This window comes from Ostrinia nubilalis, chromosome Z, assembly GCF_963855985.1.
Source record: "Ostrinia nubilalis chromosome Z, ilOstNubi1.1, whole genome shotgun sequence".
Taxonomy (NCBI): domain Eukaryota; kingdom Metazoa; phylum Arthropoda; class Insecta; order Lepidoptera; family Crambidae; genus Ostrinia; species Ostrinia nubilalis.
In genome coordinates, this window is record NC_087119.1 from 9,290,460 (window position 1) to 9,578,817 (window position 288,358).

Genomic DNA, 288,358 nt, shown 5'->3' on the forward strand with positions numbered 1-288,358 from the left:
CCTAGTTTAAACTGACTGTACTGAAAAAAAATTGTACTACGATAGAGTGGCAAGTGACGTCATAATTTGGCGCATTTAGTAAGGATTCCAAAATGGTATAACACTTGGTAAATTTTTGCTGTAATTGTCGACAATTTTTGGTTTTTTGGAAATAATCCCGTTTTTAACTTTATCTACCTTGGTTAAAAATTATTATTCTAATGTGCCCAAAATTCAAGTTTCTGTGACTGACTACCGTACAGTCAGTCACAGAAACTTTTGTCGCCATGACAGTAATTAGTAGTTGACATACTGTGACAAAAGTCACCCGTGCGCGCGCGCCTTTACTACCTGCTCTGCCTGCACTGGTAACAGGGATAATAAGGATATGAAGTTTCGGTTATGTATACGGTTACGGATATTATAGCCTGACCAGGAACATAAAAACCCTGGCATAGAGGCGCGTCAATTGCATTTGATAGTGCAACACTGGGTACAGTCGTACCTGTATTAAATTAATAGGCTAACTTTATGTATCAGGATTCAGGATTATAGGCTAATTTGATATTTTCATAAATTAACAAAAAAATATTATATTATAGGTAAACTGGTTTAAATAAATTAAATGAAACCATCAATCGAGCAAGTAGGATTTTATTATTATTCATCAATAATCAAATTCTGAACTTGAATATTCAACTACAATGTCTGCTCATGAACGCTTCAAACTCGGTACTTCTTTCCCAATTCCATAAAATTCAATACTTACAAAGTGACAAAAAACTTTAAAATAGGTAGTTGAAACAAACCACAGCTAATTTTCATAGTTGACTATACTATACGATAAACATGTCAGTCAATTTGACAACCTTTGTCGGAAACATTATTCAATGAAAATATTGTCCGAACCCTTAGTATTTCTCTTCGACAAATACTTTAACACATTGTGAACCACTTTTCTTTCACGACTATAAAAAGATTTTAGCAATTTAATTCACAAAATCAATTGCGCACATTTAAAATAAAGTTTGTTTACACTTTGACAGCAATAGACTGACATGCAAGGTGACATGTCAATGAAGTTTTCAGTTACTGTTGCCATTAAAAGAAATTAGTACCATTAATTTTCCGCAACATGGCGAGGGTTTTTATGTTCCTGGTCAGGCTATAGAATAATATTATACCGGTTTCGGTTACGGTCACGGATATGAAATCATTTCAGATTATCCGAAAGTCTCGGATAATTTCTGTTACGGAATTATTAGAATTTCAAAAATGTAGGTATAATACAAATAGCAAGATGCTGCGTGAGCGTGACCCACATAGCTACTTTATGTACCAACTAAGACGACACCTATGTATGATAAAGGTAAAACAGGCTGGCATATTAGATGGTGCCAGCGAATGCCAGACAAGTTGGTAACTAATATTAAGATTTAAGGTACAATTCCAAGACGGGCAGCAGACCGCAAACTGCAACCGCAAACTGCAACCGCAAACTGCAAAACTATGAAATCGGCAGCGCGGCATTGCAGCTGCGGCGTGAATACTGCAGATTTCATAGAGTTTTGTAGTTTGGCCTTTATCCGAAACTATCCGTAACTTTTGAATAAGTTTCGGTTACGGTTATGGACATTTTTTTATTTCGGATATCCGATAGTTTCGGTTACGGTTACGGATATCCATAACATCCCTGCGCTTGGTAAGATGGCCCTCTCTGTTCCGCTCATACCTTTTAAAATGGCTTCTCCACCTCACTTAAGCCAGGAACTTGAATTTTGGGCACATTAGAATAATATTTTTAACCAAGGTAGATAAAGTTAAAAACAGGATTATTTCCAATAAACAAAAATTGTCGACAATTACAGCAAGATTTTACAAAGTGTTATACCATTTTGGAATCCTTACTAAATGCGCCAAATTATGACGTCACTTGCCACACTCCCGTAGTACAATTTTTTTTCAGTACAGTCAGTTTAAACTAGGCAAAATTTTTATTTTGATATTTTTTTTGGGAATAATGTATTTTTTTCATCCAAGTTGGAGCAGCTGGTTTTGTAATTTTGATAACAATTTAGAGAAGCATTATTCAGGGTTACATAACAAAAAAAAATTTGGTAAAAGTGAAGATTTGTGGCAACACGAGCAAAAGGACCGTCACCTGGAGTAGAATTTTTTGTTTTTTTTTAAATGCCTATTATTTTTAAAATATGCCACATAGATTTTTTTAAATATTTTTCTGATAACCAGCACAACTTGCCTCAACACCCAGTTCCGGCTTGACGTTACATTACGGGACACCCTGTATATATACACTACTACTTTTTTATCACCGGAAAATTTTTAACAGGTTATGTAGAAATGTGTGAAAATTATAAAGTAAAAAAAAAAAATTAAATTTTTATAAAGTTAATTTTTTTATTAAATTTTCTTTAGTCCCTATTTTACGCGTCACAGCTGGGCCACTCCGCTGCTCGTTCATTCAGTAGAGTAGTCGTACGCGCTCGCACATTGATCTGTCTGTCTCGCTCACGCCTTGACCACGCTTCCAGTGTTATTATTACTAATTTAGACCATTATAATGCAACATTTCAAGTAATTTTGAGTTCTAATAAGTGTTTCATTACACTTACGTACTTCTTTACGTGGTATTCTGACTGTTAACACTAATTGTAAGTTAATAATACAATGAAATACCTACCTACAGTGAATACGTTACGAATACACACCAAGCAATGTGTCGTTACGAGGCTACTACGACTTTAAAAGAAATATGTAATTCAAAGATATGCCAAAACAGCGGCTTTCAGTGTTATCATCACAGAATAATAATAATGTATTACTTAGCTACCTATCTTAGGCTATTTTTATTGCAACATTTCAAGTAGGTAATTAGAATTGTAATTGAACGCAGGGCAAAGGACGAAAACAGTAATTTAGTAATTACGTAATACGTCACGTTGTATTTCTGTGAGTTTTTAACACTAGTTAATAATAATACCTACTGTGTAACTCCAATTGAGATCGCGCGTCGTTCGTAGTTCGTGAATTAAAGATCCGCCATAACAGCTGAGTGGTGCGAACAGTTTTAGATGGTGGTTTAAGTAGGCGCTTAGGTAAAATAATAAAAATAATTCAACTTTCCCTTCATACTTACCCGGGCTTAGGATCGGCCTTAGGACCGACAAAATTCAATGCTTTGATAAGCACCCTGCATCGTGCTGAAGTGTGGCTGTCCCGGTACAGTCGCAAAACTGCACTACACAATTTCTCCGGCCAAGAATAATAATGCACGTATCATTAACACGTATTCACGTGAGGTGAATTGGTAAGACAACGTAATAATTGCACGACACTATTGACTTGATTGATACAATGTTAACAAGACACTTCACGACCGATAAAGAGCTCGCGCGCGCGCAACTGACCGACCGCGGCCGGCGGCCGGAAGAGCGAGAGGGCGGCGCGGGCCGCGGCCCCGCGCCGCCCTCTCGCTCGTGGCTCGCGGGTGATAATGGCCGCACAACAAACGTACACCGCCGCCTTTAGGAAGCGTCGGGCCGGCAACGTCGCATCTCTCTCCATAGTAACGGGCGGCCTTGCGTTGAGCGTAAATAGTGCTAGCGACGCGTGTGTCCAAATATTACCAATTTTGGGATGAAATTTTGAGTAGCTTTATTTAACTTTTTTTTTTGCATAAATAGGATCAGTATCAATAACTCATTACCCAGATTTTTTTTTTCCGGTGATAAAAATGTAGTGGTGTATATATATAATAATATCCTGTATATATCTTATATCCTGTTGTAACTAAGCTTTAAGTTTACTAAGGGACCTGCATGCCAAATTTCAAGCGTCTAACTTAAGCGGTTTAGATTTTTCATACAAAAGGATTTTCCCGGTAATTCCTGTTCCTGTGGGAATTTCGGGAATTTCTTTCTTAGTGCACCTCTACGGTACCTAAGCTACGTCCCTTATAAATTTCAAGTGCCTACGTTTAGCCGTTTAGGCTGTGCGTGGGTATGTCAGTGAATCAGTCATACAAAAGGAATTTCCCGCTAATTCCAGTTCCCGTGGGAATTTTGCAATATCTTGTTGTAACTAAGCTTTAAGTTTACTAAGGTACCTGCATGCCAAATTTTATGCGTCTAACTTACGCGGTTTAGATTTTTTCATACAAATGTTTTTTCTCGCTAATTCCCGTTCCCGTAGGAATTTTGCAATATCCTGTTATAACTAAGCTTTAAGTTTACTAAGGTACCTGCTTGCCAAATTTCAAGCGTCTAACTTAAGCGGTTTAGATTTTTCATACAAAAGGATTTTCCCGCTAATGCCCGTCCCCGTGGGAATTCCTAAGTATCCTATAACCTGCCCAAGAGTATGAAGAATAATTGTACCAAGTTTCGTTAAAATCCGTCGAGTAGTTTTTGTTTCTATAAGGAACATACAGACAGACAGACAGACAGACAAAAATTTAACTGACTGCATTTTTGGCATCAGTATCGATCACTAATAAATCACCCCCTGATAGTTATTTTGAAAATATATTTCATGTACAGAATACTCTACAGATTTATTACAAGTATAGACTATCTTTTTTGTTCTTTCTATGATGTTTTAATCTTGTATTGTGCCTATATCATGTGTTAGCTATACTAAATTTTCAAAACAAACGGCGAACAAACCTCTTTTCCACAGTGCCAGCCGCGTGCTCAGCCGGGCCCGACGTATCTCCGAAATGCAGTTTGCTTGTGAAGTATTAGCACATATTGATGAGAAAGACCATAGTTCCATAGGGGCTGGATCCCGCACTCATTAGATTCACTTTATTTTGGAAATTGACAAACGCTTATATGGTTGCCGAATTAAAGAACACACCGCTGTTGCGCACGGGCGTCCTTCCGAACTCAAAACTCTTGCGTCACTGGGGGGCGTCGCAATCGCAATCGCGAGCCTAGCTCTTTAGGATTGGAAAGAATGTTGCCAGTTTGTGATTAAAAAATGCAATTAAGAAAAGAGCAAATTCCTTCCAGTTTGTGTTGTTTTATCTTAAACTAAAATTAAGAAACTAATAAATACATTTCGGTACGAAACATACCGCTCACCTTAAAAGTACCGAGTATCTTTTAACAAGACAAAACCTAAGATAAGAAACTAACAAATGTCTAAGTTATTCGTAGAGTGAGAACCTAACTATAAACCTAAAACTACTCTAGCTTTACTTAGATGCAAAACGTACCTACTCCCTACTCAACAGGAAGAGGACAAATCTTAACAACAGCTCGTTTGAAGAACGACTGTCCAATTTGTAAAGTAACGACCCGACAGATCCCGTCAGGACCTGGGTGTAAGGCGTGAACACGCGCAAGTCTCCACTGCAAGGGAGGAACGTTGTTTTCGCGTAACACCACAATCATGCCCTCACGTATCGGGGCACCGCGATTACTAAACCACTTGGTTGCTTGTTGAATATGATGTAAATACTCAAGACTCCATCTCTTCCAAAAATGTTGAGTGGACTGTTGGATGAGACGCCATCTTACTAAGCGCTTAGGATTCTCATCCACTAAAGAAATGTCAGGAATTGACGTTAAGGGCTCACCTATTAAAAAATGTGATGGAGTCAAAGGGAGAGGATCCCTTGAGTCTGCACTTAAAACACAAAGTGGGCGCGAATTGAGAATCGCCTCTATTTGACATAAGAGCGTATGCATCTCGTCATATGTCAAAGTTCGTGTGCCGACCACACGATGAAAATGATGCTTAAAGCTTTTAACACCCGCTTCGAATAGTCCACCAAAATGACTAGCGTATGGGGGTTGAAAATGCCAAGTGATGCCTTGACCAAGAACCTTTGAATTGAGCGTAGTTTGTACTACGTCATTACGCAAGAAACTATACAATTCTGTAAGATACCTATCGCATCCCACGAAATCCTTTCCACAGTCTGAATAAATATCGGTACACAAACCGCGTCGCGAAACAAAACGCCTAAGTGTAGCTAAAAACGCTTCTGTGGAAAGCTCCGAAACGATCTCTAAATGTATAGCCTTAACGCTCATACATACGAAAACTGCTACATAACATTTAACTATTTTAGCGTTACGAACCTTATTTGCCCGAACGTAAAATGGACCTGCGAAATCTACCGAAGTTTTTATGAATGGTCTGGCCGGTCGCAAGCGAGCTGCGGGCAACAAACCCATTGACGGCTGCGTGTGCGCGGGGCGCGCACGAGCACAACGGACGCATGGATGAATGCGTTGGCGGATGACGTCACGACTTGATAATATCCAATACTTTTGTAAAAGTGTATATTGGGTGCTTTGAGCCCCACTGTGCAAGTTTGAAACGTGAATAAAGTCAATTAGTAAATAAGTTAAAGGATGTTTTTTAGGTAAAATCAATTGATGTTTTGACTCAAAAGATAAAAGCGATTTATGAATTCTACCGCCAACGCGAAGCAACTTGTTTGAATCTATAAAAGGATTAAGACGTTTTAATTGATTTGATGGCGATTGCCCATTACAAATCTTCAAAATATCATCATTGAAAACTGAATGTTGAACAACTCGTATAAGTCGATTCAAAGCGAAATTATACTCTGACACAGTAATGTGTTTTGAACTAGAAATATTGACCTTTCTACACTTGTGATAGAAACGAAATATCAAAGCCGTAACACGAACAAGTCTACCGAGTGAAGAAAAACGTGAAATAATTTCTACGTCCTCGTTTGGAGTAGAAGTACTTGAACACAACACAACATTACGCTTTTCTTCATCAGTAGGAAGAACAGGCTTTGGAACAGGCCACATACTTTCATCCTCGCTCAACCAGCGATGCCCATGAAACCACATCTCATGGTGCAAGAAAGCAGCGGGTAACATGCCGCGCGAAGCAGCGTCCGCGGGGTTGTCGGCCGACGGGACGTACCGCCAACAATCCGCGGGGACAATCCCAACTAATATTATAAATGCGAAAGTAACTCTGTCTGTCTGTCTGTCTGTTACGCTTTCCCGCTTAAACCTCGCAACCGATTTTGATGAAATTTGGCATAGAGATAGTTTGAGTCCCGGGAAAGAACATAGGATAGTTTTTATCCCGGTTTTTGAAACAGGGACGCGCGCGATAAAGTTTTTCTGTGACAGACAAAATTCCACGCGGGCGAAGCCGCGGGCGGAAAGCTAGTATTCAATATCTCCGTAGTACGGTTTGAAACGAATGTTTTCCATTCATGGGGCGGTGAACGCAACCATGCTAAAACAATACTTGAATCCGACCAAGTATAAATTTGATCACTTTGTATTTTATCACTATAATTTTGTAACACCTTTTTAATAAGTTATGATAACAAAACACCTCCCATCAGTTCGAGACGGGGAATAGATACGCGACGCGTAGGCGCGACGCGTGTTTTCGCTAACAATAAGGACACGCACACACTACCATCCTCGCGCTGCGCGCGGAGATAAACACATGCTGCGTATGCCTTTTCGGAGGCGTCTGAAAAGCCGTGAAGCTGTAATTTACAATTTTGAGGGAAAATATGACGCGGAAAGCTAACTTTAGATAATAGTGGGAGCTGACTTGTAAAGCTAGCCCACGAATCGACTATGTCTTGTGGTGGGGTTTCGTCCCAGTCCACAGAAGAAATCCACAATAATTGAATTAAATGTTTTGCAAATAAAGTCACTGGAGATAAAAGACCGAGAGGGTCGTAAATACGTGCAATTTCTGAAAGAATGGACCTCTTTGTACATTTTTCAGAGTAACTTTTCACACTGAAACCAAAAGTATCTAAGTTCGGGTCCCACTGCATACCTAGGACCTTAGTGGATGAGTCATTCTCCATGTGTGCGAAGGGCACACTTTCGCACCGCTCACCATGAGAAACTGTCGGCTGAGAACCGAGAAGTAAGGCGGGAGAATTACTATGCCACTTGTGCAACTCAAAACCTGCGGACTCTTGTTGTAGGGCGAGAGCCCGTGACTCATCACTTTCACCTGATACGACATCGTCTACAAATACGTCGCGCATGAGGACCTGCGATGCGCGCGGGAAGCGTGCGGCCTCGTCATGAGCGAGCTGCTGAATGGTGCGAAGAGCAAGATAGGGCGATGAGCTAACTCCAAAGGTCACAGTGCAAAGTCTATAATCGCGTAGGGGCTCCTCGGGCGAGGTGCGCCACACTATACGCTGAAAATCCCTATCCGATTCACGAATCATAATGTTACGATACATTTGTTTGATATCAGCTGTGAAGGCAATTAAATGAATGCGAAATTTTAATAACACATCAACAATATCTAAATGAAGCTTTGAACGACCAATTAATAAATTGTCGTTTAGAGAAAAACCGTTTGTAGTCTTAGAGCTTGCGTCGTAAACTACTCTGGTTTTGGTGGTTTCACTAGATTCTTTGACCACGGCGTGGTGCGGTATATAATAGTTACCACCTGCAGCTGCTGGACTATCGACGGGCTCCATGTGGCCGAGCTCTAAGTACTCCTGGAGGCACGCGTGATAATCATGTTTGAGCTGCGAATTGCGCTCGAGTTTGTACTCTAATTTACGAAATCTAGAAACAGCAATATCCCGCGACTCGCCGAGGGGCGGTGCGTCAGGTTTGAAGGGAAGAGCGACCACGTATCGCCCACACTCATTACGCGTATGCGTGTTTTCAAAAAAAGATTGACACAAAAGTTCATCAGGAGTGAGAGACTTTTGTTCAGAGATTGTTTCTAATTCCCAAAATCGCTGGAGGTCAAAGTCGTCGTTAACAGAGCTGTGACACACCTGGACCGGAAGAGAAACCTCAGTCGATGAATTCAAATCGAGTTTACCCAACAATAAATAACCAAAAATACTATTCATAGCAATTGGTGAACCTGGTAGACCCGTGATTGTGTTATGTAATAAAATTTGAGGAATAATGTCAGCACCTAAAAGCATTTCCACTGGTAGTGGTGTATGAAAACTCGGATCAGCTAAAGTTAAGTTTTGAATATGAGACCACCCTGTATAAGGTAATTGACAAGTAGGCATTTGTGTTGTAATTAATTTGGGCAAGATCAATGCATCAACATGAATCGATGGTTGCGATTGATTTCTAGGCGCAATGAAGAAAGAAGCCACTCCCTTAGGATAAACCGGTTTGTTATTATTTATTCCATAAACTTGCGGAACGTTCACACGTCTACGTGAAATACCTAAACGTTGCGCACACGCTTCCGAAATGAAAGTAGCCTGGCTGCCAGTATCAATTAAACAGCGCACGGTTGATAACTTGTGATCATCAATATAAACATCGACAAGTGCCGTAGACAATAACACCGTACTCGTAGCGTCTTTCCGTTCTATACATAGCCAGAACGCAAGGGTGTGAAACTAATCGAGTATAGTTTGGATATGACTTTTTTTACTAAGCTCCTCCAAACTATACACGACCAGTACGCATACGCTGCGTACTGCTCGCGTATACTTTGTAGTGACTTAGGTCAATTATCTTCCTCCAAAATATACATCGTCAGTACGCATACGGACTAATCATGTATGTATTGTAATAAGTTCGCGATTACAATATATACGCGAGTAGTTGCATGCTCGTCATTTTGACTTATTTACCTCTCTTTCTATTACATATTAATTCATAACTGAGTTTTTTGGTGTTTGTATTCTGCCATAGAAAATATATTTGTTTTGGGGCTGATATTTTATCAATTCTCCAATAACTCTTAAATTAAGAATTACACAGGTCTGCAATGGTTTTCCTCTTTGAAATCTGAGTAACGTTTTCTATAGTTTCTGATGTGCTGATTACGAGAAAAATAATAAAAAAAATCCATCACGTCAGGATTTTTTGATATTGAATATTTAAGATTTTCTCAAAAATGTCTGAACGCCTACATTTTAAAATTTATAAAACGTCATTAAATTACTTCAGCTTAATTTTTATTGTATTTAATTAGTGTAAGGGGACATAGAAGTTATTGCAAATCAGTAATTTGTTAATTACTACATAATGAGTATATGTAATTCGCTTTAAATATGTCGAAAAAGGGGTATTTTGGCTTAATTTAGTAATAAGCTCATTCATACTTAATGATTAGGTAATATTACTTAATTGTTGCAAATATTATTAGAAAAGGGTGTAATAGAGATAAACCAAAGGGTTTTTGTATAAGTACCCGCACTGATTTATAAAATTAACAGTGAACTGCGGATCTTGCAACATAAACTTTAAAATGTCATTGTTTAAATTCTCTGAATAGTTTTTGTAATATTTGCGGGAAATTTATGGTGGAAAAATCAACGAAACAGCATTACAGACTTTGTAAAAAATATTTACGAAAGTTATTTTGGATACGTTTTAAGTAACCAAGACAAAACTTGGACTCCTCATAAAATTTGTACGACTTGTTTATTAGAACTTCGCAAGTGGTCAAAAGGACAGAAAAATTGCTTCAAAATCATTTCGCCTATGCTATAGATATGCCTATGCTCCGAATGTAAAGAAATAGTGGCCAAAATGTTTACAACTTTTGGTGTAATGGGTTGTAATATGTGCATTAAACTTCATTTCCTTAATTCGCGCATTGATTACTTCCTAAAAAATCTAGGAGCCGTTAGCGAAGAACAAGGCGAAAGGTTTCACCAAGATTTGAAAGAGCTTGTAGTCCGGTATCAAGGCAGATGGAATACTAGCATGATGGCGGACTATTGCTGGTTATGGAAGCGCGATGATCCAAACCGGAAATTTAAGCAAAAATCGCACAACCGAAGCTTCCAGGAAAAAAGGACCAGGTTCCATAAATAAAATTTACATGTAATTTAGTCTAGTAATAAGTTGTTATTATGTTTTAGTAGTTTTTTAAGTTAAAAGTATTGTACTTCTTTAAAGATATATTTTTTTATGTAAAAACTTGTGATTTTTTTCCTATTTTCAATCTGTACCTTTTTTGAAAAATCTGGAGGTTATGGAGAAAAACTAAGTACATATTCGTAATCAGCGCACCAAAATACCCTAGAATCAGCTATCAAATCCTAGAGAGGAAGTTATGACCCTCATTTTGCAGGCCTGTGTTATTATTATGTATGTCAAAATGATTTTGTTCTTGAGATAAAAGCTTATAAATAAAAATAAATATCCCTGGACATTTTACACTGCGCTTCTAGTCCCAAACTAAGCAAAGCTTGTACTATGGGTACTAGATAACGGATATAAACATACTTAAATACTTTTTTTTGTAAATACATATACACAGAAGCATTAAGTCCACCTTTTGTACTATTTTATTGTGCAATAAAGTTTTATAATAATAATAATAATAAGACACCCAGTCCAATACAAACAAATATGTTCATGCACACAAATTAATGTTTGTAGGGGAGACCGGGGATAGTTGACTATAGGGGTAGGTAGACTAACCGCCAAAAACTCGCCAATGGTTTGAGTGTTGTGTGATCCCAGCGCAGCCGTGCATCACTCTCCGCCCCCCGCTCAGTCGTCGGTAACGCCGCGTCGCCGGCACACGCCGTTTTCGAGTAGTGACCCGTGATTTGTTTTCATATCATGTAAGTAATATTTTCGTGTTGCATATTTTTTGATTTGGTACCTACACATTTTATGTTAACCGTTTGCCTATTAGTCAGAGTGTTTTATGAGTCCATATTGATATTATTTCTTGTGTTATTTCTTTATTAGGTGGCAGTGTGTAGGTTATCCATGCCATCGAAACTTAAAATGTCGTTTGGGGTTGGTAGACTAATTTCTTTCGGGGCTGGTTGAATCAACCAACCCCAATAACATTTTGAGTTTAAAATATCTTTAAAATTATCTATTTATTCGATTCTTAATACATACATTCTTTTTATTGCTACAGCACGATGAGGATCTATAAACGAACGACTGAACGATGAAGAAATAAGACCCTTTCCTAAAGCGGCGCCACGTTTAGATAATAGAAGAAATAACGTAAAAGTACTATACAGGGTGTCACAGAATGGGTGAATCAAACTGCTAGGGGAGGTAGATCTACTAATGTACTATCCCAAAAAAATATGAAAAAAAAAATTGAGTTCGGATTTTTTTTTAATAAAGTTCTCTAAACTCGAAATCTAGTCATTATTTTCAAAAGTTTGTTTACAGATAAACGAAGCGATCATGTACAATTAATATTAGTAATAAAAAGTACAAATAAACTCCAAACGCAGCAATTATAGCCAGATACTTAGGCAAAGATGATTTATTTTCACTTTAAAAAAAAATTGTGTCCTTATGAGCTTTATTTTTTTTTTCATATTTTTTAGGGATAGTACCTACATTATTAGAGCTACCCCTATCAGTTTGATTCACCCATCTGGGACACCCTGTATACAAATATTGATATGTGATCTAAGAAGATTGAAGATTTTAGTTTAAAAAGTTTAAATACTAAGAGTTTATAGTTTTTTTAAAGACTTATTAAAGATGCCTGTACCTGATTATAATTGTTTTTGAATAAAGAGTTCAATTAAATTGAAAATAGTGTTTTATTACTTGACTCTGCTCATAATTTCTTGCTTATTGATACGTAGGTCTACTTACCCCGGGCATATAGTCAATCTACCCCGGAACCGGGGTAGATTGACTAAGAGTTGATGTTCTATAAAATGCATTTAAATATGATGATAATATTTAATAATGAACTATGTTTTGTTGTTTTTTATTAGTTTAATAGTTCTTCTATCCATTAATGCGAATTATTTGTCTGTATGGATGAAAACACAAAAAATAATTATGATTTAGTAAAAAATTAGTCAACTATCCCCGGTCTCTACTGTGCGGGAATCGAACCCGCTACCTCCGGAACAGTTATCCGTTTCGAACCACTACACCAAACGGTCGACAATTTTAGTTAATAACGCACGTTTAACTTTCTTCATTTACTCTCTCTCATTTTAAATGAATTTATGATTACACTAATAAATAATTGTTATTTAATTTGAAATCTACCTAATCAATTTAATTTCAGAAACCACTTACATTAGTGTTATAAATCTAGATTTATTATATGTAGATTCAGTAAAATAATAATATTTTATGTAATAATTAATTAATTTAAAAATGGCATCACCGTACGTGATACTACATATAGGTAGTTCTTATTTCTAATCTCGAGGAAAAAGCACGAGCATAATATCTAATAAAAGTAATAATTCCATATTTTACTAAATCAAATCAACTAAACACACTAGTCAACTGTAAGTGGTGTAGTATAGTTTGGAGCGAAGACGGAATCCATCCACGATACAAACTATACACGATCAGTACGCAAAATTCGTGTATAGTTTGTTGTGACCGATTTACAAAGGGACATTCCAAAATATACACGAGCAGTTTCCTATGGGTGCGTTCTGGCCATGTATAGAACGGAAAGACGCGTACTCGTACGCACAATAGAATCGTTTTCCTTATCTCGAGTTGACGTTAAAGTCAGCTGGGCATCAGTCGTAGAAACAGAGACAACATTATTACACTCCGCCGTGAGCGGGAGCGGGACGGACTGATTAGTACCGCTACTCGGATCGAACGCTTTGTTTACATTATTGTCAAAATGAATTAATGTGTGATGGCGCTTCTAACAATTCCTACACGAAAAATTGGATTTACATTGGCTCACGTTATGGCCGAGATGTAAACAATTGTAACAAACTGTTTACATGTTTAATTAATTAAGTACATTAAAATTAATTAAGTACATAGAATAAAGACAATATTACGCCATTTTTAACCGACTTCAAAAAAGGAGGAGGTTATAATATTATTATAACCTCCTCCTTTTTTCTTTATTCTATGTACTTAATTAATTTTAATGTACTTAATTAATTATAATTAGGTTTTACTTTTATCTACGTCCATGTTACTTCATTTGTTTTTATCGATGTTCATTTGTTTTGTTTTTTGGCCAAATTCAAGAAAAGCTAGTCCTCTTGGTCACGTGTCCAATTTAAGTTGGTTGGGTTTTACGGCCAAGGGTACAGCGGTTAAAATTTATTTACCACTGTACCATCAAGGGAACAGCCAAGGGTACACAGGAAAATAAGGGGGCGCGAAGTTCGCCGCGAAGGCTTGTCGCTGACCGGCGGCCATATTGCCGCTAGGGGGCGCTCGCGAGCTAGACTTTGAGCCAAATCTACCGCCTTTATTGTTAATAATTTTACTCGACTGCCCGAAATTATCGTTAGAAAACTCCTCAGCGACAAGTTCACGCTCTAAAAATGAAATGAATGTGTTGACCTCTGGAATGTCTGAAGGTGAACACAATGATAACTCGAATTGCTTACGAACAGATGCGGGAATTTCACGTAGTAAAATGTGTAACAAAACGAAACTCCATTCACTGGTGGGAAACTTCATTACTTCAAGAGGTTTAATGTTTTCTTGGAATGTATTTAATAAGTTACGTAAATCACTCGTTGATTTTACGTTACATACATTTCTACATACATACATAAATACATTTCGGTACGAAACATCATGTATTGTGTATTGTGCCAAACAAACAATATTCTATTCTATTCTGCTTAAGAACGGCTACACCGATTTTAATTATCTTTAATTTGTTGTTTTCTTTTCCGCCGCGAATAGCAGGATAACTTTTAAAATAGCGTAAAAATAGAAAATAAAATGATAAATAAGTTCGCAATTCCTCTGCCACAATTAACAATTTATTCACGTCACGTCACGGCCTGTAAAGTACGTCTGACCTGCAGCAAACACCTCTAACATTGCCACTTTACATTTATGTCCAGTCAAAGCCAATTTGGGTTTAAGCCTGTTGAAATACAGGCATAGACACAGTTGGGTAGTGCAAAACATGAAACGTGTAGTGTCTATGGCGCTTTGAATTTCAAACGCAACCGTCAAAGCTCTTATTGAAGTGGCACCAATTTCTGATACTGTGCAACACAACTCGAGCCGTCGCCGGTAGTCGTTTCAGAATACATGCCTCTGTGCCTGTGTACCATGAAATTAGTAAGTTTCCGAGTCTGCCGTATGCAGCATATAAATAGTTAGGGCACTTACACAACAAAATTAGCACCGTACATATTTTTACAAGTCGGTGTTTTGGAATACTATAAATACTTTATGTATCAATAAGCTTAATTCATCAACACTTACATAATTAAGTACTTAGTCAGAGAAATTAGCAGTGATTATACAAAAAGAAGGCATCCATTGCGGCAATTAAATGTGATTTATTTATAAACCAAGTTTTTTAAGTGAAAAGTTTTTAATGCACAAAACTTGTAGTGGGATTTAGTTCAACATTTTATTAGAAAAGTTGATCATAAGCTTATTTTGCAAAAGTTTGCTGCGCGCTAAAAGGATAAATGTAAAAATATTTTTCAACGTTAAAGGATATCGTCGTAGACGGAAGATAAAGAGGTTCTTATGCAGTTTGCTTTCGTATAAATTTCAATATCCTATGACGTCGAGACAGGCTCGCCTTTGATACGTGAGAGTTCAATTTAATAATAGCTGCAATTTATTTATCACCTGATCATAGGTACTTTAAATTCCTCTTTGAATAAATCGAGGATCGCTCCATAGATCGGCCGTCACCCGATTGTTTATAAGATGAAATCGAGGCTACCCTATAATAGAATTTACGCCACTTTCTTGACCCAGTTTAGTTTTATTAGACAAGAGTGTGTGGTGTGATCAACTTATGTGTCAAGAACGAATCTGATAACATTCTCCTTTAATTATTTTTTCCAACAATGACCCATTTCAACTAGCCCTAAAAAATACCCAATAAACATTCAGAAGTAAATACAAAACATTATCATTAAATTGATTATTGACAGCATACCTATTTATTAAACTATCATTTGCCCACAATAGAAATTGAATCATTATTAGCCATTGCCATTGACTAAAACCCGCAGGTTGAGCAAAATTTTAATCAAGTTTTGTTTGTCCAATGTAGCAAGAAACAACGTCACTGGCAGAGCGCATCAGGCTGCTGACTTGCGATGTGGAAGACGAGCCGGAGGAGCATCGATCGTCGCCGGCTGGTTTGAGCAACACCGACAAGCTGTCGACAAGCAGCGACAAGTCGAGTGACAAGTCATTCAACAGCGTCGACAAGAACAGCGAGAAGGCTTTTGGGAGCGCGTCGTCGAGCTCGTCGTCCTCGACGCTCTCGGCGCCGGTGCCCAACCGACAGCAGCCCCCGGATCTAGGGGACATGCACCAAGAACTGCAAAAGGTACGTCACACATTTTCAGTCCCCTTGAATAAGTAAGTTTTCGTAGAGTGACAACGAAAAAATCATTGGTGGTAGTTAGGTTCTGTTTCAAAATAGTGCCGTTGACATGAAAATAATTCGAAGGTCATGGTTAAAAACTTACGAGCCAAAGACACGTATATGTGAAATAGTTTTTGGGTTATGAGGGGGTCACAAAAGTGACTACAAATGGTTCGTGTGCTTCGCTTCGTTCAAACTCTTTAGTAGTACTAACATAATATTATCATCAAGTTTTAAAAGTGCTAGAAAAAGGTTCGAAGCTATGCCCAAAGGGCTTTTACATGCCTCATGAGATCTGCTCTACTAGACCTGAAAATGAGGACAAGATTTAAATAATAATATTATTTACAATTGAATATTATTCTGTTCCTGTCTAACTCTGATGTTAACCTTCCCCTGAACACGAAGTCTCACGTGAAATTCAATTGAGCTCTAGCTCTACAACCTATCCCAAACGGGGCGAAATGATATTTACTTACGCTACATATTTTGCAAATTATCAGAAAAAGATAAACAAGCAAGATAATTATTTAACACTGTTTTAAAACAATGACTCCAACTTTAAAATGAACGTCTGGGAATAGAAGTAGATACAAATATGTAGGTTATGTCTTTGAAGTCTGCAATTAATAAACACGAAACAAATTAGATTTTAAATACCTACATTTAATTTTCTTACTAATAGAAATATTAGGCACTACGTTGTTTATCTATAAAAGCGTCTCAACATAACAGGCAGAAAGTTGTTCAGTTCTAGCCTTAGATTAATAAAACCTAGATAGATAGTCAGTGCACGAAAGGTGAGGCAGATTTTAGTGAGCCAGAATGGCTTACTCGTAAACGTCACATGAACTGTCAAAGTGAAAAATTGGTAAACACGTCCGACGACTTTTAATTAATTAAGACGGTTTGTGCTGTGAAAGGGTGTCCAAATACATCAGAAAAACTAAAGAAAGTGACCAGTGTTACAATTCATTAGTAAGTACTACGATTCGACGCGTATTTTGCTTGAATTTGGCTTTCAAAAATTAAATACGGGAATGATACCAGTAACAAGAAAATTTATTTCCCAATTGTTCGCCGTACAAATACACTTCCTTTTTTATGAAATCGAGACTTTTAAGTCGATTTATCTTATTGTAATTAGGTAGGTACTTTGAATTCAATAAATAAGTAAGTGCATGATGCGTTTTGTTTTTGTTAGTTATAAAATAATTAAAAACGTATTAAAAATTTCCCTACTTTCGGGAAAATCGCCTTCACTGTCTACACTCCCCAACAAAATTTACACTAATGACATAAGATTTTTGCCTCACTCTTGACGAAGCGTTTGTATGAAGACTATCCATCTAGGTTTTATTAATCTAAGGTTCTAGCTATAATCTAAAGCACTCACGTCTGAATAAGATGTTAGATAAATATAAAGAAAAGCAATCTTAATTATAGAAATATTTCTGCTAATAACAACAATACGTCTTAAATAAGGCCTTATTAAAAAAAATCAAGACATTTAATTGTGTACCTATTGAACAAAACATTTTTTAAAATGCTTTCCACAGACTTAAAATTAAGACTTTTTAAATGCTTCTCAGCAAAACCATAAGATAAGATCGCCTAAATTACGCCGTCTCTTTTGTGTATTTCATTCTTTTCTTTTCTTGTCTTGTGTGGTGTAGGTACATTAGTGTTATCTAAATAAAAAAGTGTAGGTCAATGTAACCTCTGCCTAACAATTATCAAATAAACTGACGACGGCAGTCTCATAAATTGAAGTCTCCAGCCTCAACTTGCGAGCGCTAGCAAATTGTCGACGAATAACAACAACTAATCGTTTAGCAACGCCGAATCACACTAACGGAGAATCTAAATTTAGAAATTTTGTAGAATTTAGGCTCATGGATGAAAACTTTACGCGGGGATAGACAGAATAGATGCAAAAGGAAAACTATAATGCCTCCGCACTAAAAGTACTAAGTACTAAGGCTGGGTTGCACCATCTTACTTTAACTTTGACAAACGTCAAAAATCTGTCAAACACCATACTAGAACCACCCGTTATCGTTATAGTTACGGTCAAAGTTAGGTGGTGCAACTCAGCCTAACACATTATTTAAAAGCATGAATGTTTTTTGGCTGAAACCTTAAAAGCCTTAATATAATGAAAAACAACGTTGATAAAATATGCGACCCTAATTTCAACGTTTGCTAATAAAATATAGCTCTATTGATAAATATCAGGCAATCCATTCTGATTGCTCTTATACAGTACACATATGGAGAATATGTACGAGTAGGTACAATTCATATTTAATCGGTTATATTCGGAATGGTTTCATGGGCGTTGAGCGTCAGCTATTTATTTATTATATTCTCTTCAGCTCGATGCCAATAATGTGAAATGAATGAAACGCGCGACGTTTATTATTTATTGTAATGGGAGTATGGGACGCAATTATGAGTACTTATTACATTAACTGCTTTAATTAGTCTTCTGCCTTTGAATCCATATAATAACAAAAGTTAAAAGTACCATCCTCACATTAATAACTCTTTATCTATCAAGTAATCATATTGCGAGTACCTACTTCGCCCTCAGTACTCTCCATTACTATTATTCCTATCCTGCGACCGCGTTCCCTTCTATCTAGTCTAGTGGATTTTATTACAGAAATTGCTCCAGAACAAGGAATAGTACTTAGTGCAGTAAAAAGGAGGAATTTTCAGGCGCTTAAATTCTTTTTCATGGATCTCATTGAATGGGCTCAGTGTCCAATTTGATGTTTGAAATGTACGAGTATTTCTGTTTTCCCGGTAATTTGTGTTTCATGCGGCACATTGGCTGCCGATCCGATCAGTCAGTTCGCAGTAACAGCATCAATCCATTAGGCTTTAATGCACCTTCGACCAGCACCGAGCGGACTCTAAACACCGGGTGGCGTGTCTGTTCATTAGGAAATGGAAACTATATTCGTACGGCAGAACTAAGCTTTGTGACGCCACATCGCGGAATCGGCTTATCTGTTTGTTCTCAAAAGAGAATAGGAATAAATATTTCTAACTGAGGTAATATTGTTTATTACTAATCGGAAGACCGTTAAATAACCGTAGTTCGTACGTTATAAGAGATACGAGTCTATTATCTATATAGTAAGTAAGTATTGTTTTTTCACGAGAATATTCCTATCCAGTTAACACTGTGGAACCTTAAGTACTGGTAGGAATAACCTAGTTTTAAAGTTCAATTTTCAAAGAACGAACAAATAAAAACATGTTTATAAAAGCCTATTTATTCCCATTTCTAGAATCGAAAAGAAATTGCGGATTTTGTTTTCACTGGCATTCATGTAGGTTCTGAATGCGTTCAAACTACTATAAGGTTGCTTACGTGATTCAAATATGTCGATGTCAATACTCGCCCTATCCGAAGGTTGCATTTGAGTTATGTTTATACGGGTACAGGGCTAGCAGAACCGTTCGGCCATAAACCTGTTGCTTTTAGTTCCAGTGGAACACTGCGCAAGTCATGCGGCTGTATTTACAAATGCATAGAGCTGAATGAAGAAGGTCACGTGGCGAGCTGGTGCTTTAAGCATCTTACTTAAATAACTAATTGTTGTAAAACAAAAACTGATTTAATTTATATCAAACGTGGGACTATACGTAGTTCGATTATTATGACTCCGAACAGTATGTTGATAGCTGATCTAAACGGTATCTTATTTGACTGGTGATCCGGTCCCCTATTCAACTCTGTTCATCCTGATTCTTTTTATATTTAAATTAACTTTGAGTCAATCTTTTGCGATTGAAAGAAAAAAATAAACAAAGTGACCTACTAACTTACTGGCGACCACGAACCGAAAGACGTGGCGTGGGCAGACCTCCCACTACTAGGTAGACCGACGATCTGGTAAGGTCGCGGGAAGTGCCTGGATGCGAGCGGCGCAGGACCGGTCTTTATGGAAATCCTTGGGGGAGGCCTTTGTCCAGTAGTGGACGTCTTTCGGCTGAAACGAACGAACGAACTAACTTCTATTCTTTATCCATAGCCAAGGTCAGAACCCAGACGGCAGTTCCTATCGACCCTGGCACCTTTGACAGCGTGTGTGGGCAGCGCGGCGCACCACGAGGGCTTCTACTACGTGCCCCCTGGAGACAGGACCTCAGCTTCATCAGCCACTAACCTCGACCTCCACGAGCACAACGAAAACCCTGCCCCAGATGTCGTGGCAGGCACCCCTGGTACGTGCTAAGGACTCTACCAAGCCCGCCCATTTTTTTTTTTCAAAAGTATCGACGATTTAGAGCTCCTTCCCAAATCCAGGTTTGCGGGATCTTGCAATACTGTCGTGTAAACTGTATATTGTATGTTTGAAAACTACTAAAGGGGATCACAAAATAAGTGACGGGATCCTGCGAAAAACGGGAACGGGGAACACTGAACAAGCCCAACTTTCTATAACTTTTGAAAACATGCCAAAGTCAACTCAAATCGTTGGGTTTGTTGGGTGTAGACTGCATTAATTAGCATTTTACTCCGTTTTCCTATTAACTACGTTCATACGACTCTCTGGAATTTTATTAACATCGGCGCGCAGTTAATTGGTCAATCATGATTTCAGCGGCGCCTTTCTGCGGTTTGCTCCGTCCGTTGGAAAATAAAGGCTCTTTTTTCGAAGCTTAATTGATTATTATCACACGTTTATAAAGGCTTCCATTTAAACACTTTATGTTAATTAAGAAAATGTTTGTTTTTTGTAAAATATTATTTCGGAGCTATAAGGAAACGTGTCACGGTTCAATTATTTTATTACATTCTTAATGAGGTTGGGGTTGTTTCATCGAATTCCTGGTACAATTTCTTACCTTTAACGTTCATCGTCAGAGAAATACTTTTAAGGTTATTATTATAACACGCGTAGTTAATAACGAAGGTTTTATAATATCAGATAGCATCACTCAATTAAAATCCATTAAAAACAACAGCATAAAAATAATAAACACAAAGCCTTACACGAAAATCACTGTGGTGAGAGTTTATCGGATTACACAGTACTTGTAAATAACATCAATTTGCCTGTAACACAATCTGACCAATCAATCAATTATTTTGCGTGTATGTGGAGGATTAAGATCGTTTTTTGTTTTCATAGAATATTTTGGATAAAATTGTAGCCTACGTATTAGAAAATAAGGTCTATGTTTAAATATTAGGTGCTGGCGATGGTGATGATGGTTTAGCAGCGTTTGCGCGGGCCAACGCGCCGCGAACTGAACGACTACGGCAGCGGTACGGACAAGAGTCGCAGCCCGCAAGCAGTGACGACGAACATGATGACTACGGTGAGATGTGTAGAAAACCACCAAACGCCCATTGTCTATTACGAGTCTATGGAGACACGTAATAGGTATGTAACAATTTTATTGGCGGTCAAGATATACAACCTAGATTCTGGCCACGCTGATATGGCAACGTTGAGAACGAGAGGTGGGAATAGTCCCGTAAGAATGAAACGTAGATAGCGAAAACAAAGACAATCTATGACGCCTTTGAATATTGGTACTGAAATGTGGATCTCAGGCCGTATCTATCTTCTTTACACTTGACTGATGTCCTTTGTAATAGACATGCTAGCTCAACATACACACAAATTGACAAATCGCACTGACATAAATACGAGTTTATCATCCATAATATGTACGAACATATGGACATAGAATTTAGGCAGAACTGTTGAGATATTTCTAGAGATTCCGTTTTGATATGAGCGACGGTAATTTCATTTCTTCAGTCGCTAACACCTTAGGAAGACCACATTGTTATCTGCAAACGCTATTCCAGGTTTCCACCGCCGACCAGCTGTCCGGGGTATCGCCATCAAGCAACAGCTTGGAGCATCAGACGACATCCTGCAGCAAATGCAGAACGAGCTCCAGCCTTCACCGGGCACGACTCCCGCGCAGATGCCCGCGCATGCGTGCCAGCGCACTAACTCCAGCTACTCCTGGCCGTACTATTCGGAAGCCAACTTGAATTCACGGCCGCAGAGCAGGGCCAGTGCCACATCCAATTGGTGAGTTTAATGTTACAAAAGCTCCAATGCAACTATGTCATGCTCCATATTTAGCAAATTGAAGATTCCACACTTCACCAAGAAGACTTGAGCTGATATTGATTTGCTGCATAATTTCCTTCTTATCTGTGCAAGACCAATGTAAATGCCTTATCCGTTTCCATGGAACAATACAATGAAGAGAAGTCGATTCTTAATTTCTCGTTATTTTCTACTGATTAATTTCGTTGCGTGCCCAACAGCAGTTTTTCAACTTTCCTCCGGGAAAACTAAGCCCTCGCTGGTTAACGGGCAAGCTGTAGATCCAGGCTACGCAGGACTTTTAGGAAATATCTTTTTTTAGAATGGTCGTCAAAAACTACATTGTTCCTAAAAAATACATTTAATCTAGGTCCACGAAATCATCAGACTACGTGACAGCCCGCCAGTGTGCCACCCCCGTGCCGCAGCAGCAACACAGCGAGAGTTGCTACGCGCACTCGCAGAATGTGGCCACCTATGTGCACTACGCGCACACCCAACATCGGCACCAAGACCCAATGTATAGGAACTGCTCGCTTTACGCCAATATTGGGTAAGAAATAATGCTATTTAAAAAAAAACAAATGACGGTATTTAGAACGAATGTCTGCTGTTTTGGATCCAGAAACTAGTACCCTTTATAGAAGAACTGAGAATCGATTCCGTCTAAAATCGGATACTTCTGTCTGGATGGACAGCACTCTAAAGCTGCGGGGATAAAGTTTGTAGCAGCTACGTTTTAAAAAGTTCTACATCCGATCGCGAACTCAGCTGCGCACTCAGTGCCTAATGCACTCTATAAATAAACCGCCCGAAACTAATACGAGTACTTTTCCATGCGTTTGATTAGTTCGTCAATGAACACTTCGCTTAAGCCCTGAATCTCCATGAACGCGTAACACACAAGTGGTATTTCCGTATTTCCAACTCAAGTAACAAGTTATTACTAACATTACAGAATTAGTTTGTCACTTTAATGGGAACGTCGAATCTAAAGCGGGTCAGTTACGGAACTGGCTTTGGTATAAATATAAAAGTTTTGCGTTAGTTATTGGTCGCATCGTCTGCACCGATTTGGAATTAGTCGAACCAATCAGCCCTGTCACTGCCTGAGAGTGTTATTGTGTATCGGCTCTACTTTGGGGTCCATTTTAAGTTTTAACTCATCTATTATGTATGAGCCACATACGAGTATACTCCTATATACGTCATGTAACACTGCTTTTGTTTATGGATGTGGGTTAGATCCCAAAACATCGACAGTTATTAATGCTAGGCGATGATACACTTTGGTAATAGAATTGCTGAGACCTGCTACATAATAATTCTATTTTGGCTTCTAGAAGCAACGATAGAATAGGTTAGTAGCTTTTACAAATAGGCAAGACTGTTTAGAGGTTGAGAACACAAAAGGGGCGTTAAGTAGGATTCTATTTGGATACACTCGGACTCGTAGTACTAATTAGGTAGTTACTTTAAGTACACATTAACCGGGACCAGCGGGTTTTTTTTCCTTTATCCAGGATCATTCTTTAGTATAATCGAATGATTGAAACGTCCTAAGTAAATTCACACCTCAGACTTTGTTTAGCACTTTGTTTATTTGTCCTTCTCGTAATATTTAGTATCTTAAGGTTCAGTAAATTCTCTTAAAAACCTTTTCAACGTGAAACATTCAGGTACTTACTCGTAATAACTTGTAGTACGTTTGCTTACACTTAACACCTATGCATTGAATTCGTAATTCTATTGAATTTCCATTGTTTTTCATAAAGCATTATCGAATTTCTGCAACAAGAAATTAAAAGGCTTCGTAAAAATTCTGCGACCTTACAGCCATCAACAGCATTTCAACCGACTTCAAAGAATGAGGAGGTTCCCAATCCGTCATTATCTTTATTCAAGCCGGTGTTTTATTTTAGCTGTTCTGACAGCAGTCAAGAGCTATACAGCTCGCAGACCAGTTCCGAGCAGACGTCGCCGGTACGCGCGGCGCCGCGGTGCCGGCGGCCGGAGTCGCCTCCCCCGATACGGAATCACCACCAGCTCCTCTACGTGCCGTACAGTCAACACTACCACTACCAGCACCACGATTATGGGGCGCACTGGACCGCCAATGACTGTAAGTGTTATTTGAATTACTTAATTGTTATTGCTATTAGTTTTCTACATACTTTTTTTTTATGCATAACAAGATTAACAAGGCAGGTATTTGACCACAATCGCACCTGATATATTTGTGTTTATTAAGTTTGTTGGTACAAGAAATACAGGTTTAATAACTATGCGTAGGGTTTAAATATAATTTTTTTTTTACAAACATACATATTATTTTAGGAACGGTGACAACGGCAATGTCCCATTTAACTAAGGGAATACAGTAGGTACAGGTATATTAAGGCACAGGTTGACAAAACAGTAAAGGTGCAACACTCTGTATATCACTCAAGATGAGGAAGTGAAGGAAGCAGTCATTATTGAACAGCCCTTTTACGAAATATTATTGGATTTCCAAAAATAGCGTGGCTTTAGTGAAAGAATTCTCAGAATCTGGCGGATAAAAGCACAGTTTACACACCTCCAACAAAAACAACACTCACGAACTTTTATTAGAAACTTCAACACCTTTAGGTACACAATTACAACACATACAGGTATAATACTTAGGCAAAATCTGATCATAGTTCCTGGAGGCACGCAAACTAAGCTGAACTAAGCTCGTAGGTATCTGATAGATATACGTTGTTCAATACCTTACGGAACACCAACCACGATACCTGTTAGAATAGCAAGCTTGCTTTGCAGGCTCGCTATTCACGTGCGGTGGGGCCAAACTCGCAATTTGCGTGGGTATTGGAGCGGCAGTGTGCACTCGCCCTTAATCTGGGCACTGTAGAATATAATATGGTGTGTATAGTTTAATCAAATTACAAAGCGAAATGATTGTAGAGAGGATAGAGACCACACAATCTATACACGTTCCGGAGCTCTTGACACCGAGGTTGCCAATCACACTCGACAAGGAAGGTATACTCTTATCAGCGAGTAACGTGAGTTGGGTACGCAAGAGTCAAGTAGTAACGATAAAGGCTTTCCCGGAATATTCAGCAACTGTGATTAACTCTTGTTTGTTGGATTAATTTCGTCGATTTAAACTTTCCAAACGTTATTTCATTCGTAACAGAAGAAATTGATGAGAAAACTTTTAAAAGCAACTACAATATCGCTAGGAAAGTTTGTTCAGTAAATCTCTCTTTCTGTAACTTTTAACTATCAATGTTGGCTTAAGATATTCTACATAGATTTTCACAAGAAGTCAGATAGGCATATGAAGTCAATGAACAAACAATCCAAGGAACATAGACCGGCTTGACAGTCAACAGTAACAACCGATCTAGTCCAGATTACCTAAAGAGCGTTATTTTTTTAACTTCGAGCCAACCATTCTGGACCCAGGTCCAAAAGCCAAGACTTGACCGAGAAATGACAACCTTTAAGTGATGATTTCACTTGCAGATAACCACTTACATTCGCATCACAATCACGATCAGAAGAACATCGTTCAGACCGGCCCGTGTCAATTTATACAAACGCGCGTTTCTGCGGCCTGGGCACCTCAGCTTGGCGAAGAATTTGGTATAAAAACGCAGAATATAATTGCAAACTGTTGCATGTACCCATCCACGTTGAAAAGTCCTGCCTTCAATGTTCTCCTCAAGCCCAAAAAAGTAGGGGACAAAAATTAAATGTCCCGGAAGTGAGTCGCCAGCAACGACGGGTGAAGTAGTGCGACTTTGACGGACTTCCCTCGACATACAACATGATGTATCATGTGACAGGTGTCCTGAATTCCACGGCCTTGAGATAACTTAATGTATAGATATGAGTCGTCAGGCGAAGTTTCGCAAAGTTGCACAGCTTCACTTGACGTCGCTACCGACTTGTTGCACGATTTGCCAAATGGTCAAGCAAAATTCATTCGAAATTGCTTGTCGCCAATACGTATCGAGGCACTTTTGTCCCCTAGTGTAGCCCTGGCTTTAGTCCCCTTTTCAGACATATAAAACTCTACTTACTCGCTCTACTTCAAACACTTATTTTCTCTATCAAGTATTCGTAAATAGATTCCAATGTCCACTTTATTTTCTTGTATGAAATTCCTAACTGCAACCCTCCTAATAATATTCCCAGTAAACTGCTGCTGTTGAAATGCTTCGTACTTAACGTCCTTTTTTAAATAGGTATTTGTAGACGTTATAGGATTAATGTCGGCAAGTATTCTGTATTAAGAATATTCCTTTCGACGATATATCACGACGATGCGAAAGCGAGGCATTACAGTTAATTAGCAGGTTGCCATATTTCTTCGCATGCCCTCTTTGTAATACTTGTTAAAATAATTAGCGCTAGTGCAAACTCACAACTTTCGTGAGTTCTATCAATTTCTATCTCGTTATTCTCGTTAGACTTGCCTTTTGAAATTTCAGTTTAAGTTTACCTTTCATTGAACTAAAGACTAACAAGTAACGAAACAAGTTTTCCAAAGTAAAATATTTTGACTCACATCGTAATTGGTTTATAGTTTATGTTTAAAACACCTATTTGTTTTGTGTAAATTCGACCTACAACAATGATTACATTATATGAATAGATTTTACGAAGTCTAATTATAAAACTTCTGATAAATTCACTTAAGACACTCAATCATCAATTTAATACAATACGGTCAGTATTTATTTAGGTATATTTATTTTATTGTACTCGTAAATTCTTCATAATTAAGATTACAGTAAAATGCTATGGTAAAATCGCAAATAACATTTTCACAAATAATGAAATTACGATAGAAACAAACGAATATTGACTGAAGTAAAGGGGCGGTGCCGTGAAAAATGTGAAATAAATTAGAGAACTCGGATTGTTTTCGGTGTCCTTTTAAATGACTTACGTAGCTGACAATAAATAAAGCAAAGAGAGCGCTTTATCGCTGCCAATCCGGTTTGTCTCGATTTGTCCACGATTTCTGTCCGCAAATTGTACCATTTTAAATGTTGATGGATGGAAATTGAAAAAGCTTTCTCAAATTGTCTACGGTTGGATTTATTGCTATTTTGTTTCGTTTGACTATATTAATACCCGATTGCGAAATATGGTCAATCTAAGTAACTAATAATAGTCTAATACCTTCCTTAATATCATTTTATTAAGTATTTAAATACAAGTTTAGGATCACCTAAATAATTAACATCTTTACCCAATGTCACAATTCACAGCAGATCTACAATTTGATAAATTACCTATTTTAGTTTTTCTGCACACCAACGTCTACTTTAGTGTTAAAATAGAGCCAATAAAAGTCGATAATAATTTGTTAAATTATGACGCCTCTGGCGTCCCTCCATCACCGCGAAACCATAACAGCGAAATCCGTTTAAAACCCGCGTGGCGAGTGCACCACATTTACAACGCGTCGGACTCGCGTGGAAAAGCGTTGATCATTTTGTTGGTGTGCGGCTTATGCGGTCACCTATGCCAGCGACTGGTTTATATAAAGGTGAAATGTATCGCGTTTGTCACAACAGTAGCATTTTTGCAATTCATAACAGCACTCCCGACGGTTTTTTCGCGAATATATTCAAGTGTACGCGCCGCGCCTTTCTGAGAAAAAATGGAGCATGCTTGAGAGAAGTGTTGGGGGGTGCGTTCGCGGTTGTGTGTACCTTCTGTATGTGACGCCAACACAAATATGACCATTTTATAATCAAGACATTAAGTTCAAAATTTCGTCTGCCTGCCTGCCTACCTGCTGCCTATAGCAAGCATCTTGAATGTTTTACATAGTAATAATCAGTGGCTGCTCTAATTGAATATTTGGGGCATTCCAGACAGCCGCATGCACTCGTACTACCAGCAGGCCAGCCGCGGCGCCACAAGTACGCCGCAGCCCGCGGCCGCACAGCCGCAGAGGGCGCAATATACCCACGCTCTACAGATACAGGTTCGTATAAATCTACAAGCCTAAACTACATTATATCTTAGTCAAAATAGGTGTACTCCACTTCAGGGCCTGTATTATGAATTGAAATAATATCTGTCTGGTCTTAAAAAGATTTTATAGTTACACAATGATAAACTAAGTATAAGGGCATTGTTTAAATTGACTTTAATAGGGAAATATCATTTTAAACTAACATTCAACTTTTTAACTTTTGTAATAACATTGTAACTTTCGTAACTCTAGTCATGCGCTAGGAACAGAATGGTTTTTGTTTAAATTAGGTAGTCCTAGTAAAAAGAAACACTAATCTTACAACACTCATGGTATAATAACAAAGCTTAGCCTTTACTGACACAGTTTTTGTGACACTCTGAACCCATGTAACTGATTGCCTGAAAAAGGAGGCAATATTTTAATGGGCGCCACTAGTTAAATAAACGATTCGTTTTTCACAAGATTGCCATTTTGTAACAGGAATGATACTGATACTCGTATTAACTTATTTATTGTTTATATTTCAGAACCTGTGCCCGGCACCAGCTAGATACAGACCAGTGCCGGCACCTCCTCCGGGCGGCGGCAAACAAATGATCTGTTATTCGGAAAAAGTAAGTCAATACTGACAGGGCCGTTACACATTTGAGCGGGGTACCACATTTCGGTTCGACAGCATTTGCCGAACAGCAAAGCCGTTGATTTGATCTTTAACGACGTTCGATTTTCAAAGAGTTTTCCCGCTTAATGTGTGTAGCGCACCTTACAAACAATAAAAATGTACGCAGAATTATATTTAAAAACAGCTGTGTGCTAGCGATTTTTACAAATTAATCCCATTATGGTTAGATATTAATTTAAGCTGCTTGTGCTAGTTGCCGCATAAAATTTTTGCATTGCGAATTTTTAATAGTTGCCATCATGATTTTGATAATTTGAAATTGTTGAAAATTGTGAATATAACTTACTAAAAGCTACAGTTAAATAGAAAAAACTTCGAAATTTTAATAATACATACGAAGTATAAACCACTTTAAAGCCTTTTAAATTTCCAATACCATTCAAATGTAAAACTGTATTTAAAATTTTATAAAGATTACGCTACCGCGTGTCTAACCAAAACACGCTACCACGCTGCGTAAGATACACGTAACGCCATCTAGCGGCGGCAGCCGTAAACGCTTTGCCAACTGTTTTCCAACGCGGCCACGTGGGAAAGGTTCTGACCACAGATATGGATGTTCTGACTGTGGTTCTGACAGTTTGCTTTGTCGGTGGCGTCGATAGTTTGTAGCCCTTGGGTCCATAGTATTCTGTATCAATTTCCTATGGTACTGACTGTGCTGTGGGGATAGATAGACAAGCGGCACTTTTTTATCGAATCGAAAATCGAATCAAGCTATAAGGTATATGGCGCAGTTACACTATGCGAGAAATTGATAGAGACATATTATTACTTATAATGTAAACACGCATTGCAGTTAGTTTCGTCGTGCGTCGCCCATTCTTCGGTGTGCGTGCTCGCGTTTCGTTTCAGTCAATTTCCCGCATAGTGTAACTGCGCCAATGGGCGGATCTAAACAACAAAAGTAAACTTGAAAAACAGTCTGTTTACGTAAGGTGTTTTCAGCAACTCCTATACTTAGTTTGGGCGCCAAAACGATGACAATGACAGTTAATTTTGTCCGGGGGAAAATCAAACCCGGGACAAAATTACTCATAGAGTATTAAAGCGGAAGAAATTGGATTTTTATCGGACATGTTTGCTTCCAATAATGTAAATATTGCAAGGCGAGGGACAGATGACCTGAAAAGTAAATAAACATACCTTTCTAAAATTCAGTTGTATCTTCATTATAAATAACTGCACAGTAAAAGACATTACTCTGTTCCTGATTAGAATAATATAGTAACAAGTATAGCAAATCGCCGGAGATCATGGATTTTTTCGCGAAGCATCTAGCTAAGCAAACTTTCAAGCGCGCTTTAGTCGTTAAGTACAACAAGCCTGGCTATTTCCAGGTGGCCGCTCCGTTATACCAGCCGGCGCCAGGTTCGCCGTCAAGGGCGGCGCGCGGGGCCCCCGAGGGCGCGGCCAGCGGGCCCGTGGCCCCCGCTGCCACGTCGCCCATGGCCGCGCCGCCCAACCCCGTGTATTATGCCATGAACGTCTGACGCGGGGACTAGGTATGTTCTAGTTGCATAGCTTGCAAATGTTAATTGCTTTAAAGATTTAATACATTGTGAGTCTGATAACATTAATAAACACCTCAGAAAGCTCCTATCACCTCCACAAGCAACCGTATTACTAAGCGAATATGAGAACTGTAAATTGTCCTCTAGTTTCGTCTCGACTTTGGCGTCAGACATACGTCGTTCGTCCATCAGATCAAATACTGCTACTAAATATAAGTAATATGGGAAAATCATGGTGTGCAACACCGTACCCGCATCAAACAAATGCCGCAGCGATGAAACGGCTTCCGGAAGGTCCAAAGAACGATTTTCTGAACTTATAAGTTACCTAAACACAATGCCACAACAATGCTGTATATAAATTAGTTTCTAAAACGGTCTATTTCCCTCGTCTTTTAAAATTGTAGGTACAAATTAAAATGTAATAGTTATTTGTTTCATTTTCAGGTGAAAATCGTGGTGGGCCCCACAGGTGAGGTCCGTATCAGCGTACAGCCAAACGCCACACCGAGCGCCGATTCTTCCAAAAAAGAACCCTAATTCCGTGCCCGTTTCTCGCTCCAGAATCAAACTTCCCCTAACCAGATACAAGCTTCTCTCTTCCACTTTACCTACTCACACTGATGATTGATGATGATTTAGTTAAGTATTAACTTAAGTATAATTAACAGGGCGCAATAAGATGGCCATTTCGGTTCAATATAAATTACACTTCAACACAGCTACTATAAATTGAATAAGCTAAAATAGTAATAATTTCAAATGTTGACTTCCAAAGATTTTCCATTGTAGTTGAATTGCATGCATTGTTTCTCACTTAATGTTATGGTTATAATATTCTTAATTCATGTTACGGTAATATAAAAAAATAGATTAATAAGTGTTATCAAAACCCAATGCAGAATTCTGTGTGTTAATTAACACCAAAGTGCTCATACCAAATACGGATAAAATTCTAGTCAAACAAGCCAAGAGTCTACTTCCCTATCACGAAGTAGATAAAGAATAAATGTGCAGTCTGTAAGCATACAAACTAAGGTTTCAATCACACAAATTGAACTTAAAGACAAGTTAATTAATAAATGTTGAAATGGCAATTTCTTTCTATGTGTTAGAAAATAATATTTCCACAAACGCACATGTACCTATTTATCTGCGCGATTTGTAATAGGTATGTATTTGACTAATTGTATTTGTATTTCATAAAAATAGAAACAGGATAACAAGTTGGATCTTTTAGCTTTTCTATTCTATGCCAATTTCTACAATTAATGAAAAGGTATCCGATGCACAGTCGAAGGAATATTAAGTACCTAATGAGGTGACTTAACATGAGTATTATTATGTACCGATTAAAGTTAACAAAGAGTAAATTATCTGAGATGCTTCCATTTTTTCCTAATCATTGAATTGAAAATAATTTCCTAATTTACTGATCAAAGGCTCGATGGCCTACATATAAAGTGTTTTCTAAGACTTCCTAAGTGCGAGTCAGAATTTTCAAAAACGCTATACCTCGGTGTGAACTCATCCTTCCGGCTGTATAATAAGCTAGTGCCAAAATGTAACTGCATTATTATAAAATAATATAATTTTTTATTTACAAGTAGGCTAGCAAGTTGATGTTGTTGATTTTTATCTTTCAAAGTTATCGAATGTTATTTTTAACAAATGGCCTAAAGGTAGCATAACTTCAAAGTTATTTTTCAGGGGATTCTTGTAAATAATGCCAAAGTCATGACATTTTATAGTAATGTAAATGTAAAGTTAGCTTATTTTTTGTTGTTTTTTCTTTTTTTTTTAATATGAGTGGCAAAGTAAATCCACTTTTTTGGGATGGTACGGACTACGGACGCTCCGTGAATCTTTTTAAAACTTAGTGAATGTATTATAATTAAGAATATTCGGGATTCTAGTGGGACGCCTCGATTTTCACGAATATAAATATTTTATTAGTTGTGTACTCGTATTATGTTACGACAATAATTTTCTTTTTTACCTTAGAACGCTTCAGCTTACGATTATTAGGTAATAGTTATTTAAAAAGTTACAGCGGCTAGTGTGTGGGTTATATTTACGTTATATTGTATTCGACGTAAGTAGTTTTAGGAGTGCCTGCATACCTATGGCATGATTTCATAATGTAAAAGTTAAATTGACAAAAATGAAACTAAATCGCACAACTTCTAGACCAAAAGGAGACCAAACTACAAACACATTCCGTTGAAAAAAGTATTTTTGACACAGAATTCTAAATCTAAAGGTATCATGTTATAAATGCGGTTATTTTCTGTACATAACCGTGTTTGTAGAGAGATTTATAGCATGGTACGGTGGTATCGATATAGCTTGAGATTCGTGCCTCTAGTACCCGGCACATCCTTGATGATTTTTATGATCTTCCTTAAATTTTGTTTCAATTAACTACGAACTACGAATCAGAGTTACATTAGCTATTTTCTATTTTGAATCACTAACACACATTCTACTAACTTGATCAGGAAATGTTACCAATTCTAGTGTATTTCGGTACAATTATTTTAGAAAAAAATATAAAAGGTAATATAAGTTTAAGAAGACCAATAATCACGGGCTTGGTTACAATATAAGAGGAATTTCGGAGAGGATATTGATGGTTGATGGGAAGGTTATTCACATCACAATATGATGAGGAGCATCACAATTAGCCTGGTGAGAGTTTGAGTAAGTACGCTTAGTTAGTATTATTAAATATTATCCTGCTCAAGTGGGAGTTTTTAGTATTTATTATGTTAAATTGAATATAATTACATAAACGTTTTAACGACAAACGTTTTAAAAATGGGAAACGTTATAGATTGAAACCTTGAAATCAACTTTCGGGAATAGGTAATGATGAATAAGTAGGTAGGTATTTATTTAGTGCTTCGAATCTGTAACAAGACTTAGACAATTTTATAGAACCTAATTCGATATTTCCATCCAATGAAGTAAACCAGACACAATAATTTGCTTTTTTAACGTGGCTAACGTGAAAAATTAAGTATTATTAATATTTATAAAAATTTACTTAAAATTTGTATGAGTTTAAACGTAGGGTAGGTATTTCCGTCTTTAAATTTCTTCTCATGTCTATAAAAACGAATGAAGGAAAATTTGTTTGGTTTAGAAAATACCTACTTAAGTTATTGTAGAGTAGGTACCAGAGGCAAAAATATCAAGCTAAATTCAATTGATTAGGTAGATTTTAAATAAGTGACGTCTGACTATCTCTTCATAGTTGTTTGTAACTTTCTAGTGGTTCTCCACAAAACCTACTATGAAAAGGTTCTCAGTTTTTGGAATGAAGGTTTTTGTATTTAATGCTATTAAGATTTTTCTTGTAGAAAATATTCATGTTATCTTAGACGAAATTGAACTATTTTGTAAATTAATATGGTGTAAATAAATATTATCTATGTATCGGCAAAGAAAGCGTAGCTCTGTCTGTAGTTAAGTGTAATTTAATACCTGCCTATATGTTTGAAAATGTATGGGCTTTTTTGGTTTTATGTAGATCTAAAGTACATCAATTCAGTCTAAATCAGAAAGAAAGAAAGCTTTGCTTGTCTACCTTATATTGATTGCATCATGTAAGCTCCAGGAGAATCATTATAATGATCGTAACCGAAACCAAAGCACCTTTAAAGTGGTCAGGTCAGTTACCATTCATATTCTAGTAAAAACATTGTCCATTATGATAATAGGTATATATTTTTTTATATTAAGTATTGTTAACTTTATTGTTATGTTTATTTTTCAATGTTATCATAGTTTTAATTTTATCGTTATATTTTTATTATTTGTATACAGGGTGGCCAAAACAGTGAGGTCTAAAAGAAAAATTTAGATTCGTTACATCAAGGTGTACCTAAATAACCCCCATGTATGTAATACGATTGTGCTTAGTTTAGGAGATAGAGTTAATTTTGTGATATTTTAAAATTTTGTGACCTAGTAGGCTTTAAACATTTTTATCTTTTTTTGGGGGTGACTTTTCTCAGATTTCTTTTTTTCGACAGATTTATTATTAATTGCAGATGTTTGAAAAAAATAATCACCTTCCTATCTTTGATTCAAGATACAAAAGTTTTGCTAGAAACATTAAAATTATGCTTTTATCAGAACACTATCAAATTTTCAACTTAAAAGTTTAAGTAAAAAAAAGAACTTCCATAGGTCCAAAACCATTTTAAAAACTGCGCCGTTTCCTTAAAATTCATAATAATACAAAAAAACATGTACTTAATGGGCCACTATTTCCTGTAATCGGTCCACTAAAGTGGTAAGTCGGAGATTCCGTTACATGTTTTTGACTTTCTTAGAGTGAATTAATATTGGGAATCCTCTAAGTTTACATTACGTAGAACAGATTTAGAGCAGTAACTGGATAGAACAAGTTTTTATTCTCAACAAGGAAGCTCTTGCCCTTCATCACACCTGGTGGAAACTGATGATTAGGCTGAAGGTGGAAGGGAACTTCAACTACAGAGGAACTATGGCTTCCTACCTCCAAATTCTGGAACACATTGTTATTTTAAGTAAGTTTTAATGAACATAAACCAAATATCCCTCCTTCTTCTTCTCACTGTAGTAGGTATTTCAAATGTAACAACTGCCTCTGTCTTCAACTGGTAAGAGGTAAGTTTCAGAGGTCCCGGGTTTGATTTCCAGTGGAGGTGAAATTTTCTGCTCGGTTTGGTTGGCGGTAGGGTTTGATCTAAGTCTGCCTGGCTAGCAAATCTATTTTCCTAAGTCTGTCACTATAACAATAATGTTAATCGTCGTTTCAGCCAAATGACGTCCACTGCTGGACAAAGGCCTCCCCCAAAGTTTTCCACAATGAACGGTCCTGCGCTACCCGCATCCAGGCTCTTCCCGCGACCTTTACCAGATCGTCGGTCCACCTAGTAGGAGGCCTGCAATAATGTTAATAGCAATACTGTATTCCGGCATTTGGAGGTAGGAAGCTATAGTTCCTCTGTAGTTGAAGTTCCCTTCCACCTTCAGCCCAATCATCAGTTTCCGCCAGGTGTGATGAAGGGCAAGAGCTTCCTCGTTGAGAATAAAAACATGTTCTGTCCAGTTACTGCTCTAAATCTGTTCTACGTAATGTAAACTTAGAGGATTCCCAATATTAATTCACTCTAAGAAATTCAAAAACATGTAACGGAATCTCCGACTTACCACTTTAGTGGACCGATTACAGGAAATAGTGGCCCATTAAGTACATGTTTTTTTGTATTATTATGAATGTTCAGGAAACGGCGAAGTTTTTAAAATGGTTTTGGACCTATGGAAGTTCTTTTTTATACTTAAACTTTTAAGTTGAAAATTTTATAGTATTCTGATAAAAGCATAATTTTAATGTTTCTAGCAAAACTTTTGTATCTTGAATCAAAGATAGGAAGGTGATTATTTTTTTCAAACATCTGCAATTAATAACAAATCTGTCGAAAGAAAGAAATCCGAAAAAAGTCAACCCAAAAAAAAGATAAAAATGTTTAAAGCCTACTAGGTCATAAAACTTTAAAATATCACAAAATTAACTCTATCTCCTAAACTAAGCACAATCATACTATATACATGGGGGTGATTTAGGTACACCTTGATATAAGGAATCTAAATTTTTCTTTTAGACCTCACTGTTTTGGCCAACCTGTATATTTTTAAATTATAATTTATAATAATTTCTGTGATTGTGTCTGCTTTAAATAATTCATATTTATAAAGTCAAACATTTCAAGAGTTTAAATGTATGAATAAATTTTAAATAATCTCTACTTATGCGTTCAATCACACGAACTTGCATTAAAAAATGTGTCCCAATTATTGGAGACATTTTTTCATATTTTTACGAGTCTTGAATACTCTATCTCTCTCTATACCTACTCTATATCTCTATACTGTCTGAGATATGATTACTTCGATTGAGAGTATTGTTTATAAAACCATTCCATTTGTATCTAACTAAAATATGGAAATCAGTAGTTGAAACGTACAAATACAAAAATGTAATTAAATTTTAATGTGACCAACAATCGGGTAGAACCTATATACTTAGCCGTCTGTTACAATAGCATCAACTTGTGTAAAAATCAATTCATATTAAAACTAAAATTCTTCCAGTTTTATAGTTGTAAAGTTCACAATAAAACGAATCCTGAATAGTTAATACCTATGAAAAAATGCAATGTGAATCAGGACTTAATATAAAAGTAGATTTTTCTAAAAAAACTTTGCAAGTAAGTACACATTAGAGTCTAGTCTAGAGACAGTAAGTAATTAATAACAGACGGCTAATTAACCAAATCTCAAAAAGCTCTATTACAGGGGTAGACAAATGTATGTTTCATGCCTTGACCATATTTGGCCGACTCTGACACAAAAATTCGTGTCCCCTTGCATCTTTTGACAATCATCAATGCAATGAAAAGGGTATTGAATTAATAATTTACGATCTAGGGTACCTCAATATACAGGGTGTTAGGTAAATGGGTATATGAGCCGACACTAGCCCATGTTAACATGGTCATATAAATGGTATGGTGAAGTCAGAAAATTGATATCTTCATTTTAATTATTTTAATTTCCATACAAATCGGATTTTATAAAAATTATTTTGTATGAAATATAAAAAAATTAAAATGATGATATCAAATTTCTGACTTCACCATACCATTTATATGCCCATGTTAACATGGGCTAGTGTCGGCTCATATACCCATTTACCTAACACCCTGTAGAGTACATGGTGTATTTCTGGAAAAAGTTTGCCCACCTCTGCTAAAGACCCTTGAATTTGTTACATCGACTCTACGTTAATTAACATAGCTACACGATGTGATCTATTTTGTTTGGAATCGAAATAGAATACAAAATTACCTAAAATAACATGTAGCTATTTTGAAAGGATTCAAAACTGTGTATTTTTTATAAGCATTAGGAAAATTAACATAAAAAAACTTAAATAGGAAATGGGAAGCTCTAGTGATGTTAAACGTTACTATTGACTACATTGTGTAGTAAATGGATAGTGTCCATTAAAAAATTGTAACTTTCAAAAAGTTTAGGCCGAGTTCACAAATTCACAGTTTTTAGATAACCATCTACAATCTAACCAACCGGTTAGAGAAGAGAATCTAGATGTCAGGTTTTTAACGAATTACCTAATTTACTCATCCTCGTACCTATTGGTCAATCTCCGAGCATAATTTTTGCTTGAGCATGGAGTTACATAGCGCAAGCAAATGCGCAATCTGTTTGTATGAAGAGATGTATTCTTCTGTGGCATACAATTGATGTTTTTAATACTTAAATGTAATTTAATTTACGAGCCGTTGTTACGAACAATAGTAAAAATTTGTCAAAATCCTTTGCTTGCAATTTCATGCCTAAATAAATGAGATAAGTTTTCGTGACATGCCGTGGCTTAGTTTGTATCTCGCCATTTTCGCAATAGAGAGATGGTTAGTTGTTGTTTCTTCTTTCTAAGAAGTGTTCAACTCCGGAAAACTTCAAATATTATTTGAACATCGACTCCCTAGATCTCATTATTTACATGTAGGTACTTAGGTAGCATTTAATAAGAAAATTTATGTGTCTGGATTTGGACGCATCATACAACTTGTGATCCATTGATGTTGTAAATTAATTGTTGAATCTAATAACCAAACGGTCAGAGTGGGATTACTCTTTCATATTAATTATCTGCAGCATGATTATTGATTACATATTTGATCGATAGCGTAGGTTTTTGTTTAGGTAACTAAATGTTCTCAATTCATGTTTCACTGTAAAACTATTAAAGTATTTATTTAATGTTAACTGTGAGTTTGTTTACTTTATAATGTTAATATTGTCTGTTTTTGTATGCTTCATGTAATAAAATGATTTTCAATTGCCAACTTTTATAATACTAATGACACTGTTATCAATACAGAGCCTTGTTTGGTCTGTCGTAAAGGTATGCAATACCTGTTTTATGGAAATTTGAATAAGTATTAATATAAAGTGAAACTTTAAGTTCGTAATTGCGAATGGTAGTTATTAATTAAATTATGAAATCAAGATGTATAATGAGTGTTAGGGCAAACAGTTCGCCATAAAATGTTTCAAATTACCTGTGTACAAATGCATTTGTAGATCGGTAAACGAATAAAGTACTGAAGAGATAAACAGCAAGTTTTTTATTTTTCCTAATTTGTTTTCTTTTAATATGTACTTAAGTAACTAGGTACATAAAACAAAGTGGCTTCCCGCGTCATCCCCTAATTCCTCAACGGATTTTGACACGGTTTTCAAAATCAATTAGGTAGGTAATTTTTCAAATGACGTGGACTTCTGGAAAAGGCATTCCTCAAAGATTTCAAGAACGACCGGTCCTGTACCTACAGCTGCTCGCATCCAAACTTCCCGCGACCATCAAAAGATCGTCGCTCTGCCTAAAGCAGGGTAGGTACTCATTTAGCCGTGTAGCATGTAATGATAAAGATAGATACAGGCCAAGAGCTTCCTCGTTGTGGATAAAAAAAATGTATCAGATAATGTAGGTATCAAGTGAGTAGGTACATAGGCACGAGCCCGCGCTGCGAGCTGCTCGCGCGTGGTTCGCAAGGAGATCGCAGCGACCCGCCGAGTGGTGGTATAACTGCGAGCACAAAGGCGGCTCGCAGTAGGATCCAGGAGCTCGCAGCAAGATACGCGATGACAGTGGACGAGATGTACTCACTTGAAGGTTGGATACGTTACATGCTACGTTACGTGCTACATGGTGGCAGGTGAGTAGGTACCCTGCCTAGGGACTAGGACTCATTGTCGCCACTCGAGAACTTAATTTTCCAAAAAATGACTCTATCTACAGCCTGTCAGATAGTGTCTGACAAGTCAAACTGAATCCACTTGCAGTCAGTGGAAACTATGTGCTGGGATTCAGGGCCACGCCGTAATGTCGAAAGGGAAGGAAGAACATAGCTTTGGTAGGTAGTCACATCTGCACGATGGACACATGGTTCAAACTGGTTGACGAGACTTGTAATTTCTACAGCTAAATGAATAAGGTAGTAAAGAACTTAAGTGTAGGTACAGACAAGGAATTCACATGTGCGAATTTTTGGAACCTTCACAAAATTAAGACATTAAGTACCTAGGTAAAAATAAATTGCAAATTTAAGGTAGGTACCAAGCACCATCTCGCTCGCTATCTTAATTTACGAGTAGAATTAAGGTAGCGAGCGACCTTTAATAGAACGTGTGTAGCACGTAAGATCATTGCAAAACTTAGTGATATCTAGGTAAAAAACAAATTCTGGGATTAGTAACGTGAATTTATAATACGGAACATCATAACGCTGCATTCGCCAATCCGGAACAATACCGGATTTTCGAAACCCTACCTGCTTGTTGATCTTGTTTTTTCAATGAACACCATACTTAGGTGGTATTAAAGTTAATAGGGACACGGACGAGCTATGTCGCTTACAATCTGAATATAATAACTAGCACAGTCTGAATTTTCAATGATTGATTTGGTACAACAGGGAGAACCCCGTATCAGGTGGTACCTAGCTGCCTAGGTACAATGTCAAGGATCCTGACATTCCCTTTGTATTCAAGGGTATAGATATCTGCGCGAACACAATTTTTAATCTTTAGGTGAACCAATTAATAGAAAAATACAATGAACAACGGCTTTATTAATCTAAGTAAACAACTGAATTTTCGAAAGGAACATGAAACGTATTGTTTAGTTTACTTACCTAGTTTGAAGTCACCGATACGCCTTTCTCAGGATTGCTCAGGATCAGACGTAAAATTAAGAAAAAACAACTTACCAGTCAGTTAGAACAGGTTAAACCTATTAAAAAAAAATATAAATAAGCAAATAAGCAAAGCGCATAAATGCGCGCCGCACGAGCCGTATTTTCGTTAAATATTTTTCGTAGAAGTACGATTCCACCATGAAGCTACAGATAAAAATGGAGGCCACACTCCGAATACCTACTTGAAGCACAAACTAAGTATCACTATCTCGCTCTCTGTGGGCAGACTCGCTCTTTCTAAATAAACAAAAAATATAAAATTGCTCAAATTCAATGAAACCAATGTAAAATCTTTATTTCTTGACATAGGTATCATTAAATATGATAAGTGTAATTACTGGTAAAACGTTTTAGGAAGAAATTACTGTAAAAAATGTGAAAAATGTTTACAATGATCCAATGTCGGAAATCACGAAATAAACACTTACGCGTGGAATCTTATGTCACTTCCAGGACACCACGTACTACCGCAACCACGCACTACAAAATTTTGCACCAATTCTTGTGATAAAACAATGATTATTTCCTGTAAACAATCTCAAACGAAATTAACTGCTTAATAAACAAAATAGTAAACAACCGCCATGATGGGCCGGATTGGGCCGATGTTGCCACATGGTACCGATTACCCAGGAATTGGGATTGTAATTCCCTGATTCGCCAACACATTAAGCCTAAATGGCCGACAATTTTGTGATTTTTTATTTAACTAGGAAATCTTAGTTTCAAATATTAATTATTTATTTGTTTAACTTCTGATTTGGTTAGTGAATTGGCTATTTCGAAGAATTTACAAGGAGATTTAAATCAGAAGATAGCAATACTACAGTTCACACTAAAAAGAGAGGTAGGGCCGCAGAGAGCGAGATAGATATAAGTAGGTATTTGACTCAAGTTTTTGTTCCAACTCTGCCCTCCATTTTTATCTTTAGCTTCATGGATTCCACCCGCGCGCGCAAGTGACGTCACATCGATTAGTTTCGGACCAAAGATTATATAATACAAGGCAGAGATTAAGATGTAAGCGTAAAAAAATATTCTTGATCATGCATCTGCCCCCTTAGACAAAACGCACTTTTTGATCGAATCGAAAATCGAATCCGTCAAAACTAACGTCAAAACCATACAAAAAAGGGGCTTTTCGACCACTGTTCGACTGGTTTGCGATTATAATTTGCACTTTGTCTAGACCCACTGGTAATAATTATTTTGTTTCCAAGAAATAGCCAAGACAATTTGTTAGAGAGTTGTAAATTATAGTTCAGGTACGTGTGAGGCGAGTTTAATTACACTATAGGTAGTTATTCAACGAAGTCTATTTCTCTCAAAAACTTATTTTTATCTTATAATTATTCACGTAAAGCATAAATTGCAATGAAATACAACAAGTATAGCGAATAAAAAATAAAGACACAGAAATAGGTGGTAAAGTGGTTTATGATGGGTATAAGAATAGAAGTAACGAAGTGCGCAGCTATTATGTAGGTACCGATCGGTTAATTGTCCTGAGCCCCGATTACGGTAACTTTTATAACGTCTACAATCCAGACGCGTTTCTGATTCTGCGATACGATTGGTCAAAACAGCTGACGTACGCTGTTGAACGACCAATGGTATCGCAGAATCGAGAAGCGTGTCTGGATTGTAGACGTTAAAAATTACCGTAATCGGGGCTCTGTTTTTTCACTTCCCACATTCATGCACTGTTTGTTATTATTATATTATAGCCTGACCAGGAACATAAAAACCCTGGCATAGAGGCGCGTCAATTGCATTTGATAGTGCAACACTGAGTACAGTCGTACCTGTGTAAAATTAATAGGCTAACTTTATGTATCAGTATTCAGGATTACTGGCTAATTTGATGTTTTCATAAATTATCGAAAAAATATTATTATAGGTAACCTGGTTTAAATAAATTAAATGAAACCATCAATCGACCTAGTAGGATTTATTTTATTATTCATCAATAATCAAATTCAGAACTTGAATATTCAACTGCAATGTCTGCTCATGAACGCTTCAAACTCGGTACTTCTTTCCCAATGAGGATCAGTACTGTTGTAGAAAATTCAATAAAACTAGTATCTACGTTAATCTTTAAGACATAAGAAAGATATATCTTTTTGAATTATCCAAATCGGACCATTACTTACGAAGATATTAAGTAATAAACATAGGCCGTTTTTGCCGCTAAAAGTCAACGTACGCAGGGCCGCGTGACGTCACTATATCCGAATCGAGCGCAGCCGGCGTACTATTGGGATGGAAAATATTTTTTTCCAGCTAAACCATCAGTTTTAGAAAAAAACTTTTAATAACATTTATTCATCAAAATAAAGTAACCTATCGACCAGTAATTTTTAAAAATAAAAATTGTGAAAAATAAGTATCGCTATGTCCAAAAATCTCATTTTCATAGGATTCGATGCAATGCCGAGACGCGGTTGGGGTGAGTGTAACTTAATGATTGTTTGTATTGAACATAATAATGTTACGGTTAATGTGATAAATTGAAAATTATTAATAATAACCGGTTATTATGAATAATTCCCGACAGTCGCGGTGAAAGTGATAAATTAATCACATTTAACAGTGATTATTTAATAATTCAACCTTAGTACTAACAAATTTCATAAAAGAGAACAACATCTTGTGTACGTGCTCGTGTACAGCCAAACTTTTGAACGTTTTGATATCATATATTAGTATAATTTGGCATAATGAGTTTGGAATGTTTTTTGCATAATATTACTTTTCCATGATGCATATAACATAATGTTTTGATTTAAAGTGAAAAATAGGTTAAGGTGCGGCGGGGGTGGCCCTTGGGCCACCCCTAAGCCGCCTATTTAGTTTTATACACACATAAATGACCTCATATTAATCACATTTACCAAATCATGCGGTAATTATTCATAATAACCGGCGATTATTCATAATTTTCACATTTATCACTTTGACCGTAACAATAATACATAATATGATGCTAATACCCAGTTTCTGGCCTGGGGGGGGGGGGAGGGATAAGTCATACCCAGCTTATAGCCTGGGGGGAGGGGCAAGCCTTACCCAGCTTCTGGCCTTGGTGGGAGGGGGGAGAGGCAAGTCATACCCAGTTTCTGGCCTGGGGGGGGGGGGGGGGTAAGTCATACCCAGCTTCTGGCTGAGGGGGAGTCATACCTAGCTTATGCTTATGGACTGGGGGGAGGGGCTAGCCTTACCCAGCTTCTGGCCTGGGGGGAGGGGGGGGGTCAAGTCATAACCAGTTTCTATGGGCTGGGGGGAGGGGCTAGCCTTACCCAGCATCTGGCCTGGGGTGAGGGGGGGGTCAAGTCATACCCAGTTTCTGGCCTGGGGGGGGTATGTAATACCCAGCTTCTGGCCGAGGGGGAGTCATACCCAGCTTATGCTTATGGGCTGGGGGAAGGGGCTAGCCTTACCCAGCTTCTGGCCTGGGAGGAGGGGGAGGGGTCAAGTCATACCCAGTTTCGAACCTGGGGGGGGGGGGGGTAAATCATACCCAACTTCTGGCCGAGGGGGAAGTCATGCCCAGCTTATGACCTGAGGAGAGGAGGGGGGCGGGGGAGTCATACCCAGCTTCTAGGCTAAGATAAAATAGATTTCCAGGAGAGAGCAGCTGCCCTTTCCTGCAGCAGCTGCCCTTTCCTGCAGCAGCTGGCCTGCCCATGGGAACGGCGAATAGATAGGTAGATACGTAGGTTTAACTCAGAAAAACTAAATAACAGGTAGGTATTGCGTGTACATCGAAATGATCTTCATAGCAATGTCTTGTAAGCCTAGGCAGAGTGTATCTGCCTCAGCTATACCTTATGTTAGAAGTAAATAAATTAATACTTATACATTTTTATATTTTACTTGGAAGAAGATATGACTCTAACAACACTTATGAACATTTTATTTGAATAAATCGCCAAATATACCACCGCGGAGACCCCAATCGGGTCTCTGCGTTCCATTGAATCGTATGAGCGTATGGATTTTTTGCGTTATTTTTCACAATTTCTATTTTTAAAAATTACCTATCGATAGCTTACTTTATTCTGATGAATAAATGTCATTACAAGTTTTTCTCTAAAACTGATAGTTTGGCTAGAAAAAAATATTTTCTATCCACGCAGTACGCCGGCAGCGTTCGGTTCGGATATAATGACGTCATCGTCCCCGCGCCGGGCGGTCAGTGAACTTTTTTAGTAATTTGGCCATAACTTCGTCAATTTTTGTCGTAGAACAAAAATTTTTGGACTGTGTATTAAGGATTTCTTAGTCCTATAAATCTGCATTCACAGCTAAAAATCGAAATGATCCTCATTCCATAAAATTCAACACTTAGAAAGTGACAAAAAATTTTAAAATAGGTAGTTGAAACAAACCACAGCTAATTTTCATAGTGGACTGTACTATACGATAAACATGTCAGTCAATTTGACAACCTTTGTCGGAAACATTATTCAATGAAAATATTGTCCGAACCCTTAGTATTTCTCTTCGACAAATACTTTAACACATTGTGAACCACTTTTCTTTTACGACTATAAAAATATTTTAGCAATTTAATTCACAAAATCAATTGCACACATTTAAAATAAAGTTTGTTTACACTTTGACAGCAATAGACTGACATGCAAGGTGACATGTCAATGAAGTTTTCAGTTACTGTGGGTCTAGTCAAAATGCCATCGCAAACCAATGTGAAGTTTTCACTAATGTCAGTCGCCGCGTCACCAGTGATTCGATTCGATCGGAAAATGGCAGCCAACATGCACATTGAACCACCAGCGACGCGGCGATATAAAAGTTCATTCAAAATCGAATAAAAGTTAAAAAATGTCTATGACTTTGCGATTGTTTTTACTTTTTCTAGCTTTTTTTTTTAAATTAGTTTCTTCCTTCTTTCTGCTCTCTGTTTACGTCTATGCTTCGCTGTCAAACTAGCTGTCAAAACGACATCGCGATACGGATTTGTCAAAACAGCCTTAGGGTGGGTTGCACCATCTTAGTTTAACTTTGACAAACGTCTAAAATCTGTCAAACTCCATACAAAAAACACCGGTTAACGTCATAGTTACGTTTAAAGTTAGGTGGTGCAACTCACCCTATTGGTTTTCGATCGAATCCAAGCTTATCACCGGGGTTTTAGTAATCGCAATGAAAATGGCGGGTGTTGCGATTCGATTCGATTTTGATTGAGTCTTAAATGCATGTTGGCTAAGCCTTTGTATGGGAAATTTCAAACCAGTCTTTCGATTATCGATAGGTAGGGCTTTGCGATTCGATTTTTTGCCGTTTGACTAAGCCTTTTTTGTTATCGACCTCTTTTGCGATTTGTTTATTTGTTTGCGACTGGTTTGCGATGGGTTTGCGATTTTAAAGTGCGTTTTGACTAGACCCGCTGTTGCCATTAAAAGAAATTAGTACCATTAGTTTTCCGCAACATGGCGAGGGTTTTTATGTTCCTGGTCAGGCTATAAAATCTGATCCTTCTCGTCACCGCAAGCAAATGATTTATCTGTATTTTATTTTGAGTTTCATTTCGATTTTTGTCCATTCATTTAATCACCGTACATGAGACATGAACTATCTCACTTTATAAAATCAATGGACACATTTTTAATCTGTGGTGGCGCCGGACCACTGTGACGTGACGTGTAGTTGCAGTGGGTAGACACTTCTCATACAAAAACTAGTCTCTATATGTAGCAATTGATATACAACCTTATCCCTTAAGCAATAAAGTGCATTTTGGATTGATTTCACTATAGCAGGGGAACCCGCGGATCAATACCACCATACTAAAAATAATTGTTAGTGTCCTTATGTTGGTAGTATTGTTAGTTTGACAAATGAAAAAAAAATGTCTGTCAATTGAGTTTGAGTTTTTAACCGGCGAATTGATTCGCGTGAAGTTATTTTCTCAGATTTGGTGCAATATTACTGTAAATAAACTTTTCTGTCGTTTACGTTGAGTTGATTAAGTTCCTCCGTATCGGGCGTGATAAAGTTTGCTGTTCAGTGTTATGTTTTTTGTGAGATAGAGACTCTTTTAAATAAGTTGTGTTTCAACTTCTACAGAAGTTTAAACTCTTATTTACTTTTCTGTTTAATGGGTATGTTATCTACTTACTTGAAATATTAGATCTATTTTTCATTAAAAACAACCTTATGTGATGAAAATGTAAATGTACTTTCAAAACTGGTAAATGCATGAACCAGGGCATTGACACTGGTTGGAGAGAAATTATAGGCTTTGTTTAATTAATACCTATTTCATTTTAGGCTTCTACTGATAATGGAGAGTAGAAACTACAAGAAGTGCGTTATTTGTAATAAGAGGCGAAGTCGTGGTGGATCACCCTTACTTTTGAGTAGGTTTCCTCTGGATTCTGACCGGTAAGTTTCTAATAACACTCATTTATTACAAGATAATTTTACTGATTGTGTAAACTTAAAGGCTGGGATTAATATTTTTAATCATACAGTAAATAACCATAACCAATTTTTAATTTCAGTATTTTGTTTAGTACTCTTTAAATGAATTGCATAACAATATTAAAAGAAATTAGTTGATGAATAAATTTCAGTTTGTTATTCTTTTTCTTTTCTAATAGGTATTTCTTATTTCAGTTGTCGAATGTGGGTTAAAAATGCTGGCATAGAAGACTTAGCATATGTACCTATTGAAAAGTTACACCAACTTAAGTTTGTTTGTGGTGGGCACTTCACTCCTGAATCCTTCAATGCCAAAGGAACTCGGCTGAAGAACTCAGCTATTCCAACACTGGAATTGAGCAATCCCATCTTGCCAGATGAAGTTTTGACAGAGTTTCCTCTTCATGTAAAAGACTCCAATAAAGAAAACCTCAAGACAGGTATGATGATGACTTCAATTATTTTTTTTAAATTTAATTTACTATCTATCAATTTTTCTGAATTATTTAGATGTCTTAATTAATTTTCTTTGGTTTCCAAAACAAACCAACCGAATGCAATTTAACAAGGTTCTTTCTTTGTAACCACAAACATGACTGTGTTGTATGCTTATCAATAAATAAAATATAATTTCAATTATTAATTATGTCTATACTTTGTTACAGTTCTTTATGATCATTCATATTGCATTCCAAAGAAGTCAAATCCAGTTGAACGAGGTATGTTTATCTAAAATTATACTAATAATATAAAAAGGAAATATTTAATTGTTTGTTTGTATTTGATCGGCTCCGTAACTCGAAGCCAAGATAGCCTAAAGTGCGGGTTAGAACCCCACAGCTTGAATATTGTAGTAAACCCACTCGTAACACAATTTAGCTTAGAATGAGGTGTTGAGTTAGAGGGACTTTAGTAATTTGTGTAATACAAATTCTTCAAAAAAAGTACCGGACCAATTTGAAAAATTTTAGGCAATCTACATTAATTAGCCAGGTCAGCTAGTTTAATAATATTTATAAGCTAGTATTTTTTAATGTGAGCAAGACATGTACTAGACTGATTGTACCCTAAAATTGGGTAAGAACATGACATTTTATTACCCAATTCACATTTCATTATCTGCTTTCAGTTCCCCTTACAACTACAACCAAACAACTAAATTCAACATGTTTGGGAGCTGTGGATATACCAGATTCTGGTATTTCTGCGAAAACAACTTTTGAACCTCTTCCTTCTACTTCCAATGCACCAGAACATATGACCTATAAACCCATTACTCATGGTAAGTATACAAACTAATTATTTACCTTCTAAAATATGCCTTCCTTCAAACTAAAGAATGCCACCTTGGATGCGTTCTGCAGTCTGCAGTCAGGTCAAAATGAACTTATATGTACAACATTCTAGGTTTCTGTACATTTTATATTAATGCGATATGACCGTGCGGATACGAACAAAGAACGCAAAGCACACGTGACTGATTGCCTTATCACGACCACTTACAGATTGTCTTGACATACCCGCAGACCGCATCCAGAATGCAGAACATTAAAACCTCTAAATGCCTTTAATTTAATATTATGTCATTGTTATTGAAGGTGGGCCCACGCTTCATATTTTATGAGAAGAGCTATCATTATCCTGTCTTTGCATTTTTTTAAAACTTGATAATGATTGATTGATTTGGAAATAATATGTTTCATAAAACAACAAAATAAATTTTAAACTAATTTGCATATTTATAATATTTCAGATGATAAAAACCTTTGCCATCAAGATGCACAGGCAGAAATATTAGTCCACAGTTATAAAAGACCTAAGAAAAACATTGAAATGAAAGGTAAGATAAAACATACCTAATTTAAAAAACTAAGTAAAATTGCTGATTAATTAACCAATATTCAATTCAATTTGCTTTAATGTTGTTTTTTTTACTAATGGAAATGTTTTTACTACAGACACTTCATCAACATTTACAATTAAAGAGAAGAGGCTTTGGCGACAGTTACAAAATGCAAAAAAAACAATAAGGAATATAGCGAAGTCAAGAGTGAATTTAGACAAGTTAGATTCGGAAGTGCTGACATCGTTAGTAAAGGATGTAGTGCAGAATAACAAAAAAAAGTCACAAGGAAAAAGGTGGACTTTAGCCAACAAAATATCCGTACCGCGCGGGAATAACTTGACATCTCGACCTGCACTTTTTTTTTTTTTTTAGCTTAAGCGCTTCCTCTACCTTATACCCTACTGGTATAAAAAACTCAACTCGAAATACCCAAAAATACTTGAAATACAGCTCTTGTTCATAAGTAAATATCTCTAATTTAGGCAATAAATATTTGACATAACGATATATCCAATTAATATTATTCTTACAAACATTTATATTTCGATTTATCAATGTATGTCAGAACATGTATTTATTAATATCTCGACTTATACATTTATGGATTTTCGTTTTTAATTTGACAAAAACAGTTATCAAGTTATGATCCCCTCTGAGTACTAAACACATCCATGATATGTGCAGTTGTCTTGTTATGCACGCAGTCAAGAGTTTGGATATTTAGAGTTATCAAGCTATTACCTTCGTATAATCATATTTTTATATGTGTCATTAGCAGTTGTTAAAATAAACATTGTCAGGATTTCGAGCGTCTTTAAATATTTTTTACTTACCAACCCCTGAAAATATTTTTTAAATATATTTAAGCGTTAATTATTACTTTTATTACTATTTTCAATAGTTTAAAACTAAATTAACGTTTAAATAGCAAGTTGAAAGAAGAAGGATAAGTTTAGTCAATAGGTAGGTACTATCTACTAATGTTTTTTCATAACAGACTAATATTTCGTTTGACAACAGAATTTAAGTAAAAAATCTAATAATAAACTTTTAGGTCAATTTTAAAACATTAAAACTTATTTATTTCTGTAAATAGGCTTAAAAAAAGCACTTTTACACGTCCCAGTATTAACCCTACCACTGCTTCAGGACAATAAATGGGCCAGTGCTGAGAAGAAGCAGCGCAAGAAACTCAGTCACTATTGTCAGCCTCTTTTTCAAAGGTTTACATGCTTTAAAATGTACAAAGTTATAAATATTTATGCGAGCTAGGCAGTAACGTATCCCAAACATTTTTATCTTTTAAATAATCATCGACTTTATAGTAGCCCTTTTTCATTAAGGTACTTTTAATATGTGTTTTGAATTTATGAATGGGTAGTTCTACAACAGTTTGTGGTAATTTATTAAAGAATTTAATACATTTTCATATAAATGAATTACCAATTTTATGCAATCTGAAAGTTAAGTTAAGTTCCGGATAATTTTATTTTTATAGTCTATTTGACTTCAATGACATTATTTAGGAATAATGATGAGGTAAAAGTAAGTAGGGTCGATACGCCAGATCTCGTCCATTTAGTGAGTTGGTAGATTTGAGGAATAAAAAAATAATATACAATTTTTCGTAATCATTTTGAACGAAAAATTGTTGTCATTATGCTCCCTTTAGTCTTTATAAGTATAGTATTAAACTTGCTCTAAACCATTAGAAGTTTTAATATTATCTTTGTAATATTAATAAAATATAGAAAAAATGCATTCAAAATCACTAATTATTAATAACAGCATGGAAATAAAAAAATATAAATAAAATCTTACTAATTGGTATTCAAAATATTAAGGTATCACACTTAATAATTATAAACAGACAAAATATATTTTAGTTTATTTCATTTTTTGGAATTTCAATAGTATGGCTCAATTTACAATATGGTATCCTCTCTAGGCACAGTTTGCTTTTTAATATTATTTATAACGTCTGTATTTAGAAAATAGTCGTGATAATGTGGACGCAAATTGGCTATCACAAGGGTAAGCTACATTAAGAGCGTGTATTAGCGTCCAGGAAAAGGCCTAAGTACTGAAAAAAATCTTTATGTTCGATACGTCATGTAAATAACGTTTTACATGATATAAAACATGCATTGTTTTGTATATTTTAATATCTTAGACCCAGATAGACCAGACCGCGATCACTTCTGACGCAAAGTGGAAATTGCATTGTAGTAAATTCGCATCCACCTTATTTTAAGTGTCATTTAATAAAGTACAATCACCGATATCATTATTCATGGTTAAGGCTTATAGACTGCGGTAAATCCCAAACTAGACCTAAATATATTAAAAACTTACCTTGAAACGCGCACCTGCTCATGTGGGATTTATTTTTGGCAAAAACGGTAGCATGCTATAAGATTTTTTTAATGTGGGTTTACGTGTCATACATTCAGGAAATCATAGCAATAGCTTTCGTTCTAGAGTGATCCGTCATTTGGACGTGAACTGGACGGTGGACGCGTAAGGGCGTGTCGACCTTACGCAAAAATGTATCCAGCTAATTTTAATTATTTTAAGCTTAATGGTAAGCTTAAAATAATTGAAATTAATTGTGCTTGTTATGAAGCATGGCTTTTGTTCTTTTATTTGTCTTTTTTTAAATTTTAAGTAAACGTACAATTACCTGATCAAAAGCGATCATAATCTGCGATTATATTTGATTTTTCTAATAAATTTGCTACTATTTCATTGCAAAAGTGATAAAAATATGTTCTATTTTTATGTTTTGTTTTTTTACTTAAACTTCATTCAAAATAATTAACTTAAATCCAATTTTTACACCTTAAATATTTGTTTTTCTTTGGTGAATAACTTGACAAGTCGTCGGTACACAACTTGACAAGTCTTTTTTTTAATAGATTAAGAAGATAATTTAATCAAATTCTTACGCCAATCGAAAGATATGCATCAAATTAGCTTATTTCAATCATAAAAATATCAATTATCATTAATTCCGATTTACCAGGGAACTCTAAACTTTAAAATCGCTCCCCTGAAAAGTACGCAAAAATGACATGTCAAGTTATTCCCGCGCGGTACGGATATATGCTTTGGCTATATTTAAACGGTCCCCTAAAGCATACCGCTATATGCAAAAGCTGTTTACGCTACCAAGCACTAAAACGCTCCAAAGGATTTAAAAAAATATACCAATGGAGCCTGGTATAAATAAAAATATAATTGATATGTTAGAGGCAAAAGCATCAAGTATGCCAAAGGAAAATAAATATTGCTCGTTAATATTTGACGAGATGGCGTTAAAGAAACGGATAATTTATAACGAAATTGCTGATAAAGTGGATGGCTACGTGGATTATGGAGAGGGCGAGAACATGGGACGAGAAAATAAAATTGCAGACCATGCGTTAGTGTTTATGATACAGGGTGCTAAACATAAATACAAACAATATATTGCGCACTATTTTGTGGAAGGCACAATATCAACAGCAAAACTGGCAAAAATTATATCGGACATCATCAAAAAATTAAAAGAAATCGGATTTGTGGTTCTAACAACAGTTTGTGATCAGGGATCTACAAATATAGGAGCTCTTAACATGTTAAAAAGAAACTGTGGACAAGGCATAGATAGCAACTTTTTCTCTGTAAATAATGACAACATTTTTATAATCTATGACATCCCTCACTTGTTCAAATCATTACGAAACAATTTCTTTAAAAGTGGAAATATGTCTTTCGATGGAAAAATTGCACAATGGAGGCTTTGGTAGTTGCAGAAGAACACAACAGAAATTTTTTAAATTTTAAAAAACTGAATAGTACCGTTGTAAATCCAACATTCAAAACTAAGATGAGGGTGAAGTATGCTGCGCATGCTCTGAGTAATACCGTGGCAGCTATTTTAAAAATGATGGCATGGAAAGAAGTTTCTGATTGCAATGATACAGCATTTGTGATTGAACAGTTAGATAAACTATTTGATTGTACAAATGGTCCATCATCTTTAAATGACGTAAAGAAAGGGATCCGGGAAAATGTTTCCACATCAAGTAATCACATTGAGTCTTGGACCTTTTATACTGATAAGTTAAAAACCATAAAATTTATAACAGCAGAAAACACGATACTAAAAAATGTTAAATGCGTTAAGGGATATCAAATATCTATCAAATCCTTAAACGATATTTGGGAAAAGTTAAAGAATGAAGGGTTTAAATATATGAACCTTAGACAGTTTAACCAAGACTCTCTGGAAAACTTATTTGGAATCATTAGGCAACACAGTGTAACCAATAGAAATCCCACTATCACGCACTTTACTGCAGCGCTTAAAACAAGCATGGTTACTGGGCTGAAAGTGCCTCATAGCAGAAGTGCTAATTGTGAAGCAGACAACAATAAACATATGCTGGAATATAAAGACATTTTAAAAACTAATTTAAAAACAACAGAAATAAAAATTAATGTTCAAGATTCCACAGACACTGAATTTTATCCTGTGTTGTCTATCCCGGACCCTGAAAACTTAGAACAGCCCATTGAAAATTTGTGTAGCCTTGAAAACCAACCAGTAGTATATGTAAGCGGGTATTTAGCTGCCAAACTATTACAGAACAGTTCTTGTTTAATTTGTGAAGAGTGTTTGAGCGTGAAAACTCCTGTTGACAATGATTTGTATGCATATATATCTCTTCGCGAATGGTGGCATGATAAAAAAAAGTCTCGTTTATCCAACAATTCAATTATGTACCACCGTAAATGAAGCTAAACAATTTTATCGTGACCATATTGCCGACCAGATATATATGGAAAATGTTGGAAAATTCATTTTCTTAATGTTGAGTACAAATTGTAATTTTAGTTGGTTTAAATGTCAACAACATAATAAAGAAATTTATGATAAGATGTTTAAAATATTAAGTTACCTTTTTCTAAGAAAAAGTTGTAAAATCATTAATGACAGCTTCATAAAAAGTGAAAACAATTTTGCTGACAAAAGTAAAAAAGCACAGCAACAAAGCATTGAAAAGTAATCTTGAGGCTGAGGTTCGATCAGCTGATAAGAAAATTAAAGATGTTTATAAATAAAAATCCTATTTTTTCTTAGAAAAAGTTGTGAAAATAAAAGTTTACAAAATTATCATTTCTGTACTTTGTTATAATATTCAATAATTCCTCATGCCTACAAGTCTACAACTGCTATGTCATGTTCAATACTTATTGTAATATACCTATTTTATTTCGAAATAAATAATTTACGTTACAAAACTTCGTTTTACTTACACATAGTATAAAATAAAAATAGTAATCATTAAAATATTGAAGGTTCCTATACTAGATATCGATATGCAATTACAACCCTAGCAAAGTATCGATAATCGATAAGTTATTACGAACGTCACTAATACTGTCAGAAAATAAGGCATTATGTTGGTAGCTCCGCCTGTAGTTTGTGCGGTTGGTAAAGATTTGCGGGTCGTTCTCTGAAATGCATATGTGTGCGTGAGCTCAAAAAATATCTATGGAGTGCCGTCTCTTACTCTTTTAAGCTCTTTGTGTAGTTGTGTGAAAAATTGTAATTTTTGAGAAGAAAAATAAATCTTTGTATTGATTAGGTAATTAATTTTGTAAGCGAAATGAGTCGTCGTGATAAGAAAGAAGATGAAGATGCCGTGGGAACTATTTTTCAAAATCTGGATAAGACTACGCTTATCCAAGAAGCGAGGTATTTTAATTCTACCCCTGTGAACCCTCGAAAATGTATACATATCCTCACAAAGATCATTTATTTGCTGTATCAGGGAGAGAAACTGGGTACGCAAGAAGCAACAGACGTGTTCTTTGCTACTACAAAGCTGTTTCAATCGAAAGATGTAGTTTTGCGTCGCCTGGTATACCTGTGTATCAAGGAGCTGAGCCCCATGGCTCAAGACGTCATCATTGTGACTTCTTCGCTAACGAAAGACATGACTGGGAAAGAAGATTTGTACCGAGCGGCTGCTATTAGAGCATTATGCTGCATCACAGATAGCACGATGCTTCAAGCTATTGAGCGTTACATGAAGCAGGCAATTGTTGATAAGAATCCGGCGGTCAGTTCAGCGGCTCTTGTTTCGGCGCTGCACTTGTCGGCGACTGTCCCAGACCTCGTCCGGCGTTGGGTGAATGAGGCTCAGGTAATATTCTAGCACAATATTTATTCTGAATAAATATAATTTAGCTTCTTATTGAATAATAAGCTGTTTGCGAATATATCAATGGTTAATGGTTATGCCATGTAAGTGAATTAATTCTTGTTAGTTTCTGCGGAAGACTATTGACATGCACTTTTGAACATGTCATGATAAATGCTGAGCGGGGGCCCGTTGGCACAGAATACATGTCTTCTTTTTTTGTCATGTGCCAATAAATTATTTCTATTTGTTTCTTCCCACCTTTCTTACTTTATACTTCTTATAAATGTGCAACTTTGTTACGATGGATGTATCGTTAGTCTTTATTCGAAAAAGTATTGAACAGATTTGAAAGGTATTTGACAATAATGTTGCGGAATAACATAATGATGTTTCATTACAAATCCACATTAGAAAAGCCACAGGCAAAAGCTACTTATATTGTAATGTTTGACCTAGTTACTGATGTGAATAAGTTATCAAATTCAAGTTAAATCTTATCTTCTCTCGTATTGCATCATCATAATACTGTTTTACTAGTTTAGAAAATTATTAACACATCCAGCTCTGCGATACAATCAGAATCTTAAGTCTTATATCATTGGTATAATTAATCAAAATAAATAAAGTGTGCCCCTATGTAAAACAGTGGTTCTTAACCTTTAAGTCACAATAGACCATTTTACCAAATTTCTATCTTGTCAGGGACCACTTTTTTTTTATTAAAGTCCTATGAAAGGGGAGGTCGATTTTTCGCCCGCTGTGCGCCGTTTGCGTTGTGTTTATTCGACTCATCACGTCACGTCACTTGTTTATTACGATGTCTTCGTGGACCACTTGGAATGCCTCCAGGGACCACCAGAGGTCTGCGGACCACCGGTTAAGAACCACTGATGTAAAATATAACATCTCTCTGTAGCACAAGTGCGAACAGAAAATTATGATAAGCTATGAGTGAGTAACATTATAATTTTAAGGTTGTGCTGTGCTAGAATTCTGTGGTTACTGTTTAACTACATGAGCTAAAATAAATAAAAACATTGTAAAATGTGTTTTCTGCAATACAGGAAAATATGATAGTTAACTTCTAATATGCATATTAACTTCTTAAGCTCATACACATTACAGTACATTTGAATCACTATAGTTTTGATTTTTCAACAAGAGAGCCTAATCAATTTATTGTAACAAATTAACATATTATGAATGAGGTTTGTAATATCACCACATCAATGATGTAATTATCATTGATGCGGATCTTCATATACAACGTGTCCCAAAATTCAAGGATAAGCCGGCGCCGCAGGATGGACATAGTCATGACTACTTTAGGAAAAATAAGAAAAAAAATCTATCTCAATTATTTTTTAAGTTACACAATAAATTATGAAATTCGTCGAAAATTGACACCCCTTATGATATTTTACATTACCACGACCACAATTTTTCAAATACTTCTGTTTTTTTATTTGTATCGGCAACTTAAGTAGTGCTGCTGTCCTCTCCAATTCTTAAAACCCTCAGAATCCTTGCAGTTTTTACACAAAAGTTAATCAAAATATGATATTTCCTTAAAATTTTGAACGATTTTTACTTTCACTCCACTTTGACTCGTCGTTTTGTAATAAAACAGTATGAACACTACTGCGGCAAGTTTTTTATAAAGTTGCCGCAACTATCCAAGATTCCAAAATGGTATAATACTCTAAGAAAACTAGTCGCAATAAAGATATGCGTACCATTTTTACAAACACTTCGCTTGTTAGTAGTATGGGATAAATCTTGCAACTAAATTTAAAACCAGTTCTCCTCAACCAATTGAGCTGAAATTTGGTATACTTATGTAAGTACGATGACATTGCAATATTATGGTATCATTGAGCTGGATGGAGTCTGGAGGTGGCCATATGAACTTCTAAACGAAACGGCGGAATCGCATCTAGTTTGGGTTCGTTGGATATCTTTTCGAGCACTTTAGTGCTAGATGATGTCCAGGGTCCTGATGATGAGGCCAGGAGCTGGCCAAAGGAACTCCTAATCGAAATGGCGGAAGATTATCGAGTTTGGGTTCGTTGGATTTGACTTTCCGAGCACTTGGACCATGAGATTGAGAAACAACTAAAAAGTGTAAAATAAAGTTATACTTAATAAAAAAAACTATTTTAAAAACAAGCATTAATGCGAAATTTTACGAAAGAATTTAACGATAAAAATAATTGTATGCAAGGTTCAAATAATTTCGAAAGTTTGTAGCGCAAACAGAAAAAAAAAGGAATAAATTCCATGCGCAATTATAACTTTATTTTAAACTTTTTAGTTGTTTCTCAATCTCATGGCCCAAGTGCCCGAGAAGACAAACCCAACGAACCCAAACTCGATAAGCTTCCACTATTTCGTTTAGGAGTTCCTATGGCCAGCTCCTGGCCACCTCTTGACTTCATCATCAGGATCCTGGACATCATCTAGCACCAAAGTGCTTGAAAAGACAAATCTAACGAACCTAAACTAGATGCAATTCCGCCGTTTCATTTGGAAGTTCCTATGGCCACCTCCAGACTCCATCCAGCTCAATGATACCATAATATTGCATTGTCATCGTACTTACATAAGTATACCAAATTTCAGCTCAATTGGTTGAGGAGAACTGGTTTTAAATTTAGTTGCAAGATTTATCCCATACTACTAACAAGCGAAGTGCTTGTAAAAATGGTACGCATATCTAATTTGCGACTAGTTTTCTTAGAGTATTATACCATTTTGGAATCTTGGATAGTTGCGGCAATTTTATAATAAACTTGCCGCAGTAGTGTTCATACTGTTTTTTTACAAAACGACGAGTCAAAGTGGAGTGAAAGTAAAAATCGTTTAAAATTTTAAGGAAATATCATATTTTGATTAACTTTTGTGTAAAAACTGCAAGGATTCTGGGGGTTTTAAGAATTGGAGTGGACAGCAGCACTAATAAAGTTGCCAATACAAACAAAAAAACAGAATTATTTGAAAAATTGTAGTCGTGGTAATGTAAAATATCATAAGGGGTGTCAATTTTCGACGAATTTCATAATTTCGTCAGTTGCAGGTTCACTTGGGGTAACTGACAAAATACGGTTTTTGAGTTAAATATACAGTTTTTCTTAGTTTTTTCCAGGGTTCGAGGATATATATCAAGGGATATATATCTTGATATATATCGGATATATATCCGATATATATCAAGGCGGTTTTAATGATATATATCAACTTTTAAAATTTGTTACTGTATTTGAACTTTTTGACATAAGATTTTAATTTTTTTAGTTCATTTTGCCGTATTTCAAAGAAATTTTATGTTTTTGCTTTATTTCTCTGATTTTATGTTTTAAAAACATTAAAAACATGTTTATGTAACACTTATGCAATAGTATTCATGAATAATACAATAAAATAATAGTATGGCTTTCATACAAAATTGATATATATCAAAGTTGATATATATCCGATATATATCATAAATATCCGATATTTTGATATTTATAATAAATATCGGATATTTTCGAACCCTGGTTTTTTCTGCTCTTTCGAATGGTATACGTAAAAAAATTCTAGCTTTAAAAAAAATACAATTACACGGACATTTTCAGGTGTGAAATTTTCAGATTTCCTTCACAATTTTGGTGTAACTGACATTGTAATAATTTTACCAGGTTGAATTGGTGAATCTGTAATAATGTAAAAATTTTGCTTCAAAACTTTGCAATTACACTGATTTGCTAAGGTTTATAACATGAAATAAAATAGGAATTTAGAAAGTTTTAAGGCATATTACGTTATTATTATACCAGCAGTATCAGTTAAAGAAGTTAAAGTTGGCTCAACAAAAAAAAATTGAAATTGAGTAAACTATCCAGCCAACTAGGCGTCACTGCGCGTTGCTAACATTAACCTGTTGTTACTCTGTTACTTTTACTGTTGTAGTACTCATGACCTTAATTCAACATTGCTATAAAGAGGTGGGAAATTAAATCCGTTTTGTCTTCAGTTTAAGTTGCCCCGTAGAGCTAATTACGGTATTAGTAAGTCAAAGCTTAAAAAAATATAGAAATTACTTAGTTTCACAGTAATACTTTAGTTATTTCAATATTTCTGTCTTAAAAAAATTAAATACACATATTTTCTTGATTTTCGTGGCTTTTTTAACATTTTTTAATGAATAAAATAAAAGTTACTTCTAATAAAATTAAAAAAAAAATAAAGAAAACGACAAAATGTTAATTTTTTCATGAATTCTCTTATTTTTTAATACTTTTACATAAATTATACAGCAACTAAGTAAACAAAACCCAGCAAATACATCAAATTATTTTAATTTGGGCAGTACTTACACCAATTTTTTTTTTTTTTTTTTTTTTTTTTTTTTTCTCCTCTTATTATCTACGATCGGCCATCCATAGCCATAATTAGATGTGTTCTGGGAGCGGATTATTTGACTGGTATTCCATTGAATAGCAAAGTCCATCACTGGTAAGAGCTCTAATTTCTCTCGCTGAGCTCGAGGATGTGCCATCTCTTGAGGCGCTTTGTATCTTCGTCCATTAGCAGGTTCTTGGCCAGCGCGTTGCTATGTCTGTCGAGTCTCTGTCTGTACTTTTTGCTGTAGTTGCTCACTTCCTCCTTTACAGTCGGCATCTCAAGGTATTCGTGTATTTCTGCGTTTCTCACAAACCAGTGGGCGCTGGAGACTGTTCTCAATGCGATGTTTTGGAATCTCTGTATTATTTCCAGGTTGGAGTTGCTAGCAGATCCCCAGAGTTCTATTCCGTAGGTCCAGATTGGTTTGATAATAGACTTGTAGACGAGCAGTTTGTTGTTGATAGAGAGTCGGGATTGTCGTCCTATCAGCCATGACAGGTTCCTGAGTTGCATATTTGCTTCAGTTCTCTTGGCTTTAACATGATTTGCCCAGGTTAGCCTTCTATCGAGGTGCAAGCCCAGGTACTTCACAGTGTTATTGGTTGGCAAGGGTTTGCCTTCCAAGGTGACAGGAGCACAATCACCTTTTCGAAGGGTGAAGATTATTTGTGTGGACTTAGTTACGCTGGGCCTGATTCTCCATTTTTTCAGCCACAAGTCTATTTTGTTAAGCTGGGTCTGCAATTTGGTTGATGCCTTTTCCGGGTCTGTATCGCTTGAGAGGCACGCGGTGTCGTCTGCATAGGTAGCCGTCACTACATCAGGTGTCTCAGGCAGGTCTGCCGTATATATGGAGTATAGGACAGGTCCCAGCACTGATCCTTGCGGTACTGAGGCTCTGATTTCACACAGCTTGGAGAATTCTTCTTCATATTTTACTTGAAACCTTCTTTGTTCCAGGTAGGATTTTAGGATCATGTAGATTGAGTTCGGTAGTAGGGTTTTTAGTTTGTATAGTAGACCCTTGTGCCAGACTTTGTCGAATGCCTGTTGTATGTCTAGGAATACAGCAGAGCAGTATTCTTTTTTCTCAAGTGATTGCCTGATTTTTTGGACCACTCTGTGCACTTGCTCAACAGTAGCATGTTTCTCCCGAAACCCAAACTGGTGATCCGGTATGATCCCATTCTCATCCAATATAGGCTTCAGTCTCCACAGTAGTATCTTCTCGAACAACTTAGATAAGATTGGAAGTAGACTTATCGGTCTATATGAACTGGGTTCAGTTGGAGGTTTTCCTGGCTTCGCAATCATGCATATGGTAGATATCTTCCAGATGTTTGGGAAATGGTGTATTCTGAGGATTGCATTGAATAGCATTGTTAGAAATACTATTGGTTTTCTGGGTAGTTGTTTGAGAATTTCCCCCGTTATAAGATCGAAGCCTGGTGCTTTTTTGTTGGCTAGTTTAAATATTGTTCTTTTGAGTTCCCTAGGAGTCACCAAAGCCAGTGGCAATGTCAATTGTTGATCACTTTGGATCATCATTTCGACTTCTGCTTCGAATTCTGTAGAGGATGACTCGTTCGGAGTGAAAACTTGACTAAGGTGTTCTGCAAACAACTCCGCTTTCTCTTTTCCGCTTCTGGCCCACGCTTCAGCTGCACTTTTTCTTATCGGTGGAATGTGATTTTGTGGTCTTTTGAAGTTTTTAGTTATTTTCCAAAGGGAGTAGCCGTCTTTTTTGTAAGCGGATAAATTGGACAGCTTATGTTGGAATGCTTCATTTTGATTCTCTTTTATAAGTTCTTTCAGCTCTCTGGAGGCTCTGTTATATTTTGCTCTGTCACCATGATGTCTACCTGTCTGCCATTGCCTTCGTAGTTTTCTTTTTTCTACCAACTTGTTACGTATTTCAAGTGGAATATTATTTTTTGGGGCAGGGTTATTTAGGGCCGGTGTTGCACGCCACGCGGCGACCTGGATGAGATTTGTTATATAGAAGGCAGCTTCTTCTATATCCTCTGCTGTTTTTAATTTAACTTTCAAGTCTATTTCCTGTTCTATGTATCTTGCAAATGAGTCCCAGTCGGTTTTGTGGTTAAATAATGTCGATATCGGTTCTTTAGTTATTACTGAGGTACTAAACGTTGCTATAATTGGTGTGTGGTCAGATACAGAGTCAAGTGAGGATTCAATTTTGAAGTACATTTCTGATAGACCTTTCACAACAAAGAAGTCCACAAGATCAGGAATTTTATTCGCGTCAGTCGGCCAGTACGTTGGCTCGTTTGTTCCCAGTGTTATTAGTTTCTGGTTGTCGATACTCTTTTTTAGTTCTCTTCCTTTGGTAGTCGTTTAATTACACCAATTTGACCTATGTTTTTTCCAAAAGTATGGTGTAAAATTAGTGTAACTGTCAAAAGTACAAAAATACATTGGTGTAACTGCAATTTATTTCCTTAACTAAGACATATTAGATAATTCTTTTTATTTAATCTAAAACCGCGTAGAATTCTAAGCATTTCTGTGAAAACAGATCCAAAAAAGGTTAAATATGAAAAAAGTTATGTCCGATTAAAGACGAAAAAAAACTTTAAACGGCTCTACTGAAAAACTGTATTTTGTCAGTTACCCCAAGTGAACCTGCAACTGACGATTTATTGTGTAACTTAAAAAATAATTGAGATAGATTTTTTTTCACTTTAGTGCTAGATGATGTCCAGGGTCCTGATGATGAAGTCAATTATAATTTTCAAACGAAGTCAAGCTTGTTTTTAAATAAGTTTTTTTTATTACAACTTTATTTTAAGCTTTTTAGTTGTTTCTCAATCTCATGGCCCAAGTGCTCGGGAAGACAAATCCAACGAACCCAAACTCGATAAGCTTCCGCCGTTTCGTTTAGGAGTTCCTATGGCCAGCTCCTGCCACCTCTTGACTTCATCATCAGGACCCTGAACATCATCTAGCACTAAAGTGCTCGAAAAGACAAGTCCAACGAACCCAAACTAGATGTAATTCCGCCGTTTCGTTAAGAGTTCCTATGGCCACCTCCATACTCCATCCAGCTCAATGGTACCATAATATTGCATTGTCATCGTACTTACACAAGTATACCAAATTTCAGCTCAATTGGTTAAGGAGAACTGGTTTTAAATTCAGTTGCAAGATTTATCCCATACTAACTAACAAGCGAAGTGCTTGTAAAAATGGTACGCATATCTTTTTTGCGACTAGTTTTCTTAGTATATTATACCATTTCGGAATCTTGGATAGTTGCGTCAACTTTATAAAAAACTTGCCGCAGTAGTGTTCATACTGTTTTTTTACAAAACGACGAGTCAAAGTGGAGTGTAAGTAAAAATCGTTCAAAATTTTAAGGAAATATCATATTTTGATTAACTTTTGTGTAAAAACTGCAAGGATTCTGAGGGTTTTAAGAATTGGGGTGGACAGCAGCACTACTTAAGTTGCCGATACAAACAAAAAAACTGAAGTATTTGAAAAATTGTAGTCGTGGTAATGTAAAATATCATAAGGGGTGTCAATTTTCGACGAATTTCATAATTTATTGTGTAACTTAAAAAATAATTGAGATAGATTTTTTTTCTTATTTTTCCTAAAGCAGTCATGACTAGGTCCACCCTGCGGCGCCGGCTTATCCTTGAATTTTGGGACACGTTGTATATATGAAGATATTAATATATATTCTTATAGATTAATATCTTCATAATCTTATTTATGTTGTTGCAGGAAGCCATCATGTCCGAAAACGCGATGGTGTCGTACCACGCACTGGCGGTAGTAGCTGGAGCCCGGCGCAACGACCGCCTGTCAACTGTCAAGCTGGTCACCAAGTTTTCACGAACACCGCTTCGATCACCATATGCACTTACCCTTCTCATACGCTATGCTGCTAAATTATCTGAAGAAGATGAAACTGATGCTGCTGATGGATATTTAGATTTCATAGAATCTTGTTTGCGACACAAATCAGAAATAGTCGTTTACGAAGCTGCTCATGCAATTGTAAATTCCAGTAAGTCTACCAAAGCAATTGCTCATGCCGTTTCTGTACTACAAATATTTTGCGGCTCGTCTAAACCACACCTGCGATTTGCTGGAGCTCGAACTCTAGCTAAACTAACAGCCAAACATCCAAATGCTGTCGCTGACTGCGCTCCTGACTTGGAGAACTTGATTTCAGACCCAAATAGATCTGTAGCTACTTTGGCCGTAACCACCCTGCTGGCCACTGGAACTGAAAGTTCCATCGATCGCTTGATGAAACAAATATCAGGCTTCATGTCTGAAATATCAGATGAATTCAAAATAGTTGTTGTTCAAGCAATTAGACGGTTGTGCTCTAAATATCCTCGCAAACATCAGTCTTTGGCCGCATTTTTGGCTGGTATGCTTCGTGACGAAGGTGGTGTACAATACAAGACGGCTATTGCTGATGCTATAATAGCGCTGGTTGAAGAAAACCCAGAAGCTAAAGAAACTGGCTTGGCACATCTCTGCGAATTTATTGAAGATTGTGAACACACATCATTGGCAGTACGAATACTGCATGTATTAGGTCGTGAAGGACCAAAAGCGCGTCAACCTTCCCGGTACATACGGTATATTTATAATCGAGTCATCTTGGAATCTGGTGCAGTTCGTGCCGCAGCAGTTTCAACGGTAGCCCGCTTCGGAGCTACGCGGCCTGAGCTTCTTCCCAATATCCGAGTCCTCTTAGCTCGTTGTACGTTGGACGATGACGACGAAGTTCGCGACCGAGCTATTTACTATAGTGCTATCCTGGATTCGGGCGATCCTCAACTCATTAACGACTATATTATTAACGTACCTATTCCAAATCCAGTTCTTTTGGAAAAGGCTCTGGAAGATTTTGTGAATTCAGGTAAAGCAGAAGAGGAAACATTTAATATTGCTGCCGTTCCTTCAGCTGAAGAACCAAAAGAAACCAAAGAAACGCCAATAGAAATAGAATCTCGCAAACAGCCAGTGGTGTCGCGAGAGGAAAAGTATGCAGAAGAATTAAAGGTTGTGCCTGGAATTGAGAAAATTGGACCAATATTTAAAACTTGCGAAAGTATCGATCTAACCGAACCTGAAACTGAGTATCGCGTTCGTTGCGTAAAACATATCTATTCTCGGCATGTGATCCTTCAGTTCGAATGCTTAAATACACTTAGCGATCAACTTCTTACAAGAGTTCACGTCCGTTTGTGCCATCCTCCTGGTTACAGGCTATTAAGTGAAGTACCATGTGACGTATTACCTTACAACAAACAAGAGAGCATTTTCTACCTGTTATCTTTTCCTGAAAATCCACTGGATTCGGAATGCTCATTTGAAGCAAGCTTAGAGTTTGTGGTGCGTGATTGCGACCCAACAACGGGTTTGCCGGATGGTGGTAGTGGATATACAGATACTTATCCACTGGAGGAATTCGAAATAAGATGTGCTGACCAATTTAGATTGCGGGCCGCCGGTGACGATTGGGAATCTTCTTGGAATGCTGCGGCTTCCGCGGACGAAGCGAGTGATACGTTTGGCTTGTCCCAATCAGACGTTGGAGAAGCTGCTGTGGCTGTTTGTGAGCATTTGGGTCTGCCCAAGGCGTCTATTGACGGAGATGCCGTCAAGGACATTCGTGGCGGAGGAATGTGGCGTGGAGGAAACCCTATACTCTTGCGAGCCCGCCTCGTGTCTGCTCAGGGCGCTGTCACCATGCAGCTGACAGTGCGCTCAACCCAGGCCCAGATAGCTACTTTCCTGTTAGCTGCTGTTGGTTAATCATTCTACTTATTAAGTTACTATACTTATTAAATATTAAATGTTAGATCCCCAAGTTTACCCTACTGTGCCTTTCTTTCATACTTATCTATTTTATATTTAAGAAAATTGAGTTGTCTAAGACTACCTACATATATCTTTTTGTCTATTTACAAACTCCAATATGATTCATGATTATTTTGTAATTTATAATAATTATAGTAGATTGATGTTTAGAATCTTGTATTTTCATTTGTAACAACTTGTTGCCTGCAATTTTGACGTAACTTATGAGGGGTTTCAGTGAGTATAGCTAGACAGTTTTCGATATCTACATTATGCTAATATTGTAAAGAGGAAGGATTTGGTTTTGTTTCTTTGTATTGAATAGGCTCTGAAACTACTGGACCGATTTAAAAACACTTTCTTTAACCATTAGAATCCTACATTATTTCTGATGACTATAGGTGGTACGAAGTTCGCCGGGTCAACTAGTCTAATATAAATGACAGATATTTTGACATGCGGAAAATTGATCAAACAGAAGCGCGAACACGCACCCCGAAGTATGGACAAGTTAGGCAACCCAAGGCGAGACGAAACTACGAGCGCAGTCTGATTCGATCGATTTCCCGCATAAGAGTAGGCGCACACCGTTGATTTTTAGTTGGCCGATAGTTTAGTCGGGCAGTTGATCAGTATTGGCATGTATGGGAGTGCGCACATTACGCCGATTCGATTTGGCCGATTCTTCATACAATTTAAAATCGGGCACAACTATCGGCCAACTAAAAATCAACGGTGTGCGCCTACTCTAAATGTACTGCGCCATGTGACGTGTGGATACAAAAAATCCTATGAGTTCTGAGGGCTTAGTGTGAGTTTATATCAAAGTCAAACGGCGTCGTCACTAGTAAGCGCGTAAAAAAATGGCATTAATGTATGACGGATTGTACAGCGCCCCTAGCGGCAACTTTCAAGGACTAAAATATTCGTATTTTTTTAACGCGTTGTACTTACATATTTTGTTTTGTAGATATTTTCTAAAAACCACAACAAAAAAATTGGACATGTACTATTTAGAGGTGTAATTTATTTATAGGTGATCAAAGGAAACTGGATTCCACTTTGATCACCCAGTAGGCCTAAGATGCGCGCCGTGATAACTTTTATCGACGTCAAAATGTATGGGCAAAATCGATAAAATGGCGTGATAACCGCTTATCGCGGCGCGCATCTTAGGCCTACAGGTCATCTTATCCATGGGTGATCAAAGGACACCAAATTGTCACTTGGAGTCCACTTGGATGATCAAAGCCAGGTGATCAAAGTGGAATAGACCCTGGAGAAGAACCCCTTCCCTTCCCCTTCTTTATTACTAGATCCAAAGGTAAAATCAGGACTATTACTAGGACTGCACTGTCTGTCTGTGTCACCAGCTGTTTCTCATGAAGCGTGATAGCAAACAGTTAAAATTCAGGTGATATAGCAACAAAGGCTTATTCCACTATTCCCCATTGACAATCCCCGTCAACGGGATTAGTGAACTTTTTGTTCACTATTCCCTGTTAAGGCCAATTGGAGCTTATAATGGGGAATAATGAACTAAAAAGTTCATTAATCCTCGTTATATTAGGATTTTATTTTGAACGTAATGGGGATTAATGAATTTTTTAGTTAATTATTCCCCATTATAAGTTCCAATTTAACGTTAACGGTTAATAGTAAACAAAAAGTTCACTAATCCCCGTTGACCGGGATTGTCAACGGGGAATAGTGAAATAAGCCGCAACAAGCAACAAATAACTACTAAAAACCATAAAATAAACATCTACCTAATTCTAAGGGGAACTCCCATGCAAGAAACGTGATAAGTACCTACCTACTTTGTTGTTCAATAAAAATCCATGGTTAAAATGCTGTTTTCTATAGCGGAGAAGACTGGGTACTTAATTTATGTAATTCAATTGCTATAATAGTTGGGGTGACACTGGTGGTGGGCAACTGGGAATAATGGGAAGTGATTACTTAGTTTGGGACTAGAGGCGCAGTCTAAAATGTCCAAGGATAAGTAATTATTTATTATTATTTAAATCTTTTCTGAATTGAGATTTTTGGCTTGAAGGTGCTCATCTTCTAATCCAGTATGAACTTTTCGCATTCAATTCATCCTTGACTACCTAGGTATCTTTGTGTACATTTATGTGCTTAGGTAATAGGTAGGTACCTATATTTTTAGTAATTTTTCTAAGTAGGTGATTTAAGATTGCCTAAAAGTATGGCGGGTAAAGACACAGGCTGGAATTTGGGTTTTCGCGATTGAAAAATCCGCCAGATGGCAATACGTAGACGCAAGGTCCAAATGCTGCGTGATTGGTGGATTTTGACATATCTGTCAATGTCATGTCAAAAATTGCTTACGTCACCTACGTCGACTCGATCACTCTCGATGCTTATAAACGTCATAATCATAACCGCGCCGCGTGAACAATCGTAAATACATTATGTCCTGCCTGTATTGTCGTAAGTAGCTAAGAAAACATGACGTACCTATAATGAGGATCAGTACTATTGTAGAAAATTCAATAAAACTAGTATCTACGTTAATCTTTAAGACATAAGAAAGATATATCTTTTTGAATTATCCAAATCGGACCATTACTTACGAAGATATTAAGTAATAAACATAGGCCGTTTTTGCCGCTAAAAGTCAACGTACGCAGGGCCGCGTGACGTCACTATATCCGAATCGAGCGCAGCCGGCGTACTATTGGGATGGAAAATATTTTTTTCCAGATAAACTATCAGTTTTAGAAAAAAACTTTTAATAACATTTATTCATCAAAATAAAGTAACCTATCGACCAGTAATTTTTAAAAATAAAAATTGTGAGAAATAAGTATCGCTATGTCCAAAAACCACCTTTTCATAGGATTCGATGCAATGCGGAGACGCGGTTGGGGTGAGTGTAACTTAATGATTGTTTGTATTGAACATAATAATACATAATATGATGCTAATACCCAGTTTCTGGCCTGGGGGGGGATAAGTCATACCCAGCTTATAGCCTGGGAGGAGGGGCAAGCCTTACCCAGCTTCTGGCCTTGGTGGGAGGGGGGGGGGGGAGGCAAGTCATACCCAGTTTCCGGCCTGGGGGGGGGGGGGGGGGGTAAGTCATACCCAGCTTCTGGCCGGGGGGGAGTCATACCTAGCTTATGCTTATGGACTGGGGGAAGGGGCTAGCCTTACCCAGCTTCTGGCCTGGGGTAGGGGGGGAGGTCAAGTCATAACCAGTTTCTATGGGCTGGGGGAGGGGCTAGCCTTACCCAGCTTCTGGCCTAGGGGGAGGGGGGGGTCAAGTCATACCCAGTTTCTGGCCTGGGGGGGGGGTATGTAATACCCAGCTTCTGGCCGAGGGGGAGTCATACCCAGCTTATGCTTATGGGCTGGGGGGAGGGGCTAGCCTTACCCAGCTTCTGGCCTGGGGGGAGGGGGGGGGGGGGGTCAAGTCATACCCAGTGTCTGGCATTTCTGGCATGGGGGGGGGTGTCATACCCAGCTTCTGGCCGAAGGGGAGTAATATCCAGCTTATGCTTATGGCCTGGGGGGAGGGGCAAGCCTTACCCAGTTTCTGGCCTGGGGGGAGGGGGAGGGGTCAAGTCATACCCAGTTTCGGGCCTGGGGGGGGGGGGGTAAATCATACCCAACTTCTGGCCGATGGGAAAGTCATGCCCAGCTTATGACCTGGGGAGAGGAGGGGGGCGGGGGAGTCATACCCAGCTTCTAGGCTAAGATTAAATAGATTTTCAGGAGGGAGCAGCTGTCCTTTCCTGCAGTAGCTGGCCCGCCCATGGGAACGGCGAATAGATAGGTAGATACGTAGGTTTAACTCAAAAAAACTAAATAACAGGTAGGTATTGCGTGTACATCGAAATGATCTTCATAGCAATGTCTTGTAGCCTAGGCAGAGTGTATCAGCTATACCTTATTGTTAGAAGTAAATAAATTAATACATACATTTTTATATTTTACTTGGAAGAAGATATGACTCTAACAACAAGTAGGTAGACTTATAAGATTTATAAATTTAATTATTGTTAATAATATTTAATAACTGTTATTTTGTATTGCTGTGCCCAACCGGGTGTGCATTTGTATGTTAGTACCTAGTACCTAACAATATACAGTGTATCCATTATGTGCAATAAATAAATAAATAAACACTTATGAACACTTTATTTGAATAAATCGCCAAATATACCAGCACCGCGGAGACCCCAATCGCGTCTCTGCGTTCCATTGAATCGTATGAGCGTATGGATTTTTTGCGTTATTTTTCACAATTTCTATTTTTAAAAATTACCTATCGATAGCTTACTTTATTCTGATGAATAAATGTCATTACAAGTTTTTCTCTAAAACTGATAGTTTGGCTAGAAAAAAATATTTTCTATCCACGCAGTACGCCGGCAGCGTTTGGATCGGATATAGTGACGTCATCGTCCCCGCGCCGGGCGGTCAGTGAACTTTTTTAGTAATTTGGCCATAACTTCGTAAATTGTTGTCGTAGAACAAAAATTTTTGGACTGTGTATTAAGGATTTCTTAGCCCTATAAATCTGCATTCACAGCTAAAAATCGAAATGATCCTCATTGCAGTAACTCGCCGAGTCTCGCTGTGACGTAGGTTGGTACCTACCTAGGTACCTAAGTAATAAGTTTACTGGCTTACTGCATAGAGCAAAGTAATACCACAGAATAAATAATAGTAGGTAATACCACAGAATAATAATAAGTACTACGTACAGAAGTTTTACTTCGCGAAGGTATTTAATAAAATGTATGCTCAATGTCATTAACAATATGGTGTAATTTAGCTTGTCTCAAGAGTCAAGCACCATTTTGTTGACAAACGTCAGTGATCGGCACTGCGCCGAAGCTATAGGGCTGACTTTGTTAAAATGATGTGACGTGAGGTGCCAAATTGCGGAAAATGGCGGAGGAAATACATGATTTAGCATGAATTATCATGAATAATATTAACTACTTATTTACCTCTCAGTGTCTTGAGGCAACTTAAAAAAGTAGGTAGGTACATTTTGTGTTTTTATTATTATTTAGGCAGTTAAATACTGCACAGTATTTAGTACACCATTTTCTTCCATCATACACAAGAATACGCGTGCGTGAGTCAATGTTCGCTCGTATGTGAGGCCTTGTCGAATAGTATCCTGTAGGTGGGCCATCGTGCGTGTTTTGTTTTCGATGTAAACTCGCGAAGATGAACAGGCCTGGTAATACATAGGAATCTATGATCTAATAGACGCAATTAAGACTTACATAATGTCACCTACCTACCTACTTTCTTACTTATTTTTTTATTTCTCTTTTTTTATTACACACACCATACCAGAGCCATCTACTTGAGTCGTACCTACCTAGGTAGAGTAAGTAGTTAGAGACATAACGTCACTATACGCTGCACATCACATTGGCAGACAATACCGAGGCGCTATAGCGCGATTACTTTTTGAATTTTCTGGTGCCAAATCTTGTTCAAAATTTGTCCCCAAGAATATCTATATATATAAAAGAAAGTCGTGTTAGTTACTCCACTTATAACTCAAGAACGGCTGAACTGATTTAGTTGAAAATTGTCAGGGAGGTAGTTTAGAGCCAGGAGAAGGACATAGGATACTTTTTATCCCGTTCGAAATTAAAAAAAAGTCTGATTATTTATTGCCATTAAGGCGGAACAAAGTTCGCCGGGTCAGCTAGTTATAAAATAAAAATTAATTAGGAAGAAAGACTTAACTCATTATTTTAAGGTAGATACGAGTGGTACGAGGTAGGTACTTAGTTATGTAATTAGTATTGAAAACACACCACCTACCTACAGTGATTTAGGCCCCAAGTAAGTAGGTAGGTAGTGCAGCGGTTAGTATGATCGATATAATCATAATCATAATCATTTATTTATTGCTTCATAAGTGTACATAGACCTAAGTAGGCCTATTTTAAGGTACCTACTAACTCATAACCTGTACTATACCTACTGTAACTAATGCACCTACTTAACACGCCATTGAATAGGTAGGTAAGTATGTGGGATGGTGGGAACTTGATCTACACGTTAAAAAACTCTCCTCTTCTATCTAGGTAGGTATCTAACATACTTTAAGTAAGCCTGGGTACAAGTACCAGGCAAATAAGTACAAGGCAACAAAAATAAAATAGGTACATACACTTTTCCATTTTGAACCTTACGTACCTACATAATTGAGTAGTTGTTATTTACCCTCCCTTTCTGTCACCACGTGCTCCTGATGTTCTGAAGCATAGTCTATGTCGATAGATTACCAACAAAGATATACCCTTCTCGCTCGTTTGACCGGCTCACGTGTTTTTGAGCGTGAACGCTGTTATGACTAGGGTTGTCTTGCTTTCCATCAATAAACTTATCGATAGCCAACTAAGTAGGTACTATCACAATAATATTAAGTACAATGTACAGAAGGTTTTCTTCACGAAGGTATTTAAAAAAATGTATGCTCAATGTCGTTAAAAATATGGTGTAATTTAGCTTGTCTCAAGAGTTGAGCACCATTTTGTTGACAAACGTCAGTGATCGGTACTGCCATAATAGGGCTAACTTCGGTAAAATGATGTGTGACGTGAGGTGCCAACATACATGAATAAGCATGAATTATATTTGTGTTTCTATTATTATTCATGGAACACTTTTGTCAGAGTGGTCGTGGTCATCATTGTGAATCACAATTCAGAGTGATGTTCCTCGTAATACGGCGCCATTCGCGGACTGCAGCTTTCCGGGTACTTTCGCTAACCGAGCACTTAGTTGCGGCCTTGATCTGGTCCGTCCATCTCATTGGTGATCTAGCACGTGGTCTGGTGCCCTCAACTTTTCCCTGCACTACGAGACGCTCTATGGAATCATTACTGCTGCGCCGAGATACATGGCCGAAGAAGGTTAAAATGCGTGACTGAACCGTGGTTGATAGGCGCTGTCTGATGCCGAGTTCTTTTAATATGGAGTCATTGGTACGAAACTCGGTCCAAGATATTCCCAGCATCCGTCTCCAGCACCACATCTCCAATGCGTCAATCTTCTTCCTTTCGGTTTCACGAAGAGTCCATGTTTCCGAAGCATTAAGGAAAATGGGGAATATTAGGCAATAAACGAGCCTGGTTTTCGTGTCCTTGGTAATGTTTCTGTTGCCCCAAACCTTCCTCATTTTGTCCATAGCAGACCTAGTGACTGCGTTGCGTCGCTTGATTTCGTCTATGCACCCGCCTTCATTGGATATTAATGCCCCAAAATAAATGTATGATTTAACAACCTCGCAATTCCCTGTGTGTAATCCCTGGTAAGTTGTTATTGGCGCGGTTAACAATCATCATTTTGGTGCTTATTATAATCATGCTTCGCTTCTTATAATCATGTTTATTTCCGTAAGTGAGGTTCTGAAAGAAACAATAAATACTCATTCTTAACTCCTTTTACAGTCATAATTTCACTAATTTTAACTCCTACTCATAATATTATGCTCTGAGAGGCTCATCCAAAAACTTGTTAAAATGCGAATTGATTTCTACATGTATGATACTAGAGTTAAACAAATTTTAATAATCGATTATTATTATCGACAATAAATTGGCATCCCTAGTATTATATTAGTTCAGACAGTTTGTGATAGTGATGTTAATTGGGTATCCGATACGTAAAATTATCGATAAGAAATGAAATGAATAAAAAAAATTCATTGCAAATGATTTATTTACAAATACGATAAGTGTGATAATCGCATAATGCTTCAATTATTAATTTACAAATACGATAGGTGATAAACCTTATATTTTAGATGTACCTACCTATTAGGGGCTGATTTTTCAATCGTTGGATATTTTCTAACCACGGAATAAAATTGCAATTTTGACATAATTTCCCATAATACTGAAATTGTCAATGAGCCAAATTTTATTTCTCAGTTATAAGTTATTCTTGATGATTTTTGCAAAATTTCACCAACAAACAATTTTAATAAATATAGGTTCAATCAGAATTTAAGAGCTGTAATAAAATTGTCATGGCAATGTATTGTTTGCTGATTTGCTGTCAAAAGCGATATAAAAAAGCCTTTCGCCATCCGCAGTCCGCTACGTTCTATCGTTCGCGTTGGGGTTATATAAATTTATTTTTTGATATTAATGTTACGGTTAATGTGATAAATTGAAAATTATTAATAATAACCGGTTATTATGAATAATCACCGACAGTCGCGGTAAAAGTGATAAATTAATCACATTTAACAGTGATTATTTAATAATTCAACCTTAGTAGGTAACAAATTTCATAAAAGAGAACAACATCTTGTGTACGTGCTCGTGTACAACCAAACTTTTGAACGTTTTGATATCATATATTAATATAATTTGGCATAATGAGTTTGGAATGTTTCTTGCATAATATTACTTTTCCATGGCCCTTGGGCCACCCCTAAGCCGCCTATTTAGTTTTATACACACATAAATGACCTCATATTAATCACATTTACCAAATCATGCGGTAATTATTCATAATAACCGGCGATTATTCATAATTTTCACATTTATCACTTTGACCGTAACATTAACACTAATAAAATAAACCCCAGAGGAGAAGAACAATTCGCAGTTTGTTTCGACGTTTTACAACAGTTAATAAATACAATAAACGATTCGTAGTCTGATAATATTCGATACAAAAATAATCGATTTCGACAAGCGCGATACGTCCCTAAATATTCAGCTACCTACCTACCTACTTGTTGAAGTTTTCTTTCTTGCAGAAGTATCCTTGTTTTGTGAATTTGTTAGCTTATTTCGGGTAAATCAGGAAATATGCCTACCCTATTTACGTCAATTAAGGAATATTACGTGAGATTGATTACTACTTGAAAAGTGTTGAATTCGCGAACTTGAACCAAAGCAGCAGGATTGTGATTGTGTTTTGTTTGAGAGTGTAAATTTTTCCCATTGAATCGGATTCTGAAACTTTGGCAAAGAAATGTGTTGATTGTTGTCATCAAAGGTAAGTTAGTTAATTTCACTGTAAGTTGGAACTATTATCTAGGCACTTTTTCGTTGTTTTTTTATAAGTATTATTACTGAATATTAATTAGTTCTTTAAAATAAGATTTTAACATCACAGTTTATTAGTAAGTACCTACCTACTTGAATTCTATTCTATATTTCTATAATTCTATTCTATAATTCCAACAGCAGACCCACTCAAAAAACTAAGATTTAATTTTAAAACTATGCATAGGTATGTTGTTGACTGTTTCAATGATTTGTTAGGTTTAATTACTTCTATGTACCTATGTTAAAAAGCCTTTTCCATAGTGCTGTATTTGAACTGAAAGTCCTTCATAAATAATTTAATTAAATTTATCTTTGAATAATATTTACAACTCAATTAATATTAAACCTAAATAAATAATAGGGTTCTCTTTCTCTTCAAGTACCTACAGAAAAGTACCTATCTACTTTATTACCTGCAAGCTGCAACTGCAACTATGCCTATCAAATTCTGAGAAAAATAATTAAAGCTATAATGGACTAAGGTACGCTATTTGTGCAGGGTCTATGCCTATTAGCTAATTTATTTGGTTTGCTTGCATACAAAGCCTTGACATTTCTCATGCAAAATATTTCACAATGATATTCAAGCGACGGCTTTTAAACATAGAAATAGGACATTAATCCTTCAAGGCCCGCGAATCTAGACACAATAGATAATCAATTGTTATGACATTAATTAATCCCGTCTGGGACTCAAGCGGTTAATGCACTGTAACATTTTCTTAAGGCGCTATGCTATTCCCTCAACTTGTAACATGAATTGGAATTATTAAAAATGTTCTAATAAGAAAATTATTATTCTTTAGTCTTGTTGCATATTAGTGCAGATTTATGCATGTTTAGGGATATTTTACAAAATCGGCATCCCATGTCTGGTAACAGGTAGTAAGTGAACTCATCTTCACTAATCTTCAGGTTAAATTAATGTTAATTAAATGCAAATTAATTATCTAGATTTGATTAAATTCTACCCTACTCAATTTGACAAGAAAGCATAATGAAATGTCGCTGTTGCATCCTCCATCTTGTTAAATACTTGCTGACACTACTTTCTGAATTGAGATTTTAGCTTCAGTGTTCTCATTTCCTACTTAATTATGAACTTGAGCCTACAATCATAACTCATATCATACTTAAATAAAGAATAAGCATTCTCAAGCTCAAAATGTCAATTATTTTCAGAAACCAGCCGTTAGGTACTTGTAGGCATGGTTTGTAGGTGCATTATTTATGAACATTTATTCTACTCGTATACATAAATCTATACTTTATATTATTATAATATTATAAAGCTGAAGTGTTTGTTTGGTTGAACACGTTGATCTCAGGAACTACTGGACCGATGTGAAAGATTCTTTTTGTGTTGGATAGCCCATTTAACGAGGAAGGCTTAAGGCTATAATTTACATCACCCTACAGTTAGTAGAGGCTAAGCAGTAAAGCCTGGACCGGCAGATGGCCAAAGAGGCCGCTTTTGTGCAGGCGTGGTTTGAGCCATCCGTGACGACTGCAAACGTAGACCTGGCAGCCACCCAACTACGGGAATCACTGACCGAAGTGTGCGATGCTAGTATGCCTCGATCGCGCCGCCCTCCCCCTCGCCGCGCCGTCTACTGGTGGTCAATGGAGCTGGCAGAGATGCGGGCCACCTGCAATGCGGCTAGGAGGGCCTACACTAGGAGCCGACGCCGCGCAGTCCGAGATCCATCAAATGAGGCCCGCCTCTATAGCACTTACGTGGAGGCGAAACGGGTCTTCAAGACGGAAATCAGCGCCGCCAAGGATCGGGATAGAGCCGAGATGCTGACGAGCTTGGATGAAGATCCGTGGGGGAGGCCGTACAAGGCGGCCAGAAATAAGCTACGCCCTATCGGCCCCCTGCTAACCGAGACCATGGAGCCGACTTTGTTGGATATGGTTGTGCAGGCGCTCTTTCCGAGTCAGCCTGCCTCTTTCACCCCACCGCAAATGGCCGGTCGCGACAGGGCAGCTAGTTCAACCGCTCAGGACGCTCCTCCTTGTATCACAAACGGGGAATTTGGCGCGGCTATTTTAAGAATCCGCGCCAAAAAGACGGCTCCTGGCCCCGATGGTATCCCGGCCAAGATGGTGGCTCTGGCTTCCTCAGAACTGGAAAGTCGGTTCCGGGAGCTTTTCGACCAGTGCTTTGCTATCGGAAAGTTCCCGAAACCCTGGAAGGAGGGGCAGCTGTGCCTGTTGCGCAAGGAGGGTCGCCCAACTGAGAACTGACGGAAAATGGGCCCAATCTTTCTGAGGCCCAATTTGGCTTTCGGGCAGGCCGGTCGACCATTGACGCTGTGTCCCGCTTAAAAGGCCTCGTCCAGCAGGCAGTGAATACAGGGGATGGCGTGATGGCTATATCTTTTGATATAGCCAACGCGTTCAATACCATCCCCCACACCACCATATTGGAGGCGCTTCGATACCACGAGGTGCCTTCTTATCTAGAGGGTCTGTTGGCCGACTACCTGTCGAACCGAGAGATACTGTTCGTGGACAGAGCCGGCCAACTTCGACGGCATGGCGTCAAGTCCGGTGTTCCACAGGGGTCCGTCCTTGGTCCGATCTTGTGGAACATCGGATATGACTGGGTCCTGCGCGGCGCCCTTCCCCCGGGCATGGACATCATCTGCTATGCAGACGATACCCTTGTAACTGCCCGGGGGAGGAATTATGACGAGGCGGCCTGCCTGGCCGCTACAGGTGGCACAACGGTCGCCAACAGAATAGGGCGTTTGGGGCTCGGAGTGGCTCTCCATAAAACGGAGGCCATCTACTTACACGGGCCCCGTAAGAAGATCCCTCCTGATGCCCATATCATGGTGGCAGGTGTTAGGGTCGATGTCAAGGCCCAGTTCAAATATCTGGGCCTAATCATTGATAGCCGGTGGCAGTTTGGCGCACATTTTGCCAACATGTCGCCGCGCTTAAGAAAGGCCTTCTCGTGGCTGCTCCCAAATTTGAGAGGTCCTAGGGCGAAATGCCGACAACTCTATGCCGGCATTCTTAAGAGTAGGCCCTATACGGGGCTCCCATATGGGTTGACACCCTTGACAGGAGGGGGAACGCGGCCCACCTCCGTAGACCCCAACGGGCCATCGCCCAGAGGGTAGCCAGGGCGTATCGCACCGTCGGCTTCGACGCAGCATGCGCCTTGGCGGGGACCCCTCCCTGGGAGCTAGAAGCGCATGTCCAGGCCGCCGTTTACAGATGGATGGCGGCCCAGAAAGAGCGGGGCGAACACCCCGCCTTCGAGGAGAGGGAGGCGGTTCGGCGCGAGGCTCGTGAAACTGTGGTCCAGCAGTGGGCAGACCATCTCGCCGTTGCCGAGTCGGGCCGCCGAACCTTGGATGCGCTCGCGCCGACCATAGAAAGGTGGCTCGAGCGCCCGCACGGGTACCTTTCCTTCCATTTGGTGCAGGTGTTGACCGGGCACGGATGCTTTGGCTCATATCTGCACCGCATTGGACGGGAAGAGACGCCGTCCTGCCACGCGTGTCGCGGCGGTGCGGAGGACACGGCACACCATACCCTTGCGGTATGTGCGGCGTGGGCTCCGCAGCGCAATACGCTTATCGCGGCGGTAGGCCGGGACCTTGTGCTGCCTAGTCAAAGTCTGCATAGTCAAAGCTATGCTGGACAGTAACGAGGCCTGGGTGACAATGGCCACCTTCTGTGAAGACGTGATGTCTCAGAAGGAGGCCGCGGAGCGAGAGCGCGAGGATGATCCAAACGCGCCCTCGCTCCGGCGACGGCGGAGGGGTCAGAGGAGGCGACAATGTGATCGCCTCCAGTTTCCTCTCCTCGGTGATGGCCAGCGGGCCGGAGGCGTGGGGACGCCCCCGCCTGCATTGCACAGGCCACCACCACCGTCGGACGGGAACAGCTGTGTGCTTCCAGCTGCTCCTGTCGCCCCCCGTCCCGGGGGGCTTGTAGGGCCCGACGTGTAGGCGGGCAATCGCCGGGAGGGGCTGTGGTAGAGAAGGCTTTGTCCGGAAACCCACAGTTTCCTCCCACTTATGGCGAGTGACGGAGCACCGGGGTCTTTTTAGTGGGTATGCTTCGTCCTTCTGACTTGGTGAGCCCCACATAACCTACCCTGTCCCCGCAGGGTAGGTATACGATTCAACGCATTTTTTCCCCGTAAAAAAAAAAAGGCTGAGCAGTAAAGGTTGCTAAATCAGGAAATGTTATTCAAACTATTTTCACATAGTATAAGAAGCTAGTATGAAATATTAGTCAATACTCAATACTTTATTGCATTTTTCAGTGTAGGTAGTGTATTTATTAGTCATGCAGCATTCTAAGCAACAGTGTAATTCCAGGGTCATTTGCTACTTCTTGTAAGACCATGGTTCTGCTTTTCTTTGAGCTCGAGGGTTGATGTTGCAAAGACATGTATAATGGAAGCAAACATCTAAAGATAAATTTAGAGTATCAGGAAGTGAACAATTTTTATAAAAAAAAATGGTTTTTATTATTAAAAAAAATATTGGAAATCGAATAAATTTTTAGTATCATAATATTTCTCACCGTTCCCCAATAATTCTAAAGCACAACTTCATTCTGGTCTTAAAAACTTAATTTTAAATTACCTGTAAATTAATATAAGATTTTTATTTGCATTGTAGGTAATTAAATTAAGTAGTACCTATTTGAGTTGACAAAATAGTGACGTCACTGGCTAGTATTGCCATACAAAATCTATGGGAGTCTCATTTTGACAGTTTAAAAAGTATGTAAGTATGATTGGTACTTTGTTAATGGCAAATACCTTAATCTTACTGGGTTTTTAGTAAAAAGGTTGTGGATTCTCAACAAGCTTTATGCATGCTTAAAATGACATCCTTAACTTGTCATTGGTTCAATGCAAATTAAACATTATTCAAGACTCACATACTGGCTGGATAGGACTTACTAGCAAACTGAAATCTATACTAATATTATAAATGCGAAAGTAACTCTGTCTGTCTGTCGGTCTGTCTGTCTGTCTCTCTTTTACGCCTAAACCACTGAACCGATTTTGATGAAATTTGGCATAGAGATAGTTTGAGTCCTGGGAAAGGTCATAGGATAGTTTTATCCTGGTTTTGGAAACAGGGACGCGCGCGATAAAGTTTTTCTGTAAAAGACAGGACAAACAAAATTCCACGCGGGCGAAGCCGCGGGCGGAAAGCTAGTAATATGAAATAAACAAAACCGGCCAAGTGCGCGTCGTGCCACGCGCAGTGTATTCCGTAGTTGTCCGTCGTTACAATATATTTCAGAAGTAAGCAATTATTTCATCTAAAGTACCTACCTAACTTTTAATATTTTTTTCTTCTAAGGAATTTCTATTACGTATGAAATTTTATAATACATGAGTTAAACGACTATTAATATTAAACTAAGTGATCTATCTTAACCGTTATAGTTTTCCTGGAAAGTTCATAAAAAGCACTATCATTATGATTTTTTTCAGATTTTTCAAGCCAATAGTTTAGTTTTTAGAGTTTATAATAATTTTAAACAATTTTTAACGTTTTTGAGTTAATTGTCCAAATTACCAAAAAAGTGTCAAGTAAACCATCCTGTGACCAACTAAAACTCACCCCGGCCAAGCTGGGGGCAAAAGCTATCTGTACCTCTAGTACGAAAAACTTTCGAGTTCGTTTCGTTTGCGTATTCAAAGTGCCATCGAAAAATGTTGTATGAAAAATTAAACAGCGCCCCCTATAGGTCATAAAAAGAAAAATACACCTAACTTTCGATTTTCTTTCGTATCGAGTTCAAATACTAGGCGTGACGAAAGATGGATTTTGTATGAAATAACGTAGTACGAACCTAATTTTGACAATCAACGGTCGTTTCGTTGTCGTTGAAATCATCGAATGTTGTGTCACTGTCAATTTTGTTGTGAGAAGATTACGTTGATATAAATTTTACGTGTTTTTGAGGCTTAAATGTGGAGATTATGTGGTCGGCGAATTTATTTCCTTGTTTGGCATCATTTAGATTGTTTAGATGCTTTAAGTTAAGAGATTAGGAAGCATCCCAACAGTGAGTAAAAAAATATATTTTGTGGACATTTTTCCTAATGTTTGTTTATTTCATATCTAATAGGGCAACATAATAAGGAAAAACTTAAATCCTGATGTTGTGGTTGTTGCAGCGATACCGCCTCAAAGTCGATAAACCTGCATTTTAGTAGATTTTTTTTTATTTATTTTTTTTATGCATAACAAGGCAGGTATTTGACCACAATCGCACATGATGTTAAGAGGGATGCAGTCTAGGATGGTACATATCTGCCCTGTAAGATACCTACTTATGTGACAAATTGCCGGAAAGATAGTCTTATGGCAACAAAAAGAGTGTCCTTGGAACACAAGGCAAGTACATAATTTATTCATACATTCTGTCTACTCTACATACCACATGATTTCTTTGTCATTTGATAGATAATAATTATTACAGGTTATATTATGTGCTATGCATTAAGATGCATCCAGTTCATACCAAGGCACTGATGGTATGAAGAAGCATTTGGAATTACTTAACCAATGCTCTCAATACCCCCAACATATTCGGAGAAGTAGGTAGGTACTCATGCCTACATAAGATTTATCCATGAACTATTTTATACAAATGTCATATGCATTCAGTTCTTAAGATCATACAGAACAAAACACAACAGGGTGATTCCATACCTTTGCTCGTAAGTGTTTTAGCCAGAAAGTTTTAGATCTTAATAAACTTATTTACCTAAACTAATAACTATAAAATTAATGTTATAGTATTCTACTCATCAACATTTATTAATCATTACAGGTACCTACCCTACCCAAACCTTACAAAGATCCAGCTCCGGCACAGAATAAGTAATAGGACTAAGGTTCCTAGGCACTGTAGCGAAATGTCATCGTGTGGTTGGCAATACTGCTTCGGCTTACCAACATGAGGACTCGCTAGGCAGGCGGCCGCCAGTTGACACTTCGTACTATTAGACTCGCCCGCGAATTATAAATAATTGTGCAAGTAAAATGTACTGTGTTTAAGCTTATGAATAAACCACGTTATCAAACTTAGCGCGAGTTATATTTTCATAGAATCTCTACAAAAGTCACTGATACAAGATGTTTTATGGTGCCCACCAACCGGCACCAAATTGGTGACCCCGACGTGATGTGAAACGCAACCTCCACACCACCACCATCTTCGGCATCAGCCTCCGCCATCCTCACCATCTCCGCCACTCCGTCATCAGCTCCAGTCTTCAACAAGCCAGCATCCAGCCTTCAGGGACCATCGCAGAACGCAACCGACCTTCCTGGTTCCTCGGCAGCAAGCAACCGTCACTTCACTGGTCACGGGTACAGCTCTGGCCCAGCTCCACGCCCGACCATCGAAGACGCCTCCGCTCACTATCCCGACTCACCGTGGATAGAGCACCGCAACCTGCTCGTCTCGACTCACCGCAGACTTGAGCACACTGGCACTTGTAAGCTCATCACGCACAGACTGCTGAGCTCATCCTGACGTCATCCACCTCCGGTTCTTCCGGGGGGAGTGGTGTGGCGACACCGACGATACGCCACTACAAACTATGTACCAACAGATGGCGCTGTCACTACTACACTATGGCACAACTCCGTCGCTCATACAAACCTGCATCGCGGTGACGGAGTTTTATATCCTGCCAAGTATATATAGACAAACCAAGATGGTGGAAATTGGACCTTGGTCCCCGAGCATAACACCCGCTCGGAAGGAAGCACTAACATCTAGCTTCCTTATTGTGGATGAACATCATATCCCACAGCACACTTAAGAAATACCATCAACACTTGCGGGCAAATAGACATTAATGGGATTAAAACAAAATATATGTGTGACAATTTATTTAATAAATACTTATAAAACATTAAACAATATTTTGAATTTCAATTAAAACATAGGTACTACCTAACAGTTTTAATTTTCTATTAATAGGTATGATACATGATTGGTAATCAATCAAAATTGTTATTCAAATTGCTGAGAGTTTTAATGGCTGGCTGCTCATGGTTTCATATATTATCATCTGGCTACTCGGGTTTCCTCTGTAAAAGAAAAAGTAATGTTAACTAAATACTAATTTAACTTGCCATCCTAACAATCAATATGAAAGGGCATAACATTTCAGTTTGTCTAGAGAATGCATAGGTAAGTAGGTACCTACTTAAATAATAAAGATTCAATTATTGCAATCAACATACCTTTGACTATTCTTTTCCTGTCTTGTTAGGTCCAAAAAAGTGAGGCTAAGAACTGCAAACCGCTGCACTTTGCCTTTGGACTTCCACTCGCCAAAAGCGAGATCTCGATGCTCTTGCAGGATTTTTGTTAATTTCTAGCTGTTAAATCTTCTCCTCCATTCCATAAAATCTAAAACAAGATAGAATTACAATATACATATTTAACTACATGATTTAACTAAAAAATCTTTTCACTTGCTAATTTAATTTACTTACCGATGTCTCATCATGTTAACATCGTTAAATGGTCTTTATTTACTTTAAAACATAGCTTTATATTCAAATTATTTTATTACGACTTCTAATAACATTCTAAGAGGTTAGAAAATACGTCAAAACAAGAAAAATCCCTGTCTTTTCAATGTCAGACGTGTGTGAGCGTGTGGCTGAGTGTGATTTTACAGTAGAAAAATAGAAGATAGATTTGTCCACGAAATTAATTTATTACAACAGTAGGAATACACAATGGATAGCTCTTTTTATTTTCTATGACACAAGTGACAATCAACAGAACATTGTTTCTATAGCAACTTAAATTTATTCATAACGCCGCTTTGCTTGCCAGCTACATTAACAAGACGAAAGATGTTCCGAAATTTGTTTACCCAACAATATAAATATTGATTGGTAATAAATAATAATGGTTTTAAATACTAACATATTAAACAAACAATAACACAAAAACGTATAAACAATTAATGAGGCGTTATGAGCATTATTCATCTTTGTAACTTATTTTTTTAAATTTAATAACAACATCTTAAAATAACGCAGCATGTTTCGGACGGAACACACCATTCCATGTTAAATAAAAAAAAAACTTGTAAAATACTCTATGACTCGTCGAAAGAAGCTTCTTGGCCTTGCGTGCCGACGAAAGAAATTAGAAAGTTAAGCTAACGAGTACGATCCTTAATAAAACAAGAATGAACGTTTCGAGTTCGAACTCGAAACGTACAAAAATTCGTCCTCGTCTTGAACTCGAAAGTTTTTCGTACTAGAGGTACTGGTTCGAAGTCAAATCGAAACCTTATAATGTTTTAGTTTTAAGAAACTGATTTCGTGAGAAATGATTGCCTGAGCTAGGCATTGCAGTGTTCCCGCCGCGCCTGGCGTCTTTCCGTCACGTTGTGAACTTTCAAGAAGCCCGTGAACGCTCGCCTAAACCGTGATCTAAACAAACAAAAGACCCGTGACCGGCGTAATGTTTACCAAGTTTTGTGTAATTTTTTTTCTGTACGGGCTCTTAAGTCTAGGTAATTTCCTAAGAAAACGACGTCTGATCAAAACTTTCATAAAGAACTTTCCCAATACGTCGTCTGGCTGGCTGTGGCAATAGTCAACTATTTTGAAATTTAAGCTTGTTTCGAAGAGGAAAAAGCAAACTTTTTTTATCCACAACGAGGAAGCTCTAGGCCTGCACCTCACGTGATGGTTTAACCATTATAGTAATACATTGAACATGTACCTATTCTTGTTAAGATTTTACAATGGTATTGATTGGTGTACAATTAAATGTTGGTGAACCAAATAAATTAAATAAAAAATAAAATAAAAACCATTAAAGATAAACGTGCAAAATTCACGTTAAAACATTAAAAATAATCGATATAAACGTATTGTAACGTTAGCAGTATAATGGCGTTCTTGTTAGTAAATAAATAAAAATAATAAATTAAAGGCTGATAATACTGTTTTTGGAAAAAAATATGTATTGATGTTTATTATAAATAATGAGAATTAACTGAAGGAACGTCATTTTATAGCTATGCACAATCTGCACAAAACGTTACAACAATACAAAAGTTGAAACTAACATGACCTATTGTGAGTCATCTAAAGTAGTAGACACCCATATAATTTTTAATATACCTATTACCTTTTCTACACTATTTCTAATCTACCCTAAATTCACAACGGAATTTATGTTATTTAGTTATTGTAAAGCTAGCAAGCTATCAAGTAAATAAAACCGTTTATGTTTTAAGAAGTGATCTTTTTTCACGTTTCCGATGTTGGAGGAAGTTAGGATCACCTGTTTTAGGGCGATTCTCTGTAAGCTCGTAATCGGCTGTCCCGGCCGATTTTTTCAAAAAGCAATTAAAATGTAAACTTTGTCCCCAGAATTTTAATACAGTCCCCTGCCAAAAATTTAAATTCATAATATAAAAAAAGTATAATAGTTACGATGTTTTTTTTTGAGTGAAATGAAACGCAATTGCTATAAAATAGGCAACCTTGCCGAATGCGGCGTTGAGATGCCTATTATTTTAGTGTCAGAGCGTCATTTGTGAGGTAGACACGCGCTTGAATCGCTACCACACACAGTCCTCTGGTAAGTCATTATATGCATGTTAATTACTTAATAATCTCTAAATAAAGTAAATTGATATAATATTATGTCTCAATTGATCGGTAGATTCTTAAAACACTATTTAACATCATTTTCGTAAATATTGTGAAATCTAACCGATATACACAGTACCCTGGCAACAGTCCTCTGCCTGAAATTGCACGAATATGTGCATCAGGTCGCAAGTGTTATTCCTGGTCCATCCTCGGCTTTCCAAATATAAAACACTAACAATGAGGCAGCAAGGTTCTGGGGTAGAGGCCATGTACCGGAAAACGCAGCGAGAGACAAGCGATAGCGAGCCACCTTGTGAGTGGACCGACGACCTCATAAAGGTAGCAGGCGCTGGATGCAGGCCGCTCTACCAACTGTGCGATGTGGAAGTCATTGCGGGAGGCCTATGTTCAGCAGTGGACGTCCAGTGCTGTAATGATGATGATGACTAACAATGAAAAGTGTCAGCTGCTTTTGCAACAGTGGTTCTTGTGAGCATTATAACGGAAGATTTTGAATTTGCTGAACCTGAATTGACCACAAATTCCCCTCAAAGATTTGATGATGAAATAGCAGGAACGGGTGGTACTCGGAATTCAGTGCCTCAGAGGTAAGGTTAATTTTTGATATGAATGTTTATTAAGGAAAGTTGTTATTTCTGTTAATTTTTTATAAAGACATTTTGTTTACTATTGATTTGCTATAAAATAATAAATAATTTATTAATTTAAAATGACTTTTTCTTAAAGTATAACAGTCCTCTGTCTCAATTAACAGTCCCCTGTCATGATTTCTTGAAAAATCGCTAATAACTCGGAAAATATTAATAATTTCAGTGGGACTCCTTATCTAACTAAAATAATAGTCAATTTTCTTTGAAATGGAACACGGTTTTTTGGAAAATGTTAAAAATAATTGCCAGGACAGCATTTTTATGGGACCTGTACGAGCTTACAGAGAAATGCCCTTTACTTTGTCACGTTCCTTCAAAAGCGATCATGTAATATCGCTCACCAGTAACAATTAAGGAAAAAGGTTTATATTACGTCTTTGTACCTACCTAAGCCGATTTACGTGAACGTGAAATGTTCCCTTGTCCAGTTACCACATCAACCTGCCACCAAAGTCCTCAATCGATATTTGATTTTATGAAAAAGATAATTAAAGTTAAATAAAAGTATAATGAGGAATTCCGTAATTTTCGGGTAGGTTAATCTGCTAGTATTCGTGCCACGGTGTAAAAAAGGAGAACGTAAAATGTTGCTGGGGAAAAAAGGCACCCTTCAAAAAGTCGGAAAAACATCGGATTTCGCAAGCCGACTAGACGGTCTCAAGCGCAGACCGTCCATTATCCAAGTTCACGCGAATTTTTTGCAACTTTCTAGTTCAATTTTCACGCGATCTTGTAACCCTTCACGCGAACAGGATACTCTTTTTAAATTCTTTGGTAAAAATAAATTTTAAGGTATGGAATGCACCTCTGATCAATGCTGGGAACCGCTGGTCATTCCAATATCAATGTCGTCTAGTACCTACCTATCTTGTAAAGTGAACAATTCTAGCCAGGCAGTCAGTCAGCACATAATAATAGTAATTAATTATTTAAACCTGGCAGACTTGCGCCATGTCAGACCTTAGAAGCAAAGCTGCAGTAGGTAGGTACCTACATTTAAGACAGAAACGGGTGATTTTTTTCACCAACCTGCTACTAATAATGTAGTGCTTCTTTAACTACTTACATATTACTGAAATACAAACAAATTATCTGTCTTATTTTAATCAAACTGCCTTGTCGGGCAGTCGTCCTACCTGACGTTTTTCACATAATGTTTGATTGCAATGTCCTTCTCTTTACGAGAGCTAATACCTATGGGACCATTGACGTCAGACAGGGTTGTGAAACTACAAATAAATTATCTTGAAATTTGGTTTGCTTGAATGCTATAATTTCATTAAGGAAAGTGGTGTAAGGTGGATATTTTGCCCTACTTTCAATGAAAAGCTTAATTAGTAGCCATTGTTTTTTATGAGAAATATGGAAACTATTCCATATTATCTCCATCTCGGAAGACGAGTTTTCCATAAAAGTAGCCAGATCATTAGAAATCGTTACGACAATCGTATATCCCACAAAAGCCTTGATCATGTTATCTTTTATTATTTCTATATATTTTATGTTACGTATATACCTACGTACATTGGTGCTTGCAACGTGTTCGTACGTCTGATTTTGTGATGTAACGCGTACATTAAACCAATTACTATGATCGTGAGATCAATTTTAAACTTTATCGTCATCGAAATAGAGATCCCAATCAGCCGTTCACGTTGCGTTGGCGTGGCTCGTAGCACCGACTAGTGGCCGGCCACGTGCTGCCTTCGAACCGTCACCGGCAGCCAATACGTACGTATTGGCGTCTACGTTTACAATTCTCGACGCCAACAGAAACTGTTACCAAAGTTAATATTCTTAATAATAAATAGTATTACAATTGCGACAGTGACATTCTGTTTAAACCTTTTCACGATTAAACCACTAAAACACATTTAAAAGACCCTGAAAAGGGTACTTAGGTACTAAATAAAAATATTGAATTTGAGTTTAGTAAAATTTGGTAATATATGTACTTATGTAGATAGTTTGAGACCCAGGACAAAACATAAGGTAGTTTTTTTATCCAGTTCTTAAAAGGGCTCGATATAGTTTTTCTCTGACGGAATTGTCGCGACCAAATCCGCTGGCATAAGCTACTCATTCCATGAACACCTATCCAAAAAACGGTCTCAGTATGTCAAGAAACAAAAAACCTTAGAATTTATCTTCAAATCACTTATTAATAAATATAGTAATTAATACACCTTCGACTCAAAATGTTTACGAAAGAAACTGACATTTATAACTATTATCACAGAATAAGTAATAGTACAGGTACAGAAGGATTACTCCGCAAGACGATTTAAATAAATGCGAGTCTTGCTACGACGCGATACAGTGGAATTCAGCTCGCACAGCACTACGTACCTACAATTTTATTCACCTACAAGTTTTGTCTCTTTCTATCGCGTACCTCTGAACTCTTCTTACGCTGTTAGGGTTGCTGTCTAGTAGTGTCTAGTAAAAAAATAATTAATCTACTTATTTGTAATGAGGTACGTAATGTAGGTAAGTACGCATTCATTAAATGGAAAACCTTGGGAGAGGCCTTTGTCCAGCAGTGGACGTCATTAATTGGCTGAAACGAACGAACGCCTTCTGAGCAGTAATCATGGTAGGTTAGGTTCCTATACTATCCTAAGAATTATTGATTACCTACATGGCCAACATACCTTTCAGCATTTTTGGGAAGCGAAAAAAAAGATAAATCCGGTAGATTTCTTTTCGAATTTAAACACCCGAACCACAGAATAAGTAATAGTACAGGTACAGAAGGATTACTCCGCAAGACGATTTAAATAAATGCGAGTCTTGCTGCGACGCGATACAGTGGAATTCAGCTCGCACAGCACTACGTACCTACAATTTTATTCACCTACAAGTTTTGTCTCTTTCTATCGCGTGCCTCTGAACTCTTCTTACGCTGTTAGGGTTGCTGTCTAGTGAAAAAAATAATTAATCTACTTATATGTCATGAGGTACGTACCTCATGACACGTATGTATGTAAGTACGCATTCATTATGGAAAACCTTGGGAGAGGCCTTTGTCCAGCAGTGGACGTCATTTGGCTGAAACGAACGATCGCATTCTGAGCAGTAGTCATGGTAGGTTAGGTTCCTATACTATCCTAAGAATTCTTGATTACCTACATGGCCAACATACCTTTCAGCATCTTTGGGAAGCGAAAAAAAAGATAAATCCGGTAGATTTCTTTTCGAATTTAAACACCCGAACGCCGCACAATAATATTTCTTTCTCTTTATGTCCATTTTTAAATAATACTTCGATCATAGAATTAGGTACTACAACGCACGCCAGCGTCCTGACGGGCGCGCGCGTGACACTCGACTGATATAATACCCGCCGGCGGGGCGCTTCGCTGTAGGTAATTATCGGATGTACCGCGCGGAGTGAGCCAGGCCTGCTATTATGCAATTTTGCTGAGGACTGTATTCAAATATAAATATTTGGAGTCAAGTGTAATTAAAGTACCTACATAGTAAACATTTTTTTTTTTTTTTTTTTAGTATAGAATATATTTATTTGTAATAAATGTGGTACATACATAGGTGTTTTAAGTTTAATTATTGAGCATTGCACATTTAGCTAAATTTTAGCATACAAATATTCATTACAAAATTAATAAAATGTCACACTATTAAATTACATTACATTAGAGATTGATTATTTAGGAATTCGTCAATTGTATAGAAGACATTTTGTATGAGCCATTTTCGTAATGGCGACTTAAAACTAGTGTAGTTTTAAATGTAAATTGAGTTCTTGAAATAATTTTAGTGTTGAAGTTCACAAACATTGGCTATGAAGTCAATCCACGATCAGTTAGGTACTCAACTCAGTAATAATAACAGCTCGGTGTAAATGTTATTCCGAATCTGAGCCCCGATTACGGTAATATTTAACGTCTACAATCCAGACACGCTTCTCGATTCTGCGATACCATTGGTCGTTCAACAGCGTACGTCAGCTGTTTTGACCAATCGTATTGCAGAATCAGAAACGCGTCTGGATTGTAGACGTTAATAAAAGTTACCGTAATCGGGGCTCAGATTTATCTGTCAAAAAAAAAGTGTCTATTGGCGCAGACGCGCTTGTAAACAACCGTTTTTTTTTATCGGACTACGGCCCGATTTTTTCGCCATATTTAGCGGTGGTGTATGGTTTTTAACCCATTTAAACCGATAATTATTTTTATAAATAAAAATTGATTTTTCAACAAAAACTTACGAAGGGAAGCATAAAAATCATGAAGAAAAGAATTAAAAAATAATCTATAAATAGGGGGCCGTGGGGAGCCCGTACCATATTAGGGTACAGCAAAACATAGTCGTTGTTCAAAGAAGATTTTTATTTATTTTTGTATGATATAAAATTACATAATCACCAGTATCACATAGTCCTAGGATCTCGAAACGACCAGTCAAGGTGTCAGCTAACTCCATACCAAATTTTACTAAAATCGCTCCAGCCGTTTAGACGTGAAGAAGTAACAAACATAACACACTCACACACTTTCGCCATTATAAAATTAGTGTGATTCAAAGCGTTTCTTGTTCAGAACATTAAAAATTATCCAGGCTCTAATCCATACTCTACCTACCTAATAAAGTTACAAAAACCTCTGCAGATAGGCTTTCAAAAAGAATTTTACATGTAATAGATTCTTGATTTTGATTGTTAATGTATTTTAGTCAACAACTCATGTTGCTATTTCCGTTTTCCAAAAGAGCAAAATTCTAAAGCCGAAATTAACTTTAAAACAAGCCAAATTTTTGCCTTCAAATTTCATATTTTTATGAATTAAGGGACTTCCGACACGAGGCCGCAACCACGAGGCCCATAAGAAGGAAAAATAGAAATTTCTGGAAATACATCAAAACGATTTGAGCCCTTTGTTCTTTTGCCCTAAGTTCGCCACATTTTTTTAAATGAAAGTTAATGTAGTGTTAAAAGTTCTAGCGGTAAAGTCAAGGTAGTTTTAAATGTCAAATCATTTTATATTCAACAATATTTTTAAGGTTTCACAACGAGCATGATTTTTTACAACTTTTTAATTACGGATTTACACTTTTCTTAACTTAATTATTGTGTTAGATAATATAATAAGTAATATTAAGAAGAAAAGGAAAATTTCAAAACACTAGGAATTTGATTAATTCATTGCTGAGATAACATAATGAATATTTTTTCGGATAAGTACAACTTATCCGAAAAAATATTATGAAATAAGAAAAATCTTAATTTTGGGCTAGTAAAATTCTGCATAAAGTCAAGTCTTTGACCAGTGTGTGTTGCCAGTGATGGTATACGGATCTGAGACGTGGTCGCTTACTATGGGCCTCATAAGAAGGCTGAAGGTCATCCAAAGGGCGATGGAGCGTGCTTTGCTCGGAGTTTCTCTGCGTGATCGAATCAGAAATGAGGAGATCCGTAGAAGAACCAGAGTAACTGACATAGCCCGCAGAATCGCTAAAATCAAGTGGCAGTGGGCAGGGCACATAGCTCGTAGAGAACAAATCCTATCTCTCTAAATTTCTCAATTAATTTCTTCACAATTCACGAAGTTAAAACACTATTTCAACCATATTTTGTATGAAATTTTTGAATTACGGACGAAGACAGGTTGTTCTATCGTGTATAGCTACATTTTTAGTAACCCTAAACTATCAGCTGTTGGTTTGTTTTACTTTTAGGGTTGTCAACACTTTATTGCATAAATGGTGGCAAATTTAAAAGTTTCGTTAATTTTGGGACACCCTTTAAATGCGAAAGTTTGGATGTCTGGATGGATGTTTGTTACTCTTTCACGCAAAAACTACTGAACGGATTTTGATGAAACTTTACAGTATTATTCTTTATAACCCAGAATAACATTAGGCTATAATTTATGACGATCTGTGAAAAACTAAATTTCACGCAGTGAAGCCGCGGGCAAAAGCTAGTATTACATAAATGAAATCTATAATAATGAATCCCAAAATGTGTTGGTAAGCGCATTAACTCAACAATGCCTGGACCAATTTTACCTATTCTTTTTTTTCAAATGTTCGTTGAAGTCCAAGGATGGTTTTTACGGCGAGATTTGCAAAATTTTACCCCTAAAACGAGGTCCATGCGTACGAAGTCTCGGGCGGCCGCTAGTTAATAATATAATAACTACTTCTAGCTTCAACTTTAACGTACTAAGCCTTATTTTGTACCTTATAATATCTTCCTGTACAATTTATGTGTCTCCCTGGCTAATGCGATTATGTTTCAATGCAAACCATTTTTTTCGTATGTACCTAATTAGTTACCTAGCTCCTCTTTAGTCATCCTGCAGCTGTGCGGCACGGCTGATGCTTGGACGTATTCCACACTTTGATCACCCATCAAATACCCGAACCGAAACCATTTAGAGCACCTATCCATATTATGAGCAGGTAATTTTCGTGCAATTTTTATATCCATAGGTATCTAAGTGGAATAGGACAGGTGCTATTTAGGCGGGTGCTCAAAATGGAATATGTCGATGCTTGGTTGTTAATAGGGTATGCAAAACCGAAAGTTTATCAAAAACCGATTTTTTTTTCGGTTTCCAAGAAAAAAAACCGGTTTTCGGTTTTTAATCGGTTATTATCGTTCTATTTTTTTTTTCAATCAACTAGTAGTTACATACAGCGATTTGTTACGTCCTGTCCGTTTTGTGTTAGATTACATTATTTAAGAGAGGGTTATAACAGTTTGATAAATTTAGCTTATTCATTAGGCATTATATAGGCACATAATGAATAATGACTTGACTTACTTATGGTCCTATGTCCCCTAGATGGGGTAGAGGGCGTCCACAACAGTCCTCCATCGCGTTCGGTCTTGAGCTATGTGTTTGATCTCGCTCCAAGTCTTGCCGATCTTCTTCGCCTCGTCTGCCACAGTGCGCCGCCAAGTTTGCTTGGGGCGACCACGTTTGCGTTTTCCTTGGGGGTTCCAATCCAGAGCCTGCTTGGGGATGTGATCGGGATCCCTTCGGAGAGTGTGGCCAATCCAGTTCCACTTGCGGCGCTTGATCTGCTGGTCGATCGGAATTTCGTGGCAGCGTTCCAATAGCTCGACGTTGGAGATTTTCTCAGGCCAGTATATGCCGAGAATTCGGCGAAGGCAGCGGTTGACGAAGACCTGCAGCTGGTGCGAGATGACCTTGGTGACCTTCCACGTTTCACACCCATAGAGCAGCACGGATTTAACGTTGGACCCGAAAATTTTGATCTTGACCCTTCGGGTCAGTTTCCGTGACTGCCATACGGGGCGAAGTTGTGCGAAGGTGGCTCTAGCCTTGGCAATGCGTGAAGTGATGTCCTCTTCGGTACCTCCAGTCTCTGACACGACGCTCCCGAGGTAGGTAAAATTGTGGACACGTTCCACATCCTCTACACCAATCCGTAATGGTGTGCAATTCCTCATTCCAGATCGCATCTCTTGGGTCTTCCGGCAGTTAATTTTGAGCCCCGTGATGCCCGCCTCTCGATGTAGGTCATCAATTTTGGATTGCATATCGTGATGCGTGTGGCTCAGCAAACAGAGGTCATCGGCATAATCTAAGTCTTCTAAGACTCCGATTATACCCCACTCTATTCCACGCCGTTGGTTTTGATATGCACGACACATGACTCCATCCAAGACTACCAAAAAGAGAAGCGGCAAAAGCAGGCAGCCTTGCCGGACGCCCGCATGCACCTCAATGTCTTCGGAGATAAGGCCGTCGTGAGTGACTTTACAAGAATATTTCTTGTAGATGGCCTTCAGTAGATAGATAATTTTCGGCGGGACACCAATGTCAGCGAGTCGCGACCATATAGCAAATTGGGCAAGCCCACTTTAGCGTATCAAAGGCTTTTTCGAAGTCTACAAAGGTAAGATAGACTTCCCTTTGCCATTCTGATGCCTGCTCCAAGATGATACGCAAAGTATTGATCTGGTCGGTGCACGAGCGGTTCGGGCGGAAGCCAGCCTGTTCCCTACGCAAAAGAGGTTCAACGGCCCCCGATAACCTATCCAAGATAATCTTGCAGAAAACCTTTGACGATATCGAGAGCAAAGTGATACCTCTCCAATTGCTACACTGGCTTAGGTCCCCTTTCTTTGGCACAGTAATTAAAAGCCCCTTATTCCAGTCGTCTGAATAATGAATAAGCTAAATTTAACTCAAGGGATGGTAGTTTATCTCCATTGTACGTAATAATTGTCAACGAATACGTTTTAAAAAATTCATTTTCATTAAAAAATCTGAATCGCGGGGTGGGTCATGTCAGGTGGCGGGCGCGGGCGGTACGAGTCTTAAATAATTATCGGGGATTCCCCGTTCAAAGGTAAACGACGGAGTAACCAAGTGACAATGTTGCCAAGTTATAAATTGTAAAATAACCAAATATTCGTCAAATATCAAAATACCCAGGTTATATTATAATAAAATGATATTTCTTATTTATGGAATTTGTTACGTGTATACAGATAGAAAAACCGATTTAAATCCGGGTTTCGATTTTTAAAACCGGTTTTAGAATTCGTCGAAAAAGAGCGGTTTTTCCGATTTTTCGGTTTCCGATTAACCGGTTTTGCATTCCCTAGTTGTTAAGCCTCGTAGGGAATGGCTGACCACTACCTGCTTTTATAGCGTTCAGGAATTTCTGGACATTTTGCATGTTGTAATTTAGCATTAGAGCACTGTATTTTACAACACTATGGGTGGGTTGCACCATCTTACTTTAACTTTGACAAACGTCAAAAATCTGTCAAAATCCATACAAAAAACACCGGTTATCGTTATAGTTATGCTCAAAGTTAGGTGGTGCAACTCAGCCTATCTGTTACAACCTATTTTTTTTGCAAATAAATGTCTTTGTTTTTTGGAAAAATGTTTCGAATGTCGTACGAGGTTCTAAACATTTTTTTTCTTTCGAATTTCATACTATTGATTGACGTTGCCAGACATAATATGAGGTTTAAGTTTTTAACCATAGGCCAGTAGAATTAAACACAAAAATGAATTAAATCGGAAATAATTCCTAGTAAAGATTTTAGTGCTTTAATGGCTTCATTAGTTGCCCATAAAGACTCTCCTAGGTTTTCGACTTCGACGGAGTTGTGCTTAAGTGGTGGGGGCCCCCGAAAGGGGCGCTTTTTCGGTTTCCGGTTATACCGCGTAAAGGACTTACCCTATCGAAAAGTGGTCTTCCTGACGGTTGAAGGGCATTTAATCCTGCATTAAATAAGACCAAATTCATATGTTTTGAACAAACCGTTCTCGTGCAAATGTTCGGCAAAGTAGAAAATATGTGTATAATTAATGACCCTCTCCACGTCCAATGGCTCGTTACCCGCAGGCTTCCAAGTCTTGAAAAGGAGTGCCTTAACCAGTGTAACCCTATCAAGGCTTACGAGCTTGATGCGCCTATCCTTGTTCGTCCCAGCCGTTCCTTAACTGCGGTTGCTGCACCTCTTCCTGGCACTTATTTTTCTATGTATAGTTTGTATGTATTTACAAAGAAAAGTATTTAAGTATATTTATATTCGTTGTCTAGTACCCATTACAAGCTTTGCTTAGTTTGGAACTAGAGGCGCAGTGTAAAATGTCCAAAGATATTATTAATTTATTTATTATAATTTATTTGATTGTGTTTCTTCGTTTTATTGCAGCATGCATAGAGTATTGTGTATTTTTGACGAGTTAGTTTCAAAGCCATTTAATTAATTTTATAGTTATGGAAAATATTTTTATAAAACTAATTCGGTTAATTATTCTATATTACTTTTGATATGACGATTAGACAACGACTACGTATAATTTTCATTTAATGATTTCCGTATGATTAATCTTTTGGATTTATTTTTTATTTCCGCCCTGCGTTACTGACCTACGCACGTCTTGACTATATTGACTAACAACGTGATTTTTGTTGAGCCATACCCGCCCTAAGGTAGATGTCGAAACTCCAGAATCCACTGAAAGCCAGTCTGAAGGAAAACAACAACTGAAATCAAAACTGTAAACAATAACATGCCATTCAAAAAGCACGTTTTATGAAATCTCAGCTGATTTCTTAAAGGACCAAATAATTGATTTTTTACTACATATTTCATTTTCAACCTTCAATTTGAAGCCGATCCAGTGCTTTAAAAGCATACTGTTTCTTTTGTTTTAACAAAGTCAAGATTCCTCGAATTTCATGGTACCTTCGATCGAGTACTACTGAGGTTCAAAAATTCCCTTGAAAACAATATTTGGTTTATCGAAAGAAGATAGGCTATTGTTGATTTTATCTCGTAAATTAACAAGTTTACCTTTGTACGCTTGAAAGCTTGAAAGCTTAGTATTTTTTAGGAAAGGACATCATCCATTTTGGTCCAAAATCAAAAGTGCCGGCCAGAAAATAAAAGTGCTGTATTCGGATAGAATACGTCCGCCTTAGCATTTATTACTATGGCACCAAAGCTGTAGCACCACTGTGCATCGTAGTATTTGAGTTCTAAAAATATATGAAACGACTGACTTTGATCTCAAATACTACGACGCACAGTGGTGCTACAGCTTTGGTGTCATAGTAACAAATGCTAAGGCGGACATATTCTGTCAGAATACAGCACGTTTTTTTTTAATTGGCCGACATTTTTGATTTTGAACAAAAAATGTATGAATCGTCGATGAATTTTAGATCTCAAATACTCGACGCACAGTGGTGCTACAGCTTTGGTGCCATAGTAACAAATGCTAAGGCGGACGTATTCTGTCAGAAGACAGCACTTTTTTTTATTGGCCGACACTTTTGATTTTGAACAAAAAATGTATGAATCGTCGATGAATTTTAGATCTCAAATACTCGACGCACAGTGGTGCTACAGCTTTGGTGCCATAGTAACAAATGCTAAGGCGGACGTCTGTCAGAAGACAGCACTTTTTTTTATTGGCCGACACTTTTGATTTTGAACAAAAAATGTATGAATCGTCGATGAATTTTAGATCTCAAATACTCGACGCATAGTGGTGCTACAGCTTTGGTGCCATAGTAACAAATGCTAAGGCGGACGTATTCTGTCAGAATACAGCACTTTTTTTTTAATTGGCCGACACTTTTGATTTTGAACAAATAATGTATGAATAGTCGATGACTTTTACATCTCAAATACTCGACGCACAGTGGAGCTACGGCTTTGGTGCCATAGTAACAAATGCTAAGGCAGACGTATTCTGTCAGAATACAGCACTTTTTTTTGTTGGCCGGCACTTTTGATTTTGGACCAAAAATATATGAAACGTGGATGATGTCCTTTACTTCAGTAGCAACCATAATTTTGTTTGATACTGCAGTGGCTCGTTGAGCCTATTCGCGTGCTTCGGGGTTTCGTACCTAGATTTAAGAAATCCTCTACATCAGTGTTTTTCAACCTGTGGGTCGCGACCCCCTGGGGGGTCGCCAAGCCTCTATAGGGGGGTCGCGAGAGGTCGTAAAAACTACCTCAGTAAAAAAACAGTAAAGTTATAAGGATAGATTTATCCGAAATCAAATTATGCAAATGCATAAATGTTGTATGGATTTAAATATTCGATTCCTACAAGATCTTTGTAACATTATAAAATGCATGAAAAAAAAAACGAGCGGTCGGGGGGTCGCAAAATATTTTTTCATACTATTCGTCGTCATGAGCAACATAATTACGCGCGAGCGATAGGGATGGGTAGCTTGGGGTCATTGGACGGGATTCTACGTGCTCACGGACCAGGCTTTACATACAATTAGAATTATAACTTTTCCTAACAAAATAAAATATAAGTAAATTTTAAGAATCTTATAATAAAAATCAATGTAGGTGATGTTTTTTATTTTTTTCGAAGGTTTGAGCTCTTTTGAAGGTTCGAGCTCATTAGAAGGCTCGAGCTCTTTTAAAGCCTCGAGGCATGGCTCCTCTGAGCCATGCCTCTGAGCTCGCAGCTCGTCTAAGCTCGGGGCACCGAGCCTACCGAGCTCACTGAGTCTTGCCATTCCGCCTCGAGGCTTCAAAAATAGGACTCGACGCCTCGAGTCTTGAACATCACTAATACTGATCAACTGCCCGACTAAACTATCGGCCGACGAAAAATCAACGGTGTGCGCCTACTCTTATGATCTTATCATTACTTGGATTGGAATATTATTAATTTACTTGTATTGACACGGCTAAACAGGCAAACCGCACGAAGCCACTGACAAAAACATAAATCTGGCGTTGAAAAAAGAATGAGGGTTTCTTACCGGCCTGTGTCGCGCAGCCAAGGAGGCGGGCTTGTGCGGTTGCAAAAGATCAAGTTTACTTTAAAATTTTTAGGTAGATTAATTTCGTAATTAAAACTTTAATTTCATTTCTGGATATTTGCAATTACGCATGCGCAATTACAAAGAAATTTGAATAGATAAATGTAATTTTACTGACATTGTGAGTCTTCCATTAACTTGGCTCACTTTTAGCTTGGTACACGGGCCAAGCCGCTGGATTGAATTATTAATTTTTTTTTCCAGCAACTGGGCCCGACTAAAACAAAAATCTGCAAGTGTAAGGGACACTTGCACTAGGTTTTAAAATGGACCAGCCGAAATTAAATACCTAAACATCAACAAAAATCTGCTCTAGAATCTTAGAGTGAGTAGCCAGTAGAGAAAACTACTGGCATCTTCTACCCACTTTATCAAAGAATGCAAGCCATCATTTAGCAGACGCCGATTTCTATAGATTGTCACTTGCAGTTTGAGTCGAGAGCTTCATTGCGTCAGTACGTTTCCTAGTAGTGAATGAATACTTGATAATGAAATCCTAATTTGATAATGAAACTACATTGCCTAGCGGTACAATAGACGTAAGTATGTGACTATGGAATCGAAACAATTCTTACATTTAGACAAAGGTACTTGTTGCCCTTTTCACGGTAAAAAAGCGTTTGTAAAGTTCCCTATTGTTAAAATGCCCAAAGAACTTTTGACTTGAGACTCATTATGCATTTTTTTGGTTTCAATCGGAGAGGGAAACTTAGCAGGCGTGCGTTAGAAGGGGCCAAAGGTTTCTTTGGGGTTTTGGCGAATTTATTCGCCAGTCGTAGCTTTCCCCAAGACAAGGCGGTCGCGACTCCTGCTTTTGCAACATTTGTAATGTGTAACAATTCTTGTAACACTTGAAATTTGATTGCTGGAAGCTAATCTTAGGCGGTCACCATGTGGTTGCAGGTTGTGCACGCATATGTTACATTATAATAATTGTCACATGTACAATGCACTTTTTATTGCATTTGTGTTTAGTAAAGTGTGAAAAGTAGTGTGTAAAGTGTTTTTTAAAAGCCTACTTGCAAAAATAAATGAGTTCTTTTTCTTTGGTTTTCTTTTTTCAAGTTATTCGGCACGGCGAAAGTTAACAATATTTCTATAAATTTTAAGTTAAGATTGAAATGGTTTTGTGTTATTTTTGTTGACGAATTATTGTCTTGTTGCAGTACGTAACTAACATGGATAATCTTGACGATTCGGAGAATAATGCCAAGGTGTCGGACTCGGCCTACTCGAACAGCTGCAGTAACAGCCAGTCCAGGAGAAGGTGAGTGTTTATTGTTCCTATACTATAATATTGGTGTATTGTTTATTTAAAACTTTTTTTCTTTTTTCTTGGCATAATGCTATTTAGACTTCTTAGTCTAAATAGCTCTTGCTAGTGAACGCCAGACCTACGTTATTTTATAAAAGCTGAAAGTTTGTCAGCGTATGTTTCTAATATAGGATAGAATGTTGGTGAATCATGAAGTTTGGGTCATCGTGGCTTTGGAAGCTATCCTAAAAAAACTGTCTGGCAAGGAGTTGGAACTGTCAAAACTGTCTGGCTGATGAGGAAACTACTTCTAATTATTGCCCGAATATTTTATATAAAAATCAGCTTTTACTATACAGGGTGTTAGGTAAATGGGTATATGAGCCGACACTAGCCCATGTTAACATGGTCATATAAATGGTCTGGTGAAGTCAGAAAATTGATATCTTCATTTTAATAATTTTAATTTCCATACTAATCGTATTTTATAAAATTTATTTTGTATGAAAATTAAAAAATTAAAATGATGATATCAAAGAAGAACGGTCACGTCCCATACAAAAAAAACCCAGACCCGACAGAAACGAGACATACCTCAGTTTTTTTGTCATGTCTTAGTTAGTTAAATTATATATTTTTTATATTCGAAATCTATGTATAACACCAAAATATTACCCTTTGTTTTTGTTCAGGCGTTATACAAAAACTAATACAAAATGCCTATTTATCACCAAAATTGGTAAATGTATGTACCTAAATGTCTATTACAGCTGCTATGGAATGTATCTAGGTGACCTGGAGATACAGCCAGATTATACAGGGTGGTTGGTTATACATATGGAACGATAAGTGATCTCACTCGATTATTTCTAAACTATACAAGATATCGAAAAACTATTTACTGATTCTGAAAGTGCTTCACGAGCTCTTTCGAATGGTACCAATAATAGGTTACAGATTATGGAAGCTGGTAACATTGAATTTTTGGATTTTGTAACTTCTCGTTTCCACCCTGTATAATCCGGCTGTATCTCCAGGTCACCTAGATACATTCCATAGCAGCTGTAATAGACATTTAGGTACATACATTTACCAATTTTGGTGATAAATAGGCATTTTGTATTAGTTTTTGCATAACGCCTGAACAAAAACAAAGGGTAATATTTTGGTGTTATACATAGATTTCGAATATAAAAAATATATAATTTAACTAATTAAGACATGACAAAAAAACTGAGGGTTGTCTCGTTTCTGTCGGGCCTGGGTCACAGATGACCGTTCTTCTTTCTGACTTCACCATACCATTTATATGACCATGTTAACATGGGCTAGTGTCGGCTCATATACCCATTTACCTAACACCCTGTATAACGTAAGCCTAACTTTTACGGTGGTTTTTTCTGTATATTCAATAGACTGTAATTCTGCTTACGTTATACCATAAAATCTGAAATTATCCGATAATTATCATGAAGCGTAATTATCTTGATAATTTCGAACCCTGGTAATGCCTAAAGGCATTCGTACAGCGAAGCGAACAAAAAAAAGTATACGCTTTCTTTCTAATATAAGTTTGATTTGATCAGCCGAGTTTGGCCGAGGACGGCCGATTAAAGTTCTGCGGTTCTGCCGATGCAATGGGGCGTAATGCTAGTATGCCGTAAAAGTTATCAAGTTTACCAGATTTTTTTTTCAAGATTTTCTTTAATTAAATTTTCTTCATCGTAACTTTCGATTGATTGAAGTGTTGGTTATGGTGGTACAAAGCAATAATTGCAAGAAAAACTACTCATTTACGAAGTATAATTTTTTCGTGCGTTAAATGTAAGTGGTTAAACTGGCTAACAAAATAATATCACCGTAACGAGTTTGAGAAGTGGTTTTAATGTAAAATAATGTCCGGAATATTAAATTACGTAAAAAAATGGTTAAATAATATGAATACACTATTTTTATCGTAAGTGATGTGTAATTTATTTATAACAGTTTTTATAATAGGTATGTACCTACTTAGGCACACGCGTGTTCCTATACGAGAGCATGGTGATTAAGATGTTTGTTTGACAGTGAGCAAATCCATGTACTTTGTATTCAAAATTCAAGTAAAAATGAGTCAATGCACATTTTTCCATCTTATTACATACACTTGCTTGTAACACGTGCTTGTATTTTGAGAATGTCTTTGACCAATCGTTCTTTAGCGAATAAAATTTGCATCAGTATTACGAGATGTTTAAATTGTTACAGAATGTAGTATGAATGTTTTTTTTTAAGAAAAATATTCTGTACGAATGTAATACTCGTAATTGTGTCGAGTAGAAGGGGGAAATTACAGATCGCTTTTGTACCATTGTTTTTCAGTTCTGGGAAGACCCTATAATGCTATAGACGGTTTTATTTTTGATTCTTCTGGGCACATATTCCAATTTATTGTCTGTATGAGACATGATAAAAAAATATGATTAAAAACTCCAAGTCACTATTGTGTGCTCCGTTTGTATACCTGTACTTCCAATTTAGTTTTCCAACTTAAATCTCTTGCAGGTTGCAAAAGTAGCTTTATTTAGTACTATAGTCTATCCAACATAGCTTGATTAGAATGACAGCTGTCATCAAAAGTAACGACATAACTTTGTAGTAGCGATCAATGAGAGCTAAATATTGGCGGACAAGAAATAATTCACGTCTGACCTACAAACAATATTTTCGACGACAGTGCTTCCAATAAAAATGATAATTTCATGTAAATGCAGCGTTAAATTACACCAATAAGTAGTAATTCGAAATTATAAAAATCAAGCTAGAGTATTAACGACGTCTCTACAAGGTTATCTCGAGTTACAAAAATGTTAGTGTTGGGACATATCGACAAAATGTCATATTAAATTAAAACTATTTTTTAAACATATTTAACAAATTTTTTTTCTAACTAATTTTTTAACATATTTAAGTCAAGTTATACGTTTTTCTAAATGTTCACTATTAAAAACCAAAAAACATTTCATTCTTAAATAATCAAACATCGGAAATCAATCACCGGTAATTTTTTGGGTATTCATAGCACCGTTGCTCTAGAAGAGATGTCCACCGCCCTCTAGCGAGAGGAAAAAACCACTGAAGAACACTGATGATAATGACTACGACTTAGGTTGTACACCCTTGACATGAATTTTAAATTTTACTGTCTTTAAATTTAAATCATAATTGTCATTTTTATGAATAAAGATATATGAAGAAAAATTGGGTGCATTTTTTCATATCATTTTTTCGAAAACTTATCGATACATCTATGTGAACCGTACGAAACATACCCATCACTAGTCACATTCGTTTGACAGCCGTCATTCTAATCAAGCTATATTGGATAGACTATAAACATGTTGTGTACGCTATTTTTGGATCTCTGCTTAGTTATTTATATTGATTTAATTTTATGGCTATGTAATGGATAGTGATCTGTTTGTGTACCCATTTTAAATAAAAAAAAATATCCTCACGTAATACATTTGACGCCTGAGAACACTGACCGTGGACAACATTATTTTATCAGACTGCATACGAATAAATGCATCCGCTCGGCGTGTTCAATGATTGAACGAGGGAGGCAGGTCATAATGCCGTATCCTGTCACGTAATAACCATTGAAGTAATATTACTACGTATAGAACAGACATCGCGAACAAAATATGTACAGTGCGGGGTGCGGGGCGGGAATTTGACGGACAGCTGTCAGTCAAATCCATGACTATCAAGTTTCATAATTTATGGCGATAAAATCTGCATCAGAAAATGTCGTACTTCATTGATAGGATTGCACGAATAGTGACGTTCCTGCGGTCGCCTCATCATAGACATTGTGAAACGATTGTGAAAATAAACAAATCGGCTAAATTGTGTTAAATTTTCATGGTGCTCAACAGCAAAAAGGTTCAGCTACTTACATTATTTTCTTTTATTATATTGTGCGGTTCCTGTAATGTAATCTAAGCTCCCCTCCGTTAGACTAAAACTAGCCCTCCTAGACAAGTGACAAAACGTAGCAGTTGAAACATTCGAAATCACTTCGCTCTGCCCAATGATATTACAGAACTAATAATATCATTGGCTCCGCCGTTTTTTGGTGTTAGTTACTTTCACTCTGTGATGCGATTTTAAAATTACAACTGGCGATTCCGAATTCACAACTGAGGGGACTGAGGCTAATCGTGTTACTTGGGTTACAAGTGCGTATGGGCTTCATACTGATGCTTAAGCCATTAATTATTTTTCTTCCCGATTAAAATCTAATGTAATCGATAATCGCCTTGAGACTCGTAACTGGTATTTTCTAATTCGATAAAAAAATTACCCATCTCTAGTTTAAAACTGTCATCCAACAGCGCACGAAATATTATGAGTTATAGATAATGATACCATTACAGAGGCGACACTTCGTTTACGTTTAGTTTCTGCCTATTGAATTGGATACTGTAAGGAAACATCGTCATCATCATTTTAGCTACTGGACGTCCACTGCTGAACAAAGGCCTCCTCTAATGAATTCCACATCGCCCAGTTGATAGTGGCCTGCACCCAGCGTCTTCCTGCTATCTTCAGTCAGTCCATCTTGAGATTTTGGAAAAATTCCCACTCGTCACGGTAGGAACAAAGCTAGGGATGACCCACGCCTTCACTCCAGAACCAATAAAATAACTTAAAGTCAGAAACTTTCAGTTATTTTATTGTGTCTATTGTTAACTATCTTAGTGGTTGAGTACACGTATAATAGCTGTGAGGTAGAAGTTACGGGACTATTCCCACCTCTCCTTTTCACCGCTGCATCTCCTATGTAGCTAGCACCTAGACTAGTTGATTTAAAGCCAAGGTATATCAGTTTTTAGGTAATGACATAGTGCATCTAAAAATGTAAAACTTTCTAGTTTTTTGTAACATTGAAAAATCTAAAAAGAAGCATCATTTTTTTTACCAAGTGTTTCTAAGAAATTTAAATGGAAGCTTTTGATGACAACGTATTGCTCACTTTTCAGCTGTCGAACGAATCACTTTTATACTCATAGGTCCTGTACATCGGTAGATTTGGTAAATAAATGAATCAATCCGGACTCAGAAACTAAAAAAATTAAAATAGCTGTAATTTTTTAATACTGGATTTGTCGATTAAATTGATCATTTATTACTGCGCCCTAACGGGTCGGACACTGGTGATCAGACACACTGTACAATTATTATAATTTTAGCCTATCTCGTGAGCTAGGTGTCAATAATTAGGGTGATTTACTAACTAACCAGTCGCATACGAACAACAGCAGTGAGATTCAAACAAGTTTGATCCATGATGCCGCACGACTATTGTGTGAGCCCACCCGTAACCCAAGCTTATTTAGCTTAACACAAGGGGCTGGACGGGACTATTAGTAATTTGTGCAATACAAAGTGCTTATAATCTTTAAAAAAATATTTTTATTGCTGTATTTAACCTTCCTTTCGTATACTAATTTATGCGTCAGTGTCAAGTCTGCGATTTTTATTCTTTGAAATTTTCGTAAAATGGCTGCCGCCGCGGTGACGCCTTGTAATTAACAAATTAAAATTAAATTAGTGTTTTAAAGTGCATAAATGTACAACTTAATGGTAAAAAGTCATTCCTTGATTTTTACTTAATATGTATCTGGAGTTATTTGAAAAGTATTTTCGTCTATAGGATGGCATATTTCAAAAAACAAAACTGCACTCAAGCGTGTTGTCACAGCAACCGCTGAGCACATACTAATTGAATTTCGGTCCGTGGACCTATTTACGTGCCAGAAACAGTCTAGTTGACATGTCTTCTCTAGTACGTAGTACATTATAACTCAATGGTAATAACAGGATTATTCTTTTGCAGTCACAGCTCTAAGTCGACGCATTCTGGCAGCAACTCCAGTGGAAGTAGTGGATATGGGGGGCAACCATCCACATCAGGGAGCAGGTTAGTAAATATTTTGGTTAGGTATCTCCATTTTATGTACAGTCGCCAGTAGATCAATTTGAGCAAACACGAAATGTATTTTTTTCTACAATTTGTCATTTTGTGTAGTTTAATGTGCTGCCGTATATAAAACTTTTAATACTTACCATAATGATACCTATAACGTACCTAGTAACCAGCAGTGAGATATTACTCTCTCGACATAAGCTTGGCACTTTGGTTAAGGGTTTTTTGCGACGTCAAGGAGTGCATTAAAGGCATACATACTATACTAGCGGGAATCAAGGGAACTTGTGGGTTGCGACAACCGTCGGTGCCCTCGGCGAAGCCTTAGCGTTCGAAGGCTAGGCTCGGCACTAGATTGCCTAATCAGTCCCGATCGGACGCCAACCATTTTGAGCTCAGGTTCATACTTTAGTCGAGCGGCGCGGGATACACACGCTGTCCCATAGTGGTTTCTTCAAGCTACCATATAGGACTTAGCCGTCAACCTGCACCTAGTACATAGAAGGATTAAACGAGTACCTGCTTGTCTCAGAAGACATATTATCTCGTGAGTCGGACCTTAGCTGCTCATTAGAAACATTTTGACTCCAGGACTTCGGCTGAAACAACCCTCACTTTAGTCGAAGACTAAATCTACACTATTTTAGTGTACAAGTTTACAACTACAACTAAATACTTTAATAATTTTGTGGCGATATTATCTCGTGAGTCAGACTTTAGCTGCTCATTAGAAACATTCTGACATCAGAGTTTCAACTTCAGCTGTTGCAATCCTGACTTTAGAATAAAATGAATTTTTTAACCATATTCATAGTGGCCCACGAGTACCCAGAATGATTACACTGTGACAATATTTATTTTTATGTAGCAACCAACCACCGGAGAAGAGGACCAAAGAGAAGGAACCCAAAAAGAAGAAGCATGTGCAAATAATCACCGAGAAGGCAGAGGTTGCTGCTGAATGTCAACCCTCGGAGCCGGTGCCGGCGTTGGACGCTCCGAAGGAGGAGGTCAGCGATGGTGGGTGACCTTCATTATTATTCAATAGACTTTTAATTACAATTAACCCTAAATAGTGTATGAAACCAACGTCAAGTCTGACATAACACTAGCAATACAGGGTGAAAAGGAAAGGTCTGCTGAAACTTCAACAATGAGTTAGATAACGCTTTAGGTAACCAGTGCTTTTCCTGGAATTGAAGTTATGATTTGTTGCGTATTAAAAGCTTGTAATTTTATGGTGATTTATGAAGTAACTCCTATTTGTGAAGAACGTAATTAGTGTTGAACTAATAAACACTGAATCCCTCGGCGTTAAAGAAACAATAATGTGATAAAATAAATTCACTCAGCTTTCTTGTGCAGGAATTATTGCCTCGATTTAAATTCAGGCATAGACGATATCTTAATTTTAAAATACTATGTTCGTACAATGTATTGAATTTATTAGGTGTATATCTGAAGTAATGTTTTAGCTCTTACCAAACTATCCTTTACATCCTGTATTATTTAAGTGTCGTACTTTTAGACAGTGTTTATACCTTGTGATGCAACGAATATTATTTACGAATAAGAATGCAAGTGCCGATTGTACTTTGTTGCTAATGCGAATATTTGATTTTACTATAAACGTGATGATTTTTCCAAATTCTAATTGTGTTTCATCTAAAAATAACAACACTTTCACATTTTTGGGAGTCGCGATTCTTTTGTTTCCCCAAAATTTTCCTCTCCGGTTGAAATAAATTAGCTTTCTTGAAAAGGGCTGGTCACATTGAAAGGGTTAAATGTGTTTGAGCATTTTGTGTTTATGCAAACTTCATCAGGAATTCGCTAATCTCGTGCTATTCGACGAATACAATTAATGGATATTCGTTGCATCACTTATGAAAGCTTGTGTGTGTGCATTACTTTTAGCACTCTGAGTGAATAGTTATTGTCGTATTGACGTTATTCGTTCATTAAGCATTTATCATTAGGTATACTTAAGTTTATCATGTGCGAAACAAATCAGTAGTTCGACTTGAATAAGTTGTCCGAGTTTTACATTTATTAATTAGGTAGGTACTAGGGGGATTTAAAGACTGTAACTATTATTATAATGGGTGTTTCGAATACATAGGGGAGACCTAGGAGAGTTGTGACAATTTTTACTTTAGGGGCCATATCTCGCTCAAAAAACATTCCACAGCTATGAATCATACAAATGTATGTAGCGCCGTTCCTTCTGTTTTCAAAACAATCACCAAAGTTAACTAAAGTATCAGGGTTTCTAAGAAAATCACCAAAATCTTAGACCACTCCCTCTGTCACAACTCTCCTAGCACCGAGGTAAGTTGTGACAGGTAGCGAGGTGAGTTGTGACATAATACCATAATACTCAATCAAATATATTTTTTTAGCAAAAAAGTACTTTAATCATCCTTTAGTAACAATTAAAACAAATAGTTATAGGATGTCGTTACACAAATTGAGCCACATTTCTCCAGCTTTCATTTTTCTCCCACACTGGATTTTTTAATTATATTTTTTAGCTAATATAGTCACTTAATATAATATTTTCTTCATAGACGGAGCTTCGCCTTCTGGGTTTACTTGATAAGTCTCTTTCTTTATATCTTGACAAGTTTAGATTGTAAGAGGTCGCAGGCAGCATATTATCTTAAACTTTAACCCTTTTTAACCTAATCACTTCATAACCTAGCTTATCAAGTGATTATTTCGACTCCAGCAGGCTTCACACCAAGTTATCTTATGTATGGTACAGATGCTACGATTTTACCCAATGAATTAAAGCGAGACAAAACCTATAATGACTGGGTCAAAGATAAGATGACGGCACTACAGAATACAATTAAGTCACATAACTACAACAAATCGCGGTTTGACAAAAATAGAAAATACTATGAACTTAACGTAGGAGATATGGTTTATGTAGAAAATGGTAACGGGCTAAATAGAAAAAAATTAGAAGAACTGAAAATTGGACAGTTTCAGATTGTTGAAAAAGTTTCAGAATCAATATATAGAATTGATACAAGACACAAGAAAACAGAGTCGAATCTTTTTCACATTACAAAACTTGTACCAGTATCCACAATACAAGGAGAAGAAGAGACAGAAAGTGAAGAGACAGAACATTAAAGAGAACTGATATTAAAGAAAATTTACTTCTGTAAATTTCTTTTTCAAAGGGGGGAGATGTAATGTAAATACTTTTTACTTTAAGGTCTATGATTTGTCTATGACTTTAAATGTCTGTCAAGAAATGTCATAATGAAAAGTCATTGTGGAAAATATGAAGATATTTTAAGAGATATTAATAAACTTTAAATGTCGTTTCTTTTATTTTACAGGTTTGTGTTATAGCCAATGAATAAGGAATTTAGTTTATTTCAATGGGGAATGTATTAATATTAAATAAATCTTTTATTTTACAGAGCAACACATGTGTTTATTTTATCTCTGAGAAAGAGTCCTTTATATAGTTATTAGGCATTCAGAATCAAAAAAGTAGCAGCAGGCAATTATACAAATTATGAACCTACTAACACACAAAAAAACATCTAAAAACATCGTGGAAATGGCCCATCAGAAAAATTAAGTAAGCTAGGAGAGTTGTGACAGGCTGTCACAACTCTCCTAGGTGTTTAAAATGACGACTTGGTTCGAATAATATTTTTTATTTTCTAAACACGTTGCGCACACAAAATATCAGTGCTACATTTTGAGACCTGAATAACCATGCAACTTGAGAAAAAATAACACAACAGTGCACATTATACTAAAACATGATATAAACTTAAATAAAATTTGGACGAAAAACTTACTTTTAGCATTTTTTTGTACACAGACGTCATATTTACGTAACCGTGCCTCTAGCGCCGCCCACAGGTACTTAGTCAAGAAGAGCGTCTAAAAAGCGACAAACAAACGTTTTTACCAGCTTCCTAACTATATTAATTAAGGAGAAATCGTCCTTGTCACAACTCTCCTAGGTCTCCCCTACCACTTATAATATTTAAATATTTTACTTGTCTGACAGCTATGTAGATATTTATGAAAATATAATATTCTTAGTACCAATTTGTGCATGATTATGAGCCTAGTACTCGTAATTATTGTATTGTTCGGTGGAGGTTTGATCGGCGTGACTTAGAATAACGTTTAGCGGTTACAGTGGCACAAATGTGTCTAAACGGTGAAGGGATTGCGTCTTAAAATTCTCCATTTATCCTATCTGCTCAAGGGTTTTAATACCTCGTTTCTTCATTCGTAATAGGGTAATTGCGCCGGTTTTCCGTCCAGCTCCTGTTTTCGTCCACTTGACTGACTTGCCACAAACAAATACGGAAAATTAGAATACAAACCTAACTTTCCGTGCAAGTTTGGACTTGTTACAATCTATAATATCTAAGTAACAGTTCTGCCTGCATGAAAATGTAATTTGACAAGTAATAACTCCAAAAAAATCTACGGAAGTTGCTGCTGCACACAGGTGAATGGAAAACGTCGTCAAGTTAAAAAAAAAACGTGCCGGTAGGTACTTTCATGGTTATGTTTAATTACTGTTTAAGCTACTTTACGTAAAGTTTTTGGCACGTATGTCTAATTATTAGCATAATAAACACTATTTTAAGGGTTTATTAAATCTTAGATAATTAAGTGGACTAATACTAGCATAACAATTTTGCAAGATTTTGGTTTTCGTCCACGTGGACGGAAACCCTGACACCTAGTTAATATTTTTAATAATCATTTTACTTCAATGGACCTACAAAATACAATGTTTTTTCTTCCAATATGATCTTTATTGCTATTACATTAAACATTTTAGTTTACGTCCACTTTTTAACAGTGATAAACCCATAAAAACCGTTACAAAGATGTGGACGAAAACAAAAAACAGCTTTAAACGTTGTTGTGTTTTCGTCCATGACGTCATGAGCAAGCACTGGGGTGGACGAAAACCAAAATTACCTATTCCTGTAGATTAGTTTTCGTCCATTTGTCCTTCGACCTATTAAAATATTTTCCTAAATTTAGGTAAGAAACTTATTTAAATCTTTTTGATATCATTTGAAAGCTAACAAAATTACCTTTCAAATGATATACCAAAATCCATAGTTACTGTATTGTAGAATTGGTTTTAAGTCAATAATTCAACTGCACCCTTTTTTCTACACAGTGGTTGAAAACTAGCGTACACTAGGACGAAAACTGATTTTTTTGGCCAAAAACTAGTGAAATCGCCTCTTTTGCATAAAATATTTATTATTTAAAAACCCGTGGTATTTACTTATTGTCGTATAATATTAACGTAAAGTAGACTATATAAGGACTAAAATGACATATGATACATATGAGTAAGGGTATTTTAAGATATTCATTTCGCATCACAAAGTTGGCAACTCCGATAATTGGACGAAAACTAGCGCACTTACCCTAAGTACTTTAATTACATAATTTTTATTATACATCAAAACAAATATTTTGTTAAGGTTGGTTGGTTCCTAAAACTCATTAATTTATTGAATTAACTGAAGGGAATGCATTTTTCTTAATGAATTTTTGAAAGTAATATGACGATTAACGGTCGCATAGCCACTCTTTTTCGATACTACATATGTACAGGGTGGCCCAGAAGAACTTTTGAAAATTCAAGGAAACGAAAACTGTACATTTTTGTAGAACTTTAACTATTGCAATTTAAAGGAAATTTAGTGCAATTTATTTTAAAATTTACTTTCTTTTATAAATTTTATCGTACATGTGATTCCCTTGACGTTTACAACATTCGGTCAACATACATCAAAATTTTCGAAATTTTTTGTTAGAGTTACCTCGGAATGGATTCAGGATGAATGAATGCTGCAGAGTTTTTGAATTATGAGAGTATACTCTGCTCATAAGGTAACCCCACAAAAAGAAGTCTGCTGGAATGAGATTAGCGCTTCTTAGAGGCAGTGAGATTTCACCCCTGCTTAATTGGTTTGTTGCATTGAAAAGATGATTAATTTTTGAGAGCGCTATACTGGTAGGCTGAAAAGCTTTTTGATTTCAAAGCTGCAAGATTCGCAAGGCTATGACCGGAGCACTTGGTTTCATCAAGATGGGGCTACGTGTCACACTTCAAATGAGGGCATTTAGATGGTAAGAGACATGTTCCCACAAAAAAATAATTTCAGGCAGGGGTGACATCTCCTGGCCACCAGGAAGCCCTGATCTCACTCCAGAAAATTCTTTTTTGTGGTGTTACCTTAAGAATAGAGTATACTTTTATAATCCAACAACCATGCAGCAACTGAAGCTAAGCATTCGGCAAAAAATTGAAAATAGGTTTCGAGGTAATTCTAACGAACGCATTTCAAGATTTTGATGTATGTTGGTCGAATGTTGTAAGCGTCAAGGAAATCTCCTGGGCGACGTAATTTAATAAAGGTAAATTAACAAATAAATTGCATTAAATTTCCTTTAAATTGCAATAGTTAAAGTTCTATAAAAATGTACAGTTTTCGTTTCCTTGAATTTTCAAAAGTGAACTTTCTTCTGGGCCACCCTGTATTTACATTTGACATTCTTTTGATCGTTTCACCAACAATTGCTGGTTCCTCTGTAACTGTTAAGCTTGACATGCTCCTACCGTTCCATCGACTAGTGGAACATTTCATCTGTTGGTGGTGACTATGGTGATAGTCAACCTTCTTGCATTATGTAAAACAATCTACTATCGTTACAGAGAGGCCAAAGGAACCGAATTACTGACAATAGTCTTTGTTATAAAAATGTACTCCCTTATATGTATTCTATAGGTTCAAGGCGTCGAGATTTAGGGGCCAATGTAGACATTGTCCCAGGTAACATATGGGGTTCGGTCGGATTTGTTTGGTATGTATAAATGTCAGATTAATTTTCTAATTTTTGCCTCGAAGACGTAGAGTTAGTGATGTGCCTTTTTTTTTCAGATTATGTTAAGGTATGCGGACATTGTAGGTTCATGTTTATCTTCCGTCTGTAACTTTTTCTGCAGTTATCCAGTTGCCTTCGCCAGCGCTCTCGCACATTGAAAAAGGTCCGGAAAGCATGGACATCTCTTCGCCGGAGTCTTTGCTGAGTAAAGAGGAGGTAAGATGTCTCAAAACTTGATGATGATAAGTCTTATTACTGTATTTTGTGCAAAGGTTAATAACGTTTAAAACACTTGTAATTTTCAGGTTGCATCCACCAGTAACCTCCAGTTAAGAACACCATTTATGAATGTCGTCGTCAATCGCACCACCCCGACGTTCTGTTCCGTAAGAATACTTCATAATTATTTACACTATATTATTTTTATAGGTGTTAAATATAGCTTATTTTTCAGTTTTATTTCGAAGATTTCTGTATGACAATTGAAAGCGGGTTTAGTACTAATATCCCTACGCAGCTACGTAGTAAGAAGAATCCGAAACAAGTCTCTTCTTAAAACAATTGCAACCAAAAATATTGCAATTACAAATAGCTTTCAGCACACAGTATTAATTATGTATAATAGAGGTATTTAAAAGGCTCATTTACACGTTATTTTTGTTTTCGGGAAAACGCGGGAACAAAAGGCGCAACAAACTCTGCGAATGTTCTCAAAGGGTCGCATTTATACGGATGTCCCATTGTCCGAGACACGTGCACGCTGCGCATTTCGCCCACGTCGACACGCGCTATGTCTACGTTACGTAGGTTTTGCTTCAAAAAGTCTAAATTGGTCGTGTAACCAGAAACCCTAGCTCGTAAAACTTTTGCGCTTGTGAAATCTTTGATTGTATACAATTAAACGTGTCTTGCCTAAATCGAAATGCAACATTACGTACGTTTAGCGTCAGAAAGTCACAATGAAGGTCCAAGTCTTCTCGAATAGAAAAAATTGGTAGAAAAATCAGAAATCCTAGTTCTGACAAAGTTTTGAGTATATGAAATCTTTAGACTGTGACTGACGTGATCGCTCACCTCGAAACGCGCTAAGTCTTACAAGGACTTAAAAGTCTTCTCGAATCGAAAAAAAGGGCAGGAAAATCAGGTGCCCTGGTTCTTACAAACTTTGTCGCTAAGGAAATGTTTTAGACTGTTTGCGTCATTGCTAAGGTCTGTATTGCAAAACAACAACTCGATTTAATCCCAGTTATTGATATTTTGTCTATATGTTATAATTAAATCGAGGTTTTTTATTTTCCATTTTACACCCTTAAATGAAATGTCACGATTTATGTACTCCATATTATAGTATTTTGCATAGTTGTCCTTTGTGTATCAAATCGGAGGTATCTTTAAGGACCTATATCGATTCTTGTTCCGTTCGGTTTGGTGGTTCCAAAGCATATGACACGTTAAGGACAGTAATTACGAGTGTACACATGAGCTGCTTAATTCGGGCGCCTCGTGTCATGCCAGGCGTCACGTGTCACAAGGCGTTTGTTTACACAAAACCTGCACGAATGTGTGCTATGGCTACCTCATATTGAGGAGGCTTAATTAAAACCACTTTATTGTTACACCCCCTTACTGAAAAAAGTTACACGATTGTTGAACACTGTTTTAAAATGACATTAACATACTAAACGTCACTTTAAAACATTATCACCGAGCTTGTAATTTTTATTAGTCCCCTTACTAACCCGTATTCACAAACGATGCTTGCTTTAGTGAAACAGCAAATCGAATGCACAGCGTTGAATAGAGCTTTGTGTTTGGTTCATGTGCGTACAGAAAGACAGATCGACATAAATTTTAGTGAGGCAAATATCAATTGGTGTATTCAAACTTACAAAGTACCTAAGCACCCGAAGTATTGACTAGTTTACTAGGCTAAACAGTCTATACTATAGGATTCTAGGTAGCTTTGTGTTATTAAAATAACTTCCTTAATTGGTTCATGCTTCTAGCGATTACTCCTTACAAACATGGTCAGTCGATGATCGGTCAAATGCAACAGTTGTACTTCGAAAATCACTCTTATTTCGTACGGTATAAAAGTAGTGTCATAACCAGAATACACCCGACTGTGCTGTGTGTACATTCAACTTGTAAACAATCTTAGTTCTTGGTATCGTGGTCTGTGTGACTTGCACGCACAATGCTCGTTGCATATCGAAGAGTTTGCTACTAAAATGTTATTGTATCACGAAATCGGTTTCATATTTTAGATAATGTCATTAACTATTTGCAGGACGGATTCTCGTGTGTGATATCGATGCATGACGGAGTGGTCATGTATACCACATCATCGCTGACGGCCACCCTTGGCTTCCCCAAAGACATGTGGGTAGGCAGATCATTCATCGACTTCGTTCACCCAAGGGTAAGTAACTTAAACTTAACTTAAAAGAACTATTTTTTTAAACTTTACAATCAGTTCAAAATTAATACACAAAGTAATGATTAGTGAAAATTACCAGGAAATCATCAAAAATTTGTTTTGTTTTAATTGTAATTTGTTTTTTGTTCGCAGGATCGCTCCACTTTTGAGTCTCAGATAACTAATGGCTTGGCCATACCGAAAATCGTAAATGGTACGCAAAAAAAAGGTAAATCAGAATCCATTGTGCCAATGTTAAGCTAATGAGTAAACGCTTTGCTAGAGTTAGTATATTTTCACTTCTTTCCATGAAGGATGCTGCTACTGAAAGTATCATTGGATCTAGGCAGTCTTCGTTTTATTATAAAGAACGATGCTGAAGACGATGACGTCGATGATATCGGAGACTGCCGTATGAAAGTGATATCCTTAAAGTTGATCACGTACTAGGGCACTATTTAAGTTGTGAGCCTCGACAACATAACGTGTTTTTAGACGACATCTGATACTTTTAATGAAAAGTTTGACATTTTTGACTACAACCTTATTCAAAACTTTTTATCATTTGAGCACGTTTTGTATTATTAACATTGAATTGAAAATTATCTTGACTACAAAAACATGGAATTGACTTGCGGAAATTTTCGCGCGAAGATTTATTATAACTTTCGACGTGGTTAATCAATACAAAACTGAAGCGGTCAGCTAAATTTCACTTTTGGTGATAAAGATCTGTCCTTTACCATTGTAAAACGCTAGTTTAAGAAGTATAATATTGTATGTAATTGGCTCACCAGTGAACTTTGCGAAAGTCGTCCAAAATGACTAATAGTGGCGGAAAACATTGGTGTTGTCAGAAAAATGGAAGACAAACCTCGTCATGTGATGTATCGTAGGATTGAGATAATCCTAGGCATTAATTCCACTAGCAGTAATAAAATATTGTATGACCATATTCTGGTTAATACGTTTTTTTCTCGCTGGATGTCACAAAAATTTTCAAACGCTCAATAGGACGCTTGTGTCGTTTAGTCCTTGGAAATGTGTGATAAATACGTTTAACAAGCTTTAAAAGCCGTTTTTAAAATTGTGACAGTTGACGAATTAAGGATCTATGCATAATGATCCTGAAAATAAACAGCTATCGACTATGGAGGTGTTTTAAGATGAACCAATTCCAACAAAAGTCCCATGCGCTCGGAACACTTTAAAACTTACGGTCGCCTAATTTTCCGAAATATCCGATTATATGACAGAAACGTCACTAGAGAAATTTAGAATGGTTAATTCTTAATAGTAAACAGCCACTTTTTTTCCAAAAGTCTTCAGTTTAATAATAAGGGAAACTGACCAGCATAGTCGAATCGCCATTCGTGTTGAAAATGTGAGCTTTTACACGTCTCGTCAAACAACTGACTATTTGAACACTTAAAATATGAAATAAACAGGTCCAACGCTACAAAATTCTTGCTTGGAATCTAAACACTTCTTTTGGTACCCATATATTAAAATTAAATGCGTGAACAGCGATTTATGTAGCCAGAAGCAACTGTCGGTGCGGTCAAAAACCATGCTTTGGAGGTGCCTCAAGCTGAGTGGAAAAAATGCTATGAAAAGTGTTTCGGACACATTAAAAAGTACATAAATCATGAAAGACAATACCAATAAACGCAATCAGTACCATTTTAATAATAAACTACTTTGTTTTCATAGTTAGGCTCACAACTTAAATAGTGTCCCACGTATATGCAAGTGATGATATTTCCACAAGTATGTAGTAACTTGTTGGAATGTATGTACGTTGATGAATTCGAGGATATGCTTAAGCACTGCAATAGTAATAAATAAATATTTAAATAATAAATTACTTATTTTTATTTTGATCTTGGATGTTCAATTGATTGATTGGCACATGGATGAAAGGGGTGAATGCTAGTAAATTCACATTTTATTTTATATTTCCCTTTTTTTGTTCATATTTTTTATTATTTACCTATTTTTTTCTTTTTATTTAATCCTCAAGTTATTTATTTATATTTTTTACTCACCTAATACTAGCATTCCTTACCGCAACTCGAATCTCAATTAATTTTAATAACAATTGTCAAAACAATAGAATACCCAAAAATTTGGTAATACCTAACATGTTTTTGTTTTTATTTATAATTTTGTATTTCTGAAACTGCATTGGGCTTTCTTAGTTTGCATAACTATAAGAAAATAGTAAAGATGCTGTTTTTGTAATATGCACTATGTAATAAGTGTATATCTTTGGACAATTTCACACAGCGCTATCTAGCCCCAAAGTAAGCAATTAAGTTAAATTGAGTGTATGTAGCCTCGAGGAAATGGCACAAACATAATTATTATCTTGTCCATGCTGGCCCGCCTGTGAACTAGGCAAACTTTCATTGGAGGCCAGAATACTAAAATATTCACAGAAGCCAAGAAGAAGAATATACAGATCCACTGTTCTAATTACGGGGGGCAAATGTAAAAACTAAGCACGAGCCAGCCTTTGGAACACAGGATGTTTTGACAAAACTGTCAAATATATTTCCAAAGGCCTTTCTTAAGAGTATTATAAATTGAAAGTTTGTGTGTGGGCCTACAGGCTATATTTGGCCCATCTCTATTATTTTAACCTGTATTTTAGTTCCAGCACCAGAGAACGCCATATCGACTATGGTCTGCCGCATCAGACGCTACCGGGGCCTGACCACCGGGTTCGGAGTCAAAGAACGCATGGTTACCTACATGCCGGTGCTGCTGAAACTAACCTTCAAGAACGTCAGCGATGAAGACGGAGGCATCATCTACCTGGTCATCCAAGCGACTCCTTTTTTTTCGGCGTTTAAAGGTACACATTCCAAAAAAACAGACTTGGATTGTTTATTTTACTCGTACTTTTTACTTACTTTGTAGTCACTCAGAAGCAGTCCAATCTTGGACGTACTCAGTCAGTTAATTAAGTTATTTTATGATTAATTGGAATAGTATTGTTCTTAATTAGTTATTATTTAAGGGTGTTACTGCCTCATAATGTAGAACACTTGAAAGCTTAAACGTAAACAACTTGCTCGAAAGTCAAAGCAGTCGTAAGAGAAAGTTCTGTTATCAAGTCCTACTTGAGGCAGTTGATTTATCGTTCGGGATAGAATTGATCACCAAAATCTTCACATTGTTTTAAATATTAAAGTCAAAATATTCTTCCAATTCCAGTCCCAAACGAGATAGCTTGTAAACCCGTGCCCTTTGTGATGCGCCACGCCGCCAACGGCAATCTGGAGTACATAGACCCTGAGTCGGTGCCCTACCTGGGGTACCTGCCGCAAGACCTGGTGGGAGAAGACGCCATTAGGCTGTACCACCCTGAAGACCTGTGCTATCTGCGCCAGGTGTATGAGACTATCGTGAAAGAAGGGAGACTGCCCAGGTCTAATCCTTACAGGTAAGTTGCTTTGAGTTTGATTTAATATTAATTTTAGTAGTTCAACGCCCATAGCAATCGCCAAGCCCGAGCAAAATGACTTTGGCGACTAGATTACGTAAAATAAATAAAGTGAACTTCTAAGACTTACAATTACTGCATAAGCAATACCAACATAAGCTCATTACCGAAATTTAGTCTGCGGAATTTTATTCAGCGACCATAGCTGTTGACCGAACGACAAGGTTCGGTATGCATACCGCCAGGTCATTTCTGTATTTTACTAAAATTCCATTGACTATGTTAAAAAATTCGTCATATCAACAAGGTTAATTGTAATCAATCTTCAAGTCTTATCTAATTACTAACGTATCTCTTGTTTTTCTATAGGATGCTGACCCAAAATGGCTTCTACGTCAAGCTTGAGACTGAGTGGTCTTCTTTCATCAACCCCTGGTCGCGTAAACTGGAGTATGTCATCGGCAAACACCACATTGTTGAGGTAAGAAATATATAGTATCATTGGTCTCAATTGTTAACCAACATAGTGTACCACTTAAGGGCAAGTTAACTAACATGCTATTATTCCTAACATTTTATAGGGGCCCAGCAACCCAGACGTGTTTCAAACCCCTGAGCTGGAGAAGGCTCAAAAGATGTCAGAAGATGAGAAGATACAGCAGCAAGTAATGCGAGAGAAAATCATCAAGATCCTGAATGAGGTAAACGGAGCCTTTGTTCATCTAGAACACCCTTTTCACTATCCTTAGTATGAAAACGTTTCAGCAAGTATTTTGCAGTAGATTGTCTTGTTTTAGTTAAAAAATTGAGATCAGCAAAGACCTATCCCGTCAGTTGTAAAGACTGATAGAAGCAGCTATATAGGTACATACCTTGATAGAATTTCGATGGAAGGTGCATGCACATCTTGAGGACTAAAACCTGGTCCGTGAGCACGTAGAATTTTGTCCAATGACTCCAAGCTACCCATCCTTATCGCTCGCGCGTAATTATATTGCTGTCGCGACTGCGCGACGGGCGCCCGCAGTGACAGCAACATAATTATTACGCGCGAGCAATAAGGATGGGTAGGTAGTTTGAGGTCATTGGACAAAATTCTACTTGCTCACGGACCAGGCTTTAGTTATCATGCAAAATTAGCGTAGGCGTGTCCTATTCGACAGTGCATATTCTATTAATTGGTTGGATTTTTCTAACCATAAGTACATTGTTGCAGGTACTCACTAAACCGGCTGAAGCAGCTAAGCAGCGGATGAACAAGCGCTGCCAGGACATCGCGTCATTCATGGAGAGCCTGATGGAGGAACAGCCCAGGAATGATGATGAGCTCCGTCTGGAGATACAGGACCCTGACAACAGCTACTATGTAAGAATTGATCGTGAGGAACCCCGCTCAAAATGTTTAGGAATCATCCTTTGGGTATTGGGGCAATTAAGAAAATGTAGTCTTTAACACGATGATCGAAGGCGTAAAATTGCATCGACTGTGCTCAGCAGTATTAAGGCGATTATCACACTGTACCGCGCTCCGCCGCGGTCCGCGTGGCGACATATAACGAATTCCGCGCGCAAACGCGTTTTCAGTGTGTTGTGCCGCGCGTGTTTTCTATACAAACTGAGGTACTTGCATACAATGATTAAATCTGTCGTCCCGCGTACCGCGGCGGAGCGCGGTGCAGTGTGATAATCGCCTAAGACAGGTTTTATTTTTGAGTCACGATAATAACTTTTAGAAAGCTTTCTACTTTTGGTGACATTCAGCGAGAAAGTTAAAATTACATACAAAAGCGTCTTAGAAACAATCATGTTTTATAACTACCTATCTGGCTAATTATTACAAATAATGATGAGATTAACCCTAAAGGTACTATCAACTTTGGAATAAAATTAAAAGAACTATACTGAAAGAATGTAGGTTGTAGACTTCCAAACGTAAGTTTTCTTGTAGTTGTACCTAGCATAAAACAGCGGTTCCCGAAAGGTGGTCCGCGGAACTCTGGGGTTCCGTGGAAAGGCCGCAAGGGTTCCGCAAAAAATATTATCCCACGTTTCGTGACCGACGTTGTTCGCTCGCATCGACTTGTTTACGCACAAGGGAAGGGCAGGGCGTGCGGGCGGAGTAGTACGGGGGTTCCGCTAGGCAAAGTATAATCAATTAGGGTTCCTTGGCAATAAAAAATTGGGAAACCCTGGCATAAAAGATACATTATTTACACCTAGGTAACGCTAGTGCTTTATTACTGCCCTTGTGACCTAACGGCTTTTTCTAAGTATTTTGTGCGAGGTTCTTTAGTGTGCTCATCATTTGCTTTTAGATTTGGTGTTTATGTAAGTCACATATGCCCAAAGACTTCTAAAATACAAGCTCTGAGATATTTCTCTTTAAATTCATAATTATCTATTAACAAATTGATAGATATCCGTTTTATGTGACTAATAAAATGTTATTTATTCACATGAGCATTTTGTCACATGATGTGAAGTTATTTTAGGTAACAGAGATGCTCCCTAAAGACTGTTTACATGTAAAATCCTACTAATACTATAAATGCGAAAGTTTGGATGTCTAGATGGATGTATGTTTGTTACTCTTTCACGCAAAAACTACTGAACGGATTTTGATGAAACTGCAGTATTATTGTTTATAACCCAAAATAACATAATTTATAACGATCTGTGACAAACTAAATTTCACGGGATTTTACAACAAAACTTTTATAACGGTACATAATAAGATATTTACCCTCCCGCCCGACGTTTCCACTCGGTTGCACGAGTCATGGTTGCGGGCAGACTGTTTACCGTTATAAAAAAATTGTTGTAAAATCCTGTGGAGTGATAATTGTATAGTAAAAGATGCAACATAATAGTTTAAAATATTAAAATTAAGTTAAAATTTAGTTACCTACTTAACAACTTCATATTTGTATATCAGCCTTAACAGCTCGTCTAATCAAAGAAGTCCTTGGTCGTATCAAATATCACTGTATCTAGTCATGTAGTTGTAGTTTAATAGTTGACATTTTACAAACAGCGTCGTAGCAATTTACATAAACCCGTACATTTTTCGTCTAAAATTATCGATAAGATTTATTCAAATTACAAACAGATCTCAAATGCAAGCTGGTTTGTAAAATGTCTAGAAAATTAAAACCATTGACGATTCAAGCACTGTTTACAAAATGCAAATTGATTTTCAAGTCTAAATAATAAGGGCTAAAAACTCTTAAGGCTGAGTTGCACCACCTTATTTTAACCGTAACATTGACAATAACCGGTGCTTTTTGTATGGAGTTTGACAGATTTTTGACGTTTGTCAAAGTTAAAATAAGATGGTGCAACTCAGCTTAAAAGTTAACTCGGACATATTTATAATTTTTAGATAATCATAAATCAGCCCCCTTAGACAAAACGCACTTTTTGATCGAATCGAAAATCGAATCCGTCAAAACTCCATACAAAAAAGGGGCTTTTCGACCACTTTTCGACTGGTTTGCGATTATAATTTGCACTTTGTCTAGACCCACTGCCCGTTTCACCCGCGAAGGACAACGTAAACTGCGAGGGCAGGAGAAACTCGATATGAAGTTATCCAGCGATTGACTAAGCTCAAAGCAATCAAAGTCAATATTATGAATATTGTTTAAGACTAGGCGCAGACCACCGATTTTAAGTTGGCCGATAGTTGGGCCCGATTTTAATTTGTATGAAGAATCGGCCAAATCAAATAGGTGTAATGTGCGCACTTCCATACATGCCCATACTGATCAACTGCCCGACTAAACTATCGGCCGACGAAAAATCGATGGTTTGCGCCTAGGTTAAAGATTGCAAAAGGATGTGCCAAGATTAGCAAGTCACACTGATATCTATCGAAGTCTATTAAGTCCATTTAAAAAAATAATATACAGGGTGTTAGGTAAATGGGTATATGAGCCGACACTAGCCCATGTTAACATGGGCATATAAATGGTATGGTGAAGTCAGACATTTGATATCATGATTTTCATTTTTTAATTTTCATACAAAATAAATTTTATAAAATCCGATTTGTTTGAAAAATAAAATAATTAAAATGAAGATATCAATTTTCTGACTTCACCATACCATTTATATGACCATGTTAACATGGGCTAGTGTCGGCTCATATACCCATTTACCTAACACCCTGTAGAATTGGTCACATTACAATACTCACTAAACTTTTCTAAGGATATTATAACTAAAATTGTTCATATCTCGTAACTCATGGTAAACATATTAGGCTTTTTGGATGTGTCTCATGTCCACCTACCGGTGTCAGTATAACGTGCTAATTTTGGGACACCTTAATTCTTAACTTTATTACATGTCTTTTTGTGTAAACAGTTTTGTAGCGATTAAGTTCATAATTTGTAAAGTTCGTTTATTTCCGATAAAAACAAAAGTCTGATTAGTATCATTTACTTTGTTACAATAACATATTATTGTATTGTATTTTATTTTGTTGCGTGAATAACAAAAATTACCAATCATGCTTTTTAATTTATCCTTTAATCAAGGCCTCCCCTCACTTGTAACACATTTTGAAATCAACACAAATTACATCTTGGATTTGCAATATTAATAATAATACTACTTGTTGATGGCATAGATACAGTCACAGTATTTTATTTTTGAGTAGTTTTTGCAATACTAAAATGTAACTATTGTTGCAGGAGCGAGACTCTATGCTTGGTGGCATATCGCCTCATCACGAGTACAATGACAGCAAGTCCAGCACTGAGACACCTCTCAGTTACGCACAGTTAAATTACAATGAGAACTTGCAAAGGTTTGTCACAAAACTTACTATTTAACAAAGTAACACTTACTTGGATAAAGCAACAATCACTGCAATTGGATTCTGTAATATTCTAGATACTTCGATAGTCACCAGCCCTTCTCATACGAGGACTACAATACGGCTGTCGGAGAAAACATTTTCGGTCTCAAAGAAAAGCTAATTGCTTCGTAAGTTTTGCATTGCCTATTATTCTTACTAATGTTTACTGCTTCTAACAAAGCCATTTATTAGGATACCGTCAGTTTCACTATGCCTTTGGACTGTAGATTGTATTAGTCTAACATTAAAATAGCAAAATAAATGTTTTACAAGACGTAGCCTACATCGGCTAGCAATTTAGGAAAATGATTATTGTTTAAGCGGCATGTTATGTAATGGATATTTGAAGAAAAGTTACAAGGCCTGAGTTCGTCAACGGTTAATCAACACGTAATAATGTTGTGACGCAGTTTTCAAAGTTTTATGCTGAAATCGACTGACGTCCTTATGATGTTGGATAAGAATTCGTTGGAAACTAAGTAGCAAAAGTTGAAATGTTGAGGCGAACACGGTACTCACATTAACACACGAGTGTACAGGAACACACACAATACGTTACACATTTAAATATCGAATACATTAAGTTAACTCGCTCTTGCTAAGCTTAGCCGCAGACCACCGACTTTTGGTCAGGTTGGCAAGCGTATTTAAAGATACATAAACACAAACAAATATCTGCTTGTGTGTATCGCCTCAACTCTCGCTGCAGGACCTATAACTTATAGCTTGGAGTAAAATGTGGGTGCTGCAATTCTGATGGTGCACCTCACCTGCAGATGACGCCGAGTTAGCAGAGGAGGTCCGTGGTAGGTATATAATAAAAGAGAAATTATTCAACTTACTATTTCATAGATATTAATCAACCTGATTGTTCTATCTATATTATATAAAGCTCGTCTATATATATAAAAATGAAACCCGTTTTCCGTTGTCACGACATAACATGAAAACGGCTTGACCGATTTGGCTGATTTTTTTTTTGTAGTTTTCTAATACTCTGTACAAGGTTTTTACGGAAAAATATATAAAGAAAATCTCTACGCTAAGGCGGTACGAAGTTCGCCGGGTCAGCTAGTATTTAATACAAATCAACAAAATATGAGTTCAGAGCTTCGGTCCAATAGGCTAGTTGCCTAAAAAAATTTTTTTAGTCCGTAATGTTTAATATCAAAAAATATTGGACACGTATAATTTTATTTGTCAATCTAACAAATAATTACATAGTTATGGTGCGTTGAAGTTGCGCACGACGTCACAACGTGCGGCATTTTTAAGCAAGCGTTGACGTCACGGGCCTCTTCTTATGAACTTTGGGGCGCTTTATCTCTTTAAATTTTCATTAGTTTGAAAAAGTGAAAAATACGAGTAGAGTATTTTTTGATAAGTTAACTGACGGACTAATTAAAACTCTTGCTTTTTGACCCAGGCAACATCCTCAATGGGGACCGGTCATATCCTGATAAAATAAACACAGTAATAATGCTAAATAACAGGCGATACTAAAAAAATACATAAAATACACAAAAAAGGCAAAAAAATAATAAAAAATTATACTTTTTGAAAAAAATCTGCTTAAAAATTCGTATTTTTTTGGTTATTTGATAAATTTCTCAAAAAAATGCCCCTATAACAGGTGGTTTTTATTACTTTGTATTATTCTCTATCGTATTACCTTTGTAAAACCAAAAATCGCATGTCTCTATCCCTATCACAACATTTGCTATGATCGTTTGAACAAAGGCCTGCCACAACATTATTCTCCGCTACAGGTAGAGACAATTTTAATTTTAACTAAAATGCTTATTTTACTTCGAAATCTTTTGTTTTTATTTGAAATCTAACTTGTCTTTATCAAAATTACAAATCTAGAGCCATTTTCATTTTCGTTGTTAACGAAGCATTGAATGGCGCGCCCGGAGAGGCTTAGTTAAAACTATCATTGCAAATGTTGTGATAGGGACATGCGATTTTTGGTTTTACGAAGGTAATACGATAGAGAATAATACAAAGTAATAAAAACTACCGGTTATAGGGGCATTTTTTGGAGAAATTTATCAAATAACCAAAAAAACACGAATTTTTAAGCAGATTTTTTTCAAAAAGTATAATTTTTTATTATTTTTTGGCCTTTTTTGTGTATTTTATGTATTTTTTTAGTATCGCCTGTTATTTAGCATTATTACTGTGTTTATTTTATCAGGATATACCGCTTAGTTTAAAAGTATTACGTTTTCTTTACAATAGGTAATTGGAAGAAAAAAAATTCGATAAAAAATTAAAAAAAAAAAAAAAAACTCAAAAATTTTTTGACTTCTTTTTTGTCGATAAAAATAGGTCTAGTTTCATCTATTTTCATATGTACACTTTAACGTGACTCACACTGTATTATCTTCTTTAAGCCTTCTTCTCTTCGTAAGCTAAATAAACTAAACTGAATTACAAAAGTGTGTTAATTCTTAATTAACCATGAAACTAAATTACAAACAGACAAAAAGTAAATAGGCATTAGAAAATAGACTGTAAATAGGCATTAGAAAATAGGTAGGTAGATTGATTTGACCATTGCTGAACTCAGGCCTAATGGAATAAGTAAAAGTTATTTCTTTAGAAAATGATTTCTTATCTAGGTAGGTAGCTAGTTATTATAGGTCGCGTAACGAAAGTTAAGGCGTATACACACTAATGTTATAATTATTTTGATTCAGAACAAAGAAATCAGTGCAATTCGCAAGCCGTTGTCGTAATATTTTAGTTTATCTGTACAAAAAGATTTGCTTGTGTTCATCGCTTCAACTCTTGCTGCGTGACCTGTATCTACACCAGAAAAAAATCTAGGATATTTCAAAAGTATAAGATCAGAATTAACCCTAAAATTCGGAAGTAAACTACTTTAGGCTACCACTCACTTCATTTAAAAGGTCAAAGTTCGAAGTCGCCAGTGTAACAATGTCTGTTTTTAGTAATTGCATGTCGCCAATGGCACAACATTCCCGGGACTCCGCAGACCTCAATAGCTCTTGTGAGAGTGGACTAACAGCGCGCGTCAGCAGTCCCGCGGCGCCTCTAGGAGACTATCAGCCTGTGAGGCTTACCGAGTCGCTTTTGATCAGGTCCGTATAAACGCTATACAGGGTGGAAACGATAAGTGATCTCACTCGATTATTTCTAAACTATACAAGATATCGAAAAACTGATTACTGATCCTGAAAGTGCTTCACGAGCTCTTTCATACGATATCAGTAATAGGTTACAGAATTAACTGGATCTGTCCGAAAATTCAATGTTTTCAGCCTCCATACTAAATGTATACCACTATGCCAGCCACATAATATTAGAAGTGTAAATTTTTTTATTTTAAATTTTAAACGCTTAAAATTAACTCGTAAATTGCATTCTTATTTAAAATTATTCATGGAAACATTGGTTTTAGGCTTTACTTGCTATAATATTATCAAGACATGAGTGCCATGACTGTGGCAGTACTAAATGTATGGAAGCTGGAAACATTTGAATTTTCGGATAGATCCAGTTTATTTTATAACTTATTATTGGTACCGTTGGATAGAGCTTGTGAAGCACTTTCAGGATCAGTAACCAGTTTTTGGATATCTTGTATAGTTTTTAATATACTAAGGTTTTACTAAATGTATGGAGACTGGAAACATTGAATTTTAAGATAGATCCAGTTTATTTTGTAACCTATTATTGGTACCGTTGGATAGAGCTCGTGAAGCACTTTCAGGATCAGTAACCAGTTTTTGGATATCTTGTATAGTTTAGAAATAATCGAGTGAGATCACTTATCGTTTCCACCCTGTATTATCGCCGCCGCTGGTAAGGGAATACCTAAAAAAAGATTGCCTTTTTGATCATTCGTCTTTACGAGTGAATTATTTTATTTAATAGGTACTTGTTGATACTAAAACTGAAAACACACCAAAGATTGTAGTATTTATGATACCAATGATGCCGATTAGTACTCAGCAATTGGGTTTATATTCATTTAGGCAGAGTAAAGACAAATGAGTAGGTCATCTTCATAGAAACGCACCGGGCGCGGTGAGTTTCTATGAAGATGACCTACTCATTTGTTTTTTTTTATCCACAACGAGGAAACTCTTGGCCTGTATCTCACCTGATTACTCTGATTTAGGCTTTGACTTGTTTAAATACCTACTGTTCAATATTTAATTTAATTGTCACACTGAAATACGTCCCTCTGATTGTTTTTTTTAACCAAACTACAGAAAATAGGTATTTTTATTAAATGCGTTTCCTTTACAGGCACAATAGTGAAATGGAAAGGGAGCTGTTGCGAGCTCATCGCGAGATTCGGTCCTGTAGCAAGGGAGAGAAGGAGAAGTCTTCGAATGAGAAGAAACAGAAGAAGAAGGAGCATCTGGCTCGCTGCAATGCTTCGTTCCAGCCCGCGGCGTCGGGCACTTTGGCGCTGGAGCCAATAGTAGAAAGGAAGGTTCGTTTGTTTTACTAATTTAAATTCTAATATTTATTTAAACAATCCATAAAACAATAACTTTCCCTGAACGGTTATATCATTTTTCGTAGACTTCACCATAAAGAATAATGATTATTGCATAAACTACTTCGATTACCTAATATAAGCATGAAAAGGAAAAAAATACTCAGCGTCACACTCGTACAAAAAGTTAGACTGATTGAACTCAGTGTGCCTACCATGAGTTTACGTTAGGTGAGCTCGCTAGCGAATACGTCAAAAAATTCTATGAAGATTTTATTTCTTGAAAGTAGCCGCTAGGGGCGCTGCACAATATGTCATACATTTAAATGTCATTTTTTTACGCAGTCGCTAGCGAGCACACCTAACGTAAACTCATGGTAGGCACACTGGTTTAAATTGACATTAATGTCACATTAAAACAGTGTTCAACTAGGGTGTAACTTTTTATTAATAAGGGGGATGTATGGAAATGTCATTTTAAGCCAGTGTTCGTGCCGGGTTTTGTAATAAGGGGGTTTGAGTTTTACGGCCGAATACTGAAACGCCATTTAAATATTTGACGGCTTCTCAAATAGTTAAGCAGCTCCTAAACTTACATTTCGCATACTCAAAACAATATCTGACGGCCGAATACTGAAACGCCATTTAAATATTTGACGGCTTCTCAAATAGTTAAGCAGCTCCTAAACTTACATTTCGCATACTCAAAACAATATCTAAGCAGTTCTCAATTTTTAAGCACCTCTCAAATTAAGTTGCAATCAAACGCCACTCAAATGAATTTTCGCATACTGAAACGCCATTCAACGCTAAGCATTACTCAAACAACTGTCAAATCGTCTTAAGCAGCCGTTAAATTTGAGAGTGCTTGCGCGGTATCTTAAATCCAATTCTTATACCTAAATCGACCTAAATAGTGGTAAATAATGTTTGTGTCAACGTTATCATTTCTTTCGAACCTCGAGGAAATACCTAGATCTAATCGCAGGAACGCAATAAGGCTGAACGCTATTGAAAAATATTATTTGATAATGACATGCGGGAAGTTATGAACGTGTACTAAGTAGGTGATATCTTCCACATCGAACAGCCAACTGTGCATCGTATAGTGCACAAAGTAACAACCAAAATAGCTGCTATGAAATCGCTTTACATAAACATGCCTATTTCTGAGGAATATGGGGACATCGCAAATGGGTTTAAGCTATAGCAGCATTTCCAAGAGTTTTTGATTTGTCAATTTGATGCTCTGTCAACAATGATAAATGTCAATTGTGGTTACGTTTCGGTCCACGATCGCCACTTAATAGATTTCAACAATAAAAAGTATCACCTTTAAAATTATTATTTTTATTAAATAAAAATGCAAGCATTAATTTTTTTATATAATAAAACGAGATTTATATGTAATAGAAACTAAAAATAAACTGTTCTATGTTAAGTTGATTGAGTATATTTCCATAAAAGACAATACATAACCAAACGATGCTGCGTGTAATGGATAAAAAACGTAAAGTCATCATTTGTGTAAATGAAAACATACTTTTTTTGGCAAATGTTGCCATTATGTAAACATTTGAGAGCTGCTTAGCTGATCACGGCTTCAAATCCGTTGAGTAGCGTTTGAGAATACCATTTAAAATTGAAGGATACTTAAATTTAGGAGCCCGTCAGCTGAGTGAAAGATTTGAGTAGTGTTTCAGTATTCGGCCGTGAGCAGTTCTCAATTTTTAAGCACCTCTCAAATTAAGTTGCACTCAAACGCCACTTAAATGAATTTTCGCATACTGAAACGCCATTCAACGCTAAGCATTACTCAAACAACTGTCAAATCGTCTTAAGCAGCTGTTAAATTTGAGAGTGCTTGCGCGGTATCTTAAATCCTATTCTTATACCTAAATCGACCTAAATAGTGGTAAATAATGTGTGTCATCGTTATCATTTCTTTCGAGGCTCGAGAAAATACCTAGATCTAATCGCAGGAACGCAATAATGCTGAACGCTATTGAAAAATATTATTATAATGACATGCAATTCCGAGCGAGGTTCCGCATCTCTAAAGAAACGGTGTTGTGTCTGGATTCATAATTTGGAAGCTCTTTGAAACCCCGCACCAAACGCCATACAACCAGTGGACCAAATACTTATTATAACCCTACTGTTCTACGCAACGGGAAGTTATGAACGTGTACTAGGTGATATCTTCCACATCGAACAGCCAACTGTGCATCGTATAGTGCACAAAGTAACAACCAAAATAGCTGCTATGAAATCGCTTTACATAAACATGCTTATTTCTGAGGAATAATATGGGGACATCGCATAGTAGCATTTCCAAGAGTTGTTGATTTGTCAATTTGATGCTCTGTCAACAATGATAAATGTCAATTGTGGTTACGTTTCGGTCCACGATCGCCACTTAATAGATTTCAACAATAAAAAGTATCACCTTTAAAATTATTTTTTTAATTAAATAAAAATGCAAGCATTAATTTTTTTATATGATAAAACGAGATTTATGTATAATAGAAACTAAAAATAAACTGTTGTATGTTAAGTTGATTGAGTAATATTTCCATAAAAGACAATACATAACCAAACGATGCTGCGTGTAATGGATAAAAAACGTAAAGTTATCATTTGTGTAAATGAAAACATACTTTTTTTGGTAAATGTTGCCATTATGTAAACATTTGAGAGCTGCTTAGCTGATCACGGCTTCAAATCCGTTGAGTGGCGTTTGAGAATACCATTTAAAATTGAAGGATACTTAAATTTAGGAGCCCGTCAGCTGAGTGACAGATTTGAGTAGTGTTTCAGTATTCGGCCGTTAATCAGATACTACATCTTAAAATTGTTCCTTACAACTTCTTTGGGCTAATTTGAGTTTAAGCTTCATACACTTTAAGGTATCGGATATTATCGACAAAAATCTTTACGACGTTGCTGAGTGCTACGTAGGCACCTGTAGGATTTATGAGGCAGGTTATCAAAACTTATACAACCCAATTGACTATTACAACTTTTTTGGCACAATTCAATTTTATTTTCTTTTTCGTTGCGGTAACTTATGACCTTTAAGGAAAACGTGAATAAGAATTCGTGCTGCGTGACCTTTACTCCCTAATTCATTAGAACAAAAGAAAAGTTTGTTTGCCCTTTAGCTAACTGCGTCCGCACGAGGGTTTATTCAATTACGCCCGTTATTTTTAAATGAAGTCACATTTGACGCAAGTTCAAGTAATTTTGTTTGGTATCGCACGTGACTGCTATTTGTGTCCGAAGTTCCTTTATTGTTGCCAGGAAAGGAAAATTCACATGTTTTGTGGTTTTGTTGAGTTGGATGTTTTTGATTTTAGACCAGATTTTCAAACGCATTTAAAAATATTATGTGAACTTCAACTAGGTACACTTGTAGGTTGTAAGTTAACGCCCTGTGTGCTTACCATGAGTTTACGTTAGGTGTCCGCGCGAGTACGTAAAAATAATGTCATTAAATGTATGACAGATTTTACAGCACCCCTAGCGGTTACTTTCAAGAACTATTAAAATATTCATACATTTTTGACGTACTCGCTAGCGAGCACACCTAACGTAAACTCATGTTAAGCACACTGATGAATTTACTTGTTCTTTAAATTGCATACATAAGTTCTTCTTTGCTCTCCTCCTGCTATTCTATCTTCTAGTTTTTCTTGACTTAATGATGATGACTACATTGTCTTATTTGTTACTAGCGGCCGCCCGCGACTTCGTACGCGTGGTCCTCGTTTTACCCCCGTTAGATATCATGTTGATAGATGGCGTTTCACGGCATGAATATTTACTAATGTCAAAAACAGTAGTTTAACCAGCGCTGTAGATTTTAACCAATGACGATAGATGGCGCTTTTTAGACGTCTTATTTATTTATTGCAATTTATTTGTCACATATCGTCATAAATTATAGCCTATATGTTAATCTTTGTTATAAACAATAATACTGTAAAGTTTCAACAAAATCCGTTCATTAGTTTTTGCGTGAAAGAGTAACAAATATCCAGACATCATGACATCCAGACATCCAAACTTTCCCCTTTATAATATTAGTAGGAAGTACGATAGTAGGATTTAAAATCGCCGTGTTTACAGCCGCACGGTATGAAGCGTGCATCAAAGCAGACGGATACCGATCCTGTGTCGCACAAGCACCATTGCCCGTCGCCGCGCACACCCCGCCGCCGTCACGTGACCACCGCGGCGACCACGCAGCCGTCCGCCACCATCACTACTACTGTCGGTTAGTGTTGCGAATATGTTAATACCAAGGCTACACGACATCAAAGCAGACGGATACCTGCTTTATTCAAGCACCACTGACCCTCGCTGCGTTGTAGTCACGTGACCACCGCGGCGACCACGCAGCCGTCCGCCACCATCACTACTACTGTCGGTTAGTGTTGGGAATATAATACCAAGGCTACACGACATCAAAGCAGACGGATACCTGCGTTATTCAAGCACCACTGACCCTCGCTGCGTTGTAGTCACGTGATCATCGCGACGCCCACACAGCCGTCCGCCACCATCACTACTACTATCGGTTAGTGTTGGGAATATGTTAATACCAAAGCTACACGACATCAAAGCAGACGGATACCTGCGTTATTCAAGCACCACTGACCCTCGCTGCGTTGTAGTCACGTGATCATCGCGACGCCCACACAGCCGTCCGCCACCATCACTACTACTATCGGTTAGTGTTGGGAATATGTTAATACCAAAGCTACACGACATCGAAGCAGACGGATACCTGCTTTATTCAAGCACCACTGTCCCTCGCCCTCGCCGCGTTGTCGTCGCATGATCATCGCGACGCACAGTGGTCCCGATTTAATAAAACATGGACATTGATGCTAGAGGCACGAAAATTTTTTTGATGGTTACTGCTATGATAACTAATAAGGCAAAAAAATATTACAATCCTACGACGTCTATTTCGTAGTAAAAAAAAATAAATACATATTTTTTGTATGGAAGAAATTACGTTTCTGTCAATTTTTCGAAATTCTTTAACGATGTCAAGATGCCGATCACACATGTTATAAAACAAGTGATTCTGAGTATTTCATGCGAAGATACTTGTCACTTATCTCTGCGTACTTTTGAGTTATCGAGGGTTGAAAAATCGATTTTTTTATATTAAATATTTCCACGAAAAATTGCCAGAATTACAATATGGTGTATAAGGGACACCTTTGATGACACATAACAACGACTCGCACTCGCGCGCGCTCGTATGCATCAACTTTTACTAAAATAAAAATAAAATTAAGTGAAGTACTTAATACAACGTTGTATGTATAGGTCCGCTGGCCGTCAAAAAGTAGCTTATACGAGAGGTTGCCCAATTTACAATATGTCCATCATTGATAACTCACACAAATATCGTCTCTCTCTGAAGGATAATAAGTTTTTTTTGTTTCCAGAAGCTCTTGATAGGATGGAAGCCCATAAATACTCTCTGAAGCGAGAATGAATCTCAAATTGCGATATTGCCATTTTGACAAATTACATGATGTAACTAGCGCTAACGTTTATCTTCAGGTAGACACAGTTTTAAGTTAAAAGATTGTCTACTATTTCACACTGTTCTTCGTTTTGGAACAGTTCTTTGATTATAGGTAGTCGCTAATTTCGTTTTGTTAGACTCTTTCAGTTTAGCACATAAAGCGTAAACTAATTCCTCCTCAGAATGATCTAAAAGTGTTAGAGAGCGCCTCTTCTTCTGCAGAAGAAGAATTTTGCATAAATCTTCAAAAGGTTTTTTATTTATACTAAAAGTCGATGGTTGCACATCTACTTCCGCAGTCTCATCAACTGGAGCGTCTTCCTCAGTATTAACGTTGTCTATGCGTTGTGTTAACTCGGTACAAAACATTGTTTAAATCTATATTTTTACAATTCGGCCAGACAATTTCAGAGTCTAGCCAATGCGAATTTTGGTGCAAAAATGTCTTTTGGGCTCTGCTGGAAGCAGACCATATCTTCTTTGATATATTTCTTGTAAAATTACGACTTAATGATTTGATAATTACTCAAATCTTCGGAAGAAAATTCAATGCCAATACGTTCGTCATTTTAGTCTGAAATGGTCTGGCCGAAATGTAAAAATATAGATTTAAAAAATGTTTTTTACCGAGTTAACACAACGCATAGACAACGTTAACACCGAGGAAGACGCTCCAGTTGATGAGACTGCGGAAGTAGATGTGCAACCATCGACTTCTGGTATAAATAAAAAACCTTTTGAAGATTTATGCAAAATTCTTCTTCTGCAGAAGAAGAGGCGCTCTCTAACACTTTTAGATCATTCTGAGGAGGAATTAGTTTACGCTTTATGTGCTAAACTGAAAGAGTCTAACAAAACGAAATTAGTGACTACCTATAATCAAAGAACTGTTCCAAAACGAAAAACAGTGTGAAATAGTAGACAATCTTTTAACTTAAAACTGTGTCTACCTGAAGATAAACGTTAACGCTAGTTACATCATGTAATTTGTCAAAATGGCAATATCGCAATTTGAGATTCATTCTCACTTCAGAGAGTATTTATGAGCTTCCATCCTATCAAAAGCATCTGGAAACAAAAAAAACTTGTTATCCTTCAGAGAGATATGATATTTGTGTGAGTTATCAATGATGGACATATTGTAAATTGGGCAACCTCTCGTATAAGCTAGCGGATAAAGGCCAGCGGACCTATACATACAACGTTGTATTAAGTATTTCCCTTAATTTTTTATTTTATTTTATTAAAAGCTGATGCATACGAGCGCGCGCGAGTGCGAGTCGTTGTTATGTGTCATCAAAGGTGTCCCTTATACACCATATTGTAATTTTGGCAATTATTCGTGGAAATATTTAATATAAAAAAATCGATTTTTCAACCCTCGATAACTCAAAAGTACGCAGAGAAAAGTGACAAGTATCTTCGCATGAAATACTTAGAATCACTTGTTTTATAACATGTGTGATCGGCATCTTGACATCGTTTAAGAATTTCGAAAAAATTACAGAAACGTAATTTCTTCCATACAAAAAATATCTATATATTTTTTTTTACTACGAAATAGACGTCGTAGGATTGTAATATTTTTTTGCCTTATTAGTTATCATAGCAGTAACCATCGAAAAAAATTTCGTGCTTCTAGCATCAATGTCCATGTTTTATTAAATCGGGACCACCGTGCGACGCCCACACAGCCGTCCGCCACCATCACTACTGTCGTTTAGTGTTGGGAACAAGCGCGCATTGAAGCAGGCGGATAGTTTTGGTAGTTATACTAATTTAAGGTATGATCTTTACTTAGTACACTGACCAATCGCCTATCTTAACTTCGAACTCCTCTTATGTTCTTCCGATTAATTTCGTTGCGGGTCCAATGTCAGTTTAATTTTTCCCCGGGACAAACTTGACCTTACTGATTGGGTTTTTTTTGGCGGTCAAGCTGTAGATCCTTGCTACACAGGAGTTGCAGCGGTGGGAATAGTCCCGTTTTAACCAATCGCCTCTATGTTAAATGTGAGTGTGAGGTAAAAGGCCTAGGCTGAAACGCAGACACAGAGCAGGTTTTTTGTGCAGATGCACTAAATAACTCAACGAGTTCTTGCTATGTCTGCAGCTTTTTATCTATACTATGTCTGCAGCTTTTTCATTAGTTTTAATTAACAGTTTTGTCTTCCAGCTGCCGCCTCTCAGTGGCACCCTAACGCGGTGAACAACATGAACTACATGAACACGTTTATACTGGGCGTCGGAATCCCGCAGCAGATGCAGCTCATGAGCCCGGTCATGTCCCAGCAAGTCGCGGCTATGCCAGGAATGCCAGGTAATTTAGCATTAGTTTTTCATCATCACCATCATTTCAGCCATAGGACGTCCACAGCTGAACATAGGCCTCCCCTAATGTTTTAAACAATGGCCGGTTGGTGGCGGCCTGCATCCAGCGCCTTCCCGCTACCGTTATGAAGTCGACTGCATAAAATAGTGACATTGTATGACGGATTGTACAGTGCCCCTAACGGAAACTTTCAAGAACTAAAATCTTATTATTATTCTGTGATTGAGGTAAATATGGTACTCACACTGACACTATTCAGGAACACATAAAACACGTTTTTTTTTTCGGTTGTTGAAGTAACGTATACGCATCCATATTCAAACATCGAATATTACACTAGGTAACTACTGGCCGCACAACATTGGGCACCAAGAAACGCCATTCTGTTTTCGACGACTAATAATACATTTTTCTATCCTTTTTTCGTCTCAGCTCTTGAATTTTCTCGTAAAGTCCCAATATGTTGAACTGTGTGCTTACCATGAGTTTACGTTAGGTGAGCTCGCTAGCGAATACGTCAAAAAATTCTATGAAGATTTTATTTCTTGAAAGTAGCCGCTAGGGGCGCTGCACAATATGTCATACATTTAAATGTCATTTTTTTACGCAGTCGCTAGCGAGCACACCTAACGTAAACTCATGGTAAGCACACTGTACTACCCGTGTCATTGACAGCAGGGCGCAACCGTTAATACCGGATCGCTGGTTCCGATTTTCGCCATGTTGGAAACTATAAATTTGAACGATGGTAACGCCCCCCTGTCAATGAATTTGGTGAGATAGTTCAGTGTAGGTCATCTAATATGCATTTTCACGCTCGAATCAGTGGTGCGTTACAGATATCATGCATCATGGCTGTTTGTTTATTATTTGTGCCAATAGATTCTCCATACCGTTATATTACCTATTTTGATTCGGTCTTATGTGCTCAATTACAGTTGAATATTATAAGCCTTAGTTCGTCAAAAATAAATTTCAATTCTGAATAACAACTTGTGTGTTTCCAGGCGTGTTTCCTATGTACTACGCGCCTCCACAGTCTACACCCATGCCGAGTACTTCGGACAACACAAAGGACCCTAACAAAAGCAACCCACAGTACCCACCGCCTCCTACTAGTAAGTATACTTAGTACTTATATTTAACTTTATCTTATAACGTAACTAGCAGCCACCAGCGACTTCGTATGCGTGGACCCCGTTTTACCTCCTTGCAAAATCGCGTCTTAGTGAGCACCTACGTTCTATAATTAACCCCCATGCAAAGTTTAAGACTCCTAGCACATGTAGTTTCTGAAATTTCGTGATGAGTACGCACTCATTCAGTCTTGCATCTATTATATACCATGATACACCTCCTTGCCACCGCCTATAAAATTTCATTTTATATTTTCAGCTATAGGTTCGTATGATATTTTAATTTTATACACAGAAAAAAATCTAAACTTTAATTTTATATCATATTATAATGATGGATTACTAATGTTTGGCCAAAAAACGTTTCCCAAATGATCGCTCGGCGGCCGCTGCCGCGTCACTGCTCTAACCTAACCTAACCTACTATTTTCTGCGATACCTACTTTCTGCAACCATACTATTTTCTGCAATCTCTTTGTTTTACGTAAAATTCTTGTGAAAACCATGATCATCTGCCTTATGCTTTGATTTGTGGGTAACGGTGGGTGGGTAAGTATGTGAAGTGTCAATTTGACCAAACAAATTATTTGGGATATAATATTTGGCAAAATAAAACATTTGCTATACAGGGTGTCCCGTAATGTAACGTCAAGCCGGAACTGGGTGTTGAGGCAAGTTGTGCTGGTTATCAGAAAAATATAAAAAAAAATCTATGTGGCATATTTTAAAAATAATATTATAATTAAAGGCATTTAAAAAAAATCTAAAAATTCTACTCCAGATGACGGTCCTTTTGCTCGTGTTGCCACAAATCTTCACCTTTTCCAAATTTTTTTTTTGTTATGTAACCCTGAATAATGCTTCTCTAAATTGTTATCAAAATTACAAAACCAGCTGCTCCAGCTTGGATGAAAAAAATACATTATTCCCAAAAAAAATTTCAAAATAAAAATTTTGCCTAGTTTAAACTGACTGTACTGAAAAAAAAATGTACTACGCGAGTGTGGCAAGTGACGTCATAATTTGGCGCATTTAGTAAGGATTCCAAAATGGTATAACACTTGGTAAATTTTTGCTGTAATTGTCGACAATTTTTGGTTTTTTGGAAATAGTCCCGTTTTTAACTTTATCTACCTTGGTTAAAAATTATTATTCTAATGTGCCCAAAATTCTCAGTCACAGAAACTTTTGTCACCATGACAGTAATTAGTAGTTGACATACTGTAACAAAAGTCACCCGTGCGCGCGCGCCTTTACTACCTGCTCTGCCTGCACTTGTACTTGGTAACAGGGATAATAAGGATATGAAGTTTCGGTTATGGATACGGTTACGGATATTAGAATAATATACCGGTTTCGGTTACGGTCACGGATATGAAATCATTTCAGATTATCCGAAAGTCTCGGATAATTTCGGTTACGGAATTATTAGAATTTCAAAAATGTAGGTATAATTCAAATAGCAAGATGCTGCGTGAGCGTGACCCACATAGCTACTTTATGTACCAACTAAGACGACACCTATGTATGATAAAGGTAAAACAGGCTGGCATATTAGATGGTGCCAGCGAATGCCAGACAAGTTGGTAACAAATATTAAGATTTAAGGTACAATTCCAAGACGGGTCGCAGACCGCAAACTGCAACCGCAAACTGCAAAACTATGAAATCGGCAGCGCGGCATTGCAGCTGCGGCGTGTATACTGCAGATTTCATAGAGTTTTGCAGTTTGGCCTTTATCCGAAACTATCCGTAACTTTTGAATCAGTTTCGGTTACGGTTATGGACATTTTTTTATTTCGGATATCCGATAGTTTCGGTTACGGTTACGGATATCCATAACATCCCTGCTTGGTAAGATGGCCTTCTCCGTCCCGCTCATACCTTTTAAAATGTCTTATCCACCTCACTTAAGCCAGAAACTTGCATTTTGAGCACATTAGAATAATATTTTTAACCAAGGTAGATAAAGTTAAAAACGGGATTATTTCCAATAAACAAAAATTGTCGACAATTACAGCAAGATTTTACAAAGTAATAATAATAATAAATAATAATAAAAACCTTTATTCAACCAAGTTAACAACTTAGACAACATTGCCAGTGGTCCCCAAACTAGGTAACACCTGTCTCTTGGGGACTGGAGTACGAGGCTTGAAGTTAAATGGCGTTGTAAATGCACTTTATACTAGTAACAAAAAATAAGTAAATATTAAACACAAGTGTTATACCATTTTGGAATCCTTACTAAATGCGCCAAATTATGACGTCACTTGCCACACTCGCGTAGTACAATTTTTTTTCAGTACAGTCAGTTTAAACTAGGTAAAATTTTTATTTTGATATTTTTTTTGGGAATAATGTATTTTTTTCATCCAAGTTGGAGCAGATGGTTTTGTAATTTTGATAACAATTTAGAGAAGCATTATTCAGGGTTACATAACAAAAAAAAAAATTTGGAAAAAGTGAAGATTTGTGGCAACACGAGTAAAAGGACCGTCACCTGGAGTAGAATTTTTGGATTTTTTTTAAATGCCTATTATTTTTAAAATATGCCACATAGAATTTTTTTTATATTTTTCTGATAACCAGCACAACTTGCCTCAACACCCAGTTCCGGCTTGACGTTACATTACGGGACACCCTGTATAATCATTTGCCAAGTAAAATTTTGCCAAATGATAATTTGACCAAATGAATTAGTTGCGAAAAGTACAGTTGCTAAAAGTTCATTTGGGAAATGAAACTTTGGCGATAAGTTGTTTGCGAAGTAAAATTTGGCGAAAAGTAATTTGGCCAAACGGAAGGATACCTATAATGATATTTATATAAATGCTATACTTGATACGATGTACCATAATTTAAAATGATTTTACCATGTAATAATAATACTATTCTTTTCCAGTGCAATGCATGATGTATGGTCAAGCAATGTACGGGTCTCCGTTCATGTACTCACCCGTCGCGCCTTCGTATCCCGTGCAACAGACCATGATGGCCCAACAGACCACGATGGCCCAACAGACCATGCAATACACAAACTCGCTGAACCCTCTCGGGCTCACGCGAAGCAACTACGAAGAGGTAAGCTGGCAATCGCATACAAGTCTCGCTTCGCCCATAGACAAAATTATCCACACATCATGCTTGCCTCACATCACACATAATTTCATGCTCAACTCATTGTGTGGTTTTAACTCATGTTTTTTGTATCTATTAACAGCCGCTTTTTTACATAAATATTTGTTTTAGGATTTGATGGTGATTTCTTTTGCTAGTATTTTAGGGCTTCGGTTAGTTAAAGTTATGATGGATACTTGTAGGTTTAAGGATCGGAAATTTTACTACAACAAGTCTGCATCTTATGTTATGCATCAATATTCCCCGTATCTTGTTTAAATGACAGTGTTCATATCGAAATTCTACTTCGAACTTATCCTAATTGCAATGGTCATAAGTTTAACATTTCTTTCAGTTTTCCCGATCTTCGAGATTCTACGATAGGTTCAAGTGGTCTATCACGCGTTCCGATACTGTACGATAAATCACATGTAGTCGATATTTATGTTCTTATATCCTTTGCAGATTCCACGAGGTAGTCTTCGATGACACCACCTCTACCTACGTTCTTGTGCGCCTGATGGCGGCCAAACTTTAATTGACAACATTGACTCAAAGACGACTAGAAGACTTCGAACTTTCTTCTATTTCTACTTGTGTTACCGACTAACCGTAAATTGTGGATTCTCGCGACTTGGCAACTAAAGTGACGCATTATACCGTTTCTTATCGCACGATGTTGACGTTACGTTCCGAGTCACGCGGCTCTCTAGCACTCATATCCGATTTTTCTTAGTGGTGTACTGGTGTTGTACCTAATTTATTACCGGTTTATTTAAAACGGCCGCCCGCGACTTCGTACGCGTGGACCTCGTTTTACTCCATTAGGGGTGGAGTTTCGTAAAATCCGCTCTTAGCATCTATAGCGCATACATTTTAAATTTCAACTCTCTTACTTTAAACACATAGGACTTTCATAATATAAACTTCCAACCCTCCTTTTATCTCCTTAGCCCCCGTAGTTGATTTCTAATGATACATTTTCAGTATATGTACCACCACCACCACCACCATTTCAGCCATAGGACGTCCACTGCTGAACATAGGCCTCCCCCAATGCTTACCATGTTGATCGATTGGAAGCGGCCTGCGTCCAGCGCTTCCCTGCTACCTTTACGATGTCGTCGGTCCACCTTGTAGGTGGAAGTCCCACGCTACGTTTTCCGGTACGCGGCCTCCATTCCAGAACCATTCTGCCCCATCGGCCATCAGTTCTGCATACTATGTGCCCTGCCCATTGCCACTTCAGCTTGCTAATCCGTCGGGCTATGTCAGCGACTTTGGTTCGTTTACGGATCTCCTCATTTCTGATTCGATCTCGCAAAGAAACACCAAGCATAGCCCTCTTCATAGCACGCTGTGCAACTGAGCTTCTGTAACTGTTCGGCCTATAGTGAGAGGCCACGTTTCCGAGCCATAAGTTATCACTGGTAACACACATTGGTTATACACTCTAGTCTTCAGGTATTGAGGTATTTTGGACGAAAAGATGTTGCGTAGTTTCCCGAACGCTGCCCAGCCGAGTTGGATTCGACGATTGACCTCCTTCTCGAAATTGGACCTACCTAGCTGGATCGTTTGTCCGAGGTAGACATACCTATTTTACCTACTTGTCGACAATCTCGAGAATTGAGCTCCCAACTGAAACTGGGTAGGGCGCAACATGGACATTCGACATAAGCTTCGTTTTGTCCATGTTCATCCTCAGGCTTACCTGTTGGGAAAATCGATTAAGGACTTCGAGCATTGTGCCTTGAGCCAAGTGGACTCTAGTTAAATTATTATTTTAGTGTCCTTTGATTATCTACAAACAAATCACACCTCCTCTGAATAGTCACATGTCCAATTGTTGTACTTACTACATATTTTGTTATGTAACATTTTTGATATTTTCTAATAATAACGCAATAAACAAATTGGACATGTATGTGACAATTCAGAGGTATGATTTATTTATAGGTGATCAAAGAACACTAAAAAAAAATAATTTAACTGGAGTCCACTTTAATCATCTTGGTGATCAAAGCCAGGTGGAATAGACCATTAACCCCTATGAGAACTCTTTTGAGACTTGTAGTTTCTGAGACTTCGTGATGAGTGAGTGAGTCACTTAGACATTCAATGACCTTTCTTTCTACTAAAATTATACGTTCGTTCGTTCGTTCGTTTCAGCCAAAAATTATACGTACCTATAGTAATTATCATTAAAATCAAATAAGTAAGTACCTACCAACCTAAGTAATTAAAATAAAGACCCTACCAAAAAATTAACAAATTACATACAGAAAACAAAAACGAAGTAATTCTTATCCTTCGTTTCAGCCAAATGACGTCCACTGCTGGACAAAGGCCTCCCCCAAGGTTTTCCACAATGAACGGTCCTGCGCTGCCCGCATCCAGGCTCTTCCCGCGACCTTTACCAGATCGTCGGTCCACCTAGTAGGAGGCCTGCCCTTTATTTATTCATTCTTATCCTATTTAACTACAATCGCCCACGCGCCCATCCCATTTGTCCGCCGCTGAACCGTACCCTAATATTCATCTCGGTAGATGGCGGCACTTAATAAGAATTTGCAAGGAAGTTTGTAAAAAGTCACTAATTAACACTTTGATTTGCTCGTTTAAACACAGTGAATGATTCAAATAGGTACATACAGTGAATAGTTCAATTACATAAAATATCTTTATTTATTAAATTTTCAATATTATTTACGAACAGCGTTATTCATAGTACATGTAATATTTAGTTACTAATTTACTAATGATGTCGATAGATGGCGTTTGACAGCTTTGCCTTCATGAATATTTACGTACCTACCTCAAAAATTTTTGTCAGGCGCAAGAAGATTTTAATCAATGACGATAGATGGCGCTTTTCCACGTCTTATGAAAATCCCAATTATTTTACGGGACCCTACTTTTTTCCAAAATAAAATTTAGCCTATGTTACTCGTGAGTTATGTAGCTTTCGAATGGTATAAGAATTTTTAAAATCGGTCCAGTAGTTTTTGAGCCTATCCATTACAACTAAACAAACAAACAAACAAAGTTTTCCTCTTTATAATATTAGTGTAGATATTTGCTTACGTTGTCCGTAAAGCGAGTATACGTCAGCTCATGTGGGCTTGAAGTCCGTAAGTTTTTAGTGCATTTGGTCCGGATCCGCGGTTCGTATAGTCATGTAAAATAATTACTTGTAATCCGTTAAAGTTCTAAAGATCACTTTTTTGTATAGTATAGTAGCGCCTAGTCGCCGATTTTGAATCGTCATTTCGTTGTCTAAAGAATATGTTTTGACAGTTTTAAAAATTGACAGAACGTTAAATTTCTTTTGTTATCTGACGATGGTAGGTAGCCTTTGATTAATTTGTTAGAAGCGCGCTGCTTGAATGATGATCGTAGTTATGTATAATAGAATAATAGTTCAATTGAACGGTATTGTTACGTACTAATTAAAAATAATTAGGCCTATCAAATAGTTTTCGACATTATATTATGAATCTGCTAATCTGCAGTAGTTATCTAAGCGTGTTTTTATTTTTTATTAAATGATATTTTAAACCAAGTGTCAAGTACTCATTTTTGCCACATTGCGATTCTTTGCAGTAAATAGCTGTATAATTCATATAAAAATGCTCTATCATTATAATTTTTAATCAATCCCCTAACAATATAAAAAAAAACAACTATGGGGTATAAAATAAAGTTAAGTGGTTCTACTACTCGTAGAAATAGTATTACGTACTAGTATACTCATGGTCGCTCAAGGGGTTATAGATAGGGCATACAACTAGGACTTATACATAATTTTGTAGCAAGTAGTAGCGTATTAAGAGAACTTTTTATATATAATTTATACACCATATGACGTATTTTGCTTTTATTTAAGTTATATATTTTTATGTTCATCAATGCAAAACGTCTGAAGCATTTTTTTATAATTTAAGTCACATAATCAGGTAATTTAATTTAAGTCTATGGATACAGGGTGTGGTTTTGTAAAACAACTCCCATCATGGGTGGTAGTATACACGACATTGATGTCCAAAAAACCTTAAATTTTCATGGAAAAATCCAGGAAATCAGAAAAATGGTATTATTACGCGGGCGAGCTATCGGTCAGTCCCCCCGCTCTCCCGGGGCGGCGGCCGCATGTGCTCGGTGGTCTAGAGGGGTACGCGGGGGTGGTGCGGGCGGTAACAAGCGCCGTCTCGAACGTTTTTGTAATTACTTTCATGTGTACTATCACCCTTGAGATGGGCGTTGTTTTACAAAACCACATCCTGTATTTATTAGTTTATAAAAGTGTATGGTCATGCATGGGACAGTTAACAAATAAATATCTTTTTCTTTTTATTAATTTAGTTAATTTATACTAATTCCGTAAAAAATCTAGTACTGGACAGTGTGCTTAGTATACTTTTGAGACGTCATTAATAAAATTATGTTTTCGTGATCCTTATTTTTTACGGTTACAAAGATACATTATTTTTATAAAGGAACAAGGTATCAATAAGTATTCTGACACACTAAACATCACTGCGACACAGCTAGGCTAGCTTTAAGTAAGGACACACCGACACATACGCCGCTACACCCACGCTTAACCGCATCACTACTCTAGCTTTACACTTATCTGATTGGTCACGTGATACATGCAGGCGTGTAAGCCCAGTGTGCCACTAAGGCTCACGAAAACCGGCGGCGGGTGGAGGGACAAGAAACGCGAATCTCAGGCTGCCTCCTCCAAAACCGATCACGGCAGCGCCGATAGTATGACTTCCACCAGCGCCAACAACCGGGTACGACAACACATCCTAGAGTTTTACCCATTTGTTTCAAATATAAGGATGCTATACGCACAGCACTATGAGTCGGTAGCGGGAACTGTAAAACGCATGAACCTTGACAGCATGCCAATACTAGCTGTAGTTTTATAAGTGCCTAATATTTGAAACAAAGTGACACTTATGGTAACAAATAGACGTTATGTTTTTTTCGCACGTAATAATTATTATTTTTATTCAGTCAAAAGCAGCGCTAATTTAACGAGCTTTACGTATTTGCATCAGTGATTTTGTTCGATTAATTAACTTGCATTTGGGGTTTTTATTTGATTCGTAATGATGATGTTTGAGTAAGTATTAGATACGACGCAGGAACCAGACGTTTTCCTTGCATGGTACGAGCAAAATGCGACGAAAAGCTCACTAGACGTCGCTTGCCGGGGTTCTCACGACAACTGTCATTTCGTTATAAATTATCATCGGGAGGTCGCAGAAAAGATACTGTTATGAAACACGGTAAACTAGTCTAAACACTAGATTGGCAGTTACCCCGTAAAATCATGAAAGTCGAACAGAGTTGCTGGTGTGTTGCTATGGTTTTAACGTTAACTTTATTTGAATACTTCACAGGACATTATTTATTTTTATCCTGGTATTATCATGGTCTCCAAATTTTGATGTTTTTCTTTGTTTCTTTAATTTTAGTCGTAGTTTTAAGCCTTGTATAAGCTAGATGCTTCTTTTTGACACGTTTATAGGAGTCTGGCGAAAAGAAATGCGGTAATCTGAGTGCTCATAGGAAAATGGACAGATATATCTCTGACGCGCGATCAGCGACGAATAGTAACAGTCCTAAGGACCCTAAGGTATTTTTGTCATGCAATTGGGCTTGCGTGTGTTGTGTGTAAATTCGTACAAAATTTTGATGTAAGGTAAGTAACGGAGTTTACCCAACATGTCAACTACAATAACAGTTATTTCGACTCTAAACAGTTCAGCAAAAACTTCTCACGTTTAAGTTACAACACTCAAACACTAATACAACGCAATACAGGTACACATATTACACACGTGGAGTCGAAACAAGCAGCAGAAGGTAGTATATTTTGTATATATTTTTATTTAAAAACATTATATGCAGATCTGAAAACTATAATAGGTGTATTATTGTTGTTGTCGACTTTAAGTACTCGATTGAGACTTCGACGAGTCTCGATTGAGTCTTGATTGCTTACTCCAAAGTTCAACTTGTATGGCTTATTTTGAACTGTTATATTACTTTAAATGTTAAAGGTTTGATTCCGAAACCGTCGTTAGCAACAAATTCCGCGTGAAAACACGATTTAAAAATATAAATTAAGATATTTATTTATTTAGCTACAGCAACAGAATGCATATTATTAGTTTTACAAGTAATTTACATTACAAAAATGTATATCCTCGGAATCGAATCTTATTGATTTCAAGTCACGTGCAAAATTTATTACACGAATAAAATTCACTTGCAACAGCATGTGCGAAATGTTACCTGTTATGTGTTCACGAATTCACTTTTTCAACACTTATGTAAGTCGGGACAGCAAATCTGTTTGCGATGTACGAATGTTCACATACGGCGAGAAATGTGAGTTTAATGCTTGGTAACCATTGAGGATTCAACAGGGTATCCTTTAACTCACCAGAGCACAGAAGCGGTGCCTGACGCTATACAGAACAGGAACGTAAAGACCAAGAGCTCGAACTCGAAAATGCGCACTAGCGACGAGGGTGTCGACAGGACTGATGGAGAGTCTAGCTACTCATCTTTCTATTCTTCCTTCTTCAAGACTGAGTCTGGCAGCGCTGAAGAAAGCGGAGACCCCAAAAAGGGTCGGCGACTCCGGGTGAGTTCGATATTTTATATGAATCTTAAGTACCTACTATATGTAGAAGTTGAACTTAGCATAGCATATTACCGAATCCGATTGTTATTGTCCTTTTGATAAATTTATTATTATAAATTCTTGGTTTCCAGACGTCAACTGAGTTTTGGGACAAGAGCACCCCTGATGACGTCAGCTCCATGGAAACGACCAATGCGTATCGGGAAAGCGAGGCCAAGAAGAAGGTGCCTCGGAGGAAGATGGAACCGCCATGGATGGAACAAGTAAATAATATCACTATCAGATTATATTAGACTAGCTGTGCCCATTTTTCTTTACTGCGCCGCCCCTATTGGCTGATGTGCTGCTTTTCTCGATAAATAGGCTATTTATTTATTTAAAATCTAACACAAAAACAATTTTTCAAATCGGTCTAGTAGTTCCTGAGATTAGCGCGTAAGCAAACAAACAAAAAGCTCTTCAGCATTATAAATATTAGTATAGATTTAATAGCTATCTAATCATGTATAATAGCTCGTAGAGACGATGGCCGTTGGGGCAGAAAAGTTCTCGAGTGGCGACCACGGGCTGGAAGACGTAGCGTGGGCAGGCCTTCTACTAGGTGGACCGGCGATCTGGTGAAGGTCGCGGGAAAAGCCTGGATGCGGGCAGCGCAGGACCGTTCATTGTAGAAAACCTTGGAGGAGGCCTTTGTCCAGCAGTGGACGTCATTCGGCTGAAACGAACAAACGAATCATGTATATTGACGATGGATACACTAGACACTGGCATCTCCCACGTAGTGTCATAGCCAAGCACTAGACACCATTCTCTTTTGACCAGCCAGGCTAGGATTCGCGCGGTGATGAAATCTTATTTATGATATAGAGCGCTTTCACATTAGGGCGTTAGTAGCGCGACTGCAGCGCGGCAGCGGCGTTTTTATAATGTGAAGGCATGCATCCGCACATAGTATGAAATTTTCGGCAGCGTGTGTGTCGCGCGTTTGTCGCGCTGCTAAATCGTCTAAATGTGAAAGCGCTCGATAAAAGATTATCATGGCGCTAGGTCTACCTACTGGGCTTGTTTTATGATGATTTCATTTTTGCTTACAGGTCTGCGTCACATCAGAATTAATCTACAAGTACCAGATTTTGACAAAGACTTTAGAAGAAGTTTTGAGCTCTGACAAGGACAAAATGGCACACCTACCACAGGTAATTTACATTTTAATTTATTCTTTGTAAGTACGATATTATTACGCCCGTATTCACAAACATTACTATGAGGTCTCACAGTGCATGTGGACGCATATTGTGATCACATACGAACCAATCACAGAGCTCTATTCAACTCTGTGCGTTCGATTTGCTGCTTCACTTAAGCAAGCATCGTTTGTAAATACGGGTGCTAGTATCTGTAAGATCTGTACATTAATGGAAGTGGTCTGAAATTCCTTGCTGCCATAACCACACCATGTTCTATGTTCTCTGTGACTACCTCATGATTACATGAGAGTAGAAACGACGACACCAAGATGTTTCATGAATCCTGCTGCCTCGTTTGACACGGAACTATTCCCACTTCTCGTTCCTACTGCTGCAACTCCTATGTAGCTAGGATCTACAGCTTGACCTCCAGTAAAAACCCAACCAGAGAAGGTTAAGTTTGTCGGAAAACTCGGGGCAAGTTAAACTGTCATTGCCTCGTTTGACAGGATAATTATCTTTCAGTTAATTGTTGTGTGAAAGTTGAAACGTAAAATGAGTGTTCGCACTTGGTTTATTCAGTGTGTAATACCAGAAAGATCATCATCATAATGCAACGCTATCTTATCTTATACTTAAGTTCTTGGTACTTTCTTGCAGCCCTCATTGGTGAACGAGCAGTTGGGCCAGCTGTACCTCGACCTGCAGTTGGAGGGAGTGGCCTCGCGCCTGACCCTCGAGGAAGGAATTACCAGCTCCAGCAGTTCCGGAGAGGAGACCAGCACCAATACAGTGCGTGTAAGTTTACTCGCGAAACCTTTTTAAGGGGCCGTTCAAGTATTACGTAAGCAGATTTCTTACCATTTTTTACCCCCCCGCCCCCGTTGTCATCAAAAGTAAGCAAAGCACTTACCCCCTCCCCTATGCTTACGTAAACATTTTTAGTTATAAATGTTTTTTATACAGTGTGAGTCACGTTAAAGTGTACATATAAAAATATATGAAACTAGACCTATTTTTATCGACAAAAAAGAGGTCAAAAAATTTTTGGAATTTTTTTAAAAAAAATTATAGAATTTTTTTTCTTCCAATTACTTATTGTAAAGAAAACGTAATTACTTTTAAACTAAGCGGTATATCCTGATAAAGTAAAAACAGTAATAATGCTAAATAAAAGGTGATACTAAAAAATTACATAAAATACACAAAAAAGGCCAACAAATAATAAAAAATGATACTTTTTGATAAAAAAAACTGCTTTTAAATTCGTGTTTTTTTGGTTATTTAATAAATTTCTCCAAAAAATGCCCCTATAACCGGTGTTTTTTTTTTTACTTTGTATTAATCTCTATCGTATTACCTTCGTAAAACCAAAAATAGTATGTCTCTATCCCTATCACAACGTTTGCAATGATGAAATAACTAACGATGACGTAATCATCATCTAGACCCCCCTACCCCCCATGTCATCCAAAATAAGCAAAACAGAGACCCCCCCACCCCCCCTTGGTGCTTACGTAATACTTGAACGGCCCCTTACACTCAAGGCTGCTCAACCTTTTGAAGAGGGCCAAACGGTGGATTGAGTCGTTAACGACGGGCCACTAACATTTCTGACAGCTAACTTCAGAGAGTGGTTTGGTGCGTATTTTCAAACCATACTTGCGCGGGCCACTTAAAATTCTTCAGGCATGGGGTCGAGCAGCCTTGCTTTAGACTTATGACATCAAGATTAATGAAATAAACAAAAGTCTCTTAAAAAAATTGGCAGTGGGCGAGGACATAGCTAGTAGAAGTAATGGCCTTTGGTACAGAAAAGTGCAAGTAGCGATCCAGGACTGGAAAACACAATGTAGGCAGGTATTCTAGAAATCCATTCGGTAAACCGACGATCTAGCCAAGGTCGCAGGAAACACCTGGATGTAGTCAGGCAGTGCGAGAATGTGCCAGCGAGAGCTACTGTATTAGCGTTCATCAGTTGGCGCTACTGTAGAGGTATTTTATGTCACTCGCTAGTGGCCAATAAGACAGTAACGCCCTTAGCGAGCTGCCAGCGCTTAGTGAGCTGCCACACTAGCGGTTTGCAAGCGTTTTCAACGTGAAGTGGCGACGCTGCGGAGACGCCGCGGATGCGCAACGTTTCCCCCTAGAGTTTACGCCTCGTGTTCGCCGCGGAGACGATATACTATGGTATAGTTCCAAAATACTGAACTGTCTTATCCATGACATTGACAGCGTGGCGCCACCGTCAATACCGGATCGCTGCTTTCGATTTTTGCCATGTTGGAAACCATATAGTTGAACGATGGTAGCGCCCCCCTGTCATTGAGTTTGGTGGGACAGTTCAGCGTGGGTCATCTATAATATCCTGTCGATCGTCCGTGGCGTCACTAGGAGTTAGATTGACGAAGGTTTCGACTTATAGTGTGGAAAGCTCTGTTGCATATCACTTTCAATAGGTATTTTCAATGATACTATGAGTCCACGATGAGTTTGATATATTTCTGTACTACATATTTTTGTTATGTTAACAAAATCTCCTAATCCTTCCAGACACCAAAGAAAAAGCGGGAATATAGCAAGCTCGTCATGATCTACGAGGAGGACGCCCCCCTGCCCCCTCCCTCCACTGATGACGAAATGCCGCCAGAGTCCACTTAGTACTGGCGCCACCACACAGTGGTGTTGTCCCGGTGTGCCATCACACACACATACAACAAAATGACAGTCAAACGGTGTTGCCCGACTAAAGGAGAAGAATGCTACGCCACAGTGTTATTCACCATTGTTAACACGGTACTCGTGACGGTCAACAAGTGCGCGATTAACAGAACGTTTCAACTTCGTATCGCGTAGTTTCGGAAGCCTTTAAGCCTATTCTGTGCATCGCAGGGCGGTTACGTATCGCACATTATTTCAATCAATTCTGAAAGTTCGAAAGGTAATGAGTTTGTGTACTAGCTTATTTGTATTAAAATTCAATTATGGAAACACCATGACAATATGTGTTAGATAAGAAATATTGATTCTTCACTGTCGTTGTGTCACTGCCTGCAACGAAAGACTAAGTCCTGTGTTATAAAAGAGCAAAACTCTATTAAAACTCCAGCATAGATTCAAGCAATGTGATTGGTTTAGTTCTAATTAGACCAATAACAAACCAGAATCTGTTTTGGAGTTTGAATTAAGTTTTGAAGTTTGTTTCCTGAAGGACTTAAGTCTCGTATATCGCACTGCGATGGACAGATCTACCAATAAACTGCCATGTTTAAGTTAACCTATAAAACCAAATCTAATTTTAGTTTATAAAGATATTTTGACAGGGAATCAAAACAATCGAATAGTAACTGCTTATGTTTATTTTGACATTAACTTTTTTTATAGTCATACCAATTAATTATTATTATATAGGTTTAAAGGCTCTTGCAATTCTAGTATAGTTAAGTATAATTAGAGGTATTAACGTTGTTATACGCCAAATTGATGTTCCTAGTTCTTTATCAGAAAATGGACTCAAATTGAAACGTAATGTAGTAAAAATGAAAAGCTATCAAGTTTAAATTTTATAGCTGTTGATTGAATGAAAGATTATATTATTACAAACATTCAAATTAGTACCTATCAAAACACAAAGATTTATTATGTAGATACTTAATGATTAAATAAAATGACTATCAAATCAGAGAAAACTATTTACAGACAAAATATTTATACTCTCATATTGACATACCGAAAATAGGTACATAATGTATCTCCGTTCATAGACTGTTTGTTTGTATACAAGACAGGGTATTAAAAGATTTATGCTTTTAAAGCTAGCATTCGTAGTTGTTGCCATTTTTTTTCCGATAACGTCGTACCATTATCAAACTTTATGTTACAATTTATTTACCATACACTTGTTAACATCTTTGATATGATGTGACAAGTACTGTTATGTATTAGTATTAAGATATAAGTTCATTTATGTTAATCAATTTGATACAAATTGTTAAGATTTTTCTTCTCATTTTTATATTTACTTTTGTTTAGAGTATGTTACGTTTTTTGAGATTTATAAGAAAATATTTTTACAATGTTTATAAGAATACGAAATATTTGTTGAAGAATTTTCAACAAACGTGGAGTAAGATCTATTTATAATGCAAGCTATTTTTCGTATATTTTGATATAAAGATGAGCTGGAGCTCTTTTCATAAACACATAGTTTTCATAAAAGTCGTATAGGTCTTGCTTCACATACATACAGTCTACCTTGCGATTACTTCTTTAGACCGATTTTCCAATGTGAAGTTGTCTTTTGTTTGATAGTAAGATCGTCTTTTTTACGATAAATATGACAAAAAGACGATTTCATTTTTTAAAATCATGATTGATTTAGTTATAGGTTGTAATTTTTTTCTTTACTGTATTACTTCGTTGTCAAGTAACTTTTTTCTGTAGATTCTACTTGACATGTTCAAAGTTTTTGGATAAATAATGTGTCAAAATCGTTCTTCATTCAAAAGTTGTTTGGCGATTAAAAATCGGGTCACTTGTAAGTTGCCAGAACTCGATTAAAATTGGTCGCCAATGGTTAGTTAAAAATAATCTCGCCAAGAAATAATAATTATTAGAGAATTTAAAGTAACTTGACTAGTCTAAATCGATATTTAAATACCCAGAGGGCTCTTTGATAAAAAAACGTCGTCGAAAGAAGATGTAATTTCGTCGTATTTGTAGTGAATGTTCATAAATTCATGTTTTGGCTTCTGTTTATATACAGGGTGTTAGGTAAATGGGTATATGAGCCGACACTAGCCCATGTTAACATGGGCATATAAATGGTATGGTGAAATCAGAAATTTGATATCATCATTTTATTTTTTTAAATTTTCATACAAAATAAATTTTATAAAATCCGATTTGTATGAAAATTAAAATAATTAAAATGAAGATATCAATTTTCTGACTTCACCATACCATTTATATGCCCATGTTAACATGGGCTAGTGTCGGCTCATATACCCATTTACCTAACACCCTGTATATAGATCTGTATCGGCATTTTGGGATAAAAACATGATACAAAAGTAGAAAAAAACTGATGGCGCTTTTAGAAAATTGAAATTGATAATTGGTGTTAGACATTAAAAAATCTTTGCTTTTACTTTGAAGTTACAAACTTCTCAAATAATGAAATTAGAGATTATTAAAAAAATGATGTTGGCCATTAAATGTTACTTGGTCACACGGCTAGTCTTAGTTTTAAATGGAGATCTGACTTAAAGGTATATTGACATTGTTACTTTAAGTGGGTGGACATTTGTTCTCTCTCAAGAGAGCTGCGTACGCGTCGATCTTCAGTTTTAATGTCGTGTCGTGCGTATGTGCCAAATACCGCTCACTTCACGTTTGTGTGAATGTACCTTATAGTGAATTTTTAGGCTTTTTAGATCTTTAAAAATTTGAGATGTGTTGCCAAACGTTAAGCCGAGCCATTCAGTCCTAAAATATATGATATTTAAAATGATTTCACTTGCAAAATTATTTCTTGACAGATACATATTAACAGCCCTAACACAATTTTAGTTGACCACTCTGATGTTTACTGCCTTACTATTTTGGAATTTTTACTTAATATTTAATTAGTTTCATTACGAACAAAATGTTTTTTATTGTTAATTTTGTGGTTAATGACATTTAACAACGTACTATTAAATTACCTACTAGGTAGGTAGTCTTAAAACTACGTCTGTCTTACATTAGTGGTCATTTTGGTAGGGATTCCGGCGCATTATGCTGAATAATTTTATACCTTAACTTAAGTAATTGCTATAGGTGTGAATTTGTAACACAAATGTACGCTGTGGTGTGGTGGCGACCTGTACCTACATTAAAATCAGTCCATTCCTATGTCGATAAGAATAAAGTAACTGTTACCACATATCATAAAATACTAACCAAAATATTTAAAATTTCATGAAGTGTAATTAAATTGTATGAACGCGGTATGAAAGTATGATTTGAAGAAAGCTATTTCTTATAAGTAAAGTAGGTAGTTTATTTGTATTTATGTCATGAAGTAAGTTTTCAACGTTTTGGTTAAATTACTTTGTTTAAAAATCGTGTCTGATGAATTTAATATACCATTTTTATGATTTTTAGCTACTAAAGGACGTTGTGTAAAAGTTATACATCAATTTAATTATAGAAAATTGGATAAAAATTTCGTAAATAATAAATTAATCTACAATTTGAGTTATTTAGTAGCTATGTTCAAAATTATTTTTTATTGATTATTCGGTTAAGGGATTGGCATGAAACTTTATTTGTATTTTTTCATAAAAAATGCTCGCCATAATGAAATCCGATTACCGTCACAATGAAAAAAAATATTTATTTAATAAATTTATTGTAACATACATTTTATTCAATTTAAATTTCTAGTTAGCTTTGACTAAATTATCCATGCCAAAGGCATAACCTTTAGTGATGTCTGTGGGGTCATTAGAGACACGATTTTTAAACTGCATTACTAAATGTTTCGGAATAATTAAGAAAAATAGGTTAACTCAAACCGATTACACAATGTTATAAACTAAATTGGATATTTTTATAACTAGAAAATATCCACAGAAAATTCCTTAGCAACATGTTCGATTTCACTTTAGGCATTTCTGTGTCGACGTGGTAGCTATAGAATTTTAATTTAATTTGTGTATGGAGTTCGAAAACAGTGCATTTCTATGTTAGTCAGTATCGAATCGTCTAAAATATAAAAATACGTTTCTCCTTTTGACAAAATTACCTATGGAATTAACTCAATAGCCACACAATAAAAAAATTGGCGCAGTTAACTTCATATTAGTTTTATTTCAAAAGCGACAGATGGTACTAAGAATGGTATGCTGCGCTCGCGCTTGCGTGTTTCTTGTGTAGGTTGGTATCTTAAAATTATGTATTAGTTCACACAACATGCAATGCGAATTTGTGTTCACTCCAATAAAATAAACAAAATGACGATGGAAAAAAACATAATAAAATAGTTCCTATCGTTTTTAGGGTTACGTCTGTATAAGCTCAGCGGTCTGTCACTTGCGCGTCTACAATAGTACGGAATCCTTTGTGTGCGAGTGCGAATCACATTTGACCTGTTTTTTTCTAATTGTACTGACATTTCGAGTATTATTAATCGTTTGAGAACTTACTGATTTACTTACAAAGACCATTAATGTACAGATTGCGACACCAGATTTTGTTCATTCACTTTAAATTAATTTTATAAAGAGTTTGTATCACTTATTTTACAACAGCTTTTACTTAATAAAATTAATTAAGTTTATAGGTTGTACTTCTTTAATTACATTAATTTTGTAATTATAAACATTGTTTTAAGTTATATTAGTAGGTACCTTGTAGTTTTCATTGACCAGTTAATTTAAATTCTTTATTAGGTTATTTTATTTTTCAGTAAGAATGAGATAGTTATTTTGGTATAGATGCACTGTTATTATTTATTCGCCTGCACTTATTTTCGAATATAAGGTTTATAATGATCTACAAAAGTCAGTACTAGTTTGTGTAATAATACCAAAAAACTATTTACGTCATTAGATGTTTTTTTGGACATAACTAAAGTGTGATTGATTATTAGTAAAAGGGATTATTGAAAAAAGCGAAGTTTGTATTAGTTTTGCCGGGTGTTGGCCCTTAAGTCAAAGATCAGCGAATAAACTTCTATGATTGCTTAAAGAAGATTTTTATTTATCTACCTCGTAATTTCTCATTTGCAAATAAGTTTTCATCGCACCCAGAAGTAAAGTCGACAGCACATAAGAGTACACATTTTAGTTGCAAAATAGCCTGTATTATAACGAGATAAGATACCGCTGTGTTTAACTTGATGTGCTGTCGTACATTGTCCCATACAAATAGTTTAAATTAGATATCTCTGGCCTATAAAACTATGCATAATGCCCGTTTTCACCATCAATCTCCAATTTTTAAGTGACCTCTATGAAAACAAAATGCCTGTTATGTGTTACCATAGGGGTCACTTAAAAATTAAAGATTGATGGTGAAAACGGGCATAAGTGTCTTGTAACTAATTTATAATGCCTTGTCGATCTGTAGACTGCACAAGACACATTCTTAGTAACTGTAAACTCACTAGTTTTTGAAAAAAAGATAAGTTGCATGAACTCTACTTGCACTTGCATTACGCCTATGTTTGCGTGCCGAGTCGCAACACTAACAGTGTCGGTGGGACCAACGTGACGCACACACGCGCGCCGCCTCTACCTGTGCGCAAGAGTCGCATTCCGTCGCCCACCTCCGCTATTGGTCGCCACGAAGCCTTAGCATTCCAGTTCGTTACTGACTTTTATACGATTTTGTTGTGTTGTGACCTCAGAGACGTGTGCAAAATGACCACCTCATTCTAAGGTAGGTTTTTAACATTTTACTTTATTTAAACTAATCATTTACCTGTATACCATAAAAATACACACGCTATATTGTTCTAATAATTACGCGACGCGGCCTTGGTGTGAAGGAAAAACCGTGTAAAGGCTTTTTTTCTTATCGCCTGAATCATTGTTCTTACAGCATCATGTTATACGTGAACGTAAAACCAGTTTTTGTACTTGAAACCTAATCTACCATACAACCTACAACTAAAGACAAAACGTGGCCTAGATAGTTTACCAATAGCTAAAGCCATTTAGATCAATAAGTATAGAAATCATCATCACGTGATTTGTATTCCTCCAGTGTCTATCTTATAGTCTAATAGTTTTTTACATGAATTGCTTGGCGATGAGTCACAACAGTAAATAAAAATTGTGATTGAAAAAAAGACAAAGGTACTGTCGGCGGTCGTGGGCTTAGCGGTGATGTGTCCGAGTCCTATTGTAGAGAGCATCATCGCATTATCACTGAAAGATATTGTAGTGTCTCACAATGCAGTTTTTTTTGCTATTTATTTATGGCAGGTAGGCAACACTGAGATTTAAAAGGGCTCAATACTTTCACGGAATTTAAATGGGGAAATCCCAAGTAATTTAAATATACACGTCAGAAACTTTTATTTTATTCTACGCAATTGTAGAGTTCAAGCAAGAAAACTAGGCAGATTCCTAGAATGGTGTACCTACTTACAAATAAATTGTCAGTTTAACCATAAAAAGGAAAGAGTGGTTGATTATAAGTACGTAGAACCGAAGATTCATAAGAAAATTCAAGGAAAAACAGGTGGAATTCTCTAGTATAGAGTTTGTACGCCAAGAATCCATTAGCCTTGTTTTGATATTAAATATATATTTTTTAAATTATATGATTACTTACTAGGGCAGCAGCTGCGTTTCTATTATTATTTATCTAACCAATGTATAAAAATTTGGCTTGCCTAAGCTTAAAGTAAGTTTTAGGTCCGTATTCTATGATACGCACCTATACGCTCTACGATCACTGGCACTGTTTAACGTCAACAAACAGCAGGTGTATCTCAATATTTGTCGCACAGGTTTACGAGTACGAGTTTGTCGAGTTACACTAGGTATAAGGACAATTTTATGTGCTCACCGTTTTATGTGATAGACATGAAGCCATCAAATACTTATTATTAAAACTTTAAACTTATTAATAAATAATTAAAAAGTATCTAGCTAGGCTATAGTGTCAAATTAACATTTTATCTGTGGTTATATTTACAATTTGGTTAGTTTAGTTAAGTTTCATTTGGAAGGTACATCACCATCCATCACCAAACGGTCATGTAGAAGTCAGGATTGTGTACCTACTTCTTGGTTACATATTAACAATCCACAAGAGAAAATCAGCACGATATAAGACACGCTTACTATTACATGTAGGCACAGTTAGGTATGTAAACACACTAGCTTCGATTCCATATTAAAAAAAATACTTACTTACAGAGAAAAGTGTGTAAAATGCATTTATACTCTTCCAAAATTACTATTACTTAGACACCAAAAAATATCTGCAGTAACAACACAGAAACTTTGTTATAAAATGCTGAAATCTACTCCAAGTAGGTACTTTCTTAATCGACACTGATACTCGTAGATACCTTATAAAAATCATTTGAAATGAAAATAAGATAGCAACTGAACGGTTTTAATTAAACTTTGGAGTCGAGCTATAAATAAAGTCCATAGGGTGTCTTTATCGGAAGGCTTTGGGTGGAAGCCCATCGAAACTGCATCGCTTAGTGCATTATTCTGTTAGGCTTTGATCTCTCGTGAACCAAATTAGCAATATACCAATCAAAGCGATCATAGACATTTTAAAATATAAAAGAATAATATAAACGACGGTGTAATTATTTTTGTCCAATTCTAAGCATAAAAGCAAGAATTAAAAGGAATTAGTATTTTAGCTAGGAGTTATTATGTGCAACATACCACTAACCGAACTCTGCTAATTTCGTTTTAGAAGTTTATAAATCTTTGGATTCGACTGTCACTATGAACACTATGAAGTAGATAATGTACAGTAAGTAATTATGATAGTTGTCTACTCATACTCGTATTGTCTTTCTATTGCAATAAAAATGAAATGTATCGTACAAAAAAGTATAAGTAGGTAATACCTTCTCTACCTACTTAATTGTATATTAAAGTTTTGGATGACCATTTTTATCGATGCACTTAAAACATAGTTAAGTATCGCTTAGGTAAGTATTTTATCTTAAACAGATGTCTAGGTTGGACAAACTTCATCGGCCTCCAATTTGGATGGGGCGTCCTATGCACGCCTTTAGTTGGTTCGTTCGTCCACTGCTGGACAAAGGCTTTCTCCAAGGCTTTCCATAGCGACCGGTCCTGCGTTGCCCGCATCCAGGTTCTTCCCGCAACCTTCACCAGATCGTCAGTTCACCTAGTAGGAGACCTGCTCACGCTTACGTCTTCCGGCCCGTGGTTCGACTCGAGAACTTTTCTGCCCCAACGGCAATCGTCTCTACCAGCACTTATGCACGCCTTTATTATTCCATAAAACTAACCCAGGAAATTAAAATAGAGTGTTGCGAAAATAATTCTAAATCTGAACGCGTTTAATTATAAAGCGCTAAACTACATCCATCACATTATATAGTTTTCGTTTCTAATTAAAACTCGAAATATTTCTGTGAGTAAAATCGGAAGTGAGATAAAATAAATCCCTAATGATAAAATGATATCATGCACAATTTCTCGTAGTGAGTCATAAAGATGCGCAATTAAACTTCTTTAGGTACTCACTTTACCTACGTGATTAGGTATATTGTTATCATCAGGCGCACAGCCATAGCTAAGTATGTTTTTCAACGTACTGAGAATATAAAAATTACGAAAGCACTACTTACATAGCGCGAGCAGTCGCAAGCAACAGATAAAGTAGTTAATCGTGTGCTTAAATAAATGTACGAACTTAATGTACAAATACATATTTTAAAATGTAACTTTAGAATAGATCACATTCACTGCAGGTAAGTAAGTAGGTAATTAGTAATATTAGTTAGTAGACTTGAATCCTTTCGGTGTAACAATAACATGTAAACGTTAGTTGCCTTTCGAATCTCATCTATCAAATAAAGGTAAGATCTCTTGTTGAGAACTTAAAGCTAGACTGTCTAAGCCTGCCTTTGTTGTTTCTAGTTTGTGCTGCTACTTTAATTATTTGTTTAATGAACATGGCAAGGCATCTGTAATCTGATGCACGAGGCCCCTCAGACATCAAATGTTATAGTATTGTACCTGTACCTAGGTATAGATACAATACAATATACAGTGTGAGTCACGTTAAAGTGTACATATGAAAATAGATGAAACTAGACCTATTTTTATCGACAAAAAAGAGGTCAAAAAATTTTTGAGATTTTTTTAAATTTTTTTATAGAATTTTTTTTCTTCAAATTACTTATTGTAAAGAAAACGTAATAACTTTTAAACTAAGCGGTATATCCTGATAAAATAAAAACAGTAATAATGCTAAATAACAGGCGATACTAAAAAATACATAAAATACACAAAAAATGCCAACAAATAATAAAAAATGATACTTTTTGAAAAAAATCTGCTTAAAAATTCGTGTTTTTTTGGTTATTTTATAAATTTCTCCAAAAAATGCCCCTATAACCGGTGGTTTTTATTACTTTGTATTATTTTCTATCGTATTATCTTTGTAAAACCAAAAATTGCATGTCTCTATCCCTATCACAACATTTGCTATGATCGTTTGAACAAAGGCCTGCCACAACATTATTCTCCGCTACAGGTAGAGACAATTTTAATTTTAACTAAAATGCTTATTTTACTTCGAAATCTTTTGTTTTTATTTGAAATCTAACTTGTCTTTATCAAAATTACAAATCTAGAGCCATTTTCAGTTTTGTTGTTAACGAAGCGTTGAATGGCGCGCCCGGATAGGCTTAGTTCAAACGATTATTGCAAACGTTGTGATAGGGATAGAGACATGTGATTTTTCGTTTTACGAAGGTAATACGATAGAGAATAATACAAAGTAATAAAAACTACCGGTTATAGGGGCATTTTTTGGAGAAATTTATCAAATAACCAAAAAAACACGAATTTTTAAGCGGATTTTTTTCAAAAAGTATAATTTTTTTATTATTTGTTGGCCCTTTTTGTATATTTTATGTATTTTTTTAGTATTGCCTGTTATTTAGCATTATTACTGTTTTTATTTTATTAAGATATACCGCTTAGTTTAAAAGTAATTATGTTTTCTTTACAATAAGTAATTGGAAGAAAAAAAATTCTATAAAAAATTAAAAAAAAATCTCAAAAATTTTTAGACCTCTTTTTTGTCGATAAAAATAGGTCTAGTTTCATCTATTTTCATATGTACACTTTAACGTGACTCACACTGTATATGTATAGAACAGTTAGGTTTCAACGAAGGGCGGCGATCCCCCTATGAATGCCCCCAGGTATTGTTTGCGAGTCAAAACAATGCGTTAATTTAAAGCTGCCTATCCACCCACTAACCATGCGATCCTAATAGTTAGGTACATCTCTATCATCACTACATATTATAAAACAAAGTCGCTTTCCTGTCTGATTGTCCCTATGTACACTTACATCTTAAAACTACGCAACTGGTTTTCATGCGGTTTTTTAATAGATAGTGATTCAAGAGGAAGGTTTACCTAAAACATGCATTTATAGAAGAGAAAAGCCAAGAAATTCCATTGCAACCGAGCGATGCCGGGGCGGGTCGCTAGTGTAATAAATCCATGTTTGGTACGCGCCCGGTTCATTAACAGGTGAATGTTTTCGGTTATGTTTCAGAAATAACAATTTTGAGTTCGGCTCGATTCTCACATTTAGGTACATTTGTACTTTGTTAGATTTTGGAAATTATTATTCTATGATCCTAATTTATTCAACTTTATGCAGCTGTCTCGACTGTAATTGTAAATAATTTTATCATATTAATACTGCCACAAAACAGTGTTTAAATATCTTGAATTCAAACGAGAACTACCTAGTTAATTAGCAAAAGTATTTGTAGGTTTCAATAAATTAAAACGTTCTGCAACAATGAAGTTTTAACAGTTCCACTTCTAAACAAACCGTTTACGTTAACTTTTTAAACAATTGATTTCCAATTTAAACTTAGAGGTAGTCGGTTTTAAACGGCATTAATATGTTGCAAAATGTAATGTAAAAAACTTTTTAATTCTAAAACCACCTGCAATGAAGCTTTCCTAAACCTTTGTTTTAAACAGAGCGTTTGCGTTAACTTTTTGAACAATTAATTTCCAATTAAACGGAGGTAGAGTCGCTTTAAAACGCAAAAGTGCCATTTGTGGTCTAAACTGAATAAATATGTCGGCGAAAATGATTTGAAGATGATTTTGTTACGAGGCAAAGCGCGCATTCCGCCCGCCAGGTGGCGCCGCGCGCTAACGGAACGTCGAGTTGGGCCGACACCGAGCGGGCGGACGAGACTCTGCTAGCGCACGGTGCGCACGCGCCACTCTGACGGATCGTTTGCCTCAAGTTATCGAACCAATCAATCGTTGTTATTATGAACAGTGTACTTTGTTTTGTTAAATTCGATTACAGTGTTAAATACCGCACCTGACTGTTTAAATTATCATACCCTGCCTCCTTATAACTCGATCACGTATTACCATGTCTGAGTCGCCTGAGAACACTATCCCTGGTTCTTTTCCGACATCAGAAGTGGGATGCGGGACCCGAGAGTGTAACGATGGTGGGTCAGCAAGTAAATCAAGCGTGACCACGGAACATTATGCGGTGGGTAGTGCGGGTTGTTCGAAAAACTCTGACAATGCAACTTGTTCGGAAAGTGTGAGTGATACGGGCGATGCTGCTGCGTTGTTGAAGATGCTACGCGTGTTGGCGGGTGGGCTCCAGCCACCCGCGCCGGTGGCGCTCATCAAATTTGACCCCGACGATCCGGACGCAGACATCGAAGGCTGGTGTAAGATTAACGAGGTGATAGTAAGGCACAAGGATTTGAAAGGTACCGATTTATTATTACCCTTAATGCAAGCGCTTCGTGGTCGTGCTGCTACGTGCCTAACCAAGATCCAGCCGGATTGTATTACGTGGGAAAATGTGAAAAATATTCTGATTGCGAAGTTTGCTAAACCGTTGTTAATGCAAGATTATTTTGATCGAATTATAAAGTTCAAAATTAATGATAAAGAAACCGCTGCAGACGGCGCATTGCGTCTTTGGAATTTGATTGAGACAATACCTAAAGTTGAATTAAATGAGGAAGTTATAACTGGATTTGCTGTGTCAATATTGGCGAACTGTGATCATAATTTAAGGCGCGAATTGAATGCCAGTAGCATATCTTCAAAATCACAGCTGTGTCGTATATTACGTGGGGTATCTATGAAGCGACATATCGACGATGCCACTACCCACATTGACAATAAACGCCCACGATATAATAATCAGCGACCGATGTCAACATTTCCTGGTTCTTGCCATCGTTGTGGGGAAATAGGCCACCGAATTTTTAACTGTCCTCAAATTCGTGGTGAAAGTTCACAGATTCACAAGCCGTTACCAGGGCCCCAACGCTATGACGAAAAACGAGCCGTGACGTGTTATGCCTGCGGTAAGCCGGGACACGTCGCCAGCGTCTGCCCAGCCGCCGCCGCTCTTCGCGAAGCTTCTCAAGCCTCGAAGAAGGAGGTAAAACTGTGCAGCAAACGGGCGGTTACTGGTGAGCTACATGTTGCAGGTATGAGTTGTCGTTTTCTTTTTGACTCTGGTTCAGAATGTTCCTTAATTAAAAGTAGTCTTGCTGATCAAATAAATAGAGAGTATTTTTACGACACTGTGACTCTAGTGGGGATAGGTAATTCGGACGTCAAGTGTACAAAGCAAATGAGATGCACAATTAATGTCCAAAATTTGACATTGAAAATTTTATTTTACGTCGTTGATGATTCTTATTTGATTGAGCCCATTTTACTAGGTCGTGATCTTATAGACATGGGGGTACACGTTGAAATTGATAGCAAGGGTGTCAATTTATTTAAATCGAAATTTTCTCAATTAATATCCTGTAACAAAACGGTCACCCCATTTGAAGCACAAGTTGATACTGATTTAGAAGGTGAATCTAAAAATTCTTTGCTGAACATACTTACCTCCTATTCTGATAATTTTGTTGAGGGTGTTCCTAAAAGACGCGTAACTACAGGAGAAATGAAAATTGACCTTATTGACCCAAATAAAACGGTACAAAGACGTCCGTATCGGCTATCGGCAAGTGAGCGGCAAGTAGTAAAGGATAAAGTGTCTGAGTTACTTGAGGCTAACATTATTAGAGAAAGCAATTCTCCTTTCGCCAGTCCCATTTTGCTCGTCAAGAAAAAAGATGGGACTGACCGTATGGTAGTAGATTACAGGGAGTTAAACTCAAATACGCGAACCGATAATTATCCTCTGCCGCGAATTAGCGATCACATTGATAAGCTGCACGGTGCAAATTTCTTTACGTCTCTTGACATGACTTCAGGTTTCCATTGTATTAGCGTAGAAGCAGGTTCTGTAGAGCGAACTGCCTTCGTTACGCCCGATGGGCAGTTCGAATATACCGCCATGCCCTTTGGACTTAAAAATGCACCGTCCGTGTTCCAAAGATGCATTCAGAATGCTCTAAAAGACTGTGACTTTGCTCTTGTCTACATAGATGACGTTTTAATACCGTCAGAAAATGTAGAGCAAGGATTGGAAAGGTTAGAGTTAGTTCTCGCGGCGCTTACAAAAGCTGGGTTCTCGTTGACTGGCTGCAAGCCGCTGGCCTGTCTCACGCTACATGCGTGATGGCCCCCAGCGCGTGGCGCAGAGCTGTAGCGAGTGTCCCACGCGTTCCAAATGAGATGATGGTTAAAGAGAGTTGTTTTGTGGTTGTAGAGATGATGGTAGAGCTGTAGAGGAGGTGAGCTGAGTTGGGTTCAAGATTGAATTTTTTGGTTACAGATGATTAACGCACGAGGACGTGCGCTCGTCAGGAAGGCCGTGTCGGCGAAAATGATTTGAAGATGATTTTGTTACGAGGCAAAGCGCGCATTCCGCCCGCCAGGTGGCGCCGCGCGCTAACGGAACGTCGAGTTGGGCCGACACCGAGCGGGCGGACGAGACTCTGCTAGCGCACGGTGCGCACGCGCCACTCTGACGGATCGTTTGCCTCAAGTTATCGAACCAATCAATCGTTGTTATTATGAACAGTGTACTTTGTTTTGTTAAATTCGATTACAGTGTTAAATACCGCACCTGACTGTTTAAATTATCATACCCTGCCTCCTTATAACTCGATCACGTATTACCATGTCTGAGTCGCCTGAGAACACTATCCCTGGTTCTTTTCCGACAAATATTTTTGATTTTGATTTTTTTGATTTTGAAACGGCATTAATTTGTTGCAAAATGTGATTGTGTTCACATTGTAATCTTTACTTGACTCTACTATTTTTATTAACAAATGATAGTCTGCATTTTAAATACATATATCTACAAATCAGAATTTATCAAACAACAAGTACCTATTTTCGGGGAATTCGATTTTGAAACGCTTCCGATATTTTAAAAATCCTTCACGAATCCCTGCACTTTTTCTAAACGCTTTCTTGCGCGTAAGGTGCTCCCTTCACCTGGAGCATTTGCATGTAATGCAAACACCATAATGATGTTACAGAGTCGAGCATTACATCAGTGATGAAGCTGAACCGAGCATTACAGTGTGCTACTTGTAACCGTCGAATCTGAAATGATACATTACAGAAGTAGGTACTAATTTTGAGATTACAGGCGAAGGCTACATACGTCTCATCCTAGTTTCCCAATTAGACACCGGTAAAAGCGTTGCAATTAATTGAAACGCCACTTACAAAATAACACTTATCGTCAGTACATTAAGTTGAAATTACTTGTACGTTGTAACATTGCGACATACAAGGACCTTAGCGCAGCGAGTCATGGCATTCTGTCGTGCATACCAAATAACATAAGACAATACGTGATTGTCATTCTTTTCGGTCGTTTCCTAAACACTTATGATGTGCTTCAGGAGTCAATATACAATCGAGTTCATACGATCCGCCACGGCTTGAGACAACGTCAAGTACCTTTCTTTTGTGTCTGCTTTATCGAGAATTGGAAGAGGGTGGAGATTTCGTTTTACTTGCACATAAATACCTTCGGATCGTGAATCTATTTAAGTACGTGTCTTAACTAAAGACTTGATAGGACGTTGCGCGCGCCTCATGTTCAAGGTGATCGAGCAGTTAGATCATTGCACGCCTTTTGTATGACGTATATTATTAAATATTTCATACAAATTACAACTGCTTTTACGCATTTAGGATACGGAACGAAATAAGTTCCTAATTTATTAACTACGTAATTAATCTACTTAGGTAGTACCTTCATAAATATCAATAAAAAAAATATTACACCAACAAGCAGGTATACAGGGTGGAAACGTTAAGTGATCTCACTCGATTATTTCTAAACTATACAAGATATCGAAAAACTGATTACTGATTCTGAAAGTGCTTCACAAGCTCTTTCAAACGGTACAAATAATAGGTTACATAATAAAATGGATCTATCCGAAAATTAAATGTTTTCAGCCTCCATACTAAATGTATGCCAGTCAAACAAAATTAGAAGTATTAATTTTTTTTATTAAACAATAAACACTTAAAATGAACTCGTAAATTGCATTCTTATTTAAAATTATTCATGGAAAACATTGGTTGTAGGCTTTACTTGCTATAATATTATCAAGACATGAGTGCCATGACTGTGGCTGTACTAAATGTATGGAAGCTGGAAACATTGAATTTTAGGATGGATCCAGTTAATTTTGTAACCTATTATTGGTATCGTTGGATAGAGCTCGTGAAGCACTTTCAGGATCAGTAACCAGTTTTTTAATATCTTGTATAGTTTTTAATATTATGTGGTTTTACTAAATGTATGGAAGCTGAAAACAATTAATTTTCGGATAGATCCAGTTAATTCTGTAACCTATTATTGGTACCGTTGGATAGAGCTCGTGAAGCACTTTCAGGATCAGTAACCAGTTTTTCGATATCTTGTATAGTTTAGAAATAATCGAATGAGATCACTTATCGTTTCCACCCTGTATGTTACTTACAATAATCTGAGGCTGGGATGGATGTATATTATCTGTGGCAGGAGGCCCCGCTTCTTTCATTAGTTTAGATAATTTAAGAACATGTAATATTTAACACTCCAGTATTTTAGGTACCTAATTATTATCTTTTTTTAAATTACAGCAGAAACCTTTTGTTGTAATATACTTAGCAGTAGTATGTAGTATCATCAATAAGCTGCAATCAACTTTACATTCGGTGCAGATAAACTTTGTTTTCTCAAGGTATTTTCCTTGTCCTTAAAACATCGATATCAACGATTGAAACTTATGGTATTTTATATCTATTAACTTGGAGATTGGTACTTATGTAACTCCGTAAACAAGTTAACTTAATTTGAAGTAAACAAAAAATAATAAAGATGTTTTGTTTCCTTGCCATTTATTGACACGGATGGCTTATTATAATACAAGGCCTGTGTCAATACAACCCTTACTTATTGCACGAGATTTGATGTGGCCAAATAAAATAAGTTGTTTAATTACTATGAAGTAGGTATAATAGTAATTTTACTCTCTCTCTCTGCGGATGTAATAAATCTAATTTCTCATCTATGACCTAATCTTAACTTGTTTTTACTAGTAATCCGATCATAAAGTAAATAACAATAACTATTAAAATTACGTAATCAACAATAAAATTTTCTTCGTCACGAAAGCCAAACATTTCAATAGTACCTACTCGTAACGCGGCGTTAGACTGTGAATCACTGGTTGGTGTAGCGGTTGCTAGGCTACCATCGTGGAAGCCATCAAAACACCTCATCCTGTAGCCTGTAGTGTTGTGTGCTTCGCTTGCAATGCGTGCATTCACAGCATTTCAATCAAAATTTCCGCCCTGAAAATCTGTGTATTCTAAATTGACCGTCATGTGACTGTACGTCCCATTCAGCTTTGCATAGCCTTCATTTCCAGGTAAGCCAATATGATTTTCACTTGTGTCCATTTCCCTTGCACGAGAAAACGGAAATATGTTTTCATTCTGTACATTTCAAAGTATTACAACCGAGCGGTTGCTTCAAAGCATGTTTACACGAATGCACATCATTAATTAATAATATTTTAATCGAGCTCATTTCTTTCCCGAATATCTCACTCATTCCAAGCGCCCAGAGAAACTAGGTCCGTGCCAGTTCATGAATTTGTTACAGCTGCATCCAGCTAAATTAGCCTCCGTGAATATTAAAAGATCCCTTTAAAGTGGACAGTTTCAAAGGTATGATAGTTTCGGACTCTCGCCTCCAATTTTCTGTTTGGAGGAATACCTGCAAAGTATCTGAAGGTATTATTCACGGGTGTTCTATCAAAATTTTGTGGGAAGTCGAGCTTGATAGACGTACTTTTGGATGGCTCTTTACAAGAAGTTAGAGATAGGTAGTGGCGAAATTAAGAATTATCAATATTGAAATGAAAGTTTCCGATAAATTCATCCGTCTTCCCTTCTCATATAATTACATATATTTTTCTTCTGTTTTAATGTTTATTTCTTAGGAAAAATACGTACATCGCTTCCTTGACGTACCTATAATTTTGAGTGAGTGAGTTTTCTTTTTCTTTATACTACTTGTATGTATATTGTGTGTACAGAGTATTTTAATATTTTATTCGGTACCTTAACGTCGACTTACATAATCTAATTTATCTGGATCGATTCATGCTCATAGAGCAAGGTGATTTGATGCTCCTCTACGCCGCATCGCAATCATTTAAAAGTGGACAAATTGGACAATGGACATAGTTTCGTTCTATGCATTCCATTAGTTTGAAGGGTCTTGTCGCTCCAAAAAATAATTTGATTTTTAATCGCTTCGCTTACGAGAAGGTACTGCAGTGATTTTGAGATGAATATCTGAAAAAATCTGTAGAGGATAATTTTATTCTGTTATTTGTGTTATGCAAGTTATGTAAGAATGGACGGTCTAATGCTCTCTCTATTTACTTATTATCTTTTTTAAAACTCAAACGAAAAAGCATTTTGTGAAAAGTTACAGGTAAAAATGTAAATAAAATATAGTTACCTGTCTTTATTATATTTGTAAAAGTGCTTTTTTTTAAGCCTATTTACAGAAATAAATGAGTTTTTAGTTTTTATCTAATTACACTACTTAATATTTGCAAAGTTTTGTGTCTTAAACCCAGCTGTTAATATTGTGTTGAACACTCGTTACGTAGTTATGAGTCATCCTATTTACTATGCAGAGAAAGTATGGCGGCTTTTAACGTCCGCTTGCCTCAGTGTTCAGTGTCATTTGATTCCATGGTCATGACAGTAAATAGTTACTTATCAATATTAATATTTTTTAGGGTTTTAAATAATTATAAAAAAGCCTTATTAGAAATCAAAATGATAGTGTATTTTTAAGCTTCGTGATAACCCGTATTAGGTATTATATGAGACGACGTTCTAAACTCGATCCAATATCAATAATAGATTTGAGATCATGATTGTTTAGGTACACTAAATATTTACATTATTCAGCCTGTTTTTGAGTGTTGATTCATACCTACTTGACTTAATAGAAATTCAAAATACCTATGCCCGTTTTAACCATCAATTCCTAATTTTTAAGTGACCCCTATGGTAACACAAAACAGGAATTTTGTTTTCAAAGGGGTCACTTAAAAATTAGGGTTTGCTGGTGAAAACAGGCATTACTCTAGTATAAATGCTATTCTAAAGCGATTAACAAATGACTATACATACATGTTGCTTTTATTGTTGAATAATGTAATACAATGACATAACTGTAAAAAAATCACATTCAACTTGCATTCAAACATAAAAGGATGGCGCCGGAGCCTCTTGACATTGTATTTTCTTTTCAATGGTATGCATTTACGGCAATGTAGCTGTTGAATTGTTAGTAATAACAAAAGAGGCGTAAAACGTTCTTGGAATTATCGACTTCCATTCATGTTTGTGACGTTTCATTAGTAAATACATCTGGTTACCTGTCTCTATGCGATGAGTCACCAGCGCCACAACCGTTGCGGCATGAGTGTAAATATTCATAGTTTTTGGGCGAAAAGGTCTAGCTGTTGTTTACTAACGAGTTTTTGTATAGAACAGGTACCTGCTTGAGGACCAAACCTGTATTTCAAATAAATCGTTATTAATTGTCGCAGCTAATGGAAGACAATTATCGTGTGGCAATACCTAATGGTTGCAAGTGTTTAAATGTTTACAATGTATCAGCGATTCCGCTTACAAAATTAGATATGAAGTTTGCTAATTGATTTTAAAAAGTCCAAAATTTGTCATCTATTCGCATCATAAATTATACCCAAGTTACGCAAAGAACTGTCGATGAAGTCGACTCTACTCGTATCAAATCAAAGTCCATAATGTAAGTATTGTACCTATGTTAGGTTGTCTAGGTTGAGGAACAGCTTAAGATGGATAGACAGTTACATGATTCGTTTTTGTGTTAACGATACGTTTGTCGACAATCGATAGATGTCGATTTACCAACTAGCTTTCGCTCGCGAGAAAGTCTATTGCGCGTGCATCCTTGGTTTATTAAAAGCACAACAAGGAAATTATTGGTAGCAATGCCATGTTTTCTGTTCACGTTAATAACTAGCCTAGTCTTCCTTCAAAATTAAAATTATTTGTTAATTAAATACACATAAAACATAGCTTGCACTTATTAACAAAACTCCTCCTAAATGGCTTGACCGATTCTTATGTTTTTTTTGTATATTCTGTAGGTTTGAGAATAGGATGTCAACTATTTTTCAAGCTAATAAGGGTTTTTCACGCGTATGAAGTCGCGGGCACAGCTAGCAGATGAACAAAAATTGGCTCAGTTGTGGTTCAAGCGTAAAAGCCTACAGGTAGACCAGACCACAGTGTGGATTCGACTAAAAACATTATTTTTCTTTTAGGACCACCATGTCTCACATAGCGTGCTTGCTGGCGGTAGCGGGCGCTGCATCAGCGCAGCTCACGCTTGACGGCGTCCGCTGCGGGCAGCTGACGTGTCAGCTCGACGAGTACTGCTCACCAGACACCAACAGATGCGCCCCGTGCGCTGTCGTCTGCAACAAGACCCATCATAACGCTGACACTGGCTTGTGCATCAAGGAGTGCCAAGGTATGTCCCCCACTGTTCCTGTGCTGCGTAGCTCACGCTTCACATCGTCCGCTGCGGGCAGCTGACGTGTCAGCTCGACGAGTACTGCTCGCCAGACACCAACAGATGCGCCCCGTGCCCTGTCGTCTGCAACAAGACCCACCATAACGCTGACTGACACTGGCTTGTGCATCAAGGAGTGCCAAGGTATGCCCCCTGTCCCCGATGTCGTAATCGTGAGAGACAACTAGGGGAGAATAAGTGAACCTCGCAAACCGTCTGGTCAAATAGTAAATCAGATATTGTTTCGACGCAGACTGACTGACACTGGATTGGGCATAGGGTTGCCAGGCGTCCGGCTTTAGCCGGACATGTTTGGCTTTTTAGGGACTTGTCCGGCCAAATATTGCCTTGTCCGGCCTGTCCGGCTTTTGTTAGGCTTTTTATTTGGTTGCCGCGCCAGGCGAAACTCGAGCCACAGAATCATATAAAGCGCACGCATCATGATGTTTTGGATAGTAACCGATAATGATAGTACTCACTCATGAGCTGACACTAATGCCCCCCCCCCCCCGTCACATGTCCCGCTTTTAGGGTAAAATGTCCGGCCAAATGAAGCACAAAGTCCGGCTTTTGTGATTTTGGACCTGGCAACCCTAATTGGGCATCAAGATGGCTGCCAATGGGTGACTGACTTGTGGTGCTTCTTCTCAGCACTGGGGCCCATTTATTGTCTCGAAGCAGTGGTAGGGTAAAAGTAGTCTACTGGGCGAAATAGAAATCTTCATTTATGTTCTTTATTAGTATTATGATCGATTAAGGTCAGGTTTTTCTTAGTCAATTAATAAGACGTAATTTACTGATGAGTTTCCATATCGTAGAAATCCTCGAAGTCAATGACGATGACTAATATATGTACAAGATAATAATAGTATTCGAGACACGTGTAAGACGTTATAAACTCTATTCTCAAGTGCGTAGAGTCTATTGTAGTATTTTAAATGGCTTCCTGGGCAACCAGTTTCGTGACCGCAAACCGCCTACGGTATCTTTGCACTCTTTCAACATATCAGATTCTCTCTCTCACTTATGGAAAGGCTGCAAACAGGCCTCACCCAGGTTATATTCTTACAAAGTTTCAAGTTGAATTTGCAAGATTTTGTTACAACGTCAAGTAACTCTTATGTATTACGTGTATAATATGTGGTAAATAACCTTAATATCTTTTTTCTCACACGTAATAATAAATTAATCTTTACATGTACTATAAAAGCGAAATACCACTTAGGGTGGATTCGACCAAACAAGAGTAAATATTAATCTCAGAATAAAACGTCATCTGACATAATATTTCCCATACTGAAACTGTCAATGTGTCAGTTATACCAGGAGTTTTTCTCGGATAAAAGTTTGGTCGAATCAGGCCTTACTGATTAATCACGAAATCTTGGAAATAACACCTACAAACTTGAAATTTGGCAGGTTCCAAGGCGTAGGGTGGACATCCACTAAGAACGGATTTTACGAAACTCCACCCCTAAGGGGGTAAAACGAGGTCCACGCGGGCGCCCGAGTTTTATATAATAGCTCGTTTAGCTTAGCTATAATAAATCCTCCTCATAGAAGAAGAATTCTGGTGAATAAGTTAGTAAACGACAGAGAAGCCACGTTAATTCAATGGTGTAAAGATGTATGCAATCCTTGGAAATATAAAAAAGAAATAAAAAGTACTTTTGTTAGCGGTTCACTACAGTGTTCTATGAAGTCACTTGTAAGGTACGGGCTTATTTTCCGAGAAAATATCAACTAACTTCCGTGGGTAGTAGTGTTGCCAAAGCTGTTTAAAAGCCGGGACAAACATAAAAATCGAAAACTCGGGACGTTGAATAATGCGCAAATAAACGATAGCAAACTCTGATTAAAATTGCAAACTTAAAAATCATTTTTTTATCCACAACCAGAAAGCTCTTGGCCTGTATCTCACCTGATGGTAAGTGATGATCAGGCCGGGTGGAAGCGAGCTTCCAGGGCCGGATTAACCATCTCGGGGCCCCTAGGCACAGCTCGTTTCGGGCCCCCCTTTTTTTGTCGCGGAGGAAATGCTTTATTTTATAGTATCGGGCCGTAACCTTAGACTTCCGCGACACCACCGGCGACATCTCGCCTACACGGTGGACCCTAGACGCCCCCCTTGTGGGGGTCCCACGGGAATGGCGCGAAACGCCAAGCCGTTCCCGTCAGACGGAGGTGACAAGGGTGCCCCCGCACCCCCGGCCTGCTGGCCGCCACCTGGGGGCAGAGTAGAACGGTCGTACAACCGCCTTCTCCACCCCCTTCTCCGCCTGCGGAGCGATGAGGCGAGAGGATCGTTCTCCCGCTCGCGCTCCGCTGCCTCCTTCTGAAAGAAGATGTCTTCGCAAAAGAAGGCGACCACCATCCAGCATCCTTCACTTCTAAGCATGGCGTTGACCAGGCTCGGAAGCAAAAGATCCCGGCCCACGACCGCAGTGAGGACACGGCGCTGCTCCTCCCAGCCTGTGCAGACCGCGAGGGTGTGCTGCACCGTGTCATCCGCCGCGCCGCATTTGTGGTACAGCGGGGATTCCTCGGCCGTGTGGTGACGGCAGAGTAGAATACATTTGTCACCAACCCCTACTCTTCCCGCGGGTGTCGTAAGAGGCGACTTAGGGACTACATATCAAACAGAGAACGGGCAGCAGCGCTCTCTGAAAAACATCAATCTTTTAAACTGCGTTCTCCAACCCGCCTGCCAAGCGTGGAGATTATGGCAAAACCCTCCACTATAATGGAGGAGGCTCATAGTCTAGCAGTGGACTGTAAAGGGCTGTTGATGATGATGATGATGATGGGGATTCCTCTCGCCCGATCCTAAGCAGGTACGAACCGAAGCAGCCATCGGTCAGCACTTGCGCCAGACGGAACGTGAGGAACCCGTGCGGTCGTTCCAACCATTGGTCCAGAACAGGACCAATGGCGTCCAGAGTGCGGCAGCCAAACTGCGCGCGAGTCATGTCTTCCTTCCTGCGGGCGATCATGATCTCGCGCTCTTCCTGCCTGACGGCGCCGCGCCGCTCCGGGGCCGGGCGCTTTCCACGCGCCTTCTGGTCTGCCATCCAGTGATAGATGACAGATGACAGACAAGACCCCAGCTTCTAGCTCCCAAAGGAGGAGTACCAGCGAGGACGCACGCCACAGCGTGCCCTACCGTACGGTAGATCCTTGCGACTTTCTGCGCTATGGCCCGCTGGGGCCTGCACATAAGGGCAGCATTCTCCCTCTTGTTGAGTGCGTCCGTCCAGATTGGGGCGCCATACAGCACCATGCTCCTCAGAACGCCTGCATAAAGTCGACGATACCTCGTTTGTGGCCCTTCCAAATTCGGGAGGGGCCAACTCAGTGCGCCAGCTGCCTTGAGGAGGCGTGACGCTAGACCGTTGAAGTGTGGGCTAAAATGCCACCTCCCGTCAAGCGTGAGGCCCAGATATTTCATCTGGCCTTTGACGTCAATCCTAACATCCTTAACCACAATGTGGGCGTCGGGAGGGGTGCGCTGGCGAGGCCCCGGTAAGAAGAGGGCCTCAGTCTTCTCCAGCGCGACTTTCAGGCAGAGGCATCGTATTCTGCGACCGACTAATGTGCCGCCCGCCGACGCCAGCCGCGCCGCGGTCCCAAATGTCTTCTCCCGGGCAGTGACCAGAGTGTCATCCGCATAGCATATGACACTCATGCCCGCGAGAAGGACGCCCCGGAGGAGCCAGTTGAAGCCTAGGTTCCACAAGAGTGGACCGAGCACCGAACCCTGCGAAACCCCGCTGGCTACGCCGCGCCGTTTGAGCTGGCCGTCTCTGTTAACATACAGGACTTCGCGGGCCCGTAAGTAATCGGCCAGCAGCGCTCGAAGGTACTGAGGCACTCTGTGATGTTCAAGTGCCTAGAGTATGGTGGAATGAGGAATGGTATTCTTTCAATACCAATATCCAAAGGCTATATCGAACGATACAGTCAACACACCCTCACCCCTCTCCCTAGCCTCTGCAGTGAGGCTTTTAAGCCTCTGAAGGGCGTCGACGGTCGACCTGTCATGTAAACCAAAGCAGTAATGTCAACGTTACGAAAATGGATTAGTTTCCATCCACAATATCGAAATTTGACGATTGAATGTGTAAATCAAAATAAGGCGAAGTTTTGAGGTGGTTTGAGTTTTGTTGCATAAAAATAATCTTTAACATTTTTTTTTAATCGGGAGTGCTGGGCCCCTGGTCATAGTGGGCCCCTAGGCACTGGCCTAAAGTGCCTTATGGATAATACGGCACTGCGAGCTTCACCCGGAATCTTATCTAATCTAATCTTACCACTAGACCACAGAGACGGTTGACCAATCGAAGAGAGACTAATCGAACTGACTTACAGAGACCAATCGAACCTTTTAATATAATAATAATAATAATAAGCCCCGCAGGGCAGCTTTGTTGCCCCGCAGGGCAGCTTTGTGCCCCGCAGGGCAGCTTTGTGGCGAGCTGTTGGTGAGTAGCGACACCACGGGGCCAGTTGTTAATCCGAGTGCTCCCGAGAGTCGGTCAAGACCCTCGTCTTCGGCTTGCCGAAGTGGAATCCGAGAGGGTCTGCAGGACTTTCACCTCTGGCTTGCCTTAACCGGCCGGCCAGAGTGGAGTCGCTAGAGCTATATGCTCCAGGGGTGGAAGTGTTAAAGGGCATAACGCCGCGAGTAACCTCGGAGAAAGCGCAGCACACCTCTCTACACCCCTGAGCTGGCAGACGCCAATGTTGCCCCTCAGTCCGGTCTATACGACTCATGACGCCAGGGGGGGCCCATTTAGTCGCTGGCTAGTCACCGCCTGCCATTTTTTCAGTCAGAGACTATGAACCAGGCAGGTGACCCGTAGTCTCCTTCCATAGCCCAGTAACCAGTCCCTCCATCCTTCATCCATAGCCCTAGTCCATTCATCAATAACTACAATAGCTCCTGTGCACAGGCTGGGGATGGTCTCTGGCTACATCCCATGATATAGTCAGAGACTAGATCCAGTATGTGCACCACTTTCACTTTTTTCGATTATTTTGCGCTTTAAACGGCCTCTACGTGTTGGATCTGTATCCCCACGCAAGCCTTATAAAGGACCGGGCCACTTTTGACCCGTGAGCTCCAAAGCGTACAAATAATAATAATAATAATTCTTTATTTCTCACCATAGAACACAAATATTAACAATTATAATATAGATAGGTACTTTCCATAGTAAATAGGTTAGTTAATAAGTTTATTAAATCAAAGTATTAAATGTGCGAAAAAGCTGTTCGCTAAACAGCTCGTTTTTTGTGACGCTTATTAAACGGGAACTCCTGCTAAAAGCGGGACATCTGACGGCACTAGTTTGTACCGAAACAGCTTCTTCCTAATGAGGAGAGACATTCGGGAACGCGGGCGAATCTGTAAGAAATAGCTAAATCCTATGTCAATAAACTGAGCCATCTCCTTCCGAGGGAATGAAAATATTATTTTAAAACGTCAATCTGCCTTTGAAAATATTGCTTTGAACTTTAAGTGATTCTAAGTATGAGTACCTACTCAATATAATAATATCTGTTGAGACTTGTGAAGATATTAAAGTGCTTTGTTTTTTTACTCTCTGAGAATTATTAGTTATGTAACCTACTTACTGATCACTTCATTCGTAAATAGAACCCTGACGTAATGCTCGTAGACATTTTGATCATCGGGACAATAATTTGAAAGAAAGAAAGAAAGAAGAAATGTTTATTCAGTATCATCGACAATACACTTAACTTACAACAATACTTAAAAATTATTTAACGTGTAGATAATTAAGTACTATTATAAATACGTACTTACGTAAGCAGACTTTCATCTTACAAAATAATCTAAAAATTCACAAGGACAATTATGAAAACGCAGACTACTGTAAAATACTTTTCATAAAGATAACAAGGATCTGTTTTCCATTCCCAAAGCATCCAACAAGAACTCTAGGTCTTACAATAGGAATAATTATGTCATGTCAAACGCAGGAGCAGTTAGTAACGGTAAAAATAATGCCTCGACCACGGCAAGTTTAGAAGAAAAAGAGTTGAATCGTACCTAATTAGCATCAGGTACCGTCGCTTGTAGGTAAAGAATTTTATATTCATAAAAGTATATAAGATTTAATGAGTTTCTTATTAGAAAAGAAAATAATCTTCTGCAGTCTATTACAGTGTTTATCTATTTCTTCTACATTATTACTAGTATACATGAGGGGTTGGTACATTATTATGTTTTAGGTACCTACTGAAGGATTCCATTAAAACGCAAAATTCTTAAAAGACCTAGATAAAAATTAAGTATCTTCATTCTGCCAATATTTTTATTTGAATTCTTTAAACTAGTTAGTTAGATGGTTTATTATACCTTTTAAAAGTAGAAGGTATAAGGCGTTCTGAGAAATCTACCGTCCCAATCTTTACGTCGTATCATACCTTAATTCTAAATTACTTTTGCCAAATACAAAAGAATGAGGGTAAAAACATCGTGCATTCGTGGAATATTAATATTTAATTTATCTTTACCGTCCAATTAAGAATTAATTTTGTGTAGGATTGAAGTAAATTACAATAATTTATGGTTCGTGACATACATAATATTATTACCTACCTTAACAGATACCTACATAGGAAAACCTACATACAATAATATGTGTGTTATATGTACTGCGTTGCAATTGCTTTAGCCCCTGTATGATGCAAATATTAAAAAAAACGTAAGTTGGCGTAACGTTTCATTGATTCGAATGTTGATCAGTCAAGTGTAAACAGTTTATCTGTGTTTACACGTAGGGTCGTAGGTATAGAATCCTACGAATTGATGTTACTGTAGCCTCTATACTCGTATTTATCTATTACATTACACGCGGCCACTTAGATTGCTTGGTCGATCAGATTGGATTGAGCGATACAATTTCATCCTATACTATCGTTTTCAAATCATCAGGTTTATTTTATATAAAATACACTTAGGTACACTTCAAGTAATGCTTGAATGCAAACCTTGAAATCGAATATTTAATGTTTTAGTGGTTTTAGTGAGCAGCAGATAACTTCGTAGTTGAATATCCAAATATTTGCGCGTAGTTTAATCTTCGCCGAAACAGGCGGGCGTCTCCTAATACAGGTTTTCTAAACTTAAAAGGAGACACCCAACCCCTGTAAATGTGTCTTATAAGAAAATAAAGAAATTTTGAATAAATTTTGAATGAATTGAATGAATCTTTGATTTGATTGAGTGTTTGTGAGTTTTCGCTGTTGACCTGTGGCGTGAGATCAGGTGTATAATAATGTAGCGGAGGGCCATGGCAAGGGGAATAACAATGCACGGCCGATATGGTCCGATGACTCGCAGGCCGGCAGGTATCGAGGCGCTCACACAGGGACACAATCACCATGTGTGTGACTGTGAACAGCGTGAACACGTCCCCACACCGATCAGGTTCACAGGTGGCTACTCTTGTCTCGTTGTTTATAAAGTGAAGTTCAACAACTCTCACGACGCAGTCGGGTAGCGATGCAATTAAAGTATGTAGCTATGTCTCGATTTACTCGTCTGTAAACAAACGAAGAATGAATACGTGCCTTTGCATGAAGTTTAGTTCTGCGAAATGTAAACGCGAAACATCCTTTTCCTTTTAACGTCGGGGCATTTAATATTTTCTCTTTATTACGAATGTGTGTTTGTTTGTCTAAGAATGCTTACACAATTTAAGTGCAAATAGGAGAGCCATTCAAAAGCTTAGGTGTGTTTTGCAATGGAATGTAATTTCAATTTGATTTCATAAATGCGTGTGATGTGTGAAAAAATATTTAATGTTTTCGTTACTTATTTTTAAGCTTAACATGTCACAGCCTGTCGTTTTTGATAAAACCATAAAAAAACTATAAGGCCCAAAGGGAATGGATTTGAGCAATAAGTATTTTTATTTGAAAGCACTTTCAAGCTTTCGATGATTGAAGTAAAGTTGATGGAGTTTCAGAAAGTTTTTTTATGCTTATGTCACATTGAAAGCATTACTTTAATATTAGGTAGGTATTATGTATTTAAGTATATAAACATGAATGATGTTTTGCTGAAAACAAAACTATTAAACTAAACTATGATTTTACAATAGAACAGGCATTATCGCCAGACATTATCGAACAGTAAAACAAGATTATGTTCGGACATACCCACTATTTTTTAATCTATTAAAAAAAATAGATAAAAGAGTAAGGTACAAATTTTCAATGAATCATGAAGTTCAGTAAAGTTGAAATCATTAAGCAATCAAGCTTCTTGAAGTTGTCCAATATTGTCCATGGTTCCAGAATAAATAAGAAATTAATTAAAAATAACTCTTTATTTCAAAACTATAACAAAGCAATTTGGCGAGCGGCGGTTAGTTTCTTTTTAAAGTGACTTTTAATGGTTTCTATTGTTTTCTAGTTGGACCAAATATTTCAATTTCAATTGCGTTGGTTTTAAAGGGAACATTTTTACAGTAGTGTTTATGAAAGACACAGGTGTGTGTGTATGTATGTGGCAGCCCCAGTTTGTTTGCACGGCATTTTCGGTTCGTCGCAGAGAGGTGTTAACTGCGCTCTTCCACAATAATTTTTTGTAAACTTTTTTCGACCTGTTGAGGTTAGAAAAACCACATATTTTTTGTCGACTGCAGGCAGCTTTTTCCGCTCGTCCTTAACTATTTTTTATGTGAGATCGTACCTGTTTTGTTTCTCTACTAATGAACCAGTTTGTAGGAACTACTTTGACCTCAACTCTCTAAATGCACATGAACGAACACGGGCCTTAAAAATGTCGTTACGACTTTATAAATTAAATACTAGAATATACTATATTCAATTACTATAGTAATTATTTATTACAGTGAGCTAGATAACTTTGTAATCACATTAGTTAGAAGAGGTAAAAAATAAATCTTTTGATAAATGGTTTTCACATGAAAGAGGTAATACCATTTTCTATTCTATCTCCATAGGCACAAAATACCTCTAGCGGTTTTTAAATATCAAGGGAAACTTACTTTAGCTTAACTAAATCTAGAAAGACATACGGCGAGACAAAATTCTATAATTTGTTTTTGGAATACTCCAACAATATCTCATCTAGAGAAATAAAATAATAATGATATAAGTAGAAATAACGTAAAAAATATGATCTCTGAATAAAATGGGTCGTGGAAAAAAAAGTATGGAGCTAGAAATTATACAAGAATATTATGGCTTTATTTGCTGTCACGTATTTTGTAGTAGGTAGGTACCTACTTTCTTAGTTTTGTCTACTAACTAGTTTCTACTAAGCATAACAAAATTAGCATAAATGTCATGAAACTTAGCACTGCTTGATAAATATTTTTATGATCGCAACATTGTTTGCAGCTGGTATAGTAGTACTGAAAAGTAGCATCAAACAGAAATGCACACGGAAAAATAACAATAGAAAAGGTAGGGATTTGATACTGAGACCTAATTCGCGGGAGTCGTATCGTATCATTCATATCGTGTTGCACCGGGTCAGTATGAGCGTTGCCAATTAAGGCTTGCAGCACTTGCAGTTGCAGGTTTTACGCAAAGCTGGAAACAGTGTAAAAGTTCTTTTCCTAACGTCACTACTGACGAGGCCGGTTTGGTAGAGTCGACGCGACGAATAGATCAAATAAGAATATTGATGCTATGTTTTCTAGTCATAACTGTGTGAAGTAGAATGAAGTTTCTTTTAAGAGGTCTTCAATTTCTATTCGTTCCTAGAAAATTAAGCATATACCTAGGTTGAGTACGAGTAATATTTGATTAAAGTACGTATCTCTCCTCATCCTTACTATGATAAAATAAAAGTCACTAGGTAGGTATATTTCTCACACGATTATGAGGGTGCCTCTTGTTTAAGCTAAGATTTACTAAGCCAAAGGAAGTGTTTAGACATAGTTCGAGATAAGAGGTCATTGCCCCGTGACAAAGGAGCTGCAGTCATTAAGGGCCACGAGTTGTAAGACAACGACGATGTTCATGAATTCCACATGTTGTTAATAACTACGAGTGTGTTGACTCTACCAATCATTTGACACACTTTTTATGCTTTTAGTGATGTTTTTTTTTATCTTTAATTATAAAAGAAATCGTTTCATTATGGCAGAAAAACAGAAATAAATTTAAAAAACATTAGTAGCCTCTCCAAAATCATTTCCCAATGATTACAAAAATAGCAAATTATTCATAAATTAATTACTGATTGAATTGAATGATTAAATTAATCTATAGGTAGTAGATACATATTTATGGTAAGATTTTCGTATTAAAAATAATCTCAAGAACTAAGCATAGTTCTTCTGGAATAAACCAGGAACTGACTTGAATCTATGTTTAAATTAGTGAACAATGTTCATTTATTTGCACTATTAGTTAATTTTTTCCGTTAAGAACTTTTTTTTTTGTCTTTCCAGGATATCTTCTAGACTTGAGATACCAGCGGAGGGAAGATGTCGCGCCTGTATCGGATTATAGCAGTAAGTATCATAAACGCCTTCTTTTTATTCTTTTCTTTTATTTTTGTTTCTTTGTCTTGCACTTTGTAAGAGTATTTAGTTTGACTTATACTTAACATCATAAAGGAAGTTTTGTTCCTCAAATGTTTATTTTTGTTTGTTTTTTATTAGAATTGTTTGCTTATGCGAATGTTTCATGCCTTTTCATGCTATGTATACATACACGTTATTTTATGTTACACGCACTTGCACTAGCTAAAGCACTGGCGAAAGAAATCTCTCATATGGCCCAATTAAAAAATAATTTCTACCCTTCAAAAGTAATGCGATTATCAAATGCACATAACTTCCAACTTACGTATGACGAAACATATTGCTATATAGTCTGCTGTGCTACCGTTCCTGGAAAAAGAAAGTTGAATTGGTTTAACCGAGAGAAAGAGAAACTTGCAAATATGCTGTTGCTGCCTTGAACGCGGCTGAAGCCAGGTTCGATACCTGTTAGGGTCAAGTTAGAAAACGTTGATTTTTAATTGCATGTTCTGGTAGACGAGGCCAGCATACTTCCGCAATAAGACATCTCTTCCAAGCTAGCAGATCCTTACATCGAAAACATTATATTTTTTAAATTTACAAAAGGTTCAATAACTTATTTAGAGGTCTAGCGCTTAATTCACTCTGTGCCTGAGGTATAATATGTGAGCGGCACGGGAGCATATAATTCTGAAGGAGATCTGAAGTCTCGCTGACGTTTGATGTTAACACCTTCCCGTGCCGTTTCCATACCTCAGTCACTGACTGAGTTAAGCGGGTAAACAATCACTGCTTTAAAGATTGTTCAATGACTTCTGTAGATCAAATATCAAAATTATGGTTTTAAAATTCAATTATAGCCTCGTAAATGGACACGTCACATCTAATTCTGCTGACGAGCGCCAGTTAATATTTAATTGTGTGACAACGTTTTGGCATTAGGTACGATTGAGGTTACGCACCTTATCTATAATCATTTTAGCTAAGCTTAAAAATCTTTGCCACAACATCAAAAAATTATACCTAATCTAACAGTCTGCGAACTCGAATAGGCTACATTTTATTTGAGCCCAGCGAATTGTTTGCATTCTTTATTAAATTTATTATTGTGATGGAGCACTTCGTGCGAAATGTATTTTTTTGTACCAATAAAGATGTTTTTCACAGAAAACTTTTAAATTCTGAATTATTACAACAAAAATACAAAACTATTTCTAAAGAAAAGTACTGCTGAGACGTATGCCCTTATAATGTCAGTCAATAAAAAGATAAATCATGTCGAAGAATCATAATCATTAAGGTCATTAAGTTTCCACTAATTATACATACATACATAGTACAGAGTACTCTCTAATTCACTAGAGGTAGATGGAGGATTAAGCTTGTAATGGGGAGTTCTGCTAAATTATCATTCTTTAAAAACATCAATAATGTCTTGTGAAGATCACGGGAAGCACGTGGAGGTGGGCAGTGCAGAGCCAATCGTTGTGGAAATCTTTGGGGGAGGACTGTGTCTAGCAGTGGACGGCATTAGGTTAAAAGAGAGTCATTTTTATGACGTCACCCATATCACACGTTCTTTTTCTTCTTTGGGTTGATGGCTAAGAACTTGTATCGTTGCAATATCATATACTTACGTCATCAGTGTCATATTTGTGAATCGTTGCAATATCCCACAATTGTGCCCGAAGGTGTCCAGCGGCAGGCGCAGACGGCGCTGATCCTCAGCGGAGTGGCGCTGGCGGTGCTGGTGCTGGTGCTCATCATCGTCTGCAGGGGCCGGCTGTCCTGGAGATACCTCAAGCAGAAGCTGCAGCCGTCGAAGGTACAACTCTTCATGAGACTATCATAAAATGTCATCTGGTCAACCATTAAGACTGTTTTCAAGGGTAGGGTGCATATTTTGGATCAATTTCTCCACCCAGAAGCAGAATGAATAAAAGAAAAAGAATAAATTCAAATAATGAAGGCTTAAACTCTTATTAGAAATCTGTTACATTCCCAATAGCCGCTCAATGAAGAGCCAAGAACAATCTTCTGGACTAATGAGATAGTCAAGCAGAACTTTATAATTTCTAAAATAATTCAAAACTCATTTACCCATTTGTGATTTTTTAGCTGCCAATGCGATCCGTCTTTACTGATAACTCCAATAAATTGAGGTAAACCTAGTCAAGTCTTTTTCGTTCACTTCAGTTAAAGAACTTAAATTAATAATACATTTCAGAACCGTGTAAAGAACTACCCAGCAGACCTCACACATCACAACCCGCACGCCGAAATGCCGAAAGCAAAGCCCGAGCTCAAGTTGGAGATCAGAAACCCTGAACCACCGAAGCGGAACCAGCCTCTGAACGTTAGAGATTTGGAGACGAGGAATTCCCAAGCTGATAAGAGCCAGGGAGCCACCACGCCCAAGACCGTCAGCACAGCTCTGAGCAACCGGCACCCGGCTGAGGATACCACCCTGGACTTTTCCTATGACAACATGGGCATGAACGAAACTCCACCAGAACAGATCGGCGGTCTTTCTAGTCACAGGTTCTGAGGGCAGGTGTTTTTCGGAGGGAAGACAGTTAAGTATATCGAAGTCCTTGACTATAGCGGCAATACTTAGCATCAATAACGTTTTTCCTTCGAAATTATTAGACACTTCGAATAATAACTACACGAAGCGATGACGAGTTTGTTCGACCGAAAAGACTTATGTACCTACTTACGATATTCGATTTACTTGTTATGAATTATATTTGAAAGAAAATAATGTCATGAAAGCCAAACCACGTGTAATGAAATTATAATAATCGTGAAAATTTCTTGATTGTTTTTACATGTCAAAGTTTTTGAGGTATTTTTTATACAGGGTGTACAAGAAGACCTAGTTGTACATGACTCTACATTATCCTGATACTTTCAGAGCAACTTTTATAAACAGTGTTGTAATTTATTGTGCGCAAATGTTTATTTACATCATCATAGATCGAAATGCAAACTTTCCAATTTGTTTTAAAAGCTTGAATTTATTTACGTAATTTTGGTGTTCCCAAAGTAAAAGTTGTTTTAAATCAGCATCTAATTATGATTCAGGGACTGCTTTGTTTCTTGAGAAACCTGTATTTTTCAAATTGAACTTTTGAAAAAGTATTACAAGGCACTTAGATATTTTGTTATGTTACCTACCTTCAATGCAGAATATATTCATTAACATGATCATGTATCGTACGTAATGTGTATTAACTGATCAAATATCATAAAACATAGTCATTTACAGCAGAATAGAGTAAGTAATCTATCTACTTAGGAGTAACAGATGTACTTACATTCCCATTTTTACATGTAATGTAAGTGTAGTTAGTATTAATAAATATAATAACGTCACACGAAATACCCATCATCACATTCTTTAAATTAGCTAGTATTTTTCCAAGCTCAGTTTTTTTAACATTAATTTAATATTGTAGGGTTGAAATACATATCATATTATGTCTTATACTATCACAGTAGCATCACAATATTGTCATAATCATAGATGTACGTTATTTATTGTTTCAATTTACTTTGATCTGTTTGGTTAAGATAGATTTAAATAATACTGAAAAGGTCTGAATAGGCTATTTGACTAGTTTCTCAAACCCCCCGTCCTAGATCATTAAATTTCATCATCGAGAACTTCTTGTCTTTGTCTAAAACCGCTTTATAAACAATATAGCGTGGTACAGTCGATGACAGACTAACTTGCATTTCGTCAGTAAAGTTCTAACAGGGCGTAAGTCAAAAATGTGCATTTTACAGGAGATTGGTCGGAAAAAAGCACGCGGTCTTTCTTCATCTAATGGCATCAAATTGTTAAAACAGTCAAAAAATCACTTACGCACTGTTAGAACTTCACTGACGTCATCAGCTTTTAAATAAATGAAATCATCGATGTAGTCAAATAGCCTTTCCAAAAACACTCGAATAAGCACAAAATTGAATTTTAGTTTGATACGAACCCGATCTTGAATGTAGATCAACATGTGATGAATAATCCTGCAGGATTTGGGTTTGTATTGACTGATTCTTAAGAAAATGATTTGAAAAAATTAAATTACACAAAGTTGAGATTGTTTCAAACGGAAAGCAGTAGCACGATATTGTCGTAGTATTTAATTGTTTTTTGTATATTTAGTTATATCTTAAACGTACTATATCCGCATCTACAATGGATGCTTTGCGTGTATTCATACAGCAATAACATTGGCTAAGATAGTTATAAAATTGCAAACATAATGTTATCTTATACAAGTTTTTGCCAGAGAACAAGAATCATTGTTTTACACTTATTTCATAACATGATTTGTATTATTAGTAATTTATTATTATTTCTATAACCTCACGTTGTAACTTTATACTTGTTCATCAAATATAGCGCTGTTTAATGGATTTTTCATATAAATGTTTAGATTAGTAAGTTGTATTGTACTTACTGGTGATCTGGCAGAAACTAGGAATAATATTGAGTGATTATGTTAATGATAAGTAGTTTTCGAATCGAGTTCGACTCGGGTTATAATAAATGTTTTCAGCATAGCTGAGGTAGTTTTCTTTAGTGTAGTGGAATTGGGTATTGTGATTGTTTTAAATTATTTGTGTTTGTTATATCTCATACAGTGTGTAACAAACTAACAGTGCCTACCTACTGTAATTTCGGTTTTAACAAAATATTTAAATGCACAAAAGTACCAAAATACAGATAAACACAGTCGACTAACACACTGTATAAGAAAGCTTATGTGTTAACAACGCAAAATGTTTAAATACGTTAGGTTATATATTAACTTTATTGATATTAAAATTGTGTAAGAGTTTAATATGTTATGTTGATGATGGTAGCTAAAAGTTCGACTGGAAAATGTTAGTTTTGTCTTTAGTATTATAATCTTAATATTGTACGAGTATAAATCCCACTCATGCTTTATTTGTTAAACGGTGAAGGTGCTCAAATTGAATAGTTCCATGTTATTCTATTGTTTGTTGTATGTTCTGCCTAAATTGTTACCAATATCAGTGTGCACAGTTTATGTTATCAAATTGGTATTATTAACAAACTTATTCCAATTGTAACAAAGACGTGTTGCGAACTTTTTGGCTGTACCTAATTCCGATCAGAAAAAGTATTTTTGAACCGTTCGAATTTCATCTTGACTACGAGCTTGCAAACAAGTCTTATGGGGAATTTTATGATTGAAATCAGGAAGTCAATAGAATAAGTCGCTTTTACCGGGTTTTTGGTTAAAATATTCCATGAACTGGATTGTGCTTAGAGTTATTGATGTCAGATGCTTTTCTGATATATCCTTCATTTGTCAATATCATGATTTCTTCCAAATTCAAAATACGCTACGTTTCACCACAGGTTGCATGGAACGATTTTTCAAAAATAGGCGTTTCTAGGAATTTATGTGCGAATTTGTTTAAATGCGATTCAAGGATACGTCCCCCGAAGTTACAACTTAAGGTAAAATTCTACTGTGAAAATTAAATATGCAAGTGATTTACAATTTGCACGTGTAGATTTTTAAAACTGCTAGGGGCGATATTTGAAGTTTGGTGTCGCGTTAACTGAATCAGGGCATGAGCTGGTTACACGAGGCAAAGAGTTAGCTGTTACGCTGTTAGCAGTTTAGGGTGAATTTCTGAAACTACGCTCGGGTGAGCACATGGGAATTTGAGGAATTTATCCTGTTACTGCACTGTACGTGGCTGCAGCAACAGGAATTTTGCTCTAAACATCGAAAAGTGTCTCTTCTGTTAAAAACTTCATGGATTAACATGGCAGAACAGGTACACGAAATATATGTATAGTTGCGATAAGTATTGTCCACAGGAAAAGTAATTAATGAACAGGAAAATATTCTTGTTATTGCTTAATGTACTGTCCCCTACCATGCTAAGCTTTTTTCATGGCTACCAGAAAATGTTTCTTATGAAAATCCCACCCCATGACCGATAGACATGGCATCAATGTGTTAACTATAATTATTATAATTTTCTGTCTAATTTACATAAAATAGGGCATCCCGCTGTTTTGTGCAAATCTATACAATTTACTACCTCAAATAATTATCATTACTAGTTTTATTGCGTAGTTTTTGTTAATACAATCCAATAATTATGTAATAAAACACACATTTAATGTTTCCGGTGTTGGGGTGGAAAAAGTACTTAAATACCTACAAATTAAAACAATCATAGCGTACCTACTTAGTTGGCGAAAAAGTGACATCATAGCATGACTACAAACTATATGGGAGATCCGTTGGCAGTTCAGATTCTGAACAATGTACTTTAAAATTTTTGAAACTGTCAAATACATTAGTAGAGACACTTAACACAACTTATGTTTAGTCTAATTCAAATTCATAAAAAGCTACAATTAAATGCAACTAAGTAATTAAAAAAGCTTGAGATAGAACCAAGGACGCATCGAGTTACTAGATTACATACAATCTTAGGGAGGGTAATATCTGTACCTTTATAAAAGTGTTTTGTTGCCAAATTCCGTAATAGTGATAATTAATAGAATACAAAGATCACAAATATGTTGCGGGTTTGAATCTCGAAGAGAGCAATAATTGATAGCGATATTAAACCAATTAATTCAGTTAATAAAGTTATGTATTTATATTTGTACTTATGAATCTATAATGTAATCTATATAATGTAAGGTGTCTTAACTAGGGATATGTTATTGGGGGGTTTAACTGGAATTTTTTATAAGCAGGCGTATGTAATATTCTACAAGGTATATAAATAAAATCAGTATTTCAATACCACGCAATACATGATGAAATCTTAAGAGTGAATTTTATTGCGAACGATTTTCATTCTAAAGCAATAACGTACAATTTTATTTGCAATACCAAGAAAATAAATCAAATAATGTAAACACTCATTGCGTTCTGCGTCTACGATATTATGTATTGTTATTGCTCCCAACAAAGTTCATTGGAAATTACTTGTCGGTATGACGTCTCAAGAGACTGAAGAAAATGCTAGAAATACTGAAAGTGCTTTCAGAGTATCAGCGATATTGCTTTTGTAATTTTCATTGTTAGACATGCTTTTGACAAGAAAAAAACACAATTTATGTATTATATAACTTAGCTTTTATAGAAATAGATTCCTAACCGTCTAGGCAATCATGATCTACTAGCTGTGCCCCGCGGTGTTACCCGCGGTAAAACGTAGCCCATGTGCTAATCTAGGGTGTCAGCTAACTCCGTGCCAAATATGAAAATCACTCCAGCCGTTTAGACGTGAAGAAGTAACAAACACACACACACTCACAAACTTTCGCCTTTATAATATTAGTGTGATATGATGTGTGAAAGTAGATCACTTTACTAAACTTACCTTGCTGAGTAGTTTTCTCCTTCATACGTTACATACACTTTCAGGCAACTATTCTGCAAAATAATTTATTGATCGTGTATTCCAGGACTGACACTTAGTATTTTTACTTTTTCCAGTAAAAACCTACGCGATAACACTTTCTAGACTTTTATTATCTGTATAAATATTGTCAGACATGAGCTTAACTGGTTTATATTTCAGTCAAGTGTTGGCGTATTTCTTGAAGGTAGAAGTTATGACAAAGATGTATTGACTTCTATAAATTTCTCGCTCGATACAGCTACCAAATTTAAGTAACTACTTACTATGTTTACTACATCTAAATCTTATTGAAAGCGTATTTATCTTACTGACAGGCATTTGGCATTAAAATCCATTAGAGGAAAAGAAGCTCTCAAAAATAAATAAATGTCAAACAAAATTGGCATGTTCTAAAATATTTAATGTTATTAAATCTATCTACGAAGTACGCATTATTAGCAAAACTTTCGGCCTACGTAGAAATTCCATTTGAGAACTTACATAACTAAAAAGTTTTTTAACGTTAAGTAAACGTTTTCCAAAGAAAAAAAAAGTGCGCAACAATTTTTCGGTAAACATTTTATAAAGAGCACATTCATTTTATAAAGCCCTAAGGGCTGAATTTCAATCTTCACATATTATTTTATCTGAAGAATAAACTTGTTATTTTGACATATCTCCCATACTGCAACTGTCAATGAGCCAAACTTATTCTTCATTTAAAAGTTCCGACGATTGAAAAATCGGCCCTTAGCAACGTTCGATTTTACCTTTCCCAATACCAGGAATCTTCAAATATATCCTTTTGAAGTGGATCAAATCGTAAATGATGTAGGTAATAATTTTCGATTGCAATGTGCCGGATTTTGATGGAATAGCTCTAATTACTCTCTCAAATCGGCTTACAAACATCGCAACTTACAATAATAAACCGAAATACAAATGTTTTCCCTGTAATTACTTAGTGTTGCTGTATTATTGCTATAATTTAATATTGCAATTTGAAGGGATTAGTATGCTCTGTTGCTTTCATTATGTAGTAGGTAGGTATCCTCTTTGATCACCTGGATTTGATCACCCAGGTGATCAAAGTGGACTCCAGGTGACACACTAAGATTACCTAGGTAACCAAATCCAGGTGATCAAAGTGGGATAGATCAGTAGGTAGGTATGCCTAAACATTTTCTATTATTATTTTTTTCTTTTACTGATGTTGTGTTGCTATGATATTGATAACTATTTAGGCTAATGGATACTACATTGCGATCGCAGAGGAAGTAAAGATTGAGTGCGGATTTATAAATTAGATAATTTTATCTTAAATTCTTTAATCAGGAGATTTTAAAAACTTCACTATAAAACACATCACATTAGCTAATAAATTAGAGATTACTTGATTGTAATAGACATATTAGGTATGTTTAATATTTAAAAGGAAAGATATTAACGTCCGTATTCACACACGATGCTTGCTTAAGTGAATCAGCAAACCGATCCCACAGCGTTGAATAGAGCTCTGTGATTGGTTCGTGTGTCACCCTGTGCGTCCACCCGCACTGTGAGACCTCATAGTAATGTTTGTGAATACGGGCTTATGTGTTACGTAATTTACGTGTAATTTTTAAGTATTATTAGTGTAACTTCATACGTCCATACGAAACATTCCATTAGGTAAGGTAATTCGAGGTAACCGTTAAGCCTCTGACAGACAGTGGGATTGGGCGTGGCGTGGCATGACGTTACGTGAAGTGTAACAACATAGCAAAACATTTACAATGCTACAACGTGCAGGAGGCGTGATCGATTCATAATTAGTTTATTCACGACGATGCATACACGTAATAGTCCACGGTATCTGGCAGTTTTTTAAATATAGTTTGATAAATATCAACTCAAACAGAGATAATCAACATTGCTTCACCTACCATAAAAAGATAGGTTGACTAGATTACTAGATAATTATATACACCTTGTTTGCATACGGCTTTGTTTGAAAAATTGCCAGTTTTTGTCGGGAAACCAAGCCCTGTACTTACATGCTTCATGCAACATCGTAGCTATGTGAAAAGGTGTACTTTACTTGCTGGGCACGATAATGACGCAATAGGGAAATATGCATCGATTTTAAAAGTTAATTTATGTATACATATAGTCTGGTCTGTGAGCACGTAGAATTTTGTCCAATGACCCCAAGCTACCCATCTTTATCGCTCGCGCGTAATTATGTTGTAGCTTGGGGTCATTGGACAAAATTCTACGTGCTCATAGACCGGGCTTTACCTAAATAAACTTATGAAAAGCTAGCATTTAAATAGGACTGGAAACAAAAAGCTGAGCATGACGTCAAATGTCACCCGCCTATAGTTACTTGTATGGGACTCTGCGTGTCGTTCTAACATGACCAAAGACGTCATGAGATATCTAACGTCTTTATCTTAGGTATCTTTTGAAATTTTTGTTAAAGAAAAGCACTGATTGATTTGATAATGCCAAGGCTACTGAAATGTGAGAAATAAAAAAAGCCTGCCTGCTTACAAAATGCATAGCGAATTGACTTTGTATGCAAACGCCACGCCACGCACATACCAGCTGTTTTAGTTTTTATTATTATAGTATTTAATTTTGTTATTATAATATATTACTCGTATTTGCAATCTATTTAATTGATCGCGAGAATGGATGGTTTCAAACACGAATCAATAAAAAAACATACAATCGAATTGATAACCACCTTCTTTTTGAAGTCAGCTAAAAAGCAGCGAAAATCCAGCATACATTTAAAGTAAATCGACGCTACGTGTAGTGTACCCTGTCAAGCATGATGCGATATCGGAGTCACAATGTGCGAGAGTACCTACGTGTCCAGCCGCATGAGCTGTGTTGACCACAAGGGGTCCACTCTGAAAAGCTGAATCCACATCCTCTTCTATTTGTCTCGCTTATTTTGCAAGGGAGAAAACGAGAGGCGTATAGAGCGGAAAACACAGAACACGTATAGCAGAATAATACTTCAGATTCGGTTTGGGATTCGGCTCAAATGTGTACTAAACGTCTGGTGCTCGAACTACGCTTGCTCAGCAAATATTGTTGTGCTTGCGAGTAGCCGATGTTCTGGCAACTGTTTCGTTAAACAGTGCTCTGACAAATGCTAAAGATCCAGCTTTTTGAGGATTTATGACTGGATTCTTTTATTGTCTAGTATTTGTAACATTTAAGTTTTGGAGCCATAAAACTGAAGACATAGGTTAAAAACTAAATTAGTAGTTACAACAGTTTCACTTTGCTGACAAAGTCATATTATCTGTCAGATAAACCTCCCGTGCCGCTCCCATACCTCAAGCACTGAGATAAGCGCTAGATCTATATGTGATTAGTCACCAATAAGTGTCAAACATTAAATCGTAGGTACATTGCAATATCCTGGTCAACTAGTCATCAGTACATATGGCAATTTCAATCAAACCAGTGTAATAACCAAATGAAAAACTGTACCTAATGTCCTTTGGCTCTCCCAACTCAAAGGTTGGCCCTGATTATTAATTTGATTCCCGGAAATCCAATATGAAATTAATTTGGTTCATAATTGTTCAGGTATTAGGTAATATTTATTTGTGATTTTATTTCTCTGGCATTGAACGACCGATATGATATCATTGATACGCGCAATTGAGACTGAATCCGGTGTTTTAAATCATCTAATGCGATCTAATAGGGATAATTAAGAATGAGTTTATTATGATATTATAACTTTTATAATATTATTATAAAATAGAGTTGGGATTTATAAATAACACTCTCTAGTGGCAAACATGTACTTAACAAATTGTAGCTAGTAAATTAAAATTTAGTTTACACTTTGCAATCAATTGTATGGTTTTAATAAAATCTTAATTAAGTATTAATATAGTTAAGTGTATTTCGAGATAGGCACAGTTTTACAATTTATACACCTAGATTACTTTTAGTCTAAGAATTATATGTATATAAATGAGACCCTCAGAAAGTCCGTCCATTATTGTAAGAATTAGATTTTAGTAATGTCTTCGAGTAGACAAATATTTAATAACATTTTCGTATTATAAAACTAGAGTACGTACCTAACTGTTATTATTACTGTAAAAATATATTTAAATAAATTTTGGCATTGAATAACCAAGGTTTTTAATACTTAACCAGTTAGCTATTCAAACATCCTACTTCTATGCCTCCTACGCCTTCTGCGTCTCCACCTCGGGTAGTCTTCGTAGTCTTCTAAGACCTTCTTTAGCCGTCTTCTTAGCAATTTGTTCTTTCGCTTTTCAAGAATATCCGAGTAAGCATCAGAAAAGGGTAGAACGTTGATACCTCCATCGCGGGAGACAATTCCGGGTATACCCGGGACCATTCCCAATCCGGGGCGCTGCAATGCGTAAGGATCCGGATAAGGACCTGGTGGGAATTGTGGGTAAGGATATGGTGGTGGCACTTGAGAATAAGGTATGCCAGCTACAGGCAACATGGGATTGGTTGGAGCGATCGGCACTCCATAGGGTAACGGCGGTGGAGGTAGTATAGATATCGGTGGTTTCCCTTTAGGTGGTAGCCCTGGAGGTGGTGACCCTAGAGGTACCGGCGCTGGAAGCTCTGCTGGTTCCATCCTCCTTGACGGAGGCATCAGAGGAAGAGGTGCTGGTACAACAACAGCCGGCGCTGGTATTGGTATTGGTACTGGTACGGGTTGTGGTATAGCGACTGGAGGTTGAGGTGTTTCCATTTTAATGTAACAATATTCCGGAATTTCCTTTGGATACCAGTAAAGTGGGTTACAAGGGTCTTCCCCACGGGGCGTTGGAAGCGGCTCGTAGTTCATTGGGTCCATGTAAGTGAGTCCACCAATGTTACATAACGAATTTGTAGCTAAAGCTACTATAAATATTACCTGCAAAATAAAAAGGCATCTTTAACAAGTAGGTATTTGTATCTTACACGTAGGTATTTAAAAAGTGTCAAAGGCCATTTAAAAATCGTACGGTTTTTTATACCAACCTTTAAAAGAGTAGCAGCAGTCATTTTATGAAATTCACATATATTCACAGTCTTGATTGTGAACTCACTAGTGTCATTGCATTCGATGATTTTGAAACAATATGATGTGGGCTCGCTTGGTGAAACAATGAAAGCATTTCCTATTGTGTTTACAACAATAGGCTGATTTTTATTGACAGAAACAAAGCTGAAAAGATGGAAAAAGGACACAGAGTTCCATGTTTTTTACCATGGAAAACATGATCAAAACAAAAAAGCGTAGTTCAATAATACCTATTCTATTATCCTATGCTATTTCACATCACTAGTATCACACAGTAAAAAATTTAGATTATTTATTACTCGTATTGAAGTAAAAAAAAAAGTCATAAGTAACTTTCATGTAATTGTTCGTATAAATTAATTTTGGTATGTTCTAAGAATGGCGAATGAATTTCCATTTTTTATTTTCTTTTTTATATTAAGCTTATGTTTGTGAACGGAAGCTTCATTTTCATCAACTTCTGATGTTTCATGTTGTTCAGTTGTAGTTTCTGTATCGTTGTTCGTTGTGTTATTATAATATGGATACTGTTTCATATATGCATCTCTATAAACTCCGGCAATTTTTTTAATATATTGACCACTCTTTCTTGATATTGGTTGACGATACAAAGCCACTGCTCCCAATCCAGGTAAGTTAGTTACTACAGGTGCTTTCGGCTCTCTTCTGACATCTTTCCTGAGCATGTCAATCATTTTCACGTACGGTGGCAATCGTGGAATGTCATACTTGTACACTTCTTCGGATTCTTGGGAATCTGGAGGTTCATACAAAGGGACGGATGAAGAGAGAGCATAGGGATTCAGATTGTAGAAAGCACTTTCTCTCTCTTTCAATATTTTTACTGGTGTATTTGTCATAGAAGCTACTCCCTTTCGAATAAGTTCCTCATACATTTTGGTGCACTCGGGAGGCAGATGTAGTGGGTACCAATGGAGAGGGTCGCATTCATACACGTTCCTGTATCTTTCCTCGAAGTCGAAGTGGTCCATGTACGTGACTCCTGTGATTGATTGCTTGGTCCGTATAAAGAGCCCAACTAGAATCACCTGCAGCAGCATCACTTTCAGCTGAAAAAGATATTAATTTAAAAAAAATAGTACTACACAGGGTTCATTTTTCTACTGAACGTAGTTGGCCGACACGATACTATGAGTAGAGGGAAATACTCAAAGAAGTGATGGATTTTGTTGTAAGTTTCAATAAATTGCATTAATTAATGCAATTTCGGTTGTAATAAAAATAGACTCCAGCTTGAGAAATTTTTCACTGTATTTCTTTAGTTGCGTGATGAGCCAGTGAATATTAAATTAAAAATAAGTAAGTCATTGACGGAAGATTAATGATATTCTCAAAGTAAGATACTATTGATTTGATCAAGGGATGTCAAGGGGCACGATTGTAGTCTGTTCTTAAGTTATTATTAAAGTTAGTTCAAGATGTTATTACAACTTTAGTCTAACCTATAGTATAATAATAAGTATTGCATAAGTAGTCTAGTGGTAATAGATAGGATCGCTCGTTAGGAACTTGAAGATCTGTGTATTCTGGAGCCGGATAATTTCCCTGGCGTCAACAGCACGCCACCCAAATTAATGCAGACGGCAATTTCATGCCAATATGTGGGCGGCGGAATTTATACTCGACGAAATCATTAATTAATTAAAATGAGGTAATATTCTGTTGCCGCTCAAATGGCCGTCACACGACAAAATGGAATAATTCTCGCTTTCAATAACAATGCGAACTCGTAGATCATCCACAATTAATTTATTTTTCCATATTTTCCATACTTCAGTTTTGTTACCGCTAATTGTTTCAGCTGGTGACAGTTCGTGGTTTTACCTCATTAGCGTGTGTTTGTTTGCATTCGATATTATTTTTGTATGTTAAAACTACTTTTTGTCAGCGGCTTCACCCGCGTGAAATTTGATTTGTCACAGATCGTCATAAATTATAGCCTATGTTATTCTAGGTTATTTATAAACAATAATTCTGTAAAGTTTCATCAAAATCCGTTCAGTAGTTTTTGTGTGAAAGAGTAACTAAGGAAGTAGGATATGAACGTTGCATTGCCGGCAAAGAGTGGCTAGTTAGTTAGGATTGTCTGGTACCTTTACGGCTGGATAATTTGGTATCATGATAAGTAGTGGTAATTCATAGGCAAAAGTAGGATTCGTGTATACGAAAAATTAAAATCTCTTGTAGGTATGTTAGTTTGGTAAAGATTTAACCCTAACTACCGATGTTTATTAAACTTGGTGGTAAACTACCATGCAAATAGTTCTACGAATACTCCGAAATTTCGCAGATTCGGGTCGGATACGTAGTGCGAAGCCACTCTTGGTACGAAGTTTTCGGTTTGGAATGTTTTTTATTCGTGAAACGATTGTATTTCCACTTCAAATAGATTTCAGATTACCAAAGAAAATGTTGCATATTAATCTCACTGGACAACTTGTTACATCATAGCAATCGGTTAAAACTTTTTAAAAGCCGCAACGAGCGAGTATTTAATTTTCAAATTATAAATAGGTCTGAACAAAAAACGATAGAACAAAGACATACCAGCGTCATGTTCTTGAATTTTGCAAAATGTCAACTCGTTTCGCACTTTCTTAGCACTCGGTCTTCGCGCCGTTTTCATGTTTCTTTGTATGTGCCAAGTACTCCACGCGCACCACCTGGGCGGTTGTGTAATAGGTACAGTTTTATCGGTATGCATTTTGAATGGAGTTACTTACTACGTTACGTGTAAGAATTGTTTATTTTTGACTATTGTTTAATCCGTTTCACTCAATATGTTTCCTACTAATGAACTGAGGTAGATTTAGACCTAATATGATCTCTCTCTACCCATGAACTAAAGTTTGCTGTGGCCTCTGTCATTTTTACATACCAATAATATAGACACATAATATCTATTTATGTACCCTTAAAATGCTTAAAACACATTTAAATTAACTATAGAATTCTTCTTCTGTCTCGTAAAGTGACGTAGAAAAATTTTCATGGGGTGGTTTAAAACTACAGGAGTTTGAGAAAAAAAAAGAAGTCTGTATTTTTGTTAGTTTTTCCAAAAATGGTTCAATTTATTAATATTATGTAAGATCAGTCATATTTGTATTGTTAGTCTTTATTTTAGGATATCTGAACAGTTTTATAATCACTGGCAGCACAATAATTGGAGCTTTGTCTGCGCAGTCATCTGAAACAAAACATTTTAATTAAGTTTTATAAAAATGGTTTTCTGTGTTTGGTTTTTATTATAGGTCCTCGCTGAATGAATCATCAAAACATCGGTAAACAACAAACACAATACCTCTGAAAATAACTCTGAACCAATTTTATTTTGTAATGTATTAAAGAGTAAGTAAAAAAATGCATTACTGCGATGGCATATTCTTTATGTTTTTATTCAAAAGGTTAGAAAAATCAAAGACTGTAAATTAGAATCCGGGTAAAGCTCGCTTCCATCTTTGTCCTGATCATCACTTTCCATCAGGTGAGATGCAGGCCAAGGGATTCCTCGTAGCGGACACAAAATGTAAAACGTACTTAAATTACTGCAAATTATAATCACAATAGGTATCTCCATTTTTGTTGTAAGTAATTTCACCCTTATTGAAACAGTATAAGACCAAAGAGTGCTTGAAGAGTCGTCATATAAAATATCATGGGGTGTATTGAGACTGAGGCGACGTTATCTAGACTAGGTACCTGTATGGTTATGTCGTGTAGTTGGTTCGATAACCTCGCACAAAGAGCCCACGGCACAAATCACTAATAACAGAGGGGCGAGCTGCATGTTCCTGAAAATTCCCGAAATAATTGTATGGCGTTCCGATGGAGTCTATACAGTTTTATTTGCAGCGGATGAAGCCCCGTATCGGCTGCCGACCTGCCGCTGGAAATGTATAACAGCCAGTGCATTCGTTTTTAAAGTAGGTAATTATTTCGGTTTTCCTGGCCGTTCGTCCACGGCTCAGTCACAGGCCTCGGGCTTTGAGGGAAATGGACAATAAGAGACCGTTGGCCAGGCAAGCTCTGCCTAAAAACTGAACATTAACCGCACAGCTCCGTTAACTGTTATTTTACGAGTATTTGATGTTATGAAACTGCTGTAATCTGAGGCAATGTTTCAAAATCAAGTCAACATGTTTTAACAGGTTGATGAATGAATATTGTAGGTAATATTCATAGATGGGCATTAACTCGTTAATCCGTTAATCGTTAATTAACGAAGTTAACATTTCTATTAACGGATTAACTTTTAAGTTAACTTTAAAAATGTTAACGGACTTGTTAACTTCCGTTAAATTTTCCTAAATCCGTTAATCGTTATTCCAGTACCTACTATTTACCAAAAGGATACAGCAGGCACGCTGAAAACGGGCTTCCACCCGATCACTAACGATATAAACGACACTTGTTAGTATGTGTGGGACAACTCTTGCGACTGAATTTAAGACCAGTTTTCTTCAACCGATTGAGCTGAAATTTGGTATACTTATGTAAGTACGATAACAATGCAATGGTAATAATAATAATAATAAATAATAATAAAATCTTTATTTCATTACCAGCGGAATTGCTTATAATTAATAGTGATCGATGCCTCCTTTTAAGCTTAAAGAAGCCTGTGCCAGGAGACATCGCTCTTCCTTGGAATATTATGTGTGCGTAAATACAATTCAATAGGTACTTATACAAAAATAAAAGTAAGCACTAATACTACATAATATCAACTAGGTATACTAAGTAACATATCTGTAGTAACAAAGTAAGGGGGATGGCGCGCGCGGAGTGAGTGAGTGTATGTGTGAGTGAGTGTATGTGTGTGTGTGTGTGTGTGTGTGTGTGTGTGTGAGTGTGTGTGTGTGTGTGTGTGAGTGTGTGTGTGTGTGTGTGTGTGAGTGTGTGTGTGTGTGTGTGTGAGTGTGTATGTGAGTGAGTGAGTGTATGTGTGAATGTGTACATGTGTGTTTTATTTTTATTTATATTTTATTAGTTTAGTTTAAGACTGTCTCAATGTCGTCATAAGATTTTGGCTTCAGCCATTTCATTAAAAGTTTCTTGCACTCGAAGTAATTTTTGTCATAAATATTAATCTCCTTATTAAGTAAATTATAGAGATACACAGAACGCCTATCATATTGCTTTTTTGCAAAGAAGGTTTTAAATCTAGGAGCATGTGCAACAATATCTTTCCTCCTCCTATTGGTGAAGTCAGGGTTATAAGGCATGGATTTGTGCTTTCTCAAAACTGTGTGAAGCACATACAACTTCCTAACTGAAAGAAGGCCACTAATTTGATAAAGAATTTGTGTTGGAAATCTAATCTTTTTAAAATACATAACCTTAATTAGGCTACGTTGGGCCCGTTCTACATCAATGAAGCGGGTTTTAGCTGCACCACCCCATATTGGTACACAATATGTTAAGACAGACTGAACCAACGAAATATAGATCTCTGTGAAAAGATCTCTGTTTGAGCTCAGTAGATCAACAGCCGTTCCAGGCACCACATATCTCAAGGTCTTAAATATCCATGTCAGCTTCCTGACTCTTGAGATGACATGTTCTAGATGCGGATACCAAGACAGTCGCTGATCCACATAAACACCTAAGTATTTCGTCTGCTCGACCCTTTGAATTTTCGGGCAGCTGCAGTTCAGCCTATCAGCATCAACAGCATTGCAGTTGTGAATTTTTATGCTTAGATCGTCAGAAGGCTGTTTATTGCTGTAGATGCTATAACAGATATAGTTGTTCAATGGTATAATGGTAATGGTATAGTTGTTCCAGCTCAATGGTACCATAAGTACCATTGAGCTGGTCTGATGATGGAGTCTTGAGGTGACCATAGGAGCTCCTAAATTAAACGGCGGCATCGCATCGAATTTGGGTTCGTTGGATTTGTCTTTTCGAGCACTTTAGTACTAGATGATGTCCAGGGTCCTGATGATGGGGTCAGGAGGTGGCCATAGGAATTCCTAAACGAAACGGTGGAAACTTATCGAGTTTGGGTTTGCTGGATTTGTCTTTTCGAGCACTTTGGTGCTAAATTGTATTGTAATTGAACCAAGGCTCTGAGAGTGAGATACTACTAAAAAGTGTAAAATAAAATTATAATAATTAAAAAACTTTTTTAAAAACAAGCTTTTATTCTGAAATGCAGTTGTACTAAAACGAAAAAATAATTGTGCTTATGCAAAGTTCAAATAATTTCGAAAGCTTATAGCGCAAACATAAAAGAGGAATAAATTCCATGCGCGATACAAGCTTTCGAAATTATTTGAACCTTGCATACAATTATTTTTTTCGTTTTATTATCATGTGTTAACGGATTAACGATTAACGTTAACTTGCGTTAAATCTTGCGAAATGTAACGTTTTAACGTTTAACGAAGTTAATTTTTTTATTAACGGTTTAACGATTAACGAAGTTAACTATTTGATTAACGGTGCCCAGCTATAGTAACATTGCATGTAACCTAAATTGATATTATGCTTTACAAGAGTACATTATTATATTCAAAATAAGTGCTCTATAAAAATATAAAACAATCTCATCAGTTTGGGCTGTGGTAACTACTACCGAAGTGAATTTTTGCGTTTACAAGCGTACATGTATTTGTTTTTATAGCGCGTCTGTTTGTGTGTGCGAAAAGATTTTTTCAGTAAAAACTAAACAAAGATGCACACTGCCTCGGGGAAGGAAGCTGTAGTAATTGAATTGCCATGTTTTTGTGAAAAACTAACATTTGTTTTTGTATTTGCTTTTGAAAGTGAACTCACATTCTGCTTCAACGCCGACTATACAGTTCTTTGAATCAATACCACAATGCACACACTGAAAAATGAAATAAATTACTACTTTTTATGGACTTGGGAACTGGGATTTATACTACGGCTGTAACATAACATAAGTACTGGTTTCAATAGGTAATAATTTAAGTAGGTACTTTAAATAGTTTTCTATTTGTCAAATTAATTTCCTCTCAAGGTTAGTATTTATTTTAATATACATACATAGTAAAAATAATAGTTCAACTGACTTTTTCACGGGTTCAATTTAATTCTATATTCAATAGAAGGCAGAAAATCTAGTATTCGACTTTCCAAATCAGGCATAAGAGAATTACTGACAGCATTAAACAAACAAAATCTCACAAGTCATAATTCCCACTAGGCAGAGCTTATTCAACGTCAACGTCAAGGATTCCGAGGCAAAATACTCGCGCTCATCACACTAGCAGTTGCTCCCGGCGGGATTAAAACCCCCAACCACATCTGGCGCTGATGTCCAGTACGAACTGCCGGAGGCGGTAGGCGGTAGTTAATGCATTTCCATGTCGAAACTACCCTGCGAAATCGAATACGCGTGGGCGTACATGTTACATTTGTGTTTTTTGGCATACTTTTAATTATCTCTTTTATTTTGTCTGATGGATTCGATGTATGTGCAGATGAGCATTTAATAAAAATTACTTATGGCAGTCTTGTATTGTTATGCTTCTGATATCATGCAGTCCTTTTAATAGGTAACAAAAATGGATATGTTTTACATTTAGTGCAGTCCAAGCGCATAACTACATTTTTGTTACGAATCAGCGCTTATTACAGCTAACATATAAGATTCTTAGGTACTTAGCTCATTGCTCTGTCATTCGTACATAGACATGAAAATATTGTGAAGAGAATAACTATGAAATTCTTGACTTAATGACTTTAGTATGCTTATAGAAGCTGTTAAACACTTAGGTTTCTGGTTTTAATTTAATTCAACATGCTAAGTGCATACAACCACGTGAGGGTAAAGGGAGCCAAGTTTTATCAGACATACAGGAAACTGCCCAATATTCTAATAGTGTGGACGAAGCCTTAGACCTTTGGTTCACTCTGAACTGGGTTTAAGCGTCAAAAGTCTGGCTTAAACGTTAAACTGCATTCATGAGTTCATTTTCATTAGCTTGACATCGTAAGTCCACATGCAGAGGCGGATGCTCTGAAATACGATCAAAATAGATTTCGACTCGTGCTTAATTTGTATAATTGACAAAACAATTATTTAAAATTTATTTAGTAATCAGTTTAAAGTAGGTGCTTTTACTTCTCGTATGTACCTACGTCACATGACAATCGGCATTTGAACATGTATCTCAGTATTTTGGAGCATACTTTTTTAAGTAAAAAGGAACGAATTTTAAGAAAACCAGTTCTCAAGAGTTGCCTAAGTATTTCCTTAAAATGCTTACCTATATGTATAAGAGTTTGCAACAATTGCAACTACCTAAAAAAAAACAATCTTATCTGGGTATGTTCAGTGTTCAGCAATGCAATAAATAAATTAGAAAACAAGTAATTTATCCACGAAATGATGACAGTGCACCTCGATTCCATGAAAACAATTGAAGGCCAGATTTAAGGATTTATGTAAATGAATAAATTTAAAAAAAGAATTGAACTTGAAATACATTCTTTTTTTTTAGGAACTCATAAATAAAAGATTGTTTGATATTCCGAGGCGTCACTACGCCAGCTGTTGGGTCTCAATCTAATGCATTCCTTCTGCAAATACAACTGGGATTAATTAATACAATAACAGACAAACGAAATGAAGGACAAATTCTGTTATTTTTCTCTATTAAAATTCGGCTAATCTGTCTCATAAAGCATGTACGTTTTTAGTGCTAAGATAAAGATTACTAATCAGATTTAAATGTGAAAGTTTGTGATGATAATAAATTATTTAAAATTTAGGAAAAATGTATTGAACGCCAAGTAACTGTAGTTATAGTGTTTATGTTACAGACGAATAACGTAAGGCTCTAATTTTCAACGATATTGAGTTAATTGACCAAATTACAATGTGTCAATTAAGTCCTACTTTATGTAACATACTGACAAAGCGGACAAAGCCGCGGGAAACAAGAAAGGATATAAATTCTCATCTGTCAAACTGGTAAAAAAGTTTTATTTCGACACAACTTTTTACCCCATTCCCATCGAATACAAACACAATAAAATAGAAAGTATTTGGGCCATTCTTATTCTTACGCATTTTTGTGTGAGATGTAAGAATAGCATGTTTTTAAAGAAAATCAGTGCACTGCATATTAATTTACTTAGTAAAATACCTCTATTAACTAGGCCCAATATCATTTTTATCATAAAACTATTAGAAGAATATTTAAAAAAAGTTACAAGTCCAAAATGTCACGGACCGTGTAGTGTGAGATTCCCGGATTTGGACATACAATATTTTTTTCTGAAGAGATGTTATGTTATTTTGATAAATATTACAGTAATTATGCAAGATTAATACATGTTAAATAAGACTGTTAAAAATTTATATCAATAATAATTACCATTTTTGATTTTGAACACCAAACATTGTGTGAGCAGTTTTTGTGTCACAACCACCTGCGCCACTTTAAATATGCGTAACTCGGTAAAAAACTATCTTTGATATTGACATCCCTTGCTAAGTTTTTTTAGAACAGTAACATTGTCATCTTATTAGATTTGCAAATGGCTGAACGTAGTGAGTGAGTCGCAAAAAAATATTTTCTATTTATTTGAAAAAAGGGACAACCATAACACGTCCATCCCGTGTACGGTTTTTAAAGGTAGGTATCAATGTCACGCTATTGTATAAAACATAATTATGTACCTCATGCAGTATAGTTTCAGATAATTGCACAAGATCTGCTAATTCACAGATAGTTTTTTGGATATATCGGACACGTTCCAAATTGTCACGGCCATGGTATTAAAAATGTGTCACTACCGCAAATTATTTAAGTACATGGTCGTGACATTACATCGCGTGGTTGTGACATTCTATTTTTATTATTTTAATAGTTTTTGTTGTTCTGCTAAATTATTTTGTGTATTGTGCAATTTTTAGGAGTAGCCTTTTAGTAAGTGTACTTATTTTTCGCTAGTATGATTTTCTAGATGCCACGAAGGAAAAATTATTGCACTTTCTCATTTCTGCAGTAATATCAAATTTTACTGAGACAGCTCCCGGTAAAGGCCCTGCAGAGGTGGTCGGAGTTGTTTTAAAAGGAATTGCTATTAACCATATTTTTAGTGGTACGGTGACTATGAAACATGTTTAAGTTGTCAAAACCAACTGTTATGTGAATCCTACAGAAATCTCATTTGATACTCAATTAGGTACCTACTGTGTTTAAGATTTACTAATTTGTTAAGCATATTATCATATCGAAACCATGTAGGTAGCATATCGGAAGCATGATCAGATAGTGCCAATAATAAAAAGTCTATTTTTTTTATTATCTAGTAGATATATTAACTACCTGACGGTATTTTTGATCTCAATTTTGATTAAATTTTTGGATGTTCAGAAAAAAGTACATATTACCAAATAACACCTTTGTTGATGAAACGAATTTAGTGTATTTTATTGTTAATCAATTTAAACTATTATGATATAAATTTAACAACATAAATATTATTATTTACAGTAAAAATGTAAAACTGTCACATCCGTGTCATGCAGTGTCACAGCCGTGTTTACGTAGGCTATTTTGTTTCCTTTCCGAAGGCTTTAAGGTTGTCCATATACATCAAAAGTATGCTTTTGGTTTATACTTTCGATACACATCGCAAAAAGTTTAAAAAAAAATCTTTAATTTTAAAAATAAATTTGGCACAAATTTAAGAATGGCCCATTTGCACCGTACACGCCACCGGTGTGCCACCGGTGCGGCGCGGGTAGGCAAACAGAATCAACACCGACCTATAATTAAAGCGCGCTCTGTTATCAACACTTAGGAAGTGTTCGCAGATCCAATTTTTAAAAAGCCGTAGGGCGCTGGAAAACCTGTCTGTACTTTTTAGAAATCTGACCATTTGGAGGGGTTGGCCTTTAATCCACTTCCTAGCTGCGAAAATATTGAAACCTGAGCAAACCCCCCCGGCCGGATATGGTCAAATAAGTGGAAAGGATTCGGTTATTGGATATTTTTCTTTCGATCTTGCTTTTCAAATTTGTGTCACTTCTTGCTTTTCAACTTTGTGTTACGTATAATTTTGTAATTAATTTACTACTTTATAATATGTTTTTGTGCATCAATTAATTATTTGACGGAGTAGCGCGGCGAATGAGTGTAGGTCCTACTTTCTCACAATAATTACGTCCAAAACTTTTTTGTTTCGTACAAGTCCCGATGTTTTAGATCTATGTGACATTATGTACGTTCAACCAGTTTGCCTGTCAATAATTGATTTCGTTTTGCTGACCAATTCATACGCGCCAGTGACGCATGTCCACCGGCCATATTTAATGATCTGAAAGTATTGATTACTGAAAATAAACCTATTGGAGTAGCATTTGACTTGAAACATGGATTATTCAATAAAGGATAACAATGAAATTCGCCGACCAAAAAACTATTTTATCATTACAGACGGTGGCACTTGCTTCTTATCAAACTGCTCGACCATTTCGTCGAACCTCTTCTCTGTGATGAAAGTAGGCATCATCACAGAGCGAGGGGGACAGCAACAGTCATCATCATCGTCGTCGATGTTACTCCTTCTGAACCTGTTCTCCCGAATGTACTCCTTTGGCGACAAGCCGTTGCTCTTCCGATAATCTTCTATATCTTTTTGATAAGATACAATATCTTCTTTTTTGAGCAAACCACGGAGTTTGAGAAACTCGACCATATCTTCGTTCATCTTGAACTCAACTTCACATTCTGAAAAGGAAATAAAATGAAATAAGAGCATATTTTGTCATTTACTTATTGCTAATCTCAAATATTGATTCTAGTTCTAAATAAAAAAGTTCTGTACTGATTTGTTTTGCTTCTCTGTTGAAAAAAGCTATCGGAAATGCTTATTATTTGGTATCTATATTAACGTTAGGAAAGGAGCATAAAATTATGTCATAATTAATAAATCACACGTTACGTACTTCAAAGAAAACCTACGTGAAAATTATTTGTTCTATGGCGTGTCTTTGAGTGATTATTATTGTTAACTAGCTGACCCGGCGAACTTCGTACCGCCTTAGCGTAGAGATTTTCTTTATATTTTTTTCCGTAAAAACCTTGTACAGAGTATAAGAAAACTACAAAAAAAAATCAGCCAAATCGGTCAAGCCGTTTTCATGTTATGTCGTGACAACGGAAAACGGGTTTCATTTTTATATATGTATACTCAACATCAAATAAACCGCACCTTCCGCGACGCGAACTTTTAAGATTTTCTTCTGACACAATCATGCTGCCCCAAAAATATTGGTGTTATTTGAAAGCCCAATAAATATCCTTAAAAAAAACACATTTAATTTCTTAAGAAATGATTAACATATATCTACCATAAATGTGACTTGAAAAAAGACCTCACTTTGGCCTCACCTCTGGGATCAATTAAACCAATTTTTATGGTTATAAAACCAAATAATGATCTCACGTGTCCTCTTTAACAGATTGATAGCGATTAATCCCAACTTAACAGTTTTATAGTCGTAAAAGTTGGCTCAAGCGTAACTACCTATTTTTTGAAGAAGTGACTCTGGATCCTTCTAAAGACACATTTTTGGGGTAAAAACATTTTCTTTAATGAAATGAAGCTTAGAACTAGGCTTTCAAATGATGCCAATATTGGTGGGAAGTGGGGATGCATACGTTTGAAAGTGCTTGTTGCGGGAGGTGCGATTTATTTGATGTCGAGTGTATTATAGATTTTCTTTAGCTAGTGACCGGCCAAGTACGCCGTGTGATTAATAGTGCAGCAAACGATCCTTTACTTATTGCCCCGATGCATCAATAGTCGATGAGTCAATCGCTCGATATCTGTCATCGTTTGTGGCATCGACAGCTGGCAGCTGGGCCCGCAAGCACAAGCTAGTTGTGTGGAGTGGAGACGCTGATCAATCTCATCAAATGGAGCGTGCAGCTAAATTAATTACTAGAGTACATCACTTTTTTCAAAACGCCAATTTAATAGCACTTTGTTTGCATTTGACAGAATCAGGCCTTTAATGACCAGTTGAAGATTAGCCCATATATGCCCAGATTAAAATCTCAGATTTTTATGTAATTTGGCATATTTACAGTTTCTTTTATAGGCATCGGAAGAGAACTTGTAGTTGTACCATTTGGTCGTTTTCGTACCTCCGGGCATATATGGATTGGTAGGACTACTTCGAAACGCTGTTTAAGTAGTTTCAGGTCTATCTGTCACCATCACTCACTCTTTGCCTGTGAAGGAATATGGCAACACTCGTAACTTCGGATAACGTTTTTCGAAGTAATCCCGCTGAGCTGCCCTTTTCTATGTTCTATCGTACAAACTTCAGAACATTATGATTATTCGCAGAATGAGGAATGTGATTTAAGGGCAATTATTGTTGAACTAGCGGCCGCCCGCGACTTCGTACGCGTGGATCCCGTTTTACCCCCTTCATATATCTTACGCGGTTTAGATTTTATCATACAAATATTTTTTCCCGCTAACTCCCGTTTCCGTGGGAATTTTGCAATATCCTGTTGTAACTAAGCTTTAAGTTTACTAAGGTACCTGCATGCCAAATTTCAAGCGTCTAACTTAAGCGGTTTAGATTTTTCATACAAAAGGATTTTCCCGCTAATTCCCGATCCCGTGTGAATTTCGGGAATTCCTTGTTGTAACTAAGCTTTAAGTTTACTAAGGTACCTACATGCCAAATTTCAAGCGTCTAACTTAAGCGGTTTAGATTTTTCGTACAAAAGGATTTTCCCGCTAATTCCTGTTCCCGTGGGAATTCCTAAGTATACTATAACCTGCCCAGGAGTATGATGAATAATTGTACCAAGTTTCGTTAAAATCCGTCAAGTAGTTTTTGTTTCTATAAGGAACATACAGACAGACAGACAGACAGACAGACAAAAATTTTACTGATTGCATTTTTGGCATCAGTATCGATCACTAATCACCCCCTAATAGTTATTTTGAAAATATATTTCATGTACAGAATTGACCTCTCTACAGGTTTATTGTAAGTACCTATAAGTATAGATTAGATTTAGTTTTCTGCGTCTGTATTCGTTGCAGCTTCCTAGACAGCAAGCTATCCCCTACACAACTCAACTTTCACTGGTTGGGTTCCATTGGGTTCTATTGGAGGCTAGATCCTGGATACAGGAGTTGCAGTAGTGGGAAAGAGAGGCGGGATTAGTCCCGTTTTCGTGCCAAAGAGCTGTGCAGTCCCATGTTAGTAATCGTATGTTAGGTATAATTGATTTTGTGTTGGGTTCTCTACTCTGTAAATCTTTTTATTGCCATTAAAGCATACGATATGTTTTGAGGTGTTAAGCACAAACTTGTTTGTTTGTTTCTATAATTACACATCAGTTGTACAGAATAGTCTATTACTTAGGTTTTTTTTGGCAGAAACGGTAATTTATGGTGATTAAAAAATAATTCCCAGTAGGTACAGTTGTGAATATTCAATATCTCCATCCATCACTAATGACCAAATTAAATTAGCTTCCATTTAAAATTACATTACTTACTTTCAATTTAAATATTCGTAATTTTTTGCATAAATTATTTTTAATATCGATGAAAGACTGTTCCAGTCTAGTATTTCTGCGTCAGAGGCATTAGATTGCCCTGGAGAGCTAGTTTTAATTATTGTTAGCTGCTTTAATGGAGATACTTCTTATGAATTGAAGGATAATGAAAAGTATTAAAGAATAAGATTTTATTAAAATATATCATTACAAAGCGCTTTTTTAGTTAACAGGTAGGTAGATACTATTCCAAAACAAGGTTAACTCTTTTTATCGTGTGACTGATGAACATATTTTATGATAGATTATGATAGTTAAGTTGAAATATCTATGATACACATTTCTAAATAAAGCAGCCTTATACAATTTTAATTGAGGTTAATTCTGAGACATAATTAAGCTGATCGTAGCCAAAATACTGTACTTGCAGAACCCGCCCATAAATTTTATTTAAAATATGCCCGTTTCAAATATTCCCTAAATGCAAAGATGGATAAAGTTTTTGTTTATGCGCAAAACTCTCCCGGTACGTTACGTTCAAGTTTTTGCAAACTTTCGTATGAGAGCGTGATACATATGTACATACGTTTATTTTTCAAAACTATAATGCGGATCTAATCCACAAATTATAGTTGTTTCGTCATAGTGATACATCACACGAGAGATATAAGAGTACGACATGAATTGTTTTTGAAGTTTGGCCAAAAAACTGTCATTTTTAAAGACGTCATCATTACGGGTAGGTTTCAAAATAACGTAGTATCCGTAGTGTAGCGTATTCCATACAAATTAAAGATGTTTGAAATTATGCTAAACTACATAAATGATTAGAAATCCATTGAAAGATAATGTCTAGAATCGGATATGCGGAATCGAACCCGGGACCTCTGCGTCTGAAGTAGATAGCCAGTTCCTCCGTGGTTGAGGATTCCGGGTGAAGCTCGCTTCCACCTTCGGCCTGATCATCACTTACCATCAGGTGAGATACAGGTCAAGAGCTTCCTCGTTGTGGATAAAAAAAACCGGCCAAGTGCGAGTCGGACTCGCGCACCGAGGGTTCCGTACAAACCGGCAAGGTTTACAAAGTTCGTTCATTACGACAATCGAGTCATAACTATGGTATTTTTATTGCAAAATGAAATTCATAACATTACAATGGGGAAAGATGGAGGAGCATAAATTTAAGACAAAGATCTCTTTATCGTTTAAGTAATCCTTTATTTTATAGTATTTGATATGAATTTCAACTTGATAGCTCTACGCGTTCATGAGGAAAAAAGTAATAAGTTTATATTTATTAAAAAATATATATTTTGTAATGTAACTAAAAATTTAAGGTTTTCGGAATTTTTCCTTTATGTGTGCTATAAAACGTTGCTTCATGCCAAATTTCAAGATTCTAGGTCGACTGGAAGTACCCTTTAGGTTTTGATTCCCTTGCGAGTACTTGCGAGTTTCAAAATATGCAGCTTAAATTGCTGTTTCTTTTGATTGCGTTGACATAGAAGTTTGATTTTGTTACAGCTTAAAGGTATTATAGACCTGAGTATTTAGTATGAATTTCAATTTAATACCTCTACGCGTTTATGAGGAAATGGGTAGTAAGTTTAAATTTATAAAAAAAAATATATTATGTGATGTAACTAAAAATTTATGGTTTTCGTAATTTTTCCTTTATCTATGCTATAAGACGTTGCTTCGTACCAAATTTCAAGATTCTGAGTTCACGGGAAGCACCCTGTAGGTTTTGATTCCCTTGCAAGTGTCGAAAATTTGCGGCATAAACGGCTGTATCTTTTGATTGCGTTGGCTTAGAAGTTTGATTTTTTCACAGCTTCAAGGGACAGTAGACCTGAGTAATTGATATAAATTTCAGCTTCATACCTCCACGCGTTCCTGAGAAAAAGGGTCTTGACAGACGGACGGACGGACAGACGGACAACAAAGTGATCCTATAAGGGTTCCGTTTTTTCCTTTTGAGGTACGAAACCCTAAAAAATAGAAAAAGTATAAATTATAATATATAATAAAAAAAAAAAAAAAAAAAAAAATAAGTAGATTTAAGTGACGACTTAGTGAAAATATGTATTTAAGATTGAAAAATAGGTCAACGCGGAGCGCAATATACATAATAAGATAATTTTACAAACGAACAGAAATAATAAATAATAATAATAAAAAACACAAAAATTTTCTCAATCGATAAAACTGGATCACATATATTTTTATCGAGTTACATGTTTGGATTTCTAATTTATCGAGTTACTATTTGCTTTTCAAGTCATAAATTGAGCAGCTGTGACTTCCATACATCAATAAAACTTGCTACGGTACTTCCTATTCTGAGCATTTCCGGAAATCGGGGAAAACGCGAGTGGCGTACTGGGGGGTTCTGCCGGAAGCAAATAAGGGAAAAGTAACGTAGGTTCTTCTGGTGAAATGCAGTTATTGATTGAATCTTACATACCCTCTGTATGTCTATTTTAATGGATTTTCTATATTATGCTCTAATATTTATGTAGAATGATTACAGCTTTTATATTAGGAAGGTTGTATTAATATAAAGGTCACTAACGCCCGTATTCACAAACATTACTATGAGGTCTCACAGTGCGCGTGGACGCTCAGGGTGATACATGAACCAATCACAGAGTTCTATTCAACGTTGTGCGTTTGATTTGATGCTTCACTTAAGCAAGCAGCATCGTTTGTGAATACGGGTGTAACTTGTTGCAGTATTTTTTTTTCAGCCTCTACGTATTGTTTGTCTTGAAAAGAAATAAACTTAACGTTTTAGAGTAGGCGCACACCGCTGATTTTTAGTTGGCCGATAGTTGTGCCCGATTTTAAATTGTATGAAGAATCGGCCAATTCGAATCGGCGTAGTGTGCGCACTCCCATACATGCCCATACTGATCAACTGCCCGACTAAACTATCGGCCGACGAAAAATCAACGGTGTGCGCCTACTCTTAATTATTCTGCAATTCCCATTACATGGAATATTATTTTTTGAAGTTATTAAAAACGTATTAGCGCTATAAAAATTTTAATAACTTTTTAATAACATTCAAGTACTTTATTTAAAATAAAGTAAGGTATGACGAGTTCGATTATGTATGTATACAGAGTGTTAGGTAAATGGGTATATGAGCCGACACTAGCCCATGTTAGCATGGGCATATAAATGGTATGGGGAAGTCAGAAATTTGACATCTTTTTTTAATTTTCATACAAAATAAATTTTATAAAATCCGATTTGTATGAAAATTAAAATATGTAATTAAAATAAAGATAATGAATTTTCTGACTTCACCATACCATTTATATGCCCACGGGCTAGTGTCGGCTCATATACCCATTTACCTAACACCCTGTATACTTATATTATTACTCTAAATATGAAGCAATAGTTGGCTAATACTTAACCGTAAGCCCCTTAGGTACAGTGTTAGTATTGAACGCGCCCTAACTTTACCTAAGTTGCTCATGCACAGCTTTATACAGACTTAATTTGCTCAGTTCATTAATTAATAATACTTAGTTCTCAAAAGCCCATTACTTCATTTAACTAAACGGTATCATGGTTCGTTAGTGTTCCTCTTTGACTCATGTATTCATGACTCAAGCGGATTTATCATGGACTGTTAGAAACTAGCTTTTACCCGCGGTTTTGTCGGCCTGACTTTCGTACTTTTACAGAATGTCTTTACAGTGTGGGGAACACTAAAACCGGGATAAAAACTATTCTAGTTTTTCCCTAGGTCATATTCATCATCATCATCTCAGCCATAGGACGTCCACTGCTGAACATGGGCCTCCCACAATGCTTTCTATATTGCTCGGTTGGTAGCGGCCTGCATACCTACTTACAGCGCCTTCCTTCTACCTTTATGATGTTATGAAAGGCTTTTATAAGCCGTGGTGGTGCAACTCACGAAGGCGAGTGAGCTTTACTTGTGTGTGTACGCGTACATGCATATAACGATAGCTGTGACGATAGTGTAATGTCGTAATGTCTATCAAAACTTTTGAAAAACGAACAGTAAGTACAGCGAGCCACCACAAATGTAAGCCTAGGCGCAGACCATTGATTTTTCGTCGGCCGATAGTTTAGTCGGACAGTTAATCAGTAAGTATGGGCATGTATGGAAGTGCGCACATTACGTCGATTCAATTTGGCCGATTCTTCATACAAATTAAAATCGGGCCCAACTATCGGCCAACTAAAAATCGGCGGTATGCGCCTAGTCTAAAGCTCACTCGCCTTCGTGAATTACAATAACTATAAAATCTATTATGATACGCCCTTTTGATCGTGCGTCCTATTATGATACCCGGGTACAAAGTTACTAACAAGCGCCAGTACGTCGGCCCCGGCACTTATTGAAACTGAACTAAATTTCTAATCCATTTAAATTGAGTCTGGTTGCAAGGCTAAGTTCTGATGCGATTTGATTTAAATAGCTTTCATTAATTCCGGGAATTGGTGATTAGTTAATAAGTGGCTTTATTATGACAAGACGTTTTTAAAGTTATAGAACGTAGGTACGTTGTAACCGCTCTAAAATGGCAATAGAAAAGTCAGCTCGCATGCAAAATGTCTTAAACAGGTAACTGCCTTAAATACATATACATAGGTACCACTTTAAAAATATAATAATGTTGGAACCTACCTGTCTCTTATTTTGTATGTCACTGGATGATGAGTATTTGTTATAAAACTTAGAGTCAAACCTGAGAGCAACTACATCTGCTGCCTGCATAATTTTGTACTTTTACTTAAAATTTGTATCCGTTAAATATAAATAATGATACGTCAATAAATACCATCGCATCCGTAATGATTTGGCTTACCTATCGCATTGATGATTGATATTCTCTTTGACTGACGTGTTTCATTAATGCAATGGTTGCATTAATTATTGTAAAACTCGGATATCAGCTCTCCGCATACTTCATAGATAAATATAGTACTTATTACTTACAGACAAAATGCAATACTAAGTATGTTGAATCCCACCAAACACATTCTGTAAAAAACTAGCCAAATCTCAATGGAGCTGCTTGTTTATCTCTAAAAAGTAGGTAATGAAATCTAGACAGTGGTGGACAAGTCTATGGTTCCTTACTGCGATTTCTTTATTTCTAAATAATTTCTAAACATTTCTAAATAAAGCAGCCTTATACAATTTTAATTGAGGTTAATTCTGAGACATAATTAAGCTGATCGTAGCCAAAATACTGTACTTGCAGAACCCGCCCATAAATTTTATTTAAAATATGCCCGTTTCAAATATTCCCTAAATGCAAAGATGGATAAAGTTTTTGTTTATGCGCAAAACTCTCCCGGTACGTTACGTTCAAGTTTTTGCAAACTTTCGTATGAGAGCGTGATACATATGTACATACGTTTATTTTTCAAAACTATAATGCGGATCTAATCCACAAATTATAGTTGTTTCGTCATAGTGATACATCACACGAGAGATATAAGAGTACGACATGAATTGTTTTTGAAGTTTGGCCAAAAAACTGTCATTTTTAAAGACGTCATCATTACGGGTAGGTTTCAAAATAACGTAGTATCCGTAGTGTAGCGTATTCCATACAAATTAAAGATGTTTGAAATTATGCTAAACTACATAAATGATTAGAAATCCATTGAAAGATAATGTCTAGAATCGGATATGCGGAATCGAACCCGGGACCTCTGCGTCTGAAGTAGATAGCCAGTTCCTCCGTGGTTGAGGATTCCGGGTGAAGCTCGCTTCCACCTTCGGCCTGATCATCACTTACCATCAGGTGAGATACAGGTCAAGAGCTTCCTCGTTGTGGATAAAAAAAACCGGCCAAGTGCGAGTCGGACTCGCGCACCGAGGGTTCCGTACAAACCGGCAAGGTTTACAAAGTTCGTTCATTACGACAATCGAGTCATAACTATGGTATTTTTATTGCAAAATGAAATTCATAACATTACAATGGGGAAAGATGGAGGAGCATAAATTTAAGACAAAGATCTCTTTATCGTTTAAGTAATCCTTTATTTTATAGTATTTGATATGAATTTCAACTTGATAGCTCTACGCGTTCATGAGGAAAAAAGTAATAAGTTTATATTTATTAAAAAATATATATTTTGTAATGTAACTAAAAATTTAAGGTTTTCGGAATTTTTCCTTTATGTGTGCTATAAAACGTTGCTTCATGCCAAATTTCAAGATTCTAGGTCGACTGGAAGTACCCTTTAGGTTTTGATTCCCTTGCGAGTACTTGCGAGTTTCAAAATATGCAGCTTAAATTGCTGTTTCTTTTGATTGCGTTGACATAGAAGTTTGATTTTGTTACAGCTTAAAGGTATTATAGACCTGAGTATTTAGTATGAATTTCAATTTAATACCTCTACGCGTTTATGAGGAAATGGGTAGTAAGTTTAAATTTATAAAAAAAAATATATTATGTGATGTAACTAAAAATTTATGGTTTTCGTAATTTTTCCTTTATCTATGCTATAAGACGTTGCTTCGTACCAAATTTCAAGATTCTGAGTTCACGGGAAGCACCCTGTAGGTTTTGATTCCCTTGCAAGTGTCGAAAATTTGCGGCATAAACGGCTGTATCTTTTGATTGCGTTGGCTTAGAAGTTTGATTTTTTCACAGCTTCAAGGGACAGTAGACCTGAGTAATTGATATAAATTTCAGCTTCATACCTCCACGCGTTCCTGAGAAAAAGGGTCTTGACAGACGGACGGACGGACAGACGGACAACAAAGTGATCCTATAAGGGTTCCGTTTTTTCCTTTTGAGGTACGAAACCCTAAAAAATAGAAAAAGTATAAATTATAATATATAATAAAAAAAAAAAAAAAAAAAAAAATAAGTAGATTTAAGTGACGACTTAGTGAAAATATGTATTTAAGATTGAAAAATAGGTCAACGCGGAGCGCAATATACATAATAAGATAATTTTACAAACGAACAGAAATAATAAATAATAATAATAAAAAACACAAAAATTTTCTCAATCGATAAAACTGGATCACATATATTTTTATCGAGTTACATGTTTGGATTTCTAATTTATCGAGTTACTATTTGCTTTTCAAGTCATAAATTGAGCAGCTGTGACTTCCATACATCAATAAAACTTGCTACGGTACTTCCTATTCTGAGCATTTCCGGAAATCGGGGAAAACGCGAGTGGCGTACTGGGGGGTTCTGCCGGAAGCAAATAAGGGAAAAGTAACGTAGGTTCTTCTGGTGAAATGCAGTTATTGATTGAATCTTACATACCCTCTGTATGTCTATTTTAATGGATTTTCTATATTATGCTCTAATATTTATGTAGAATGATTACAGCTTTTATATTAGGAAGGTTGTATTAATATAAAGGTCACTAACGCCCGTATTCACAAACATTACTATGAGGTCTCACAGTGCGCGTGGACGCTCAGGGTGATACATGAACCAATCACAGAGTTCTATTCAACGTTGTGCGTTTGATTTGATGCTTCACTTAAGCAAGCAGCATCGTTTGTGAATACGGGTGTAACTTGTTGCAGTATTTTTTTTTCAGCCTCTACGTATTGTTTGTCTTGAAAAGAAATAAACTTAACGTTTTAGAGTAGGCGCACACCGCTGATTTTTAGTTGGCCGATAGTTGTGCCCGATTTTAAATTGTATGAAGAATCGGCCAATTCGAATCGGCGTAGTGTGCGCACTCCCATACATGCCCATACTGATCAACTGCCCGACTAAACTATCGGCCGACGAAAAATCAACGGTGTGCGCCTACTCTTAATTATTCTGCAATTCCCATTACATGGAATATTATTTTTTGAAGTTATTAAAAACGTATTAGCGCTATAAAAATTTTAATAACTTTTTAATAACATTCAAGTACTTTATTTAAAATAAAGTAAGGTATGACGAGTTCGATTATGTATGTATACAGAGTGTTAGGTAAATGGGTATATGAGCCGACACTAGCCCATGTTAGCATGGGCATATAAATGGTATGGGGAAGTCAGAAATTTGACATCTTTTTTTAATTTTCATACAAAATAAATTTTATAAAATCCGATTTGTATGAAAATTAAAATATGTAATTAAAATAAAGATAATGAATTTTCTGACTTCACCATACCATTTATATGCCCACGGGCTAGTGTCGGCTCATATACCCATTTACCTAACACCCTGTATACTTATATTATTACTCTAAATATGAAGCAATAGTTGGCTAATACTTAACCGTAAGCCCCTTAGGTACAGTGTTAGTATTGAACGCGCCCTAACTTTACCTAAGTTGCTCATGCACAGCTTTATACAGACTTAATTTGCTCAGTTCATTAATTAATAATACTTAGTTCTCAAAAGCCCATTACTTCATTTAACTAAACGGTATCATGGTTCGTTAGTGTTCCTCTTTGACTCATGTATTCATGACTCAAGCGGATTTATCATGGACTGTTAGAAACTAGCTTTTACCCGCGGTTTTGTCGGCCTGACTTTCGTACTTTTACAGAATGTCTTTACAGTGTGGGGAACACTAAAACCGGGATAAAAACTATTCTAGTTTTTCCCTAGGTCATATTCATCATCATCATCTCAGCCATAGGACGTCCACTGCTGAACATGGGCCTCCCACAATGCTTTCTATATTGCTCGGTTGGTAGCGGCCTGCATACCTACTTACAGCGCCTTCCTTCTACCTTTATGATGTTATGAAAGGCTTTTATAAGCCGTGGTGGTGCAACTCACGAAGGCGAGTGAGCTTTACTTGTGTGTGTACGCGTACATGCATATAACGATAGCTGTGACGATAGTGTAATGTCGTAATGTCTATCAAAACTTTTGAAAAACGAACAGTAAGTACAGCGAGCCACCACAAATGTAAGCCTAGGCGCAGACCATTGATTTTTCGTCGGCCGATAGTTTAGTCGGACAGTTAATCAGTAAGTATGGGCATGTATGGAAGTGCGCACATTACGTCGATTCAATTTGGCCGATTCTTCATACAAATTAAAATCGGGCCCAACTATCGGCCAACTAAAAATCGGCGGTATGCGCCTAGTCTAAAGCTCACTCGCCTTCGTGAATTACAATAACTATAAAATCTATTATGATACGCCCTTTTGATCGTGCGTCCTATTATGATACCCGGGTACAAAGTTACTAACAAGCGCCAGTACGTCGGCCCCGGCACTTATTGAAACTGAACTAAATTTCTAATCCATTTAAATTGAGTCTGGTTGCAAGGCTAAGTTCTGATGCGATTTGATTTAAATAGCTTTCATTAATTCCGGGAATTGGTGATTAGTTAATAAGTGGCTTTATTATGACAAGACGTTTTTAAAGTTATAGAACGTAGGTACGTTGTAACCGCTCTAAAATGGCAATAGAAAAGTCAGCTCGCATGCAAAATGTCTTAAACAGGTAACTGCCTTAAATACATATACATAGGTACCACTTTAAAAATATAATAATGTTGGAACCTACCTGTCTCTTATTTTGTATGTCACTGGATGATGAGTATTTGTTATAAAACTTAGAGTCAAACCTGAGAGCAACTACATCTGCTGCCTGCATAATTTTGTACTTTTACTTAAAATTTGTATCCGTTAAATATAAATAATGATACGTCAATAAATACCATCGCATCCGTAATGATTTGGCTTACCTATCGCATTGATGATTGATATTCTCTTTGACTGACGTGTTTCATTAATGCAATGGTTGCATTAATTATTGTAAAACTCGGATATCAGCTCTCCGCATACTTCATAGATAAATATAGTACTTATTACTTACAGACAAAATGCAATACTAAGTATGTTGAATCCCACCAAACACATTCTGTAAAAAACTAGCCAAATCTCAATGGAGCTGCTTGTTTATCTCTAAAAAGTAGGTAATGAAATCTAGACAGTGGTGGACAAGTCTATGGTTCCTTACTGCGATTTCTTTATTGTTATAGTTAGGCTGGGTTGCACCAAGTTACTTTAACTTTGACAAACGTTAGAAATCTGTCAAACTCCATACAAAAAACGCCGGTCATCGTTATAGTTACGGTCAAAGTTAGGTGGTGCAACTCAGCCTTAATGTTGTGTGACTTGACCGTTGAAGGGTACAAAACCGGGTGCTCCATGACACCATTGCACCAATCTGTCGCCAGAACCGCTACCCATTGACGATAGAAAATTGCCACTTGGAAAACGTTGATTCAATAACCAGTCAATTGTAGGCTTAATAAAGCGTATTTCAATAATACTTATGTATGATTATCTTAATAAAGATTATTCAAAGGTCAAGTCACACAACATTAACTATAATAATAAAGAAATCGCAGTAAGGAACCATAGACTTGGTACGACTTTGTCTAGATTTCATTGCTTTTTAGAGTTAAACAAGCAGCTCCATCGAGACTTGGTTAGTTTTTTACAGAATGTTTTTGGTGGGACGGATTTAACTTCTTTTTGTAGAAAGTTGCATAATTATTTAACGTCGTCGTCCCTTAATATTATCGACATTTTTTTTACGATATTAAACACAAATAAACTCAACGACCTTTAAAATGGACAACGAATCATAATTATTATTATTGTTTTAATAACTAACGACATAATAAACGAAATCAACGAAATGCAAATTACACAACTTTCAACCTAATCGACGGGGGCGTCTAGAAAGGAAAAAAAATTTGGACACCGCGGTGCAGAAAATCGAAGCTTAAAATGCTAGCGCCATCTAGCGGTGACCGGTACAGGCGAACACCACGTTGCCGGTGTGGCGCTATGCGCTAGTAGTATTAATTATGAATGTGGTGTTACTCCAGATCTTCGATTTTCCCAGTTTTTATAATTTTCCCTTTATGTGGCCATTAAACCCTAACTCTGTACCAAATTTCAGCTCTCTGAGTTTATGGGAAGTTTTAGATCTATTTTGATGATCATCAGTGAGTGAGTGAGTGTCATAAATGCGAAACTTTGCTTTCGCTTAACTTCGGAACTAAATGACCTACAAACTTGAAATTTTGGATTTTAAGTATGTGATTATAGCTTACTAGGTCACGAACATTTTTGCGTTCTGGTCTAGTAAAGGATGATATGAAGTACAATAGGTTTCTTCAACAGTAGGATAGACAACTGAGTAGTTATTTGACACTATTAGCCAATATTATTCCATGACACAACTGTAAAAATTAACCTAAGTTATTTAAAAAGAATGCGGATTTCGGAAAGCGCGTTTAGACCAGTAATTTAGCAGTAGAAGAAATTCAGATATTTGTAATTTACTTACAATATCGCGAATCTAACGTCAAAAGAACGTGAATTAAAAACTCCAGAAAGACAGGTAGGAACGAGGTAGTAGTCAAGCTATAGTCAATTTAGTTGGCGAACTGGTGACGTCATAATTCTCTTTGCCATATACAAAATTTTGGAAGTAACGTTTTGACAGCTGTTAATAAGTATGTAAATTGACTAATGTGTCAACTGCCCTATTTCATTTTATTAGAGCGCACTTATCAGTTCAATCTGATTAATTAAAGAATTGTTGAATTGCCAATAATTCCTGCATGTCTGAGTTGGAAGTATTGCACCTGCCTGTACGTTCAATGTCCGCGACAACAATTGTATGTTGATATGATTAATACATAATTCGTCTATGTAATTAAAATCTATTTAAAATTCGTAATTATCATTTATAGCAAAACAAGATGATTATTAAGATCTAATATGCGCAAAGAAAAGTAGTAACGAAAAAAAAAGAAAAATAAGTAAGTAATGCCACAAAATGCACTGTAGCGATCGCGATGCCCATGGCAATGGACTCCACTCAGCGCAATAATAATATGTTGAGTCCCACGGTAAGAAAGCAGGACGCTAGTTAATATCAGTCTTTCGAAATATCGAAATCATAAACTCTTTTGCAAAAAAAACCTCCGGTTTTTTTTCTATACTTCAGGTACCTTTATTACAAGAAAAAAGTTTTATTGATTTGTAGATGTACTGGCATGTTATTTGAAGCACCCTGGCATGATTCTTTTGGTTCCGAATTTAAAATTTTAAATTAACAAAAGAAGTATAATGATTAAATGCTGAAATTATTTTTACTGATTACTCTTTTAAAACCTTCTAAATATTTTCTGCAAATTAAACAATTTAATCTTTTTTTTACATTAAGTACCACTTTCTGATATGACTGTTAAGACCGAGAACCGATAAAATTATAGCCTACAATAACTATAATTTTACCGGCCCATATACTAAACTAACTATAAGTTTATAGTAGTGATATTTACAAATAATTCATGTTGCAAAAACAACTGAAAACTTTATGATAATATTCTGTTTAGTCCTGTTACCTTGGAAGTCATACTTTACAGGAGTAACAAGGAATAAATCATCTAATTAAGTCATTATCATCAGGTATAATTATTCGGTGGCGGAACATAATTTAATACTTTCGAGAAAATTTGTCCGTGCTTAATGGACCGGTCTATTTAAGTTCTGAGAACGGAGACTGTGAAACAAGGGCAAAAAGTTTCGAACAACAAAACGAATGGAGCCTGTGTCCATTCCCAAGATGGTTAATAGCAGTAGGGGAGACCGAGGTGAGTTGTAACAGAGGAGAGTTGTGACATTGTCGATTTTATGGAACTTATTAGCGAGCTCTTAACAGTGTGCGTCTTTTATTTTGTTTAGGGCTGGGTGGCGAGCTCTTGACAGTGCGCGTTTTTTAGTTTAAGGCTGGGTTGCACCATCTTACTTTGACTTAAACAAACGTCAAAAATCTGTCAAACTCCATACAAAATACGCCGGTTATCGTTATACTTACGGTCAAAGTTAGGTGGTGCAACTCGGCCTAAGTGTCGAGCTAACAAATACGCGCTGTTGCGAGCTCTAGGTTTCCAAAAATCGACAAGTCACAAGTGTCCCTGTTATAACTCTCCTCGGTCTCCCCTACTTTGACTGTTGCATAATGAAAAGTTAAAGCATTCACATCTAGTAATAAAGTTCGCTAATTATTTATGCTAATGGACTCCGCTTCGAGACGCTTGAATATGCCAATAGTGAAATCAAGTTGGGCTAGAGCAAAATATTTCCATTCAAAAGTGGACTGAATAATTAGAGAGCATTGTTAAATGTATGGAGTTTACTGCCGGTTTTATTTCAACCGTCTGTTTTTGTAAAAATACTTTCACCTTTTCATATTATTATACACAGGTAAGTACATTTTCCTCAATTTTATTAGTGTTTTTTAATGATTTTGGCTTATCACGAAGACAGTTTTCTGGAGAAAAGCGGTTTAGCCGCATAATGTCAAAAGCGCAAAATGTCAAATCCATAAAAATCTTAGACCTAACCTAATCTAACTACGAGTTTTACTTTATTTCATTAACTCAGCGGTTAAACTAATTAACAAAATTAAAACAGGATAAAAATATCATAAATTAATAAGATTTTTATGGATTTGATGTTCTGCGCTTTTGAAATTATGCGCCTAAACCGAGAAAGGGAGAAAAGCCACTTGTGGTTTCATGTGATATCAGTTTTGTGCGGGATTTGGATATGATACATTTATTTTGTTTTTAGAGAATTCCGAGTTAATGTTTCTACTTAGTAATCTCCAGATTCTATACTCTTTACTGCTATCTAAACAAAAAAAAAAAAACAAAATCAAAGTTCAAGTTAAATTAGATTTTCCTTTCGTGAAATTATTTTTATTCTAGGCTTATTTCACAGATTTTTGGAAAACGATGGGTGAAGGGATGTATGATCTAGACTTTATTATGAAGCTACGAAATTATTTGTTTATTATTAGGTTATTACATTGTTCGGTTGGCAATGAAACGACAGTTTTTCGTATCCCGTAACGATCACTGAGTACGTTTTAAAAATATTTTCAAAAATCTTCAACATGGAAACATCACAAAAATTTCGTAGTCCAACTTTTGCCAACGTGTGCAAGTTTCATATTTTCCATTCATAAGTTTAGGATCCAATTTAAATTCGTAAGTTACCTCTATGCGGAGGGCACGTGCACTCGAAGTTGTCCCTCGGGGATTTAATGGGCATGCTGCCTTGTCTTCGGAAGAAGTACTCGATGGGGGCCTGGGGTGCTGACCACGACCATTTGTGCCACGGGAGATCACCTCCTTCGAGGATCGGGAGGATTATAAGTATCACCGCTTTCTGCAAAACATTGAAAATGATTTGGTTTCGTGGGTTTCGTAAAAATGAAGCTAGCCAAAGATACGGGGTAAAAACATTAAATAGTTTACATTATTAATTTATTTACAAGTCGCGGAAATTATACGTCTAAAATCGGGAGTCGAGAGCGAGAAAAAAACAAAAGAGTATCGAAATTCGTCGACGAAAAGATGCAGTTTTCTTGATGGCCAGTGACGCGCATCCAAGGAGGCGAGCATATTTATATAGTTATTATCTATTCATCTACCTACCATAATATTATAATATCATGATCATAATATACAATGTGTGTTTTTTTGACCAACTGACGGAATCCGTCCGACTATTGATTGAAACCGAACAGCAAGTACGAACACGTACTTACCTAGATTACATTGTCTAAAATCAATGCCACGATCAGATTTATTTTGTGTCTTTTATTTCAATCTAGTGTATGTTGGATTCTAATTGTTATTAATGGTGATTCACTCTACAAATAATATCACTCCCCTACACAGCCTAAGCTTTCTCTACTTTTTCTTTTCTTATCGTTTACTAGTATTAGGACAGAAGTGGTTAAATAAAGTAAGTTCGACACTTTCACCTTCAATTTATTAACCTTTGCTTAAATAGTATAATCTTGAGTAATATTAACCTCAAATTCAGGACGATTGTCAACATAATTAAAAAACTTCTCTTGAGATTCAGTGACGTTTAAATTGTGGTCAATATATTCATCTGGGGTCCTTCTCTTTATTTTTTTTAGACAAAGGCCAGAGTAGTTTTTGCATTTAGTTCTTTTAATTTTTTGCGTGACTGTCGTTTCTTCTGAGTATAATAAGTCCAATAGTTTTGGGTCTTCTTCATCCGTATCTATCGTTGGCGTTGTTTTTTCAGTAGTAGTTTCCGTTGTAGTAGTTGCTTCTGTCGTAGTGGTTGATTTTGTTGTAGTAGTTGCTTCTGTAGTAGTAGTTGCTTCTGTAGTCGTAGTTGCTTCTGTAGTAGTAGTTGCTTCTGTAATAGTAGTTGGTTCTGTAGTAGTAGTAGCTTCTGTTGTAGTTGTTGCTTCGGTTGTAGTGGTTGCTTCAGTTGTAGTTGTTGCTTCTGTTGTTGTCGTTTCTGTAGTAGTTGTCGCTTCAGTTGTTGTTGTCGTAGTAGTGGTTGATTCTGTGGTAGGATTTTCTCGAAGCGTCGGGCAAGTTGTCAATGCCGTCCGTTTAGGCTTAGTTCTGAACGGCGCGTTAGGCCGCAACGAATGAACTTTCAATGCATCTCTTTGGTAATTACTCCTGTACGCTTTGACACCCTTCTTACCAATGTAAAGCGGGAATGACAGCACAAAATTTTTGCCATTCGCACATTCACCCTCGCACAGTCTATAAGGTGCCGTGAATAATAAATATTCCGGTCGTTCCGTTATTTCTAGAACACAACGCACAATTTACAAAAGTGTGATTTAATTAGTTGGCTACGTCGACATTTATTTTGGTAGTATGAAGGAAATACTCACTCTCTCCATGGACAATTCTTCTAACGTACTGTTCACCGTCTGTGGCGCTTTGATAGACTTCAACAGCTGCCCGTCTATTTTCTGAGGCGACCGCTTTTAAAAGTGTGAGACAACTAAAACAATCACCATAATTTTACTCATTCAACTCCCCGTTGTTTTCAATTTCATCATCAACTGGATTATAGGAACTATTTCGTTCACCTCAAAATTAAATGAACTCGGAGAACAGAACCCGAGAGAATTTTATTAACTTTTATCGGCTTCTGGTCTCGCTTCATATTATTATTTCAATAATATTTTACGACGAAACGTGAAATGTGATGGATTGAAAATGTTTGCGTACGATCGAGGCAGAACGAGTATTTCGCATTACGACGCGAATAGTTAACATTATATTATTAATTGTTTCACAAAATTCGACGAGTTATGCGTGAAAGGACAATGTTCGTTCTCCATACATTGTTCGCCTAAAGAACCAACAATTTTGACATATTACTACCCGAAAGCGAAATAATACGATTCTGTGTGTAAGAACAATGATTCCTGATGGACACTTGCCATAAAATTAATGATTAAGAATATTAAATCACAGCGATTTTATAATATGTCGTTTATGACAACATGGCGTCTAATGTATTGTGTGAATGTGTATTGTGTAATGTATTGTGAACACCGATTCGCGAAAAATGTTTTGTATTGTCGTCACGCCGAGTCGCAGCCAAATAGTATAAAATAATAGAACAAGTTTTAGAAATACAACTCGGCATTCCACTTTTACAATATGCCCACATATTGCACGTAAATAAACAACATGAATCGTAGGTTGTTTCCACCCTTGTCATCTGACACATGAAATAAACTCCTATTGTATTATAGATATCGAAGCCGAATCGTATATAATAATAGAATGGGTTTTGGAGATCACTCGGGGTTCCACTTTTATAAAATACCTACATATTACATAAAAATACCACGAATCATGAGTTTTCTTTTCACCATTTACATCTGACACGAGATAACAAACTCCTATCTCCATGACTACCATCGTAGTCTATGCCAAAGACTACAATATTTTAAGCAAGAAGTTTCAAACCTTAGCGGCTACGGTAACCCCTGGGCCACATACATCATGATAACATTCGGTCGACACCGGAACGAAGTCTTGCGATTATGCAAAAAAGCATCGTATTCTAGTGCGGCTATATCACGTTCAACCGGGGTTTTAATTCGACTAAAGTCCTGACTAAAGACTGGAAGAAAATACGCCGCATTGTATGAGCACTTCGTGTTCGTTAAAGCGGCTTCAGATCTAGAGCCCACATAGTTTTCTTTCCAATAATATCCGCAAGTAGCGCTGCATGATCTTTACAACAAAAACGGCAATAGTTATTAAGGTGCCAAAATTATATGATTACTTTGGCACGGTATTATACACGTTCGAAGATTTGTCATTTTCATTCATTTCTTCATCATCATCATCATTTCAGCCACAGGACGTCCACTACTGAACATAGGCCTCCCCCAATGACTTCCACATCGCACGGTTGGTAGCGGCCTGCATCCAGCGCCTTCCCGCTACCTTTATCAGGTCGTCGGTCCACCTTGTGGTGGGTTGACATTGCAGAATATGACTTTTGATAGGTTCATCATAGAATTCGGCGGGGATATCCTCACGGAGGAAGTTCGTAAAAGGGCGGAACAAGATCTTATAATAATGCAAGGCCGAAGCTGTTACGCGCGTGCTCCTACGTGTAATCCGGCGAGTATGCAATAAATAGTAATGTCTGGTAAATAGTGGTAATACGTATCGTTCGTTCGTTCGTTTCAGCCGAAAAGACGTCCACTGCTGGACAAAGGCCTCCCCCAAGGATTTCCACGAAGACCGATCCTGCACCGCTCGCATACAGGCACCTCCCGCGACCTTCACCAGATCGTCGGTCCACCTAGTGGGAGGCCTGCCCACGCTAAGTCTTTCGGCTCGTGGTCGCCACTCAAGAACTTTCCTGCCCCAGCGGCCATCAGCTCTACGAGCTATGTGCCCCGCCCCGTCTATGTCTGTATGCGCTACGATTACAGGGTATCATTTTGCATAGTCGCAAGACTTCACTCCGCTGCTGTCAAATCAATGTCGCATAATGTTATCGCAATGTGTGTGGCCCTTGGCCAAATCACAGAAGCCTATGCGAAGAAAGAGCACTTGAATGACAATAAAAATCAGGGTTACCATTTTATAAGATTTCCTCACTATTGAGGGTAACAAAGTAACATTAATAATCTAGCCATTAATTACATTTATTACCTATACGAGAAAGTAAAGCAACATGCGGTTTTATTTTAATTTGTAAAATATTAAACCCCTCATATTTGTAACAGTTTGTTCCAAGTTTAGTTTTACTGTTTTGTTAACAGTATTGCTGTTTCAGCTGTCACTGTGAAGCTTTGGGAAAATAAATAAATAGAAAAAATATTAACATAAATATTTATTTAAGTTTTTATGTTCATTATCATAATATGCCAATTTAAGTTACACTGTGTGACAGTCTTTGACACTAAACAAACTCTTCAGCTTAATAATACCTACCTACAGGGCGTTTTTATAGTTACTCTTGCTGATGAAACAAGAAGGGTTGATTCTACTACTGAAATACAACTACTTTTCTTACAGGACCAATATCAAATTCTCAAAAAAATTCACAACCTCGTGATGGTGATAATTTCTATGGAGAGGTTTTTTTTATATTCGGTCTCTTGGGATAAGTTATTCCATTTGAGCAGTAGAATTAATCCTTTTTATTCGATCACATATAAAAACAACACAAGTGTTTAGGAAAACTTCTTCTTTGGTATGGTATCACTACGGAGTTATAATGTCGGCAACTCTGTATCACTGACTTGTAACTTTCAAACAGCATGAATAATAAGGGCACCACATTGGTTTTCTTTCTGAAAAAAGGCTTTCAGTTTTAGTACTAACCCTTTAGCACTATTTCATTGAAATAAAAATACAATAAACGCACAGAAGACTGAAATTGAGTCAACTGACGTGACATTTATAATTTGTTGACATTATGACAGTTTGACAAGACTAGGGATTGAAAAAGTTTTAATTGAAAAAGTAAAATGACAATTTATTAAAACGATTCACATGGATATAATCGATTAAAAATATTTATAAAATGTTCTGATACTTGCCTGTAGCGATTATCCAATCCTGGTTTCTACTGAAAAACTACCTCGTGGCAAGATTTTAATAAAATAATAAAATCTTTATCTTCTCTTTCACAATCTATAAAAGTTCATTTGGTCTATTATTATACATGTGCTATGAATGAGGGTTTTCGCGATTGAAAAATCCGCGAGATGGCAATACGTAGACGCGAGGTCCAAATGCTGCATGATTGGTGGATATCTGTCAATGTCATGTCAAAAATAACCAATCATGCAGCATTTGGACCTCACGTCTACGTATTGCCATCTGGCGGATTTTTCAATCGCGAAAACCCTCATTGGCATAGATTATGAGAGACTGGCAACTATACTAGGTTGATATCAGGTGATCCGTCTGCTCATTTGCCTCCTGTCACATAAAAAAAAATATATATGTTTCTCACACTTCAACTGGCATTGGATTCAACATCGGATTCTGACACTTTTACAGTTATGATACCATGAATATCAGTTTATGGTCCTAATTATTTTTATTTTATTTACGACCTTCGACCAGTTGGACACTTTAGATATCTTCTTGTAATAGTGTCAAACTGTCAATATCTTTTTAGCTTTTAACGCAAATCTAGTCTTCAAAGCAGCTTAATCGATTTATTTTATTTTCAAAATCGATATTTTATTGTCTATGATGGCCGCAGGAACATCACTATACATGGACTCCCAGCAATAAAGTACGGTAATGCCTCGTACAGATTTTATCGGCAAAAATTATGGAACTTGATAGGTTTTAGACCATGCCACGCACCAAAACGTCCGGAAGTTGTAATAGTATTATAGAATAAACGTTAAAAGACTTATTTATTTAATTTTTCAATGCTTAAGTGTCCATTAGAATGAAAGGGTGCTTAATGTATTAAAAAAAATAGAAAATAATTATGATGGGTTAATGTTTTTGGGCGGTTTTTTAGGCGGTTTCTGACAATGTCCTTTAAATTATGTGTCAACTTATCACCTGAATTATGACATCGTAATAAAAATATTGGTTTACGTGGCAGGAGTTATTAATAAAAGTGCTGGTCTTTTTCGATTCTACTAAGGCGTACTTATTTTACTTGAGAATTCTGTTTCCTCATTCAGCCTACATAATATTACATCTATCCGCCTACTACACATCCTCTCTTATATTTGAAACGTCCTTCACTTTTCGAGTCCACGTGGACTCTGCTCTATCAAAATAACTGCATCGGATTCAAGTACATGAGTGGTGGCTAAAAGTTCGTTTTTTTAAACTAAAAATTAAAGATTGCCATTTTTAACATTTTTTAAATGTTATTGTAATACTGGGATGTGTAAAAGCGCTTTTTAATTAAGTGACTTGTCACCCAAGCACAAATACATAGGAAGTTTTTATTTACAATATTAATTATCTGTCTTAGTCCACGTATAACATGAATAATAATACAATGTATTGACACATAGCGCAAGGCAGACATTATTAATTTACCTTTGAGTCAGCTTACAGTCATATTAAACTAGTAATCAATGTAGATTGTACTGAGCTCAGTAGCTAGCTTTAACTGGATGTGTCATTTTCAGATGCGATAGGCTAATAATATTAATTAATGGACCGTGCCTGAAAACAGATTTTGATGTTAAGCAGCATAAAGCACAATTAAGAAACTTAAGTAGAGTCCTATTTAAAATCTAAGCTCTTCTCTGTCTTGCTGTATCGTAGTTATGTCAGTGGGTAATTTTTGGGTAGTTTTTTTTATAATAATAATAAATAAATAAATATCCTTGGACAATTACATTGCGCTTTTAGTCCCAAACTAAGCAAAGCTTGTATTATGGGTACTAGACAACGGATATAAATATAGGTTTTTAAATACTTTTTTTTTGTAAATACATATTTATTATACATAGAAAATTATGTTCATGCACACAAATGTTTGTACTGTGCGGGAATCGAACCCGCTACCTCCGGAATAGTAGTCCGTTTCGAGCCACTACACCAGACGGCCGACGTTGAAATTATTCCACTAATTTATAAATGCGAAAGTTTGTTCGTTCGTTTCAGCCAAATGACGTCCACTGCTGGACAAAGGCCTCCCCCAAGGTTTTCCACAATGAACGGTCCTGCGCTGCCCGCATCCAGGCTCTTCCCGCGACCTTTACCAGATCGTCGGTCCACCTAGTAGGAGGCCTACCCACGCTACGTCTTCCAGCCCGTGGTCGCCACTCGAGAACTTTCCTGCCCCAACGGCCATCGTCTCTACGAGCTATGTGCCCCGCCCACTGCCACTTGATTTTAGCAATTCTGCGAGCTATGTCGGATGCGAAAGTTTGTATGGATGTACATATGTACTTTAGTTTACTCTTTTTACTCAGTACTTATTATTGTCTATAATCAGAATAACATAAGCATAGGCTATATTTTTAACGATCTGTGACACATTACAATTTCACGCAGGCGAAACCGTGGACAAAAGCTAGTTAAACTTTTTTCTGTTAATATTTAATAAATCAATCGTTATTATTAATAATAAATAAATAAACCACATACATATAATCTAATAGCATCCCCTTTGAAATGATGCTGTATAAATAAAATCCATTCGTTAAATTAAAAGGCCAGCTATGCGACTAGCTGCATTTTCTAATTAAAATTTAAAAGCACCGACTAACATTTTTTGTAATGTAAACGTTTCAATATTTCGGCAGCTTTACATACCGAAAGTACGGTCAAAGGGTTATTAAAAATTCGGTCATGGTAAATATACTAATGAACTTCGTACGTAAACCAAAAACCATACTGCTTTGCTATATTATATTTGTATCATACTCGATACTCGTAGTATAAAAAACAGTGATAAATGTTGAAATCAAATAGTACAAGTCAGATTTCATAAATGTGTGATACACATTAAGTCGAGTTTCCTCGTTTGATCGATTTGTAATTTATTAATAGAACCGAGACTGATGTGCGTGAATGTTTTTGGAGATATATTTGTTACTCAGACACGCAAAAACTACTGAATAAATAAATAACTTAACTGTTAAGTAATAAGGCTTAGAACAATGGTAATTATTATTGATATCTACGCGAAAAACTCGCGAGAAAAAGTTTGATGGGTATTTATTTCTCATAGTAAATTATGTTCCTTTTTCTGCCGTATCTAATGAGCCGTGGCAGCACCAAACATTCGTGGTTGCGTGGGCCTACCCAAAAGCTCGTACCAATAGATGGCACTGTGCTTAGTTAGATCGCGGTTTCATTTGGTTTTTTCCGAATCATGATAAGCTTTGAGATATCCAGTAGTCGGTAGCAATAATTAGATTTAAGTTTAGGTTAAGGACTCCTGTCTAGTACAGTGTATACGGGTGATTCCAGCCTATCACCCAAATTTTTGCAGCGACTTCGTATCCTTTACGGATACGTATGTCGTTTATAATGATACTATATTCGTCGACATTATTGCGTGCGTTATTGCGCCAGTAATTAAGATGCATAATTATTGCATAGCATAATTATTCTAATGTAAGTTTATTTAATACATTTCATTTGTTAAAATTTAGTTATTATGACTGAAGTCATATACTTATTAAAGCTCGTACCAATAGATGGCACTGTGCTTAGTTAGATCGCGGTTTCATTTGGTTTTTTCCGAATCATGATAAGATCTGAGATATCTAGTAGTCGGTAGCAATAATTAGGTTTAAGTTTAGGTTAAGGACTGCTGTCTAGTACAGTGTAAGGGTGATTCCTGCCTATCACTCAAATTTTTGCAGTGACTTCGTATCCTTATGGATACGTATGTCGCTTATAATGATACTATATTCGTCGATGTTATTGCGTGCGTTATTGCTCCAGTAATTAAGATGCATAGCATAATTATGCTAATATAAGTTTATTTAATTTATTTCATTTGTTATAATTTAGTTATTATGACTGAACGAACATGTATGACTGTAACGTAACGTAATTTACGACGTGCAAGTGCCCTGAAAAAGGGCCGATCTAATAACGACTTTCAATTTGAAGTTAAACTAAGAGAGAAAAATAAATAGGCCTAAAATAAATAGAAAAGCGTCAAGTATTTAAAATCAGTTATAAATATACTATTTTAATTCAACCATCCGACAGTGACATAATTATCCAATTATTCAAAGCCATAAATTACAGTTCTGATTGGGGCCGTAAAACATAACCCGCTTCCGCAACGTCGGTCTATTGTCTCGAATATTTACAGGCTGCGATTTATATCTGTCGCAGAATCCAAACTCTTTCCAATTGGCTAAAGAGGTAGACGATTGTTTTCCTGGGCAAGCGATAAAAATAGCTGCCCAAGACATTGGCCTAGCCCAAGGAAATAGTGAAATATTTGGCTCTTGACACACTGATGTGTTTCTAAATTACTCATTCCCCATGTCCGAAAAATCTAATTTTTTGCTACCGCGACATTTTTTTTTACATTCATGGGCAGCTGTTACTGTTTTATGTAACTTTTAGAAAGTTGCTAAGTGGTATATTGGGAGAGCTTGTAGAATGCATAGGTGCCTAACAGTTACCGTCCAGTAACTTTGTAAAACAGTCCAGTGAACCAAGCCATCTCATTTAAAATAAATAAATAAATAATAAATATCCTTGGACATTTTACACTGCGCTTCTAGTCCCAAACTAAGCAAAGCTTGTACTACGGGTACTAGACAACGGATATAAACATACTTAATTTTTTTTATAAATACATACACATTAAACATGGTAACACCCAGACCCGACACAAAAATTACAATTCATCATTTCAATTTCTACCCGGCCGGGAATCGAACCCGGGTCCTCTCGGCATAGTAGTCCGTTCCGAAACCACTACACCAAACGGCCGACTTAATAATAATTACTTTATAATAATTTTATTTATTACTTTATAATCATTTAATACTAATAAAAAGTACCCCAAATTTTATGTTAAATTACATAACATAAATCTTTTAGTACATGTTTGGATTCCACATTTTTGCATAACAATTTTTCAGAATTTTCATTTTTTAACTAAGAGATAGAATTATGCTTTCAAAAATCGTTTAATCAAAAAAAATTATAGATTTAAAGTATTTCATATCAATTCAGTACTTACCTATTTCAATTTTTTTTGAAGCTACGATAGCCGAACGTTGAAGGGGCGGACTGGCCGACTCGTAATCCGAGGAACGCGGGTTCGGTCCCCGCCGCTGCTTAGTACGAGGGGCTAACGGGAGTTCCTTTTTGTTATTACAAAAATCACTAATAATCTTTAAAAAAAATCTAAAAGGAAATTCTTTGAAAAGTTGATAATTTTTATTCAAGTGTATTTAATTTTTCGATTAACCATTTAGAAAAAGCTAAATTGAGGTACATTGTAGAGTTGCATGGAAAATGTTTTTATACCTTTAACGCAAATGGAAATTTCTAGAAACTAGTGAACAGTTGAAATCCTTGAAATGAAATACGCGCATAATAAGATTCTGCTCCAGTTTTTAATTTAAAACAGTTTTTCAGCTTAATTTGTGTTTCCATTTAACTACTAATTTAATTTACATAGAAAAGGAAACCTTGTGGAACTTAAACGATATTGAGAAGTAAGATAATTCTGTCTATAATTATTGTATTTTCTAAGAATTATTAGAGTAAACCATTTAAATATATAACTCGTATAGTAATAATCTTACTATACGGTCTCTACATACATAGTTTTTTTTACTAAAATTGTTTTTGTAATTTTTGGTTGTTTTAACCTATTAATATAGACCGCGTTTCTGATTTCAGAGCGTGTGTTTTTAAGCCTTAATGTGACAATCTGAAATCACTGGTACAGTCAGAGTCAAATAGTTGATGACACCCAAAGTAGCCAAAAAGTTGATAACACAACCTTATTCCAATTTTATTGTAATAAAGACGTGATGCGAACTTTTTGGCTACTTTAGGTGTCAGTAATTATCTGACGCTGACTGTACGTGTTACGTTGAACCCATCCACGTAATAAAAAGGTTTTAATCTGCTGATTATTACTGACTGGTTATTAATATTGTAGCTAATATCATAAACATAAAGCGAGTCTAGCACTATGAATTTCAAAGTAGCGTGCTGGCGTATGATTAATATCAATTGACGTGTAATAACTGTCTTGTATAGCTTCAGTGTGTCTAATTGTCTGTGTCTATTCTTCGGTCAATTAATGCTCGAATTAACGTTTATGCACATGATTCGGTGTATGACAATCATAGCCCTGCTTGAATTAAAACATTTTTGATGTGGTAGTCACAGTTATTTTTTCGGAATAGAGCGACGAACGAGCTGTCAAACGAAACCGATTTTGAATGACACTGGATGCCATTTGTGAGTCAGTGGTCAGGATTATTTCACTGTTTTATACCAACATTCAATCACTGAACTAGTCACCTTGTATCGGAAGCACTATTTCTCATACACATCCACGATTTCGCTCACGTAAAATCTGAAAATTTCTGACAGGTTAAATTTTCAACGTGCCAATAAGTGCAAACGAACTGTCAATACAACTATTGCCAATACAACTCACGTCAAACAAAACCGTTTTTTCAACAAAAAACGGTTTTGTTTGACGTGAGTTGTATTGGCGGAAGAACCGAGACGGCGTTTACATCAAGTGTGGCAAATCCACATAAAATAAGTTGCAAGCAGACCGCCAAGTGCAGTCGCTGACAAAAGATATGTAACTATGTACAGTTATATGTAACTATCTGTAGATTGGCTGTTCCATAACTGAGCTATTAATGTTCACTATTGTTTTTCGTTTGGACAGATTTTCAGTAAGATATGGTGTTGCAGAATAGTTTTGCATTATATTTACAAATCCCCAATGGTTTCTATAACGACTGGTTGGTAGCGGCCTGCATCAAACGCCTTCCTGCTACCTTTATGAGGTAGTCGGTCCACCGTGTGGGTGGAAGGACGTCTTACGCTGCGCTTTCCGGTACGTGGCCTCCACTCCAGAACCTTATTGCCCTATCGGCCGTCAGTTTTGCGTACTAGGTGCCCTGCTCAGTACCACTTCAGCTTGCTAATCCGTCGAGCTATGCCATTTATGGATCTCCTCATTTCTGATTCGATCTCGTAGGTAAAGAAACACCAAGCATAGCCCTAAGCCCTGCTTACAAAGTGCTTTTATGTGACATCTTTATAAGGCTTTAGTTGGTGGGTATAATGATTTCTTCTTATGATACTCGTATCAAATATTACAGGTACTTGAGCATAATCTCAAAACTCTAACTAAAGTATCCTCGGTTGTTATTTTGCTATCGGATATTGAATTTAAAAATCCAGAAAAACTAACTCCATTATAATTTCAACAACAAGTATATTTCTGAGAATTAATCAATATTAATTACTAACAACGGAATACGGATTGTTTTCTTGTTTTCTTCTACAAATTACATATTAGGATGTTTTGCTGTATTGTTGTTTACAGTATTACATAAAGTACCTAATTAATATTGGCTCTAGCTAATTGAATCAGAAATAGATTTCCGGGATTGACTTGAAGGTTTTTTATTTGCTTACCTGTATTGGTTTTATTTACTTTCCTCTATTTTACTTACAGTTTGGAACGCCTCCATGATCTATGGTTAGATAAAGTCTCTCTCTATTCGCAGAGGTTATGGGGTTCTTCTTACGAGTATGTGTGCTTAAAAAGGTTTAAGGAAAATGGAATATGTATAGGAATACAGTCCCCAGTAAAAAGTTTAATAGATACGTTCTTTCACCTTTTTATAAGCTTTGAAAGATTGTTGAAAAATAATATAAGATTTAAAATAGAAAAAGAACATAGATCTACTATTTTTATTTACGTTACATAACTTTATCACGTTTTTTATACGTTCATGATTTTAAAAACAAATGAATGCCGATTGCAATTAATATACTGTGATTTGAAACTCAAAATGAAGCATTTAGTCACATTAAAGTAACCTATGTTAGGTAAGTATACATTATTACACAGAAGAAAGCGTTATATAACTTTTTGAGCAAATTATTTATAATCTTGCTGACTGTACTTTCAAAAATCATAACTGACTCGTCTAAAAATCTATCACAAATCTCAATGAATTGTACCTAATTACCACTTTAGGTATCACTCTAGTCTAGAGCTTAAATTGAAATGTACGACTTGACAAACTAGTCGTACATCTGTTTCTCAACGCAGCAGCTTGTTTTGCATATCAATGCATAATTGATCGCTGCACTACATCAATCGCGGTTTCGTAACTTCTATTCTTGCTTAGTACGATCCAATCGATGTCTAGGCTGTCTTGGTCATTGTAACATTTAATTATCTGCAATTTGGCCGATTGCCTGATTTACCTGCTAGGTAGCTCAAGCTTTGGCGCCCGCCCAAACGATTACATTCACTGAACTGTCAAAGATAAGTTATTTTAGATATCCCGACATTGAAATGCTGAGCTGTGCCTGCCGAGTGGATGTGTCACAACGTGACATTGGTGGACATTGCTGCAGTGTCGTTTTACGTGTTCAAAAGTGTTTCTCGTTTGTTAAACTGTCATCTTATTTATGATGTGTCCTCTAAAAGTCTAACACTCTGTCATAAGTACATTTTTGATGGTAACAGCTTACGATCAATGATCTTTTCGACAGCTCTCCTCTAACGTGGGCACTCCAGATTAACGGTTTTTCTCTATCCACCCGCGTAGATTATTTCATTATTAATTCATAAATCAAGTTTATTAATTAATTGTAGCGCCCAGATTTATTATTTAGGCGAAGTTAATAGGGGTCATTTATCAGCAATTAATCTGATATGCCTTATTACCCGGCGAGTCGGATTATAGGGCGTTATTCTTCGTCTTAACTGCTAATCATTTTGATAGGCATCAATTACGATGGCTTGCTAAAGGATTAGATGTTATTTATGATTTAAAGCGACTTCCTCGAGCACGCGTCTCTGAAAGACTCTCAGAAACTCGACCGCTGATGTAAAGATAACAACAAACTTTGGAATCTTATCCTCGGAGTAAATCAGTTGGGATTTAAACTAAATATAAAATATTTATATATCTTTTGAGTTATTTGTGTCGAGGATAGTAATCAGTACTATTTATTTATAACAATTTAGCTATATGAGTGTACCTAACTTAGAGCAGACCGACTATATTTCAAAACTTTATAGCGGCGTAAATTATTAAGATACTCCTTTTGATTTATTTTATTATAATCTAATAAAGTAGAGTTGTATTCGTGTGTAAACGCACATCACTTACCAATGGATTATGCCAGTTACAATAAAATCAGTTTCACAGGAAAACTAAATTGGTCTATATCAATACTGATTCATGCTAGTCAATGTTTGAGTTAACTAATCAAAGTTAATATCGCTTTAGCTTGTTACTCTGAAATACCATCGCTTTGCATTTACTGGAAATGTTTATCGATTTAATTGATAAAGTAAATTGAGTTAATTTACAAGTCAATCCTATTTATTACTAGCGCAAGCTTATTGGGTAAATGAAACAATTGGTAAACTTAAAAGTTTATTGTCTTACATATAAGACAGATTAGATTAGGAATGCGGACGGCTTCCGAACAGGCAAAGTCACTGAGTGGCGAACCACTCATGCGGTGACCGACGCACTGCCATCACACCAAGGAAATCCTGTAACATGGACAGAGAGGTCACGCCGCGAACGGGCGGGGGAGGTCCGCGTAGCCAGGTCAAGCAGGGTGTTAGAGCGAAGCTAGATGGAGACGGTGTTAAATCCTAGTTTGGAATACTTCCTCGAGATGAGGGACTTGCTGTGGTAGCGATGGAACCGAGCGCCGGCTGAGATGTGGCGGAGGAGGGCGGAGTCTCTGTTGGAGGACCTCGAGCTGAAGCTTGAGGAGCTCTTTGAGAGGTAGGTGCGGAGGGCGCGCTCGCCCCACGTCTGCGCGCGGGGCTTCTCCACCGGCAGCCCCTTGTTCCGCCGGTCCAGGTAGTTGATCACGTCGTCGTAGTAGTTGTGCTGGTAGTCGTATAGGTACGTGTACTGGAGGAATTTTGGCCTGCAAATTATGCAATGGGTTACGATCTTCACCTGAGAACACTGGACACTGGCTACGTAAATCTGAATAAGATATTTTCAATCAAAATTTTGTTTGATAATTGCCGATTCCAGAATCACAAGTGTTATCATTATACTATGTTGTTGGTGCAATGACGATAAGAAAAGTTGTTGTTTACCTGATCCAATGTTTGAATATAAGTTTTCGCGGCTCGGTTCCCATGACAATGTTCTCAGGAGCGGGGGGCTCGGCCTCGGCCGCGGCCTCCGCCGCCGGCGCAGCCGCCTCGGGCGCCGCCTCCGGCTCGGGTTCCGCCGCCTTGGTCTCCTCCTCTATGTCCGCGTCATCCCACATCTCGATAGGGGGTTCTCTAGGATCAAAAACCAAACAAAATTCATTTAACGCAATCACTTAACACACACATGTCACAACACGACACCGTGGACCCACACACCTTACTAGGTTTGGAAAAACGTGTGGAGTGGATGATCGTTCGTCTACGACTGGTGCTGCCGTGCCCTGCTCGCGCACGCAGCCTCCCAAATTATCTCCCTTCGACCCCACCTGGCTGTCGCAAGCGCTTACTCTGTTTGTGGGATACGCTGCCAATGATTTTCTGTCAATACGCCGGCCGTGCATCGACGGATTCCTAACCGTTTTTAATTAGTGTGCCAAAATGCAAATTCTTTTTTCATTTTAAAAGTCTGGACTCTATTACGGCCGACTAAAGTTTAATTTAATCTAAACGCGAGTTAAGTTAACGTGACGCCCCGTTTTATCTTAATCACTTAGTGTCATTCTATACAAGGTTTATTTATTTTGCAGTGGCGTTGATTTAGCATTCGTCGGAATGGCGTTCTGTTAAAACGCACATGATATTAGCCGGAATATTTTAGTTAGCTCATATGAACTGCACGCCGATTGGAATATTCACGAAATTCAAATTATGTTGCAAATGGCCGGTGTGTGTATGAATTCATTAAAACGTTCCGATGGCGATGTTAATAATATTGTGAATGCGGAGTGACTTGAAAAGCCGCATGAAAATGATAAATTAATTTTGTGAAGCACCGCAGAACGCTCGCGTGGACACACGCCAACTTGTAAACATGAATTATTTTAACTGTTAATTCTCTAATGCCTTTGTTTACGACAAAGACGATTTACGCACGGCACGCGTGGCTCTGAAAAGTGGTGGCGAGTTCAAAGTAAAAGATAATTATTTTTAATTCATAAATTGATAATTAAATTACACATAAAAGCAAACGGCGACTAAAACATTTCATATTACTTACTAGCGGCCGCCCGCGACTTCGTACGCGTGGATCCCGTTTTACCCCCTTCATCTATCTTACGCGGTTTAGATTTTTTCATAAAAATGTTTTTTCCCGCTAATTCCCGTTCCCGTGGGAATTTTGCAATATCCTGTTGAAACTAAGCTTTAAGTTTACTAAGATACCTGCATGCCAAATTTCAAGCGTCTAACTTGAGTGGTTTAGATTTTTTCATACAAATGTTTTTTCCCGCTCACTCCCTTTCCCGTGAGAATTTTGCAATATCCTGTTGTAACTAAGCTTTAAATTTACTAAGGTACCTGCATGCCAAATTTCAAGCGTCTAACTTAAGCGGTTTAGATTTTTTCATACAAATGTTTTTTCCCGCTCACTCCCGTTCCCGTGAGAATTTTGCAATATCCTGTTGCAACTAAGCTTTAATTTTACTAAGGTACCTGCATGCCAAATTGAAAGCGTCTAACTTAAGCGGTTTAGATTTTTCATACAAAAGGATTTTCCCGCTTATTCCCGTTCCCGTGGGAATTCCTAAGTATCCTATAACCTGCCCAGGAGTACGAAGAATAATTGTACCAAATTTCGTTAAAATCCGTCTAGTAGTTTTTGTTTCTATAAGGAACATACAGACAGACAGACAGACAGACAGACAGACAGACAGACAGACAAAAATTTTACTGATTGCATTTTTGGCATCAGTATCGATCACTAATCACCCCCTGATAGTTATTTTGAAAATATATTTCATGTACAGAATTGACCTCTCTACAGATTTATTATAAGTATAGATAACAAACCCAGAAACGTATTTCTGTTGATGACACTCAATTTTCTAAACAACCTTCCTTATTGCATATTGTGGGTCATTTAAGATCTCTAAGATCTCATGAATGTGTAAGGCATGATAAAGGTAGATAATGTAAAACAACGTAAATTCTAAATGTAATAAAGCTTCGTCAAAGCGCTAAGACCTTAAAAGAATGAAAAATGTTGAAGCGGGTAGTTTCAATTCCGTGAATAAATTATGAAGCAGGAAGGTAGTCAAGGAAATGCATGGAGACTGTTTTGTAAATTATGAGGGAACAATGACCGCTTTAATATTAATTCACCCCTCAATTTTCCAGAGTAATTAAAACTTCACGGTGAATAATGTCAATCGATATTTTTTCTTGGACACGACACCATGAAAATAGTTATTAAAATATCAAAGAAGCACAATTTAAAATGTTTTAATGACGTAGGTGATGCAGATTAATGAAAATGCCAGAGAATTCATTAATTAAAAGTTAAATAGGGGATGAAAGTTTGGGTGGAAGCTGTCATTTGATGTTTCCCATGGGAAACCCCATCTGGGATACGGCTATTATTACTGTATGATATTTTAAAGTTAGAATTATATCTTTAACCCTTATTATAAAGTGTTCTTAGTGTACACAATGCTCATTATGGAAACTTTTCTTAAATTACTCCGAAATTAGGTACGAGAATGTGCAGAAAAAATTAACATTTTGGCTAAATTGAACAGTTAGCACCTTAAACAATATAATGTAAGGAATAAAAACTAATCATCATCATCATCATCATCATCATTTCACTGCTAAACATAGGCATCCTCAAATGACTTCCACAAAGGCCGGTTGGTAGCGGCCTACATCCAGCGCCTTCCTGCTACCTTTATGAGGTCGTCGGTCCACTGTGTGGGTGGACATCCGACGCTGCGCTTTCCGGTAGCCGGTAGGACCTAAAAAATAGAAAAGCAGAACAATAAATTATATTTATTAATATGTCAGAACATATTATTATTTAAGATCACTTTCACTATATTTAAATAGATGTGAAGCCAAATGTTCCATATAAAATATGTATAGTGCATAGGAATCTTTTCATTACACAGTTATGTATCTACAATCATGTCACTCATCGAGATAAGTCCTCGCGGTAATTATAAATATTGACGATTTGTTATTATTAGCTTTGGCAGTTATATGATTGTTTTGCATAATGCAATCAGCCATTGATGTTCAAATAGACCAATATGATTGATGACGTTTGAAGCTAGAATAAACATTCGTATGGGAATTAAAAAACTAATTATAGCAACCTTCTTTGGCATGGGACATTTCCTCAGGTAAATACAGGTGTGTGTTTTCCTGAAAGATACACATCAGTGCACTGAAATAGTCCACTTAAAATTTATATTTCAAGAAACAAAAAATACCACGTCAAGGATCCAAAACAAAAACAAATGAATGATGGCTTTCACCAAATTTTAGGCATTTACAACAAAAAATATACTAGGTATATTGATGGCACGCGAGATAGCGCACACTGTTGCCTTAGGTTGTTTAATTACGTCATATATCTTTGGTAAACACCACCGTTTGATTTTTATACAGATTTAGGGCATCTTTGACTTGTTTTCTCATAAACTATTTATTATTATTAGCAAAGCTGATGTGGAATTGTGGATCTGCGCTACAAGAGGGGCGTGAAAATAAGAGAGCGAGAAAGCAAGAACGTCCTTAATTAAGTGGGGTCAAACTAATGTAGTATCCTTTAAATCTAATAATATGACGGATTTCGAGAACACGAACTTTATTAAACAACTGAATTTGTGTGAACTGAACCCCTTTGCGGCAAACATAAATGAGATAAGTCTACGAATGTTGCATAATTGCTACAAAGTTCCAGTTATTTTCAATGTATTTGTTTGCCAGCGCATACACTGTTAGTCGTTAAAATAATTATTACCATTTCCATGTCCTTTTATTTCATATTCAAATAACTGAACGAACTTTTGCTGTAAAGTCGAAAGCTTGCATGATTTATTTTCAGAGAATGCAAGCTTGTGTTTCAGTTGTATTTTTATTTAATTTGCTCGCGAGTGTAAACCACTGAGAAACATCTGGATATGGGAGACGATCTCGTATATGTACAGACAGCACGTTGAAGTGAGGTATCGTAAGTTAAGGTGATAGATGCTACTTTGCAACTTACAAGAGTCGGTCTTCTGTTGACTGTATTTGATTTATAAAATACAGACTTCTAAAATTAACATATCACCTGATTGATTAATGAACGGCCTTGGCTTTCTGTTGCAGTGCTTTGATCCAAAACGTGTGCATTCGGTACATAAAGTAAATGTTATTGAAGCTGTCTCATAAAATTCCATACCTATTAATTTTTATCCAGATTCATATTTTTAAGAGGAATGAATAATACTTTGTATTTTACACCCTTGACCTTATTTTAGTATATTGTACGCGATATAAATACATTACACATCGAATTTGTGGACTGGTTTTAAAAGTGAAATATCTGTATAGAGGCTTAACCATCGTCAGTTTAAAAGTGAAAATACTGGTGTTGTCTTAAAAAAATATTGTATAGACATTGTAAAATGCTTAATTTATGTAACTGAAAGTGGACTTGCTGTTAACCCATATATAGCCTGACCAGGAACATAAAAACCCTCGCCATGTTGCGGAAAACTAATGGTACTAATTTCTTTTAATGGCAACAGTAACTGAAAACTTCATTGACATGTCACCTTGCATGTCAGTCTATTGCTGTCAAAGTGTAAACAAACTTTATTTTAAATGTGCGCAATTGATTTTGTGAATGAAATTGCTAAAATCTTTTTACAGTCGTGAAAGAAAAGTGGTTCTCAATGTGTTAAAGTATTTGTCGAAGAGAAATACCAAGGGTTCGGACAATATTTTCATTGAATAATGTTTCCAACAAAGATTGTCAAATTGACTGATATGTTTATCGTATAGTACAGTCCACAAGAAAATTAGCTGTGGTTTGTTTCAACTACTTACCTATTTTAAAGTTTTTTGTCACTTTCTAAGTGTTGAATTTTATGGAATTGGGAAAGAAGCACCGAGTTTGAAGCGTTCATGAGCAGACATTGCAGTTGAATATTCAAGTTCTGAATTTGATTATTTATTGATGAATAATAAAATAAATCTTACTAGCTCGATTGATGGTTTCATTTAATTTATTTAAACCAGGTTACCTATAATAATATTTTTTCGTTAATTTATGAAAATATCAAATTAGCCCGTAATCCTGAATCCTGATACATAAAGTTAGCCTATTAATTTAACACAGGTACGACTGTACTCAGTGTTGCACTCTCAAATGCAATTGACGCGCCTCTATGCCAGGGTTTTTATGTTCCTGGTCAGGCTATACCTTGTTTAATGTGTACCTATTGAGTTAAAATATTTTTAAACATACAAATACGCGGGAATTCGACCTGACGTGTATGTTTATTGAAATGCTACCTGCCATCATTTATACAGACAATAAAGTGCCCGGCAGTGATACCGACCAAACGATTCGTGACACTGTATCGATAAATAATTTGGCTTCGATCTAGTGTCGCTCTATTGACCTACTCCGATCGCCAAACTATAGGACGCTGATTTTTATTGTTAGTTTTTCTACTCATACATCGACCTCAATTTTTGAGTCGATGTATGAGTAGAAAATCGAATGAGTAGAAATCGAATTAAAAGGTCCGAGACAGGACCTTATTTGGCAGAGTTACCTTGCTTCTGTTGATGCGATGTGGCAATCAATGTAGGGTAGCCAAACTTAGCTAGCTAAATCAAAATATCTTAAATTAGAAAACGTTTTATCCACCACAAAACTTTAGATATTTAAACTTATCTTAATCAAAAGTTAACATATTTACATTTTGATTGATAAGTAGTTTACAATTTTAACTACACTAATAAAAATGCATCACAATTGTTTTAGTTAGGGCAGTTCTGTAATTCCGTAGAAGGTTTGTATCAACGGAAAAAAATCAAAAGAATCCCGTAACATTTATAGTTTGGGAAAATAATATGTCTTTCTTCTAAGTGATATAGATTTTTATGTCAGGATGTCTTTTATCAGAAAAGGTAGGTAAGGTACCTAGTTATTACCTAATAATAGTGATTTTAATAGAGCTGCTTAGATAAGAAGCTAGTCTCCGTCTCATTATCAAGATGAGGCATTTGACATGGCAGGAGTTCCGTTGCCTTTTACAATTTATATCTCGGTAACTTGACTAGCAATTTCCTTTCTATAGACCCGAGCTAGTTTATTATCTTATTGCAATAACCCTTGCACTTGGCAGTCGCTTTCTTTGGAACTCTTTAAACCTTTGGCCTGATCGTCACTTACCATCAGATGAGATACAGGACAAGAGCTTCCTCGTTGTGGATTAAACAAAAAACTACTGAACTACTATGTCGAAAAATATTTAGTTTATGTAACTGCCAAATTTTATTGTTTATTTATTGTCTGACAAATTGTATGCTCTTTGAGCGGTACATAGTGATACTAATGTAACATGTCACCATTTTACGTATGATTCACAATAAATGATTTTGTATTTGTACTTATTTGTATTTAATTTTAATATTGAACATTTCATATTCAAAATATGTCAAAAATTCGGCTGTCGCCAGTGTATTCTGCTTTCGACAGTGCAGCGCGGTTTAAAGTAAAGACAGAGAAGTTAAGACTATAATGGTACATCTAGCACACAGGCTGGATTGCACTTTTTTTTTTTCGTCAGGAAATGCATGAAATTGCATACCCACTGGCCCGGGGGTACCAGCCAGGTTATGTGACTACTCACTAAAACCTGACGGTGTCCTCCCGAAGTCTTAGGGACGGAACTGCGAGTTATTGTCCGAGCTACGGCCTAGACATTCTTTCGCGGCTCCGCCCCAGACTGTGACTCGCTCTGTTGGAGCAGGCGACGACTGGCTTCAGGGGAGAAGTACCTCCCCTGTTCTTCGCTAACGGTGCGCGTGAACACATACGCGCGCCGCCGCCACGGGTCCTCCTTTAGCGGCCACCAAACACCCCCGTGTCTAGTGGCCGAGGACCCTTAAGAGGGGGCATGGAGATGGTAGTGTCTCCTGCGGTGTCCTGGACGTCGGCGACGGTTCGGTGGAGCGTCAGGCGAGGCCTCTCGCTCCCTCTCCGCCGCTTCTTTCTGCGACATGACCTCCTCGCAGAAGTGGAGCACCGCATGCCATGCGTCTGGGCTCTCTAGCATACGAGGCAGGATGGCCCGTAAGGAGAGATCTTGTCCTACTTGTTCCACGAGGATTTCGCGCTCTGCCACCCACGCTGGGCACACTTCGAGTGTGTGCTGCGCGGAATCCTCAATGCCCTCTCGACAATGCCAGCAGTTGGCACTTTGCTCCCGTCCTATCCGAAATAGATAGTCGCCGAAACAGCCGTGGCCAGTTAGCAGTTGGGTCGTTCTATAAGAGAGACGACCGTGTTGCCGCCGTACCCACTCCTCCAACACCGGATGTATGGCGGATATGGTACGACGGCCAGCTTTGCTCTGGGCCAGACGGCGCTTCCATGTCTCTATGGCGACATCTTCATGTCTCGTCCTCTGTGCCTCAACCTCTCTGGGTGCTGGTCGCTGATCCTGAGCTCTTTGGTCTCCTCGCCACTGAAAAACTGCGGCGAGGACCAGAGAGTCGAGATCCCAGGGTAGGGGTCCGGCTAAGGCCAGGGCTGCGTCGGTCGAAATGGTGCGGTAACCTCGCACCACTCTTGTTGCCATGAGCCGTTGGACAGCCAGGACCCTTTTGGCATTATCTCCAGGAAGGGCGTCAAACCACACAGGGGCCCCGTAAAGGGCCATGGAGCGGACGACGCCCATATATAACTTCCGGCACAATTAGTCTGGGCCTCCCGTGTTGGGGAGCAAGCGACTAAGAGCTCCTGCGGTGGTCACCAACTTCTGCACTATCTTAGGTACTTCAACTTTAACAAACGTCAAAAATCTGTAAAAACTCCATACAAAAAACGGCGATTATCGATAAAGTCTGTGAAAATATCACATTATTATAGCTCATAGAAGCCCCTTCGAGTGGAACCTCTAACCGAATTTTTTGTTAAGATTGATTTATTTTTTAAAACAGTTAAAAAAGCATTAATATTTCTCATAATATTATACTAACATCAGACTAATTGCTACGGTGGAAATCGAATAAGAAATCCTTCGTAGAAGTTCTAATTCCCGAATCACAAGAGCGACCGTCAAAAATAAATTGATTACATCCTGTATAAAATGTACGCACGATTAGCTAAATGTCAGACGACATTACTCATGACCCGACCTTGTTTATGTGAGGCTGCGAATCACAGAATTTGATCGGCATTAAATAGCAAGAAGAAGTTGTTTATTATCAGACATCGATGTTTCTGTGATCATTTGCGACACTAATGAGCCAGTGAATTGAGTGTAACGACACATTTTAAATTGACGCTGTAATTGTTTGCTGGCATACCGAAGTTTCAATATGGCTCCATTCAGATAGAAGTAACACTGTTTTGCAAGAAAGTTTACCTACACTCAGCGGTATAGTGTATAGAAAAGAGAAAATATTACGATTGATAATAATACTCAATACTTTATTGCATGTCCATATTGTGTAGTTATTTTATTAGACGAAAATAGAAAAATTACAGCAATTACCTATATTTTTTCATAATTACATGAATGAGCTTCTGGCATCGAAGGTTTTTCTAGCGCCTTCTCAAAACTTGCCATGTACCTACCTATTTGTCTCCACGTGCTACTCACTGACTGGTTTTCCTAAATAAATAAATAGCGCCCAAAATTTAATGACTATGAGACATGTGAAAAGCCCTTTCTTTAAAGGCTACTTTCATTTTTTTTTGTTTCTAATAACCAATAGTTAGTATGAAAAAGATAATAATAGTTCAGATATATTTAATCTGAAAGAAGTAAAAGAAATATGAAGGTGCAGAATCGACTAAGATCCGGGAAATGACTCGATTAATCTTTAATATTTAAACAGCTTAGGTCTGTAGAGTGTAATTACCTTCCTTCTATTGATATCAAAGGAAGATGAAATCAGGTCACTAGATAGTAGGCGATCGTTTCTTCGTACTATACCTACCTACTTCATTATAACTACGATAATACTGAATGGGTTCATAATATAGACACTGGGTGAGTCCGGTAAGAGAACCATAAAATTAAAATAGTTATTATGTTTATTATATGGGGATGCATACGTTTGATAAGTCTTGCCGCGGGAGGTGCGATTTATTTGATGCCGAGTGTAGATGTATTTTTTCAATAAACGAATTTTATATTTAACAAGTAAAATCAACTGATGGCCTACCCTACAAAAAGTCTGGATTCTTAGTTTACGACACCACTTAAATAAAAAGTTTAGGGACCTTTAATCCAGATTAGGGTTCCTGGGAAAAGTAGTACTACATATTTAAGACAAAACTACTTGTAACATTCAAACTTGTTGCCGCACTTTAGGGTTAATGGTTCCCACAAGTTACGGTCCAAAATTTTATACTTACACCTATTTTGGAATACTAGATCGAAATGTACATGTTCTTAGCTGAGTTGCACCATCTTACTTAAACATTTCAAACGTCTTATATCTGTCAAATTCCATACAAAAAGCACCAGTAACTGTTATTGTTACGGTTAAAATAAGGTGGCGCAATGAGTTGCAGAGTTGCATAAGGCTGAGGCCTTATTGTACAAAAATTAATCAGTGTTGAAAGTGCAAGCAATGTGTAAAAAACCGTAATTAGTGGAGGTTGCAACATCCATTACAATGTTCAAAGCCACCTGCAATTTAAATTATTTTACCTATCTACTTACCTATTATCATAGACCTCTGTTATAATAGAGTTTACCCTGTAAATCAAAATTAGAATCTCCGATTTGAGAGAAAACTCTTTCCACAGGGAAGTGTTGCTTAAACTATATATTTTATTGCTATCCGAACCAACATTACAGTTTAATAAAAGGTAAAAGGATTTTATAAACTAGCGGTTGCTTATGCCGTTGCAGCAGCTTATTTTAATACTAACGTAAGTGCGCCTATTAACGACCCCCCAAAATTTGTATTCTATTACCGCCCTATTTTTCTTTCTTTCATAAAAGACATAATAACAGGTTCCAGAAAACACGTTACCTAAAAAATATCTACATATGTTTATTGACTATCAAAACGATTAAAGTTTGTTTTCGTAAATAACCAGTAAACGGAGTTATTTGACATTAAATAGGACGCGCCCGCAACGGACGCACTTTTCATACTGACGCGCTCCCAGCTACTTAAGGTGCACCTTGTTATTAATTAGCAATTTTAACACATTTAAAATGAGTATACCAACATGTTTTTGCATAACAATATTAATTCGTACTTTAGTTTCCTTAATAAACCCTCAATATAGCCCTCTCGCTGTATTTTTGAAGCTTAAATACAATTTTAAATAAGGGCGGTAATAGAAACACTTTTCATAATTTGGTTCCTAATAACGACCCATGGCGTTGTTAGAATTTTGAAAAAGTTTTTTATTTTAGTATTTATATCTTTAATTACGCATTTAACCTCCATTTTGTTGTCTTGATCGATTCATAAGAATATTTCACATGGTTAAATCAATTAACGCCATACGTTAATTGTCATAGGTTTGGCATAAAACTGCAATGAACATTAAAAAATATCTCTAATAATGTAAGACAATAGATTTTATAAAAACCTGTTAAATTCTAATAAGTACCTATTTGATATAAAATAAACCTATTAAAAATGATACTTCACTGATCACGTCTTCATTAAAGTAGATATTTTAGCTGGTTACTGTTTTTTTTTACGGTCGCTAATAGAATAAAGTAATTTTCATACTTAATTCTATTACCGCCTCATAACTATAACGCCACCTGCGAAGACTTATAAGCCTGTATTTTGTATACAGGGTGTTTGGTAAATGGGTATATGAGCCGACACTAGCCCATGTTAACATGGGCATATAAATGATATGGTGAAGTCAGAAATTTGATATCATCATTTTATTTTTTTAAATTTTCATACAAAATAAATTTTATAAATTCCGATTTGTATAAAAATTAAAATAGTTAAAATGAAGATATCAATTTTCTGACTTCACCATACCATTTATATGCCCATGTTAACATGGGCTAGTGTCGGCTCATATACCCATTTACCAAACACCCTGTATAACTAACATTTATGACGTGACACCAAACCAATCATGTTATCACTACTATGTAACTTTTTAAGATATTTTGAATAATAAAAAAATAATTTAAAATAATTATACAGACAGTGTCCAATTGTCCATAGTTTAAATTAAAATACACAATTACACACAATTAAAATAAAAAACATAAGTCCAAAACTAATTAAAAATTATAGTCAAATTAAAAATAAAAATAAAATAAATAAATGAAAATTAATTTTTATTAAAGCTTAAATATAGTTTAAATAATGACCCCCACTACTCACTAGAACACCGGGTTCCGCGTAATCAAGTATAATAGAGGAATTTATTATTCTACTATTTCTGCTTGATTATATATTTATTTTCGAGAAGCGTGCCTTTTCTTTTTTAATAATAAAAAAAAATAATCTTGAAAAAAAAAACAAATTTAACTAAAACTAAAAGCAAAACAAATTTAACTTGAAAAAATCAAGTGGTTCCCGAGCCTCTGAGCGGGAATCGAACCCGTGCCTCTTGGAATATACCTAATTGAAGAGCAAAATTCTTAGCGGTCGGTAATAGAAACAGAAAAAACGTTAATAGAAACACACCTCGTCTATAGGTCGGTAATAGAAACAACTGCTTTTTCAGATTAAATTGCTATTTATTAATTATTGTGTGATTTAATACTCATTGTTACTACTTGAATTCAAAGATGACTTCATCATTGTTATAAATAAATTAAAGTGTCTTTTCTATCACCACGTCTTATATCTAATTTTCTAACGTTTATCCGAAGTCAGCTTAAACTGGCGGTAATAGGCGCATTTACGTTACCTAGCTCTAAATCTACCTCAATCCGAAGACTGAATCCGTCAATTTCCGCCCGCGACGCCAGCCGTGGAGTCTCATCAAATTTCCCTATTCGATTTCCGAGAATAGCGTTTTTAATACATTTTTATTCAGTGGTTGGCAGCACTAATCTGCGGTAAGAATAGCACCTTAATGATGGATGATGGATCCAGAGCTTGGTCCACTGTTAGTACTTCGGCTAGATTGGGCTGTCTGTTCTGTCGGCTATAGGAAGGCAAAGGGGATGGATAGATATGAATTTGTAACAAAATGATTCCTGTGAAATACCTACTGTTGGGAACCGATTGGTGGACCAACCTCTTTTTTATATTGTCTATGTTTTTTATACTTTTTTTATTACTTTTGATACCTTTTGTTTAGTCTGGAGTTTAAGTTGATGTTTTTTGATAGCCGTTGTGGGCAATTTTTGCTGGAATACATGTTCATTTTAACCGAAGGTTTTTCTTATTTCCGCACGCCCGAGCGGCTGTCCGTAACACCTACTATTTACAATACTGAAAATAAGACTGAGTTGCACCACCTAACTTACCCGTAACTATAACGATATTTGGTATTTTTAGTTTATAGAGTTTGACAGATTTTTAAAATTTGGTTAAGAAGTTATAAAGATGGTGCAATCCAGCCTTACTTATTTTATGGTCTGGTAGACACTTTTACATAGAGCTTCCATCTATGTTATTTAGAATGAAACTATTAAGCTGTAATCGTTCAGTGATCTATAAATTCTACGAGTAACTGAAATATTTCTGTAGATAGTTTATGGTATCACCAATAGATGGCGTTGTAAGACTGTCACTGGACGCCACAAATATATTCCTTTCGGGAAAACTTTCAACATTTTGTTATGTAGCTACGTAAGATTCAATGAAGACATTTTACCTCCAAAGAAATTATTATACGAGTAGTTACCTACTTCCTTTTAAACTTTCTGACTTTCAGGATTAGCTGGTAAATTGTATAGAATAGATACTTGAATAGAATAGATACTACCGTACTCTTCACAAAAAAATAATTATGAGGGTCCGATTTTTGGAGTCTTCCAGTGACTTGGCCCACTGTTAGCTCGGTCCACGAGCCAAGTAGTTGGATTGGTTATTAGGGTTCCGTACCTCAAAAGGAAAAAACGGAACCCTTATAGGATCACTTTGTTGTCCGTCTGTCCGTCCGTCTGTCAAGACCCTTTTTCTCAGGAACGCGTGGAGGTATGAAGCTGAAATTTATATCAATTACTCAGGTCTACTGTCCCTTGAAGCTGTGAAAAAATCAAACTTCTAAGCCAACGCAATCAAAAGATACAGCCGTTTATGCCGCAAATTTTCGACACTTGCAAGGGAATCAAAACCTACAGGGTGCTTCCCGTGAACTCAGAATCTTGAAATTTGGTACGAAGCAACGTCTTATAGCATAGATAAAGGAAAAATTACGAAAACCATTAATTTTTAGTTACATCACATAATATTTTTTTTTTTAATAATTTTAAACTTACTACCCATTTCCTCATAAACGCGTAGAGGTATTAAATTGAAATTCATACCAAACATCAGGTCTATAATACCTTTAAGTTGTAACAAAATCAAACTTCTATGTCAACGCAATCAAAAGAAACAGCAATTTAAGCTGCATATTTTGAAACTCGCAAGTACTCGCAAGGGAATCAAAACCTAAAGGGTACTTCCAGTCGACCTAGAATCTTGAAATTTGGCATGAACCAACGTTTTATAGCACACATAAAGGAAAAATTCCGAAAACCTTAAATTTTTAGTTACATTACAAAATATATATTTTTTAATAAATATAAACTTATTACTTTTTTCCTCATGAACGCGTAGAGCTATCAAGTTGAAATTCATATCAAATACTTAGATCTAATTGCCTTTAACCCGTGAAAAAAAAAATTCTAAGTCAACGCAAAAACGCAAAACGCAAAAGTACAACCATTGATACCGCATATTTTGAAACTCGCAACTACACGCAAGGGAATTAAAACCTAAAGACCACTTCCCGTTAACATAGAATCTCGAAATTTGGTAAAAAGAAATAGCTTACAGCACAGGTAACAGAAAAATTCCGAAAAGCTTAAAATTTTAAGTAGTTATACCACCAAAAAAATTGTGATTGTAAACATAATTTTAGTTACAGCAATGACCGCGAGTTATTATACTATGTATGGGGAGGGCAACATTTTTCAAACGGCAAAGACGACCTCACTCATCGTCATTCAATCCCGATGTTTTGGTGAATGTAGCTGTATAATCTAAATGCGTCCTAACTGCTTAGAGTGTTATACTTATAATTAAATTCAATGACATTATTATTTACTTAAACGATAAAGAGATCTTTGTCTTAAATTTATGCTCCTCCATCTTTCCCCATTGTAATGTTATGAATTTCATTTTGCAATAAAAATACCATAGTTATGACTCGATTGTTGTAATGAACGAACTTTGTAAACCTTGCAGGTTTGTACGGAACCCTCGGTGCGCGAGTCCGACTCGCACTTGGCCGGTTTTTTTTTTTACATTGAAATGTTTTACTAATAAATTAAACACCAAATCAGCAGATATCTACTTTTAAAAAAATCTTAGAGTGAGCCCAGTTGCGGGAATAAAAAATATTTAAAAATTCAACGCAGCGACTTGGCCCGTGGACCAAGCTAACTGCGGGCCAAGTCATTGGAGGACTTGATTTTTGTCCCTAAATACTCAAAATAGTCATTCACCCTTTCTGGACCAGGTTTTGTTGCTTTTACTCCTCCCTTTCAAATAATAGAAGCATATAATGAGCTGTAATAAAAGTGCCCAGTTCAATATAAAAATGAGGAACAAAAGTGTTATTGTGTTGGTAATTTTCCAGCTGGTGGAGGGTCTTTGAATAATTTAGAAGCTCGAGGAGGGCTCTACTTTGTAACTATTATGTTTCATTAGCTTTTATTGATCATCGCTCTTATGTTTGTTGCAGTGTATTTGGAATACTAACGTCATAATAGCATTTATTACCTCGCAATGTTCTGCAAGCTTTAAAATTAACAAGGAATAATTTTAATGAAAATCATTTCAGCGAGAACTAGAAATGCAACAGTGAGAATTTTAATTATTAGTGAGAATTCTCGAAGTCATTTATATCGCAATTGTCGGAATTGCCCATCTCTACAGTGTACTGAGCACTGTGCAGTTATTCTGAAACGATGTAGCCTTTAGCATAGGGATTTACGCATCAAAAGCCGACATACCGAAGCGACGCGAGAACTAACGCAGGGAGGGCTCATTTCGTTTCCATTTCCCAGTTGCCCCCGTGGCCGGTGCAGGGTGGGAGCCGAAATTACTTCATTCTGATGTCCGATGGCATGCTGTTACGTTGCTTTTGTTACATACGCCCGTGACGTGATGTACCCGGAGATTTTGAGCATCAATATTGACGTAGCAGTTGGCAATTTCGCCGGCAAAATCTCTTCTATTTTCTTTTGTTAGTTTTTGAAGTGACGTTCGGTTTCACGGTAGCAGTTTTTGGAACATAGCTATTAAAGGATTTTTCCTTCGAGACTATTATGACTTAGTAATACTGAATATTGTAATGCTTATAGATTCTATGTATAAGTAAGTACCTACCTAATAATAACCACATAATATTACACAAAGTTCAACATAGGCTAAATAATATAAAAAATAATAAATAATATAAGTACAATAGATAACGTTCTACATATTTTTATAATGTTGGTATAGGTAAATGAACATAAGCTCATTTATAAGTGAACTACGAATACATTTAGAACAAACCCTCCTGGTGCAATCAAGTAAAAAACTGATTGCATGCTTCAGATAACTCACAAATCTGTCGGCCTTGTCGATATTGAGCCATATTAGAAGTCTATGAGTAAACAAATTGACTGGCGTCTGTTATGTGACCGGCGCAGCAGATGCGAGCTGATATTACTTCATTCAGAAATCCGGTTAGCCGATGTTCTGTTGTTTTATTAAAATGTACTCAATGAGAGCCGAGGCACAAGATGCGTTGCGGCGGCGTTGCGACTCTGGAGCGGTGCCACTGTGTGGTCTTACATAGAAATATCTGTAGCGTGCACAGTGTACACGAGTGGTGCGATGCCTATTTAATACACCACCATTTTTTCTACTTTCCATCAAACAAATGGGTAAAGAATACACGTGCGTGCGTCAATGTTCGCTCGTGAGTGCCTTGTCGATTAAATATCCCAGGAGAGTACGCCGCGTGTGTTTTGTTTTCGATGAAAACTCGCGGAGATGAACAGATCTGGTGATACTTATTTTCCTTTAAGTGGTCGTGGTTGACGTTCTTGCAACCTATCCCAAACACAAAGTGATTTACTTTGTTTTAAAGACATAGTAGCTATGCCTAACTCTACGTGATTTTTCTATGTGAAAGAGGAGTTCTCTGAGGGCATAAAACAGTTCGATTAAACCAAAATTAATACCTACTTAAGTACACGTCACTCGCAAAAGGTGTTGTTTAAAGCAACGTTTTATCATCAGCAAGTTCATTAAGTCTTGTCAATCAATTTCCATTTGAGGGAAAGTTCTCTTCATTACCGAATTTCAGAACATGTTCGAAAAACTGTCAACATGTATAGGGTTGCCAGGTCCAAAAACACAAAAGCCGGACTCGGTGCTTAATTTGGCCGGACATTTAACACTAAAAGCCGGGCATACCTTTTTAAAGCATGTCACGGGGGGGGGGGGGGGGGGGTTGCAATAAGTATCATACTACAACTATCATCTTCGTATCGATAGCTCACAACATGCCCATGTGTGCTTGATATTATTCTGTGGCTCGACTTTCGACAGGCGCGTAAAAAGCCTAAAAAAGTCGGACAGGCCGGACAAGATACCTTATTGTATTACCTTGTCTCGGTGAATAAATGATCTTTTATCTTTATCTTTAAAAAGAGAATATTTGGCCGAACAAGTTCGTAAAAAGCCAAACATGTCCGGCTAAATCCGGATACCTGGCAACCCTAAGCAGTAAGTAGGTGGACATGATGCTCTTGTCCCGGATGTGGACCGATGTCGCCTGGTTTGGGTCATATGAGATACGTCAGTCGAAGCCATATTCGACGGGTTCCGCTTTGAGTCGCTTCCGACGCATATCCGCGGTAGTGTGTCAAGGTATTAAGGCCGGGTAGCAGAGAAAATGGCGAAAATGAGGTTTTCATTTTTCATTTTTGAGGTACTAAACAGTAAAATTAAAGGCTAAGATTTTTATTGGGCATAGTTAAGGATATTTTCTAGGGCTATTAACGGATGGAAACACGATTTGATGAAGTTGACTCGATAGAATAAATTCCCAAAGTTACCTCTATTCGTTTTCTATTTATGGTTTTATTTTTAAAATAAGCGATTTGAGATTCTAAATCTTTTACTAAACTAAAGTTCAGAAATAACTTGAGGGCTTTTAACGGATGAAATTTTTATATTGCGTCTTATTTAGTTACTATGTTAAAAATGTGGAAAAAATCGTCCATGACGGCTTGGACAATCTCAATCAGTCGCGCGGTGGCGCTTACGGAGGACGGACGCGTGTCAGTTTTTTGGCCGTGACAGTTCGCGATTTGTCAATATTTTTGACAATGATGACTTTGATGAGTCACAGTATAATAATATCAGTGTTACTGGAGAAAGCTTAAATTTTTGATAATTAAAAATTATCAATTTTGTCTACCTATTGAAATTTAAATCGTTCGCATCCTTTTAAACGAAGACTCTACTCATGATACATAGTACATTCCTCTAATATGAGACAAAACCAATGAGTTAAAATTACATTTTAATAGTACCTACATACAATCGTCTTACACTATTTAGAAGAGCACACTGACACAAATAAATAATAAAAAATACTGTCTAAGGTCTGTAGCTAAAGGTCTAAGCTGTAAGATAGAAGAATCTTCTAGCCAAAAAGATGGCAGATGCAGCAGATGTCAACGGATTTAAAACTGGAGTTCATATGACTCCTTGTAGACTTGAGTCTCTAGAGCGTCGCTTCCTCCACCATGCGTAAGAATTTTCACAAAAATACTGTCTAAGGTCTGTAGCTAAAGGTCTAAGCTGCAAGATAGAAGAATCTTCTAGCCAAAAAGATGGCAGATGCAGCAGATGTCAACGGATTTAAAACTTGGAGTTCATGTGACTCCTTGTAGACTTGAGTCTCTAGAGCGTCCCTTCCTCCACCATGCGTAAAAGTTTTCCAAAAATACTGTCTGAGGTCTGTAATAAAAGTCTAAACTGCAAGATAGTAGAATCTTTTAGCCAAAAACATGGCAGATGCAGCATATATCAACGGATTTAAGACTGGACTGGCACCACCTTGCAATGTCATCCTCTCATTGTTATCTGTAATGTAAATTATTTTTAAAATGTATTTAAAAAATAAAATGTTCGTTTTATTATTTCAATAATCTGACCTCTCAACTCAACCACACTACACAAACACCTTTGTTCGCAACTGTACTGACGAAACCTCGATATTATACCGTTTATTTAAGATGGCAAGCTTTTTGCTGCGGTAATGCACTCCAGGTAACCGTGTGTGGTGCTTATTGCTCATAGTGATTTTCGATACAGAGCCCCGTACATACGTTATACATAAATTATGGAAAGAAAACACCCAGACCAATACAAACAAATATGTATGCAATTTTAGTATGATATTTTTATTTATTAATAAACAAAAAGACTGAACAAAATTGATGCGTGTACTGATTAATGTAATTAACCACATGCAAAGCTTTGTGAATTGCAACAACTATAATTTATTATCCAAGCTCTAAATAATCGCTACTACGAGTAACTGATCATAAAATATTTTTCCAATCGCTCAAGCTCCCGAGGATCTACCGATAGGTCGGGTGACGTAATCTTGAAATTCTTTTAGCCGGCGTGGAACTTCCGGAAGGTCGGGTGACGCCACGCCTCTTTGAACCGTGTTTACTTTGGCAGTTATATTCTATATTTATTCGATTCTAAAATATATTCCCAAAAATTTTGAAAGTTGTTTTAATTTGTATCACTTGGATATGATTTGTATTAGAAAGTGCTGTGAGTGTGACGCTTGAACGGTAGTACGCTTGAAGTCAACCTAACCTAACCAACTGCGTATTTCTATACTGTGTAGCCGCGAGAGCTCTTTGGCGCGCTGTCTTCGGCGAAATATTGCGCGCGCAGATTTTGACAGCGCGAAATACCTACTTTAGCAGAAATACCAAGCCTTAAAGTAGGTACGAGCAGTAAAGCTCGCTGGTTCATTAACAGTGGTGTTTTCAGAATAATACGTATGAGTGACGCAGAGTTTTGCTGGATTTCGGCCGTTTGGTGTAGTGCTTCGAAAAGGAATACTATTCCGGAGGTTGCGGGTTCGAATCCCGCACTGTACAAACATTTGTGTGCATGAACATATTTGTTTGTATTGGACTGGGTGTTTTCTATGTATAATAAGTAAAAGTATTTAAGTATGTTTATATCGGTTGTCTAGTACCCATAGTACAAGCTTTGCTTAGTTTGGGACTAGAAGCGCAGTGTAAAATGTCCAAGGTAATTTTTTTATTTTAGTAATAGTGGTTTGTTATGTAGGTTCCCTTGTAATTTGTAAGTAGGTAATGATATCACGTAGTCCATTAGGTGCTAATAAGTAATTAATGGCTTATACCTTGTACTTCTAATAATTGAATCAGCTTATTTCTGAGTAGTTATAAACTGTTTTGTTATATTTTCGACTATTAATTAATTTATATTATTAATATTCTAAATATATCATTAATAGTTTTATTTTATTGAGAGTGAAAAAATCTTTCTAGTAAAACGTGTCATGGAACATTAGACTCTCTTCAGTATTTTAAACTTTATTGGCGGGAATCTGAAGCGTCATGTTAGCGGTTTTGTTTTGTTTTCTCAAATTCGTGTTTAGGCGACTATTAATGTGTAATAATGGTGGATTATTAACCATTGAGTGTTCGTGAATGTGCATGAGTGTGGGCAAATGAAGCAAAACAGTGCATCGTGTTTTCTTCTGGTTCTCTCAAGTTGTCCATAGGAGGTCTCAGTAAAGCACCACAACTTTACTGAGACTCAAAGGGTGGGAAGGGGTATCATCTATCATCCTTCATTATATCATTACTTGATCGTATATCATTACTCGACGTGTATTGCCAACATCATCAAAAAAGAAGAAGAGAAGAGGACCACCATTAAAAACGAAAAAAAAAGCATTAATAAAATTAGATGAAACAGACTTGTTATTTAATGAGGGCTAAAGTGTATCTCCCTGAGCACTAAACAATGTGTAAACAATAAACACTGAAAAATAATGAATGTCAAACAATCCAATGGCTGGTAAATCGAAACCGAATAAGAATACACGAACGTTGAAACGAGTTATTGTTTTACGCTCCGCAAAAAGCGGTATCAAATAATATTTTGTTTGCTTTTCTTTCCCGTTTGCATCGGCCCCGATACCTCGATTAGTCAAGGATGGTTTAACTGCAATATTTCATACAACGGAAAATTTCCCTTTGAAGTATTGGTCGCCTCTAGATATTTGTGGAAACCTCAAATGTACGAGTAATTGGTTCGCAAAAACTTTCGTGATCAAACGTCAATAATAAGTATTATGCTGACTCTCATTCCGTTTCGTTGAGGTATTTATTTATCGAAGCGCACACATTTTGAGGCGCACCTAATGAAGTGCACCTAAATTATTCCTGGAAGTGAACCTTTGTTTACTAATAATATGTACATATAACGATTTTGAACTTAATGTTCACTACGATGAATAATACGAGTAGGTACCAGGGCAACATAACAAAGAGGTGTGTGGAATTAGACGATACACCACAATAAGGTAGCTAAGAGGGTATTGTTTCTTGGTTATACTCGGGACCCAGGTCCAGTTATTTAGCTACCAACTCGGTTTTCTATGTAATATTTAGTCAGAGCGGCGAACTTAGATACCGCGATGCAGGTTTGTAGGCGCGGTGGCGTGTGCCATAGTAAAGTAGGTGTCAGCGCCATCTGTTGGTTGATGACTGTGGTGGCGTGTCAAAGCTGGACTTACAATGAATGCAAGTTTTTGGAGCATGCGAAGGTGTCGAGCCCCATTCATGGAATCCCTTTGAATGTTTTGAAAAATCATAAAAGTTAATTCAAAATGCACCAAACAGACATGATGCCATTGAAAGTTATGAAGCATTTAATGTAAAAGCAAATAGGAAATGTGGAAATTGGAATACTAGCAAATACCCGGGACCTTTTTTGTTTAGATTATGGCTTCGTACGGTTTGCACATTTCAACAAGTCAAGTTATTAATAAATTAAATATCAAGTAATTAGAAACATTCAGTTAGTGATAAAAAATAATGTACATGATAGAAAGATGCTCAGTCTGCTTGTGTCCCCGGCTGCAGCATAGCAGCCAAAACGTCAAGCCGTGAGTACATAAACTTTCGCGTTCCATTTCAACTAAAACAGAAAGATACGGGTCTTACGAAAGCGACATTTAGGACTAAGTTAAATTTATTTTAGTTGAAATGAAACGCGAAGTTTAAAATCTTAAATGATACATATCTCTTGAGTTTCATTAAGGATTTTTACTGAAACCTGACGCGGACCTCTTGAGAGAACTTGAAAAGTGATATTGCACTGTTTTCTTTCATTTGACTACACTCATTCACGTTCACGAACACTAATGGTTAATAATCGATTATTACACATTAATAGTCAGGTAAACACTTGGAAATTAAAACAAAACTGCTAAACATTACCTACGCTTCATTCGTCCGCCCGGGACTTCATTTGTGAGAAGTTGGACGACCAAAGAATCCATACAGATTGCCTATTATTCTGGTGTATCCCTTTCAACATCATCATAAAGGTAGCAGGAAGGCGATGGACGCAGGCCGCTCAACCGGGCAGCATGGAAAGCATTGGGGGAGGCCTATGTTCAGCAGTGGACGTCCTATGGCTGAGATGATGATGATGATCCCTTTCAACAGGTCTACCGCATAACAAAGGCCTTTGTCAAGTATCTTCATAAGGACCATGGTAATGATATCTAATGCAATATTTATTGATCGAAATTAAATCCTTTAAATGTTTGAAGCAACTATCACATAGGTATTTACAAACTACGGAGTTTAATTGAAATAAACGAATACTACATTTATTAATAAGATGATTCCTTAATGGTCCAGTCTATTGTTTTTAAATGGTTTCGAAACTACTAATACATATTACTTACATATTAAAGTACCATCAAGTACCACTAATTACCCACTTACCTTATTTCAGCTTAACAGTGTTATGAACAGCTAGTAACCTTATGTACTTACCAATTTTCAGTAGTTTCCACTGCTTTCCCTGAGTTTCAAGGTTTTCATGAAAATCTATTCAATAGTTATTGTATGAAAGAGTAACATACACCCATCCATTCATATACAAACTTTCACATTCATAATATTTGTGGGAAGAGAACCTATATACTTTTGTTTTATACTATCTTTCTCATACTAATCTGTGCAGTTTTATTTAGGTTAAATAGCATAAAATAGCTACAATCAACAGCGTAAAATAAATACAGTAAAGTGGGAAAAGTATTCCCATTTTTATGTTCAACGCAAATTCCTGATCCCACTTCATTGCCCGCGGCACGGTCGCTTAATGTCTTTAAACAAGCGAGATCATCGCGTCTAGCACTCTTCACGTAAAATATTTAAATACCCGTAATTCAAAATCTTTGTTGAATTAGTTTGAACAGTAAAAGTACTACACAATACAGTAGATTTGTTACTTGCTATTTTAATTCGCCAAATAAGTGATAATGTAAATAAAAAATGCGTGAAAGTTTTATTTAATAAACTGTCGCTTCAAAACACAGACGCCGTATTCACAAACATTACTATGAGGTCTCACAGTGCGCATGGACGCATAGGGTGGCACATGAACCAATCACAGAGCTCTATTCAAAGCTATGCGTTCGATTTTCTACTTCACTTAAGCAAGCATCATTTGTGAATACGGCCGAGAGACCCACAGGCACAGGCCACATGTGAGTGCAAAAACATACATAGGTTACCACCTACCTTCTAGCACAGGAGCATATGAGTTACTCAAGTGATATTATAGTCTGACTTTCTCTGTAAAATTTAGTAACGATACATATATAAACAAATATAGGTTTAATATTGTAGTTTTGGGATTGAGCTGGTCAGAGTGATTAATTGTCAGAGCAGTCACTCGGCAAACGAAAGATCGACGAACGTGGCCGCATCAATCGATTTTTCCACTTCATAAATCATAATATAAACATTATTTGAGATGCACGCAATAAACCTTCATTAATTACACTCGACATCAAATAAATCGTACTTCCCGAGACAAGCACTTTCAAACGTATGCATCCCCACTTCCCACCTATATTGGCACCATTTAAAAGCCTAGTTCTAAACTGCATTTCATTAAATTCATTAAAAAAAAGGTTTTTCCCAAAAACGTGTCTTTAGAAGGATCACTTCTTCAATTAATTTTTATTAAAAAAAAAAAAACCGACTCCAAAAAACATACACTAAAAAGTAGAAAAATAATTACTAGGTACTAAAAAAGTAGAAAAATAATTACTAGGTAATTACTTATTTATTAGGACGAATTAATATTTATGTATACCATTATTGATACTTCTGGAGTCGGTGCCAAGATTATGAAACGTGTGAAGTTTGCCTGCACCGACTCCAAAAGTATCAATAATGGTATACATAAATATTAATTCGTCCTAATAAATAAGTAATTACCTAGTAATTATTTTTCTACTTTTTTAGTACCTAGTAATTATTTTTCTACTTTTTAGTGTATGTTTTTTGGAGTCGGTTTTATTTTTTTTTAATAAAAATTAACTTATTTCTTGCTTTTTAGTTAACTTATTGTACCACGTATTACTACTGAAGGTAGGCAGTACATTGAGACTATATTCTTCATGTCAAGTGTAAAATAATATTCCCTACAAAATACAGGTTACCATATCGGCAACCTAAAAAGACCTTAAACCGTCAGCCCACCTTAAAAACATGAAAAAATACAACTGTTGGTCTATTTGTACCTATAATATTTAAAGAATTATCCTCCAACTCCTAAGCGTTAAGGAGTTGTACGTACCATGACCAGTTCATCATGATGAGATGATGACTATCTAATACTAACACTTGAATAACTTTAGAAACTATACTTATCTATAAAATTAAAAGAATTACCCTCCAACTCCTAAACATTAAGGAGTTTTACCTTCTATCATCAGCTCATCAATATGATATTATGATGATTTCCAGGAGCAAATACTTGAACAACTTAAGAAAACTTTTGAAAAACGATATACGTGCCTATGAAATTTGGGGGTTGCCCTCGATTTCCCTAGGATCCCATCATCAGATCCTGACTTGGTGACAATGGGACCACCTCAGAAGTGTACCCTATCAAACAAAAAAAGAATTTTGAAAATCGGTCCACAATTGACGGAGTAATCGGTGAACATACATAGAAAAAAAAAACATACATACAGTCGAACATATAACCTCCTCCTTTTTTGAAGTCGGTTAAAAAATAGGTAGTTACGCTTGAGTCAACTTTTATGGCTATAAAACTGTTAAGTTGGGATTAATCTCTATGCATCTGTTAAAGAGGACAGGTGTGATCATTATTTGGTTTTATAACCATAAAATTTGGTCTAATTGATCCCAGAGGTGAGCCCAAAGTGAGGTCTTTTTTCAAGTCACATTTATGATATATTTTATGTTAATCATTTATTAAGAAATCAAATGTGTTTTTCTTTAAGGATATTTTATTGGGCAAATAAAACCAATATTGTTGGAGCACCATGATTGTGTTAGAAGAAAATCTTTAAAGTTCGCGTCGCGGAAGGTGCGGTTTATTTGATGTTGAGTGTATTTTATTTCTATTTCTCGATCAATAACCATCGCAATAAAAATTTAATTAATATCCAAAGGCTATTATTTTTATTGTACTTACTGGGTACTTACTACTTAGTGTCGTCGGTAATACCCAGTTGCAAGAGTTATATAGGTGTTGCATCTTCGAGTAAATTGACTTTGTGTTTTAATAACTTTCTTATTGTGGCTGTTTTACTGTGTCAAGTCTTAACTTGTGAGTGGCACTTATGATGTTTATTCGTTTTTTAAATAAACAATTGAACTAAAATATTTTTTTTACTTTCATCGCTTGTGTTCGTATATCTATGTGTATATCATACAAGTATTTAAACTTTTCTGCCTTATGGAAGAACGAAAATCCTGTTACTCCAAAATTGAATATTTATCTGGGCACCCAATAACGCCTATAGTCTCATATTATCTAAATTGACACTAGACTCGACGCAAAGAGTCGTGGCAGGCGTGGCTATAAGTAATTTTTGAAACAGAGATGCACACTCGCCAATATTTTATTGATTACTTATTACGTATTAATAATAACGCTATACCTGCCTCTGTGTGACGTCACCCATAACCAGTGTAAGTGCGAGAGAAAACATGATATATGTGTTACGGTCAATGTGATAAATTGAAAATTATTAATAATAACCGGTTATGTCACGAGTTATGTCCTTTTGGCCAATTAAAATCCAAGATGAGTTTTACTCAAAAACTTCTAAATAATAGGAGCACTTTAAAATAAAATGAAACAGCTGCAAAATATTAGCACACTATAATTGATTGCTTATTTTCAAACTCTCATTAGTGAATTATAAATTTACGTTGCGATATACTGAGAGTTAATGCGCTAAAGTACTAAACGCCTGAAATAGAACCTTTTAGCGTTACAAATTAGGTCACTACTTATGCGCCCACGATCCCATAATGGCCTACGTGAACAAACCGATGAAATATTGAATAAATAATGCCTCTGTATTCCATATAGGCATAACATTCGGGTCGCCTTTGCATTTTTAAAAGCCACTGCATTAGCCAGTGTTTGCATCGCGCACTAATTGTAAACCGATCGACCATTCATCGGTGAAATGTATTCCATTGTAGGTGTAGTTAAGTATGCATCGAATATTAATACATATTTAGGAACGACCTACACTTTATGAAGTACTAGAGGCCGCCCACGACTTCGAGCGCGTGGACCCAGTTTTAGCCCTTTGGGGTTGAATTTTGTAACATCCCGTCATAGTAGTCATAGCACCTAGGTTCTAAAAGGAACCTCCATGCAAGTTTGTATTTATTTTTTTATTTATGTAGTTTCTGAGATTTCGTGGTAAGTGAGTGACCTTTCGCTTTTATGTTTATAGATAGATAATTAAACGTAATTGAGTGTACCTCCCAAATTACCAATCCGTTACACGAGTCTCTTTTGCTAAGATTATAATGAAAATATTTTTCGTTAGTCCTAAAAATAGTAACTAATTTGTTTCACGTTTCTTTTTATGTGGTTTATGGCATTTGTAAGGCTTAAAGACTTATATAGGTAGGTTATTCAGCTGTCCACACGGCAACATACTTACTCGTAAGTATATGTAGTTGTTGCAATTCACGAAGGCGAGTGAGCTTTACATGTGTGGTGGCTCGCTACTGTTCGTTTTTCAAGTTTTGATAGAAATTACACTATTGTTATGTGCATGTACAAGTACACACACAAGTAAAAGCTCACTCGCCTTCATGAGTTGTGAGGACTATACATAAAATCGCAGCAACATTCTCGCAGCAGCTTGATTGCTTCCAAAGCAGCGACTGAATGCAAACGAAAACGACGAACGAACGAAAATAGCAGTATTAAATACTTTTGGCTTTTGCAAAACCTTAATAAAATGCCGCTATTGTGAAAGACGGTTTTTGGGATAAAATACATATATCTATGTATATATAAAAGAAAGTCGTGTTAGTTACACCACTTATAACTCAAGAACGGCTGAACCGATTTAGCTGAAAATTGTCAGGGAGGTAGTTTAGAACCAGGAGAAGGACATAGGATACTTTTTATCCCGTTCGAAATTAAAAAAAAAGTCTGTTTATTTATTGCCATTAAGGCGGAACAAAGTTCGCCGGGTCAGCTAGTTTTTTTATAGAACACAAAAACAAAAATCAATTAAGTTCAATGTCTACATGAGGCCGAGGCTATACTCAAAGGTTTCAGTAATTTACTTAAGAACTTTGTGGATGGAACCTCAATTACGATTTATAATAACATTGTCTCAGGCCAAACAAAAATCATCAGAAATTGAATACCTATTAATTTTATCCATTTCATAATAATACCACAGAATAATAATAAGTACTACGTACAGAAGTTTTACTTCGCGAAGCTATTTTAAAAAATGTATGCTCAATGTTATTAACAATATGGTGTAATTTAGCCTGTCTCAAGAGTCAAGCACCATTTTGTTGACAAACGTCAGTGATCGGCACTGCGCCGAAGCTATAGGGCTGACTTCGGTAAAATGATGTGACGTGAGGTGCCAAACTGCGGAAAATGGCGGAGGAAATACATGATTTAGCATGAATTATCATGAATAATATTAACTACTTATTTACCTCTCAGTGTCTTGAGGCAACTTAAAAAAGTACATTCTGTGTTTTTATTATTATTTAGGCAGTTAAATACTGCAGAGTATTTAGTACACCATTTTCTTTATTTTATTCCATCATACACAAGAATACGCGTGCGTGAGTCAATGTTCGCTCGTATGTGAGGCCTTGTCGAATAGTATCCTGTAGGTGGGCCATCGTGCGTGTTTTGTTTTCGATATAAACTCGCGGAGATGAACAGGCCTGATAATACCAGAATTTCACCATAGGAGGAACATCGGAAGAAACTTCTTTACTCATGTCCTGCGGACTTATACTTAGGTAAGTAGGATATCTTTATTTAGTGCTTGTAATGATTTCGATTTGCATCAAAGCCTTATCATTCCTTCATCAGTATTTTAATACAACATATCCATACTTACGTCCCTATAAATCTGTCGACTCGTCAAACCCTTATCAAAAGATTTTTCGAGCAAAAATAATCAAACGCTCTATCTTTTGTTCTTTATTCAACAGACAAATAAAAAAAGGGCGATACGCAGCACTGTATTCTACACAACAAGTATAAAATAGACATCGGCTCGGTCATTATGCAAGGCAGCACTCTCAGTTACACTTTTATAATATTAAATATTTCAGAATCATACTATTAAAATAAAGCAATGCAAGTGAAAGTGAAGCCGTGACAATGACAAATGCAGGAGTATATTCTAGCAAATTTATCTATCCTCAACGACTCTAAAATTTCGATCTTAGAGAGCAGAGAGTGTTTGAAGCGTTACCGAATATGAGATTTAGAAAGTGACTTGTTTCTTTTCCCTCTCTGCTCTGATGGTGATTTTGGAAGCGGCAACAGAGGTGTCGACGGAGTCACTGTCGGCGACCAGGGCTCGGAGACGTGCAGCCCTCTTTTCTCTGGCAGCGGTCCTCTCATTGAGTTCTGACATCTCGTCTTCAAGGTCGCTCAAGCGCGCCCTGCTCACCTTCGCCCGCTGTGCTGCAGCGCTTTCGTCACTGTTCAGCGCTGTCCACTTTGTCAGCGAGTTTTCTTCGTTCAGCCGGCGGGCGATACGCTTCTCGGTCCTCTCCTCGTTCTCTTGCAGAGCTTTCCTCGCCCCACTGACTTCGGACGAGCCAATTCCCACGCTCTCCAAAATTTTGTCGGAGATCCTCATACGGTTCTCGATGTTGGACACGGCATTCTCGAAGTCGATGTCTTCTGCGAAACGGGATGATTTCTTTCCAGCTCGTAGGCGCTTCAGCGACTCTGTGATCTGAAATTAACAAAGAATTCAATTAAGTTAAATTTTAAGTTTCTTAAAATGCAACAATCTAATTTGCAATCTATTATGAGATCGTATACCTAGAATGTGAAATGCGAATATGAATTCATATTTTAGTCTAGGTAGAAATACAGCGCCGGCAAGATAGCTTGCGGTGAGCTATTCAATACCTGGCCATATCCCATTTTGATTAAGTACGTTCACCATAGAGAATCTATTTCGATTCCATTCGAGTACCTTGTCAAACAGATTGGCATCCCTATCAACTCAGTGGTTGGGAGTTCCAAGCTATTTCTGTCTGACGGGTAAGCTCACAACGGGCGACATGTATGTGGGTAACGGTGCCTTGGGTTAGATAGTTAATTTTAACTGCTTGTTAGGGATTTTCGTTTAATTTACGACTGTAGCTCTTTTTACTACGGTTGCTTTTCAATTTTAGCATTCGGATCGGGCTTGAGCGCTTCTTCCACGAAGTAGGGCCGAGACGGCGATTTTGCGAAACCACGAAACCGATGGAAATTGTACATGTTAGTTTTATTTTATTTCAGAACTTTATACTTTTGATGTCGGCAAGTTTCCGATGTGAAACTTTACTTGTGCGTTAGTGGTTTTCCGAATTCCTTTGATTGATGCCTTACAAATAGTTTGGTTCTGTAGGGAATTCTGCCTAATGAAAGTAAGCTCATGCAATTCTGGAATTTCTCGGAATTTATGACTGAGTTGCGATAAGGGATAAAAGAGTCTTTACTTTTACCGATAGTATTTTTATTCGCTTACGTTTTCCAAAAGTAAATATCTAGTATCAATGCTTAATTTTATAATTATACTAACTTTCCGCCTGCGGGTTCACCCGCGGCTTCGTCCGCGTGGAAAAAGGGCTGTTTTTAGGATTTTCCCGGAAATTATTACAATTTTTAATTTAGATACCTATTTTAATAAGTAATCCAGAGCCTAGGGAGTTATACACAATATGTACTGACCCTGCAATTAGTGGACTTACGCCCAAGGCAGTGATCTGTCTTCGAACGCCTCATCGAGACTATTAACTTCTTCATGATTTGATTTATAGTTTCAGTTCGGAACTCGGATTTGGTTGCAGTGTGAACTATTAGTTCAAGAAACTACTGAATAGTTTGCCTATTTAGCTGTTTGCCGTTTGCCTATTTAGTATTGGATTTTGCGATTGAACTATTACTTAAAGTGGTTTATGTAGAATTCAACTCTGGTACCTAAAGGATTTTTTTTAACCCACCTTGTGGGTGGAGGTCCCACGTTATTTTAAGTAAACTTCCAAGTTTTAACATTTTATACCAATAAAAATACTAGTCTCCTATTATTACTTCTCCTGGAGTGAAACTTATTTTAGCGTTTAATGTTAGAATACACTCTTTTGTTTTATACGAGTAGAGCAATACAAAAGCCAGCCTACAGGTTAAAAGTGTGTGAATTAGGCAGAAAATAATGCATAATAAAATTACTGTTTTAAGCAGTAACAGCAGCAAAGGCATTCATAAACTTTTCACACTATAATGAACTGACGAAATTAAAACACAAGCGTTTGTGCAAACTAACATATAAAGCAAAGCTGTGGAATTTCAATCTGGATGCACTAAATATTTAGCTCAGTCTGTAACCTTCGGTAGGATAATTAAAAGGGTTCTCTTTCATTTCGATCTGAAATTAAAATCGGGGCTCAAAGCGAGGGTTGTCAGATTGTGCCAGTCATGATTTGGTCCGAATCTAGAAAAACAAATAACTCGGTAGGGCGTCCCCGGTGCCATGGTTTTGGGGTTCTGTAACCAAATAGAGAAAACCCAAATAGGGACCCTATTACTGAGGCTGATTTGCATCACCTTATTTTAACTGTGACTACAACAATGTGTTTTCTGTATGGAGTTTGACAGACTTTTGACGTTTGTTAAAGTTAGAGTAAGATGGTGCAAACCAGCCGAAGTCACTGTCCGTCTGTCTGTCTTTCATCTTTAGTATCAAATGATCATTTTTTCTTTCCTTCTACCTAGGCAGTTGAAATTTTCACAGTAATACCAAAATACCGCTATACCAAAAATCCCCCATGCAACAAACGCGATTATTTGTCTTTGTTTGCTTGAATACCTTACTTTCAGGAAAAACTATTTAAATACCTTCAAGTTTGTACGGAACCAACCTTCGAAAAGCGAGTCTGACTCGCACTTGGCCAGATTTTTGTACAGTCGACAGCACATCAGCCTTTACATTTTTAGGGTTCCGTACCTCATAAGGAAAAAACGGAACCCTTATAGGATCACTTTGTTGTCCGTCCGTCCGTCTGTCAAGACCCTTTATCTCAAGAACGCGTGAACGTATCAAGCTGAAATTCACATGAAATACTCAGGTCTATTGTCCCTTTAAGCTGTGAAAATATCAAACTTCTAAGCCAAGCCAATCAAAAGATACAGCCGATTATGTCGATATTTTCAACAAATTTTCGACACTCGCAAAGGAATCAAAACCTACAGGATACTTCTCGTAAACTCAGAATCTTGAAATTTGGCATAAAGCATTGTCATATAATGCAAATATAGGAAAAATTGCGAAAATTTCATTTTTTTAGTTATATAATATAATAAAAATATTTTAATAAAATTAAACTTACTACCTTATTTCTCACGAACGAATAAAGGTATCAAATTGAAATTTATACCAAATACCTAGATCTATTGTCCCTTTAAGAAGTAAAAAAATCAAACTTCTAAGTTAACGCGATCAAAAGATACAGCAGTTTATACCGACACCTTAGACGAATTTCCGTCACACGCTAGGGAATCAAAACCTACAAGGTACTTCCTGTGAACTCAGAATCTTGAAATTCGGCACGAAGCAACGTTATATAGTACAGATAAAGGAAAAATTGCGAAAATGATAAATTTGAAGTTATATAAAATTTAAAATATTATTTTTGCTTACATGACATAAAATATTTTTTTAATAATTATAAACTTACTACCTACCCTTTTTCACATGAACGCGTAGAGATATTAAAGTTGAAATTCATATCAAACACTTCTTAAATCTAATTGCCTCTAAACTGTGAGAAATTCTAAATCAACGCAAAAATTCAAAACGCTGAGGTAGGTACCTACCTATAATGCAAATATAGGAAAAATAAATAAATAAAAAATAATCATACCGCATATTTTGAAATTCGCCACTACTCGCAACGGAATCAAGTAAGTAATTTGATTTAATACGTCATAAATTGTAAACCGCTACGTTTGTACGGCGGAACCCTCGGTGTGCGAGCCCGACTCGCACTTGGCCGGTTTTTTGTTGCAAAATCGCACTTATTCCAACTGTTTATGAAGCTACAGTGTTGAACTTGATGTGCTGCCTCTACATTCTGACGCTAATTGCCCGTTCGGGGAAGGGTTGTTATACAAAAGCACGTCAAATTTTTCGTCCGATATTGCACATTCGCAGACATCAAAGAAAGTTATAATTAAATTAGGTTTTTGAGCACAGCAAAGGTAGAACGTCACTATGTTTTTACTGCTTTAATGCTTTGTATCGTGGGTCGAATAACGCAAAGACGCAACTGATTTTTATCAATTTTACAGAAGCGAAAAAAGAAAATTTGAAGCATTTCGGACCATTTTTAACTGTCAATACTGGCTTCCTGACAAATAATTAAATTACGATGTTTTGTGATGTTATAAAATGCACGTTTTTAATATTGTGTGTTATAACTCAATATCGCCATTTTTTAGTTCTATGATAGCTTACGCGAAGTACTAACGAATGATTTAACTAGGAAAACGTATGTGAGAAAAACAACATCTCTGAAAATATTTTACGATGCAATGTGGAATTAGCAAAATCTGTAAGCACCAGACTAGATTTATTTATAAATGCATTATTACAAAAAGCAAAGTATAATTCGATATTATGGAATTATATTAAATTAACTAATATTTATCTCCTTTTGAAGTTAAATTTACCTTGAAATCGTCAGGTAAAGTTCTAGAATGAAGCCTCCTCTATCTAGGTTCTGAGTAATTAATGTGGCAAAATGGACGTTTAATATTAATTACGATAATGGTAATGCTGTAAGCCGATTAATCACTTATTATTAACTATATTCGGCCCGTTGCTTTGTCTGTGTGGATTTAATGTTACAGAAAGTCTAATATAGCTTTTTTCTTACTTTTATTTTGCAATTTCTCATCGCTAACTTAAAACGAATATGCGCTCTGCTTGTGATTATACCTCCAGTAGATTTATTAAGTGACAAATCTTAGACCCCTCACCCACGGCGACTTTTTGTAGTGATGCTGTGGCGCGTTTCGTAAACGAGCGACGGCATCGCTACTAACGCGCGTTAGTAGCATTTGCAACGCACTGCAGAAGTGAATCCAACGCGCTAGTAACGCGGTACAGCATCACGACTGTATCGATGCGAACGCGCTACAGAATCACTACTGCATCGCTACAAAAAATTCGCCGTGGGCGAGGGGCCTTAGCCCGTTATTTATAATGTTATCTTTGTACTTTATCTATACCAAAAATTACCAAAATTCAATGATTTCGTTATGGTAACGCCACAAGCAGACAAGTTTACTTTCTTATTAGCGTAGATGTGGCCTAAACTAGTCTGTAGCGTGGATTTGCTTCTTTATGGAAAGAAAATCGCTTCTCTGAGTAACGTTGTATAATCCCAGGACAAAAGAAGCTTTGAGGATTGTGAATCGTTTTATTGCCATAACAATTTCCAGAAACGGATTATTAATTCCAGAATCCGTCTAGAAATAATCTGCTGACGTCAGCAATCGGGCATTTGGTCTTTATTTACATTTAATACGGTTATTAATATACAGATGAACGTTATATTAGCAGTTAAAACGGTTAGGTACAAAATGTGTTTATGCAAAAGTAAAAAAAAAGTAATGAAAAGCCGGTATGAAAATTGACTTGTATTGTCGTTTGCATCTGATTCTGTTAACTGAATTTTACGTTTTGTACAGTTAAAAGCCAGTATTTTGACGTAGATCAAAACACGGTTCTAACTCAAGTTTCAGTAGGCTTGCTGTTAGTTAAATTGTAATATTTAAACGAATCACGGGTTTGTATTATTTTTTTAAAGTAGATTCGTAAGTTGTGCGTTACATCAATCATACAGGCGTTGAAACTCGATACAAATTGCTTTGCAAAATTAGCCCCAACATTTAGTACCCTATTTATGACTCTACGCTCCATTAAATCCGCGAAAACATGTTAATTTTGACGACTGTAACATATTAGCTATGGTAATGTAACATTCGCGTTCAAATGCGCACGCGCCGCCGAGGGACTCGCACGCGACCGCCACGTGCGCCGAAGGGTTAATGGTTATAATGAATTTAATTTACTTCTTACTAGACCTACTAACCCGAATAACACACAACACATTAATGGAATAAAGGATAATGTACTCTAACCATATACTAGTATAAGAGTTAAGCATGTGTTAGGTACCGAGGATAGAGTCATAATACAATTTATAGAAAAGATTTACCCCCTTACTAATAAAACTTACACACTCGGTGATCACTGTTTTAAAGTGACGTTTAGTATGTAAATGTCATTTTAAAACAGTGATCAACAACTGTGTAACTTTTTATTAGTAAGGGGGTTATACTCTTTACGTTGAAACGTTGAACCCGTACATATATAGAGGAACTTTAAATACCCTTAAAAATGAAAGTCAGAGCAGCAGACATCACATGAAATGTATGTATGTCTCATACAGCAAGTATGACTCTAATGGTCCAGGTCACATAAAATGTTGCGCGAAACACAGAAACCGTTGCTGCAACACGTAGAATCTGAGTTGCACCGCCCGGGACATTTGTCCCCTGGTGCAGGGGTTCCCAAAGTGTGTGCTGCGGCACCTTGGTGCGCCGTAGAGAGCAAAGAGGGGCGCCGTGAGTCAATCCTTTACGTCGCATTGTTGGTGTCTGAAAACCGTTGATACCCTACCCCTCAAACGTCTTGACCCGCCCGTCCTTTTACTGTATCTTTTTCAAAGGGTAGGGCGCCGTGAAAAAATGGTGAAAATGATTGAGAACCCCTGCCCTAGTGTATCCGTGGCGCAATCAATACTTCCAAACAAAACTACGGTTATTAATATTGCCATTTTGTAATTACGGTTCAATAATTAATTTATTCAAGCCACATTTATGGAAAAACAAATTGACTATTTCACATTTAAATTGAAGTTACGTAGAAATATCATAATTAAACCACACACACTGTTTCGTTTGAAACATTGGACGATACCACAAAATTTTGGAAGTTATATTAAAATAAGGGAACTGGATACACTGAAATTCAATTATGGTTCAAATTAAAGGTTTTAATTAATTTTAACTAGTTTGATTACAATTGAAACTGGTTAAAAATAATGATTTTAATATATTTCATTCACGTTTCATTGACCATAATCAATGTTAGAGTTATAGAAAATAATGTTATGTGGATATTATAGTTATTAAAATTTCTTAGCGTTAAGAGTCGATTTTCGAACTAAATTGTAAATAACTTGAAAAAATCGAACTGCCTAAGGCGGGACTCGAACCCAGGATGGATGGATGATTGATGGATAGCTTAGATGGAAGAGCATTCGCCCGGCAAGCGAGAGGTCGTGGATATTATGTTCATAAATTGAAAAAACTTAAAATGAAAAGCTTGTCAATGTAAAAAACTCGACCTTAACAAGATTTTCCCTAGGCTCCATCTACTTAATGTGGTGTCCTATCCTTTTTAAAATGATTTTTCAAAAAGTAAGTAACAAACAACATAAGGGTGGGTTGCACCAACTTACTTTAACTTTCACAAACGTCAAAAAGCTGTCAAACTCCATACAAAAAGCACCGGTTATCGTCGTAATTACCGTTAAAGTTAGGTGGTGCAACTCAGCCTTAGATGCTTTGTAGATCCAATACTAATCACAGAAAGAGCATTCAGTCATTGCATTTGCGTAGAACAGTCGTATGTCACTTTAAAACACCGGACCAAGGTATATACCTATACTATGGAGTTTCCAGTCAGGCTAAAATATGTTCCAACAAGATAAACATTAGTATCTGTCTGTCCCTATGAAATGTATAATCACAGAATAATAACAAGTGCTACGTACAGAAGTTTTACTTCGCGAAGGTATTAAAAAAAATGTATGCTCAATGTCATTAACAATATGTTGTAATTTAGCCTGTCTCAAGAGTCAAGCACCATTTTGTTGACAAACGTCAGTGATCGGCACTGCGCCGAAGCTATAGGGCTGACTTCGGTAAAATGATGTGACGTGAGGTGCCAAACTGCGGAAAATGGCGGAGGAAATACATGATTTAGCATGAATTATCATGAATAACATTAACTACTTATTTACCTCTCAGTGTCTTGGCGCAACTTAAAAAAGTACATTCTGTGTTTTTATTATTATTTAGGCAGTTAAATACTGCAGACTGCACAGTATTTAGTACACCATTTTCTTTATTTTCTTTCATCATACACAAGAATACGCGTGCGTGAGTCAATGTTCACTCGTATGTGAGGCCTTGTATTTGAGTGCGAATAGTATATTTTATTAATTTATTGGGTTCTCTACATGAAATACAGTAACAAACACAACGAAAAGCCTTTAACTACCAGCTCCCACTGAAACGACAACCATTAAGGATATTTGAGCGCTTTTAAAAAGCCTTATTGCAAAAAGTAAATGACTGCTAAGACTTCATTTTTTCGATTACAAAATGAATTTTTCGGAAACCAAGACATAATTATAACGGACGGTTCAAGCTTTTCCCGTAACACATACATCAAGCGTATCCATGGCAAAGGCAGCGAAATGATTGAAGCTCCTCCGAGCATAGTTCGAGGCTGATTCAAGGGGATACAAATAATTGGAGGTCTCAAAGGTAACTAAAGGACTCGTAAGTAGAGCGGCTGCATCGCCGGCGTCGCTTCCGAGAAACTTGTGTGAGTTATATCAAAATGCTCTGTTATTAACTCTAAAATGGCATGTTATGTTCTCATCTATTTATAAAAGCGAAAGGTCACTGATTGCCTGACTGACTGACCCACTCATCACGAAATCTCAGAAACTACAAGTGCTAGGAGTCTCAAATTTTGCATGGGACTTCCTTTTAGAACGTAGATGCTCATTAGGACTTTGGGGAATTTGCAAAATTAAACCCCTAAGGGAGTAAAACGGGATCCACGTGTACGAAGTCGCGAGTATTGAAAATATCAGATAAAACAAACAGTTTCATCAACTCGAATTTAATTTTTATGTACCTAAAAAAGTTCTTTGTTAATTTAAATAACAGTGTTTCTAAACGGTTTTCGTATAAGAAGTAATACGTTTTGATTTATCAAGTAAATTTACTTAATCCATCTAAAACGAACACGCCATGTAAGTATATTTTAAAAAGCAGTCTAAGATAACTCAACTCGTATGTCAGTTGCTCGTATTCTTTCTATTAAACTATTCTATTTACAATGTTAGAAGCATCTCTCAGAAACAGACATCTAATGAGGCAGGTCCTTGCATAGCTATAGGGTGGCTTTGTCGAGCTACGTTAGAGGGGGCTAGACCGCAAGCAGAACGAGATATGATTTCTTGTTTGAGACCCTCTGTATTTGGACATAATAACTTATTATTATTCTGTGATAATACGTAGATAGATACTAACACAAAACAATAAAAGAAAAGAAAGAAATAAACAAAAGATAGGGCTCAATTTAGGCGATCTTATAAAGCATGCACTTAATTGAATGAATACGGATGATGGAACACTAAAGTAACTTGCATATAAGTAGATAGTTGTAATAGATGAGTTTGTTCCGGCGTTTCATTATGTTTGTCTCCAAAGTGCTGGTGGGGCCCAATAGATAAGGATACATAATAAAAAATCCCCTATGGGTTACTTTTAATACTTTTATCCAGAACCAAGCGGTTATTGACCGCACAATAAAAGGCACGCCATGCAATCTAGGAGTCTGGATGCGGGCTTCGCAGGGCCGCTGGTTGTGGAAATCCTTGGGGGAGGCCTTTGTCCAGCAGTGGACGTCAATTATTTACTGAAACGAACGAGTCTAGGAGCCTACTTTTATTTCTTTATATTTACGTTCATAAAAGGGCCAAATCTCGGTCTCAAATGAACTCTTGCAACCAAAATGTACAGTCAGGGTCGATTGTAGGTAAGTGAATTATTTTTCTCCAATGGAAATTAATTACTGCCCAAAACACGTCCAACACTAAATAACATGAAAAACCAGACCTTTTGTGTATTTTACTGGACTCGCTGAAATCACCGTCAAAGGAACGTGGAATTCGTGTTCAATATTACTAAAGTGCAGCCCTTTATTAAGTTAGGTTTGATCGCGCACGGTTCATGGATGCATGTTATGTGTGGATAAAATTTTGTCGGCTGCCATCAGTGTTGCCATACCACTATTTACACAGGATCTACTGTTATTTGCACTCACCCATTTTTTTGTTGTCTCTCATGCTGTAAATTTTTTTACTTGCCTCTCATATTAACAATTTGGTCTTCAAAAAAAGTACTGCTGTATTTTAATTTATGAAATTTTTAATTAAAATAATACTAGCGAGTTGGTTTCAGAACTATTTGTGGACTTACGAAGATTAATTTGTAGGTGTCACAAAAATGCATGATAGATTCCTAAACTCTGTTTGTTCGAGATTCTGGCCTAGGTACTAGAAGACTCTTCTATTTGAAAACTACTTTGTTCTGATGATAAAAAATAATTATTAAATCAGATTAAACTTTTCAACCTAGGTAGTTGACTTAGAATCCTACGAATCTTAAGCCTATCTAGATCAACAAATGGTACTGGTACAAACATAAAAGTTTTAATTACACGAAAGGGTTTGCAGCTGGCAACACTGGCTGCCATGGTAATTATTCAGCTTAGGCGAGAGTTACGTGGATATGTATTAGCGTGGGACATCCACCCACAAGGACCGATGACCTGATAAAAGTAGCAGGAAGGCGCTGGATGCAGGCCGCTACCAACCGCGCGATGTGGAAGTCATTGGGGGAGGCCTATGTTCAGCAGTGGACGTCCTGTGCTTGAAATGATGATGATGATGACGTGGATACCTATAGATTGGTGAATCTATGTTGTTGAGTCTAGAGGAAATCATACGTGGGTATTGAATTTAGTTTAATAAATAGTTTGAGGAAGAAAACTAAGGCTGAGTTGCACCATCTTACTTTAACCGTAACAAATTTTGAAAATCAAACTCCATACAAAAAAAGCTGTCATCGTTATAACTACGGTTAAAGTTAAGTGGTGCAACTGAGCCTGAAAAGGTAGGTAAGTATATTGAGATTTATTAATAACACCTAGTATTAAAAATCTGATTATTTGATTAATCCTTAAAATATCAAGTGCCTTGTAATCATCTTATTGTCATTGTTGCATCTAGGTAAAACTGATTTTTGACTATTTTCAAATCATCACAATTTGGAGACATAACAGATTATGGCATTATGAAAAAATACTGGTACCCATAACTCTAAAGGTAGCCTTTCGAACTAAGCGTCACAGACGCAGCGTCTTTAACTTTAAGGTAGTGTAGCCGTGACAGTGTCGCTGCGTTCGAATGACGTTCCCTAGAATTTCATACATCTCACTTACATTGGCGTCACAGTCGCGGCGCCACTGACTGACGCTATAGACGCTCACTTCGAAAGGCTACCTTAAATGGTTTTCCTTAAAACTTTTTAATTGTTCATTTAATATTTCATTTACTTAATAAACACGTTAATACATAGCTTCAATGCTTTGTTTGCAAAGCGGTTTCATTATTATGATAGGCGTTATTAAATAATCTACATTGGAATCTGACAATAATTCAGTGAACCGAGTTATTTATTTAGTCCATTCAGCGGGAGCGGCGGGCAAATGTTTAACATGGCTGAAGGCTAAAGGGGAATATTCCGGAATGCAATATGGCCGCATTGATTGGCGCGCATATTGCAATCAAAATCAAAAGGCAAAAACAAACATGCCTATTGTTTAAAACAAATATTAGGAGATCCCAGTAATGCAATAGGTATTTACTATTTATTTTACCATTAGCTGAAATGGAATGTTCAAAAAAATAAAAAAATGCGTCTAAAAAGACGACCATGAAAAAATATATAAAATTATTTACAGGTTTTTAGAACTACTTTATTTTATAGGTTTTCTCGGAATTAAACTTGCTGTTCTTTTAAGTAAAAGTGTGTCTTGCAATTTTAAACACTGCAAAAGTTTCAAAGTTAGGCTTTCAGTGACTGTAGATGACAATAACTTTCTTTGTTGACTTCGACTTGTTACAGCTGATCCAATCTATACTAATATTATAAATGCGAAAGTAACTCTGTTTGTCTGTCTCGCTTTCACGCCTAAACAACTGAACCGATTTTGATGAAATTTGGCATAGAGATAGTTTGAGTCCCGGGAAAGGACATAGGATAGTTTTTATCCCGGTTTTTGAAACAGGGACGCGCGCGATAAAGTTTTTCTGTGACAGACAAAATTCCACGCGGGCGAAGTCGCGGGCGGAAAGCTAAGTAGTATAATATATTTTAAGGGAATGTAGCGAAAAGATAGTGAAATCTAATCGTTTCTAAATTGTAAATTTTCTAAAGGCCAAACCTACATCTATTCTATACTCTCATGACGTTATTGAATTTCTTATTTATAGAGGTTAGCACTGAACACGGACGCCGTTACGCGAGTATTTTATTTTAGATGTCCCATTCACGTCATCTGTGATATAGTAAATACAATTTTTCTGAATGAAATGAAATTTTCAATAGAATTTCATAATGTTTATGCAACTTATTATACGTTGTGACGCAAAAGTTTGGACTGCGTTTGACATTGTTACAAGTTTAAAATATTGTGGTAAGTTTTATTTTCATCTAGAATTATAACACTTTAGGAATGAAGAAAAACAATTTTGATTCTTTTGGTTGACCATGCTTTATTGCAAAGAAATATATAAAAAGAAACGCGATTTCATACATATAGATGGAAGCACCACACCATTAATTAAGTACCTAGGTACTTAGGCCTTCTGAATTGAGATTTTCAGCTGGAGTGTACTCATCTTCTACTCAAAGACGGATGAAAAGTTCATACCTGATTAGAAGATAAGCAAGTTCAATCCAAAAATATCCATTTAGAAATCTTACTTTAACTTTAACAAACGTCAAAAGTCTGTCAAACTCTATACCCAAAACAACGGTTATGTTAACGTTATGGTTTAAATAAAGTGGTGCAACTCAGGCTTCGTACGTAAGTTACTAGTTTTATTGAACATACAAAATACATATAAGTAAATCAAACAAAGCACATAATAAAAATAAGAAGCCCTATACCACGCGATCATTCTCGCTATTAATAATAATGGGTCGTGAGATCATGTAACATTCATTAGTTCTATTTCATTACACACATCTATTATTAAATTAATGTTGTTTACCAATACCAACATAATATTTTTGTTACTCAGTCTCTGTGCTACTATTTTTAGAGGCAACATGAGACTGCGATTGGCTACGTTCCTTTACCGTATTATAAAACGACACTTAAATTTAGATTCAAACTCAAGATTGACTTTAAGCTGTGCTTGGTCAGAATATTGCTATTCATTCAATCACAAAGTACTTACAAATTATGTTCAAGTCCGAATCGAGTCTCGGGCATCGTTTAGCAATACGGGTCTACATTTATAATTACCATTCCCATCTTAGTTTTCTATTTATATTCTTCTGATTTTATAAGACACGTGCAGAGTTGACTCAAAATAATTGCGAACGTGCGAATGTGGTGACGTGGAAAACATTTTGCGCGAATATGATTAAATTGAAAGCGATAAATTGTCTTCAAAATCACATTAAACTTTGTTTTTATTTCCAGTAAAGGATCTTAAGATGTAGAACGTGTTTGTTTATCGCTATCTTAGTGCTAATTTAGATTTCTTATAGCTTGATGTTTGATTTGCAGTTGCAGTTCATTACGTCAAGACGAGGTACGAGTAGTTCAGCGGTCGAATAAAAAGTATTTCTCAAAGCAGTAAATAAACAAATAAAGACAGACGGTGAGTAAATGAGTGCACTAATGAATGGTAGCCCAAGTAATTCTAGATCTTCTATTCTTTTTGTACAGCTTTTTAATAACAGCGGTGGATTCTCAGTCCCTTGCAGCTCTGTCATTACGGTCATAGTAATGGAATTTCATTTTGCGAATTTCTTTCCCATGAAGACAAAGTTTGTTGTTGCCCGAGCTCCCTGAGTATTCCGCGGGCTACAAAGCAATAATGGAAGTAAGGATCGTGGTATTTAGTTCTAGTAGGTCATTGTGGTAGCTAAAACGGAGTCTTCCAGCGACCTGGGCCACTTTTATTTTGGTCCACTGGGCCCACCTCCAATATGCATATTGATAAATTAAACACCAAATCAACAATAATCTACTCTAGAATCTTAGAATAGGCCCAGTTGATAATACTAGTATTTAAACATTATTGAAAGAGAAGGTAGGTATACCTATTATGAAAAAGTTTCATACTTGAGTGTCAAGTTCATAAGAACTAAAATTTTCCACAATTATTTGCAATATTCAATCAAGCACCTGTTGTATTCCTGCTACACATAAACGCTAGGCATTATAGACAGTAAAATAACTATACATCCCGTTTGTATTCCTGCTTCATATAAACGCTACAAGACAATTCCAACTGTTGCATGATTGCAACGCCAGTAGCAAGGATCTTCTGCATAATCTCCAATACCCTGCCCAATCATTGAAGGCCATGTTTAGCTCAGTATTAATTTAAAATGAAGCTACGATAGCCGAATGGCGACTGGCCGACTCGTGATCCGAGGAACGCGGGTTCGGTCCCCGCCGCCGTTCGACTATAATTGTGGTGAGCTCACTTGTGTGACACAAGCATATTTAGCTTAGTACGAGGGAATAACGGGAGTATTAGTTATTTGTTCAATAACAAATTCGTTCGTTTGTTCGTTTCAACCGAAAGACGTCCACTGCTGGACAAAGGCCTTCCCCAAGGATTTCCACAAAGACCGGTCCTGCGCCGCTCGCATCCAGGTACCTCCCGCGACCTTCACCAGATCGTCGGTCCACCTTGTGAGAGGCCTGCCCACGCTACGTCTTCCGGCTTTTAGTAACAAAATACTAAAAATCTTTAAAAAAAAATACACTTACATCTTCAGAGAGCTCGTCGTCCTCAAAAGCGGAGGACAACGGCCTGCCTCGCTGCGCGCGCGCACCCCTGGAGTCGTACAACTCGTCGTGCGGCGCCTCGATGTCATCCAGCGCTCGGTTGATCCGGTTCTCAACGTCGGACCGGATGCGCTCGCGGTCCGGTTCACGGGCCGGTGCGACCTTGCCGTCGAGCCGGTCCAGAACCGGACGGTAGTAGCTCTCGCCCTTGTTATAGTTGCAGTCGTAGACGCGCGTGCGCCGGGTTCTCCCTATACGGCTCATTCTGGTTCCTGGGGATAGGGTTGATTGTCAGAGTCAGAAAATTGTTGTAAGTTTATTTTACGAACACTTTTTAACTCGTACATCCTACTTATAAACAGCATTCTGATTATTAAGGCTGAGTTGCGCCACCAAACTTTGACCGTAACTATAACGTTAGCCGGTGTTTTTGTATGGGCAAATTTTTGACTTTTGTCTAAGTTAAATTAAGATGGTGCTACTCAGCCTAAGAGTAGTACGAAGCGAATTTTTACAAATAAATATGCAGTTTTTTATTGTGTGTTTATTTTAATGATTTATTTAAGATAATAAATATTATGAAAATCATTGGGGGAGGCCTATGCTCAGCAGTGGACGTCCTATGGCTGGAAATGATGATGATGATATACCTAATAATAAAGTTTCCTCAACCAGAATGTCCTGATGCTTGTATTGTATTATTATTTAGGAACCAATGACTAGTTGCGGTAAAAATTAATCTAAAAGTCCACTCAGTTAAACTTATTTAAAGCTTTCGCGTTGGTATTTTTTTATCTCGTACTTAATTCAATATTGGTATTCCAATCTATTTTGTATTTACAAAAGTGCATATTATTTGGCATAAAGATCTACCTACGAACTACAGTATAATGTTTTCCCATAATCATCGGTTACATTCGCGACTCAAAAGCCCGTTCGAGTAGTCCCATATAAATTAGGTTTGTCCCGAACCAGCAATTCGTTGGAAATTAATATTCGCAATTCCATGCTTGTGAACTATGATTACGAATGTATTTCGTAGTACAGATATGACTATGACGTGGAGAATATCGTCGGCCTCGGTGTCAGACCTCGTAACTCCATTTAGGTCAAATTTTAGGACTGAACTATGAAAAGTTTTGTGTGAAGGTTTCTCAAATTTTATTTAAAACCTAGCGGCCGCCCGCGACTTCGTACGCGTGGATCCCGTTTTACCCTCTTAGGGGTGGAGTTTCGTAAAATCCTTTCTTAGCGGATGCCTACGTCATAACATCTACCTGTATGCCAAATTTCAGCCCGATCCGTCCAGTGGTTAAGGCTGTGCGTTGATAGATCACAACACCTTTGATATTTATTGTATACCTACCTACATATAAAAATATCATTGCAAATTAGAAAAAATCGCAGACAATATTTTTTCTGAAAAAAAAATCTACACGTTGGACGCCACACGGCTCACCGGTGAGCCTCAAAGAATAGAGTAGAATAGAGTTTCTATTGGGTCTAGTGTCTTGGCAATCAAAATCATAACTGGGGATTGGATTTTAGTAATTTTAAACTGTGGAGGCGTTTTTAAAGGATTGACAGTATTTTTTAACCTTCTACATTTTACATTAGTTTTAACATGGATGTGTTATAAAATACTAATAAAATTGTATAAAAAAAAGAAAATTGGAGTTACGAGGTTTTTCGCTTCAGCCTCCGATATGATGTCGAATGCAGAGTACATACGTCATTGCATTTCGCTCTTCGCGAGGTCTGCGCTGCTTTGATCATCAACTATTCTGGGAATTTTGAATTCAAAATGTACGCTCTGTTCGCAGTAATGTTCAGTGCAATCTTCAGCTGTACTTACAAGCAGTAAATGCTGTAACTGTGTCGGTTTGTTTGGTATGGAAGCCTAATTGTGATGCGTAAAATGGAGTAAACCACTGATTAATTGTAAAGTACCTTTAAAATTAAATTAATATTACCTATGAATTAGGCCCGAAAAAAAGATAAATTAGATACTTTTTGCACAAAAACTGGCACGAAAGAAGGCTGTTATTCGATTAAGGGACTGAAAATTAAAATAATACTCTAAAAAATTAATATTCAAAAAAATATGAAAGTCTTTCGGCGAAGCCGCGGGCAGATACTAGCATGTTAGCTAGAAACTGATATGGTTTTCAAAGACATTCAATTATAGTACCATTTGAATGCAAGCGCAAGTAAATAGTTTATAGATACAATTTGTTTATAGAAACAAACAGATTGAACATGCAGTAATTTGCTTGTTTATTTACAACTATCTATCATTTCGACTAGCCACACGATCATTACCACGCCGACGGCTGTCTAGATGTTATCGTTTATTACATTTTAATAGTGAATCATGTCGTAAATGCACCTCACTGCAGTTCCAGATGCAACTGCCAAGAAATTCATCATCTTTTTATGCAGTGCGAGTATTTACTCGCCCGTGTTGTACTGAGTTGTTGATGTTAATATAGAAGTTTGAATCGTCCGTCCAAAAGTGGACTAGTGGGCTGTAAATACTCGTTATTGTGTCATATTTGGTGAGTTGCTGGTGCTATTATAGAAGTTTGACTCAAATCGTCACCGAAAAGGCGTTCAAAGATGGACATAGCCTAGAGGAAGATGCCGAATTGACAAGAAAATGAGTAAACAACTTTGGATTTAGTTACTGTATCATAGAGGTATTTAGGAGAGATTTTTGTCAAAGACGTGTTTAAATTACTTACGTAGCTCGATGTACTTGAAAAGTAACGAGACGTGTCTCTTTCAGAATTTTTTGGGCCATGAAATACCTCCTTAATATATTTTCATCAATGATAAGACAATCAGAAAGTGATTTCATTATAACCTTGTGTTAAAAATGTAGTAACTACATTACAGGGTCGGGTGGATTAACATATATAGGAGATTTGGCAGTACCTACCAAATGGCATCATTACTGAGAATCAGCGGTGTAGTGTGTGGGAAGGTAATGATTAACTACTACCTACAAGGCAATAGGTGCCTACCTAAATACAATTGTACAATTATCTAGATTAAAAATAGTAGATAAATAGTTTGAGACTTCTTTCATAACAAACTATGACTACGAGTAGATGAGATCAATCAATATGTAGGCACTCTTACGATTACATTCATGTACCAAAATAATTCAAGTGCTTTGGAATTTGCGTTGGTAATGCACTTGAATAGAGCTTCGTTTGCCTTATCATCTACCCACATACTCGCAAAATTTTAGTTCTAGAAACGTTCAAGATGTTTCAGACCACTTGATAGATAACGTCAAGTGGTTATTATAATTTCAGGTGCATTAAGCGCATTAAATTGGTCTAGATAGCTAAATTAATCTGATAGGTCTTAAATTATGTAGGTATACTACGAACCATAGTGCATAACGGGTCTTGTAATTCGTCTAAATATATAATTTCACCGATCAAAAGGTACAATTTATTAATATAAATCGCGTCTTCATTGAAAAAAAAAAGTGTAAAAACACGAATAGTTTTCGAAGGTTAGTTTGTTTTAATTAAATAGTTTTGGTTCGGATGATGTATTTTTTTTTTAATTCACGTCATGATGTACCAAAACGAATTAGTTTCGATCATTAAATTAAAGAGTATCAATAAACTTCATTTATGGTTATTTTGTTTCATTTTGTATGATAGAAAATAACACCATAATTTTTTTTGTAACTCATAAAACTCAAGTCATTTATATTTTGCTAGCTTAATAAATGCTTAAATATCAGTTTACTCCACTACGTTTACTGTTTAAGTTATTTAACCCAGAGAAAAATAAATAAAAACAAATTAATGATAGAAATATCGAATGAAAACCGAAAAATACACTATTTGATGTATTGATTCAAACAAAAAGTTGTATTGAGAAACTTACATAAAAATGCAAAAAGATAGAAATGAGTATTGATATCCACATTATCGATTTCGATTCGATCTTTGATACGACTCCAATATACATTTTAGCAAGATTACCTATTCGTCAATATTTTTTAAGGAAGTAGGTAAGTTGTTTATAAACTAGATTTATAAATAATGTTCGAATATTGCTATTACATCATTTTCAGCACCGAAATCCTACACAATAAATAACAACACACCCACACGACGTCTAAGAAAAGACACAAAATAAACGATGTTCAAAGCAAACAAACGCGTAATCATGATCGAAACTGTAGTAAAAACTGAGATACGGAAGAAAACGCGAAAATAGACGAAGGTTTCCATCATCCACTAACAAGACAGCTAGGCCAACGTTATTATCTTGACGTAATCGCAAATGTAAACTTACACGTGATAGAAATGATTCTTGGCAATGGACTTGTTGAGCCAAATCGAGGTTCAATAAAAAAATTGACTCAAAAAAATTACCTCACTGACACTTCAATATCTTAACACAACAAATATTTTGTAAATTTTTTACTTATACGATTCTCGACCGAGCCAATCCAACGCTAACCATTGTTTTCTCCCAATGAATTATCTCCCGAACATCGGCGCGTACGCCGAACAGAACAATTTCAAAATAGATTTCGCAAACATTCGATATGGGGGTATTTTTAGTACCGAAAACCCGGTTTTTGTCCGCCCGACAGGAGGTATTGTATTATGCACTCAGTTAATCTTAAACAGCACAGCTATAAATAATCGCCCGTTTGATATCTGAACGCACTAACCGGTAAATTATGTGATCACAAATTCCTTGGACGGTTTAAGTTTTAACGCACTGTGAAAGAAACAAGAATGTCGCACAGCAGTTGCTTTGAGCACTAGGTAGAATTCGCTGAAGTTGCTTAGGTGGAACTTTGTTAATTTAAATTTGACTGACCTGGGGCGTGTACTGGCGGTGAGAAAGCAGATGGGACTGGGCGGGCGGCAAGATTCGGCGCGCGAGCAGCGTGGGCGAGACTATGTTTAACCGTGAGCCACACAGAAATATACTGACTTTTGTTCCGAATGATTTCCTTGTGAGAGAACTAACGCGCATCCAGCAGGAAGAATCGATCACGAATTTCCGAGAATACAACTGTTGACATGACACGGTTACCGAGAGGTGCATTCTTGAAAACAAACCGGCGTGAGTTGGGACTGTGACAGGGATTTTGAGTGTGTGGTAATTTATTATGAATTAACGAAATTCCCGATGGAACTTTCTAGAAAACGATTTTAGGGGAAGTGAAAGAAGTCGATTTTTTCCCAAAAATCTAAGTTACTACAAAATTGTCCGAATGATAAAACAACGTTAAATTCTCGATTGAATCTCAAAGTTGTATTGGTTGATTCCTAATATTTAGACCTTGTGATTGGTTGTACACAGCTTACAGAATCGCTAAATCGAATTTTGAGTCGTCGCTCTAATATGGACGTTAGCTTTCGTGATATCAAACATTACACGCTCTTCAAATAAACTTAACACCAAACGTCATACAGTCGATAATCTTAATTCAAATTACGGCTTAATTTACTTACTAACCCTAGCCGAAGTTGGAATCAAAACAATAACGGCGCAGGAGCAGCTAGCAGACAAATGACTACCACAATACCCAACAGCGCCGCGCCGGCTTCAATGCGATATCGCTTATTGTTTTGCGAATAATAAAGCCTTTGGTCTCATTTCCACTGCTATAGACCACGTTAACTCTCCTCAGTTCGAGAACGTTTAGACAAAAGTTCAGCGTGACAGCCATTGGCACGGTTTGGTGTACCATTTGTAAGGATTACACTTGGATATGATTAATTAATTTATTTAGATAAGAAATTGACTTTTGACTAAATGAAAACGTAATTTTCTCCAGTACTTAGGTATACTGCATAAAAAACTTACTACCTACGTACCCCTTGATTTTTAAGCTTTTTAGATATTCGCATTTTCAGTCGTACGTTGAGCTACGAGTTCCTAAACAACGAACTCTATAATCCTCAGTGTTATAAAATGTATTTTCGTATTAGTTCCGAAGGTTAGATACGTAGTCTGTTAGCTAGTGGGTTGGTTAGTTAGATAAAGACTTAACGCTATTTTATCTATGTATCTTACTTAACATTATTTTAGTTGTTTCTTTCACGCTTTAAATGGTTATTAACATCAGAACAATAAAAACAAGTGTGACACGCGTGAAAGTTTATTAATATAGGTACTCGTAAGTAACGGTTACCTATTATAAGTGTATGACACTAACGCCCGTATTCACAAACGATGCTTGCTTAAGTGAAGCAGCAAATCGAACGCACAGCGTTGAATAGACCTCTGTGATTGGTTCGTGTCTCACACTGTGCGTCGACGCTCACTGTGAGACCTCATAGTAATGTTTGTGAATACGGTTAAATTGAAAATTAGTAAATTAAGCAATTTGTGTTTACACAGTGGAAACATACTTCAGTCCTTAGTTAAACAAGTAGGGGGAGACCGAGGTAAGTTGTAACAGAAGAGAGTTGTGATATTGTTCGATTTTTTGAAAGATATTATTAACTACGAGTGTGATGATCCGGCTCGAAGGACCAGGAAAATGTGGTGGACTGCAGTGGACTGTATGCGTTTGTGTGTGTTCGAGAGCGCTGACCGGACGATGATGACTGCCGTTGAGAGCTTGCCCTTACTATGTCAGGCGTAGTAGGTGCTACTTGCAGGAATAAAACCACTATTTCACTTGCTGAGACTTCTCGCGTTTATTATTCGCTTCCTTTTCTCAGTTCTTGCTTCTTCAGATCACTTGTTGCTTGGAGCACTTGTTCTCTGAACTGAACAAAACAATACATCTTTAAATAAACTTGTCTCCCGGAGCGCCTCGCTCCGTATTTATAGGGCCCCGGGCTATATCCATCCCTTTCTCTCCCGATATTCCTGTCTCTGTCTCTCATGTTCTGGACCATAGTTCTGGAATGTTCGAAGCGAGAGGTCCGATATTGCCGTCCTGTTTCTTTTTCTCTCGAATATTCCAGAAGTGTGTGGAAGAGTAATTGATGTGCAAGCGAGATGACAGATAATGTGAGAAAGAGATGGAATGTTATTTATATCTAATCGATCTAATTGATTATTTTACAACATTTTCTGTCTGTTAACATTGCTAATCAATTCTAATTAATAAATTAGCGTATTTTCTCGGTTGACGTCGCTAACAATCTCCCCCGCAGTGCGAAGCACTCCCTCTTCCGGATGCGACGTCTTGGCAGGAACCAGGACTACCACTCATCGCGTCGGTCGCCGTAGCACTCCTCCGGGTGTTCGCACGTCGAGGTCTCGTTTTCTTCTGTCCGGACCAAGGTATACCCGCTGTGCTTTCCCTCGTGGCCAAGAGTTTCTTGGTGGCGTTGCGTCGAATCTCAGGGCGACGTCGCCGACTTGAGGGTCTTCTGTCTCCCGACCGGCTATCTTCCTTGGCATCAAAGTTGGCAGGTACTCTTTTAGCCATCTTTGCCAGAAGCGCTGCGTTGTCCTCCAGTTTGCCTTCCCGATGAGGTAGCAGTTGAGTCCAATCGGAGAATCTCTTCGGGTCCGGAGTGACTTCTGGTGTTACCTTCAATGTGGCAACTTCAACTTCAGAATTCTTCTCTTCTCCGCTGTATTCATCCTTCATCACGAAGCGATCTTTCTTCAAAGTCTTCAACGCTGGATCTTTTTCCAACTTCCTCTTGATGAGACGCTGATGTGCCTGATGCCCTCTGCTGGTCTTCTTCAGGACACTGCGAGCCCGTTTGTCGGCGTCGTTGCATGGCCGACGTGGTTCCACTCCGATGTCCTCTTTCTCGAAGTGTTGGTGAACCAAGGCTTCCGTTCCATCTTCTACTAGTCTGCTGTGGTGCACTAACTTCACTGGATCACTTCCTCCAGTGTTGGATCCATGCAGGACCCATCCAAGGCTGGTCAAAGAGGCAACTGGTTCGGAGGCCTTCCCTCTGCGTAGTCTCCGTGTGACTATTAGCCCCCAATTGTCTTGCCCAATCAGAAGTCTAGGTACTTCTTTGTCGTAGACCAGCTTCTTCTTAATTTTCTTCAGGTGTTTCCAGTTTTGAAGCATTCCTTCTTCGACACCTTGCTTCGTCAACTTCAAGTTGTCGATAGTTCTCGCTTCCATGTTGAGTTTATTTCTACAATGGACCCCTTTGATTTTCATGTTGATCTTCTGGGAGTTGCTCTTCTGCATACCGCTCCCCCCGACCATCTCGATGGTGATGGCTTCCGGCTTCCCTTGCGCCCCAATCTTCTTCGCTACTGATGAGTCCAGCAGCGTGATGGTGGATCCTTCGTCCAGGAGCGCGAGCACTCTTGCTGTCCCCTTGGGCCCGTAGAGGTTTACCGGCGTCATCTTCAAGTAGGTCCTTCCGCAGCTCGTGACGTGCACCGACGATACAACTCCTTCAGCAGGCTTCTCTTGAGTCTTCGTTGCTGCAGACTTCTCCGAGTGAAGACTGATGTGATGCCACCTCGTGCACTTCTTGCACGGCTGTGCCCGGCATGTGTTTCTAGCATGCTTGAAGCGCAGGCA

At 36.9% G+C, this 288,358-nt stretch overlaps 10 protein-coding genes and 2 long non-coding RNA genes across 15 annotated transcripts; 5 read left to right on the top strand and 7 right to left on the bottom strand.

Annotated features, from left to right (window-relative positions):
• Window positions 1-14,969: 14,969 nt before the first annotated feature.
• LOC135086935 (uncharacterized) lies at window positions 14,970-30,540 on the top strand. Its single transcript, XM_063981759.1, has 10 exons — window positions 14,970-14,999; window positions 15,958-16,239; window positions 20,328-20,520; window positions 21,493-21,621; window positions 22,121-22,352; window positions 22,744-22,926; window positions 24,296-24,495; window positions 28,259-28,371; window positions 28,893-28,979; window positions 30,388-30,540. Exons 1-10 carry the CDS (start codon window positions 14,970-14,972, stop codon window positions 30,538-30,540), a joined length of 1,602 nt encoding a protein of 533 aa, XP_063837829.1.
• Window positions 30,541-46,564: 16,024 nt separating this feature from the next.
• On the top strand, window positions 46,565-49,437 carry LOC135086575 (THAP domain-containing protein 3-like). Of its 2 annotated transcripts, XM_063981327.1 has the most exons (6): window positions 46,565-46,811; window positions 47,046-47,290; window positions 47,516-47,569; window positions 47,980-48,132; window positions 48,604-48,690; window positions 48,809-49,437. In XM_063981327.1, the coding sequence occupies exons 1-6, from the start codon at window positions 46,711-46,713 to the stop codon at window positions 49,066-49,068; spliced, it is 900 nt and encodes a 299-aa protein (XP_063837397.1). In that variant the 5' UTR covers window positions 46,565-46,710; the 3' UTR covers window positions 49,069-49,437. The 2 variants fall into 2 exon arrangements, with proteins under 2 accessions (XP_063837397.1, XP_063837398.1); XM_063981328.1 differs by lacking the exon at window positions 48,604-48,690.
• A 4,818-nt stretch (window positions 49,438-54,255) lies between these two features.
• On the top strand, window positions 54,256-65,305 carry LOC135086803 (coatomer subunit gamma-2-like). The gene is made up of 2 exons (XM_063981596.1): window positions 54,256-54,893; window positions 63,033-65,305. Exons 1-2 carry the CDS (start codon window positions 54,354-54,356, stop codon window positions 65,085-65,087), a joined length of 2,595 nt encoding a protein of 864 aa, XP_063837666.1. The 5' UTR covers window positions 54,256-54,353; the 3' UTR covers window positions 65,088-65,305.
• An 8,582-nt stretch (window positions 65,306-73,887) lies between these two features.
• Window positions 73,888-154,938, top strand: LOC135086880 (period circadian protein). The gene is made up of 27 exons (XM_063981712.1): window positions 73,888-74,156; window positions 99,020-99,120; window positions 104,993-105,076; window positions 105,951-106,102; window positions 112,113-112,207; window positions 112,297-112,377; window positions 114,282-114,413; window positions 114,564-114,639; window positions 117,067-117,270; window positions 117,633-117,861; window positions 118,231-118,342; window positions 118,443-118,562; window positions 119,078-119,227; window positions 122,559-122,674; window positions 122,761-122,853; window positions 125,686-125,835; window positions 127,010-127,199; window positions 131,337-131,484; window positions 134,933-135,076; window positions 136,096-136,206; window positions 139,130-139,308; window positions 144,006-144,146; window positions 145,814-146,014; window positions 146,146-146,277; window positions 147,109-147,210; window positions 147,862-147,999; window positions 149,755-154,938. Exons 2-27 carry the CDS (start codon window positions 99,032-99,034, stop codon window positions 149,860-149,862), a joined length of 3,477 nt encoding a protein of 1,158 aa, XP_063837782.1. The 5' UTR covers window positions 73,888-74,156; window positions 99,020-99,031; the 3' UTR covers window positions 149,863-154,938.
• Window positions 82,237-83,154, bottom strand: LOC135086483 (uncharacterized). The gene is made up of 3 exons (XR_010260499.1): window positions 82,723-83,154; window positions 82,468-82,636; window positions 82,237-82,311 (listed from the first exon to the last, which is right to left on the bottom strand). It is a non-coding gene; the product is annotated as an uncharacterized LOC135086483 (long non-coding RNA).
• A 514-nt stretch (window positions 154,939-155,452) lies between the features above and the next one.
• On the top strand, window positions 155,453-183,869 carry LOC135086873 (protein grindelwald). The gene is made up of 5 exons (XM_063981699.1): window positions 155,453-155,628; window positions 169,771-169,979; window positions 180,485-180,547; window positions 182,251-182,384; window positions 182,787-183,869. Exons 2-5 carry the CDS (start codon window positions 169,778-169,780, stop codon window positions 183,105-183,107), a joined length of 720 nt encoding a protein of 239 aa, XP_063837769.1. The 5' UTR covers window positions 155,453-155,628; window positions 169,771-169,777; the 3' UTR covers window positions 183,108-183,869.
• A 35-nt stretch (window positions 183,870-183,904) lies between these two features.
• Window positions 183,905-193,355, bottom strand: LOC135086870 (homeobox protein ESX1-like). The gene is made up of 2 exons (XM_063981697.1): window positions 193,001-193,355; window positions 183,905-192,893 (listed from the first exon to the last, which is right to left on the bottom strand). Exons 1-2 carry the CDS (start codon window positions 193,022-193,024, stop codon window positions 192,156-192,158), a joined length of 762 nt encoding a protein of 253 aa, XP_063837767.1. The 5' UTR covers window positions 193,025-193,355; the 3' UTR covers window positions 183,905-192,155.
• LOC135086872 (uncharacterized) lies at window positions 193,348-195,704 on the bottom strand. Its single transcript, XM_063981698.1, has 2 exons — window positions 195,612-195,704; window positions 193,348-194,113 (listed from the first exon to the last, which is right to left on the bottom strand). Exons 1-2 carry the CDS (start codon window positions 195,618-195,620, stop codon window positions 193,400-193,402), a joined length of 723 nt encoding a protein of 240 aa, XP_063837768.1. The 5' UTR covers window positions 195,621-195,704; the 3' UTR covers window positions 193,348-193,399.
• A 398-nt stretch (window positions 195,705-196,102) lies between these two features.
• LOC135086888 (uncharacterized) lies at window positions 196,103-199,988 on the bottom strand. 2 transcript variants are annotated; one of them, XR_010260627.1, is made up of 3 exons: window positions 199,845-199,988; window positions 196,764-196,855; window positions 196,103-196,251 (listed from the first exon to the last, which is right to left on the bottom strand). It is a non-coding gene; the product is annotated as an uncharacterized LOC135086888 (long non-coding RNA). The 2 variants fall into 2 exon arrangements; XR_010260626.1 differs by lacking the exon at window positions 199,845-199,988 and having other exon boundaries at window positions 196,764-196,889.
• Window positions 199,989-204,454: 4,466 nt separating this feature from the next.
• LOC135086621 (uncharacterized) lies at window positions 204,455-223,573 on the bottom strand. Of its 2 annotated transcripts, XM_063981373.1 has the most exons (4): window positions 223,489-223,573; window positions 223,288-223,400; window positions 221,609-221,780; window positions 204,455-204,781 (listed from the first exon to the last, which is right to left on the bottom strand). In XM_063981373.1, exons 2-4 carry the CDS (start codon window positions 223,294-223,296, stop codon window positions 204,471-204,473), a joined length of 492 nt encoding a protein of 163 aa, XP_063837443.1. In that variant the 5' UTR covers window positions 223,297-223,400; window positions 223,489-223,573; the 3' UTR covers window positions 204,455-204,470. The 2 variants fall into 2 exon arrangements, with proteins under 2 accessions (XP_063837443.1, XP_063837442.1); XM_063981372.1 differs by lacking the exons at window positions 204,455-204,781; window positions 221,609-221,780 and adding an exon at window positions 222,372-223,199.
• Window positions 223,574-236,003: 12,430 nt separating this feature from the next.
• Window positions 236,004-237,181, bottom strand: LOC135086592 (flightin). The gene is made up of 3 exons (XM_063981346.1): window positions 236,982-237,181; window positions 236,706-236,897; window positions 236,004-236,527 (listed from the first exon to the last, which is right to left on the bottom strand). Exons 1-3 carry the CDS (start codon window positions 237,164-237,166, stop codon window positions 236,221-236,223), a joined length of 684 nt encoding a protein of 227 aa, XP_063837416.1. The 5' UTR covers window positions 237,167-237,181; the 3' UTR covers window positions 236,004-236,220.
• Window positions 237,182-264,772: 27,591 nt separating this feature from the next.
• Window positions 264,773-284,819, bottom strand: LOC135087146 (uncharacterized). Its single transcript, XM_063981984.1, has 3 exons — window positions 284,707-284,819; window positions 279,826-280,115; window positions 264,773-265,554 (listed from the first exon to the last, which is right to left on the bottom strand). Exons 2-3 carry the CDS (start codon window positions 280,105-280,107, stop codon window positions 265,075-265,077), a joined length of 762 nt encoding a protein of 253 aa, XP_063838054.1. The 5' UTR covers window positions 280,108-280,115; window positions 284,707-284,819; the 3' UTR covers window positions 264,773-265,074.
• Window positions 284,820-288,358: the final 3,539 nt, after the last annotated feature.

Bases quoted from the DNA above. Each gene is read 5' to 3' on its own strand.
- LOC135086935 (XM_063981759.1), top strand. From the start codon at position 14,970: ATGCCTCTGTGCCTGTGTACCATGAAATTA. The intron at 21,622-22,120 runs GTGAGATGTGTA...ACGCTATTCCAG, and splicing joins CGACGAACATGATGACTACG to GTTTCCACCGCCGACCAGCT. The intron at 28,980-30,387 runs GTAAGTCAATAC...GGCTATTTCCAG, and splicing joins TGATCTGTTATTCGGAAAAA to GTGGCCGCTCCGTTATACCA.
- LOC135086575 (XM_063981327.1), top strand. From the start codon at position 46,711: ATGGAGAGTAGAAACTACAAGAAGTGCGTTATTTGTAATAAGAGGCGA. The intron at 47,291-47,515 runs GTATGATGATGA...ACTTTGTTACAG, and splicing joins TAAAGAAAACCTCAAGACAG to TTCTTTATGATCATTCATAT. The intron at 48,133-48,603 runs GTAAGTATACAA...ATAATATTTCAG, and splicing joins CTATAAACCCATTACTCATG to ATGATAAAAACCTTTGCCAT.
- LOC135086803 (XM_063981596.1), top strand. From the start codon at position 54,354: ATGAGTCGTCGTGATAAGAAAGAAGATGAAGATGCCGTGGGAACTATT. The intron at 54,894-63,032 runs GTAATATTCTAG...ATGTTGTTGCAG, and splicing joins GTTGGGTGAATGAGGCTCAG to GAAGCCATCATGTCCGAAAA.
- LOC135086880 (XM_063981712.1), top strand. From the start codon at position 99,032: ATGGATAATCTTGACGATTCGGAGAATAATGCCAAGGTGTCGGACTCG. The intron at 112,208-112,296 runs GTAAGATGTCTC...TGTAATTTTCAG, and splicing joins CTTTGCTGAGTAAAGAGGAG to GTTGCATCCACCAGTAACCT. The intron at 147,211-147,861 runs GTAATTTACATT...ACTTTCTTGCAG, and splicing joins AAATGGCACACCTACCACAG to CCCTCATTGGTGAACGAGCA.
- LOC135086873 (XM_063981699.1), top strand. From the start codon at position 169,778: ATGTCTCACATAGCGTGCTTGCTGGCGGTAGCGGGCGCTGCATCAGCG. The intron at 180,548-182,250 runs GTAAGTATCATA...TTGTGCCCGAAG, and splicing joins GCCTGTATCGGATTATAGCA to GTGTCCAGCGGCAGGCGCAG. The intron at 182,385-182,786 runs GTACAACTCTTC...AATACATTTCAG, and splicing joins AGAAGCTGCAGCCGTCGAAG to AACCGTGTAAAGAACTACCC.
- LOC135086870 (XM_063981697.1), bottom strand. From the start codon at position 193,024: ATGACTGCTGCTACTCTTTTAAAG. The intron at 192,894-193,000 runs GTTGGTATAAAA...TTTATTTTGCAG, and splicing joins CTGCTGCTACTCTTTTAAAG to GTAATATTTATAGTAGCTTT.
- LOC135086621 (XM_063981372.1), bottom strand. From the start codon at position 223,565: ATGAAGCGAGACCAGAAGCCGATAAAAGTTAATAAAATTCTCTCGGGT. The intron at 223,401-223,488 runs GTGAACGAAATA...TGATTGTTTTAG, and splicing joins CGAGTTCATTTAATTTTGAG to TTGTCTCACACTTTTAAAAG. The intron at 223,200-223,287 runs GTGAGTATTTCC...GTTGTGTTCTAG, and splicing joins AAGAATTGTCCATGGAGAGA to AAATAACGGAACGACCGGAA.
- LOC135086592 (XM_063981346.1), bottom strand. From the start codon at position 237,166: ATGCACGGCCGGCGTATTGACAGAAAATCATTGGCAGCGTATCCCACA. The intron at 236,898-236,981 runs GTGTGTGGGTCC...TTTTGATCCTAG, and splicing joins GTTTTTCCAAACCTAGTAAG to AGAACCCCCTATCGAGATGT. The intron at 236,528-236,705 runs GTAAACAACAAC...CATAATTTGCAG, and splicing joins ATATTCAAACATTGGATCAG to GCCAAAATTCCTCCAGTACA.
- LOC135087146 (XM_063981984.1), bottom strand. From the start codon at position 280,107: ATGAGCCGTATAGGGAGAACCCGGCGCACGCGCGTCTACGACTGCAAC. The intron at 265,555-279,825 runs GTAAGTGTATTT...TGTTAATTTCAG, and splicing joins ACGACGAGCTCTCTGAAGAT to ATCACAGAGTCGCTGAAGCG.